General features: G+C 45.4%; 8 protein-coding genes, 1 long non-coding RNA gene, 1 other non-coding gene and 1 pseudogene across 16 annotated transcripts; 6 read left to right on the top strand and 5 right to left on the bottom strand.

The window, feature by feature from the left end:
• Positions 1-11243: 11243 nt before the first annotated feature.
• On the top strand, positions 11244-20734 carry LOC139016716 (uncharacterized). Its single transcript, XR_011472702.1, has 3 exons — positions 11244-11382; positions 12837-12913; positions 20289-20734. It is a non-coding gene; the product is annotated as an uncharacterized lncRNA (long non-coding RNA).
• Positions 20735-34921: 14187 nt separating this feature from the next.
• On the bottom strand, positions 34922-44129 carry OIP5 (Opa interacting protein 5). Of its 2 annotated transcripts, none has more exons than XM_070424959.1 (5): positions 43791-44129; positions 43474-43540; positions 40736-40858; positions 38615-38696; positions 34922-35505 (listed from the first exon to the last, which is right to left on the bottom strand). In XM_070424959.1, exons 1-5 carry the CDS (start codon positions 44107-44109, stop codon positions 35410-35412), a joined length of 687 nt encoding a protein of 228 aa, XP_070281060.1. In that variant the 5' UTR covers positions 44110-44129; the 3' UTR covers positions 34922-35409. The 2 variants fall into 2 exon arrangements, with proteins under 2 accessions (XP_070281060.1, XP_070281062.1); XM_070424961.1 differs by having other exon boundaries at positions 40736-40834.
• A 280-nt stretch (positions 44130-44409) lies between these two features.
• On the top strand, positions 44410-74225 carry NUSAP1 (nucleolar and spindle associated protein 1). Its single transcript, XM_070404956.1, has 11 exons — positions 44410-44564; positions 47256-47324; positions 53910-54053; positions 55306-55465; positions 61518-61619; positions 62735-62844; positions 67187-67374; positions 67618-67775; positions 68570-68686; positions 71977-72085; positions 73335-74225. The coding sequence occupies exons 1-11, from the start codon at positions 44472-44474 to the stop codon at positions 73423-73425; spliced, it is 1341 nt and encodes a 446-aa protein (XP_070261057.1). The 5' UTR covers positions 44410-44471; the 3' UTR covers positions 73426-74225.
• Positions 74226-76773: 2548 nt separating this feature from the next.
• On the bottom strand, positions 76774-91060 carry NDUFAF1 (NADH:ubiquinone oxidoreductase complex assembly factor 1). 2 transcript variants are annotated; one of them, XM_070404935.1, is made up of 5 exons: positions 90958-91060; positions 87785-88432; positions 82028-82213; positions 77531-77605; positions 76774-76993 (listed from the first exon to the last, which is right to left on the bottom strand). In XM_070404935.1, exons 2-5 carry the CDS (start codon positions 88355-88357, stop codon positions 76844-76846), a joined length of 984 nt encoding a protein of 327 aa, XP_070261036.1. In that variant the 5' UTR covers positions 88358-88432; positions 90958-91060; the 3' UTR covers positions 76774-76843. The 2 variants fall into 2 exon arrangements, with proteins under 2 accessions (XP_070261036.1, XP_070261044.1); XM_070404943.1 differs by lacking the exon at positions 82028-82213.
• Positions 91061-100749: 9689 nt separating this feature from the next.
• Positions 100750-162316, top strand: RTF1 (RTF1 homolog, Paf1/RNA polymerase II complex component). Of its 2 annotated transcripts, XM_070424947.1 has the most exons (18): positions 100750-100956; positions 116781-116891; positions 138217-138364; positions 141024-141228; positions 141994-142108; positions 143384-143495; positions 152129-152264; positions 152738-152915; positions 153393-153475; positions 155233-155320; positions 155419-155526; positions 156366-156443; positions 156931-157052; positions 157241-157298; positions 157713-157790; positions 158382-158477; positions 159208-159319; positions 159549-162316. In XM_070424947.1, the coding sequence occupies exons 1-18, from the start codon at positions 100750-100752 to the stop codon at positions 159653-159655; spliced, it is 2142 nt and encodes a 713-aa protein (XP_070281048.1). In that variant the 3' UTR covers positions 159656-162316. The 2 variants fall into 2 exon arrangements, with proteins under 2 accessions (XP_070281048.1, XP_070281053.1); XM_070424952.1 differs by lacking the exons at positions 100750-100956; positions 116781-116891 and adding an exon at positions 125939-126019.
• Positions 162317-169539: 7223 nt separating this feature from the next.
• On the top strand, positions 169540-179297 carry ITPKA (inositol-trisphosphate 3-kinase A). The gene is made up of 7 exons (XM_070424937.1): positions 169540-170474; positions 177156-177252; positions 177339-177555; positions 177691-177895; positions 178147-178248; positions 178535-178606; positions 178692-179297. The coding sequence occupies exons 1-7, from the start codon at positions 169986-169988 to the stop codon at positions 178893-178895; spliced, it is 1386 nt and encodes a 461-aa protein (XP_070281038.1). The 5' UTR covers positions 169540-169985; the 3' UTR covers positions 178896-179297.
• Positions 179298-180000: 703 nt separating this feature from the next.
• LTK (leukocyte receptor tyrosine kinase) lies at positions 180001-186802 on the bottom strand. Its single transcript, XM_070407133.1, is given in 22 exon segments — positions 180001-180226; positions 180228-180283; positions 180395-180441; positions 180444-180475; positions 180521-180685; positions 180789-180837; positions 180840-180889; positions 180990-181082; positions 181222-181335; positions 181434-181460; positions 181462-181518; positions 181931-181986; positions 182149-182192; positions 182195-182238; positions 182765-182799; positions 182801-182976; positions 183248-183321; positions 183927-184083; positions 184496-184525; positions 185399-185549; positions 185935-186457; positions 186699-186802. Coding segments are annotated over 22 exon segments (2310 nt in total).
• A 3494-nt stretch (positions 186803-190296) lies between these two features.
• On the bottom strand, positions 190297-208966 carry RPAP1 (RNA polymerase II associated protein 1). Of its 3 annotated transcripts, none has more exons than XM_070424923.1 (25): positions 208919-208966; positions 207883-208139; positions 207432-207580; positions 207063-207152; positions 206513-206633; positions 205750-205971; positions 203477-203656; positions 202428-202543; positions 202093-202191; positions 201184-201285; positions 200375-200542; positions 199660-199842; positions 199399-199533; positions 199136-199306; positions 198488-198645; positions 197407-197565; positions 197053-197254; positions 196478-196587; positions 196079-196274; positions 195717-195869; positions 195352-195494; positions 193913-194669; positions 191127-191303; positions 190919-190978; positions 190297-190811 (listed from the first exon to the last, which is right to left on the bottom strand). In XM_070424923.1, the coding sequence occupies exons 2-25, from the start codon at positions 208061-208063 to the stop codon at positions 190659-190661; spliced, it is 4185 nt and encodes a 1394-aa protein (XP_070281024.1). In that variant the 5' UTR covers positions 208064-208139; positions 208919-208966; the 3' UTR covers positions 190297-190658. The 3 variants fall into 3 exon arrangements, with proteins under 3 accessions (XP_070281024.1, XP_070281032.1, XP_070281027.1); XM_070424931.1 differs by having other exon boundaries at positions 190297-190808; XM_070424926.1 differs by lacking the exon at positions 208919-208966 and adding an exon at positions 208582-208891.
• A 7763-nt stretch (positions 208967-216729) lies between these two features.
• Positions 216730-234242, top strand: TYRO3 (TYRO3 protein tyrosine kinase). 2 transcript variants are annotated; one of them, XM_070424921.1, is made up of 19 exons: positions 216730-216751; positions 219113-219296; positions 219503-219603; positions 220310-220480; positions 221934-222020; positions 222736-222851; positions 224818-224995; positions 225622-225767; positions 226253-226397; positions 226739-226868; positions 226949-227049; positions 227332-227427; positions 227769-227849; positions 228305-228397; positions 228763-228884; positions 229488-229597; positions 229763-229922; positions 230158-230294; positions 232813-234242. In XM_070424921.1, the coding sequence occupies exons 2-19, from the start codon at positions 219124-219126 to the stop codon at positions 233201-233203; spliced, it is 2538 nt and encodes an 845-aa protein (XP_070281022.1). In that variant the 5' UTR covers positions 216730-216751; positions 219113-219123; the 3' UTR covers positions 233204-234242. The 2 variants fall into 2 exon arrangements, with proteins under 2 accessions (XP_070281022.1, XP_070281023.1); XM_070424922.1 differs by lacking the exon at positions 216730-216751 and adding an exon at positions 217085-217413.
• A 9623-nt stretch (positions 234243-243865) lies between these two features.
• On the bottom strand, positions 243866-243993 carry LOC139000674 (U8 small nucleolar RNA). The gene has a single exon (XR_011469672.1). It is a non-coding gene; the product is annotated as a U8 small nucleolar RNA (small nucleolar RNA).
• A 367-nt stretch (positions 243994-244360) lies between these two features.
• On the top strand, positions 244361-246168 carry LOC139004174 (SWI/SNF complex subunit SMARCC1 pseudogene; annotated as a pseudogene).
• Positions 246169-257543: the final 11375 nt, after the last annotated feature.

Below are 257543 nucleotides of genomic sequence, written 5' to 3'. Positions count from 1 at the left end.
TCTGTCTATTTATGTATTTGAACATAAATGTAACATACCACAAGATTATACTGGCTTAGACATATGTAACACTCTTTGTAATACTTTAAGAAATAAAAATTATTATAAAAAAAAAAAAAAAAAAAAAGAAAAAAAAAAGATTATACTGGCTTTAAAAATTGACATTGTATAGAGATGAAGAGGCCCAGCCGGTGTGGCTCAGTGGTTGAGCGTCGACCTATGAAAAGGAGGTCACGGTTTAATTCCTGGTCAGGGCATATGCCCAGGTTGTGAGCTAGATCCCCAGTGTGGGGTGTGGAGGCAGCCAATCAATGATTCTCTCTCATCATTGATGTTTTTTCACTCTCTCCCTTCCTCTCTGAAATCAGTAAAAATATATAAAAAATAAAATATTGTTTAACGATGTAGGGATTAAGTAGGGGGACACAACCTCATAGACAACAGTATGGTTATTACCAAAGGGAAAGGCTGTGGGGGCAGGTAAAAGAGGGCAAAGGGATAAAAGGTGATGAAAGGAAACCTGACTTGGGGTGGTGAACACACAATTTACAGATGGTATATTATAGAATTGTACCCCTGAAACCTATATAATTTTATTAACCAGTAAATTTAATTTAAAAAAAATTAAAACATTATATTTCCCCATGTTATCTGTTCTTTCTAGTTTATATTAATGGTTACATTATATTTTACCAACTAATGTAATATTTATTTAACCATTAATTTTCAAAATAATTTTTAAAATAATTTTAATTGTATAAATGATACAATGAATGCCTTTCTGCATATAACTTTTTCTTTTTTTAATATTTTTATTGGTTTCAGAGAGAAAGGGAGAGGGAGAGAGACAGAAACATCAATGATGAAAAGAATCATTGATTGGCTGCCCTCTGGCACAACCCCACTGGGGATCGAGCCTGCAACCCAGGCATGTGCCCTTGACTGAAATTGAACCTGGGCCCTTCAGTCCGCAGGCCAACAGTCTATCCACTGAGCCAAACCAGCTAGGGCTCTTTTTCTTTTTAAATATGTTTTTTATTGATTTCAGAGAAGAAGACAAAGAGAAACATCAGTGATGAGAGAGAATCGTGAATCGGCTGGCTCCTGCATGCCCCCTACTGGGGATCAAACCTGTCACTGGGACATGTGCCCTGACCAGGAATTGTACCATGACTTTCTGGTTCATGGATCGATGCTCAACTACTGAGCCATATCTTACAGCTTTTATAGGTTCTAAAATAAATGAATGCCACAAGCTATCAAATTACTCTGTATTACCTTTAGAATGTCCTTTTTAGATTATCCTTTATAGTCACCTGTCTTCAAATTGACTTTACAATCATATCAAGTTTTATTTTTTTAATGTATTGATTTTTTTACAGAGAAAAAGGGAGAGGGATAGAGAGTTAGAAACATCGATGAGAGAGAAACATTGATCAGCTGCCTCCTGCACACCTCCTACTGGGGATGTGTCTGCAACCAAGGTACATGCCCTTGACCGGAATCGGACCTGGGACCTTTCAGTCCCTAGGCCGATGCTCTATCCACTGAGCCTAACCGGTTAGGGCAGTGATGGCGAACCTTTTGAGCTTGGCGTGTCAGCATTTTGAAAAACCCTAACTTAACTCTGGTGCTGTGTCACATATAGAAATTTTTTGATATATGCAACCATAGTAAAACAAAGATTTATATTTTTGATATTTATTTTATATATTTAAATGCCATTTACCAAAGAAAAATCAACCAAAAAAAATGAGTTCGCGTGTCACCTCTGACGCGTGTCATGGGTTTGCCATCACTGGGTTAGGGCAATATCAAGTTTTATATTTAAAACACTATTAGAATAGTTTGTGCTGATTGGGATTTAGAGAAAGTATTTACTGCAGAGATGCCTCAGAGAGAACTATCTTCACTAACTGGATTTCTTATGCTAAAAACTAGACATTTATCCTGTTCCTCAAACACTGAGAGCATAATTGCTTGGAAAGAAATCATTACTAATGGTCTGATACCCTCTAAAGTCAGAGTACTTTAGCTGAGCTTTGAATCAACCAGCGATTCATACTACAGATGGCTGGTATGTGCCCTATATGTGTTTAACATCTAGTAGAAACAACAATTTAGAGATTTTACTCTTCCCTCTACATCAAGCAGTGATGGGAGATTTACTTGTTAAGTTTGTGAGGTACTGCAGACTGTTTCTACACAGCTCTGGAGGGAACATAGAACAATGAAGAATTTCATGTCTTTTAAGATGAAGTGAGTAGCCTGACTTCTTTACATAAGGCAAGAGCTAATCAAAGACTTGGTCTTGAGATGCCAAGACAGTGTTCTAAGCACTAGATTCTGATCGTGCAGCAAAACTAGCAAGACGATTTATTTAGAGACATGATCTTGACACTTTCCACCTCCCTTTGCAGTCTGTTCAAGAACCTAACCAGGTATGGTCCTGGCCAGGTACTCAGTTGGTTAGAGCATTATCCTAATACGCCAAGGTTGTGGGTTCAATCCTGCTCAGGACACATATTAGGAGTTAATCAATAAATGCATAAATAAGTGGAATAACAAACTAAAACAGGTAGGTGAATTATTAAAGAATGTCTCTGGGCCACTACAACAGAAGGCAAACACTGTTAAGCAGTTTCAGTGTTTTATTCATAAGAAAACTTTTCTTGCCCCTAAACACACACACAATTTCTTTAGAAATAATTCTAATAAATTTGGTAATTTGGTCAACCAGCCCATAACAAATTGGAAATACTTATATTAATAGGTATGTTGACAAGAAGGGCAGCTGAGCCCTGGCCAGGTAGCTCAGTTTGGTTAGAGTGTCCTGATCCGCCACCGTTGCAGATTAGATCCTCAGGGCACATACAAGAATCAACCAACAATGGATAAATAACAATATTTCATCAATAATTTTTTTTTTTAAAAAGGATAGCTCACAAAGGAGAAGACTAGACGAAAACCAAGTAACTCAGCCATTCCACTAGAGACCAAATAAGTGAAACATTCCTGATAATTTTAAGATAATGTTATTTTAATGTAATTCATAAAATTCATATGAATTGCATGTAATTCAAGTTGTACCTGGATCTATGTAACTTAATACTACATGTGCTGATTGAGTCCAGTGATTCCTTGCCTGGTTTTCTGTAGATGTCACATCTTTTTCCTTATCACTTTGGAAAAAGAAATTGTTGATGACATCAAATGTGACATGGATTAGAAGCTTATATTTGCAAATACCCTTTTGAACAATGGGACAAAAAGCGTTATATTATCCACAATGCAAAATTTCTTGAGGGTAGGAATTCGTCTTCTTTGCCAGTAGAATAACAAATTATCTCCTGCACAAAAGAAAAAGAGAAAAATACTTCTACAGGATGTCAGTTGGAAGAAGGCTGCCATGGGACATTCATATTTTATGAAACATTTTCTCAGAACTCAACTTCTGAGTAAAAACACTCAATTTTAGCAGAACGCATTTGCTAAATTTTAAATGTATTTTTTGCTGCCTGTTGCCTCTTCTGGCATTGTAGAGCCAGAATAAAAAATCTGAAATAGCCGAAACCGGTTTGGCTCAGTGGATAGAGCGTCGGCCTGCGGACTGAAAGGTCAAGGGCATGTACGTGGGTTGCGGGCACATCCCCAGTAGAAGATGTGCAGGAGGCAGCTGATCGATGTTTCTCTCTCATCGATGTTTCTAACTCTCTATCTCTCTCCCTTCCTCTCTGTAAAAAATCAATAAAATATTTTAAAAAAAAATCTGAAATAGTAACATTCTGTGTTTCTAACAGATGGCCGCGTTCTATAAACTCCTCACCTTGTGCCCATGAGATCAGGGGCAATTTTGGTAGCTTCATAGTCATGGAGACATAGATTTGGGAGATGGTTAGAGAAAGAGGCATATACTAGCAAAGTTTGCAGAAGGGGAAAAGGGCAGATTTCAGAAATGATCCACTCACCTATTTGATGTTATTCCCCAGCAGAATATTAGAATGGGTCATTACATGGTTTGTGAAGCCATGGAAAAGAATGTGATGATCACCAGGATACTGATGTGTTTGGCAAATAATTATGCTGGATTTCTCTCCCTTCACTTATTTCAAGGCTTGATTAAATTTATATGTCAGATCAATGAGATAGACACAGTGTTCTGCAAAGCATATGCCTGTGTCTCATATATTTATATAGTTAAGGTGGAAAAAATTGGGTTGATTATAGGTGACATATTTGAAGATGGCAGTTGAATAACCATATAACAAGAATCTAAAAAATCAATGTCAATAGTCTTGAAAAAGAGGAACAACATTGGAGGATTCACATGTCCCAATTTGAAAATAAAGACACTGCAATACTGGCACAAAGATAGACTATAAAGCAATGGACTAGAATTGTGAGTCCAGAAATAAATCCTCACATTTATAATCAACTGATCTTTGACAAGGCTGCCAAAGCAATCCAATGGGGGAAACAGTAGTCTTTTGGTATAACTGGGGCCATTGGATATCCTCATGCAAAGGATTGAAGTTGGACCCCTGCCTCACACCAGCCCTAGCTGGTCTGGCTCACTGGATAGAGCATCAGCCTGAGGACTGAAGGGTCCTGGGTTCAATTCCGGTCAAGGGCACATGCCTGGGTTTTGAGCTCGATCCCCCTTAGGGGCCGTGCAGGAGGCAGTAGATCACTGATTCTTTCTCATCATTGATGTTTTTATCTCTCCCTCTCCTTCTCTGAAATCAATAAAAATATATTTTAGAAAAACCTGAAAATGTATGAAAGGCCTAAATGTAAGAACTAAAACCATAAAGCTTATAAAAGAAAACATAGATATAAATATTCATGACCTTGGATTAGGTGATGGTTTCTTGGATATAAGAACAAACAACAAAATAAAAATAAACTGGTTCAAAGGACATCATCAAAAAAGTGAAAAGAATCCTGGCCGGTTTTTCTCAGTGGTTAGAGCATCAGTCGGACTGAAGGGTCATGGGTTCCATTTCCGGTCAAGGGCACATACCTCGGTTGCAGGCTTGATCCCCAGCCCTGGTCAGAGCGCTTACAGGAGACAACCAATTGATGAGTCTCTCTCACATTGATGTTTCTCTCTCTCTGTCTCTTCCACTCTCTAAAAATCAATGGAAAAAATATCCTCAGGTGAGGATTAACAAAACGAAGAAAGTGAAAAGACAGCCTACAGAAAGGGAGAAAATATTTGCAAATATGTCTGATAAGAGACTTACCTACAATAAATAAATTATAATTCAATAATAAAAAGAGAGCCCTGCTGGTGTGGTTCAGTTTATTGGGTGTCATCCCATGCACCAAGATATTGCCAGTTTGAATCCAGGTTGTGGGCTTTATCCCCAGTAGGGAGGTGTGCCCTCTCATCAATGTTTCTCTCTTGCTCTCTCTCTCTGAAAAACATTTTTTTAATAAAATAAGAATTCAACTCAATTATGGAACCCTTCTGCACTGTTAGTGGGAATGTGAGATGGGGCAGATGCTGTGGAAAACAGTATGACAGTTCTTCAAAAAAATTCAAAATAGAATTGCCATATAATCCAGTAATTCCACTTCTGGGTATATATCCAGAAGAATGTATTTATTTTTAATATATTTTTTATTGATTTCAGAGAGGAAGGGAGAGAGAGAGAGACAGAAACATCAATGATGAGAGACAATCACTGATTGGCTGCCTCCTGCTCGCCCCCTAATGGGGATCAAGCCCACAACCCAGGCATGTCCCCCTGACCAGAAAGAATCGAAGCAGGAACCCTTCAGTCTGTAGGCCAACACTCTGTCCACTGAGCCAAACCAAATAAGGCTACGCAGAAGAATTTAAAGCAGGGTCTTGAAGAGATATTTACACCCATGTTCATAGAAACACTATTCACAGTAGCCAAAGGTAGAAACAACTTAAATGTCCATGAACACATGAATGGAAAACGCAACAATATGAATGAACCTTGAGGACATTATGCTAAGTGTAATAAACCAGGCACAAAAGGACAAATACTGTACTATTTGGTCATCAAATACTATATGATTCCAGAGCCTAGAGGGCTGGGAGAATGGTGAGTGACAGCTAAGGGGTATGGAGTTTGGTTTTGTAGTAATGAAAAAGTTCTAAAATTACTTGTGTTGATGGATGCACAATTTTTTGAATATACTAAAAGTCACTGAATTGTACATTTCAGATGTGTGAATTGTATGGCATGTAAATTATATCTCAATATAACTTTAAAATAAAAGATCAGTGGTGAATACACAATATAATGACTTTTATAGAACTAGCCGGGGGGTGGGGGGGGTGTCCCTCAACCCAGCCTGTGCCCTCTCACAGTCCAGGAGCCCTCGGGAATGTCTGACTGCTGCAAAGGCAGGCTTCCGCCACCTGCCACTGTGCTTGCCAGCCGTGAGCCGTGAGGGCAGCTCATGCATTGAGCGTCTGTCCCCTGGTGGTCAGTGCACATCATAGCGACTGGTCATTCCGCAGTTTGGTCGATTTACATATTAGCTTTTTATTATATAGGATGAGTGGCCCAGTGCACGAAATTTGTGCACGGGGGAGGGGGTGTCCCTCAGCCCAGCCTGCACCCTCTCCAATCTGGGACGCCTCAGGGGATGTCTGACTGTCTGCAGTCGGACATTCCCCTCTCACAATCTGGGACCACTGGCTCCTAACTGCTCACCTGCCTACCTGCCTGATCATCCCTAACCACTTTGCCTGCCAGCCTGCTCACCCCCAACTGCCCTCCCCTCCCACTGGACTTCTCACCCCCAACTGCCCCCTCTTGTTGGCCTGATGGCCCCCAACTGCCTTCCCCCTGCCAGCCTGCTTGCCCCCAACTGCCCCTGCCCCCGCCAGCCTGTTCATCCCCAACTGCCCTCCCCTCCTGGCCTGATCCCTTCTCACCACCTCTGCCTCGGCCCCACCACCATGGCTTTGTCCAGAAGGTCTCCCGGAAGGTCTCCCAGTCTAATTAGCAAATTACCCTTTTATTAGTAGATTGTATACCTAAAACCTATGTAATGTTATTAACCAATGTCACCCCAATATATCCAATAAACAAATTTCTTTTTATAAAGGCCCTGGCTCTGTAGTTCAGTTGGTTATAGTGTCATCCTAATACACCAATGTTTTGAGTTCAATCTCTGGTCAGGGCACATATAAGAAGCAAATAATGAATGCACAACTAAGTGGAACAACAAATCGACATTTCTTTCCATGCCTCCCTCCTTCCCTACCTCCCTCTAAAATCAACTTTTTTAATAGTAAATTTTAAAATATTTTTTATTGGTTTTAGAAAGGAAGGGAGAGGGAGAGATAGAAACATCAATGATGAGAATCATTGATTGGTTGCCTCCTGCATGCCCTCTTTTGGGGATTGAGCCAGCAACCCAGGCATGTACCCTGACTGGGCATGGAACCGTGACCTCCTAGCTCACAGGTTGACACTCAACCAGTAAGCCACACTGGCTGGGCTAAAATCAATTTTAAAAATTTTAAATAAAAGATCAGTGTCAGGTTTGAGGAAAACCTTCCATGCCATGCCATGCATGGGCTTTTGTCAGTGGTCCAGTCCTTTTCAACATGAAAAGACAAAGGCACAAAAGTGATATTTATTAATTTTTTAAAGTAACATGAAGGCCTAAAAGTTGTTAATATAGTCCCTTTATGAACTACAGAGACTAACTTATTTTAATAGTTCGAGTTCAATCAGTAATGCCTAACATATGGGGCATTTACTAATTGCAAAGCACTGTTTTGTGTACTTGACAGATGTTAACTCTAATACAACAACCTGCCAGAATCGGTTTGGCTCAGTGGATAGAGCGTCGGCCTGCGGACTCAAGGGTCCCGGGTTCGATTCCAGTCAAGGGCATGTACCTTGGTTGCAGGCACATCCCCAGTGGGGGGTGTGCAGGAGGCAGCTGATCGATGTTTCTCTCTCATCGATGTTTCTAACTCTCTATCCCTCTCCCTTCCTCTCTGTAAAAAATCAATAAAATATATTTTTTAAAAAATACAACAGCCTTAGGAGGCAGGTATATTATTGTCAACATTTTACAGGTAAGGGGATTAAGGCTAAATGATTTTTTTCCAAGATTAAAGTCATATAGCTAGTTAGTGGCAGAGCATGGATTCAAACCTAGGTATTCTGATAGCCCATACTCTCCAACAATCTAGATTTTTAGTGAAGATAAATATAAACTCCCTTTTTTAAAAAAAATATATTTTTATTGATTTCAGAGAGGAAGGGAGGAGAGAGAGATAGAAACATCAATGATGAGAAAGAATCATTGATTGGCTGCCTTCTGCACAATCAGGATTGAGCCCGAAACCCAGGCCTGTGCCCTTGACCGGAATTGAACCCAGGACCCTTCAGTCTGCAGGCCAATGCTCTATCCACTGAGCCAAACCAGCTAGGACTAAACTCCCTTATTTAGGGTAAGAAGAGAGATGGCAAGCAAGAGATACCTGCCTATTTTAAGATATCACAAGTTAGGCCTGGTGGATGTGGCTCAGGGGTTGAGCATAGACCCATGAACCAAGAGGTCATGGTTTGATTCCTGGTCAGGGCACATGCCTGGGTTGCAGGCTCGATTACCTGTAGGGGGCGTGCAGGAGGCAGCCAATCATGGTGTTTCTCTTTGATGTTTTCATCTCCCTTCCTCTCTCTTTAAATATCAATAAAAACATTTTTTTTAAAAGATGTCACAAGCCCTAGCTAGTTTGGCTCAGTGAATAGAGCATTGGCCTGAGGACTGAAGGGTCCCGGGTTCGATTCCAGTCAAGGGCACATGCCTGGGTTGCAGGCTCGATCCCCAGGGTGGAGCGTGCAGGAGGCAGCCGATCAATGATTCTCTGTCATCATTGATGTTTCTATCTCTCTCCTCTCCCTTCCTCTCTGAAATAAGTAAAAAATTTAAAAAAATAAAAAAAGATATCACAAGTTTAAAGACCATCACCTTTTAAGAAGGACACTGATAAAATTATTTGCTACTAAGATGCAAAATGGTGAGAGGTTCAGGGTAACTTATTTTCATGAGCAATTGTAGGAATTGAGGCTTTAACCTAGAGAAAAGAAAGTAACTCTCTTGAAATATTTAGTATATATCATCAGATTGCTAAAGATCTATTCTTGAAAGTCTCACTGTTACCAGTATTCTTCTAGAGGAAATAATTAGATAGTTTAATGTGGAACTTAAGAGCACATACTTTGGAAACAGATCGGGTGGGTTCAGAGAGGTTCTGCTACTTAACCAAGCACATGAACTGGGCAATTCACATAACTCTTCTGTGTCCTTTTCCTTAATTGTAAAATAAGGGTCATGATGCTGATGATAACAGTATCTAAGTCATAGGTTGGTGTGAGGATTAAATGAGTCTGACACATGCTACACATACAAGATTTTTTTTATTTTGCCTTTCTCCGTTTCTCAAACTTAACACCATAGAATTATATTGCCCTTCTTTTTATATTTTTAATTTATTTATTTATTATTATTATTATTGATGTTAGAGAGAAAGAGAAAGCAACATCGATTTGTTGTTCCACTTGTTTATGCATTCATTGGTTGCTGCTTCTTTTTTTTTATTTGAATTTTTGTGAGTTTATTTGAGCCAAACTGTAGACATATGCAAGGAAACAGAACCTCAACGAATTGAGATAATGCTCCCCATTGGTTGCTTCTTGTATGTGCCCTGACCTGGGATTGAACCCCCAACCAGGGCACATTATACTATAAGATTAATGATGAGTGGAAGTGATAGGTTGACTGAATCCAAATTATTTTAATTAGGAAGAATATTCTAATAATTATAATTATTCAAATGAAGAACAGGATATCCCCAAAGCTAATGCATTCCCTAGCTATTGGTTGCTAGGCAAAATCTTGAATGACCGTTTTTTCACTTGGTTAGTCACATGCCACACCTTACTAGTGAGGAAGCCTGGGAAATATGATCGCTTTTCATAAGGAAGAAGGTAGAAGAACACTGGGGGTACCCAGCAGTCGCTGCACAGGCTTAAGCAAAGTCTTTGATCATTTTTTTTGTCAGAAATCTTTCAGAATTTCTAAATTACAACAGAGGTTTACCTAGGTGATCTAGAATTCCTGCTTGTTGATTCATAATATAATTACTAGTTTCTGCAAGCAAATATAATAGCATTTTACAAAAATTTTTGTTTGTCGTTGGTTTGGGGAATACCATTGGATCTGCAGAATTTTTATTATTCTTATTTTTAAGCCTCATCTGAGGATATTTTTCCATTGACTTTTAGAGAGAGTGGAAGAAAGAGGGAAAGACAGAGAAATATTCATGTGAGAGAAACACATGCTTGGTGATTGGTTGCCTCCTGCAGGAGCCCCAACCAGAGCCCGGGCTGGGGAGGAGCCGGCAACAAAAGTATGTGCCCTTGAATGGAATCGAACCCAGGACCCTTGGGTCCTCGGGCTGACACTCCATCCACTGAACCAAACTGGCTAGGGCTCTGCAGAGAATTTTTAAACATGAAGGGAGATGGTTGTTAAGAAAGAGGAAATAAATGAGAACAATCTCTATCTCCGTTGACACTATTTTATGGTTTTGTTTTTGGTTCTTCTCTAGTTGCCTGGGTCCCAAGAAGAATAATACTGGTGTTGGGGGGCAGAGGTGATAAGTCTTCAAAACATTCCATTAATGTTGCATTGACCAACGATATGTTATCATAGATGCAAAAAGACAACAGACAGGCTCAAAACAAAGATGGACTTTTGTCAGAGAAGAGACCAGCCTAGGACATTACTACCCACCATAAACTGCTTTTTAGTTTAAAAAGTTTTAATTTCAGACTATCCTTTGAGGTTACTTCAGGTCTCTGAGTTTGCAAGGCTGCCACGCAGGCCTTCCCTGAGCTCCTCAGGTCAGCATGTGTCCCCTTTTCGTCCACAGAAGGAAATTATTAGTGCTACTGTTTAGCCTAATGGTGGTTTAAAATAGTCATGCGGCCTACTCAAACTACTTTACCAGAAAGTGACACTGCTTCTATGCGGAAATAATGTTACATTCCTAACGAATGAATTACAAAAGCATTTTTCCTTATTACCTCAACCCTGGGAACCAATCCAACAAAAAGGGGTGGAAAGAGTGCGCTGGACTCTTGATTGACGTGCGTTACAACCAACCTCCAACGGAAGGAGAGCGCGCCTGCGCACGTCGTTCTCCAATCAGTGCCGAGGGGCCGAGGCTGGCGGAAACGGACCCCGCAGGGTTGGCGGACTTCTGAAGGAGCAAAGATGGCGGCCTGAGGCGTGCCTCGGCGCGCCGGCCTTGGCGCCGCGGGGGGGCCGGCTTCTGGCCGGTCCAGTGCTTCTGCTGGCTCCTGCGAGGTAAGCCGAGAAGGCCAGCGATGGGGGACAAGCAGGAAGTGGCGCGGCCCAACTCCGCGCGGGTACAGGAGCGCCCGGAGCCTGCCCGCAGCCGGCACGGGCGTCGGCCGGGCGTGGGTTTCCTCCCGAGCTGCCCAGGGCGACCGCACCCGCCTTCCAGGTGTGTCGCATCACCACTCGGCCCTCGACCCGCCGCCGTCCCCCTCAGCACCACGCCTTTGCTGCCCGCATGGTTGCGCCCACGCAGATGTATGTCTGGCAGCCGCTGCGTTGGCCGGCGATTTGTCTTTCGAGGAATATGCCTTTTTTAATTTATTTAGAGTTCCCCCTCACGGCTTCGTAGTCACTGCTGTGCCCGAGGCCCCGGCGTGCACCCGGGCCTGTGGCGGCTCTGAGTGTTTTGTGTGTGTGGTCCGTTGACCTTGAGTTTGGGTCGAACGAGTCGCCCCCGGATTGTAATCGGAGTCCGTGTGGCGCACGTCTCCGGCCGCCCGCCCTGCGTCCGTCCGTCCCCCTCAACCTCCGACTGGGAAGGACCGGCAGCAGCTTTGTCCTTGTGTGACCTGACGGCTCCCTGGTGGCGCATTCATCGCGGCCGGCTCTGCGTCTCGGTGGAATTCTCCTTATTGTTTTCCAGAACTAGAGTCAGCGTACAGTTTTTACTTTTTTTTTTTTTTTTTGTGGAGAGAATGGGTTTTGGGAATTATTAGTGTAATTTGTGTAACGTGGTGGGGTTGCAAAGTATGATACTGTCAGGCATCTGTATTCGATTCTTGTTTAACATTATGGGGCAGCTCTTCGTTGTAATTTGGATTGTTGTGACCCTGCGGTCAGTCTTTGAGTTAAACTCTTGGGAGAGTTCCTGTTACCAGGGTTATGAGTTGGTGGAGCTCGTGGAAAAGTGGCCTGTGAGTCGGGCCCAGTTCAAATGACAGCTCATAATAAAGCGAATGTTTCTGGTGTGCTCTTTGCCGGCCCTGGCTTTAGCAGAGCTGAAAATACCGGGTAAAGGACTTTTAAATAAGATCTTTCTTTTGGTTTTGTCGGGAGTAGGTTTTGTTTTATTTTGGGGTTTTTTCATTCCATCAAGAAGATAGGGGCAGAAGAAGGAGGTACATACTTCTTTCAGAGGGGAGTGGCCATCTGCACTAAGGCAAAGGTCCTTTGTGGGGGAAGAGGGTCCGCAGCAGCGTCTTTAAAGGGGACATTGTTCCGTAGTAACCCGAGAACCACTGCTCCAAGAGCTTTGCATATTTATCGCATTAATGCCCGCGCAGGTGGACAGCAGTAACTTCTTTCTGATGATTCCTTCTGAATAGTGTTTGATAGTGATGATGTTTTTATGTTTTTTAGAAAAGCTTGATTCACTTGAGTAATTTTGCACAAGAATGCTTATAGCACAAGTGAGGGCTGTATCCTTACTGTAATGCTCTTTTTCTTTTTTCTTATCACAGGAAGAACATTTTCCTTGACTTTCAGGTGCTTTTTATTCATCTCGAAAAGAAAAAATTCTGAACTCAGGATTTGGCAAGTGAGTAATAGTGGCTAATGCTTCCAAATACTGTTTAATCACCTTGAAAATAGCTGGATAGAAGTGGGACAAGAATCATTGGCTCCAACAGAAGATGAACATCAAAAGTGACCATAAATAATTGATATTCAAGCTTAACCTTTTATTTTCAGTAATAGTGCTGTATTAAGTAAAAAAGAAAGAAAGAAAGAAAGAAAGAAAGAAAGAAAGAAAGAGAGAAAGAAAGAAAGGAGATACTTAATAATTAGCCCAAACCATTTTACTGGGTAAAAAAGAATGATTTAATTAGATTGAAAGAGTTTGACTGATAAAATATGTTATTAGGCAAATTTTAGAATATATTCACTTAAGTTTTAATTTTAGGTAAGTATTGATACTGTAATATTTAATTTCTAAAGCTTTTCAGTACTTCTTTTTTTCCCCAGTGTGAGTCTATTCTCTGCCAAGTGTTGATATCTTCTGAATTTACTGCAGAAGTAGGTGTGTGTTTTTTTGTGGAAAGAATGGGTTTTGGGAATTATTAGTGTAATTTGTGTAATGTGGTGGGGTTGCAAAGTATAATACTATCAGGCATCTGTATTATATGAGAGTACTTACTGCCTCAAAGAGCAATGTATTCAGTTGACAATATCTTATCTGTAAAATAGGGTTCTTACCTATTAGTTTCCTAGTGCTGCCATAACAAAGTACCACAAACAGTGACTTAGGACAACAGAAATTCATTATCTCACGGTTTTGGGAATCAGACACTAGGAAAGAATCTGTTCCAGGCCTCCTAGCTTTTGGTAGTTCCTTGGCTTATGGCATTATAACTCCACGTGTGTGTTTGTTTTTTAATCCTCACCCAGGGATATTTTTTCCATTATTTTTATTTTATTTTGTGTTTGTGTGTGTTTTTGTTTTTGTTTTTGTTTTAGAGAGAGTTGAAGGGAGGGAGGAGAGAGAAACATTGATGTGAGAGACACACATACACACCCTGACCGGGGCCAGGGATGAGGCCAGGGATGGAGCCTGCAACTGAGATACATGCCCTTGACCAGGCATCGAACTTGCGGACCCTTTGGTCCCAGGCTCAATGCTCTAACCATTGAGCAACCGACCAGGGCTATAATTCTAGTCTTCACATAGTATTCTTGCTGTGTGTGTCAGTGTTCTAAATTTTCCTTTTTATAAGGACCTCATCTTAACTAATTACATGTGCAATGGTTATTTCCAAATAAGGTCACATTTTGAGGTACTGGGGCCTAAGATTTCAACATGAATTTGCGGAGGTCACAGTTTAGCTCATAGCATCTACTTAGTCATATGCCTTGATTGTGTTGTATGAAATCATTCAATGTACAACTGCTTTAAGGATTAAAATCCTGTAAACCCCTTTCATAAGGTACTTAGAGTAGTCAAAAACATAGAGATAGAAAGTAGAATGATAATTGCCAGGGGATGCAGGGAGGGAAATAAGGAGTTATTTAATAGGTAACGGAGTTTCAGTTTTGTGAGATGAAAAGAGTTCTGAAGATGGATGGTGGTGATAGCTTCACAACAACATGAATTTACTTAATAACACTAACTCTTAAAAAAGGTTAAGATGATAAATTTTATGTTACATGTATTGTACCATAATGTTAAAATATTGAAAAAAAAAGTAAGTAAAAAACTCCCAACTGTATGTGTCAATATTAAGAAAAGGAATAAAAATTGATGGGCCAAAATTCCCTTTAGGTGATATCTTTATCATATGCCTTTAGAGGGAAGGCTTTATTGCTTGGATTTAGAACCTTAAGTCCAGGTCGACAGAAATAGCAACTTGATATTGGTATAGCACAATATTGATTTACATACCCAGCTAAGGAAACTGATGTAGGTGCTTCTGTACTCACAGGAAGCTTGAATTCTGGATACGGAATGATCTCATATACATTAAAGGGAAAAACAAAGGTGCAGAATCAGGTGTATAGTGTGCTTTCATTTGTGGGGAAGGAATAAAGTTACTTATACAGATGTTATGTAACCATAGAATATCTCTAAAAGGATATGCAGGAAATACTGTATACCACCCCCTGGCAATGGGTAAAGAGACACCTGGTTGGTAGTGTTGCTTTTTTTTAAAAAATATATTTTATTGATTTTTTACAGAGAGGAAGGGAGAGAGATAGAGAGTTAGAAACATCAATGAGAGAGAAACATCAACCAGCTGCCTCCTGCACATCTCCTACTGGGGATGTGCCCGCAACCCAGGTACATGTCCTTGACTGGAATCGAACCCGGAACCTTTCACTCCGCAGGCCGACACTCTATCCCAGGGGTGGGCAAACTTTTTGACTCGAGGGCCACAATGGGTTCTTAAACTGGACCGGAGGGCCGGAACAAAAGCATGGATGGAGTGTTTGTGTGAACTAATATAAATTCAAAGTAAACATCATTACATAAAAGGGTACGGTCTTTTTTTTTTTTTTTTTTTAGTTTTATTCATTTCAAACGGGCTGTAGTTTGCCCACGGCTGCTTTATCCACTGAGCCAAGCCGGTTTCAGCATGGTAGTGTTGCTCTTACATAAGTCAAGGGAAAAGTAGATATATATAGTCTTTAGTTCATCCTAACTTGATGCCTATGTTGGTGGTCAATAGAAACAACAGAAATTTATTGTCTCACAGTTTTAGAAATCAGACATCCACCTTTTTCATGCTTGGGGCACATAAAACAAACAACTGTATACTCTATTTCAACTTTTCCTATCATGTGCATTTGTCATCTTTCAAGGAAATAATTAAAAATACCCAAAGAAAGAAGCACGCAATAAATAATTGATAAATGACTGAGAAGTTAAGTTTTTGCCTTAGGCAGTAATTTTACATCAGTAGAGTCTATCCATATCTGGGAACAGAAACTGTCCAGCAAGCCTAGTACTTTTTTTTTTTAATAAGACACTTAAAAATGGAATTTGAATGACAGTGATATCCATTGTGTTTTGTGAGGTGTTCTAAATTTACTATTTACATAGAAAAGTAAGAAAGGAGTACTTGAGTCCCATGTCATTAGAGGAAGCAAAGTGTATTAGTTATTTATTGATGCATAACAAATTGTCCAAAATTTAGTGGATTAAAACAACATTATACATTTATTATCTCACAAATTTATGTGGGTCAAACATTAGGGAGCAGCTTAGTTGGGGGTTTCTGTCTTAGGGTGTCTTACAAGGTTGCAGTCTAGATACTGGCTGGGGTGGCAGTCTTCAGATCTAATTCCATGGTGGCTCATTCACATGGCTGGCAAATTCATGTTGGTGATGGAAAACCTCAGTTCTTTCCAGTGTCAGTCTCTTCCGGGTTGCTTGAGTGCCATCGTAATGCAATATATGGCTTCTCCATCTATGACCTTGCCTCAGAAGTTACTCACTATTACTTCCTCCTCCTCCTCTTCCTCCTCCTTGGTCTATTGGTTACTATTTTGACACCAACTAGTATACTTTGATACAATTCTGATACCATTTGGAGTTAATGCAGACCCCACAGGTCTAAAGGGCATGGTCCCAAACAGACTGCCCTTGCTTTATTTATTTTATTTATTTATTCCTCACCAGAGAGTATGTTTTTCATTGATTTTAGAGGGGTTGGGAAGAGGGAGAGAGAAACATTGATAGATTGCCTCCTGAACTCACCTGGACCGGAACTGCAGCCTAGGTATGTGCCTGACCAGGTATCAAACCTGAGACTGAGCCACGCTAGACAGGGCTGCCCTAAAATTTTATTTATTTATTTATTTTAAAAACGAGGCCTGGTGCACAAAATTTGTGCATGGGTGGTGGTGGTGGGGTCATCCCTCAGCCTGGCCTGAATCCTCTCTCAATCCGGGAACCCTCTGTGGATGTCCGACTGCCGATTTAGGCCAGATCCCACAGGGATCCCTGCAGGATCAGGCCTAAACCAGCAGTCGGACATCTCTCTCACAATCCGGGACCACTGGCTCCTAACTGCTCACCTGCCTGCCTGATTGCCCCTAACCACTCTGCCTGCCTGCCTGATCGCCCCCTAACTGCTCGCCTGCCTGCCTGATCGCCCCTAACCACCTCTGCCTTAGCCCCTGCTGCGGCGGCTTCATCTGGAAAGACGTCAGAAAGGTTGTTCAGCTGTCCGATCTAATTAGCATATTACTCTTTTATTATAGATAGGTTTTATTGATTTTTTTTTTTTTTAGAGAGAGAGGAAGGGAGAAGGATCGAAAGATAGACACATCAATGAGAGAGAAACAGCATCGATTGGCTGCCTTCTGCATGTCCCCTACTGGAGATGGAGCCTGCAACCCCAGGCACATGCCCTCACTAGGAATCGAACTGGTGACCTCTTGGTTCCTGGGTCAACACTCAACCACTGAGCCACACTGGCTGGGCTGCCCTCCCTTTATTTTTTATTTTTAAATACATTTTTATTGATTTCAGAGGGGGAGGAGAGATAGAAACATCAATGATAGAGAATCATTGATTGGCTGCCTCCTCAACACCCCACATTGGGGATTGAGCCCACAACCCGGGCATGTGCCTTGACCAGGAATTGAACCATTACCTCCTAGTTCATATGTTGACATTCAACCACTGAGTCATGTCGCCAGGGCACTGTTCTTTTAAGTGCCAGTTACACATTGGAGGATTCCCAGGCCACCTGAATTTCTGTTCAACTCTGCACATTTTGGGGTTCCCATGACCCTGTCAAAACCAACTTTTGGTTTTGTTGAATCTCTGTATTTTTTTTCCATTTTATTTAACTCTGCTCTAATTTTCCCCCTTCCTCCTTGCTAGCTTTCCATTTAGTTTATTCTTTTTATTTTTTTAAATATATTTTGTTGATTTTTTACAGCGGGGAAGGGAGAGGGATAAAGAGTTAGAAACATCGATGAGAGAGAAACATCCATCAGCTGCCTCCTGCACACTCCCCACTGGAGATGTGCCCACAACCAAGGTACATGCCCTTGACCAGAATCGAACCTGGGACCCTTGAGTCTGCAGGCCTATGCTCCATCCACTGAGCCAAACCGGTTAGGGCTAGTTTATTCTTTTTCTAGTTACTTAAGATATAAAGTTAGGTTGTTGTTTTGAGATCTCTTTTTTTTTTTTTCTCCATTGATTTTTAGAGAGAGTGGAAGGGGGGGGTGAGAGAGAAACATCAGTGTAAGAGACACATCGATTGGTTGCCTCCTTCACACGCCCCAACCAGGGCCAGGGATCGAGGTACATGCCCTTGACTGGAATTCTTTTACCATGTCAAGAAATTATTAAAAATACAGGTACTTTGAAAAAAAAAAAAATACAGGTACTTCTCTGAACACCGGCCCGGGGGCGGGGGGGGGGGGCCAGCTGCTGCCTCTTCCCTGCCCTGCCCGGCTTTTCCGATCACCGGCCGTGGGGGGGGAGGGGGGGGTAAAGGCGGCCCCGGTTCTCTTATCACGGGCTGGGTTTCTGATCACCGTCAGGGGCAGGTGGCTTCTTCCATCTTTCCCCTTTCGCCTCCCAGCATTGTGCCTACGTATGCAAATTAACTGCCATCTTTGTTGGCAGTTGATTTGCATATTGCCCCATTAGCCAATGGGAAGTATAGCAAAGGTACGGTCAATTACCATGTTTGTCTATTATTACATAGGATAGCCCTGTTGCCCATAAGGTTCTAAAGGCCTGCCTGTGTATCGGCTATATTTTTTCCTTCTGCTGCTTTAGCAACAAATGCAAATTCAATTGCCTGTCATATGTTTTGAATCAGAACTGTCTTGTCTTCAACCAAAAGAGGTTATTCAAATTCAGTTTAGAGCTGAGGTGTTATATATACAGGGTATCCCCCCCAAAAGTGTATACACAATGTCTGTAGATTCTATTACATTTTGAAAATGAAATGTATTTTTAATAAACACTGCCTTTATAATCATTCAAAGTGTGCATACATTTTTTAGGGACACTCTGTATATGACATACTACAAATGGAGGGTGAACCCTATCAAGGTAGCTAATTTTTTAAAATAGAAGGTTAGGAAGACTAATTGCTATTGGCCATTTTTGTAAGCCAAAGTACTTTAAGCTCTTGATCTGTGTTTGACTTGTTTATGTATTTATTTTAATCCTCTCGATGATATACTTATTGGTTAGAAAGAGGGAAAGTATGGGGAGTAGAGAAATAAACATCGATGTGAAACAGAACATGATTGGTTGCCTTCTGTCTGTGCCCTGACTGGGAATTGAGCCTGCAACTTTTTGATATATGAACCACACTCTAGTCGTCCAAGCCACACTGGCCTGGGCTGACTTTTTTATTATAAAGTATACATAAAATACAATTTGTCATTTTAATCATTTTTAAATGTACAATTCAGTGGCATTTAAGTGCATTCACATTGTTGTGTAGCCATTTCCACTATTTCTAGAACTTACTCATTATCCCAAACATCAGTACCTGTTAATCAGTAATTTCCCATTCCACTTCTTCCAGCCCCTAGTAACCTCTATTCCACTCTCTGTTTATATGTATTTGCATATTCTAGGTACCTCATGTAAGTGGAATTATACAATATTTGTTCTTTTTTGTCTGACATTTGCCGAGATTTGCAATTTAATGAGTGTTATGTTTAGCAGCAATGAACTGCTAATGTTTTGTTTTGTTTTTAATATTTTACTGATTTTTTACAGAGAGGAAGAGAGAGGGATAGAGAGCTAGAACCATCGATGAAAGAGAAACATCGATCAGCTGCCTCCTGCCCACCCCCCACTGGGGATGTGCCTGCAACCAAGGTACATGCCCTTGAACGGAATCGAACCTGGGACCTTTCAGTCCGCAGGCCGACACTCTATTCACTGAGCCAAATCGGTTAGGGCAACTGCTAATGTTTTTCCATGCTTGCATTTGGTGATCATGATACATACAGTACATATTTTTTATGTATAGTTATATTTTATAAAATTTTTATTGTTCAAGTTGTTCTTATATAGTTCAAGATGATTCAAAATAAGATGATTCATACGATTTTGAGAATTGAGTATTTAGACATCAAATTTGGAGTACAATACTACTTTTAAACACAAATATTTACAGCCATAAAATCATTTTGACTGTAAAAACTTGGAGTATATTACTTTATTTGCATTAGAGGAAATTAATGTGTATATCTCAGTTTATATAAGTTTTTGTATAAATCTTTTTTGTATCATACTTACATTTTTTTTTCTGGCTACTACTTCTGCTTTTCTGGTGATGATACTGAATTGGGTGTTATGGTTGCACATTTTCTTTTAGACAGTGTATAATTCAAAATATTTTCTCTCTCTGTGTTAAATACTATTTTTAAAAGTAAGCTTATACAGAAGTACCTGTTTTAATCTTTCTGTTTTTATTTTGTATTTCTAGGTATTTCTGTGTTGTCTTCTGGAGTGGGGAGTCCTGCTTCTTCTGTCTACCCACTTCCGTATCTTGAAATGCGGATATCCCTCCTCTACATTTTACCTCCATGTTTTGGATTGCAAGAGATTGCTTTTCTTTTTCTTCCCACCTCTCAAATTTAACACAGAGAAGCTCCTAGGATGCAGTCATCGTGCCAACTTCTCCAAGAAGAAAGAAGCAACTGACATCTTTCTTCTTCCAATTGCTTACTTGTAAAGAAATTATTTTGCAAGCTGAAGGGTGATGTTTAATTTGAAACTGGTGCTTAGATGGTGGTATTTGTGAATTTTTTACCTTTTATTCCCAGCAAGAAGACTATATAAATAGCTAGTGTGGGTGTGACATCAGGGTTTGTTTGGTTTTTTTAATGTCTTCCCATTTTAGCCACTATCATAAACACAGTCAAGACTGCAGCAGTAAATTTCAGATGTGTTGTAATTTGAAATGAAAGAGATGCTAATATATATATATAAATCCTGGCTCAACCTGTGACATAGATGAACTGGATAAGAACAAAGGTCCAGCTTTGCAGTGAAACCTTTGATGTGATAAAGAAGCACAAAAACAGAATATCACCAAGTTAATTTCATATATAAATAAGCCATCACAGTCTCTGTATAAATATATATTTTAACATGTAAATCCACTTTTTTTTTAATGAGAAGGGGGATTTTTCTCCCACAGAAGGAACCTATTCTTTCTCAGAAGTCTTTGGGCATTTGGTATTGTAAAAATTTTTCTTTTTTTCTTCTAAGGAAGGACCATATTGTGCTAACCCAATGAATGCATGCTTGGGTTTAGTGAAGGTTGGTAAAGGAAACAAAAGCTTTGAGTCCAGTGTTGGAACCCTTTTCACCTCCTTGGGATGAGAGGCTGCTGTATTACAAATTACTTCATTCTCTTTTGTGGAGTTTTATATAGCACTTGGGACTTTTTCCCTATTGCTAAGGCTGGAAGAAAGGTGACATAAGTAGATTTTCTGTTCAGAAGATGTGATGGACCCTCCAGTATGACCTGCCTTCAACTTTGGACATGGAGGAATGGGGGGGGGGGGGGGGGGTGAGAAAATCTTCATATAACTCCCTTCTAAGAAAATGAAGCAAAAAAAGCCTTATACATCCACCTGGCTTTATGACGTTTTACATTCATAGCTCTATTTTTTTGTAAAAGTATAAATAACTTTCCTTTGACCCAAGATCAATACTTGGATGTTTGATTGCTTTTTCTAGATGATAGCTGTAATGTTAGGCAGAAAAGGCTGGGACTCAGGTAACTCCCCATTTTCATCAGAGAATGGGCCTCAGAAGCAATGTTCCCAAACATGTGTTTGGATCAGTATAAATTTAGAAGAAATTCAGGTCTAAAGAAAACCTCAAAAAAAATAGTTCCAATAAGAAATATGGATCTTCCTTTCCCTTAAAACTTACACTATATGGTGAATAGACTATAGTATAAAGCTGTTCTTGCTTCAAGATCAGCAGAGGACCAGTGTATGAATTGTCAGGTCTTTACATGAGAAGAATGAGACCATTATGGGTCTTTGTTATTTGAGAAAGAATTTAAAGCCTCTTAGGAACAAATCATCTTAGGTCATGTCTGTTATTTAGGGACTGCTTGCCCAGGGCCATACATGCTGTTACGCTGAAAACGGGCAGATTTACCAAATTTGAGAGTGATAGGACTGGCCCAGAATAGAAATGTTGAGCACCCTTGATGATTAGTTTAATTGGTCAACCAATCTGAATTGGCATAAGAAAACTTTTGAGTAAAAATTATATAGATAAAATGTGATTTTCCTTAATTGAGGGCAATTACTGAGTGGTAAAGCATAGAAGTAACTGGATAAAGGTAGTTTAAATTCTTCTCTACGTAACTTCCCAGCCACTTCCTGATTCCTAATATTTTGGAATTATTAATGGCAGAATGGAATTTACATATTCTATTTGGGTCCTGTTGGTATATTGAGAATATCAAATGGAGAATTTGTATCTTCAGTTGTCTATTACCCATCTTCCTGGTGTCCTTTTGGCAACTTTTTAGGTAGAACTACTTGGCTAGAAATAAGGAACCCTGTACAATCAGAACCAGTGAAAACATCTCTGGCTCACTTGTCTGAAATATGTATCAGACTCAACTTCCTTAGTTGCTTTATGTTTTTTTCATTTCATAGCTAAGGAAACTACTGTTTAATGTTCTTTCAAGTTGTTGCGCATCTTGTCAGCAGATGGCATTTAACAAAACACGTATATTCCAGTTGTATTTGCCCAGTGTTTATTTAATACATCTACATTGGTTTTTTCCTGGTTTGGTCCCCTTCTTGATGGCAAAAGTTATCATTTTCGGCAGGACTATGCCTCAATCGATAGCTGTGCCTGCTTCCTTTCCTTTGTGCATCCATGTTAGCTGGCAATTGTTTTTTGTGTTTTTGTTTTGTTTTTTTAAGTTTAAAACGGGATATGTGCAATAGAAATATATATATATGTATATTTTAATACTTGTGGACAAATGTTACAAGTTGTTTCAGAACAACAAAATCACCAATGTCTTCCATTTTGAGATGTGTATAGTTTTGTAAGCATTAGTGCTTGGTAGCATATTGTAGTGCCATGTTAGGGGTTAGTGCATGAGCCTAGTAACAATTTAAACTTCAGGATGAATTATTATAATAACCAATAGTGTAAAAAGTGGAAAATTTAGAACTTTTCTTTCTTAAGTTTCTGTATCCATGATATTCTCCCTGGGGAGAGGAGATTAGGCCAAAAAGACTCATTTATGAATAGTAATGTGGGGTCACAATGTGAAATACTGTATTTGAGGATATTTAAGCTTTTCATGAGGTAGCTGGAAACCAGCTGTCTGTGTGTCTTATGAAACCTCAAATCAAAATGTGGCCCCATTTCATGATTCTGCTTTGCTCAGTTTTAGGTGAGATTGTTCTTATGCTTTTTTCACATTTTATGTCTTTTAGGTTTATAATTTTCCCACTCCTTTTGCATCAGGAAATTATTTTGCACGTCTTACTGAGATGCTATGTTCATTGCTTGAGTGCTTTTCTAATCTGCAGTCTACTTACACTTCCTGTCTGCAGCATGCCATGTGTCAGTAGTTTAGAGTGTTGTAGATTAATTTGTCAGGGGCTTTTCCTATTTCGAAATTTGCTGAATTGTGTATTGTTGGGATTCTAGACCTTTTCATGGAATTGGAAATGTAGCCAATAGAGCCTACCTAAGTTGCCATGTAATAACTAACTTTGCTTGGTTATAGTAAGCCTCCTCAGACAGCTTTCACTCATCTACTTTCCTTGTAGATATAAAGGTTATTTTTATTCTGAAAGCATAAGATAGCATCATGTAGAAAAGAAATTCCTACCTCTAAAAGCTGCCTTGAGAACTTGTAAATGGCAGTTTTCTGAGGTGATTTTTAAATCTCTTAGGGGAGTCCAGGATTTATTCACAGGTTCTATAGTTAGCATGATAGGAAATGCAAAACTAGTTTAATATGTGTCTGATGTAGAAGCAAGCTTAGACAGATAGACTCTTCTGCAGCAGATCTCCAGGGACCCAGATTTAGATGCTCATAGTGTACTTTAAGTAGTTGTACTCTTGGCTCAAGTAGTTTAGTGCCTGCGAGAATCCATTTCTGAAAAGTATTTAAATACTTTTTTAATACCTCTGAAAAGGTAATGAATACAAAATAGCACAGTATATAGGAAAGGATATTTCCTATTGAAAAAAAAAAGCCATAAAACGAACTAATAATTTCAAGAGGTAGAATTTTAGCAATAACAATTTTAGCATGTATAGTAAGTTGGATTAGCAAGGTTGTGCAGTAGAATAAGTATTACTAGAGTTTGTGAGGCTCTATGGTCAAGAGTTGGACAAAAGGAAATTTGTACAAAAGGAAAAAGATGCTAGGTAAAGAGCATATAAAAGGTACTTTTAAAAACTATGAGTGTATATGAATATATCAGTGAGAAATAGCAACTTTTATGTAAATTAAAGGTTAAAGATCCTATTTGCTTTCTAGAACAGAGGGTTAGAGCCATTGAATGATATTTCTACTGCTTAACCTGGAAACAAATGTTTCTTCTCTTACTGATGAAGAAACCCCACTGAAGCCATCATGTGGGGATCTTGCTTATGATGTTTTTTTTAGCATCACACTAATAGCATACTTTTTGCTTTGTCACCTTATCTTTCTTCATTAGTTTCCTGGGTGCATTTTTAAAAAGGAAAAGTTTGTTGTGTATATGTATTTAGGGTTAACAAGAACTTGGATAGCTGGTAACCTCATGCCTATGGTTAGTATAGGGCAGTGATGGCGAACCTATGACACGCGTGTCAGAGGTGACATGCGAACTCATTTTTTTGGTTGATTTTTCTTTGTTAAACGGCATTTAAATATATAAAATAAATATCAAAAATATGTCTTTGTTTACTATGGTTGCAAATATCAAAAAATTTCTATATGTGACACGGCACCAGAGTTAAGTTAGGGTTTTTCAAAATGCTGACACGCCAAGCTCAAAAGGTTCGCCATCACTGGTTTAGGGAGTTAAGATTTAAAGGTATAAAACAAAAGGATTAAAGGAAATAGCCAGAGACAGTATGTTGGTGGTTTTTTTTTTAAACCTTGTCTAAAGTAGATGTGCTAGGCCAATAGCCTGTGACTACTTACTTTAACAAGAACCCAGCAAACTAGTTTCTTGATGAGGAATCATGCAGCTCACATCAGGATATAAGAGTAGAATGAAGGTGACTTTTTACTCCCTTTTACCGCATGTCATCTTGGCCATTTAGCACTTTGAAGATCCCTGAAAAGATGTGGTCTATGTTCCCTTGTTTTCCAAGGGGAAAAACAACTAAAAGATAAATGGAGAAGATCAACAAATACAGTGCCTCTTGAATATTTAATTCTTACATGGCAACTCCAAAGGATAGGGAGGCTATATTAAATTGATTATAGCTTCTTTTTAAATGTCCTAAACCATCAGTTGGTATTAAAGACATTGGAATAACCAAGCAATATTCAGACATCTGCATGATCATGAGACACCAGGTGTATTACTGTGATGTCAACAATTTAGTTACTTAGAACAATTAAAGATTACCCTTAACAGCCAAGTTAATAGTTCCAAATGCTAAAATACCCTACAAATTTTTGTAGTTTCAAAGTATGCGGTTAATTAGTTTTCAGTGTTGTGGCCTCATGTTTACTTTCAGTGTATCTGTGATATGCAAAATATGAAGAGACCCTTGGCCTCCAGGAGTTTACATTATCATGGTGCTGCTGGTGCGAGCAAATTATTTCTAGTTTATTCGAACATTGCTTGGCTATTTAGTTATACCATATTTGGAAGGATCCCTTGATCAACAGTTTTCAGAAGCAGAGGGCTATGCTAAATTTCAGGGCATTGATTTTGAGTTTACATTATATTAGCTCTGCTATTTTTAAACTCCTTTTCCCCTGGGAGCTGTGCAGGTTATGCTCTTAATGTGAATCAGAAAGAAAGAAAAAAAACTATTCTAAGAGCATCTTCACCATCCCTAAACCACCATGCTCCTCTATTCTATAGCAGTCAATAAATGGCCAAGAAAACTCCAGAAGACTGTACATCTCTCAATTCTCTTTCTTTTCCCAGAAGCTTTGCATCATTTTCTACCCAGTAGGACCAGGATTTGCAATTAAGCCTTTATAACTGAATAGTAGTCCTAATTTTAACTTTTGTATGTGAGTGACTCTTGTACCTGGATTCTGAAGTAGCATTGTGATAGATGTGGAGCATCTGCCTGCATTTCTAAGCAATCACTTTATTAATATCCATTTTTGGTTGAAATTTTGCATGTATCTTTGTTATCCTAATTCTTATAAATCAAGGGGTTTACTCTGCATGTTTATTAAAACTGAGTCTGGATGAAAGTGCAAGCAATAGTGGCAGACCCATAACTCTGATTTTAGAGTACTAATATTTTAATGCATGAATGAAAATGTCTAGTATTAAGTGGTTAATAGTAATTATATATGCATTTATTAATGAAGCAATAGAGACTTAAACCAATAGCTTGAATTTATTGTTTGGATTACTAGTTTACATTTTCTAACTAAAGATGATCTTACTTCCATTAAAAATGGAAGCTACAAGATAAACAGGGGCAACCATAAGACATTCAAACTGTCAGGAATAGAGCATAACAGTGCTCATCACCCTCTAACCTCTTGCCTGATTCCATTAGTCCCCAAGCATGTTTAAAAACAATACAAAAGGCACAAACTAAGCATGTGGAATAAATAAATAAGCTGCTATAGTTATAATCAGAAAAGGTGCAGAGTTTCATAAAGGATAGGGGATAGTGTGGAGTTAAAAACAAGTAGATACAGAGTTTGTCTGGTAAAGTTATGTGGCTTAAATTTGCATCTCATTACTAGTATCTTGGCAGTAAATAAAGGCAGTTGCACACATTTTATATGTTTCAGGATTTTCAGATAAGTAGGCGACTCTTCTGGGTTGTACCGATATTGACTGGCCATAAAGGATCCCAGCAAAAAAGAAACTTTCATTTTGTGGAAATAGTCCTGAAAATATTAACATATCTGTGGTTTGGTTTCTCTTGTTACTGTATTACATTAACATTTTTTGTTATTATTTTTTTTAATAGCCAGAGTTTTATTCTTGATGTTTTGATCAGGCTGCATAATCTGCCTGAAGTTTTTGATGCCAAGTAAACAGGAGCAAGTTTTTACTTTTATGTTTATTATAGTAGCTTAAAATTTTTAGACAATTCCTAACTTTGGAATAATCCTTATAAGTCCAAGTGATTATGATGAATAATGTAAATGGGAGTAATTACATCTAAAAGAGGCCTAAACAGGATTAGACTAGATACTTTGCTATGGGATTTCACTCCAGATACCTTTGGAAATGTGTAAATGTAATGGTAACTTTTCAGTAGGTTACAACGGAATTAGAGTATGGTTATCACAATGTCTGGTTTCCAAATATAGGAAGTGAGATGTCATATCCCATATGTAAAGTTTCTCTTTGCCTCTTATTAATAACATGCCTATCAACCAATGAAGATTTAAGGACAGTTTCTCTAAACTCTGTTCCCATTATTCCACTAAGGCATATTAAAGGTTATTAGAAAAACAAAAATCATAGATTTCTCCAGGAATCCATACTCCTAAGCCTCCCTTTTAAGTCAGATATTTTAGGGTTACTAACAATTTCCAAAAGATTTTATCTCTTGTGGTGATGGTCAGCCATGCCATCAATTCAAATATATTTTTCTCCCAGGGACAAAAGATATTCTGGCAATACATTATCATCAGTCCTTAAACAATAGCAGTCATCTTGGCATTTACCTTAAAATCACCCATCACTAAGAATCACATTAGCGTATCCTTTACATAGGGTTTTATGTGCTACCTGTCCTTTTAAGTACAGTTGTTGCTCATTGTTTTTACTTGCTATTCTGCATCTTCTCCATTGCACCAGTGATATAGGCGATAATGTTAAAAGAATTTCATTGAATGTTTATTACAAAAGCAGCTTGCTTTTTAATCTATGCATCTTTGGGATTTTAGAAAAGATTTTATTGTTTTCTAAAGATTTTATGTAAAAAGGAACTGCTTTAAGAATTGGAAACTCTGCACCTGTGTATATATATATATTTTTTGGCAATAAAGCAGCATGGGCTGAGAATGCACTGAAATTTCACTGTGTTGTTCCTTGGAATGGGTAATTTCTAATAAATAATGCAGTAAATTAGGAGGATGGGAAAAGGAACCTATGCACAGACCTGTCCTAAGGCAGACTCCAGGTACCTCAGTTGTGGTTTTTGTTGTCCAAGTGAACAGGCAGCCATTTGAAGAAAGAGACATTTATTTATCTGTTTTCGAATTGAAAGAACATTTATTTAGAAAGTTACAGAGGTAGTACAAGTGAGCCAGCTGAGCTGCGTAGGCTCAGGAAACATTCCAACGTCAGTAGAAGGGCCCTTGGAGTTTAGCAGAAAGACAAAGGTAACGTGCCTGGGGGGAAGAAGAGGGGTAGGGAAAAGGCATGGGCATGCTCCAGAGAATGAGAGCATGCCAAGAGGCATCCCATTTAAATTTATGCCAATCCCCTTTTACTTTAGGGGACAGCCTTACTCTCTGTGAGCCAGTTTCTGGTAAGGAAATAGTGACCTATGTATAACAACTATAACAACGAAACAACTATTGCAGGGAATCCTTCCTATCTGAAATAGATAAAACATTTAAGATACTTTTATATTTAATTAAATGTTGGCTAAGTTAAATAAAGATATTTTAATACTCTAATAAGAACAGATGCTTCCCCTTGATTAAGATGAAAGGAGTTTTTTCAAGTAAAGAATTAGGCCTTACAAACTTCCTTGGGATTGAATATTGTAAATGCAGAGGAACAAAAGCTGTGTGGTTTTGTGGTGTGACTAATGCAATAAATCAAGAGAGTATTTAACATACACTTCCTGAAACACTCCACTCCCAGGTACTATGCTAGATCTTGGGCTTAAAATAATTAAGATGGCCCGGCTGGCATGGCTCAGTGGTTGAGGATCAACCTATGAATCATGATTTGATTTAGATCAGAGCACATGCCCAGCTTGTAGGCTCGATCTCCAATGTGGTTTGAGCAGGAGGCAGCTGATCAGTGATTCTCTCTCATCATTGATGTTTCTATCTCTCTCCCTCCCTCTCTGAAATCAATTTTTTAAAAAAAGATGGTTTTTAATTAAGGAACTCAAGAGTTTACAACTCAGCCGAACCAGTGTTGCTCAGTGTTTGACCATAGACCCATTAACCAATAGGTCACTGGTCTGATTCCCAGTCAGGGTACATGAGCAGGTTCTGAGCTCAATCCCCAGTAGGGGGAGGGTAGGAGGCAGCTGATTGATGTTTCTATCCTCTATTCTCTCTCTAAAATCAATAAAAACCATTTTTTAAAAAGTTTACAACTCGGGACCTTCAATATGCAATTTTATCCTTTTTTAAAAAAAATCTATTGATTTTTTACAGAGAGGAAGGGAGAGGGATAGTTAGGAACATTGATGAGAGAGAAACATCGATCAACTGCCTCCTGCACACTCCCTACTGTGTATGTGCTCGCAACCAAGGTACATGCCTTTGACCAGAATTGAACCTGGGACCTTTGAGTCTGCAGGCCGACGCTCTATCCACTGAGCCAAACTGGTTAGGGCTGCAATTTTATTCTTATAATTACCTGAAATTTTGAAAATACTTTTTTTTTTTTTTTTAAATATATTTTATTGATTTTTTACAGAGAGGAAGGGATAGAGATAGAGAGTCAGAAACATCAATCAGCTGCCTCCTGCACATCTCCTACTGGGGATGTGCCCACAACCCAGGTACATGCCCTTGACTGGAATCGAACCTGGGACCTTTCTGTCCGCAGGCTGACGCTCTATCCACTGAGCCAAACCGGTTTCGGCTTGAAACTACTTTTATTCAACATATAGACAATGCTAACTGGTATCAAACTTTAGTACAGTAGCCTTAGAATCTCAATATCAGCCACGCTATCAACTCTTATACCACCTAAAGCATGTTTAAAAAGTCAACTACTGCCCTAGGTGGTTTGGCTCAGTGGATAGAGCGTTGGCCTGTGAACTGAAAGGTCCCAGGTTCGATTCCAGGCAAGGGCACATGTCTGGGGTTGTGAGCTCGATCCCCAGTAGGGGGTGTGCAGGAGGCAGCCAATCAATGATTCTCTCTCATTATTGATCTTTCCGTCTCCCTTCCTCTCTGAAATCAATAATTATATATATATAAAACCCATAAAATATATATATATTTTTTGGGACTCTAGAGCATGCCCACTTACCAGCATGCTATATTATGCCTCTGAAAAATGAAAAGGGAAGTGTACACCCTTTATTTTGTCACACATCTATACCTGCATATTTTTCTAGAGTTGAGCCTATAATTTAGAAAAAAGGAAATCCTTTTAAAACCAGCCAAGTTAATTTGATGTCAAGTTCAAGCATTTTTTTTTTTATTAAAAGGCTACCTAAATGGTAAATCCAAAGGTTAAAGAAAATAGCTCCATAAGAATAGTCTTTTGATTTAAAGGAAATATATTGAGGCAGATCTTCACACATTTAACAAAAACCCCAGGATGATTCAATATAGCATTAATTTTATGGTAGTTTGTTGCCAGAGGCTTCACCCTTGCTTACAGAATCAAATTTTGCAACTCAAAAGCATAAAGCATATCAGTTTTCAACATTTTAAAACGTATTTTTAAAGAGAAACATTCTTTATGTAGTATAAAATGGAAAGAACCTGCTATTCTATATAATAAAAGCCTAATATAAGTGTCCAGTCAGCAGTTCAACCAATCAAAACGTAATATGCTAATGATATGCTAAGGTCACTCAACCACTCACTATGACATGCACTGACCACCAGGTGGCAGACGCTCCGACCAGTAGGTTAGCTTGCTACTGGGATTGGCTGACTGAAACTGAGCAAGATGGGCTGGACACGCCCTGGAGCACTCCCGCAGTCCCTCCCTGGCTGGCCAACCTCCTGCGTCCCTCCCTGGCTGCAATTGTGCACCAGTGGGGATCCTTGGCCAGGCCTGTGCCCTCTTTGCAGCCCAGGACCCCTCAGGGGATGTCAGAAAGCCAGTTTTGGCCCAATCCTGCAGGCCAGGCCGAGGGACCCCATTGGTACACGAATTTGTGCACAGGTAGGGTCCCTCGCAGCCCCACCTGGCACCCTGCCTTGGCCTGGTGCTGTCCCCTCACCTGCTTGCAGGGTTATCTATCAGGATCGAGCCCCCTGCCCCGCCACCGAGCTCCCTCAGCACCTGGGAGCCGGCAATCAGATCCCTGCTCACACCTGCCTTGGCCTGGTGCAGCCCGCTTACCTGCTCCACCATCCCGCCATGGTCCCACTCTCATCGGGGCCCGTCAGCACCTCCACTGCCGCCGTGTCACCGACACCTGCCATGTTCCGCGCCACCCCCCTGGTGTTCAGCGCCCGTCATAACGAGCAGTCGCGGGAACAATTTGCATATTAGGCTTTCATTATATAGGACTAGAGTCCCGGTGCACAAATTTCTCCATGGGTGGGGTCCCTCGACCTGGCCGGATCGGGGCCAAGGGAGGTTGACTAGCCATGAGAGGTTGGCTGTGGGAGTGCACTGACCACCAGGGGGCAGTTACTGTGTTGAGTGTCTGGCTCCTTTGGTCAGTGCATGACATAGCAACCAGTCAACCAGCCGTTCGGTCACTTAGGCTTTTATATATGTAGATTGCCCTAAGCCAGTCTGGGTCAGTGGATAGAGCGTCAGCCCTCAGACTGAAGGGTCCTGAGTTCTATTCTGGTCAAGCGCACATACCTTGGTTGCAAACTTGATCCCTAGTCCCAGTCGGGGGCACATGTGGGAGGTAATTGATGTGTCTCTCTCACATGGATGTTTCTCCGTTTCCTCCAAAAATCAATGGAAAAATATCCTTGGGTGAGGATTAACAAAATAACAACAACAAAAGAAACCATACATCTAGGCCCTGGCAGGTGTGGCTGGGTTGGAGCATCGCCTTGAGTGCCACAAGGTTGCTGGTTTGATTCCAGTGAGGGCACATATCTAGGTTTCAGGTCAGGGCACTTATAGAAGGCAACCAATGTTCTCTCTCACATCGATGTGTTTCCCTCTCCCTCCCCCTTTCTCTAGAGTCAATAAGCATATCCTCAGGTAGGGAATAAAAAAAAAAATCTAGCTTCACCTGAACCAAGTTAACTTCTCTATGCACCACCACTTGGCTATATCATCTCTTGATTGTGCTAGTGTTAGCTCCTCTTTAGTGGTAGATTGCCACCCCTCCTGCTGGGGTCCAACCCCAGCAGGTCCAGGGGTCCCCAAAGGTGTGGACGGAATCAGCGAAGAAGGAATGACATGGAGGCAGCATTCAGGTGATCATCATAGTTGGGTTCCTCGGCCAGGTTCTGTCGCCAGATTCTGCTGCCAGGTTCAATCCAGGTCCTCCCGCCATGTTCTGTCTAGGTTCTCCAGCCAAGATCTGTAGCCATGTTCTGTCCAGGATCTTTTGCCATGTTCTCTTGCTAGGTTCTCTCTCTAGATTCTGTTTAGGATCTCCAGCCAAGTCCTGTCTCTAGGTTCTGTCTCTAGGTTCTTCTGCCAGGTTCTCTCGCTAGGTTCTGTGTCTTGTTACATTTGTATTTATATCAGTTGATTCCAATCCTATCAATCTCTATTCCAAAGGTTAGGGCGTTTCTTATCTCCATTCCAGGGAGCAAAGATTATGTAGCTTAAGCGTGATTGTTTGTAGTTAAAGTGATTAACTACCTGCCTGGCACTTAGTTAAGGGGTTGTATCCCCTCCCTAACCTCAGGGGAAAATCCCCACCTGGGAAACAACCCTTCTCAGAGAGGTGACCTTGGTTAAAACACATGGCGCTAAGGAGAGCAAACATTAAGAAAAATATGCTATATATGCCAGGTCCCTTGAAACATATGCTGTGCAGATGTTTCTTTCCTGCAGCGACTGTGTCAAGCAGCAAGGATGGACCGGCTTCCGGCACCCTCCCACCAGTTCTCCACAGGACAACCATAATGAGGTTTTGAAAAAGAAAATTTGGCCCTACCCAGTTTGGCTCAATGGATAGAGTGTCAGCCTGTGCACTGAAGGGTCCCAGGTTCAATTTGGTCAAGAGCACATGCCCAGGTTGTGGGCTCAATCCCCAGTAGGGGGCGTGCAGGAGGAAGCCAATCAATGATTCTCTTATCATTGATGTTTCTCTCTCCTTCTGCCTTTGAAATCAATAAAAATATTTACAAAAAAAGATAATTTGATCCTGTCATAGGCCTCCTCCTTTAAAGTTCAAGGGTTTCCCACTGTTCTTGGGATAAGCAAATATCCTTCTGCAGTCCAGTATGGCCTTGCACCTTCTTGTCTCTGGCCACCAGAACTCCTGAAGGCCTTTTAAGGGCCTCACAGGACCTTTGCACTGGCTATTCCCTCCACCACATTATTAATTCCTGTTTTTCTTTCAGATCACTGCTGAAACTTCACTTCCTCAACCCCCCAGACCAGTTCAGTTACTGTGCTTATAACTCTATGTCTCTTTTCTTTAAACCCTTATTACAAGTGCAATGGGCCAAAGTGCTATGTAAAGCAATATATGAAAACAAACAAAAAAACCCCCACTGCATTTCAGTGAATGTTTTCTTATTCCTTTCTTTTTTAAATACTAGAAGCCCAGTGGTGGTGGTGGTGGTGGGGGGGGGGGGTCCCTCAACCCAACCTGTGCCCTCTCACAGTCTGGGGCCCCTCGGGAGATAACCACCTGCTGGCTTAGGCCCGCTCCCCTGGTGGCAGATGGCACACCCAATCCCGTGGTGCCTGCCCCATCTCCCTCGGTCGCAGATGGCAGGCCCGGATCCCGCGCTGGGGCAGGGACAGCTTGGGATCTTGCTGCTGCCCGCCTGGATGGGGTGGTGCAGCGGGATCTGCCTGCAGTATGCAAATTTAACGGCCATCTTTGTTGGGCTAATTTGCATACTCTTCTGATTGGCTGATGAGCGTAGCAAAGGTATGGTCAATTAGCATCTGTCTTTTATTGACTTTTTACAGAGAGGAAGGGAGAGGGATAGAGAGTTAGAAACATCGATGAGAGAGAAACATTGATCAGCTGCCTCCTGCACACCCCCCACTGGGGATGTGCCCGCAACCCAGGTACATGCCCTTGACTGGAATTGAACCTGGGACCCTTGAGTCCGCAGGCCAACGCTCTATCCACTGAGCCAAATCGGTCAGGGCGAAAAAAATGATTCTTAGTATCCAAGAAAATGACCCTCACTCAGGTCCCGCTGCCTGCTGCTTTAAAAATCAAACTCATTGAGATAGGTGGTTATGAGAAGGCAAGTGGTTTATTCAAGTTCAGTAACTCAAGAAGATAGGGGGACTTCTGTCTTCAAAAACCCATCTTAAGCCCTAGCTGGTTTTGCTCAGTGGATAGAGCGTCAAACTGCGGACTCAAGGGTCCCGGGTTTGATTCCAGTCGAGGTCACATGCCCGGGTTTCGGGCTCGATCCCCAAGTGAGGGGCGTGTAGGAGGTGGCTGATCAGTGATTCTCTCTCATCATTGATGTTTCTCTCTCTCCTTTTCCCTTCCTCTCTGAAATCAATAAAAATATATTAAAAAACAAACACCCATGTTAAAATCTCAGTGCAGGTAGAGGTTTTTATAAGGAGAGAGAAAGCACAACTAAGAGATCAGGGGGAGGGGCTGTGGGTGCACTGTCTCTCCCAGGAGTAAAGGGAGGGGGAACTGAAGGGGAGTAGGAACATGCCGCTTCTCTTGAGAAAGGGAAGAGGGAGCAAGGGAAAGGGGGGAAGGGGGCCCAAGGATGGTTGCAGAGCTCCTTCTCAAGCTTCCTCCCTTTGTTCAGAAGCTCTCTCTCTCCAAACAGTAAGCTGTGGATTTACAGCTCATGGCTGGCACCAGCAGCCCCTCCCCTGAAACAGGCTGCTCTAAGCTGTAATGAAAGCTCAGTAAGAAGTGAAAACACGGAATTTATTTACAGATTTTAATAAAACACAGGGCTGACTATAACCTTGAGAAAATGCAGAATATAAAACCTTTATTGCTTAACTGAAATGTTAATTCTTGGTTACAACCATTCATATAACTGCTCCATGTAGGAATCACAATAGTCAACATTAAGTACAACTTTATTACCATATATTTCTTAAGATAAGATCATTCATGGCACATTGCCCCTTAATCCCTAAATATGGAGTTAACGGTGTTTTCAGAAATGACTAGGAAACTGATAAGAGAGCTAAAATAATTTCTGAAGTCAAATAGATATGAATCTTGGCCAGAGAGATCCTTAATTTCTCATCTTCTATAAACAGCTTCACAAAGAATTTGGAAAATCAGCCTAGATATAAACGTAATAAACCACATTTCCTGACCATTCTTGAAGCTGATCTTTCTCAAGAAATGATCGAACAGCACCCGTCTTTGAAGATGGCAGTAAGGCCTGACCCTGATACTCAAGCTCTGGTTCTAGATCAGTTTTCTGTGTTGGACTGGTCAGGAGTCACTTCCTTCAGCATCTTCATCAGTGAACTTAAGTGATTATGTGTTAATATTATCTTCTCTTTTATCTGGGAAGAGAAATACACACACACACACACACACACACACACACACACACACACACACACACACATATATATCAGGGCATCTACCTCTTAATTTACTGATTCTAGAAGTCACTTCCAATTCAAGCTAGTGATTGGGAGCTGGCAATTTCTCAACACATTTCATTAATACATTTGTTCTCTTTCTAAAAGAAGTTTATGCAACAAAGAGTACAATAAGATCCTCAGATATAATATTTCACATGAAAAGAGACTAGCCATTGCTACTTTTATCTTTCTCCTTCCTACCTCTATCACCAGGTTTAAACTCCAAAAATTGGGAAGGAAGACAAGAATAAAGTGGGTAAGAGAGCCTGTGGAGACAGAAGCATCAGTTAGTCCTCTCCTTTTCTAGTGGCAAGATTTTATCTTTTTTCTAACTCTTTGTTCATAGTAAAAAAAAATGCCTTTCTTTAATATTCTAATGGTCTTCAGAAGAAGCTCTAGTTGTCAGGTTTAGAAGAGATATTTGTTACAATTCGATAATTTTCAATAGTTCTTTCACCGTAGAATAGTTGTATTTAGAACCAAATTTAGTGTTCTTCAGCATACAACATCTACTCAGACTCATAAATAAAAATAAACTTATCATGGAATACAGAAAAATGGATAAGTTTTCTGTTGAAGTCATGGGTAACAAAAAAATCTTATTTCCATAATTTGCACAGTACACTAAATCTATTTTTTATGATTCAAGATATAAAAATATACAAAATTTATCAGAAAAATTTTCTTAAACAGGTAATTCTTACTGGGGTGCTCCTGGACATGATCAAACATTTTTCTTTTGCTTTTAAGAGATTTTTCTCTTTGTCTAACTATATTCCAGCATTTTTTCTATGATGTGCTGAGGTATACTGATCTCTCTGCATTTATCCTTCCTGACCTTGTTGAGGTTTCAAATATGTAGATTAATACTTTCCATCAAGCTTGAAAAAATTTTAACCATATCTCCCTGAACATTTTTTCTACTTCTTCCTTTCTCTTTTTTGTGCTCGCATCAATAAAGCATATTTAGGTGTGCTTGATGTGTCATATAGGTCTATTAGACTCAGTTCATTTTTCCTTTTTCTCTCTTCTTCAGATTGCATAAGGTTATCAATGCATATCTCTAAGTTTGCTGATTCTTTCTTTGGCCACTTCAAATATGTTGCGCCCCTCTGGTGAATCTTTCATGTCAGTGTTTGTACTTTTCAACTCACAGGATTATTTCTTTAATTATAATTTCTCTCTCTTTAGTGATAACCTCTATTTGAAGAGACTGTCATCATGCCTTTCCTTTACTTCTTTAAGCATGCTTTTCTTTAGTTTTGGACATATTTATATTAGCGGCTTTGTAGGCATTTTCTTCTAAGTCTAATATTTGGGTCCTTTAAAAGGCAGTGTCTGATGTCTATGTTTTTGTTGTTAATTATCACCCAAGGATATTTTTCCATTGATTTTTAGAGAGTGGAAGGGAGAGACAGAGAAAGAAACATCGATGTGAGAGAGACATATTAATTGGTTGCCTCCCACACAACCCTGACCAGAGCCGGGGATAGAGCCTGCAACCAAGGCACATGCCTTTGACCAGAACTGAACCTGGGCCCCTTCAGTCCACAGGGTGACACTCTATCCACTGAGCCAAACCAGCTAGGGCTCTGATATCTACTTTTTATCCTGTGTATGGGGCATACTTTTCTTTGCGTGTCTAATTTTTTTATTGAAAATGGACAATTTATTTATTTATCTATTTTTTAATGGACAGTTTAGATAATACATTGTAACAAGTCTGGATACTAAACAGGACACACATCCCTTCCTATAGTCGTGGTTTGCTCATCAGTTTAGAAAGTTGGCTATTTTATTGATGCCTGTTTCCCTCCCAGTGTGCAGCCTGTCACTCCTCAGAGAACATAGCCTTGGGATGACTGGTTTTAGCAAGGCTCTCTCTGTCTCTTCCCATGATCTCTTTGTAGGCTGTCTACCTGTATTAGCATCACACCCAGCTATTAACCTCCACTAACTGCTGGCTGATTGCTCTATTGTTTTCGACAATGCCCTGGGACATAAATTGCTCCACAGTCTAATCCAATTAAATCCAGACACTTAGTTAGGGATAACCTTTATTAAAGCCAGTCCTTTTCTGTTCCAGCTCCAGGAGGCCTGCTCTTGGCTATTTCCCTGATTCTCTCATAAACTAGTCTAAGGTTTAGCTTCTTGCTCTCATAGAACTACCAGCTTCCTTTTAATTGCTTACTAGCAAAAATCTCCATTGTTTTGGGCAGTACCCTTAGAGTTGAACATCCCCACATAGTATCAAATAGCCAGCTCTTCCCAGACAAGAAAAAGCTGAAGGAATTCATCATCACCAAACCAGTATTACAAGAAATATTAAAGGGACTTCTTTGAGGGGGAATCAATAATAAAATGGCAATAACTACATACACATATCAATAATTACTTTAAATGTAAATGGTTAACTGCTCCAATCAAAAAACAGGATGGCTAAATAGATAAGAAAACAAAGCCTGCCCTGGCCGAATGGCTCAGTTGGTTGGAGTGTTGTCCAATGCACCAAAAGGTGGCAGGTCTGATTCCCAGTTAGGGCACATACCCAGGTTGCAGGTTCAATCCCAGGTGGGGGTGTGTACAGGGGGACTGATTGATGTGTTTCTTGCACATCAATGTTTCTCTCTCTCTCTCTTTTCCTCTCTCTCTAAAATCAATAAAAATATATCCTTGGGTGAGTATTAAAAAGAAGAAAGAATTTTTAATTAGCCTGGTGCCGTGTGACTTGGTTTGTTGGAGTGTCATCCTGTGCACCAAAAAGTCCCAGGTTCGATTCCCGGTCAGGGCATGTAGTACCTGGGTTGGGAGTTAGATCCCCACTCAGGGCGTGTGAGAGGCAGCCAACTGATGTATCTCTTGCACATCCGTGTCTCTCTTCCCCTTCCTCCCTCTTTAGAAAAAAAAAAAAATCCATTAAAAAAATTGTTGGAGTATCATATCATTTCATCATTCCCAAGTTCATTGTTACAAATTATCAGGAGTTGTCTAAATTAAAGAATACACAACAATCATGAAATGTTACCTCTGCAATCTTTTCTGGTAGAGGCATGTTGTGAATATCCATCTCAGATGCATTTACTATGGCTTTTGTTTTTAAGAGATAGCTAGAGAGAAAATAGAAAATTATTATTAGACTACAGTTAAAATGATCAATGAAGCAAACTTGCCCTCTAAAGCAATATCTGTCAAGCAAAGACAGCCTGTATTTTGTAGAAAAAAACAAATTATCAAGTAACAAATCATCAGAGAGACACTGTCCTCATCCCACCCCTTGCCAATCAGGAATACATGAGATAAAATTAACCCAGGAGAAACTAGAAAAAAAATCAGGGTGATAGGAATAATCCTGGTGAGTATAAGCTTCACACTCCATTAGATCATGTAGCACAGCTAGAAGAAAAAGAGTCACATTATGAAAAACAACTACCTGTTGGCTACCCAGAGCTATTCCTCAGTTCTTCGGTGTTAACAGAATTTTGTTTAGGACAGCGGTGTGCCCAGTCCTAGGAGATGAACCATAACTGTTCTAAGCCAACTGTGGCAATCTTATTCCCTACTGTCACATACTTGCTGTCCTAGCTTAGGTGATCATGTGACAGTGCTAATAAAAGATCATTCCTTTTATTCCCATACTTCCCATATCCTTTTCCGTCCAGGTGGGGATGCTACTGTCTGTGAATGTAATGCTTATAATTGCAGCAGCCATCTTGCATCCAAGAAGAAAGGGCCAAGAGAACCAGAGATGTTGAGCCCTTCATGGCTGAGCCACTGGAACACCCCTGGAGTGGCCAACTGCCCCACCCTTACTTGTTAAAGCCATATGGTCAGGTTTTCTGTGACTGACAACCAAATTCATCCTGACACAAACAGATACAGATTTAGTATCTTCCCAGACTCATGCTACCTATACTTCCCTAATCTCTAGTTAATCAAAAGAATATACTGACCTTTGAGTCCAACTCATTTTACAGATTAAGAAATTACATAGAATCCCATAGTAATTTTAAAATTTATATTAAAATTTTTTGTTACTAAAAGTTTACTCCCCCTAACCAAAACTCAATTACAGCTCTGCTGAAACAATTACTTATAACCATTTCTAAAAATATTTGAGGTTACTAATAGCACACATTTAGTTATCTCCCTCTTTAAACTTAATTCCAAATAGAAATTATGTACAAAGAAACTAGAAAATGAAGTACATCTCAAGTATATATTTCCTTTTGAAAATCGGCACTGAAGAACAAATGGTATATCTAGTGCACAATGAACAACCTCGTGGTAAAGGATGGGCTTTATTTAAGAGTTTTATTGCTTAGTCGTCCATAACTCAGCTAGCAATACTTATCTAAGCATATGAAAAGAGAGAAGGGAAACTCTGTTTCCTTTATGAAAGGAAAATGAGCTTTAGAGTTAAGACATGGACTCAAATCTCAGCTCCTCTATCTCTCTGGGTCTCGGTTTTCTGAGCATAACGCCTGGCACAAACTAGGTCATCAATGGCAATTTTTGTTCTTTTGTTTTTAATGATCAAGAAAAGACATTTTTTAACCTATTGATTTTGAGAGAGAAACATTGATTTGTTGCTCCACCTATTTATACATTCACTGATTCTTTTTTTTTTATAGACTTTTATTGATTTTAGAGAGGGGGGGGGGGGGGGGGGAGGGAAGAAACCCGAAACCTGGTATGTGCCCTGACCAGGAATCGAAGCCTACACCTTTTGGTGTACAGGATGATGCTCCAACTGACTGAGACACATAGGCCAGGCCTTTTTTTTTTTTTTAAATTGATCACAGAGAGAGGAAGGAAGGGAACGAGAGAAAGCTAAAATCTTTTTTATAAGAGACAGTGCCTGACTTGAACATCTTCTGTGGTGTGAACATTTTGCCTTTTCTGGAAGATCTTATAAAATTTATTTGATAAAGAACATCTATGTCGCTCTGGCTGGTGTGGCTCAGTTTGTTAGGAGTCCTCCTGTGCACAGAAGGGTTGCCAGTTCGATTTCTGATCAAGACACATGCCTGGGTTACAGGTTCCATCCCTGGTAGGGGGCATGCAGGAAGCAGCCAATTGATGTTTTCCTCTCACATCAATATTTCTTTCTAAAAATCAATTTTAAAAAAAGAATAAGTCTACTCACCATTCCATTTTGTCACTGGAAAGGCAGAAGTGACCTTTCAATGCAGCCAGGGCAGCATGGGTAGAATACAGATGGAAACCAATGGGAATCCCACAAGAACTACAGAATAAAAGGTTGTAAGTGCTGGAGGGGGAAAAACACAGAATATGGGTAAGAAAGAAAATCTGTAAATACAAAATAACCAGCATCTGAATGCATTCCTAAGAACTATGCTATAATAGGAATGTCACATTGAAGAAAGGTTAACTCAGCCCTAGCAGGTTTGGCTCAGTGGATAGAGCGTTGGCCTGCAGACTGAAGGGTCCCAGGTTCGATTCCGGTCAGGGGCACATGCCTGGGTTGTGGGCTCATGGAGGAGGCAGCTGATCAATGAGTCTCTCCCATCATTGATGTTTCTATCTTTCCCTTCTCTCTGAAATCAATAAAAATATATTAAAAAGCCCTAACCAGTTTGGCTCAGTGGATAGAGCGTCAGCCTGCGGACCGAAACGTCCCAGGTTCAATTCCGGTGAAGGGCATGTACCTTGGTTGCGGGCACATCCCCAGCAGGAGGTGTGCAGGAGGCAGCTGATCGATGTTTCTCTCTCATTGATGTTTCTAACTCTCTATCCCTCTCCCTTCCTCTCTGTAAACAATCAATAAAATATATATATATATATATATACACATATATGTGTATATATGTATATATATATATTTTTTTTAAAAGTAGAAAGGTTACCTCAGACTTTAATATAATTACACCCTAGATTAGATAACCTTGTGTATTCTGGCCACAACAGAAATCATGGATGCAGAACTAAGAAAAGTAATTTACATTTGAAAACCAGAAAGAGAGCCAACTAATCAGATTAACATTTAAACTATTTAAATAGCTACCATGACAAAATCAAGTTGACCTGGGCTTACTAAACAATTTATTATTAGAATTCAAATCAGGATTTTTATTGTGCAGATAAAACAAAAAACTTTAAGGAAAGGAATCCACCTGGCCAATATGGCTCAGTGGTTGAGTGCACCATGCGCCAAGAGGTCCCCGGTTCTATCCCCAGACAGGACATATGCCCGGGTTTTGGGCTCGATCCCCAGTAGGGCTTACAGGAGGCAGCCAATAGATGTTTCTCTCTCATCAATGTTTCTATCTCTCTATCCCTCACCCTCTAAAAAAATTAAAGAAATCCTATTACCCTCACAAGCCATCAATTTTCTTTTCCTTCATCCTCTGAAACACTACAGGGTGAAGAATCAGGAAATATTGATTTTAGTTCTAGTTATACCACTTGGGTAAGTCACTTACCATATTTGCTGGTATATAACAACATCCAGCTCTAACCGGTTTGGCTCAGTGGACAGAGCGTCAGCCTGCGGACTGAAGGGTCCCAGGTTAAATTTCAGCCAAGGGCACATGCCTGGGATGGAGGCTCGATCCCCAGTAGGGGGCATGCAGGAGGCAACCAATCAATGATTCTCTCTCATCATTGATATTTCTATCTCTCTCTCCTTACCCCTTGTGACAGTTGATCTGATGGTCAAGCCAGCTAGTAAATAACTAGCCACAAGTTAGTATATACAGCATAGATACGCGGGACAAAGGGTAGGAGATTGTGAGATTTCACCACACTCTTTAGAATGATGCACAACTTAAAACCTATAAATTGTTTATTTCTAGAATTTGTCATTTAATATGTTCAGACTGTAGTTGACCTTGGGTAACTGAAATCGTGAAAAACGAAACCATGGATAAGGGGGACAGACTACTGTATTCAAGGGGGTAACATTCAAACCTGTTTTCCTCCTCGTTTCCTGGGTTACAGCAGAATTAGTCCTGCCACTGCTTATTACAAATGCCAGGTTACATGCAAACTTAAAAGTCCTAGTTATCTCAAAGGACTGTGGTTTCTAGTAAGTTATCATCAGTATACACCAAAATATAATTTTCTTGCCCTGGCTGGTTTGGCTCAGTGAATAAAGCGTCTGCCCAAGGACGGAAGGGTCCCGGGTTCGATTCCGGTCAAGGACAGGTACTTTGATTGCAGGTTCCCTGGCCCTGGTCGGGGTACGAGCCGGAAGGCAACCAATTGATGTGTCTCTCTCACATGGATGTTTCTCTCTGTTTTTCCCTCTCCCTTCCACTCTCTCTAAAAATCAATGGAAGCCCTAACCGGTTTGGCTCAGTGGATGGAGCGTTGGCCTGCAGACTGAAGGGTCCCGGGCTGGATTTGGTCAAGGGCATGTATCTTGGTTGCAGGCTTATCCCCAGTAGGGGGTGTGCAGGAGGCAGCTGATCGATGTTTCTCTTTCACTGATGTTTTTAACTCTCTATGCCTTTCCCTTCCTCTCTGTAAAAAAATCAATAAAATATATTTTAATAAATAAAATACTTTTTAAAAAAATAAATAAAAACCAATGGAAAAATATCCTCGGGTGGGCATTAACAAAAACAAACAAAGCAACAACAACATAATTTTCTCCCTTTTCCTCTACTAGACGTACCTTCTTAGCCTCACTCTACTTGCACAAGCCACTAGGGATATGTGGCCCTCAAGAGATCTTAAAATCTATCCACAAATACAACTTTTCCATCGATTATTGCATCAAGTTCGCAGAAGACAAACAGGTAAAAGGAACATCCTTCCAATACACTGTATGGGCGGAATAAACTTTTCTTCCAGCGCAAGATCGCTCCTCGGTATCATTAAGTCAGGGACTGGAGACCGATCAGGAGTCTCGGCACGTACCTGCCTTTGAGTAAACCTTCAATGCCAACCAGGAAGGGCGCTTCCAAAACAACGTTATTTGTAACCCCTACGAAGAATTAAAAAAAAAAAAAAAGGCGGTCAGACCAGTACCTTTGCGGCCTTGAAGGGAAAACCTACTCCTCCAGACAGGCTCATCACGGCCACTATAATCAAGAACAGTTTCCCCCAATTTCCAGATATTCATTCCGTTTTCTTCCCCGACCGGCTCTCGGCCACCCGGGAGAGAGCGGGGACACCCTCTTGGGCCTCCCCCGCTGGGGCCCCCTCCGCCTTCCCCAGACGCCGCCCGCACTCACGGGAGAAGACCACGGCCCCGAGGGCCCGCGAGAGGTCCCAGGCGAGGTGCACCGAGTCGGCGAGCACGGCGTGGCATCGCGCGCACTGGAACACCGCGCACCTCTCGGGCCGCAGCCAGGCCGGCAGCCGCGGGCCGGATGGCGGCTCCTCTGTCCCCAGCCCTGCGGAGCCGAGCGGCGAGGACCCCTTCACCACCTGCGTGTCCCACTCCATGGAAGTCGTAAAAGAGGATCCGTCAGTTGTCTTAGTGCCATCACAAAAGTTAGCCTCCCGCAGCTTTGCATACCGAGAGCGATGCCGCCGCGGCCGAGCAGCCATCTTCCCGCGGCCGCCGCCGCCGCCGGGATTTCGAACGCGCACCAGGCCCCGCCCCAAACACGGGTCCTGCGTCTTCATTGGACGCCGCGAGCCCGGGGCCCTGCAGCGCAGGCGCGGCCTGGACACGAAGCATCGGTGCCGGGTGGGATAGAATGTGCGTTTGATGAGGGGATCAGCCTTTCTATTGGTCAACTCCAGGAAACCCCGCCTTCGGTACATTTTTAACCAATGGAAGTGCAGCATTCTTAATTTAAACTGTGTATAAAGCTTGGCTGGGTCAACGACTGCAGTGCGCCTGAGTTTTGAACCGCGCGCCGGAGTTTGGAGGGTACTTCGCCTGGTTACCTGGATTGCAGGTCGGGATGACCGTCCCCTCCCTCGAGGAGCTGGACTCCTTCAAATACAGTGACTTGCAGAACTTGGCCAAGAGTCTGGGCCTCCGGGCTAACCTGAGGGTAAGGAGCAGGCGGTACCGAACGGTAGCCGGTGGGGTAGGCTGAGCGGCCTTGCGGAGAAGCGGTGGGGAGGGACCGAGCGGGCCCCTGGGGGTGAGGGAGTAGGTATGGTTCTCGAGTATCCCTTCAACTGCAAAAGTGGGGCGGAAGGGGAACCATATTCTTCACCTGATCTTGAGGCTGACTTTTCTGGGGGCTCCCATAGGCCTCGGCTTCAAAAGGATTGGTTTGGTTTGGTTTGGTTTTATTGGAAATACTCTGATACTTCCCAGGGCATCAATTACGAAATGCAGGCCCAGAAAGCTCAAGGAACGCTAATGCCCATTAATTGGTAGGCAGTCGCGGAAATAACTGCCTTGGCTTTTGGAAAATTCAACATAGGAGCACTTATATAATTTGTAATAGCACCCAGAATCTCTTAATACTTTATTGGGGGACCTGGAAGAAAGGATTGTTTTTAAGGGACCATCCCTATGGACACATTTTTATAACTCAGCCTTGATCTGGAATGACCGTTCATTTATCGATCACTATTGTGGTGTTTCCAAACCAGTAAGGTCTTTGACTCCGAGGCTGCAAAATGTTGGAGGGAAATGTGGCGATTCAGTTTGGGATTGGGTTTCTGTATTAGATTCTGGTGGCATTTTCTCATATCATGCTAATGTATACTCCGGAGATTTGTTCTTATGGCCTTTAAATGGTTTAAACAAAATAATCAGTGCTCAGGTATCTGTTGTGGCAGAATAATCTAGGAGTGTCTTTGGAGATATTTCTGAGCTGTGATGTTTAATGGTTCCCTAATACTTCGTAAACAAAGCCGAATACCTTAGCTTAAATTCCTTAGGCTTTTTGCAATCTGGCTAGAATCTTTTATCCAAGACTGACTGCATCGAAACTTGGTACCTTTGCCCATCTTATTGCCTTTGCTAATTTTGACCCTTCGGCCTCAGATCACCTCCTTTCTCTTGTCTTCTTTATCTGCATGAATCATTTCCATTTATTCTTTTTTTCCCTTTTTTATTTAATTTATTGGGGTGACATTGGTTAATAAAATTAAATAGTCTTCAGGTGTACAATTCTGTGATACATCATCTGTATATTGTGTGTTCACCACCCCAAATTAAGTCTCCTTTCATCAGCATTTACCTCCCCATACCCTCTTCTATCTCCCCCATTCCTCCTTTTCCCTCTGGTAATCACCACACTGTTGTCTGTCATGAGTTTTGTATTCTTTTGGTTTTTGCTTAATCCCTTCATCTTTTCCACCCAGCCCTGCAACTCCCCTCCTCTCTGTCACAGTCCCACTGAACTGTCATCACTGACTTGATGCCCCATCCCCTCCTCATTTCCTTAGCCACAGGTCCACCATCCAGTAACCCCAGGAGCCAGCCCTCTGTGCTTTTAAACAGTTTAATTTTAAGTACTGTCTCTGAGCGCTTGCAGGCTTCCACCTTGTACTCTGGCTATTTGTGTGTGTGTGTTATCTTCTCTACTAAAAGTTAAGTTCCTTGGACTGGGATCTTTTCATCCTTCCACCTTGGAAGCCTTCACAGTACTACTAAGTCAGTACGTTTTATATAGGAGATGCTGAGTATTTATTCAGACTGTTATTGACACCTACTTTTTGGCAGTGCACCACACGGTAGCAAGAGATTTACAGAAGAGGTTTCTACCTGAGTTCAGTGCTCTGACAGTAAGGTCCCACAACCACTTGGATCTCTAACGAGCTATTGCAAGTTTAGATCTTTTTCTGAAAGTCCCACCCATCATTGTCTCTTGAGGCACCTGATCTGAGGTAGTTAATTAATCATCTGTTTTCATAGAGGTGGAGTAGTACAGTATTTGTTACTATAGACCCCATTGCCTGCCTTGCACACAATATCTGGCACATAGTAGGTGTCAAATATTTGTTGAGAGCTACAATTCTCAGGCAAATTTGATTGTACAAGACTTTATTATAGCCAATGATAAAAAGACACCTTTGACATGGAGAAAATTAAATTTGGACTAGGTATTAAATTCTAGATATTGTTCATTGTATTCAGTATGATAATGGTATTGTGGCTATGTTTCTCTGTTATTTTTTTACTAGTAAGTCCTTATCTCTTGGTAATACCAAGTATTTACAGGTGAAATGTTAGATGCCTTGGATTTGCTATGAAATACTTGGAGGTTGTAACATGGGGGTCCATTACACTAGTCTCTACTTTTGTATGTATTTGAAATTTTCCATGATTAAAATATTTTAAATTATTTATAGTTGGTGCAGCCCAGGAGCTCCTTAAATCAATTGCCTTTTTAAATTCCAAGTACATAGCAAACATGAATAAATTGCTCCAAGAAATTATCAAGATTTAGTTATTTTAACAAATAACAGTTAACACCAGTCTGATGACATGCTGAAGTCTCTACCCTAATGGCAAGCCCAGCTGTGTTCTCTCACAGCACCCTGAGCTTCCTCATGCTGGCACTGACCCCACTGCGTTGTCCTTGCCTTTCCTTGTCTTGTCTGACTTCACTGCTGCGAAGTCTGAGGGCCGGGACCAGTTCTGTTTCAGTCTTTATTTTATTCCCAGAGCCCACTGCTCAAAGGACATTTGATGAATACAAGAACAGAAAGAAATGTTCAATGTATCTGTCTTACTTATTTGATTTTTGGCTTTACTGTTAAGAACTTTAACTTTCCTGCAGGCAGACAAGCTGCTAAAAGCCTTGAAAGCCCACCTGAAAGGGGAAGGAAGAAAAGAAAATGTAAATCAGGTAAGTAAGGTTTTTCATCACCTGTTCAGCAAAACAATCATGTTTAGATAATGAATGATACACACAATTAGTGATGTCTTTTAAGACATACTGTTTATCACCAAAAAGATCGTGATTGGTTATGATGAGTCCTTTCATAAAAACGATTGGTTGTAATCGGTGAAAGTGTCTTGCAGCAAGTAATCTGTTGAATAAGATGTTCTTGTACAATTGCAAAAGTTAACAATTCAGTTGCCAAAAGTTGTAAGAGATAACTTGATATGAGTAGGGAAGGAACTAGATTCAAAGTCAGAAAAACCCAGGTTAAGTAGCAGCTTTGTCATTTTCTAGTGTATCACCTGAGAAAACTCAAACTCCTTGATTCTTAGTTTCCCTGTTCTGAGTGAAAGATGCTTGTAGCAAATTGTAAAGCACTGCTGATGGCAGAGGTTGTCATGGCTGCTTTAAATCTACACCACAGATTTCTGAGAGGGCATGCCGCCTGAAAGGATCAGTGAAGGCTTCATTAGGGCCAGGTTTCTTAACTTGAAATAGGGAAAGTGTTGAAAGGCCTTATGGAACTGGGCCTTGGAGAGCATCTGTTATGTATCTGGAAATGAATATAAACATGAACTGAAAATCTAACTTCCTCTTCTCTGACTGTATATAGTCTCTGTAACTGTATTCCAAGTTATAAACATTTAAAATTCCTTTGATTCCAGGTTTTAATTAACTAAAAATAGACAACAAAAAAGAATTAATAGTTTTTACATCAACTAAATAATTTCATTTGTGTGTGTGTGTTTAAATGATTAAGGATACATGATTATAGTGCTATCTGAAATCCTGATTTACTTTGGATAGTAATTGATAAACTAAACTTAAAATGATCTATCATATTTCAAATTCAGCATCTCAGGAGCCATTCTTTTTTAAAAAGTTACACAAGAGCAGGATGCTAGTCAACATTCAGTCAGATAGAGAATTCCTGAGTGGTGAATCTATCAATCGTGAGCTTAGATTGGTGGAAAAATCTGACGGACAAAAAGTTTATTTAAGACTACAGGAGTCAGCACAATCCAAATACATGGCAAAGAGATCATTAATGTCCCCAAGGATAGATAAACAAGTAAGCTTCCAGACCCCCAAATCATTACCTGGGGAATGCCCAGGTGTGGATCATACCTGAATGAGTGTCACATCAGACCTTATGGAAGCCTAATTCTCCCACTAGAGGTCAGCCTTAACTATGAATTGGAGCAGCTCTAGATGTAGGTTAGTCTGGCTGTGTGCCTCTTCGGTCTTTTTTTTTTTTTTTTTTAATTTCAGAGAGGAATGGAGAGGAAGAGAAAGATAGAAACATCAATGATGAGAGAGAATCATTGATCGGCTGCCTCCAGCATGCCCCCTGTTGGGAATCAAGCCCACAATCCAGGCATGTGCCCTGACCGGGAATTGAACCATGACCTCCTGGTTCATAGGACACTCAACCACTGAGCCATGCCTGCCGGGCCTTGGATTTAGACAAGTCTGTTAGAGTTAAGCATGGCTCATTCAGGAATGAACACATCTTCGCTATCACTGTTGGCCTCCCGTCTAACATATCATGGTTAAGGTGTGTGGGGTTAAAGCAAGACATCTCTGAGAGTTGTGCTAACAGGCTTCTAAACCAGCTATAGCACCTATACTGCGAAGTGCTACTATGGGGGCTGGATTAGAGGGTGGGGTGAATAACCACTTTAAAAGTCTCTGTATATTCCAATAATACACAGTGTAACCCGAAGGTACCACTTTTATAGTGGAAAATTTCTTCTTTTTCTTTTCACTGTCTTCCCCACAACTATTCGGGGAGTTGGGAAGTCAGATCCAGATAGTATCTTTCTACTCTCATATAAATATCCCTGCTCCTTTGAAGTTATGCTCACCTATTCTCATTTCTTATCTGTTGGCCTTCCTGTTGCTTTCTGATGTTCACTGTCTTCTTGTCTTCTTCATCACCTCATGTCCTGACCTTATTTGGGGTGAATTCAAAGGTTCATCTGGATGTCTCTTATACCCTTGTCTCCTGGTTCCTTAACTCCTATGACTTTCGTTTCTGCTATTCATCAGCCATCCATTTCATTGAGCATATTCTGGACTTTATATCCCTTGGAACTATACTAGTTGGTAATATTTCACCTCTGACTAAAACCTTCCACTCTCTAAGCATCCTTATTCTTTCACTCCCAACACATTTACTTTATTTATTTATATATTTTTTTTATCGATTTCAGAGAGGAAAGGAGAGGGAAAGAGAGATAGAACATCAATGATGAGCAGGAAACATTGATCAGCTGCCTCCTGCACACCCCTCACTGGGGATTGAGCCTGCAACCCGGGCATGTGCCTTTGACCAGAATCGAACCTGGGATGCTTCAGTCGGCAGCCCGACGCTCTATCTACTGAGCCAAACCAGCTAGAGTCCAACACATTTACTTTATACTGTGGTTCTCAATCCAGGTTGTGTGGGAAAATCATTTGGGGAGAATTATTTTAAAAAATACTGGTATATAGGCCTCACCAAAACCCAGGCCAACTAAATCACTCTCAGAGGGTGGGGTCCAGGTATTATAGTGAAATGGACTGAAAAGTCAGGATACAAAGCAGCCTACCCCCCACTTCCATGTGCGGCTAAAATATTAGAAGGTTTCTCTGTAAGGAAAGTAAATGGTTATCAAGCAAAGGGCTTCTGGCAATCAAGGATCCCCAGCACCATAGCCTCCTCCTAAGGAACCTACTAGATCAGATTCCACCAGATAACGAGCACTCACATTCAAACTCCTAATGAGGTTTTTGCTCTGAAATGTGAATAAAAGACCAATAGTCATAGGCTTTTGAGGAAAACCTGTAGTCAGAGTTTAAGGAAAAAAAAAAAATGACCCTAGGCTCTGGCTGGGTAGCTCCGTTGGTTAGCTCATCATCCCCAAACACCAAGGTTGTAGGTTTCATCCCTCAGTCAGGGCACATACAAGAATCAACCAATAGCCCGGCTGGGGTGCTCAGTGGTTGCACATCCACCGATGAACCAGAAGATCACAGGTTGGTTCCCAGTCAGGGCACATGCCTGTGTTTCCAGCTCGATCCCTACTCAGTGGGGGACATGTAGGAGGCAGCTAATCAGTGATTCTCTCTCATCATTGATGTTTCTATCTCTCTCCCCCTCTCCCTTCCTCTCTGAAATCAATAAAAAAAATATTTTAAAAAAATGAACCAATGAATCAATAAGTGGAACAACAAACTGATGTTTCTTTCTCTCTAAAATCAATTTTTAAAAAAAAATTACCCTAAACAAAACAAAGATGATACAGAAAACAAAATTTTTTTGTTTTAAAAAGTCTTACAATATCTTAGAATCAAGCTACACAGAAAAGGCACCGATGATTCAGTTAAGATTACATAAAAGGCTGTAAATGTTATCAACTTGGATGCTTAAAGAGAATAGATGACAGAAATTGAGAGGGGAAGGGAACTGTAGGGATGCTAATAACTGAAGTTTACGAGTAGATGTATATAGTTGTGGAACAAGATTTAAGGTCTTTAGTATATTTAAAGCTGCAAAGGTATCTAATTGAGTGATTAAAGTGGTATGATTCTGTTAGGAAGAACATGGGGAGGTAAGGGATACAAATGAGATAAATTGTAGCACATGATAGGCACTAAATATCGCTATTGGAAATGTAAGTGGAAAAAAATGAAAATATAAGTGAATAGCTCATCAGCAAATCACTGGTGATATATAAGTAGCCACCTAAAATTAAGCTTGAGAAATAGGAAAGGTAGGCAGAGAACCAACTGCTTTTCATTATAATCTCTTTAGTATTTTTTTTTAGCCATATGTACATGTTTTTAATTATTTTATTTTTTAAAATTAGAACTTTTAGTTTATTTAAAAAAATTAGAACTTATGAATAAAAAAATTAGAAAAGCACCAAAAACAAACCAAACCTTTCCTTTATAGTCTACAGGTAAAAAAGCCTCCCCTCACATGAGTATTTTCTAGTGCTTTTATCTTTTGATCTTTTACATTTAAATTTCTAATACATTCAGATTTCATTTTGGTGTGAATGATCGAGGTTCATTGTCCCCCCCCCCCCCCCCCCCAAAAAAAAAATATTAAAAACAATTTTCTCAGCATCACATGTTGAATAATGAATCCAACCTTCCCCTACAAACATGAAGTGTAACCATTATCACACAGTGATTTAGTATATAAGCATGTCTGTTTGAGATGTTCTGGTAACCTGTACTGCACTGTTTTGACAATGTAGCTCTTTACTTTTAGTTTATGGTAGAGAAGTGCTGTCCTTACTTTACTCCTTATTTTCACCTTTCACAAGTTACTTTGGACTCTCTAAGCCCCTGTTTCCCCATCTGTGCACTGTGGATAATATTACCTATCTCATATGCTTTGAGAAATAAATGAGATAATCAAGGTAAACAGTTCAATAAAGTTGTGATATTAGCTATAATTATTATTAGTTATAGGGTACTGCCTAGTACATAGCATATATTCAATAAATTCATGCACTTTTTTTAACAGAATGCCAGGCATCCATTACATACATACATACATATATATATATATATATATATATATATATATATATACTAGAGGCCCGGTGCACAAAAATTTGTGCACTTGGGGTGGGGGGTGGGGTGTCCCTCAACCCAGCCTGTGCCCTCTTGCAGTCTGGGACCCCTTGGGAGATAACGACCTTCTGGCTTAGGCCTGCTCCCGGGTGGCAGAGGGCAGGCCCAATCCCTAGGTGCAGCCCCTGGTCGGGCTCAGAGCAGGGCCGATTGGGGAGTTGGGGTGTCGCCCCCTGTCATGCACAGAGCAGGGCAGATCGGGAGGTTGCGATGCCACCCTCAGTCACACTCAGGGTAGGCCCGATTGGGGGATTGGGGCACCGCCCCCTGTCACACTCAAGGCAGGGTTGATGGGGAGGTTGCGGCGCCACCCCCTGTCACGCACAGAGCAGGGCCAATCAGGGGGTTGGGGCGCTGCCCCCTGTCACTCACAGAGCAGGGCCCATCAGGGGGTTGGGGAGCTTACCCCTGTCACTCACAGAGCAGGGCCCATCGGGGGTTGGGGCTCCATACCCTGTCACACACAGAGCAGAGTGGATCAGGGGGTTGGGGCACCGCACCCTGTCACACTCAGGGCAGGGCCAATGGGGAGATTATGGCTCTACCCCGTCACACACAGAGCAGGGCCCCTGGGGGGGGGGGGGGGGTTGGGGCGCCACACCCTGTCACACACAGAGCCGCAGGGCGATCAGGGTGTTGGGGAGCTCCCCCCTATCAGGCACAGAGCAGGGCTGATCAGGGGGTTGGGGCGCCTTCCCCTGTCACGAACAGAGCAGGGTGGATAGGGAGGTTGTGGCCCCGCCCCCTGTCACACACAGAGCCGCAGGGCAGTCAGGGGGTTTGGGTGCTGCCCCCTGTCACACTGATCCCGGTGCCGGGAGGCCTTGGGGTGCCTGGCCAGCCTGGATGAGGGGCTGATGGCTGTTTGCAGCTGGTCACACACCCTTCAGGGTGGGGGTCCCCACTGGGGTGCCTGGCCAGTCTGGGTGAGGGGCTGAGGGCTGTTTTCAGGCTGGCAGGTGACTGAAGCTCCCAACCGCTCCTTTTTTTCTTTTTTTTCTTTATTCTGGGCCAGCTTTAGCTCTGAGGCTTGGCTCCAGCTCTTAGGCCTTGGCTGCTGAAAGCAGGTATCTGGTTTGTTTGGGTTCTATAATCGAAATACTGTTTAACTCCAGCTCTGAAATCCTGGCTGGCTGAAAGGAGGTTTCTGGGGTTTTGTTTAGCTTCTATATTTGTAACAATGTTTCAAACTGCAAGCTCAGAGGCCCGCAAGGCAGGTGGGGAACGTTGGCTTTCTCCGTCACTAAAGCAAGCAAGCCTCATGTTCACAAGCCCTGGCTGTCGGCCGCCATCTTGGCTGGCAGTTAATTTGCATATCGCCCTGATTAGCCAATGGGAAGGGTAGCGGAGTGACACCAATTTGCATGTTTCTCTTTTATTAGTGTAGATATATATATATATATATTTTTTAAATATATTTTATTGAATTTTTACAGAGAGGAAGGGAGAGGGATAGGGAGTTAGAAACATCCATGAGAGAGAAACGTCGATCAGCTGCCTCCTGCACACCCCCCACTGGGGATGTGCCCGCAACCAAGGCACATGCCCCCAACTGGAATTGAACCTGGGACTCCTCAGTCCACTGGCCGACTCTCTAGCCACTGAGCCAAACTGGTCAGGGCATATATATATATTTTTTTATAATATATTTTTATTGATTTCCGAGAAGAAGGGAGAGGGAGAAAGAGATAGAAACATCAATGATGAGAGAGAATCATTGATCGGCTGCCTCCTGCATGCCCCCTACTGCAACCCGGGGTTGTGCACTGTGGCCTCCTGGTTCCCAGGTCGACGCTCAACCACTGAGCCACACTGGTTGGACGTAATATATGTTTTTTATTCAGTTTAAATGCTCATTCTTTCTGAGTATTATGCCTCTATACAGAGGACATGGTAGATTAATATATCTCTTTTCAGGATGAAAGCCAAACTTCTGCATCCTCTTGTGATGAGACTGAGCTGCAGATCAGCAGTCAGAAACAAGCTGAGTGGGAACCAGCTGGCCATGTCACCAAGAAAAGGAGAAGGCGCAGGACTGTCCACAGCAATCCTGACTCCCAGGTAAATGGAGGTGTGCAAATTGAAAATAAGCCACCACCTGTGCCAAAATTGGCATATTCTTAGGGAATTTTTTGTCAATTCTCTTATGCTGTCGGTAGTGGTGAACACTGTGTGTTGTAAGCTCCATGAATGCACAGCCCCAAGTCTAGGCTGCTCATCACCTTGCCCCGGGCGCTTGCACTCAGGAAGCACTTGTTAAGTCTAAACAGAGAGAAAATATTTGTTGAAGAAATACAAACCTTCATTAAGAGTTTCTTAAGTGAGGTGTAGTAAATATGAAGGAAAGAAACCGACATTAAATATGATTTTTCCCCCTCTTTCCTAGCCTGTCTTAGACCTGGTGGTCACATTATTCTTAGCAGCAAAGTCAGGTGATTGCAGGGGCTTCCCTCACTTGCTTTGAGAGGACTCTGATTATATGATCGTTTCATTCAAACAATTTTTACAATGCTTAGTCCTAGTATTTATTTGCTAACTTTGTACAGTCCCTTAGTTGGTAGCCTATCGGGGTCTCTTAGTGTTAGTTTCTCGTCCCTAAGAGTTAATCTTGCCATTTATGCCTTTCAATGGTCCCTAGTATCTCCTAGTCCCTGATTCACACTCTTGTGACACTTGATGGGGCAGAGAACAAACCTGCCAATCGAAATCTTATTCTACTTTTCTTTAACACCTTTCCCCCTCAGCTAGGTATTCATCTTTTTTTTTTAAAGTATTCATTTATTTTTTTATTGATTTTTAGAGATAGTGGAAGAGAGGGGGAAAGACAGAGAGAAAAACATCGATTGGTTACCTCCAGCATGTGCCCTGACCAGGGCCCAGGCCAAGGAGGAATCTGCAACCATGGTACATGCCCTTAACCATAATTGAACCTGGGACTCTTCAGTCCACAGGCCAAAACTCTATCTACTAAGCCAAACTGGCTAGGGCTTGGTATTCATCTTTTGAAGGTAGTGATTACTTCTTTTTTTAAATATCTGACTATAAGCAATGTTTTCAATTTTTTAATGGCATATTTTTAAATTGAGATATCATTGGCTTATAAGATTAATTTAGTTTCAGGTGTACAATTGAATGATTCGATCGATTTTTGTATATATTGGGAAATGAGCATCATAATTCTAGTTCATATCCATCACCATATATAGTTACAAAATATTTTTCTTTTAAGATGTAGGTACCCTCTTAGCAACTTTCAAATTTGATGACTTCTTATTTATTACTTAAATCATTTATTTCCTTTTTCCATTTATAGCAGGATCATTCAGAGATAAAATCAAGTGATCCCATTGAGTTCCAGAATCAAGAAAAGCAGGAAAACCAGGCTCTCACACCTGTTGCAGAAGTTCCATCTCCACCAGATGAGAGACAAGGAAACGAGAATGCAGTGTCCTCAGGAAATAGTGGAATAAATGGTATGCAAAGTAACTAAAAAAATCCAGAACTGCTAGGGCAGCATGTGCCTTAGATTCCTATGAATGCTGTAATGAAGTGCTACAAATTGGGTGGCTTAAAGTAACACATTTATTCTCTTACAGTTCTGGAGGCTGGACGTCTGAAATCAAGGTGTCAGTAGGACCATTCTCCTTCTAGACCCTGGATAGAATCTGGCCTGGCCTATTCTAACATTTAGTGGTGGCAATTGATCCTGTGTTTCTTGGCTTGCAGCTAAATTAGTCTGTTTTATGGCATTCTCTCTGTCTTAAAGGACACTAGTCTTGCCCTAGCCAGTTTAGCTCAGTGAATAGAGCATCAGCCCACAGACTGGGAGGGTCCCGTGTTCGATTCTGGTCAAGGGCATGTACCTGTGTTGTAGGCTAAATCCTTAATCCTGGTTGCATGAGTGGGAGGCAACCAATCAATGTGTCTCCCTGATATCAGTGTTTCTCTCTCTCTCTCCATCCCTCCCTTCCACTCTCTCTCAAAATCAATGGGGGAAATATCCTCAGTTGAGGATTTAAAAAAGGACACCAGTCCTGTTGGATTAGGGTTTTCACCCTAATGACTTCATCATAATTTGATGACATCTACCAAGAATCTATAATAATAAAAGCGTAATATACTAATTAGACTGGACGTCCTTCTGGATGGCCTTCTAGACGAAGCTAGGGCTGTGAGAGAAGCCCAGGTCCTGGGTGTCAGAGGGAAGCCAGTGCTGGTAGTCAGGGGAAGGAAGGCCCACTCTTGCAGAAATTTCATGCATCGGGCCTCTAGTTTACAAATAAGGTTATATCACAGTTACTGGAGGTTAATATCCTAGCATATCTTTTGGGGGGGATATAGTTCAACCCATAACACCATTTTATAGGACTTATAAGGGTTTGACAAAGTAAAAGTTTGAACCAAATAGAGTAGGCCATCAGATCATCTTTATTAATTTTAAAAACCGGAATAAAAGTGGTAGCTGGGAAGTTTAGAGAATTGATCTCTACTCAGTGATGAGGAGAGCCGGTATTTTGTTCATTAGTTCCTTCTGGCTTACTCCCAAGACAGGTGCAAAGACCTGTTTGCCTGATCAGCATAGTTGAAAGGGAGCTGCAAAGTCTACCTTCCCAGTGGTGTGGCCTTTTTAAAATAATGATATATATATATATATATATATATATATATATATATATATATCTCCATCCCTTATATGCAAATAGACCAAATAGCAGAACAGCTGAACAACTCGTTGCTATGACGTATGCTGACAACGAGGGGGCGCGCACAGAACATGGTGGGCGTCGGCCGTGGTGGGATGGCGGAGCAGGTGAGTGGGGGCGCCAGACCAAGGCGGGTGTCAGCCGCTGTCATTGGGGCGAGCCTCTATTGGTTACTGAAAATTCTTTGCTCCCATGTGCCGTGGTCCTTCCTGGTGCTTGCACCTGCTGCTGGTGCCAGCCCCGCTCACACCTGAAGCCAGCATCGGAGCTGCCGCTAGCACCTGCTGCTGGACCCCAGTGCCAGCCCTGATCACTCGGTGCCGTCAGCAGGTGCGAGCTGTGGCTGCCAGCCCCGATTGCCCCTGAGGGCTTCTCTACCTCTCCCTGCTCCTGAGGGGCCATCGGGGCAGCACCTGCCGCTTGCACCCACTGACAGTGCTGGTCCTGCTCACATCCCCTGCTGGCACCAGCCCCAATGGCTCTGCGCCTTCAGCGGGTGTGAGTGTGGCCAGGGCCATTAGTGCGTGGGAGCGGCATCTGGCAGGAGCGGGGCTGCCTGCAGACAGGAGACCAGGAGCTATGGCTGGAGGGGCCGGGTGGGGGCACAGAGGATGGGCTGAGAACCGCCCCTGTGCCCACCGCAGCCTCACAGCCCACAGTTCCTTTCAAGGTGCACAAATTCGTGCACTGGGCCCCTAGTGTTTGTATATCCTTCTTAGATTCTAACCTTCTAAAAACCTCTTCCCTAAACTTCTCAATTAAAAGTTTGTTTCAATAAGATCAGAAAACTTCAATTCTTGTATACCTAACAGGACTTCTGCTTTCTGATTTCCTTCCTGAGGAAGCCTGCCAATTTCAACAGTCAATTGCCTGGTCCAGTGTCCAACAAGCATTTAAATGCAGAATTTCTAATGCTGAGCCTTCCCATTTCCCCCATAATTTTGCATTTCTTACTAAATACAGTTCCAGGAGGTCGAGGTTCTGATTCAGTAGGTCTAAGATAAGTCTGGGTGTCTGTACTTTTCAATAAGCACCCCAGGTTTTACACTTCCCGTGTTTTTTTTTAATAATACTGACCCGAGGATATTTTTTCATTTTCTTCTTCTTTCTTCTTCCTTCTTCCTTCTTCCTTCTTCCTCCTTCCTCCTTCCTCCTTCCTTCTTCTTCTTCCTTCTTTCTTCTTCTCCTTCTCCTCCTCCTCCTTCTTCTCCTCCTTCTCCTCCTCCTCCTCCTCCTCCTCCTCCTCCTCCTCCCGCTCCCCCACCCCTCTCCTTCCTCCCCTCTCCCCCCTCCTCCTTCTTTTAGAGAAAGAGAAGGAGAAGGAGACACATCAATTGGTTGCCTCCCACACGCACACCAACCAGGGGCCAGGGATCAAACCTGTAATCAAGGTATGTGCCCTTGACCGGAATCGAACCCTTGACCCTGCAAACTGTGAGCTGAGGCTCTGACCACTGAGCAAAATCAACTAGAGCTCCTTTGTCTTTTCATGCATATGCCTCACATACCCATTTTAAAACCATGATTTAGAGAAAGTTGTTAGGGAGTATGACAAAGAGCCAAAAGTGGGGGTAGAATTACAAATGTCTGCTATTCCACCAATTATTTCATCCAGAAGATGTAGCTTTAGGACTAAGTTTCGATGCCATAGAAAAACTGAATGTGGAACCATTAAGTCAGGTTTGACTAATGAAACATAAGCTGTTTGAAGGAGAAAAATTTGATCATATAGTTAGTTTCTGGTGAGAGAATTTTTTTAAAAATTTTTATTTTGACATAATTTCAGACTTAAAGTTGCAGAATAATACCAAGAATTCCTATGTCTTTTTCACCTAGATTTCCCAAATGTTAACACTTACTACATTATTTCCTGTTTATATTTATGTATATACATACATATATGTATATACATAAATATATGTGTATATATATATAAATGTATATATGTATATACATAAATATATGTGTATATATACATATATGTGTGGTATACATTTTTTTCCTGAACTGTTTGAGAGTAAGCTGCAGATATGTGCTCTTTTACCCTAAATTGGTGGTTCCCAACCTGAGGCACATGCCCCAAAGGGGGGCAGTTTGATTTTTAAGATTTTTAAGCGGGGACAATTTGAGAATGAGTTATTAATGAATTTTTTGCATTATGGTTTTAGGGGCCTCATATACAGTATCCTATATAATAAAGAGCTAATATGCAAATAGTAGTCACACTGTGACACCTTAACAAACGATCAGCAGGGACCTGAGGCTGCGTGGCTCTAGGGCCAGGGTACCTGAAGCCGCGCCCTCGGGCACCAGGATGTGAGGCTGTTTCCCCCATCCGGTGGGCTTGACAGTGGTGGGCCCGGCCGGGTCTTGATGTTGTCCAATGTGGGTGGGGCCGGCTGGACACTTCTATTATAGAGAAAGGGTAAATAGCAATTTTAAAATGTTTCCTCTAATTAATTCTCTTTTAATGTGTACGAATTTTGTGCACTGGGCCACTAGTATTAATCTATATTGTGACACATTTATGCATTTCAGTTCTCTATTATATGTTTTGAAACTTTATTTGCTATTTTTTATATGATTTCATATTTTTTTAAACAATTTCTTAGTGATTTCTTCCTCAGTACTTCAACTGTCCTTTCGTTCTTTTATTTTTTTCTTTCATGGATGCCATGTTCTTTGGAAGCTTGTTTAGAACAAGTTAATGGCCTTTTAGGCTTCCTCCATGTGAGTAGGAGTTCACTTTTTTAATAATAAGAATTATATGTCATGGAGTTGGGGGGCGCGGCATCAGGATTTTAGAGATGCTTAGGTGGGACATAGCCAAAAAAAGCTTGGGAACCACTGCCCTAAATACTTCAGTGTGTGTTTCTCAAAACACAGGGACTTCCTCTCACAAATGTACAGAGTACAAAAGGTTCATTCACTTGGCTTCATATTCCATGTTGCAACTAACATTTAGGACACCACTACTTGTCAAGTTATGGTATAGTATCAAAAAAGAATATCACAATTATCTGAAAAGGTTATTAAAATACTCTTCCCTTTCAATCACACATCTGTGTGTGGCAAGATTTCTTTTCATTATATATATCAACCAAAATATGTAACATATTATCTACAGAAGTAGGTAAGAGAATCCAGCTGCCTTGTATAAGTCAAATATTAAATAAATTTTCTTAAAAAGCCACTCATTTTTGAGTTAGAAACTTATTATCCCGATAATTCTATCCACATATTCCAATAATTCCATCAATTATCTCAAAACAGGAAATCTCAGCTCATCCTTTGCATTTCATTGTCATGTTTCTTTAGCCTACTTTAATCTGGAATAGTTTCTCAGTCTTCCTTTGTCTTTCCGGATGTAGACATTTTTTAGTATAGGCAGGTTTTTTGGGGGGATCCTCTGACTTGGTTTGTCTAATGTGCTGATGATTAGATTCATATCATGCACTTTTGGCCGAGGGATGTGTCTTTCACCCCAGAAGGCACAGGTGTTGGATTGTCCTGTGACTAGTCATGTTAAGTTACATCACCTGGTGATGGTGGTGTCTGCTACGCTGCTTCCCTGTAAAGGTACTATTTTTCCATTTGTAATTAATAAATACCTTGTGAGGAGTGACCCTGACTCTAAATATCCTGTTTTTCACAGAACTTTTCTCTCTGTTTTTTGTTTTGTTTTGTTTTTAATCCTCACCCAAGGACATGCTTAAAGGAAGGCAGGGAGAGAGAGAAAAACATCAATTGGTTGCCTTCCGTACGTTCCCCAACCAGGGATTGAACCTGCAACCCAGGTATGTTTCCTGACCACAACTTTTTGGTGTATGAGACGACGGTCTCACCAACTGAGCCACTCCAGCCGGCTCTCTCTGGCTTTAGAGCCAGGGTCCAAGCAGAAGCCCCTGGAGCCCCAACTGCTCTATGGAATATTCTTTGCCTTGTTTAATGGATACATTAGGGAACCTGAAAGATGATGACTTTATAAGTAGTATTACTTGAAATTTCATTTACATATTTTTAGATTACCTCGAGCTGAAAAATGATTATTAGTGGGGAAAATAGTAGACCTTGTATACTTCATGATTTCAACTGAATTTAAAGAACAAAAACGAAACAAGTATAGGCATACCTATCTTTATTGTGCTTTGCTTTATTGCCTCTACAGATGTTGCAATTTTTTTACAAATTCAAGGCAAAAAATTACTGCTTGCTTTATTGCAGTGGTCTGGAACAGAACCCTCAGTATCTCAGAGATGTTCCTGTACAGAAGCAAAGGACCCAAGGAAACATGCCAGAATGCTAATGATGTGTCTTAGGCTGGTGGGGTTGTGTGTTTTTGTTTTTTAAATATATTTTATTGATTTTTTACAGAAAGGAATGAAGAGGGATAGAGAGTTAGAAACATCGATGAGAGAGAAACATTGATCAGCTACCTCCTGCACACACCCTACTGGGGATGTGCCCGCAACCAAGATACATGCCCTTGACTGGACCTGGGACCCTTCAGTCCGCAGGCCGATGCTCTATCCAGTGAGCCAAACCAGTTAGGGCGCTTGTGTGCTTTTTATCATTCTAGTTATAATAACATGTATATAGCAAAGTTATGGAAAAGTGCTTTTAAATTTTTGATATAACTTCTATATAGGAAGCAAAATTTCTGCCTAGTTCAGGCATATGAGCTAAATGTTAGTGATGCTGTAAGTCAGTCTTTGTGTTCCTCGTGTGCCATTTCTCCCACCACCTTGGCAGAGTGTATCACATGAATATTCTCATGACATTTGTTGAAGTCTTTTCATTGGTTCTGTATCTTTGTATTCAGGTAATGAAGATTCAAAGGTACCTTCAGAAAGAAAGAAGTCTGTCTACACAGATGGGTTTTCTAAATCTGGAAAAAATAAAAGAATTGCAACCACTACTCCAAGTAAGTTTTGCAGGCTGGTGTTGGAGAGTCAGTGTACTGTCACAGCTAAAAGCTGGGATGCCGGAATGGGGTGGCATCTGCGTTCTCCCATTTTCTGGCTGGGAGACTGGGCAGCTTATTTATCCTCAGTGAATCACTTCTTCAGTTGAACGTTACAATAGTTATACTGCCTATTTCATCAGGTTGATATATAGATTAATTGAGCCTATTTTCCACTTCTGATTACCTAGCATAGTAACTAACATGTAGCAGGTATTCACTAAATATCAGAGAATGGATGTCTGTAAGTACTTGGCATAGTGTCCACTTCGTAATAAATTACTTAAAAAAAAAGTCCAAGGCGGCGATCGCCAACCTTTTCAACCTCAGGGACTACCAGTGGTCCGCGGACCACCAGTTGGCGATCGCTGCTCCAGAGGTTTCCTTAAACCAGTGGTAACCAACCTTTTGGACCTCTTGGACCACCGGTTGGCAACCGCTAGTCTAAGGGACTCCATTTTGGGACATGTAATTCTTCTTCCCTATTTCTTACTCAGAATATATATTTAGAATATATACTTAGAATAGTACAGAAGAGGGGTCAGGAGACTACTGCTCACCTTGGCCTGTCTTCTAGCCCTTGAGCTAAGAATGACTTTTACGCTTAAAAAGGGTTCTATGAATAAAAGAAGAAAATCAGATAGACCATACCATTTGTGGTCACAAAGCCTATTTCCTGTCTGCACTTTACAGAAAAAGTGTGCCAATGCTTGGCATAGCGTTTTCTAAGCATTGTAAAACATCAAATTTATGATTAAAATAAGGCCATTTGATTAATTGGTGAGGGGAGAGGACAAATATGTTATTCTTTTCTTATCCCCTAGACAAAATCAAGATGTCAATTAGCAGTGGCACAATGGAGAGATGGTGAATATTGAATTGTTTTTAAGATAGATGTGCTTTGCCACTGAGTTTCCAAAAACTAAATGTTTCAAATTAAAGTTTTGGCAAAGATGATACTGAAACTGAATGTTAGGAATGCAGAGGAGAGAATAAGTGTTTATAGGAAAACTAAGGGAAGGTAAATAAATGGATTTTGTTTGTTATTAATTTTCATATTTTGTGGAATGTTCTAGACTTTAAGAAGCTTCATGAGGCCCATTTTAAGGAAATGGAGTCCATTGATCAATATATTAAGAGAAAAAAGAAAAATTTTGAACAACACAATTCACTTAATGAACTGAAGGTAATTATGTTCTTAATGGGACTAAAATACTTGGTTTTAATCTTGGTACCGTATATACAGCATGGTTAATATAGCCAGCTTTCGATGGATTCATGGAATGGATTTGAGTTTAATGCATCTTTATCATCTTAAATTGCTTTCCCCTACCATGAGAATTTTCAGAACCCTTCAGATAAACAGTGAGTCCTCACTATACAGAATGAATTCCAAAGTGGAAATAAGTTATTCTGTTTCCCACATTCAGACATTGTGCCTATCCCCTTTGTTGAGGATGGACTGCTATAATTATAGCCGAAGCCATCTTCCTTCCCTGTCTCTTACCTAAAGGAGAAAGGGTGACTAGCAGTGGCTAACTTAAAGGCTCTCAGTGATTACTGAGCCCCCCACTGGACCTTCAGTCCAGGTCCTACTGGACTCAGGGCCCCTTCAAGTACGAAAAGGTGATCAAGTCAAGCTCCACAGTTGAGTTACTGGAGTGGGGAGCTGATAACGTCCTCGGAAGTTGATGCTATTATTTTACATGGTATCTGGTGTCCAAAGGAGGCTAGGGAAACATTTATTTTAGAATTTTTAATAATACTTAACCAACTGCGTTATTTCTTCAAAAGTATTTGAGGCAGTTTGTGCTATTACAACACAAAACAGTGTAAAGTTGATTTAAAAAGAGCAGAAGCCCTAGCTAGTTTGGCTCAGTGGATAGAGCATCGGCCTATGGACTGAAGAGTCCTGGGTTCCATTCTGATCAAGGGCAGATGCCCAGGTTTTGGGCTTGGGTTGCAGGCTCGATCCCCAGTAGGAGGTGTGTAGAAGGCACCAATGATTCTCTCTCATCATTGATGTTTCTATCTCTCCCACTCCCTTTCTGAAATCAATAAAAATATATATTAAATAAATAAATAAATAAATAAATAGGGCAGGAAATGAACACTGTTAGCAGGTACATTGTCTATTATATCAGTCACTTGGTTGAGTTTTTAGTTTTCTGCCAACAGGGAAATGCACTGGGTGATAAATTCTAAATAGTAACACACACACACATACACATACAGACACACAAACACACAAATCCCATAAGCTTCTTTTTTAAAAGAAATATATTTTATTGATTTTTTACAGAGAGGAAGGAAGAGGAATAGAGAGTTAAAAACATCTATGAGAGAGAACTACTGATCAGCTGCCTCCTGCACACCTCCTACTGGAGATGTGCTTACAACCAAGGTACATGCCCTTGACTGGAATCAAACCTGGGACCCTCCAGTCCGCAGGCCGACGCTCTATCCACTGAGCCAAACCGGTCAGGGCTCCCATAAGCTTCTTCATGAGAAGTTTAATCTAGGGTAATAAACATTCATTTGAAAAAGATTCATAAAACCACTGTCATACAGTCGAAGACACTGTTTATCAGCCTTCAAGGAAACAGTGACAAAGCCAAGTCATGGCATTAAACATCTCCATTCCTTTATACCACTCAACAATGTGGGTGGAGAATCCAGAGAGGAGATATTTAGAGTGTCCGCAATACTTTCATAAATATTAGCAAGGGCCATCACTACATTCACAGTTGAATATAAATGAGTATCTTATTTTTTAGTGATAGCCCCATCTGAGTGAGTTTACTTCTAAAATCCTTCCTTACCCCCATGATTTAAGGAATTGGCCTATCAGATAGGTTATTTAGTATGACCTATTTGGAGACCAAGAATAAAAATAATTACATGACTTTGATATAGCTGATATGAAGTTTGGGGATCAGTCATCTAGGTAGTGACAGTAATAAATGAGCAAAGATCCTAGAAAGAATCATCCTAGCTGTGACCAATCTTTCCTTGACTTTCATGATTAGACAAGGGACACCTATTTGATTTGGTTGCCAAATGGCCCTCTGCAAAGATCAGAAAACTTGTGCCCTGAGATACCTGTTTACTCTGCTAACTATAGTAATGAAAAATTTTTAAAACCTTTGATAATATGAAAAATATCCCAATTGAATTTCTCTGATCATTCTGTTACATGTTTGTTATATACCTTCTATACTAATAAAAGGGTAATATGCTAATTAGACCAGATATCTTCTGAACATCCATTTGGATGTCCTTCCAGACAAAGCCATGGTGGTGGGAGCCAAGGCAGAGGCTGTTAGGGGTGATCAGCTGGCAGGGGAGGGCAGTTAAGGGTGATCAGGCTGACAGGGGAGGGCAGTTAGGGGCGATCAGGCAGGCAGGGGAGCAGTTACGGGCATCAGGCAGACAAGCAGAGTAGTTAGGAGCGATCAGGCAGACAGGCAGGTGAGCGGTTAGGAGCCAGCAGTCCCGGATTGCAAGAGGGATGTCCAACTGCCCCCTAGGGTTCCCTGATTGGAGAGGGTGCATGCCAGGCAGAGGGACTAACCCCACCCCCTGTGCATGAATTTCATGCACCAGGCCTCTAGTTACAATAAAAACGTAATATGCAAATCGACTGAACAGCAGAATGACCGTTCAGACGGCCTTCCGGATGACCATGCTATGACACACACTGGCGCCAGGCCAGCCAAGGCAGGTGTGATGTGATTGATCGGATGGCCCCGCCATTGCACTACAGAGGGAGGCCCAGGCAACTTTCTGCGCGGTGATTGATTGTGGAGCCCCAGCCTCGGAGCCTAGGCTGGGTGGGCGGGGCCTCCCTCTGTGGGCGATCTGGGGGTCCTGTGATCTATCGCCTCACTGAGAGAGGCCCAGGCCACCGGCCCGCAAAGCTGTGGCAGGTGTGCAGGGCCGGCCAGCAATCGCCCTGCAGAGGCCCAGGCCAGCCAAGCGATCATACCCACACCTGTGGCCTGCACGGAGGCAACCTGTGGTAGGGGGTGTGAGGGGGGGTGCAGCACCACACTGATGGCAAACAGGTGCAGTGGCAGCAGTGGGGGCAGGGCCAGCTGCTGGCAGCCAGGAGAAGGAAAGCCCTAATAGGCCAGGCCTAGGGACCGTACCCTTGGGGTCCTGGATTGCGAAAGAGCGCAGGCCGGGCTGAGGGACACCCTCCCCCTCCCATGCAGGAATTTCGTGCACCAGGCCTCTAGTATGTTATAATTGGCTGTTTTTCTTTGAATTTGCTTATTTAAATTTTTTGCATATTTATGAGCCATTAATCTATTTAATGATATATATTATATGTTATAAATATTTACCCACAGTTTATCTTTTCACTATATTAATAGTGTCTTTTACCGTGTGGAAGGTGTTTTTGTTTTATTTTTAGTTAAATCTATCCAACTTTTCATTTTAAGGCTCTGAGTTGTTTTCATGCACTACCTGTCCCAGGATCATAAAAATGTGCTCTTACATTTATATTTACTGTTTTGTTATTTTTTCCCTATGTTTAATCCCATGTTTTTATTTTTGTGTATGACATGATTGAGTTATTTGCTTTGTTAAAACAAGATTTTTATTGCTGCATGGCTGGTGCGACTCAGTGGTTGAGCATCAACCCATGAACCAGGAGGTAATAGTTTGATTCCTGGTCAGGGCACATGCCCAGGTTATAGGCTCAATCTCCAGTAGGAGGCATGCAGGAAGCACCCAATCAGTGATTCTTATCATTGATGTTTTTATCTCTCTCTCCCTTCTCTCTGAAATCAATAAAAACCTATAAAAAACATTATGGAGGGTGGGAGAAGTAGGGGTGAAATTACTTATAGATTCTACATACTAATTATGTAATAAATTCTTTGAGTTAGTATTTAATAAACTCCATATCATGCTCTCAAAGTTACCATATGCCCAAGAGAACCTATTTATTCTTTCTTTCTGGCCACAGAGTCTGTTTAAGCCACATTCTTTCTCTAGTTAGAAAATACCTGGGGACTTGGGAAGGGCTTTCTGTAACACATTACTCAGCACAACCAGAAGTTACTATTAAATCCGTCACCATAGCAACACAGGTATAGGAAACTGTCCAGCCTGCCAGGCAGGTAGGATAGGATTAAGTAGTGCAGAAGGAAGGGATGATAGGTGGGTTTAAAAGTGGGGATGACGGGGGCAGGAGATGAAAGGGGTTGGGGGGGGGAATAAATGGGAGCGCTCTTCTGCACTTTGCCAAGGTCAAAATACTGTCTAAGAGGTCAAGCTTTTTTTTTTTAATATATATTTTATTGATTTTTTGCAGAGAGGAAGGAAGAGCGATAGAGAGTTAGAAACATCGATGAGAGAGAAACACCAATCAGCTGCGTCCTGCACACCCCTACTGGGGACGTGCCCTTGACCGGAATTGAACCTGGGACCCTTCAGTCCGCAGGCTGATGCTCTGTCCACTGAGCCACACCAGTCAGGGCGAGGTCAAGCTTTAATAATGTATTTTCCTTTCTCAGAAGCGTTCCATAACTAAGGAAGTGGTGGCAACTCCAGTGGGTCTCCAAAGAAGATTTTCTATGGCTTGTACTCCCTCAAGCCAGCAGCGCTCACAAGGTCGGGCCCAGGGTGCTGCAGATCTGAGCACCTTGTATATGAAGGGGTCGGTCAAGCGTTCCACTCTCTCAGCAACTAAAATGAATGTCAGGTAAAGAACTTCAAAATGTGACGGAGGACAAGGTCTCAAAACTTTATAGCTTCTAATACATTTCAGGTGGACTACATCAAATGTTTCCATGTTGATAAAAAAAGAACAAACCCTGGCCAGTTGGTTCAGTTCATTGGAGTGTTGTCCCCTACACTGCTTGGTGATGGACAAGTGGCTTTGTTTATAAGCTTGACACAGTTACTCTTAACATTACTCATGTCTTTTATCCACTGTCCTATTTAGGTTTTCAGCTGCTACTAAAGATAATGAATACAAACGTTCACTGACCAAGACTCCAGCCAGAAAGTCTCCACATGTGTCCATATCTGGGAATACCCCAAAAGGCCAGGCTGTGCTTGGGACAAACAAGTTAAAGGCCACAAAGAGGGATTCTGCTACAGGTAAAAAATGAATTGGTTCATCTTTAAGCCATGTAACTTTCTGAAATTAAGTTTATCTGTTTCCTTAAGCCTCTCCATATCTGTAAAATCAAAAGTAAACATTTCCCCATATTTTTCATTGTATATGAGTGAGGGACATGCTAGAATCACTAACAAAAAACTAGTGTCTGCCTGAGGACTCCATCCCGTCCAAGAGGAGTCCTAAGATGGTGACCCTCCCTGAAGGGCATTCAGCCCCTTCTCAGACCCAGGGATGGGGAGGACCATGACAGCCTCCAGTGGCCTGCAGGACTCTGAAACGAACAGGATCCCAGAGTTCATTGAGTCAGTGCCACACTATTGACTAGTGGACTGGGTGAGGCAGAATAAGCCATATGGATACCCTTGTTATTAATAACAAACAAAGCCATGAATCTCTTCCATTTATGTCATTTAGGTTCCTTGCAGGCTTTATGTCTGTATTAATGAAATATTACTATTAGTAATATATCATTTTTAAGAAGGGTAAATAATATCAGGGAAATTCTTTAAACAGGATTCTAAACTCCCAGCTGATCCTAGGAAATCTCGTAATGTTTAGACTATTTGGGGAGAAGCTAACAGGGGAAACAGATCTCAGTGGTTAACTTTCTTCAGTTATTCTTTTCTCCTCCTTTTAACCTTACATTTGTCTTGGACTTTTCATATAGATTATATTTTTAAGATTGAGAAGTGATACTTTAATAAAAAACTATAACGTGTCTTTTTTTTTTTTTCTCTAATCAAGCCCTTGGGTTTTGTGTTGGCTTTTTTAGTTATTACCCCATTCAAGTTTTCAGCTGAAGCAGCACAGACTCCAGTCTCCAACAAGAAACCAGTGTTTGATCTCAAAGCAAGTTTGTCTCGTCCCCTCAACTATGAGCCACACAAAGGTATGTGGGATGTTTTGCGGTGCAAGACACGCAAAGACCTAAGATCAACTCATTTCCCACTGAGGCTGTGACTCAGATGGAAACCTTACTTGACCGCCTAGAATTCCTGCCCCCGTTCCTCATGATTAAAAAGAATGTCAATTAAGCAAATATTAAATAACTGATTCACTTACATTTTTGATATACAAAGACATAATTTCTAATCAATGTTACTACAAAGAATTAAAATTTCAGCCAAAATCAAGAAACTTAGAAGTGAGCCTGTGGGTTAATGAATGTTTTCTTTACAGCTATCAAAGGATCCCAGGCTGCTGGGAACCACCGGTCCAACAACTGGGATGTTCATTGGCCAGATGCCATTGAGCATATATTAAAGTATTCTTACATCTATAAAATATATCAATACTTAATGTGATCTATCTTTTGTGCTTTTGGAATTATTTTTTTAAAAAGCTTCCTACAATAATCATGTTTATGTAATGTTTATCTTTAAATTACGAATGTCAATGAAACATATAATGAAAACATAAATCTTATTTAGTTGTGGTAAAAATACATCTACTTCTCTCACTCGCCCATTTTTTCCCCCAAGTTTTCCCATCTGTGGCAGTGACACCTTTTTCTGCTGAGTTATCTACTGAGTCTTCAGGGCAGAAACCTAGGAGTCTTGGCTCCTCACTTTCTCTTAGACTTCATCTCCAGCCCATCAGCTAGTCCTTTCACCTTTACCTTTGAAAAAGATCTTTAATCAGACCACTTTCACCCCTCCATTGTGGCTCCCTTTGGTCCAGGTCATCATCATCATTTACCTGGGCTTCTAGAATAGCCTCTTTGCCCCACAACCTAAAAAACAAACAGAGCACATCACTGCCCTGCTCAGAATCTCCTGAGGTTTCCCATCTCTTTCCCAACTTCAGTCACCGCCTCCTTCCTTCCCTGACTTTGGGACAAACACATTGATGTTTCAGTTCCTCAGACACACCCAGCTCATTCCCACCTCCCGGTTTTTGCATTGTATCCCTCTGCTCCACCTCGAATATTGTTGCCACAGACCTTTGCACAGCTTGCTCCCTCATTTTACTGGGACATCCACTCGGCTATCACCAATTCCAGCCTTTCCTCCACACCCTGCCTCCCAGTCTTTACTCCTTAGCCTGGTCCACATTTCTTCATAACATGAGTCACCACCTGATGTTATTTATGTTCCTTTACTGTCATCTACTTCTACCACTGGCATGTAAGCCCAAGAAAGCAAGGATTTTGACTACTTGGTTCACTGTTTATGTCCCCAGCTCCTACAACAGTCCCTGGCACATACAAGTTGCATTCTAAAGTGTTTGCTGTGGGAATGACTATGACACCAGCTTTAGCTGACGGTAGAAAACCTGGATTAAAGCTTCATCTGTGCTTATTATTTTTATATCCTAGACAAGTCAGTTAGTTCCTTTATGGAAGGGGAAATAAGTACTACTTCAATAGTTATTGATTAAATGATGATGGGTGTGAACATCATTTTTATGAAATGGGAAACATGCAAATGATAATCACTGGTACTCAGACATAGGTCATAAACTATAAAAATAAAGCAATACCTAAACATCTGGAATTTGTTCTAAAGCCAACAAAATATTCCCACTTGTTCTATTCCAAATACAATTTATGAAGAAACGATAATAAACTGTACAGGTAAAGTACCACTTTTTTAAAATACCACTTTAATATCTATAATAATAAAAGCATTATATGCTAATTAGACCGGATTTCCTTATGGACCATGAAGCCAGGGCTGCAAGGGAAATCTGGGTCCCGGGTGCCAGATGGAAGCTGGTGCCAGCAGCCGGGGGAAGGAAGGCCTACTCTTGCATGAATTTCGTGCTTTGGGCCTCTAGTTTATATATATAAAAGGCTAATATGCTAAGTGTCCGACCATCCAGGTAATGATGTCACGTAGCAACGCCTGGCTTCCTCTGCCTAGCAACAACTAGCCTCCTTGGATTTTCATCAGCCCAGGAACCTGACTTGCTTTATAGCCAGGTGCAAATATTTCACACTTTAACCAAATGTCCATGAAGCATTTTCTTGTGCCTCGTCTCATTTGATCCTCACAGAAATCCTGGAGTAGGTAGATAGGAGACTCAGTGGAATCCTATTTTCTACCGAAAAAGGAGATTTAGAAAGCTTAGAAACTTGACTGAAAAGAAGAAATGGTGGACCCTGAAAATGACTTCAGGTTTTCTCACTATGCAGAATATAGTCACACACTGCTGCAGTTAAATATTTTACGCTTTGTTCTCCCTGTGTGATCTATAATAATAATCTGCTTCGTGTTGATATTTACTGCTGTGTTGCTGACAATTACCTGAAAGAGAAGTTGGGGTGCTTCTCTGGGCTGGAAAAAGTTTAGCTAAATCAGAAAGCTGGTCTAATTAAGCAAAGTTATTCTATATATATAAAAGGCTAAGTTGACTGCTGCATGGGAGATACATATAAAGCTCTTGCTGGTGCCAGTCGCACGCGTGTGTTTCGATCTGTCATTGTCGATCGTGAATTTGGTTGACACTTCTATTAAAGGGAAAGGGCAAGTAGTGATATTAAAATATTTCTTCTAATTAATTTCCTTTCAATGTGCATGATCGTGCACCGGCCCACTAGGTAAACATAGTATCTATGCAACCTTGAAAGAAACTGTTTGGTTTTAATGGTTCCTTTTAATGTGCTATGTAATGGAAGTTGTTTTTTGTTTTTAGTGTTAAGGTTTTCTTTTTTTATTATTATTAATATATTTTTATTGATTTCAGGGAAGAAGGGAGAAAAAGTGAAAAATATCACTGATGAGAGAGAAACATTAAGGTTTTCTCTTTGGCTTTCCAAGGATTAAAAAATAGAACACATGCCCAGCCAGTGTGGCACAGTAATTGAGCGTCTACCTATGAACCAGGAAATCACAGTTTGAGTCCAGGTCAGGGCACATGCCCGGGTTGCGAGCTCTATCCCCAGTAGGGGGCATGCAGGAAGCAGCTGATCAGTGATTCTCATCATTTATGTTTCTCTCTCTCCCTTCCTCTCTGAAATAAATAAAAACATTTTTTAAAAATAGAACACGTTATTTAGAGAAAAATTGAAATTTATATCTGTGGAATATGAAATTGAAATTAATAAAAGACACTGGCAAATGTCTATTAAAACAAAGTATAAATGTTGATAGCAAGCAAATAGGCACAGATGAATAAACTTAAGACTATAAATACAAAAGTCTTCATTAATTAATCTTTGTCTCTGTCCTAAACTAGGAAAACTGAAACCATGGGGACAGTCTAAAGAAAATAAGTCTCTGAATGAGCATGTAAGCAGAGTTAGCTTCCACAAGAAAACTTACAAACAACCTCGTCTTCAGACCAGGTGAGCACATAATTATCCAGTTCTGTAAGTCTTTTTATTTTGAAAGACTGTATATAAAAGCAGAACCTCTGAGGGATAGAGAGTCTCAGTAAGTGGTGTCTAAGAGGCTAGAAGTGGAATCACATATAGAGCTTTCTAAAAGTTCTAATTGTGGATTCTAATTCAGTAGGTTTGAGGTGGGGCCCAAGCATTTGCATTATTTCCAAAGCTCTACAGTAGTGATGGCGAACCTATGACACGTGTGTCAGAGGTGACACGCGAACTCATTTTTTGGTTGATTTTTCTTTGTTAAATGGCATTTAAATATATAAAATAAATATCAAAAATATGTCTTGTTTTACTATGGTTGCAAATATTAAAAAATTTCTCTATGTGACACGGCACCAGAGTTAAGTTAGGGTTTTTCAAAATGCTGACACGCTGAGCTCAAAAGGTTCGCCATCACTGCTCTACAGGACATTCACAAGAGGACTCCGATTCAGAGCACTGCTTTTACATGATCTGTCTGCCCAAACTGTGCACCTGATGTCCCTCCAGATACCAGTGCCCAGGGCACCTAGTTATGCAGATAGATGTAAATTTTTTACTTTCAGGGAAACCAGGCAAACTAGGCTTCAAGGCCCTACACGGGGAAAACCCAGGATGGTCCTTAGATGCTTTCATCTGTATGAAAACCAGGTTAAAGGCAGAGCTTGCCCTGGGCTGCAGCTGGTCCTGGTTGAGTCGACTGCCTGCATGAAACCCTCCTGATACAGAGTTACCTGTCATTTGACTTGCCTACATCCATCTGCCACCAAAACCTTTAATGACTATATTTGCTATTAAGATCATTAACATGATCCTGGGGCTTCTCTCCCCTACCCCGCACCCCCACCCCCCCATCCCTTTCCTATAAACCTAGTGGTTTAAGTCAGTGGTTCCTAGTTCCATGTTTTCACTAGACTATGTAATTTTGAGCTTGACCTTTGACTTCCAGAAGTAGACATTTATCAATTAAAACTACAGGGGTTGGGTTCAGGTACCAGGGTACCTTCTGGTTGCAGTTCTGTGCTTGACTTTAGGATTTATAGCCCTTTAACACAGCAGTGATTTTCATCACAGACCACCAGATCAGACTGCAGCATGCCTAGAACTGTGTTTTACACAAGTGTGCTAGGCATCTTTTACGTTTGGACATTGTCTAACAAGTGCTTCCAAGTGGTCTGTTGTGGAGCTTCACTAGAGCCTAACGTGTATCTTTCCCTCTTAGGGAGGAGCAACGAAAGAAACATGAGCAACAACGAAAAGAGAAGAAAGCAGAGGTGTTGGGAACTCGAAGGGGCCTTATGGCTGCAGATTAATAGTTTAACATTCTGTAAATATTCCTTTATTCTGAACCTTTTTTGTAAATATTCTTATACTGTCCTTCCTACTTTAGTCAAAAGATCATTTTCTGCTCTTAACTTTGTTCCTAAGTCCCTGTACAACTCAGTATTTTAATGAGATCTATCCTATACTTTTTTTCCCATCCTATAGATTCTTGACCTAGATTTTTAATGTCAATTCCCCCCTCCTGGCTCTAATATTAACAGAATTGCAATCCTCTTCTAGGCAAGAGCATTTACCTAAAGGTAGCTTATTATAACACAAGCTTTAGTAGAAATTGAACAGTAATAACTTATGGATAGGGTAAGCTGGGAGAAGTCCCCTTTTTATCCTCCAAAGAATCTAGTCATCTTAATAAAACAAGGGGCCATATGGATTGGTTATGGCATCAAAATTTTACCCACGTGGTTTTTTCCAAGCTTACACACCTTTTGTTCAATTCACTTCTTGTAATTGTCATCTCACTCAATATATTCTTTTTTTTATCTTTAATTTCTTTATTGGTTAAGGTATTACAAATGTATATATTCTTAAAAACAAAAACTCTATAGCTCATTCTAACCTTGCTTATTTAACAATATACAAGGCCATGTTGAAATTTCAGGATTGTTGCTTTAAGGATTACTGTGCTGTCAAACTTAAATTTTATTCAACTTATGGAAAAACTAGAGTTTCTTAGCATATATCCATGTTTGTTGCACCTAAGTGGAACTTCTGAGTTTTGTACTGCTTCAGATTTTCATAAATAAAGTGTTTTCTCTCAGGGTTAGATTCATTCTTTGTAAATGTAATTGGCTTCCAAGATTTAGTTGACCAACTAAGATGTACTCCTCATGCATCCTCTCCTGACCACCCACTCCCTCCCCAAGAAGAAATGCCCATGTCCTTCTTTTGTATTTTCACGTGTACGAACCCATCACACAGGACATATTCCTGGGAACTTAATAAACTTAGATTTTGCTATCAAGAGGCAGATATCAGATCAATCAAGAAACCCTGTGGTAACTGTCAAATTCACTGCTGCTGAGAAAGTAAAATTATACCACCACCTTGAAAAACAGTTTAGTAATTTCTTTAAAAATTTAAATGTATGTCTACCATATAACCCAGCAATTCTACACCCAGGTATTTCACCAAGAAAAATGAAAACACATGTCCACACAAATTTATAGCAATATTATTCAAAGTAACCAAAAAGTACAGCTGTCCATCAATGGATGAATGGGTTTTAAAAGATTCTCATGCACTAAAAAGGAATGAAGTACTTTTTAAAATATATATATTTTTATTGATTTCAGAGAGGAAAGGAGAGGGAAACATCAATGAGAAAGAATCATTGATCGGCTGCCTCCTGCATGCCCCCTACTGAGGATCGAGCCCACAACCCGGGCATGTGCCCTTGACTGGAATCGAACCCGGGACCCTTCAGTCTGCAGGCCGATGCTCTATCCGCTGAGCCAAACCAGCTAGGGTGGAATGAAGTACTTTTAACATGCTACAACATGGACGAACCTCAAAGACATTATGCTAAGTGAAAAGAAGCCAGACACAAAAGATCATACATGATGTGATTCTATTTAAGTGAAATATCCAAAGAAGATAAACCTATTGAGAAAATAGATTAGATTAGTAGTGACCAAGGGCTGGAGAGTGACAACAAAGGTGCACTGAGGTTTCTTTTTCGGCTGATGGAAATTTTCTAAAGTTAGCTTGTTGTAAAGACTGCACAATTCTCTAAAATACTAATAACCATTGATTTGTACATTTAAAACAGGCGAACTTTGTGGCCCCGGCCAGATAGCTCAGTTGGTTACAGCGTCTTCCTCATATGCCAAGGTTGTAGGGTCTATCTCCGGTCAGAGCACATACAAGAGTTAACCAATGAATGCATAAATAAGTAGAACAACAGATTGATGTTTTTTTCCTCTCTCTCAAAATCAATAAGAAAAAAATTTGAGTATTTAAGTATAAATAAAAGAATTAAAAAGTATATATAAGAATATATATATATAAAATAAACAGACTGCTCTAGCTGGTTTGGCTCAGTGATTAGAACCTTGGCCTGTAGACTGAAGGGTCCCAGGTTCAATTCCAGTGAAGGGCACATGTCTGGGTTGCAGGTCGGTGCTCAGTAAGGGGCGTGCAGGAGGCAGCCAATCAATGATTCTTATTGATGTTTCCATCTCCCTCTCTCCTCTCTGAAATCAATAAAAATATATTTTAAAAAAATAAAACAAACTTTGTTATATAAACTATACCTCAATAAAAGCTATTAAAAACAAAAGATAATTACATGAAAATACACAAAATTGATTGTAGGCCAAGATGATGGAACAGCTATTTGTGGGGAGCCGGCACAGCCATGACATACTCAGCCCCAGGGTGCCTTATGTGCCGCGCCAGCTCAGCCAGGTTTGGTGAGCCTGAGTGGGGGCGGTGAAGGATTAAGAAAAGACAGAGAAGAGAAGAAAGCTGGGTCTCGGTGGGGCACTGTCGCTAGCTCTCCATCAGAGAGGACAGCGTCCCACAGACCCAGCTTTCTTCTCTTGTCTATCTTTTCTCAATCCTTCACCTCCCCCACTCAGGCTCACCGAATCTGGCTGAGCTGGCGTGGCACATAAGGCACCCTGGGGCTGAGTATGCCATGGCCGTGCCTGCTAGCCACAGCTATTAGCCTTTTCATATGTTGAAACCCCAATTCCCAACATGATGGTACTTGGAGGTGGAACCTTTTGGAGGCAACTAGGTCTTGAGGATTGAGGCCTTGTGTTGGGATTAGTGTCTTTGTAAAGAAGGGAAAGAGACCATGTGAGGATACAGCCAACAAGGCAGCTGTGTGGACACTCACCTGATACCAGCTATGCAAGTACTTTGATCTTGGACTTCTCAGCCCTCAGAACTGTGAGAAGTAAATGTATGTTGTTTAAGCCACCTGGTCTATAGTAATTTGTTATAGCAGCCCGATCAGACTAAGCAGGTCTAGGTATGTCTTTTCTCAGGGACTTCAATAGCACCTTTATCTTAATATTCTTCAGCAGTCTTCCTCAAAGATGGATTAGAAAACAGAAGAAACCTATAAGGAACAGAGTGGTAGTAGGCTATCAACAGTCATCTCAAAGACTCCTTGCTTTGGAAACCATGCAGGAATCGTCTCTATCAGAAATCGTTCTAACCAAAAACAGTTATTTATATAGTATCTCTGCATCAGTATAGTAACTGCATTCTCTGAGTTAAGGTACAGTTTAGAACTTGGTTTCCCTCTATATGGTACCTCTTAGGAGCAGCATTTAGCTTTCTCTTAGGGAATATATACCAGCCACTGATTGGAAGCCATTAAAAAAAGACTTTATTTTGTCTCTGTATCAGCATGGATACTACACTACTACATGATCTTTATTTAAAAAGTCTTGGGTTAAGCACTGGAGAATTTTCATAGGCAAATTCTTCTGTGTGGGCTGGGTCAGCAAACACTCCAATAAAATCTATTTCCAGGAAAAATGGACCATCCACTTTATCAGCCAGGGTGAATCCAATAGAGGAGATCTAAATTTAAAATAGAAAAATTGATCAAAGTCGTATACTGATGTTCCTGGAGTTTTAAAATTCCATGAGGTGATTACTATAGCTGAGTCCTTACATTACACTATCAGCCCTTAGCAAGTATACCATAGTTTCCATATGCTGTAGCAAATAAGAGGAAATACAGGGCTACTTTTCTTTCCACACTCTACTTCCTTTCCTCTTCCTTTAATGTAGTGCCACTTAAGCTAGTGAGGACAACATGGGTGTCTAATGGAGGCTCTTGAAGCTCTCCTGAACTCAATACTGTTCTCTTATTTTAAAGCTAAAATAAAATGTAGGCATGCTCAAGAGAAGACCATGATGAAATTCTCCAGGATAGGGATTTGTCTCAAAGGATAGGCAGAGCTGTATAAACATCTGTCTGGGTATTACAGGGGGAGCCTTGAGTAGGAATTTCCATCTTTCATTTGCCAGCCTTCCAAAATGGACTGAATTCATCCTCACCGGAGTTCTGATTCACTAAAGAGAATATAGTTCTGAATGAAAGGAAAATGTTACCTTGTCAAGTAGAAGCTGGAACTGGGCATCCCGGATTCTTCCTTGATTAGAGAAGAAAAATTTGGAGAAAGGAATCTGAAAAAAGAAAACCATTTACTTCATAGCTGAAATGTAAGTAACTGAAGCATTTGTATGTAATTGTAATGATAAAAGAATAATAGTTTAAACTTAATTATAAAATTACTTCATAGATGCAGTTATGACAAGTGGCTAGTCATCTGGATCACAGATATATAACTAAGAAAATGATTAAATAACACAATAGAAATATGGAGGTGAAGAGAAACAGGCACACTTGTAAACTGTTAGGAGTGAAAAGTATTAAAACTCTTAAGAGGGCAGCTGGCAATTGTGGTAGGCAGGATTCTAAGATGGCCCCCAAGACTTCCAACTTCTAGTGTACACGCACCTTCTTTGAGGTATTCGAACACTAATCTCAATATTGATATGAAGGAACTTTACAGAAATAAGGTCCTAAATCAGTTGCCTTTTTTTATAGCTTCTTCTCTGTAGGCCTGACTAAATCACTTGAACTCGTAAAAGGGACTGACTGGTAAAAGATTAGAAGCATGAAGGGATTCAATGGGGTGGGGGGATTCTCCACTGCTGGCTTTGAAGATGGAGGCAGCTCCATGGCAAGGAGTGCGGGCAGCTTCTAGGAGCAGAGAGTGGCCCCTCACTGACAGCCAGTAAAGGAAGGACAGCAGCCCTGCAGTCACAGGGACTGAATTAGCTAACAACCAGAAGGAGCTCGGAAGATTCTCGCCCAGAGCCTCTAGAAAGGAATACAGCCCCGCTAACACCTTGAGTACAGCCTTATACGGCCCTGACCATTGAACCCAGATCTACTGTCTCAACTTATGACCTACAGAACTCTGAGCTAATAAATGTGTTTTTGAAGCTGCTAAGTTTTTTGTTTGTTTTTTTTAAATATATATTTTATTGATTTTTTTACAGAGAGGAAGGGAGAGAGATAGAGAGTTAGAAACATTGATCAGCTGCCTCCTGCACATCTCCTACTGGGGATGTGCCCGCAACCCAGGTACATGCCCTTGACCAGAATCGAACCTGGGACCCTTCAGTCCGCAGGCCGACGCTCTATCCACTGAGCCAAACCGGTTTCGGCAGAAGCTGCTAAGTTTATGGAAGCTTTTTTTTTTTTTATGTAGCAATAGAAAACCAACAGCACTAAAAAAATTTTAAATGTCATAACTGACCTACCAATTTCACATTTAGGACTTTATATTTCAGATAAACTCTGATATACATAAAGATATAGTTTTTCCTAATAGCAAAAAAAAAAAAGAAAAAAGAGAGAAGAACTTCACAATATATTAGTCAAAAAGTAAGATACAGACAAATCTACAGGTTTTTTAAAATTAATTTTTAAAACGTCTCAAAAACTGTGATAAAATATTCATTATAGCAATTGGAAACAACCCAAATAACTATCAATACAGGGCTCATTCAGTCAACTATGGGATATCCACATAACAAAATACAAAAAAAACACACACAAAAAGAATGAAAAATATTCCATGTAGTGATATGGAAGTTCTTCAGGATCTAAATATTAAAAATATAAACAGAAGATGCACAAATTATGCAATTTTTATTTTTTCAGTTTAAGAAAGGAGAAAATTGGCCCCTGTGAGGCTGCGTGAGGCTGCACCGAACCCTGCGAGGCTGCGACGGCCCCTGGGAAGCCTGCGGAACCATGCGAGCCACCCAGAAGGCTTCATCGATGGCCCGCGAACCAGCTCGCAGCCCCACGCACAACTATCACCCGAAGGGCGAGAGGGGCGAGAGCAGCTGTAGTGTTGCTTTCTCCTCAGTTTTGGTAGCGAAATCCTCATTTTAAACATAAGAGGATACATTATTTTAAAAAACCGTTACGTGTCTCCGTACCCTTTCTGAGTAGAGCGTGAACAAGTCGTGAGAGACCTTTCCGAGCACAGGGACACGTTGCGGATGGAAATAGCTACATTTTCCATGTGTATGACCTTTGACCCAACAACAAAAAGCGTACACCTATGGATGAGGACAGTGGGGGGGGTAAGGGCAGAGGGTGGGGTGGGAACTGGGTGGAGGGGAGCTATGGGGGGAAAAAGGGGAACAACTATAATAATCTGAACATTAAATATTTATTTTTTTTAAAAAAAAGGAGAAAATTATATTCCTATTTGCTTATATTTGCATAAACTACAAAGCGCCTGGCTGGTGTGGCTCAGTGATTGAGCATGGACTTATGAACCAGGAGGTCACGGTTCAATTCCGGTCAGGGCACATGCTGGAGTTGTGGGCTCGATCTCTCCCTTCCTTTCTAAAATCAATAAAAATATATTTTTTTATAAAAAGTTACTGCCTTGATCAGTTTGGCTCAGTGGACAGAGCGTCAGCCTGCGGACTCAAGGGTCCCAGGTTCGATTCCGGTCAAGGGCATGTACCTTGGTTGCGGGCACATCCCCAATAGGGAGTGTGCAGGAGGCAGCTGATCAATGTTTCTCTCTCATAGATGTTTCTAACTCTCTATCCCTCTCCCTTCCTCTCTGTAAAAAAATCAATAAAATATATATTTTTTAAAAAGTTACTGGACTAGCCGGAACCGGTTTGGCTCAGTGGATAGAGCGTAGGCCTGTGGATTGAAGGGTCCCAGGTTCGATTCTGGTCAAGGGCATGTACCTTGGTTGCAGGCACATCCCCAGTGGGGGGTGTGCAGGAGGCAGCTGATCGATGTTTCTCTCTCATCGATGTTTCTAACTCTCTATCTCTCTCCCTTCTTCTCTGTAAAAAATCAATAAAATATATTTAAAAAAAAAAAAAGTTACTGGACGAGCCCTGACTGGTTGCTCAGTGGTTAGAGCATTGGCTCTCAGATGGAAGGATCTCGGATTCAATTCCCAGTCAAGGGCACCTATCTCAGTTGCAGATTCAATCCCGAGCCCATCAGGGCATGTGTGGGAGGCAACCAATCAATGTATCTCATGTCAATGTTTCTCTCTCTCCCTCCCTCACCCCCATGGCCTCCCTCCCTTCCACTCTCTTTAAAAATCAATGGAAAAAATATCATCAGGTGAGGATTAAAAAAAAAAAAAGAAAGTGACTGGGTTAGAGGGTGCAACACTAGCTAGAGGGACAGGAAGGCCTCTGTGAGGCAATTTTCAAGCTGAGAGGTGAATGATAGGAAAGAAGCCGGGGAAGATACGAGGGGAAGAGTGTATCAGGAGATACACCACAAAGTACAAAGGGTCCCAGATAGAAATGAGCTTGTTGAGTTTGACACAGAAAAGGGACCGGTGTGGAGGAGTGGAGGTAGGAGGGGAGACTGAAAATGAAGACAGGGGTCTGATATCAGAGGCCCAGGGGGCTGTGTTAAGGAGTCTGGGCTTTATTCTCATTGTAAGGGAAAAACTTTTGGAGGGTTTTAAGCATGTGAAAGATGTGATCTGAGCTATGCTTTAGAAAGCTCATTACTCTGGCTGCTGTGTGGAGAGAGGATTGTAAGGGGGCAAGAGGACAAAGGGAGACCAATAAAGAAGCTGCTGCAAAGCGATCCCAAAGCCTGGACGACGACAGTGGAAGCGATGGCTAGAAATGGCGGGCTCTGGGTGTATTCTGGAAGGAGATATGACAGGATTTACTAACAGACTGGATGGGGGTGAGGGAAAAAGGAATCCAGGATAAGCATTAGTTTTAAGTATGAACAAAATGGATACTTTCTTTTGAGTTTATGGATTTAAAACCTTCATGATTTAGAAGACAGGAATGGACACTTGATTTAGTCCTCCCTGAATTTCCACTTATTTTCCTCCCGGTTAACATTGTTTACCTTCTCAAAGCTTCTCATTTACAAAATAAGACTGCCTTATACTACCAAGAAATAAAAATTTTGATGATTGTAAAGGATGAAGTATTTATTCCTCTTAAGGGAGCCTTTCTACTAAGCTAGGGACACTATATTAGTAGAGCTGCCCTGAAGAGGTGATAGAGCAGAAACTTAAAAAGAAACATCTGTTAAAAAAAAAAGAAAGAAAGAAACATCTGCCCCTCCTGTGTGGCTCAGTGGCTGAGTGTTGATCCATGAACCAGGAGGTCACTATTCCATTCCCAGTCAGGGCCCATCGATCCCCAGTAGAGGGCATGCAGGAGGCAGCTGGTCGAGTCTCTCTCATCATTGATGTTTCTATCTCTCCCTCTCTCTTCAAGCAATAAAAACATATAAAAATATTTTTTTAAAAGAAATGTCTACTTAGGCATAAACCAGAGATGTACCCATGACTTAGCATGTACCTGGCCATATCCTTATCAAAAATATTTCCTGGTTAGTAGGCTAACATATATATTTAATCAAAGAAAAAGTCAATTGCGTAAATCTTGCTCCTTGGTCCTCTCCCTTCTTTCCCTTCCCACACCTTCCAAGAGGGACTAATAAGAAAAAGAAAAACTACAATGTTACCATGATCTCAAAGGATGTACAGTAAAGACCTGGGCTGTTACCTTGACCTCCTGCCAGTAGGGCCCACCACGGGTGAACATGAAGTAACTGTACATCTGATTATTCTTCTGAATTAAATCTGTGTCCTCCCTGATATTCACCATCCAAGGCCGACCATCTCCACGGACACGGAGATACAGGGTATTGAACTGAGACCAATCATAAGACTTCTTTCTCTCAAAAGCACCCTAAGGTACAGAAAGGAAAGTTAATTTCACCTCATTTTCCATTATTAGCAAAATGTGAGTTAGCACTTTTCGTTAACAACAAAGGGATCCACTAATCATGTTTCTTTTTCGGATCCAATTCCCTCACAAGGGAATAGATGAATCTAGTGATTCCTACTTTAGTACAAAATACCGACACAGTATGTTTCTAAGGTAATGTTCACGACAGGAACGGCCCAGGACAGTTTACATGGGGCGGGCACTCACCTGTATCACTGAATGGAAAAGAATTACTATTATGAACTTTCTTTCCCTGGTCCTATGGAGCAATGACTCCCGAGTGGGCCATTTAATGACAATTGCCTTCCAATAAATTAGAAAATTATGAAAGAGCTCAAGTTTTAAAATTGATATTTTATAACAATAGCTACCATCTATTGAAAAACTAAAACACTGCTTGTATAAGTTAATCCTAACACCCCTATGAGATAGGTACTATCTTTATACTCCACTTTACGAATGAATAAACTGAGCACTCTAATAAATGATAAATCCAGTACTGTTAAGAAATAACTCCAAAATCTGTTGTTGTTTTTTAAAAATGTTTTTATTGATTTCAGAGAGAAGGGAGAAATAGAAACATCAATGATGAGAGGGAATTATTGATCAGCTGCCTCCTGCATGCCCCCTACTGGGGATCGAGCCCGCAACCTGGGCATGTGCCCTGACAGGGAATCAAACCAGTGACCTCTTGGTTCATGGGTTGACGCTTAACCACTAAGCCACACTGGCTGGGCCAAAATCTGTGTTCTTAACCATCTATATCAGCAGTCACCAAGCTTTTGGACCTCACAGACTACCAGTGGTGCACGGACCACCGATGGCAACCGCTGATCTATATTGTCTCTCTCTTTCAAAGTGGAACTTAGTGTTAATTTCCAAAGGTGCTTATTTACAACAATCTCAGAGGCAATCTGATTTTAAGAATACCGGTGTGCAGATATGAGCTATTAATTAGTAGCTATATAACTCTAGACAAGTTACTAGATCTCCCCAAGCCTCAGTTTCCTCATGTGTAAAACTGGAATGATCAGCCCTAGCCAGTTTGGCTTAGTGGAACGAGCATCGGCCTACGGACCAGAGGCTCCAAAGTTCGATTCTGGTCAAGGGCAGATACTTGGTTGCAGGCTCCTCCCCGGCCTGGGCCCTGGTCAGGGCTTGTACAGGAAACAACCAGTGTTTCTCTCACATTGATGTTTCTGTCTTTCCTCTCTTTCTTCCACTTTCCCTAAAAATCAATGGAAAAATATCCATTAGAAAAACAACAGCCCTGACCAGTTTGGCTCAGTGGATAGTGTTGGCCTGCGGACTAAAGGGTCCCAGGTTCGATACCAGTCAAGGGCATGTACCTTTGTTGTGGGCACATCCCCAGTACAGGGTGTGCAGGAGGCAGCTGATCGATGTTTCTCTCTCATCGATGTTTCTAACTATCATTCTCCCTTCCCCTCTGTAAAAAATCAATAAAATATATTTTTTAAAAAACAAAAAACAAAAAAACAAACAAAACTGGAATGATCATGTTACAATATTATTGTGAGCAATAAAAGGGACAATGTATGTAAACTAATCAGCACAAGGAATGTCAGGTACACTTAATAAATGTTATCATGCCCAGCAGTTGAGTGTCTACCCAGGACCAAGAGGTTGCCAGTTTGATTCCCGGTCAGGGCACATGCCCAGGCTGTGGGCTCGATCCCCGGGGGTGAGGGGGGGGGCATGCAGGAGGCAGCCAATCAATGTTCTTCTTCTCTCATGGATGTTTCTTTCTCTCTATCCCTCTTCCTCTCTAAAAAAATCAATAAAAACATATTTTTAAATGTTATGAACATTTTCTATTACTCCACAATACATATTTAGCCACAGAATTATTTTCTACTGTGGACTGATCAATTCCATTTTGTGGATTTTCAGGGCCTGAAAAAAAAATCTTGGTGTGCACAAGTTGGTGTGCATAATTTGTTGCCTCTGGAAGAATACCTACCTTTCTTTTTCATCATTATCTGGAGATATGGAACCTAATACTCCTAACATTTGTCTTTCTCCTTAAAGCACAATATCCAAGCAAACATGCAGGGGCTGTGGCCAAGGTCAGACATGGGAATCTGTCCAGAGCAGCCCTGAAACAATACTTGGTCAACAAATTTGCAAAAAGCCATAGGCCAATGGAGAGATAAAAGAACTAACCTAAGGAGCTTTGGAAAAGTGTTCTGACTAGATACTATAAGGCTAAAGACAAAATAAACTATACATAAACACTGTATTCTACTTGGCCGAGTTGTCTTACAGAGTTCTGGGTTAAAAATCCTAAAACTGCCCAGCTGGTGTGGCTCAATGGTTGAGCATCGAACAATGAACCAAGAGGTCGTAGGTTTGATTCCAGTCAGGGCACATGCCCAGTTGCGGGCTCCATCCCCACTAGGGGGTGTGCAGGAGGCAGCCGATCAGTGATTCTATCTCATCATTGATGTTTCTATCTCTCTCTCCCTCTCCCTTCCTCTGTGAAATCAACAAAAATATAATTTTTAAAAATCCTAAAACTGCTTTACATGTATATTGGGGTTAAACTAATAAGTAAATGGATGGTAAATGGTGGGAGATAGATTTCTCACTGTTTCAGAGTGAAGTTACAGAAGCAAGAGGGGAAAGGCCAGACTGAACCACTTGGTACTGAATTAGAGAGCATTAGTATGAAATCATATTTAGATTAATATGGCCCTACTGGTTTGGCTCAATGGATAGAGCATCAGCCTGCACACTGAAGGGCCCAGAGTTCGATTCCTGTCAAGGGCACGTACTTCGGTTGCAGGCTCCTAGCCCTGGTCTGGGGCATACCGGAGGCAACCAATCAATGTGTCTCTCTCATAAAAGTGTTTCTCTCCGTCTCTCCCTCTCCCTTCCACTCTCTAAAATCAATGGGAAAAATATCCTTGGGTGAGGATTAAAAAAAAAATTAACATGAATATAGAAATTATAAAATTATAGACATGTATTTGCACAAGTTGGTATGTATATACTTCCTAGCTATGTCTACTTGGATGTCCTAGATATAGTGTCATCCCGTAACAACAAGCATACTCATTGCCCAGATCTTGGTTTCTAATAACATCCTTCATAAAAAAAAAAGAAACCAGAGCTCTTTTGAGAAATGGCTTATTCTAGGGTTGGGACAAGGGAAATATAAGTTGAGCTAGAACATCTTGTAGAGCCAAAATGTGCTAAAAAACAAAAAAACAAACAAACAAAAAACCCAAAGGATGGGCCCCTGGCCAGTGTGGCTCAGTTGGCTGGGTGTCATCCTGTGCACCAGAGTTGCCGGTTCGATTCCCAGTCAGGGCACATGCCCAGGTTTCGGGATCCATCCAGGAAGCCAACTGATGTTTTGTTCTCACATGGATCTTTCTCTCCCTCCCCCTTCCTCTCTGAAAATCAATAAAAATATTTTTTTCAAAAGGATGGGGGCAGATCAAGGGACAGGAGCCAACCTGAAAGAACTCCCAGTGGCCAAAGCTAGAACAATTTCAGCAACAAAATAAATAACATATTATTGGACTATAACCCAAAGTGTGAGTCCATACTAACAAATAAATAAATGTGGTAGAAGAAACAAATCTTTCTTTCTGAAGAATCCCAAGTAATTTATGTGTATAGTACACCTTATAGGAGATACAATTTAATCCTTCAACCTTCCCATCTTGAAAGTAGGGCACATTTAGTGACTTGCTTCCAAAGAACATGGTATAGAAAGAAGAAAAAAGCTCAAGAAGCATAGCTCAGTGGTAGAGCATCGACCTATGAACCAGGTCACAGTTTGTTTCCTGGTCAGGACATATGCCTGGGTTGGGTGGAGGAGGCAGCAGATCAATGTCGCGCTCTCACATTGATGTTTTTCTCCTTCCTCTCACTCTAAAAATCAATAAACTATTCTTCAAAAAAAAGAAAGAAAAAAAAGCAACTGAACAATGGAGTAACCCCGCAAACACTCCTTTGACCAAGTGATCAAAGTTGACATATCAGTGATGTCATGTTGCTAGCACATACCTTTCTTTTCTTTTAAAAGAAATTATATCTTTTTTTTTATTGACTTAGAGAAAGCCAAACATTGATTTTTATTGCTCCACTTATCTATGCATTCATTGGTTGACTCCTGTTATATGACCAGGGACCAAACCCAAAACTCTGGAGTATTGGGACAATGCTCTAACCAATTGAGCTCTCTGACCAGGGCACTGCATGTATCTTTCAGACAATGTAATGAGAAGGGTACTTTAACTTTGTGGCATTCTTCCTAAAAACCCAGAACCCCAGTCTAACCAGGAGAAAAAAACCCGGAACCCCAGTCGAATCAGAAAATCCCAAACTGAGGGTCATTATATAAAACTAGAGGCCTGATGCACGAAATTCGTGCAAGGGGCTCAGCCCTCACAGCCCCGGCTGTCTCAGCTGGCCCTCACAGCCCCTCACAGCCTGGCTTCATCTGGAAGGTTGTCCGGACAGTCATTCTGCTGTTCAGTCTAATTAGCATATTAGCTCTTTATTATATAGGATATCTAACCAGTATTTCTCAAATCCTCATGAAATATAAGGAAAGACTAAGAAACTGTCACAGACCAAAGGAGACTAAAGAGACATGACAATTAGATGTAATGTAAAATCCTGAATGGGATCCTGGAACAGAAACAGAATATTAGTGGAAAAGCTAGTGTAATTCAAACAGAGTCTGGAATTAGTTAATAGTAATGTACCAATGTTGGTTTCTTAGTTATGACAATGTATTATAGTAATGTAAGATGGTAACAATTGGAGAAGCTAGGTGAGGGCATTATGGGAACTCTCTACTACTTTGCAATTTTTCTGTAAAACTAAAACTACTCTAAAATTAAGTTTACTTTAATTAAAATAAATAAAAAGCCACATACTGATCCTACATCCACTCTAAGGAACCCCTGGCCATCTCAGGGTCTGATACTGATCCTATATCCACTCTAAGGAACCCCTGGCCATCTCAGGGTCTGATACTGATCCTACATCCACTCTAAGGAACCCCTGGCCATCTCAGGGTCTGATACTGATCCTACATCCACTCTAAGGAACCCCTGGCCATCTCAGGGTCTGGTACTGATCCTACATCCACTCTAAGGAACCCCTGGCCATCTCAGGGTCTGTAGTCTATGTTAGAGGAGATGCAAACCTCCCCAGATCATTGTTCAGTTGTCTAACCTCTCAGGCTCCTTAACACATTAAGTGCCAGGTCAGTCACCGGTGACTGAAGCAGAAAGGAAGACAGAACAGGCTTGGCGCTTAACGTGTTAAACGTAAGAATGCACCACTCTGGACCAAAGTGATGCCCAGAAACAAGTCGTCCCTCCTCAGGAGCCGCTTCCCCCTTGTGCTTCAGCGTGTGCCCAGGAGTTGTACAACCCCAGACAAGATGAGGTGCCAGGTGTTCTCATTTACAGAAACTCTCAGCTACAGTTCGTGCTACAATGTTCACCGCTGTTCACCAGAAAACTCAAGCTCCTGGGCCTGACCTACCCTTGGAATCCTGGATATCATTGCACAGTATCCGCTCTGACTATTCTCCCCATCCTGAGGCGCTGCAGAGCTCAGAGTTCCATACAGCAGTGCACTCTGGTTATTCTTGCCCATTTTCAGGAACACTTCACTTTTGCCTCCAATTGTCTTATCCGAAGTCACTATCCACTTGTCCAAATCTTCTTTTCCACGGAACTGCCAGACAACTCTGGCTTGTTCCAGAATGATCTCCTGCAGAGGGCGGCCTTCAGGTCCTATCCAATGATTCACAATCTCATCCTTCAAACGCCTAAAATGTTCCTTGATTTCATCTTTAATTGCTTTATCAAAACTAACTTCAGGCTTCTCCTCAGGAGAAGGTATATCCAAAGCAACTTCTCTCTGATCTCCTTGCAAACCCCCTGCAGAGGTCCTCTGAGTGGAAGCTTTGCCAGGAGTAGCCACTGGTTTCTGAAGACTACTGGAACAATAGTCTGCAGAGCGGGTACTCAAAAATGGACATGCGGCAACACTTGGCTTTAGGCCTTTACTGAGAATATAAGTGCCATTCAGCAATCTGTGAACCAGAGCCATGGTAAGAACAAGTCAAAACTTAAATTTCTCCCTGGGCTACCAGAGAAAGAAGCTTCACCAATAGCCCAATTCCACCTATAACAGAAGAGACATCAAAGAGTTACAAGTGTAGCAAAAAACATATCACAATTTCAAATTCAACATAGATCATGTATTGTGAAATTCATGAATTTATTTTCTAACTCTACAAACATTTATCCAGGACGTATGACGAGAATACTGTTTGCACTATACATAATGCATCCAGCTACCTTGTGAAAAAAATACCAAAATAAATATAAACACAGAGCCCTTCATGGAGTTTATGATTAATTGACCCCAAAATAATTCAAGTATGTGTTTCAAAAGATTGTGTTCATTTTAAAACAAATTTTTATGCTGATTTTGTGCTTTTATTGTTTTTCTGGTTTTGTTTTGTTTTTTGGCAACTCCACCAGGACTAGATTTTTAAAGAAATAATTGGTTTCTAGAATAAAATATTCAACTCATTCACTCCAGGACCTAAGCTAATTGACATGTTAGTCTCTTTAACTCTTTCAGTTAGCACTTCATAAAAAGAGGGACTTACAGCCCTGGCCACAGAGCTCAGTTGGTTGGAGCATCATCCTGTATACCAAAAGGTTGCAGGTTCAATTCCCGGGTGGGGCACCTAGGGGAGGTAACCAATCAATGTTCCCTTCTCACATCAATGTCTTCTCTCTCTCTCAAAAATCAGTGATGCCCTAGCCGGTTTGGCTCAATGGATTGAGCACTGGCCTGTGGACTGAAGGGTCCTGGGTTCAATTCCAGATTGCGGGCTCATCCCCAGTAAGAGGCCTGCAGGAGGCAGCTAATCGATGATTCCCTCTCATCATTGATGTTTCTATTTCCTCTCTCCCTCGCCCTTCCTTTCTTTCAAATCAATAAAAACATCTTTAAAAAAGCAAACTCCAGGTAAGATATTTAAAAAAAAAAAAAAAGAAAGAAAACTTTGACTTGACGCCTGGCCCTACCCTCTTATTAGGTTGTAAGTATTGTAAATATTGGCAATTTAGTATGGCAAAACCTACTAGCTGTCTACCCTCAGGTAAACCAGTTGATCTTCCGAGGTCTCCATTTCCTTGGGGGTAACAGTTCCCTTACCTACCTTAAGGGATTTTTCTAAAGACCAGATGGAATGATGGCTATAAGAAGGGTCTCTGATCCAGTAAGTCTAACAGGATCTCCAAGGTTCTTCATATCTAACAAGCTCCTAGTCCAAGACTCACACTTGGAGTAACAAGGCTTTGACTATCAGTCACTATCTGAGGTTCTCAAAGATAGAAATAAACAGCAACACTAATACTATCACATTTAAACACCATTCTCAATGTGTTCAAGCCACTTTGACGTATCTCATTTAATGCACATGTGACTTCTGTAAGACAAGGCAGGTAGATATTTCCTTTCTCAGGGAAACAAGACACCAACCGATAAGCGGCTTGCCGAAGCTCACAATGTCAATCGGTATGGAATCTCCAACTCGTGTGCTGGCCTGAGGTCCTTCCACTTGCTGCTGCCGCCTCCCTGTATGTATAGCATTACCATTATAACTCCTATCGCTCTAGCAAAACAACAACCTTGCTCTTCGCAACATTTCTTACGTGCTGGCAGGAAGTGCTGCCAGAACCAGGAAGACCGCCCGGTCCCCTCTCCTACCTGTTCCAGCTACAAGACCATATGTGCGAACATTACAAGTATAAAAACGTACAGAGGTCCTCTCTTTCCCAGGAGGACACCGGTGCGGTTCCCCTTCCCTCAGGCACGCATCTCCTAACTCTAAGGGATACCCCCCCGCCCCCGCCCCCGAGACTTGCAACCAGGGGAGCAATGGGCAGCAGCACCTCACGGCGGCTGACGCCCTGAACCTGTCCCCAAGGCCCCCTTTTCGCCGACTCTGCAGTGAGCGCAGCAGCCCTGCCCGGGCTCACTTCTTGCCCACAGGTCTCTAGAGAGCAAACGCAGGCCCCTCCAGTCCCTCTATTGTTTCTTCTGTCCTAAGTCTTCCTGTCTCACTGTCCCCAGCTTTAATAAACCTACTCTCACAATAAAAAGTACTGGGCTTTGGAGACAACCCCACTGTCGGTTGTCTCCAAAATATTCTTTAAAATTATAATATATTTGGGTGGGGGAGAGGAGGGAATAAAAGTCTTAAAGTCTAGTATAGAATGATGGGGTGATGAGTAATAGTCACCCTGTTTCCCAAACCCTCGGTAGTGTTGCTACGTCTCTAATATAACTGTAATTATAAACGTTCGTTTCATATTTTTACCAATAAAGTCAAACCCGTTAACGGGTGATCCCAGACTGAAGGTCGTGGCTTTTGCAGCAGCTAAATGGAGCAGTCTTTAGAAAGATTGTGTATCTAGGGTTTACCATGTGCCAGAAACTGTTCTAAGTATTTCCATTGGCTCCTCACAGCAACTCCGGGAGAGCTACTATTATTATTACCGAGGTGAGAACCCGGAGGTTCCAATATTCACCTACCCGAGGTCATTACGGCTACTAGGTAGCAACACTAACTCTAGAGCCCTGGCAATATGCTCCCAATCCGGTCGGGGTGTGGTCCCCTCAGCCCTCACCTGCTAGGCTGTGCCGCCCTCGCACGTCCCGGACACGCGAACGCCCAGCAGAGGCCCACTCGCCCTCCCCACCGGGGTTCACGAGTGGCCTCTGCCCGGGTCCCCAGCTTTTCCCGACCGGGCACTCCACTTTCCGGTGTCGGTCCAGCTGCTTTTACAACCCGGCGCCAAACCAGGCGTTTTGACACTAGAGTTCCGGTCCGATGCGGAGGCCTAGGGCTAGTAACCAAGATCCCTAAGCCGGTCGACCCGAGGCTTTTGGTCTCTACTCGCTTTCCAAAAAGCCCGGTTTCCACCACTCCTGATCTTTTCTGTCCCATGTGAGACAAAGGAGAGGACTTAGACAAACTATTCGTCTTTTCCTGCATCCCATCTTCAGGCTGCAAACTCCAGCCCGCATCTTTCAAATCGGACCCTTGTGTTGCTAACGTCCCTTCGCCCGGAGGCGCCAGGGTCCCCTCGCGCCCCACGGTGTCCCCGCGCCCCAGCCGTCGGAGAGCTGTGACCTCAGAGAACTGGTTCTACTGGAATTGCCCCCGCGGATTGGGAGACCCAGCACGCACCTGGGCAGCAAACCGTTGTGCCCGCCTTTTCCCTACCCCGCCCCGTGGGGTCGCCCACTCCACAAGGCTTCCAGATCTTGTGCACACTTTTATTTAAGCACTTTGAACATTGTATCTTAACTGTTCTTTTACTTCTCAGGTCCTCCACAACACGCGATGAATTTCTTGGGTCCAGACCTGTCTCCAGCACCTAGTATAATGCTAGAAGGAATTAAGGGCTCAGCTTGAATTGGAAAGAAGTGTAACCCCTGGAAGTCAACACCATTCCCCTCCAGGCTTCAGAAAATAAAATTGCTTTTACCAAGTTTCCTCCATTACTCGTTTCCACGCCACCAACTCTTCCTTCTTGAAATTCTGCTTTGACTTCTCTAGTCTCTACACTTGCCTAATTCTCCTATCTCCTCCATCCTTCCCCAGCTGCCTCCTTCACTGACTCTTCTCTTCCCACAACCTTAACTGGGGTTGTCTCCAAAGCCCAGACTGCACCCTCCCCTTTTCTAGCTTCAGATATGAATTATCTAAAGACAATGTGAGCATCTCTTTCCCTACACCCTAGTAAACATTTTCAACCTCTCCATAGCAGTTCCGGATACTAGTACACCACTAGCATCTCAAATCCAGTATGTCTAAAATGGAATTAGCCCAGCTGGCATGGCTCAGTGGTTGTGCATCCACCTATGAACCAGGAGGTCACGGTTCAATTCCCAGTCAGGGCACATGCCTGGGTTGTGGGCTCCATCCCCAGTAAGGGGTACGCAGGAGGCAGTCGATCAATGATTCTCTCTGTCATCATTGATGTTTCTATCTCTCCCTCTCCCTTCCTCTCTGAAATCAATAAAAATATTTTTAAAAAATAAAATTAATTGAATTACCCATATTAACAGCCTTCTAAACTGGAAATCTTTGGCTATTCTTGGCTTCTCTCCTTAAGACCTCCTCTTGGGGAGCTGAGGCCTGGGCCCAGTATCCTCCTAGAAGGTTGGGTCCCTTCCCCAGACTTGCGGGGGGGGGGGGGGGGGAGGACCTGCCAGCACCAACACCACCCTTGCCCCAAGTCTTTTAACCTGGATGTTAACATTTTAGAGACCCCTCAGGAGTTCTGGCCACCAACTAACTGCTCCCTCCCCAGCCAGGATCTCTTGGCAAGACTGTAACTACAGTAGTGATGTTTGTACAACCCAAGACTCTGTTTTGTGGTTTAAGGAAAATAAAATTGACTACATTAAAAAAAAAAAAAAATAGGCCTCCTCTCACTAACCCTAAATGCTATTGAACTCTCTTTGCTGTCTTTTATCTTTGGCTCCTTTCCAAACCCAGTGAGAAACCTGGATTAGTTACTGCTCTTATACAACTTACATTCAGTCTATTGACTGCTCTACTCTGGACGCAACAGTTTGTCTATTTCCATTTTTAAACGTGGCACCCAGAGCTGGACACCATATTCCTTTGGCCTCCAGATGTGCCACTGCATACATTCTAAACCCTCCATAATACCTACTCCATCTATAAGACTCATATTTATCCTCAATTTCTTATCCAAGCTAGAATATGCCTAAACCATACTCATTCCTCCTCATAATAGAATTAATATTTTCTCTGCTCAGCATTTTTTTAAAATGTATATTTTATTGAATTTTTACAGAGAGGAAGGGAGAGGGCTAGAGAGTTAGAAACATCCATCAGCTGCCTCCTACACCCCCCTACTGGGGATGTGCCCGCAGTGCACAGGCCGACACTATCCACTGAGCCAAACTGGTTAGGGCTCTGCTCAGCATTCTTCCCATAAGTTTGGTCTCAGGTGTTTACATGACTCCCCTCACTTCAGCTGATTGGTCCAGTGATGAGCACCTGGTCTGCATTGGGCCAATCAGTTTATTCCCAGGAATTTTCTGAACGAAAACTGGTGGCTCTTTTATATCCGGTGGCTCTTGTGGAGCTCCTGTGCTACCTGCTAATATTGTGAAGAAAATTGGTTTGCAACAAAATAAAATGAAGGTGCTGAGAGAGATGGGAATAGGAGGATAAAAGAAGGCTCAGTCAGCATATATTTTCCCAGTCTAATTGTTCCCGAGGTCCAGTTGCAGCATCTTGCCATGGCTTGGTTATTGAGTCTTTCCTTGACTTTCAAGCACCAATGAATTCTTTTTGCCTAAATTAATCTGAATTTGGTTTCTATCACTTGCAACCAATAGGTCCTCATTGATACATTGACTGCAACTATTCAGAACACAACTTAAATTCCATGTTCTCCTTAAAAACTTTCCCTAATGTGTCCATGTCATAATGATTGCTCTCCTGGCATCCTATAATATTTCTTTTTTATGTTATATACACTAACACTTAATTACGTTCAAATGAAAACTAGATTATAAGCTTGACTGCACTGCTCATTCATTGTTTTATATACAAGCCTTTTCAACAGGAGGGTAAAAACCTTGAAGGTAGTATTTTTGTCATATACATTAAAATATGTCTTCTACAGTAACCTGCACAAATTCACACACAGAGTGGTTACTGCCTCAAGAGGTCAAAGGACAAATTTCATGAAAACCTTTAAGAAGGGCTGCAGTAACACAGGCCAGTAAAAAAATATTGCAATAGTTTAAGCAGGAGGCAAATTATTCAGTAATTTCATATCTTGATGGAGTCTCTTCAGAGTTTAAAGACAATCAGGGCATGATCCAGGCAAAGGAAATACATTATTTTAGAAAAGGAAATGACCTTGTGGGAATTTTGGGTCATGATGGTATCACTATAGATCCAGGGTTAGTTCTCTGCCCTGCTGATCCAGGAACTTGTTTACTCAAGAGGATTACTTCTTGCCAAGCAACTTCACAGGAAGACAAATGACAAACCAGAATGACCATTTATTCATCTACAACAAAAAAATGGGCCTGATGTGAGAATTGAGGCCATCTATCCGGGACAGTCCCTCCTGATGGGGAAGCCCACCTTGCAGTCCAGACAGACTAGCAGGTGAGGAGGGTCACCTAATTAGAAAGAGCTGGCAGTGTTCAAAGGGACTTTCCATTAAACAAAATGAATTGTCTAGCCTTCCTTTGGGGATATTTCTATCTGCAGCTCTGATGCCAAGCTTTTTGTGATGTCACTTTATTTTTTTTCTTTTTTTTTTTTTAAATCTTTATTTTTCAGATTATTACATTTGTTCCTCTTTTTTCCCCCCATAACTCCCCTCCTTCCAGCTCCCACCCCACCCTCCACCCTCACTCCCCACCCACTGAGTTCATCCATAGGTGCATGATTTTTGTCCAGTCACTTCCCACATCTCCCACACCCCTTTTCCCCCCAAGAATAGTTAGTCCATTCCCTTTCTATGTCCCTGATTCATTATAATCACCAGTTCATTCTGTGCATCAGGTTATTTATTCACTTGATTCTTAGATTCATTTGTTGATAGATGCATATTTGTTGTTCATAATTTGTATCTTTACCTTTTTCTTCTTCTTCCTCTTCTTAAAGGATACCTTTCAGCATTTCATATAATACTGGTTTGGCGGTGATGAACTCCTTTAGCTTTTCCTTATCTGTGAAGCTCTTTATCTGACCTTCAATTCTGAATGATAGCTTTGCTGGATAAAGTAATCTTGGTTGTATGTTCTTGCTATTCATCACTTTGAATATTTCTTGCCACTCCCTTCTGGCCTGCAAAGTTTCTGTTGAGAAATCAGCTGACAGTCGTATGGGTATTCCCTTGTAGGTAATTGAGCCTCTTTCTCTTGCTGCTTTTAAGATTTTCTCTTTGTCTTTTGCTCTTGGCATTTTAATGATGATGTGTCTTGGTGTGGTCCTCTTTGGATTCCTTTTGTTTGGGGTTCTCTGCGCTTCTTGAACCTGTAAGTCCATTTCTTTCTCCAGGTGGGGGAAGTTTTCTGCCATTATTTCTTGAAATAGGTTTTCAATATCTTGCTGTCTCTCATCTTCTGGCACTCCAATAATTCTGATATTAGACCGCTTAAAGCTGTCCCAGAGGCTCCTTACACTATCTTCACACTTTCGGATTCTTTTTTCATTTTGCTTTTCCAATTGGGTGTTTTTTGTCGAATCTTTGGTTTGATTCTTGAGCTCCTCTGGTCTGCTATTGGGTATAATATTCTTTATTTCAGTCCGTGTATGCTTACTTTCTAATTTCTTTATCGTAGCATCGAGGGTCTCATTAGTTTTCGTGAGGCTCTGCACAAATTTATGGCAAGCCCTCAAAATTGCGATTCTTAGCTCCATATCCTCCATTTCTGTCATGTTTTTTTGTCTCCGCATCTTTTATGCTTTCTTGGTGCTCCCCCTTGTGGTCTCTGTGCGCAGTCTTGTTCTAGCCAAGCCTTAATTGTTGTAGTTAACACTAGAGGGATTTGACCACCAGGCCGACTGGCTGTAGGAATCAGCTATGCGGAAAACGTCTGTCTTCTGGGGAGGCGCTAATCCAGCCTTTGCCTGAGGCGATCGGCAAATGGCTGTGCGCAGGGCTTGGGCGGGCGGGATCAACAGGGCCGGGGGAGGGAGCCGCTATGGCCGCTCTCAGTCCGTCCCCAGGGGTTCTGCCTCTCTGTCCCAGCAACCGCTGCAAACCTCGGAGGGGCCATAGCCAGACAGTCCCGCTTCTCCCATTTGAGTCTGGGTCCCTAGAGACTCGCCCGGATCTGTAGCCCAGAGTCTGAGACTCACTCCTGATTGAAAACGACAACCGCGCCCTCAGCCGCCAGCCTGCTTTGCGCGCGCACCACCTCACCACCGCACCACCGTACCTTTAAATTTTCCACACTACGCCTCCTCTGAGCGTCGGAATGCTGTTGTTTTTGCTTCTAGTTGAAGAGTCTCTCCTCAGCCAGCCTTCCTGTGGTTCTGGTTGATGTCCGTTCCGACTTTTAGTTGTATTTTTGAAGTGGTTGTTTACGGCGGCAATCTCCGGTGTTTACCTATGCCGCCATCTTCCTGTGATGTCACTTTAATAAATATCTAGACACACACACATAAAGCAAGCCTTGGCCTATGTGGCTCAGGTGATTGGGTGTCCTCCATCCCATGCACCGAAAGACTGCCGGTTTGATTCCCAGGCATTTGATAGGTATGCAGTTCTTCCACTTTCATTCCCTTCCACAGTTGTGAATCTCAGGGACGCTCCCTGATAAGCATCCTGCACACTAAACTCTATCTCAGAGTCTACTTTTTGGAGAACCCAACTTGCAACAGTTGGTGCTAGAAGTGGTCCAAGAAACAAGCAATAAAATAATGTTTAGAAGTTGGGTTACCTACCACACAGCTGGCAACAAAGATCTGTTGGTCCAATTGTTAAATATTTCATTATCGGTAAATAGGGATAGTATGCTGGTGGAAGGGAATGTACCAGCTGGTGGGGTGTATCAGGCATTTAAAAAATATGGGAGGACATCCTATATAATAAAAGCCTAATATGCAAATTGTCCCCTCCCAGGAGTTCAACCACTTGCTAGGGCCTAGGCGCTGACCACCAGGGGGCAGTGCAGAACATGACAGGTGTTGGTGGTGCTGACAGCCATGGGCAGTGGAGGCACTGCTGATCCTAATGGGCCCTACAAGAGCGGGACTGCTGTGGGATGGTGGAGCAGGTGAGCAGGCAGCACCAGGCCAAGGCAGGTGTGAGAGGGGGCCCGAATGCCCTGCTGATAGCCCTGCAGACAGTGACCAGCGGTGGCGAGGGGGGGGGGGGGGGCGGCAGGGCTGCTGCCTGGCTCCCAGGCACTGGGGGGGGGGGGGGGGGGGGCTGGCCCTGATCTATCACCCCTCAGGCCAGATGGTGGAGCAGGTGAGGGAGCAATGCCAGGCTAAGGCGGGGTACCAGGCGGGGCTGTGGGGCTGTGAGGCTGGGGCACGAGCTGGGGCCCAATCTCCACAGGCCACCCCAAAGGACCTCACCTGTGCATGAATTCATGCACCGGGCCTCTAGTAGTAACTATAATATGGAATTCAGCCACTGTTACTGAAAGTCAAGTATGATAGCCAGAGGGCCCCCTTAATAGTATATGAAGAGGGGTTCAACACCCACAGTGGGAGGCAGGAAAAGCTGAGGCCCAGGATAATCAACAGAGTAGTCTGAACTCTAGTAAGATTATACTCCCAAGCCAGGCAGGTCAGCTAAGCTAAGACCAAGGCCCTAGTAATGTGACCATGACATTTGGGATGGGGCTATCTGATTGATGCCACTGAAGATCTTGAATTCTCACTTTCCTGAATCCTCGAAACCTGAAGAAAAGCCTCAATATCTAGAAATTTCCTCTTGCTATCAGACAGTGAAGAGGCCTGTACCCTGTAAGGCTGCATGTGCCCTCCTCAACATCTGCCCTTACGGTCCTCCTGGACACAGGCCAATTACTAGGATTAAAACACTACTTAACCCAGTGGGGAACATACTGGACCAGATGAGGGAGAAAAGGGACTATACCACTAAGGAGTTGCAAGAACTACCTAAGCATGTAATGGCAACAGTTGGGAGAATAGCAAGACACTGGATTCTGAGGGTGCTTGATCAAGGGGACCAGAAGGTAAAATTGGATTAGGGAGAGTTTACTGATTTAGAAGCATTCTCCTGAGATACAGGACTTATCACTTTGGCAAGGACCCCAGGAAATGGTGTAAATTTACTACTAGAGCGGCTCTGAGAAGCATGGAAAACTGTATAGTCCACATGAGCTTTAAAAAAAGGATCATGTCTTGCTGGTGTGCTCAGTGGTTGAGCATCAACCTATGAACCAGGAGGTCCTGGTTTGATTCCTAGTCAGGGCATATGCCCGGGTTGCAGGCTCCATCCCCAGTAGGGGGCATGCAGGAGGCAGCCGATTACTGTTTCTCTTTCATCATTGATGTGTCTCTTTCTACCTCTCCCTTCCTCACTGAAATCAATAAAAATATATCTTTAAAAAAACCCCAAAAGCTGAAAAGTAAGCACAACAAACTGGATGTACTATCTAAGGTCAGAGGTCTCACCAAATGATTATGTTCCATGGGAAGACAAAAAGGATACTCCGTTTACCAAGGGCATAAGGAATGTGATAATAACAGGTGCACCAGTATCACTATAAGTCAGTGGTTCTCAACCTTGGCTGCACATTAGAATCACCTGGGAATCTTTTTAAAATCCTGATTTCTGGGCCTCATCCTCCGGAAATTCTATTTCATTGTTATGGGGTGGGGCCACAACATTAGTCACAAAGAAACAGAATTTCCGGAGGATGAGGCCCAGAAATCAGGATTTTAAAAAGATTCCTAGGTGATTCTAATGTGCAGCCAAGGTTGAGAACCACTGCTATAAGTTTAATGGTACTTCACCTATACAGCAGTAGGTGAGGCTGTTATAAAACTCAGCCAGTAACAATGGAGTGATAGGATTTTGAAACAAGAGGCCAGATGGCAGCACTTAACTGCTGGCAGCCAGGTAGATGCAATTATGAGCAGAAAGGTCAGAGTTATAGCCAAGAAGGCCTGACCCTCAGAGAATTATGGAAATGGCTAACAGAACACAATAAACATCCCCATTGGCAAAATAGATGGGAAGCCAACAAGGGTACTCCTAAACTTTCAATCCGAAGGGTGGTAAGAGGGCTGCGGGCAGTTGCCCCAATAAAAAGTGACCATCTTTGGCCAAATTTCGGATCTGAGCAAGTTTTTAGACCCTGAACACATCAAGAGATGGTTGGGCCCTAGCCGGTTTGGCTCAGTGGATAGACTGAAGGGTCCTGCAGACTGAAGGATCCCAGGTTCGATTGCCTCAAGGGCACATACCTGGGTTGCAGGCTCCTCCCTGGTCCCAGCTGGGCCCTGGTCAGGGCACATGCTGGAGGCAACCAATTGATGTGTTACTCTCACATCGACATTTCTGTCTTTCCCTCTTTCCTCCACTCTCTCTAAAAATCAATGGAAAAATATCCTCGGGTGATTAAAAAAATAAAAGATATGGTTGGGCCACTAAAAGGGGAATTCCACCTCACAGAAGGGCACCAGGCTTCAGGCTGGCTAGAAATGGAGAAGCTGTGTCAAGCAACAAGGATGGACCGGCCTCTGGCACCTAGGGAAGTCTGTGGTCTGATTCCCAAGTTCACTATCAGAATAATGAATTAATGGACTCCAAAAAGTTTTCAGAAGATGTCAAGTTGTTATTGTTTATGCTCCCTACTCTATATGCCAAATCCCACAAAGAAAGGACTTCTGGAGCTGCCCTTTTAATCAGCTGACCTCAAACTCAACAGGCATGAAACTGAACTTATTTCCCATTAACACGTTTCTGAAACCTCCTCCCACATGTGTTGCTTATCTTGATGAAGGGCCCACGGACCACCAGCTTCCTATGCCAGAGCCTGCGTGTCATTTATGTCTGCGACCTCACTTTACTCCTTTCCCAGCTAATCTCCAAGACCTGGTAATTCTAACTTCCAAATTATCCGTCCATTTCTACTGCTTTTTCCTTCGTTTAGGACACCATCATCCCTTGCTAAAATGACACCAACAGCCTATATGTTCTCCCTGCCTTCTAGCGTACTCACCACACTAGGGAAGCAGAGTAATCTTTTTAAAACACAAATCTAATAACGTCGTTTTTCTGCTTAAATCTTCCAATACTTACTAATACAGCTTATTAGACTCTGCACGTGGCCGCTGGGTCCTTCCTCCGCCTTATTCCCACACTCCCTGCCACCTGCTCGGCCATAATACACTTTCAGTTCCCTGAACCCAGCTTTTTCTATTATCACGGCTTTTGCCCACGCGGTTCTCTGCTAAGCACACCCTTCCCTCTACGGTTGTTGTGGGTAACTCAGATGCATCCTCCAGGTCCCAGCTCAGCTGTCACTTGCACAGCCTAGGCAGGAAAGCTTCATTCCCCAACGGGTGCCCTCGGCAGAGTCCGGGAGACGCGTGTCTCCCCGGAGGGCAGCCCCTGACGTCGCCCTCGCCACTGCATCAGTGTCGGACAGTTGAAAGGCTCCTCAGAGAGGGCCCAGATGCTTGGCGGCTCCAGTCCCCGACAGGCAGGCAGCCCATCAAGCTTGGGCCCGCAGCGGAAACACACCCAGGACTTCCAAGAGCCCGCGCAGGGTGGAGGAAAGTGATCCACTGCCGGGAACCACGCCGGGTGCTGGGCCCCGCCTCTCACGCTACGTCGGGGGCGGGGCAGGGAGGGGCGCCGAGAGCCGGCGAACGGCGTGCGCCGAGCGGGGGGCGGGGCCAGGGGCGGAGCGGAGCGCGCATGCGCGGTCGCCTTTGTGTGGGTCGAGCAGCGGCAGCGGCGGCGGTGGCAGTGGCAGTGGCTGTCCCACTGGCAGACGGGCTAGAGGGGAGTCCGGGCGGCGTCCGGCGTGGGAGCCGGGGGGCCACCATGGTAAAGAAGCGGAAAGGCCGCGTGGTGATCGACTCGGACACGGAGGACAGCGGCAGCGACGAGAACCTGGATCAGGTGAGGGCAGGCCGCGAAGGCGCGGGCCGGCGGAGCGGGCGGGCTGAGTCCGTGCCACGGGAGCTGGGAGCCGTCCGGGCCCGGGGTCACCGGTCCCTAGCGCCCGGCCCGCCCCGTGCCCTGACCGCTGCTGCCGCCTCCTTCCTATTCTCCCCGCAGCTCCTGGGGCCCTCGGAGTCCGGCCGGGGCCTGGAGAAGGAGCCCCGAGTACTTGGCGCCTTGGGCGGGGAGGCGGGGCAGGGATTGGGCTGGTGGGCCTCGGGTTCGGGGGACCGGAGGGGTCCGTGATATGCTGGGTCCAGATCGGGGCGGCAGGCTGCAGGCCAGGCGATCTGGGCCAGGAGAGATAGGAAGTATCGCCCGCCAACCCAGGAGGCTGGAGGTTTTGGAGGAGGTGCAAGGGGTGAGCGTGGGGCTTTGGGGGTGGGGTGGCAAAGAAGGTGCGGGTGAAGTTTTTCAGACAGGGGTGTGGACGGAGAAAAGGGGCGACACCCTAAATGTTCCAGAGAACCGCCGCGGTGCTTGGCGAGGAAGACTTAGCTGCGCGCAGGAATCTAGTATTTGGCAACTAGGGTCGTTCGGGTCGAGAGGGCCCCTGATGAGATGTCAGATTGAAGAAAACTCTTAGGAGGAGGAAAGAGGGCAGAGGTGGAGAAATATAGGGCGGTATGGAGGGACTGTGGCCGGGGCCTCTTGGCCGTTTTCATGAAGCATCCTAGAGTTCTTTCTTACTTGAAGATTGTGCAGGAACTATGGAAAGCAACTTTTGGTTTTAATGGTTGGGATTGTTTGAAAATACTGCAGGGAGGAAGCTGTCCTTTGTAGCAGTACTGTAGTGATACCAGGAGATACAAAGAGTGCCCCCCCCCCCCCCCCGCCGTGTTTTGTGAATAAATGATATGAAGAAAACATGCAAGGAGTAGTAGCTTTATAAGTTGAGTCCGCAAAAGTGCTGAACTTGGAATCTGAAAATTGGAGTTATAGGCTTGGCTATGCTGTTTTCTAGCGATGTATCTTTGGTCGTAACTGTAAAATCTAGATATAACTTAGACCTTGTATATCTACTTGGGCTATTGTAAGGATCAAGTATTTGTAAGAATGTTGGTACAAGCACTTGCAAATAAAGCTTTTGTGTAAATGATTTGGTGCGGGTCCTTTGTATTAGGCCAGAGATCTCAGGACTAAAATATTAGAGCATGAAATAGGAAGACTTAAGAGGAGGGGCAGGAGATATGTTGAAGAAAAGAGGGCTGTTTTGAAAAGGCCTCTGGAGAACTATCAGAATTGTTTTGGGATAAGAATTGAAAAGTAAGTTGAAAATATTCTCACTGAAAGGCTCCTGAAATTTATAAAGATATAAACAATATATATTCTTTTTTAAAAAAATATGTTTTATTGACTCTCTCCTGCACACCCCACACTGGGGATCGAGCCAGCAACCCAGGCATGTGCCCTGACCGGGAATAGAACCGTTACCTCCTGGTTCATAGACGGATGCTCAACCATTGAAGCCATGCCAGCCAGGGGGAAAAATATTCATGACTGTAAAATTTGGTTATAATTTTGTTTTGTTTTTTAAACTATGTAGTTTATTGATTTCAGAAAGGAAAGGAGAGGAAGAGAGAGATAGAAACTTCAATGATGAGAGAGAATCTTGGATTGGTTGCCTCCTGCACACCCCACACTGGGGATGGAGCCTGCAACCCAGGCATGTACCCTGACCAGGAATCTAATCGTGACCTCCTGGTTCATAAATCGAAGCTCAACCACTGAGTCATGCTGGCCAGGCCAGTTGATAATTTTAGACTAACGCTTAGAAGAATTAGAACCCTTTTTTCTTTTTTTGCTATTTTCCAATGTAGAAATGTAGATATTTTAAATAATAGCATCAGCTACCATTTGCATAGTGCTTAGGGTGAACTGACCATCTTAATTAGGTGTTTTATTTACATTGTCAAATTTTCAAATTATGTTGAGGTTGGTATCATTTTCCCCATTTTACATATGAAGAAAGGGAAGATTGAAGAAGTAACTTAGCGAGATTTATGCAACTTGTATGTGGTAGAGTTGGAACTTGGACCCAGACCTGCATGACAACAAGGCATATACTCTTTCCACTATACCAACTTAATCTGTTAGTTTTTAAAGTTTTCATATTGCAAAATGAGAATGTTTTATGGCCATTTTTCATGTTGCTACAATTTAAGTTTGACTAGTTTAGAGAAAATTGGTACACCAATTATAAAGAATATTCAGGGCTTCCTTGGGAAAGCACTCTTAAGGTATCTGTTCTGATGATGAATAAACTAAGCAAATTATTCTAATTATTCTGTCCTTAGTGATTTCCCACAGAATCTGACAAATGAAATGTGTGGAGACCTTCCTTTTGTGGTAGGCAGATCCACACAGAACTTTTCTGAAGTAGGAATTGGAGTTGGAAGGGATTGCAATTTTAAACCCAACTATCTATTTGTAAAAAGAAATTAGCATGAAATGTGCAAGTAATACCTAATACATTTTAAAAATATATTTTATTGATTTCAGAGAGGACAGGAGAGGGAGAGAGAGATAGAAACATCAATGATGAGAGAGAATCATCGATGGATAGGCTACCTCCTGCACGCCCCACACTGGAGATCAAGCTGGCAGTCTGGGCCCCTACCTGACAGGAATTGATCTGTGACCTCCCGGTTCATAGGTCAATGCTTAAACAGGGAGCCAAACCATCTGGGCCATTATTTTTATTTTTATTTATTTTTTTTAAAATATATTTTATTGATTTTTTTTTTTTTTTTTTTTTTTTTAAATATATTTTATTGATTTTTTACAGAGAGGAAGGGAGAGAGAGAGAGAGAGAGTTAGAAACATCGATGAGAGAGAAACATCGACCAGCTGCCTCCTGCACATCTCCCACTGGGGATGTGCCCGCAACCAACGTACGTGCCCTTGACCGGAATCGAACCCGGGACCCTTCAGTCCGCAGGCCGACGCTCCATCCACTGAGCCAAACCGGTTTCGGCTTATTTTTATTTTTTATTATCACCTGAGGACATGCAGAAGGGGGAGAGACAGAGAGAGAGAGATGAGAGAGAAGCATCAATCAGTTGCTTTCAGTCGGTGCCCCTCCTGGGGATTGAATCTGAAACCCAGGCATATGCCCTGACCGGGAATCTAACAGTCACCTCCTGGTTCATAGGTCTATGCTCAACCACTGAGTCATGCCAGACAGGCAATACCTAAAGCTTCCTCCTCTTCAACCACTCATTGACATTCTCTTATCAGATGGGAACCAGATCAGAATTCCCTTTCCCTGCACATCCTAAGAGAGGTACCAATGCCTTCAGTCTGTCTGTTCAGCACTGTCCCAGGCTGTCAGAGAATCAGAGAAAGATCTCTGCCCTCCAGAAGTTTTCACCAGAAACTATTAGTAGAAGTTCAAAGTCAGCCTGGTTTGGAGTTCTTTAAGAATCCTCAGAGCGCCGTTTTTTGATTGTTCAGTTGGTTAGCGCCTTGTTCCTATATGCTAAGGTTTCGGGTTCAATCCCCAGACACATTCAGGCATCAACTAATGAACACATGGCTATAAATGGAGCAACAATAGATGTTTTTCTCTCTCTCAATTTCTCTCCCTCCACCTCCCTCTCTCCCTTCCTCTCTAAAATCAATTAAAAAAAAAAAAGAATCCTCAGAACAAAACTAATATACTCTGGGCTCTCCTAACAGATGCCTTGGGCTGCTCCATCTAGTTTTGGGTCTTCATTGGGGATATAGCATCGTTTTTGCTGTCTTGTGTATTGTCCTTGTGAAAAAGAATAAACTGTGACAAATCTCTGAGTGTCTGGTGAGATAGTGGAGCACAGTTAGTAAAGAGGTCCTTTGTCTCTGGGTTTTCTAGATGGGAATCTAAGCTGTTATGTCAGAAATATTATCTCCAGCTTGGTCCTAATGGAAGGTGAGGCAGGTGAGCCTTCTGCACTGTTTTTTCTGGTGGTGAGAAGAGGATCACCTATGTCAGAAGCTGCCTGGTATGCTTATTCAGAATGTACTTTGCAGGGACTGGCATCCCAGACCTACTGAATCAGACCTTCAAGGGGATAGAACCTGGACATTGCATTTTTACCACATACAGCTCAGGTGCTTATTTATGTTAATGACTGAGACCACTATCTGGATGCAAGTTAATCTTTTTAGTGAGACACTCTAAGTAGTTTGGGAGAGAAATAACTTCCTGTCTCAGTCAGAATGTGTTCAGGTATAATTGAAAAAATTTAACAGAGATATTTAAGGTGGCAGAGATGCTAGTTCTTGTAGATCTGTGAAGCTATTTGAATTGTTGGGATGCTTTTTATTGAGGCCTATTTCTTTTTTGCCTTTTTTCTTGAGGGCAAGAGGTTTGTAGTAACTGAATAGGAGTTGTTTATATTTTTTTAACTTTCATTGCTTTTTAAGACTCAAAATTTAGAGAATTTGAAGGATTTCTTTTTTAACATGTGACCTGATAGCAACCTTACTTTTTATGTTGGTCACATCCTTTCTTCAACATAAAAAATTACAAATCATGAAGATATTTGCCCTTGGTGCCTCTTGGAAAAAAACAACAACAAAACAGAATTCATGACAAACCTAGGCTTTTTACTCCATCATGTGCCTCCGTGGAGATAATGTGTGTCACTTTTTATGGCATTATTTTATGCAGTGGATCCTAGAAAATGAAAAGTGTCAAAGGTAATAAAGAAATCAGTTCTCTATTCAGATCAATACAGCATTTATAAAAACTTTACTCTGCCTTCCTCAAGAAAAAAAAATTGAGCTACATGCATATTGGTATCCTTTATTTAATAATTTCCTTTCTTATTTAAAATAGTGATCAAGTTTTCATGTCCTGTTTCTCTCTGCTCACCCTACTTTAAGTAGCAATAGTTAAAATTGTCTTTGAGAAAAATAGAGCCCGTAAGTATTTTCTAGGAATTATTTTTAGACATTATATGTAAAGAATGTCAATGTTATAAAGTACCTTCCATAAACCTTCTCCATTAAAGTTGGGAAATTTAAAAGCTGTGCTTCTCATTAATATAGTCATTTTTTCTTCTTCTTTTAGAGCAGAGTTTAAAGTCTAGGCTGAACTTGTGAGAAGTGTCAGTGTTTACTTGTGAAGTTTTTCATTTGTGTCATAATGTTGCATCTAATGTTGCATGTAACTCATTTCATAATTTCACAGGGAGGTTCTTAGGAAAAATTCAAAACCCATCTTTTGACACCAGTCTGGTAGTGTTCTTATTGCTCCCTTCCTAGACTATAAGTTCCCCAATGGCAGAGATTATTTATTTATTTTTAAATATATTTTTTTATTGATTTTAGAGAGGAAGGGGGAGGGAGAGAGAGAGAAACATCAATGAGAGAGAATTATCAATGGGCTGCCTCCTGCACGCCCCCTAGTGGGGATGGAGCCCTCAACCTAGGCATGTGCCCTGACTGGGAATCAAACCATGACCTCCTGGTTCATAGGTTGATGCTCAGCCACTGAGCCACACTGGCTGGGCAAGATTATTTATTTTTCAACAAATGTGTTGGACAGTGCAAGGCACTAGGATTACTGGGTGAACAAAATAGAAGTTTCTCTTTTCCAGGAGCTTAGACAGAAAGATAAAATGAGGGCAGTGAGAGCGAGTGGGAGGGAGGGGCAGGGGCAGGCATTGCTCAGAGGCATTTCACTGTAGACTGTATGAAGGAAGAGCAAGGATACTGTGAGAGTATGACCAGGGATCCTATATTAGCCTGGTGGGAGTGACATTTAAACTGAGACCTGGAATATATGGTAGAGAAAGGAGATTAGGAGACTGACAAGTACGAGGAAGTGTTGAGTGTTCATGGTTGAGGGACCAACATGTACAAAAGCATTGAGGCAGGAAGAACCTAGTACCCTCATGAAACTGAAAGGAGCACAGTTACTGAAATTGTAGAGAGAGTGGTGCAAATGAAGCTGTAGAAGTAGTTTGCTGTATGACTCTCTGAGGATGGAAAACCCAGTTTAGTGGATCACAGCCAGCATTACAAATAGAAAGGAAGTCCTAACCGGTTTTGCTCAGTGGGTAGAGCCTCAGCCTGCGGACTGAAGGGTCCCAGGTTCGATTCTGGTCAAAGGCATGTATCTTGGTTGCCAGTTAGGTCCCCAGTAGGAGGCGTGTAGGAGGCAGCTGATCGATGTTTCTCTCATCCATGTTTCTAATTCTTTACCCCTTTCCCTCTTTGTAAAATCAATCAAATATTTATATATTAAAAAAAATAGAAATGAAGTTGAACCTAATAGAAAACATCAAGTGTGTCAGACCTAGTAGTAATAAGTATTGTTTTGTGAAACATGTTTCATGTACATGCATGTACATGTATACAGGATAATGAGGTATAATTTATGTACAGTGTGCTGGGGTTAAAAAGTTTAAAGGGGAAAAAAGCAAAAAAGAAAGTTTAAAGTTTCTGGCAGTGTAGGCAATGTTAAGGACTTTGGACTTTATTCTGAGGGTAATGAGAAACCATTGAAAGATTTTAAGATGGAAGAGGTGTTAAGATTTGCCTTTTATGAAATTTGCCCAGGCTGCTATGCAGATAGTAACCTGGAGAGGGGGCACCAGTTAGGTGGCAAGAGTCCAGATGAGCCAAAACCGGTTTGGCTCAGTGGATAGAGCGTCAGCCTGCGGACTGAAAGGTCCCAGGTTCGATTCCGGTCAAGGGCATGTACCTGGGTTGCGGGCACATCCCCAGTAGGAGATGTGCAGGAGGCAACTGATCGATGTTTCTAACTCTCTATCTCTCTCCCTTCCTCTCTGTAAAAAATCAATAAAATATATTTAAAAAAAAAAAAAAAAAAGAGTCCAGATGAGAGAAGCTTCACTACAATGGAAGCTTCAGGAGGGCAAGACTATTTATTTGTTTGTTTGTTTTGAAAAATTTTTATTAATTAATTTTAGAGAGGAAGGTAGAGAGAGAGAGAGAGAAAGAGAGAGAGAGAGAGAGAGAGAGAAGAAGAAGAAGAAGAAGAAGAAGAAGAAGAAGAAGACGACCACATAGATATGTTGTTCTACTTATTTATGCAATCATTGGTTGATTCTTGTATATGCCCTGAACAGCGATGAAATCTGCAACCTTGGTGGATGGGAACAAGGCTCTAACCAACTGAGTTACCCGGCCAGGGCAACTATTTGTTCATTGTAGTATCCCTGTACCTAGAACAATGTCTGGCATGAAGCAGACAACCTGTCAATATTTGTTGAATGAATGCCTGATTTGGATTAGTATGTTAGTTATAGAGACAACAGAAAGTAGATTTGATTGGACATAATATTCAGGATATAAACTGAGCGGACTTGACTGGATGAATGTTGGGGTGAGAACGAGGAGGCTATGATATAAGATACGGAACCCTGGAGGAAGATCAGGTTTAAAGGTGAAGAAAAAATAAATAAATAAAAATAAAGGTGAGGATCATGCTCTGACAGGTGTGGTTCAGTGGTTAGAGGGTCGATCCACACACCAAAGGGTAATGGGTTCGATTCCTGGGTTATGGGTTTGCTTCCCACTCCTGGTTGGGGTGCGTGAGAGAGGCAACCAGTCGATGTGTCTCTCTCACATCGATGTTTCTCCCTCCCTCCCTCCCTTTCACTTTCTCTGTAAAGCAATGGAAACAATCTTCAGGTGAGGATCAAATAAAGAGTAAAGGTGAAGATCATGACTTCACTCTTACTTTTGTAGAGTTTAAAGTTGTCTGTGAGATGTCCGTAATGCCTGCCTGGCACAAAGTAGGCACATAATAAATCTTTTGCTACTTACCAAGTTTTCTAACCTGGTTACAACAGGATCACTTACAGAGATAAGGGATATTGTCAGTTTGGGGATTCTTGCTCTAGCCCCTCTGTTGTAATAAAATCCCTTCTTTAAGGAGTAAAAATGTGTATTAGTTAGAAAGTGTACTAGAAGAGGGAGCTAATTAAAAACCAGTAATAGTAGTAGAATTTAAAAAACTTTTATATACCTTTTATTTTGAATGGGCTGAAAACTGATTTTATTTTATCAATTCTGTGCATTTTTACTTTATTTTTAAAAAATATATTTTTAATGATTTTAGAGAGGAAGGGAGAGAGAGAGAGAGTGAGAGAGAAATATCAGTGATGAGAGAGAATCATTGATCAAGCCCGCAACCGGGTCATATGCCCTGACTGGGAATCGAACCATGACTTCCTGGATCATAGATAGATGCTCAACCACTGAGCCATGGTGGCTGGGCAATTCTGTATTATATAAATATATAACTCAGTATTTTGTCTACAATTATAAATACTTTGCTGGAAATTTGAAGGGCAAGTTCCCACTTTTAGTGCCAATCGTGTGAAATATAAAGGATTATTATATTGCCGCTTTGGAATAATTACTTTAGGAGGGGTTTTTTATTATATATTCATTGTTTTAATTTTTTTATTGTAAAAATAGTACATTCTTGTTGAAAAAGTTCCAACAAAACAGAAATACCCCTATGTCCCAAAAACATACTTATAGAATGGTTCCATTCCTTACTCCTGAAAAGTAACCAATGTCTTCCTCTGTTGGAAGCATGTTCCTCTTCCAACAATTTTTTAAATTTTATTTTTGTTAATCCTCACCTGAAGATATTTTTTCCATTGATTTTTAGAGAGAGTGGAAGGGAGGGGGAGAGACACACAGAAGGGAGAAATATCGATGTGAGAGAGACACATCGATTGGTTGCCTCCTATACACACCCTGCCTGGAGCCTGCAGCTGAGGTACCTGCCCTTGACTGAAATCAAGCTCTGTGGCCCTTCAGTCCGAGAGTTGATACTCTAACCACTGGGAAAAATGTGCTAAGGCTCAATAATTTTGATATGAAAGAATAGATATTAAATCTCAAATTTAAACCCCTGTGAATTACTACTCTTTCCTCTGTATCTCTAAGTCTTCCCACTTCTCTCTGTTCCTGTGGTTACTTACCTTGGCCAGATCACCATCCACTCTGATGATACCGCTGTGGATTCCTTCTGACTCTCCTCTCTGCATTTGCACCCTGGCCCCTCTAGTCCGATCCTCTGTCAGTCAGACTGCTCTTTTAAAAACCTTCCGGGGATGGTTAAGTGAGAAATGCTCACCTGTCTAAATTCAAATAACAGACCCGGAGACAGAAGTATGGCGAAAACAAGACTTATAATGTGTTCTCGAGAGCAGTTGTCCATCTGGTTGTATAGGCACTTCTGAGGCAGCAAACAGCCTATTTATTCAGTCCCTCCTCCGGTACCTCATTGGCTGAGTACTCTGGGATCACCTGTTTCCTCATAGTCACCTAGGTCTTATTCTATCCCATTGGGCCATTTAAAAAAACTGGGCTGAGGCCTTTTTTAGTTGCCTCCACCTCCCCCAGTCACCTCCCTGCAGCTCAGGGAGGGCCCTGTTAGGGCCCCTCTTGGCCCTAGTCTCAGACCTTCCCAGGGGACATGGGGTAGAGTGACAAGGTGCACTCAGCTCGTAGCCCCACCAGTGAGCTTCCCTCTGCCCTACATTCTGTTTGGCCTGGGGAAATTCAATAACTATTTCCATTAAAAGTTGGCTGTGTTGGAGATGGATCACTGAGGCCTATTTTCTACAGTTACTCCCCTGCTTGAAACTATTTGATGGCTCCCATTGCCTTCAAATAATAGCCAGGTTCCTAGTCCTGTTTTATAAACTTCAGAATGATCTGGTTTCTTCTTATCTCTAACCTACCTCATTCCTTCTCCTTGCCTGCTAAGCTCCATTCACACTGGTTTTCTTTCAGGTATTTGACTAAACCAAGCTATTGTCAGCTTCAGGGCCTTAGCTATTCCATTTGGAGACTTCTGTCCAAAACACTGCATCCCTCCTTCCTCTCCCAAAGCCTCAGCCTAAATGCCATTGCCTCAGAGAAACCTCCCCAGTCATCCTATCACAGATAAGTTTCCCATTCACTCAATTCACTTCCTTCTTAATACTATCACTAGTTATAATTGTTTCTTTACTTGTTTATTGTATGTCCCCACTACTTAAATTCCATGAGATAAAGAAGAAGGGAGAGAGAAACATCAATGATGAGAGAGTCATTGATCAGCTAGCTGCCTTCTGCACCCCCCGCCCCCCACTTGGGATCGAGCCCATAACCCAGGCATGTGCCCTGACCAGGAATCAAACCATGACCTCCTGATTCATAGGTCGAGGCTCAATCACTGAGCCACTCCATCTGGGCCTTTGTATCTTTTCTTCATGACTGTCTATCCAGTGCTTGGTAGATAGTAGGTACTGGGAGATACTGGTTTGCTTGGAACTGAGGAGTTTCCCAGAATGCACGACTTCTAGTGTTAAAACCAGGACAGTCCTGCTCACACAAGGATGTTTGGTCACTCTAGTAATTACTTACATTAGTTAGATTTGTGGAATGAATAAGTAAAAAAAGAGCTCGAATGTTAATTGGCTATGAAAACCTCAGCTTTGTCCATATGAATTTCTATTCTCTTTTTCTAGGGTATAAAATATGTGTCCCACTTATATGTGGCCATGGGAGGTTTGATTAAAGAGATGAGATTTAATTTTCTTTTAGTAAGAGGGAGCTAGGTTGCTCTACTATAGTTTGATCCTGATATGACATCACAGAAAGCACACTATTTGTGAATACATGAAGAGACCATGTGGGGGAATTAAATCTTAAGGTTTAAGTCTTCACATATTGATGGATTAGAATTCTAAACTTAACCAGAATAGCATTGTTTTAATAAACATTACCTTAGTTCAGTCAGACTAGCTTAATTATAGGGTCTCAGTTTTGGCAGTCTAGTTTAATGTAAAATATGGCTTTTAAGCAATGAAACTGCCCTAGAAGCCAGGTATGGCATCCTACACAGCCATACCGATAGTATGTTGAGCATTGTCATTACTTTAAGCAGAACTTTAAGTTCAGCTTAAATTTGATATACCATGCTGCCATTGTATACTGCCATTCCCCTAGAGCAGTGGTTCTCAACCTGTGGGTCGCGACCCCTTTGGCTGTCGAATGATCCTTTCACAGGGGTTGCCTAAGACCATCCTGCATATCAGATATTTACATTACGATTCATAACAGTAGCAACATTACAGTTATGAAGTAGCAACGAAAATAATTTTATGGTTGGGTCACAACATGAGGAACTGTATTTAAAGGGCCAGAAGGTTGAGAACCACTGCCCTAGAGGAATGCCGAGATAAATAAATAAGGACACTTTTTACTGGGTGAGATGAAATACAGGGATGATGGTGAGAGAGAACCACTGGACACACAGAAACATTGTCTCAATCAGTGTGGCACAGTGAAGCAGGCAGGCAAGAGAGCTTCAGATGGACCTACCCCCTGTGCAAGAATCAGTTTTACATTGGTTTGGGTTTTTTGAGCAGACATTGGATAAGTCAATCCTGCGGTAGCAAATCTGATGGTCTGTTCATGTATGCATTATTGGAAAGACCTTTGCATTGCACACTTGTCTGTTCAACTGTACTATGAGCCCTCAGTAGAACATAAAGGACTTAACTAAAAAGAGTAGCCTCGCCCAACCGGTGTGGCTCAGTGGTTGGGTATCGATCTATGAACCAAAATGTCATGGTTCTATTCCTGCTCAGGGCATAACCCTGGGTTGCGGGCTCAATCACCAGTGTGGGGTGTGCGGGAAGCAGCCGATCAATGATTATCTCTCATCACTGATGTTTATATCTCTCTCTCTCTCCCTCTCCCTTCCTCTCTGAAATCAATAAAAATATATTAAATAAATAAATAAGTAGCCTTGCCATGAGTTCCCCCAGTAGCTTTCTGTACAATTCTTAGCTTGTGGAAAGGGTATCTTCCACACTGTTAAGAAGGACTTTGCTGTCTCCATATTATTGTTAATACTAGAGGCCTGGTGCACAAAAATTTGTGCACTGGGGGCGGGGGGTCCCTCAGCCCGGCCTGTGCCCTCTTGCAGTCTGGGATCCCTCAGGAGATAACGACCTGCTGGCTTAGGCCTGCTCCTGGGTGGTAGAGGGCACGCCCAATCCCTAGGTGCAGCCCCTGGTCGGGCTCAGAGCAGGGCTGATTGGGGAGTTGGGGCGCCACCCCCTGTCATGCACAGAGCACGGCGGATCGGGAGGTTGCGATGCCACCCTCAGTCACGCTCAGGGTGGGGCCGATTGGGGGGTTGGGGCACCGCCCCCTGTCACACTCAAGGCAGGGTCGATGGGGAGGTTGCGGCACCACCCCCTGTCACGCACAGAGCAGGGCCAATCAGGGGGTTGGGGTGCTGCCCCCTGTCACTCACAGAGCAGGGCCCATCAGGGGGTTGGGGCGCTCCCCCCTGTCACGTACAGAGTAGGGCCGATAGGGGAGTTAGGGCACCGCCCCCTGTCACACTCAAGGCAGGGTCGATGGGGAGGTTGCGGCACCACCCCCTGTCACACACAGAGCAGGGCGGATCAGGGGGTTGGGGCGCCGCCCTCTATCACCCACAGAACAGGGCCGATCAGGGGGTTGGGGTGCCGCCACTGTCACACTCAGGGCAGGGCCGATGGGGAGGTTATGGCTCTACCCTGTCACACACAGAGCAGGGCCTGTGGGGGCGGGGGGGTTGGGGCGCCGCACCCTGTCACACACAGAGCAGGGCGGATAGGTAGGTTGTGGCCCCGCCCCCTGTCACACACAGAGCTGCAGGGCAATCAGGGGGTTTGGGCGCTGCCCCCTGTCACGCTGATCCGGTGCCAGGAGGCCTCGAGGCTCCGCTGATCCCGGACATATTACCCTTTTACTATATAGGATAGAGGCCTGGGGGCCGGCTGATTTGCCCTGAAGAGTGTCCTGGATCAGGGTGGGGGTCCCCACTGGGGTGCCTGGCCAGCCTGGATGAGGGGATGATGGCTGTTTGCAGCAGGTCACACACCCTTCAGGGTGGGGGGTCCCCACAGGGGTGCCTGGCCAGTCTGGGTGAGGGGCTGAGGGCTGCTTTCAGGCTGGCGGTTGTTGACTGAAGCTCCCAACCGCTCCTTTTTTTCTCTTTTTTTTATTTTATTCTGGACCAGCTTTAGCTCTGGCTCTAGCTCTGAGGCTTCGTATCTGGTTTGTTTGCCGTTCTATAATCGAAACAATGTATAACTTCAGCTCTGAGATCCCGGCAGGCTGAAAGCTGGTTTCTGGGTTTTTTTTTAGCTTCTACATTTGCAACATAGTACATAGTTGCTTAGAGTTGCAACTCAGAGGCCGGCAAGTCAGTTGGGCAACGTTGGAGTCCGCAGTCACTGGAGCAAGCAAGCCTCATGTTCGCTTCCAGCTGCCTGGCTGCCGGCCGCCATCTTGGTTGACAGTTAATTTGCATATCTCCCTGATTAGCCAGTGGGAAGGGTAGCGGTCGTACGCCAATTACCATGTTTCTCTTTTATTAGTGTAGATAGTATTTAATGTTGTATACTAGGAGAGACTATACCTATCAGATGCAGTTGTTTGTTGATGAAGGAGAGCCATTTGTTAGGTTTTTAGTATGGAGTGGAACGTCTTTAACAGAAAGACAGTACTAACATCTTAACACTTTAAGTTATGGTAACTTTTAATGGCTGTCTACTGCATGTAATAGTTAATGTTTCAGAGAAGAATTTGATTGATAGTGTATCCAAATCCCTGTTATAATGAGTTGGTATCAACCTGTTATAAAGAATTCTGGTACATTCGTGAACCTCAAAGGTCAGGAAAGAGATTACTTATCAGAAATCTCTGTAAAAGTTAAACCTGTACATGAACATATAATTGCTCTACAATGGAAACAACCCAAATGTTTTTCAACTGGTAAATGGATAAACAAAGTGTGCTACATCCATTTAATAGAATACTACTTAACAATAAAAAGGAGTAAACTACTGATATATGCTGCAACATGAATGAATCTCAAGTGCATTATGCTAAGAAGCCCAATGGCTTCTTTTCAATGGTTAATCCAGGGTCTGACAACAAGCCACCAAAGTGCTGGCCACTACATCAGAACCCTAATTGATAACCCCAATTCAAAGGCTACATATTGTATGATTTCATTTATATGATATTCTGTGATAGGCAGACTTAGGGACAGACAATAGTTTTGTGGTTGCTAGGGTTTGGTGGGGGGGGAAGTATATGAAGAATACCAATATTTGGGATGATGATGGTACTATCATATGCCTTAATTGTGGGAGTGTTTAAACTATTTGTCAAACTGAGAACTGTACTTAAGAAAGGATAAAATGTACTGTAAGTCAGTTACACCTCAATTTTTTAAAATACCATAAACACAAATATTGCTGTGATTTGCATTTGGTCAATAGGAGTTAATCGTTTTGGTATGAAAAAGTAGAGTGTTCTTATGAGCTTCAGCGTTTTCAGGAAGTTGGTGTGCTAGCTCCCTCTAATGAAATGAGAAGAGTAACATTTCATGACTGCGTATGAAAGAGAGCATGTCAGCTGTTAATCTGAGAAGGTCATTTTCTCATTCTGGCCAAGGAGGGTACACTCCTAAAATAGAAAGAAACTGGAAGAAGAAAACATACTTTGTAGCAGTCTATTATTTTTAAATCTATCTTGGCACTTGACCTGTAATTGTATCACACCATTATCATCAAGGAATGATACTACTAGTATTTATTAGTTGTAGTTTTCTCTTTTTAACAAAAGGGAGAAAGGGGTTTTAGACTAGTAAACCATGTCTGAATTAGGAGCTAGGATTCTATCTACACTGGTTTGAATTCTGACTCTGTCATGTACTAGCTGTGTTACCTTGGGTAAATTACTTAACCTCTCCTGCTCTTTAGTCTTTTTATCTTTAAATGGGGATGATTACATTATAAATAAATAAACAAATAGATAAATAGTTGGTAAGAAAAAATGGGAATGATAATGATAGTTACCTTAAGGTTGTTGTGAAGATTAAATGTTAGATGGTTAGAAAAGTACCAGGCATCTAGTAAGTACAGTGTAATTGTGGGCTGGTATTGTTATTAGCAGAGAACAAAAACTAAAGCAAGTATTCTTTTGTTGCATTTTTAAGTGACTGGGCTGAGTTGGGGAGAAGTAGCAGCAGAGGGGAACCCTGTGAGAGAGCAAAACCTGGTTGTAGCCTTACTAAATGGCACATCCTTCCCCCACTAGTCTCTCTTAAGTCACGAGGAGAAGGCAGAGGTAATGAATAAGAATATTGGGGTTATCAAATTAGAGTTCTGATGTAGTGGCCAGGCAATTGGTGGCTTGTTGTCAGACCCTGGATTTATCACTGGAAAAAAATCTTCTTCTTTTTTTTTTTTGCTTATGCATTCAAAATTTTAAAAAACGACCTCAGAAACTTATTGTTTGTCAGCTTATTCAAATCAGCCCACAAATGCCAATTTTACTATGAATTACAGTAAGAAGATGCTCAGAGTATCCGTTAGCTATACCATTAAGAACAGTGAGCAAATTACCTTTGTAATCATGGTTCTTAAATAAGTACCTGAGAATCTGTACTTTTGTAGCTTATAAAGAAAATGGTAACAGTTTGGAAGTAGCCTTCAGGTCAGTTTTATATTCACTTTTGTCTTTCAGACATATATTTTGCCATTAAAAGGTAGGGGACAATTTTGAAAACATTTATTTTAGCACTTAGGAATACTAGCAGTGTGTTCATGTGATAAAAGTTCCCATGATGATGTCCTTCAGTTGAAAGCACAGAGGTAGAAGAGGTATAGGGAGGGTGGGCATTTTGTTATTCTTGGATATTTCTTTTCTGTTGAATAAGACTCATGTGATTACTTCTGCCCTATTAGGAGCTCTTGTCCCTGGCAAAGCGGAAGCGCAGTGACTCTGAGGAGAAGGAGCCACCTGTGAGTCAGCCTGCAGCCTCCTCAGACTCTGAGACGTCGGACAGTGATGATGAGGTGGGTGTGGAGGGAATAGGCCACTGTAACTGACAGGTATATAAGGGTCCATGTGTTGGTGACTCTGATGGCCTCTTTTTCTTTTAAACTATAGATTTAATTTCATGTTTATTTATTTTATTTTATTTTATTTTTGTTAATCTTCACCCAAGGATATTTTTTCCATTGATTTTTAGAGAGAGTGGAAGGGAGGGGGAGAGACAAGAGAGAGAAACATGGATGTGAGAGACAAATCAATTGGTCTCCCACACATGCCCCATCCGGGGCTGGGATCAAGCCTGCAACCGAGATACCTGCCCTTGACTGGAATCGAACCCGGGGCCCTTCAGTTCACTGAGCCAAACCGGCCAGGGCATGTCCTCTTTTTCTTAAACTGAGACCTCCAATTTAAGATATACAAGAACTTCTTAGGAAGGAAAACTCTCGAATTGTCATGTTCCTTATAGTGCGAGTCTCTGCAGGGCATTTGTGGATATTTTTCAGTCTTGTTTTCAGTCCTTCCGCAGAAGAAAGGGCACAACGTTAGTCATCATCTCTTTTATTTCGTGTGGGTATTTTCCTCATCTTTTAATTCCACTTTCATGTTAGAAAAGAAATTTCTATAGAGAATGCTATATTTTAGTGGAAAATACTTTCGCAAGACAAGAAGCTTTCTTTTTTTTTTAATTTCTTTTTTTAAATATATATTTTATTGGTTTCAGAGAGGAAGGGAGAGTGAGAGATAGAAACATCAATGATGAGAGATAATCATTGATCGGCTGCCTCCTGCACTCTCCTACTGGGGATCGAGCCTGCAACCTGGACACGTTCCCTGACCAGGAATCGAACCATGACCTCCTGGTCCATGGGTCATTGCTCAACCACTGAGCCACTCTGGCCGGGCTCTTGTCTTTTTTATGTGTTAATCCTCACCTGAGGATATTTTTCCCATTACTTTTCAGAGAGTGATGGGAAGGAGGGAGGGAGAGAGAAAAAGAGAAACATCAATGTGGGAGAGACACATCAATTGGTTGCCTCCTGTATGCACCCCTGCCTACTTTGGGTATGCCACCCCCCTATTCCTCCATGTGTTCACCTTGAAGCTACAATTTGTAGTTTAAAAACAACAACAGTAAAAAAATATATACATACACACACACACACACACACACACACACACACTCTGAGTGGCCAGATTATTATGACCACCTGACGTTTGTAGGCAAATTAGCTTTAATTTCACGCTGAAGTTGCTAGAGGGCCAGACCATTATAAATAGGGAAGCAGGTTGTTTACCATGAAGTGATTTTTTTTTTCTGAAAATATGGGTAAACAATGCGATTTAACAGCCTTTGAACATGGGATATATTTGAACGTGAGTGGCCAGATTATGACAACCACATCAGTACTTCGTTGGGCCACCTTTTGCCTTCAATACTGCGGTGATTCTTCTTGGCATTGACTCCACGAGATGTTGAAAGGTGATGTGAGGAATCTGACACCATGCCTGATGAATAGCACTGTCCAGTTCTGTGAGATTTGATGGTTGTGGAACCAGCTGCCTGATGGCTCTTTTAACTTCATTCCATAAATGCCCAATTGGATAGAGATCTGGTGATTGTGGGGGCCACCTAAGCAAGGTAAAGTCTCCCTCATGTTCTTGAAATCACTCCTGCACAATACAAGCACCGTGGCATGGCGCATTGTCTTGTTGGAAGAAGCCATCTCCATTGGGATACACCATCAACATGATAGGATGAACCTGATCAGCAATGATACTTAGGTATGTTGTGCTATTCAGACGTTGTTCCACACGAATTAAAGGGCCCAAATCATGCCAGGAAAACATGCCCCAAACCATAACACTGCCCCCACCAGCTTGAAGGGTTGTACTCATGCATGTGGGGTGCATGCTTTCATGCTGTTTCCGCCAAAGTCTCACTCTGCCATCTGCATGATGCAACTGGAAATGTGATTCATCAGACCACATGACTTTTTTCCAATGCTCAGCTGTCCAATCCTTGTGTTCCTGTGCTAATTGGAGATGTTTTATCTTGGTAACTGCAGACAGCAAAGGTGTTCGAACAGGCCTTCGGCTTCCATATTCTATACGATGCAGTGTATAGCTAATTTGCCTACAAACGTCAGGTGATCATAATAATCTGGCCACTCAGGGTATATGTATATATCCCATGTTCAAAGGCTGTTAAATCGAGTTGTTTACCCATATCTTCAGAAAAAAATCACTTCTACAGTCGTGGTAAACAACCTGCTTCCTTATTTATTTATTAATTTATTTATTTTTTAAATCTTTATTGTTCAGATTATTACAGTTGTTCCTCTTTTTACCCCCATAGCTCCCTTCCACCCACTCCACCCTCTGCCCTTAACCGCCCCCCCACCCCTGTCCTCATCCATAGGTGGACAATTTTTGTCCAGTCTCTTCCTGCACCCCCCACACCTCGTTCCCCCTGAGAATTGTCAGTCCACTCTCTTTCTATGCCCCTGATTTTATTATATTCACCAGTTTATTCTGTTCATCAGATTTTTTATTCACTTGGTTTTTAGATTCACTTGTTGATAGATATGTATTTGTTGTTCATAATTTTTATCTTTACCTTTTTCTTCTTCTTTCTCTTCTTAAAGAATATCTTTCAGCATTTCATACAATACTGGTTTGGTGGTGATGAACTCCTTTAGCTTTTTCTTATCTGTGAAGCTTTTTTTTTTTTTTTATTAAATCTTCATTGTTCAGGTTATTACATTTGTTCCTCTTTTTTCCCCCCATAACTCCCTTCCACGCAGTTCCCACCCCACCCTCCTCCCTCACTCCCCACCCACTGTCCTCATCCATAGGTGCACGATTTTTGTCCAGTCTCTTCCCTCATCCCCCACACCCCTTCTCCCCCCAAGAATAGTCAGTCCCTTCCCTTTCTATGCCCCTGATTCTATTATAATCACCAGTTCATTCTGTTCATCAGATTATTCACTTGATTTTCAGATTCACTTGTTGATAGATGTGTATTTGTTGTTCAAAATTTGTATCTTTACCTTTTTCTTCTTCTTCCTCTTCTTAAAGGATACCTTTCAGCATTTCATATAATACTGGTTTGGTGGTGATGAACTCCTTTAGCTTTTCCTTATCTGTGAAGCTCTTTATCTGACCTTCAATTCTGAATGATAGCTTTGCTGGATAAAGTAATCTTGGTTGTATGTTCTTGCTATTCATCACTTTGAATATTTCTTGCCACTCCCTTCTGGCCTGCAAAGTTTCTGTTGAGAAATCAGCTGACAGTCGTATGGGTATTCCCTTGTAGGTAACTGAGTTTCTTTCTCTTGCTGCTTTTAAGATCCTCTCTTTGTCTTTTGCTCTTGGCATTTTAATGATGATGTGTCTTGGTGTGGTCCTCTTTGGATTCCTTTTGTTTGGGGTTCTCTGCACTTCCTGGACTTGTAAGTCTATTTCTTTCATTAGGTAGGGGAAGTTTTCTGTCATTATTTCTTCAAATAGGTTTTCAATATCTTGCTCTCTCTCTTCTTCTGGCACCCCCATAATTTGGATGTTGGTACACTTGAACTTGTCCCAGAGGCTCCTTACACTATCTCCATATTTTTGGATTCTTTTTGCTTTTCCAGTGGGGTGTTTTTTATTTCTTTTCTTTTTTTTTTTTTTTAATATATTTTATTGATTTTCTACAGAGAAGAAGGGAGAGGGATAGAGAGCCAGAAACATCGATGAGATAGATCAGCTGCCTCCTGCTCGCCCCCCAGTGGGGACGTGCCCGCAACCAAGGTACATGCCCTTGACCGGAATCGAACCCGGGACCCCTGAGTCCGCAGGCCGACGCTCTATCCACTGAGCCAAACCGGTTCGGCGTTTTTTACTTCTTCGTACTTCAAATCTTTGACTTGATTCTTGCAATCCTCTAGTCTGCTGTTGAATCTCTGTATAATATTCTTTATTTCAGTCAGTGTATGCTTAATTTCTAGATGGTCCTTTTTCATATCCCCAGGGGTCTCACTAGACTTATTGAGGGTCTTACTAAATTTATCGGCGGTTTCTAGAAAATTCTTGAAAAACCTTATAACCGTGGTTTTGAACTCTATATCCAGTAGTTTGCTTTCCTCCATTTCTGTCATTTGTGATCTGTTTCTTTGTCTCTGCATTTTGGCTGCTTCCCTGTGTTGATAGAGTGGCTTTGTGTGCTAGGTGTCCTATAGGGCCCAGTGGCTCAGCCTCCCCAATTACCTGAGGTAGCCACTCTTGGTGCACCCCTTTGTTGGCTGTGTGCACAGTCTTGTTGTAGTTAAGCCTTGATTGTTGTTGGTATCACTGGGAGGAATTGACCTCCAGGTCAGTTGTCTGTGAGAATCAGCTGTGTCTATGGTGGGAGAACTTCTGTGCTGGAGACACCCTTCTGGGGCAAGACTTGCTTCAGTGGGGCTTTGGTGCTCACTGAGTCTGCCCCCTGAGTGTGTCTCTTATGGATCTGAGGAGTTGTAATCTGGATGGTCCCACTCTGACCACTGGGTACACTGGCTCTTGGATCTCTAAGGAGGTGCTAATTTAGCCTCTGCCTGAGGCTACCCAGCAGGAGCTACGGAGAGATCTGCAGATTCCTCTTCTTTGTTTGGGATTTGGAGGTGCCCAGATAAGGCCCCGCTATGAAGCAATGCAAGCTGCTGTGGGGCCTTGGGCCTTCTTTTGGATGTTCTGGGTCTCTCTGACTCAGCCGCAGTTTGTTAGGTAATTTTAGATCTCAAAGGGCCAGCCCATTCATATGCAAAAGCCTCTGCTGGCAGCTTGGGTGGCGCGGGCCGGGAGGGTGGGGGGGGGGGGGGGGGGGGGGGGCGGGCGGCGGGGGGGGGGGGGGGGGGAGGTCTCAGGGAATCAACAGGGTGGAGCAAACAGCTATGGCTGATCTTCAGTCCTGCCCTAAGAGGTCCGGGGTCTCAGTGTCCCGAGGTAATCGCTGCAAGCACCTCTGAGAGAAAGCCGCCCTCGAGTTCTGCAGCCCCCTTATGAATCTGGGTCCCCAGAGACTCGCCCGGAACTGGAGTCGGGGCTGTCGGGAGCTTGTGTCTCCCTCCCTATTGAAAAAGACAACCACGTCCTCAGTTGCCAGCCCTTTCTGCACGCGCCTCCGTACCTCTGCACTTTACTTCCGCACCTCCTCTGAGTCTCAGTGTGCTTTTCTCCTTCCTTCTAGTTGTAGGATTTCCACTCAGCCAGCATTCCTGTGGTTCTGGATGATGTCTGTTTTGTCTTTTAGTTGTATTTTTGAAGTGGTTGTGTGAGGCAGCAATTTCAGGTGTTTACCTATGCCGCCATCTTGGTTTCTCCTGCTTCCCTATTTATAATGATCTGGCCCTCTAGCAACTTCAGCACGAAATTATAGCTAATTTGCCTACAAACGTCAGGTGGTCATAATAATCTGGCCGTGTGTGTGTGTGTGTGTGTGTGTGTGTGTGTGTGTGTTAGAGAGAGGAAGGGAAAGGGATAGATAGAAACATAGATCATCTGCTTCCTGCACGGCCCTCCTGGAGATTGAGCCTATAACCCGGGCATGTTCCCAGACTGGAATCCTCCTGTTTCATGGGGCTACACTCAACCACTGAGCAACACCAGCTGGCCCATTTTATTTTTTTTTAATGCATAGACAATACGGGAAAATCTTGAATAATTTCCTTTTCCCACTGTTCCTATATCAACTACTTTTATTTTCCATGTTTCAGAAGTCAGCTGTTATGAGTTTCCTTCCCTCACCTATCAATATTTTATGAAGTTTGAATATGTGGTATATCTAGAATATCCTATTACATGTTTATGGTCTTTGCAGTTCTTTAAGATATAAGCATAAATATGCTGTGAAGTATTTCATTCTTCATATTTGAGTCCTAAATATGCAGTTACTTGTAGGGATTCCCTTCATATTTCTTAGCTGTTGTGTCAGGACGGCAGAGTGTGTGCAACCTCCACAGCTTAAGGTTCCTTACAGCTACTTAACCATATCTAAAAGTTCTCACCTTAGAATCCTACCCAACTGTTTATGCATTTATTGGAGAAAAAGCTGACAGGCAAGTTGCACTCTGCCCAGTGGGCAATGAGACTTTGAGTAACGTTCCCCCTACAAGGTTCTTAGCTCCTGCTGCTGCCTTCAGGTCCCAGTTCCCCAGGGCCACAAGCTTCTTGCAGCTCTGCTCCAATCTCCTTTCCCCAGCCCCACTGGGAATAGCGGCTTCAGTATCATGGCCATTCTGAAAGGCGCCTTCAGTATGTATTATCACTCTTTCACCCAGACTGCCAGCTGAGCACCTCAAAGTTAGGGTGCATATTTTATTACTTTGGACAATTCAGCAAACTGTCCAAAAAGATTGAGAAAGCAAATTTTTTGAGTCCTGCCAACCACCAGAGAACTCAGTGGTATTACTGTGAGGATATTTTATAGAGTGGAAGGGAGGATGAAGGAAGGAGATGGCTACCCAATTTCAGGTTGGGTAGGGAACTTCTGAGAAATCCTTAGAATATAAAGTTTGAGGCAGCAGCTCTTGCCATTTTTTCTCTCTCAATGATATTCATGTCTTTTTGTAGGTAAAAACTGTATAGTGAGGTAATTTGCTATGTTGTCTCATTTCTGCTATGGCTTTTATATTCTTACTAGAGGCCCAGTACACGAAATTCATGCACTTGGAGGTGTCCGACCTCTTGCAATCCAGGAGCCCTCGAGGGATATCCGCTGATGGCTGTTTCCAACATTTATCAGTAGATGAGAGAGAGATTGATAGCCATCAGTCGGACACCTTTAGCGCTGACACAGAGGCGGGAGAGGCTCCCGCCACCACAGCTGCGCTTGCCAGCCTCGAGCCGGGCTTCTGGCTGAGCGGCGCTTCCCCTGTGGGAGCGCACTGACCACCAGGGGGCAGCTCCTGCATTGAGCACCTGCCCCCTGGTGGTCAGTGTGCGTCATAGCGACCAGTCGGTCCACTGTTTGGTCTATTTGCATATTAGCCTTTTATTATATAGGATTATTTACAGAAATTTGGTTGTTAAAGCAAGTACCAGTCAGATGGAGCCTACTTGTACCATACGTTACTCTAATTTTTTCAGATACAGCTCCCAACCCTTATTGTTTATTATCGTTAGTGAACTGTGAATACAGGTAGAAAAAGTATATTGGTCCCTTCAGATTTGATAGTGCAGAAAACTGGTCAAGAACAACTGAGATGGTTAGTGGGTGGTTTGTTATAGGGAGAGACATGCACTGATTATAGGGAAAGAAGATATCTAGCTGAAAGTTATGAAAGTTTCCTATCCAAAAAAAAATGGGTGTATTGGACATTAAGTATAAGGTTCAATTAGGGAGGTAATAGTGGGTGTTATATTATCTTCACCCAGGGGCAGGGGGACCTAAGTTTAATGAAACTGAATATACTTATGTATTATTTTTGGTGAATGCATTATTCTCAATGAGAATTTGGGGCACATGGGAATCTTTCTGTAAGGTTTACTTTGACTAAGCCTGGAAAATTGGAACGCACACCTCAGTAGTAAGCCATAATGCTGTACTGTGGTACTTTGGTGCTGTCACTTCTTTTTTTTTTTAATATTGCATAGAATTTTTTAAAGATATCTTTATTGATTTCAGAGAGGAAGGGAGAGGGAGAGAGAGAGAGAGAGAGAGAAACATCGATGCTGAGAGAGAATCATTGATTGGCTGCCTCCTGCACGCCCCCTACTGGGGACCGAGCCTGCAACCCAGGCATGTGCTCTTGACTGGAATCGAACCTGGGACCCTTTAGTCCACAGGCCAATGCTCTAGCCACTGAGCCAAACCTGCCAGGGCGGTGCTGTCGCTTCTTGCCCCTGAAAGCATTAGATGGGAGAAGCACCACCAAGGATGCAAACAGAAGTGTCAGGGAAGAAAAATAACGAGGTTAAGAGGAAGAGAGCAACAGCTCACTCATAAGGTGGGATTTAAAAACAACAAAAAAGTACATTTGTTTGGAGGAATTGAGTCCTAAATTAAGTTGTTTAGAGTCCTTTTTAGAAATGGTGGATGATACATAAATAGACACCTGCAGCCAGATAAGAAGAAAGCCTAGATTTTCACTAGTTACTGGTAAAAATCATGTTGGATACCAAGAAAACCTTTTTTGTTGTTCAAAATTGAGTATAACTACATTAGATGTAGTGAGGAAACAGCTGCATTATGTTCTAATATCTTCTACCTAACTGGGAATTTTTTATTTAAAGCTTCATGTACAGTCTTGTTTTCAACATTTTTGAGCAATAAAAGCATCTGGTCCAGCCCTGTAGTTCAGCACATGTCATACCTCTTTTTTCTTCCCCAAGACTTCTGTCAGCCTTCCTGGTTGCAAAACTCACCCACTTGCCTCTCCAAAGACTCTGGTCTCTTCTTACTTTCCCCCCATTCCATTATTTTCTATTTCTTTCTGAAGCTTCTTCTCTTTTTCTCCTATTTCATCTGATCTTTTGGGTTCTCCCACTTTAATCTAGTTATAGTCCTAATTCCCACTCTGTTATCACTTGCTGGCTCTAATATTTTTATTAATAGAATATTTTGAAAAAGATAACTTTTACTTATATATTCATTTAGTAACAATTTTTCCTGGAAGTTGGCCTAGATATGCACGAGTATTTTGTTACGCTTTACCGAAGAGATACATAATACATAATTAGCACATGCTTCTGATAAAGGCCTTCACTGCTAAGCTAGTATTTATTTTCATGTCTATGTATTGATTTAGTAAAGTTTGCATACACATAGTTCTCCAGAACAAGATGTTCCACACAGATGAATTATCCTAATACTGAAACTAAACTCTTGAAAGTTTAGAATATAAAGCCCACTACATTTGAAAAGTTTTTTTTTGATAGGTATTATTATATATAGTTGTTTTTCTTGTTGATTTAGTCATGATTATGAATGGCAGTTCTTGTACCATGAAATAATGACTTCCAAAATGTTGAGCTGTGTGGTACTGCTTTTTATACCTTTTCTTTCTTTCCATTACTGTAGGTAAGAAGTGGCCACTTGTTCTCATCTTTTGGTAATCTGCTCTACTTCCAACTTCCTGCATCTGATCTGCTCTGTGGTCAGGAAACCAGGGGACCCCATAGAGTTTAGGTTGGAATACTCTTCTTTAGTACTTGAATTTAGCAACAGTTATTTGGATTGCTTACAAGCCTTATTTTTACATACTTCTTAGTTCTTGGCTATTTAGATTATCATACAGTACCACCTTATTTATCTTGATACCATTAAAAGCTCATCATAGCCCTGGCCAGTGTAGCTCAGCGGTTAAAGCATCAGCCCATGCACCAAAAGGTAGTGGGTTTGGTTCCCGATCAAGGACATGTACCTCGGTTGCATGTTCTATACCTGGCGCTGCTCAGGGTATATGTGTGAAATAACCAATCAACGTGTTTCTCTCACATTGACCTCTCTCCCTCTCTCCTTCCTCCATCCTCCCTTCCACTCTATAAAATATCCTCAGGTGAGGATTAAAAAATCTCATCACAGGAATTTGGAAAAATAAAGTGACTTTTATAGACCACTTGCTCAGACTTGTGTACAACAAATTCTGACACTTCCTACCAAACAGTAGAATGGAGTACTGATTATATTTTACTTTTTTGTTGTTGTTAATCCTCACGAGAGGATATTTTTCCCATTGATTTTTAGAGAGAGTGGAAGGGAGGGGGTGGTGGAGAGAGACAGAGATTGATGTGAGGGAGACACATTGATTGATTGTCTTCCACACGCACCCCAATTGGGGCCTGGGATCTAACCTGCAACCCAGGTATGTGTCCTTGACTGGGAATTGAGCCCACGACTCTGGTGCGTGGGCCAACAATCTAACTACTGTTTTGTTTTTTTAAAACATATTTTTATTGATTTCAGAGAGGAAGGGAGAGAGAGAGAAAGATAGAAACATCAGTGATGAGATAGAACCAGTGATGGGCTGCCTTCTGCCCGCCCACACTGGGGATCAAGCCTGCAACCTGGGCATGTGCCCTGACTGAGGAATCGAACCGTGATCTCCTGGTTCATAGCTTGATGCTCAACCACTGAGCCACACCAATTGGACTAACCACTGTTACACACCAGCCAGTGCTACATAAATGTTTTTTGGTGTGGGGGGCGCTCCATATTTTTGTATTACATCTGTTTCACTTTTGTTTTTGTCTCCATACCAGACTTTAAGTTTTTGTGATTGAGTGTAGTGATTCTCTATGTTTTCCAGTTAAATATATGTGATTGCCTGGTTATAAAATACAGTAGTGTCTTTTGTATTTTGTCTGATTAATTACACAGAAAAGAAAGCTAAGCTATTCTTCATGTTCTGTGGGCTGACATTAAATTGTATTTATTCTTCAACTCCACTGGCCCTATTCTATTTTCTGGGGAGCAAAAAACACCTAAGTCAGAAACCATGCCCTTCTCACACACTTCATTGCTGGCCACTGTCAATATCTAGATAATGACTACAGAACCCTTTTAAAGATTGCTTTGACTTAGTATAACACTCAGTTAATATAGAATCTTACAACTCTAAAACTCTAATAGTTCATAGAGATCATCTGGATTCTTGTATTCCAGATCATAAAATAGTACCCTGCACATATATAAACTTAATCGTGTGTTCTAAACTTCTTTTATCCTATCTTCTTTGAGTCTCACACTACCCCCATAGATGGTCAAGGTGGTATTGTCATTCCTACTTTATCCATAAGGAAACAATTTCAGTTAAGGGCTTGGGCTGTATTCCAGTTCTTCTTTTTTATTTTCACTTCTTTATCTTTGAAAGTATTACATATGTCTCCTTTATTTTAATTCTTTTAAACCCTAATCCCGGTAGTTTATCACTAACGCAGCTGTTCTTGAATCCTACTTACCTCAAAGTATTTTTGTTTTACTTGTAAATTCATTTCAGAGTAACTGAGTTGCAATGGTTTATAGTCTGACCCTTGAGACCTTCCTTGCCCACTAGAGATATCCTCCCTGAAGACTTGAAGTTTCTTTGTGTGTGTGTATGTGTGTTTTGCCTCCAGGATGCTCAAACTACTCAGTGTCTCAATGTTACCTAAATCCAAAGCAACTACTTCCAACCCCATGTTCCTTCCTGTCTTTTGGCTGAGTGCCAGGAAGGTCAGTTTGTCACAGGTTGTGTGGTACTAACCCTCCTTATATCATTATATTATTGCTGCCCAGTGAAAGTCAAACTACAAATCTCATTTTTTAATCTCTTTTTATTTATTAAGAAAACATCTTGCCCTGGCTGGTATTGCTCAGCGGTTACAGTCAGTTTGTGCACCCCAAAGGGTTGTGGGTTCAATTCCTGGTCAAGGGCATGTACCTGTGTTGCAGGTTCTTTCTCTGGTCTCAGTTGGGGCATGTGCTGGAGGTAACCAATCAATGTGTCTCACACCCATATCTCTCTCTCTCTCTCTCTCTCTCTCTCTCTCTCTCCCCCTCTCTCCCTCCCTCCCTCCCTCCCTCCCTTCCACTCTCTCTAAAAATCAATGGAAAAAATATCCTCTGGTTAGGATTAACCCACAAAAGAAAAAGAAAACATCTTCCTAACAGTCTCTGTTTTAGGTTTTCTTCACTACATACAGGGTGAGGCAAAAGTAGGTTTACAATTGTGAGTATGTGAAACAGTTTATTCTTGTAATATTTATTAACTAGAGGCCCTGGTGCATGAAATTCATGCACTGGGGGTTGGGGGAGGGCGTACCTCAGCCTGGCCTGTGCCCTCTCGCAGTCCGGGATTTCTTGCTCCTTACTGCCTGCCTGCTTGCTTGCTCCCTACCACTCGGCTCGCTGCTCCTTAGTGCTGCCACGGAGGCTCCCGCCACCGGCACTGCACTCACCAGCCATGAGCCCGGCTTCTGGCTGAGTGATGCTCCCCGTGGTGGTCAGTTCATAGCGACCAGTAGTTCCACCGTTTGGTTGATTTGCATATTAGGGTTTTATTAAATAGGATTATTATATTACTTTTCATATAAACAACTGTAAACCTCCTTTGCCCCACCCTGTATGTGCATGCTTCCTTTGTTATGTGTAGTTCTGAATACATGTAGACTGCTTGGGAAAGCAGGACATCCATGTATATGAGAGTTCTGAGTGACAGTGGACCCTTTTGCTTTCCCAGATTATTATTGAGCAGCTCTCACTGGGGCTGGCTCAGGCCTTTGCACTCAGGTGCAGATCAGCAGGCACTCGTTTTCTCATTCTTCCCTTCTGTATGGTGCACTTTTAAGGTCACAACAGTTTGCCTTTTTTTTTTTTTAAATATATTTTATTGATTTTTTACAGAGAGGAAGGGAGAGAGAGATAGAGAGCTAGAAACATCGATGAGAGAGAAACATCGACCACCTGCCTCCTGCACATCTCCCACTGGGGATGTGCCCGCAACCCAGGTACATGCCCTTGACCGGAATCGAACCTGGGACCTTTCAGTCCGCAAGCCGACGCTCTATCCACTGAGCCAAACCGGTTTCGGCAACAGTTTGCCTTTTAGTAGAGCAATAGCTCCCAAAACAAATTAAGAAATGCCAGGTCACTTCTCTCCTTTGTACTGGATGGCAAAGGCCTAAGAGCATCCCTTGAATCCTATCCTTTACTTTTGAGCCTCCATTTACTACCACACCCTGGCAATGAAAGAAGAATTCATTTTCCCCTCAATTTCAGAGTCAACAGAATAAGGCTTTTGCAGGAATAGGTGAGCATCGCTAGGCTAATGCTGAATTAAGATATTTCTATGTCGATTTTTCCTGCCACAAGCCTTTCTCATCTCCTTTATGGTTTATTAATTTCTGTGATCCGGAGAAGAGGTACTGGGAAAATCTTTAACATATGTACTTAGAACATTGTGAACCTCTGTTTTACAAGAGTAAGTGTAAACTATAATAAATGTGATGTATTCTCCAGTAAAAGAAATCTTTGGGATATTATTGGTAGCTTTTTGAGTATCTTTCTCTATATTTAAATAGGAATAAATAGGAATGAGATGGGCCCCGAAAAAAATTTTAAAGGTATTTTTATTGATTTCTGAGAGGAAGAGAAAGGGAGAGAGTGATAGAAACATCAATGATGAGAGAGAATCATTGATCGGCTGCCTCCTGCATGCCCCATACTGGGGATCAAGCCTACAACCCGGGTATGTGCCCTTGACTGGAATCGAACCCGGACCCTTCAGTCCACAGGTCTAGTCTATCCACTGAGCAAAACCAGCTAGGACTGGCCCAGAAATTTTAAGTCATTATTTATCTTTGGGTGATGGAAATTTGGGTGATTTTCTTTTAGCTTTATTTTATTTTAAATATATTTTTATTGATTTCAGAGAGGAATGGAGAGGGAGAGAGAGAGATAGAAACATCAATGATGAGAAATAATCATTGATCGGCTGCCTCCTGCATGCCCCACACTGGGGATAGAGCCCACAACCCGGGCATGTGCCCTGACTAGGAATCGAACTATGACCTCCTGGTTCATAGGTCAGCGCTTAACCACTGAGCCAAGCCAGGCGGGTTCTTTTAGCTTTAAAAAATATTCTTTGCCCTAGCCAGGTAGCTCAATTGATTAGAGCAGCATCCTAATACACCAAAGTTTCGGGTTCAATCCCAGATCAGGGTACATATAAGAATCAACCAATGAATGCATAAATAAGTGGAACAGCAAATTGATGTTTCTCTTTTGCTTTCTCTCTAAAATCAATCAGTCAATAAAAAATATTTTCTATTTTTTAAAGTATATAATACATTTTTCTTAAAATTATATTTTTAAGGTTTATAAAAAAAGAAGATATGTTTTTAGAAAGTATATGCAAATAGCTTAATCCAGCTTCTCAATATTGAAAGATGTATTTATAAGAAATTTTCTGTCCAATATAGTGAGCTTGGTTGTTTGCCGTTGGCATGACATACCCTATTGAGCTAGCCTCATGGGAGGTAAGGCATCTTTGTCTTCTCATCTCTTGAAAATTGTTGGAAGGAAAAACGAGCTTTTCTTCTCACACTCAGGTTTAGCCAGGAAAGCCCTTTTTAATGGGCAGCATTTTATTTTCTATTTATCTTTTCTCCCTCTTCCCTAAGGCCATGGTCAGCAAACTGCAGCTCGTGAGCCACATGCAGCTCTTCGGCCCCTTGAGTGTGGGTTTTCCCTAAAATACCACGTGCGGGCGCGCATGTACAGTGTGATTGAAACTTCGTGGCCCATGCGCAGAAGTTGGTATTTTGTAGAAGAGCCACGCTCAAGGGGCCAAAGAGCCACATGTGGCTCACGAGCCGTGGTTTGCCAACCACTGCCCTAAGGGATAAATATCACAGACGACGAATGAGTGACAGTTGCTAAGCTTAGCCAGTGTCAAATTGCAGCAGATTGAGAATGGAAGGATGAGGAAGCCAACTAGCTTCCTAGTACCTCCTGAATTGGATTCACCTGTGCAACTTCACATTTAGATCTTTATTGCTCTCATAAACACCTTTTCTCCCTCGGGAGTCCAGAATTTGGCTCTATTGTACATGAGAAACCCAGATCTGTAGGCAAAAATAGACCTAGTGACTCTGACACACATGTGACCCTGGCAGTTCAGCCTTTACCCTCTTGGCCTCATCTTTCTATTGGGTAGAAATACAGAGGACCAAGGAACCTTGTTTGGAGGAAGAGGGTGATGCCCATTTTCGTAACCAACCATTAAAAACGGACTAATATGTTCATAGTTGTACTATTTGTTGTAACCAAAGCCAATGCAAGAGATGTTTTATATACTTTGTTACCTCTGGTACTGTATCTGTGATGTCATCATAGGAAGTTGATATATTTTAGCTCCATTAACTGAGAAATTAAACACTTTTGCTTCTTTTGGATTCTTTCAAACAAACCTAAAATTATCTTCCTTGAATGATTAAAATTTGAAATGATTAAGCAATATTATTGAGTCTCCATCAACCTGGCTGAAATGGTTTGCTCTGCTCTGGTGATTCCTTGAGACCCTGTCCTACCCAATTTGTGGGTCCACTCAAACTGCTTCCAGTGACCTCTTCATACAGATTGCCTGTCTTCTGTCATGCTGGAAGACGTGCGATCAAATGTTAAAACATCAAATGTCCACAAACCCTAAACAAGTAGCATCCGGCTTCAGTGTGTCCCGTACCACTTGCTAAGTGGCCTCAGGCCCAGCACTAGCGGCAGCCAGCCTCAGTTCGCAGCTTGGCCTCTCACAGGCACCCCTAAGTCCAGCACAAGTAGCAGCCATCCGTGGATTGCTCTGTAGCTCATGCTGGGCATAGGCGGCAGCTGATCTTTTTTTTAAAAAAATATATTTTATTGATTTTTTACAGAGAGGAAGGGAGAGGGATAGAGAGTTAGAAACATCGATGAGAGAGAAACATCAATCAGCTGCCTCCTGCACAGCCCCTACTGGGGATGTGCCCTTGGCCGGAATCAAACCTGGGACCCTTCAGTCCACAGGCCGACACTCTATCCACTGGGCCAAACCAGCTAGGACTGGCAGCAGCTGATCTTGACCAGCACTTACTGGGAGGCCCCAGAACCAGCACAACCAGTGAACAGATTCAGACCACGCCAGAGCATACCCAGCCACCTCCATGAATGATATTCAAGGGGCAAATTTGTTGGGCGCTAGAGCCCTGCTGAAGTGACTGCTACTCTGCCTTGCTCTGTGGGGTTGGCCCTTGCATAGCAGCTCCAAGGCTGTGGTCACAGCCAGTTCTCATAGCTGATTGGCCTAGGGCCGTGGTTGGCAAACCGAGGCTCTCGAGCCACATGCGGCTCTTTGGCCCCTTCAGTGTGGCCACGAAGTTTCAATCGCACCGTATGTACACGCCTGCACGTGGTATTTTGTGGAAGATCCACACTCAAGGGGCCGCAGTTTGCCGACCACTGGCCTAGGGGTATAGCACTTGCATTGACGTGGCAACAGCATTTAAGGCTTAACTACAACAGGAGGGTGCACCTGGAGTACCCAGCTTGGGTGACTGGGTAGACTGTGCCACTGGGCCCTACAGGACATGTACTACATAAGGCCACTCTACCAACACTGGGAGATGTAGCAGCTCTGCCTAATACATAGAAGCAAACACAGGGAGGCTGCCAAAATGAGAAGACAAAGAAACATGTTCCAAATGAAAGAACAGAACAAATAACCCAGAAAAAGAACTAATATAAAATGAAGACAAGCAATCTACCGGACGTAGAGTAACAACACTGGTTATAAGTTTGCTTAATGAACTTAGAGGAAGAGTGGATGAAGTTAGTGAGTACTTCAACAAAGGGATGTAAAAGAACATAAAAGTGGAGACAGAAAACATAAAATTGGACCAGTCAGAAATGAAGCATACAATAACAAATGAAGAATACATTACAAAGAATCAACGGTAAATAAAGCAAAGGGTCAAATCAGCGATTTGAAAGATGAAGTAGCAGAAAACACCCATTTAGAACAGTAAAAAGAAACTTAAAAAATGAGGATAGTTTAAGGAGTCTCTGGGACAATTTCAAACATACCAACATTTGCATCATGGGGTTGCTGGAAGGAGAAAAGAGAACAAGGAATTTAAAATCTATTTGAAAAAAAAAATAATGGAAAACTTATCTAACTTGATGAAGGAAATAGACATACAGCCCAGGAAGTGCTGAGAATCCCAAACAAGATGAACCCAAAGAGACCCACATCAAGACATAATTAAAATGTCAAGGGTTAAAGGCAAAGAGAATCTTAAAAGCAGCAAGAGAAAATCAATTAGTTACCTACAAGGGAGCTCCCAGAAAGCTGTCAGCTGATGTATCAATAGAAACTTTGCAGGCCAGAAGGGATTGGCACAAAATATTCAAAGTGATGAAAAGCAAGGAGTTACAACCAATATTACTCTACCCAGCAAAATTGTCATTTAGAATCAAAGGAGAGATAAAGAGTTTCCCAGGCAAGAAAAAGCTAAAGAAGTTCACCACCACCAAACCAGTATTACAAGAAATGTTAAAGGCTCTTCTTGCCCTAGTTGGGTGGTTCAGTTGGTTCAATCATCACCACATACACTGAAGGGTCACAGGTTTGATTCTCAGTCAAGGGCATGTACCTGCATTTCAGGTTCAGTGCCCAACCCAGTTGGGGCGCATGCAGAAAGCAGCCAATCAGTGTGTCTCTCTTACATCGATATTTCTCTTTCTCTCTGCATCTCTCTCTCTCTCTCTCTCTCTCTTTCTCACCCTTCTCCCTCCCCCTCCTTTCCCTCTCTCAACAAATCAATGAAAAAAATGTCCTCAGGTGAGGATTAACAACAACAACAAAAATCGTCCTAGACACCAAAATCTTGCATGGGTTCGATCCCCGGTTAGGACACATGCGAGAGGCAAGCAATCGATGTTTCTCACATTGATGTTTCTTGCTCTCTTAAAAAGAAATCAATGAGAAACATTCCCGGGCTCTGACCAGCGTAGCTGAATTGTTTAGAGCAAGCATGTCAAACTCAAAGGCTAACATGGGCCAAATAAATAAGGTTTAAGTTTCTGTGGACTGCAAAAAAACAACAGTTTCAATTTTCATAGAAATATAGGTTTATTTCGATAGAGACATGCTGAATACAAAGGGCTGAAATAAATGAGTAATCGTTAACATAAAATAATAAAAATTAATATTTTTTAAAAATATATTTTATTGATTTTTCACAGAGAGGAAAGGAGAGGGATAGAGAGTTAGAAATATCAATGAGAGAGAAACATCGATCAGCTGCCTCCTGCACACCTCCTACTGGGGATGTGCCCGCAACCAAGGTACATGCCCTTGGCCAGAATTGAACCTGGGACCTTTCAGTCCGTAGGCCGACGCTCTATCCACTGAGCCAAACCGGTTAGGGCAATATTTTTTTCTTGAACATTAACTTACCAGACATTGAATAACTGCACAAATATTTGTTGTGGCTGTGAGTTTGACATGCTTGGTTTAGAGCATCATCTCAATACGCTAAGATTGAGGATTAGATCCCCAGTCAGGGCACATACAAGAATCAGCCAATGAATGCATAAATAAGTGGAATAACAGATTGATCTCTCCCTCTCTCGATCTACCCCCTTCCTCTCTCTAAAATGAATAAATAAAAATTAAGATAAAAAGACATATCTGCAGGTGAGGATTTAATAAAGAATTGTTCTTTTTTAAAAAATATATTTTTATTGATTTTAGAAGGGAAAGGAGAGGGAGAGGGAGGGAGCAACAATGAGGAGAGAGAATCATTGGTCAGATGCCTTCTGCATGCCCCTCACTGGGGATCGAGCCTGAACACCAAATTGAAAAGACATGCACCTATATATTCATTGCAACATTATTTAGAATAGCCAAAATATGGAAGCAACCTAATTGTCCATCAGTAGATGAATGGATAAAAAGTGGTACATATATACAATGAAATATAACTCAACCATAAAAGAAAAAGAATGAAATCTTGCCATCTGCAACAACATGAATAGACTTAGAATGTATTGGTGCTGAGTGAGATAAGTCAGGCAGAGAAAGACAAATGCCATATGATTTCACTTATATGTGGAACCTAAAAAAACAAAATAAATGAACAAGCAGACCAGAAACAGACTCAATGATACAGAAAACATTTGAGGGTTGCCAGATTACAGGGGGGATGGGTGAAAAAGGTGAAGGGATTAAGAACAAATAGGAAATTGCAGAATAGTCCCGGGGAAGATAAGTACAGCATAGGGAAATATAATCAATAATATTGTAATATGTATGATGTCAGATGGGTACTTTATTTATCAGGGTGATCACTTGGAAGGTTATATAAATGTCTTATCACTGGGTTATATACCTAAAACTAATATAATGCTGTATGTTAACTGTAATTGAAAAATAAAAATTATTTAAAAAAAGAAAAGCTATGAAAAAAAGGTAAAAAAATTGAAATGGTTGAGAACTAGGTTTTAGAAGAGAGAAGCATTAGGATATTTATCTAGATAATGATCTAAGTTAAAACATTTAAGTTTGAGAAGTAGAAGAACTTGTAAAGGGAAATCATTCATTTTATAGCACTCTATAACATGTGCTTGTTTTTTTACTTGCCCCTTTGCCTAGTTCTTGAGTACAAAAATAACGTGGCAATGAAAATAACTAAGATTAAATTTAAATCAGAAGATTAAAATAACACTCTTTCACAGTATTTAATCAAAGTAAACTAGAAGAGCTCATATGGAATATTTCTAAAATGGAAACCTCATCAGAACTACCTCTTTCACCCCCCACAAAAACAAAACCCACACAAAAAATTTACTTCTGAAATTAGCCATTTTGAGGTAGGAGGTTAATTTATCATCACATTATAGAAGGAGCAAAGACTGTTCTTTTAAATATATATATATTAGAGGCCCAGTGCATGAATTCGTACAGCAGTGGGGTCCCTTGGCCTGGCCTGTAGGATTGGGCCGAAACTGGCTCTCTGACATCCCCCGAGGGGTCCCGGATTGTGAGAGGGCACAGGCCAAGCCAAGGGACCCACTGGTTCATGATCAAGGCCAGGGAGGCATGTGGGAGGTTGGCAAGTGGGAGGGACCACAGGAGGGCTCCAGGGCGTGTCCAGCCCATCTCGCTCAGTCCTGATCTGCTGGACCCCAGCAGCAAACTATCCTGGTCGACTGGTCAACTGTCCCCTCGTGGTCAGTGCACGTCATAGCGACTGGTCACCTAGTCAATTGTCTGCCCCCTGGTGGTCAGTGCACGTCATAGCAAGCAGTTGAGCGGCCTTAGCATATCATGCTTTGATTGGTTGAATGGACGACCGGACACTTAGCATACTAGTTTTTATTATATAGGATTTTTATTGATTTCAGAGAGGGAAGGAGAAATAGAAACATCAATGATGAGAGAGAATCATTGATTGGTTGCCTCCTGCATCCCCCCCCCCCCCCTTTGCCACTGGGAATCAAGCCCGCAACCCCAGCATGTGCCTTGATCAGGAATCAAACTATGACCTTCTAGTTCATAGATTGATGCTCAGCCACATCAGCAATTGAAGTTTCCGTATGTTTATATGTATGAGATCTCCTATTTATGATTCAATTTAAACATATGTCCCAAAAAATGTATACATACACTTTGAATAATTATAAAGGAATTGTTTATTAAAATACATTTCATTTTAAAAATTGTGCTATCTGCCCTAGCCGGTTTGGCTCAGTGGATAGGCCTGCGGACTGAAGGGTCCCGGGTTCGATTCCAGCCAAGGGCACATACATACCTGGGTTGTGGGCTCGATCCCCAATGCGGGGCATGCAGGAGGCAGCCAATTAATGATTCTCTCTCATCATTGATGTTTCTATCTCTCTCTCCCTCTTCCTCTCTGAAATCAATAAAGAAATATTTTTAATAAATAAATAAATAAAAATTGTGCTATCAGCTGTTAAAGTGTGCATAAGTTTTTTTGGATACCTTGTATATGCAGATTTTTTTTACCCCCACCCAAGGATATATTTATTGATTTGAGAGAGAGAAGGAGAGAGAGAGAGAGAGAGAGAGAGAGAAAGAAAGGTCCATGTGAGAGAGAAACATCAGTCAGTTGCCTCCCATACATGCCTCTACCGGGGATTAAACTCTCAACCTAGGTGCCCTGACTAGGAATCAATTCTGCAACCTTTTGGTGCAGGGGACAATGCTCCAACCAACTGAGCCACTTGGCCATGGCTATGTACATTTCTTTAATAGATGCACACAAATACACACACACACACACACACACTCACACTTATCTACTTTACTTTCTGCTTCCTTGGAGTTGGTACCAGTGCTACCATGTTAAAGCATGGGCTTCATCCTCTCTTGCTGTGCTTTCTATAATTCTCTTTTGCTGACAAGCTTTATTTCCTGCCTTCTTGGAACCCACTCCAGAACTAAACCATTCTCTGTGTACTGAACAGAGAATATAGACATACAACCCCCCAGCAATTACTGCCTTCTCTACTACAGGAAACAGAGAGGGTGGTAATTCTAGGGGTTGATTCTGTACAACTGAGTTTTCGTTAACTCAGTTGACTTGCCATAAAGTTGATATCTTTGTTTTTCTGTTATAAAAAGTGCATTAATTAAATTTTATTATATCAATTGTGTACTATCACTAAGAAATTACAAACCATAAGTTATTAAGTTTTAACCAAGATTTCAAAAATTCATATCTTCACATAAAGTAGATTTACTTTGTGTCCAAAGCAATTTTGGTGAATGTCACTTTTAACTTTTGAATCTTCCAGGTTTTCCCAAGAAAGTCTCTTTTTCAGTTTTCCTTTTTCTTCTCTCTTTGTAGTGGACGTTCGGGAGCAATAAAAATAAGAAGAAAGGAAAGGCCAGAAAAATAGAGAAGAAAGGAACCATGAAGAAACAGGCCAATAAAACTGCTTCATCAGGCAGTTCGGACAAAGACAGTTCAGCTGAGAGCTCAGCCCCTGAGGAAGGTGAGCCAAGTAGCCCAGACCCTGGGAATGAACTCCCACTCTTATCAGGTCAGAAATGGAGGTAAATGTGTATGTATTACAGCAGCTCATAACATTCCAGTGGTCATGGATCCTTTGAGAATCTAAATGAAGAAAGAAAAATACATGCAGTTCCGAAGATTAATGAGGTCTGTGAACCCCTTCCAGGAAACCCATGAGGAGTACCTGCATTAGAGTTTCACCTTACTTCCCTGACCTTCCCTTCCCTCTTTCTTATGCATGGTCTGGCTGAGGAGGAAAATCCTTGAACCGATACAAAACTGAGTAAAAAAAATTTATTAGGAATTCACTAATCAATTTAATAACTCACTAAAACATTGATTTTTTTTAACGTCAACTAATAAATGTAGAAGTGATAGAAGAATCACCATTTTGCAGCCATCAGTAATAATTGATTTACTTAAGAGTTATTAATGACTGTTAAACCACTGGGTGAGAGTTTGTTGGGAGTAAGATGTTTACAGTCTCAAAGCATCCCCCATTATACTTAATAACTACAAAGAAGAAAAAAGTGCCTTTACAATGGAGAGATCTATGGGATACTACCTTAACCAAAAATCCAAATTAATATCACTAGTAATTGGACAAAATGATATCAGGTGCTTCCTGATGTGATACTTTGAAAAGGACACAATCACTTAGGGCAGTGGTTCTCAACCTTCCTAATGCCGCGACCCTTTAATACAGTTCCTAATGTTGTGGTGACCCCCAACCATAAAATTATTTTCGTTGCTACTTCATAACTGTAATTTTGCTACTGTTATGAATTGTAATGTAAATATCTGATATGCAGGATGTATTTTCATTGTTACAAATTAAACATAATTAAAGCATAGTGATTAATCACAAAAACAATATGTAATTATATATGTGTTTTCTGATGGTCTTAGGCGACCCCTGTGAAAGGGTCATTCGACCCCCAAAGGGGTCGCAACCCACAGGTTGGCGACCCACAGGTTGAGAACCACTGACTTAGGGAGTATTGTTGCCAAAAATTCATAACCTGGATAGTGCTTGATGAAACCAACCAACCGAAATTGGGGATATTTGGTAACTGGCTATTTAAGTTTGAATTAATTAAAACTTAAAAATTGAGTGTCTCAGTTGCATTAGCCACATTTCAGTTGCTCAGTAGCCACATGTGGCTACGGCTCAGATAAAGAATATTTATTACCTCATAAAATTCTGTTAGATAATATTTGGACTTATACTTCTCAAAAATTCAATGGCATGATAGACCAAAAAAAAAAAGGTTGTTGTAGATTAAAGGCTACTAGAGAGACATGGCAACCAAATGCAATGTGTGATCCTAGATTGGGTCCCTCTTTGGCTGAAAAGCGGCTATAAAGGACTATGTTAGAACAACTGGTGAAACTTGAATAGGGAGTGTGTTAGATGAAGGTATTCCATCAATGTTAAATTTCCTGAATTTGATAATTGTATAATTGGTTATCTAAAAGACTATCTTTTAGGAGAAGTGTTTAGGTATAAAGGGTTACAATCTCTGCAACTTTCAGTTCAGCAAAATGAATAATAAAAATGTATATTCATTATTTTATATAAGTAGAAAGTAAATTGGCAATGTTGACAATGTGTAAACCTAAGTTAAAAGATATATGGCCAGCTGACATGGCTCAGTGGTTGAACATCAATCTGTGAACCAGGAGATCATGGTTTGATTCCCGGTCAGGGCAGTGCCCGGGTTGCAGTTTGATCTCTAGTGTGGTGCATACAGGAAACAGTTAATCAATGATTCGCTCTCATCATTGATGTTTCTCTCTCTCCCTCTCCCTTCTTCTCTGAAATCAATAAAATATATTTTATAAAAAGATGTATGGGCCCAGCCAGTGTGGCTCAGTTGATTGAGCATTGACCTATGAACCAGGAGGTTATGGTTCAATTCCTGGTCAGGGCACATGTCCAGATTGCAACTTGATCCCCAGTGTGGGCTCTGCAGGAGGCAGCCAATCAATGATTCTAATCATTGATGTTTCTATCTCTCTCCCTCCCTTCCTCTCTCTGAAATCAATAAAAATATTGAAGGGGATAAAAAGGATGTGCAGGAACTCTGGCCAGTGTTGCTAACTGCTTAGAGTGTCAGCCAGCTCACCGAGGTCTTGGGTTTGATTCCTGGTCAAGGGCACATACCTGGGTTGGGGTTCACTCCCTGCCCCAGTCCAGGCATGTGTGGGAAGCAGCCAGTAACTATGGATGAGATACATCCATTGATGTGGATATATCTCACATCAGTGTTTTTCTTCTCTCCCTCCCTCCCTTCTACTCTCTCTGAAAAGCAGTGGAAAAAATATCCTCAGATGAGATTAAAGAAAAAAAAGTATGGGAATCATTTATTCTTGCAACTTTTTTCTTTAGGTCTGCAATTTTTTCAAAAGTAAAAAGTTTGAATTAAAAAGAACATGCTGGTTTATATTCCAGCCTAAATTTCCCTAACCTGCGCTTGCATTTGCCAAAGGCAGACCAAAGACTGTTCCCAAGGGAGCAGAGATGGCCACCTGCCGTTTTACCCAGGAGAGCCAAGGAGTAATGATGATTAACGCTGAGTCACCTGTGGCCTGTCTTCTCTAGTAGAGCCTAATCTTCTGTTCGCCCTTTGTGGCAGGTGAAGTGTCGGACTCTGACAGCAACAGCTCCTCCTCCAGTTCAGACTCTGACTCCTCTTCTGAAGATGAAGAGTTCCATGATGGCTACGGGGAAGACCTCATGGGGGATGAGGAGGACAGGGCTCGTCTGGAACAGATGACAGAGAAGGAAAGAGAGCAAGAACTCTTCAACCGCATTGAGAAGAGGGAGGTGTTGAAAAGAAGGTAAGGTTATAGTTCCTTAATGAGTAAATAAAATAATAAAGTAATTTTCCAAAATTCACATGTGAAGCCCTATCTCTTTAGGATTTAATTAATTAAGACTTGAGATTTATCATTATTATTATTGTTGTTAATCCTCTCCGAGGATATTTTTACATTGATTTTTAGAGAGTGGAAAGGAGGGGAAGAGATAGAGAGAAACATTGATGTAAGAAATAACACATCGATTGGTTGCCTCCTGCATTGGGCCCGACCAGGGCCACCAAGGCCGGGGATTAAGCCTGCAACCGAGGTATGTGTCCTTGACCAGAAATCAAATCCGGGACTCTTCTGTCTGCAGGCTGATGCTCCATCCACTGAGCCAAACCAGCCAGGGCTACATTCAGTATTTTTAAATATATATTTTATTCAGAGAAGAAGAAAGAGGGAGAAAGAAATGGAAACATCAATGATAAGAGAGAATCATTGATCTGCCGCCTCCTGCATGCACCCTACTGGGGATTGAGCCCACAACCTGGGCTTGTACCCTGACCAGAAATCGAACCATGACCTCCTGGTTCATAGGTCAATGCTCAACCTCTGAGCCACACCAGCCGGGCTATATTCAATGTTTTTTATGGTACTTGTACATTGGAGTTTCTTAAAGGAAGCAGAAAACGTTTATTAACTCCTCACCCCTACTTACTTCCTTTCTCCTATCTAATAGAAATCAGTCATTACAAATATTTAATTGCAACTTAAAAAAACAAATAAATATCTTTTAATCAGATTTGAAATTAAGAAAAAACTAAAAACAGCCAAAAAGAAAGAAAAGAAAGAAAAAAAGAAAAAGCAAGAAGAGGAGCAAGAAAAGAAAAAGCTGACACAGATTCAAGAATCTCAGGTAGGAGATTCAATGGACCTCATTATCTGAAGAATAAAATCTGTTTTGAGTTCATGTATTTATATAAAAGATGCGTTTGTATTAATCAGCCTAAGTCAGTTAGTGCATGACTATTACATACTGTCTTCATTCTCTAGATATATCATTTCACCCTTAGCTGCACTGTTTAATTCCATAGGAATCCTTCACTCAAGTCTGCATTTAAAAAGCAGCTTAACTGATGTGTGAACAGCCTCTAAGGAAAAGTTGGTAAATATCCTGTCCAAGGTAGCCCAGTTGGTTAGTTATGTTTACTCAATCAGGTGTACGTCATTCTGTACTTGGTTGTAAAAGTAACTGGGAAAATTAGTCATCTCTGCATTCGTCACAAAAAGCTTTGTTGATAATATCAGCAAATATTGGCTATGATCTAGGATGTCCTTCTTGAAAGTGCTTATTTCTGATCTAATGAACAAAATAACCTGAGGAACAAAATAGGTCCAGAGGCATGGATGCGTAGAACAGACTGACAGATCTCAGAGAGGAGGCTGGGAAGAGATTAATCAAAGAATTTATATGCATGCATAGCATAGCCCATGGACACAGACAATAGTGTGGTGAAGGCCTGGGGTAGGGCAGGGGCTGGGAAGAGATGGGAAAAGGGAGGGCAGGATAGGGGACATCTGTAATATTGTCAACAATAAAAATATATATGTACAGTAGGTCCTTGGGTTATGTCGGATATCCGTTCCTATGGCGCGATGTAATGTGATTTTGCCGTAAGTCGGAACCCACCTGCATAAGCACCTACGACACTCACATGGAGTACATACACAGTAGTAATGAAGTGAAACAGTGAAGAAAAAAAAAAGATAACAATTCCTGATCTTTACTTGTGGTAAATAAATAATAAAAAACATAAAGCACATATGTAGAAATGAGGGAACTTTTTTTATATATATATAAATAAATGGGAGATGGCGACGTAACCATGAAACGACATACATTGAGTCCGACCTAACCCAAGGACTGCCTGTATATATATTTTACATATATTTTAAAAAGTGCTCATTCCTATCATTCTTAGGCTTTCTGTTTATTAGGCAGGGAAAATGGGGGTTGACTCTACTGCTCTATCCTCTTTGTCCACAAGAGGATGCTCTTCCCCTTTAAACAAGTTTCAGTTTCTATAGTCAATATAGATTCACAGTGAAGAACTAAATAGTTAATTGTTGGGTATAGACAGTCATAGCCAGTTGGTAAAAAGAGCCATCCTACATATCTTTCCCTTCCCAGGTAACATCCCACAACAAGGAACGGCGTTCCAAACGGGATGAGAAACTAGATAAAAAATCTCAAGCCATGGAGGAGCTAAAAGCAGAGAGAGAAAAACGGAAGAACCGAACAGGTAAGTAGGGAAAATATAATGCTACTTGGTGTCTTTGATCATATGATTTGACTTCCTAGTGCTCATTTTTATTTTTCCCCCTTTTTAGCTCTTTATTATGGGAAATTCCAAAAACATACAGAGTATAGTGTAATGAACCTCCATGAACCCATCATCATCCAGCCTCAACAGTCAACTCACGGCCAATCATTTTGTTTGTTTGTTTTGTTTTGTTTTGGAGGAGTTATAATAAAAATGTTTACTTAGGTTTGATCAGTACAGGTAAGATATACTGGAGTCACAGAGCAATATGCATTTACAGGGCACAACAGTTCATAAAAAGAGTAACTTTGCACACAAATGTCTTAAACATTCATTCAGTCACCCAAAGAGAAAATGCACAGGTGTAGAGTGGAAAAAACTGTGTCTAACACTGAAACTACTACGGGACTCCATCAACAAGTCCAACGTTTAGTGATAAAACCACTGTGCTGGGCAAACTCGGCAATCATAACCCACATCTACTCTAACAAGCCTGAATGGTGCATAAGAATAGTAACAGCAACTCATGGCCAATCTTGTTAAAACTATACTTCCTCTTCCATCGGGTTATTTTATTTTTTTATTATGTTTTTTTATCATCAGGTTATTTTAAAGTAAATCCCAGCATCATTATATTTCAACCATAACTATTTCAATACATTGAAATATATTGAAAAGATAAGGGCTCTTACTTTAAATATAACTATAATGCTGATACATTACCTAAAAAATGATAACAACGAATCCCTTACCATTTTATTCCTTTATACAAATATCTAGTCAGTCTTTAAATTTCTCTAGTTCTATAAAATATACTAATCTGATCATTTGAATCAGTATATAAATAAAATCCACACATTGTTATTTGTTAGTAATCCTTGAAGTCACTCAATCTGTAGGTTTTCCTGTCAATCTCTTTTTTAACTAGCCCCTTTCAGTTTATTTGTTGAAGAAACTGGGTCATTTATCTTGTAGTTTTTCATAGATGCTGACTATATCACATTAGTGGTGTTGAATGTGTTTTTCTAGTCCCTTGAATTTCCTGTAATTTGTAGTTAGAGAATTGGACAGATTTGGATTTGTTCTGTTTCTATTTTGGGTTTTTTTGGAAGACTAAGTTTTAGGTAGTGATATATTATACCAGGGGACCCAGAGTATCTGCTTGTCTTTCATTTTGTGATACTACCAGCTGTCACTTAACTATTACCACAATAATGTGAAATAACAAATTGCCCCAAACTCAGATAAACAATCATTTGTTCTTAGTCAAGCATCTGCAGTTCAGGTAGGGGTTGCTTGATATACAGGTTTAGATGGGATTGTTCCCAAGTTTCAGGATAGAAGCAGGTCTGTTTCACCTCTCTCTCTCCCGCCTCAGACCAGTATAACTAGGGCACATTCTTCTCATGGTGATGGCAGAAGTATAATAGGGGCAAGCAGAAACACGAGATGCCTCTTATGGCCTAGACTTGGAATGGGCCGTGTCAGATGTGTGCACATTCCATGGGCTAGAGCAAGTCACATTACCAAGTCCAACATTAATGGCTGAGAAGAACTTCACACTGAGTCACATGGCAAAGAGCATGGGTATAAGAACGGTGAAGCATTGGTAATAGTAAAATGTTCTATCCCAACAGCCACTGTAATCATTACCTAGATCATTTAATTTATTATGAGTTGCAAAAGGGTGATGTTATAATCTATTATTCTTTCTTCATTTATTATCTTGGGTTTACTTCTATAAAGAGAAACTACTCATCAGCTATGTAGTTACCACTAGGTACTATTTTTTATAGGAAAGGCAGAATAAATGCTGGATATTTTTTTTGCTTTACTAGGTTTTAAAAGAAAGATAGTTCCTTGACAACTTCCAAAGGTGACCAGTGAGGTTCGTTTCTTTATTTTGAATATCGTTATGAACTCATGGATTTTAAGATACTTCATACATTTCAATCCATTGCAGTAATTAATATGGACATTCGTATCGTTCCATCTTCAACCAGTTGTAGCCTAAGTCCTTTTGATATGAGACTCCAGTAGTTTTTAACAGTTTTCTTGCTTTCTGAATTTGGAATCAGCCATTTCTCTGAGGAACTCTGCTTCCTTTTTCATGAGAAATTGTATGTGGACACCACAGTCTAGATCCAACAAGTGTTCATATTACTGGGTTGACTATTATGTCTAAGTCTTTTCAGTGTACAGAGCTTGGTTTGTTTTTTTAATTACAGTTGGTGTACAGTATTATATTAGTTTTAGGTGTACAACCCAGTGATAAGACATTTATATAATATAACTTATAAAGTGATTACCTCAATAAATCTAGTACACATCTGACATCATACATAGTTATTGCTATATCATTAACTATATTTCCTGTGCTATACTTTTTGTCCCCATTATTATTCTGTAACTACTAATTTGAACTCCCAATTTGTGCTCTTTATCCCTTCACCTTTTTCACTCATTCCCCCAACCATCTGGCAATCGTCAAAATGTTCTCTGTATTATTGAGTCTGTTTCTGGTCTGCCTGTTCATTTATTTTATTTTTTAGATTCCACATATAAGTGAAACATATGACATTTGTCTTTCTTTGTCTGGCTTATTACATTGAGTACAGTACCTTCTAGGTCCATCCATGTTGTTGCAGATAGCAAGATTTCATTCTTTTTTTAATAGTTGAGTCATTTCATTTTATATATATACCACTTTTTTATTCATTCATCTATTTTTTTATTTATTTCAGAGAGAGGAAGGGAGAGGCATAAAAAGATAGAAACATTGATGAGAGTGAATCATCAATTGGCCATGTCCCACCCACCCCCCTGCCCCACCAGGGACTAAGTCTGTAACCTGGGCATACGCCCCAACTGGGGATCGAACTCTGACTTCTTGGTTCATGGGTCGAAGCTCAACCACTGAACCATACCAGCCGGGCTATCCATTCATCTGTTGATAGATGCTTAGGTTGCTTCCATATCTTGGCTATTGTAAATAATGCTGCAATGATTATATATGGATGCATATGTCTTTTCATTTTAGTGTTTTGAGTTTCTTCAGATAAATACCCAAAAGTGAAATTGCTGGGTCCTTCATTACAGCCTCTTATAGCCTATGTCTGTTTGTTTTTTGTTTTTTTAATTTCTCTACCATTTTCATATATATATATATATTTTTTTTAAGAAATTATTTTTTATTTTTTTATTTTTATTGATTTCAGAGAGGGAATTGAACCAGCAACCTTTCAGTGAACCGGCAACCTTTTAGACGACACCCAACCAACTGAACCGCACTGGCTAGGGCAGCCTTTTTATTGTTGTTGTTGTTTTTATTGATTTTAGAAAGAGAGGAAAGGAGAGGGAGAGAGAGAAGCATTGATGGGTTGCTTCCCATTCGAAACCCGACCAGGGATTGAACCCACAACCCAGTATGTTCCCTGACTGGGATTTGAACTGGTGACCTTTCAGTGCAAGGGATGATGCTCAACCAGCTGAGCCATAGTATCCAGGGCATTATAGGTTTTATTTTAAAGTCTATTTTCTGTGGTATAAGCATTGCTACACCAGCTTGTTTCCATTTTTTAAGAAATAACTTTTCCATCCCTTTTCTTTCAGTCTGTGGCTTCTTTATATACTTAGCTATAGGACTTCACTTTAGCTAAATTTCAGGTGGTTGTGGTAGGATGCAAGTACCACATTTACTTAGTCACCATTTGTCTCTGAATTTCTTTTTTGTTTTTTAAAGATAAAACTTACCAGGAGCCTCATACTGAATAAGTTCATTTCAAAATTTGGATGCCAAGATTTTTTGTTTTGTTTTTCATAACAACTTTATGAGCTATAATTAATGTACTATACTATTTATTTAAAGTATACAAGGCAGTTGCTTTTAGTATATTCACAAAGCTGTGCAGTAAAACTTAATGGCTTTTAGAATATTTTATTACCCTAAAAAGAAACCCCCTTGCTAGTAGCCATCACCTTCCAGGTCTGTCATCCTCCAGCATTAATTTACTTTCTAGCTCTATAGATTTGCCTGTTCTAGACATGTCATAGAAATCGAATCACACAATATATGGTCTTTTGTGTCTGACTTTTTTCACTTAGCATAATATTTTCTAGGTTCATCCATGAGATAGCATATGTCAATACTTCTTCCTCTTTATGTCTGAATAATATTCCATTGTATGGATAAATACATTTTATTTATCCATTGACCTCTTGATGGACATTTGGGTTGTTTCTGCTTTTTTTACTATAAATAGTTCTTCTATGAACATTTGTGTATAGGTTGTTGATTAGACCCATGTTTTTAATTACTCTTAGGTATGTAGTACTTAGGAATGGAATTGTGTGGTGTGTGTTTTTTCCTTTTATTGATTTGAGAGAAACATCAATTTGTTGTTTCACTTATTTATTTTTAAAATATATTTTTATTGACTTCAGAAAGGAAGTGAGAGGGAAAGAGAGATAGAAATGTCAATAATGAGAAAGAATCATTGATCAGCTACCTCCTATACACCCCACACTGGAGCCTGCAACCCGGGCATGTGCCCTGACCGGAATGGAACTGTGACCTCCTGGTTCATAGGCTGATGCTCAACCACTGGGCTGCACTGGCCAGGTTCCACTTATTTATACATTCATTGGTTGATTGTTGTATGTGCCTTGATCGGGGATCAAACCCACAATCTTGGCGTATTGAGACAACGCTCTAATCAACTGAGCTACCCAGCTAGAGCAAGAGTGGAATTGTTGAAACATATGGTAAATTTGTGTTTGACCTTTTGAGAAACTGCCAGAATGTTTTCCAAAGTGGCTTTACCATTTTGTATTCCCACCAGCAGTGTATGAGGGTTTCACTTTTCCATATCCTCACCAACACTTGTTATTGTCTTTTTGATAGTAGCCATTTTAGTGGATATGAAATGTGATTGTTATTTGCATTTCTCTAATGATTAGTGATGTTAAGCATCTTTTCATGTGCTTATTGACCATTTGGATAACTTCTTTGATGAAGTTATAACTATTATAGCTTTTGCTCATTTTTTAATCAACTTCTTTGTTGTTGTTGAGTTATAGGTGTTTTTTATATTTTTTTATTATTAATCCCTTATTAAATACAGCCAAACCTTTTTTCTCGAACAATTCGGTTGTCAACCCATTTGTTTTCAAACTGACAACCCTTTCAAGCTGATACCTGAGAATGACAAAAAGTGTTTCTCAGGCATCAGAGATAATGCTTTTGTTGCTGGTGAAATCAATATCAAGAATTAACACAATTTTAAAACATAAAAAGGCCATCAAGAGTGCTAATGTTGCCCAGCTGGTGTGGCTCAGTGGTTGAGCATTGACCTATGAACCCGGAGGTCAGGGTTATATTCCCAGTCAGGGCATATGCCCAAGTTGTGACTCAATCCCCATGCAGGAGGTAGCTGATCAATGATTCATTCTCATCATTGATGTTTCTATCTCTCCCTCTCCCTTCCTCTCTGAAATCAATAAAAATATATTTTTTTAAAAATCAACAGAATCATTCTGTTAAAAAAAATTTTAAAGAAAAAAGAGTGCTAATGTTGCTAAGTGTGTGAAAGAAACAATGATCACAGACAATGAAAGGGGTAGAAAAACTTGCTGATTTGGAGAAATGAAAAGCAATTAGGCAGTAACAGCTATTTCAGAGGCAGCGATATATGAACAAGCAAAGGTACTGCATGCTGACCTGAAAGACATCCCTGGATTGAACACTAAAAGTGATTCATTTAAGACTAGTAGGGAGTGGTTTAGTAAATTTAATTTTAAAAGTGTTTATAGATTAAACAATACATTAGACATGTACTGTATATAAGAAAGGTTAAAATAGGGAATCATTTGGGGGTCTGGAATGGATTAATTCAATTTATATTATTTATAATTGGAAGAAATGATTCTGTTTTCCACAAATCGCTTCTTGAACAGCCTTCCAGAATTAAGTTCGAGAACTGAGGTTCCACTGTGTATGATTTTCACATATGTCTTTCCCATTTGGTCTTCTTTTTGTTGCTGTTAATCCTCACCAAAAAATATATATATATATATTTTCCATTAATTTTTAGAGAGGAGGGAGAGAGAAAGAGAGAGAAATATGAGAGGGACACATCAATTGGCTGCCTCCTGCACTTGGCCCTACAGGGGCCAGGGAATCTGTAACTGAGATATGTGCCCTTCACCAGGAATCGAACCCACAACCCTTCCCTCCACAGGCCAACACACTAACCACTGAGCAACCGGCCAGGATGGTCTTTTTGCTTTTGATAGTGTTGTTTGATTCATGGAAGCTTTTAATTTTGATGGAAGTATCATTTTTTTTAATATATTTTATTGATTTTTTACAGAGAGGAAGGGAGAGAGATAGAGAGCTAGAAACATCGATGAGAGAGAAACATCAATCAGCTGCCTCCTGCACATCTCCCACTGGGGATGTGCCCACAACCCAGGTACATGCCCTTGACCGGAATCGAACCCGGGAACCTTCAGTCCGCAGGCCGATGCTCTATCCACTGAGCCAAACCGGTTTTGGCAGAAAGGAAGTATAATTTTTAACTTAATATTTTTCTTTTGTTGCCTCTGCTTTTGTTGTCATATCCAAGAAATTGTTATCCAGTGTCATGAAACTTTTCCCCTAAAGGTTTCTTTTAAGAATTTTATAGTTTTCGTTCTTATATTTAGGTCTATGATCCATTTTGAGTTAATTTTTGTATACAGTTGTAAGGTAAGGGTCCAACTTCTTTGTGGGGTGTTTTTACATGTGGGATATCTAATTTTTCCAGCACCATTTTTTTTAAGACTGTTGTTTTCCCATTGAATGGTCTTGACACCCTTCTCAAAAATTATTTGACCATATATATAAGGGTTTACTTCTGGGCTTTCTTTTCTGTTGGTCTATGTCTATCTTTTTAATGGCTATATTTTAAAGTCGCTTGTTATAGTTCCTTTTTGTGTGGTTGTGTCATCAAATGAATACTTCACTCATTTTGCTTGTGATGTATAGAAATTACTTTTTATTATTTTGTTTTATAAAATACAAGGTTCCAAAGTAAAATCTACTAAATAAGGCATATTCAGAAAAGTTTAGCACTACACCTTTCTATTTCACCCCTTTCCTTCTTCCCAAAAAGGTAACCACTTAGAAAAATTTTTTTATCTTTCCTTTTCCCCCTAAACAAAAGGACACAGATTCACCTACTGTCTTAGATTAATGGTAGCACTCCATACACACTTTTCTCTACCTTGCTTTTCCACTTTACTATATATCCTAGAAATCACTCCTTATGTTTTATGTCGAGCAGCAGTTGATAAACTACCTTTTTATAAGTAATATTTATTGGAATACAGTGATGCCCATTTGTGTCATAATTATCTGTAGCTGCTTTCTATCTAAAGTTTTACTCAAAGATTCTCTGAAGTCATCATAAAATTTCCCCCCATCTTTCCTGACCATCGTCAAGTATCTTAAGTGCAATGAAAAACAATTGTCGGTACAATTGGTGACCCTTTCTGCCCACTTAGAAATAGTATTCCAGCCGAAACCGGTTTGGCTCAGTGGATAGAGCGTCGGCCTGCGGACTGAAAGGTCCCAGGTTCGATTCTGGTCAAGGGCATGTACCTGGGTTGCGGGCACATCCCCAGTAGGGAGTGTGCAGGAGGCAGCTGATCAGTGTTTCTCTCTCATCGATGTTTCTAACTCTCTATCTCTCTCCCTTCCTCTCTGTAAAAAATCAATAAAATATATTTTAAAAAAAAAAGAAACAGTATTCCAGCCCTTTTTGTGTCTACTGAGGCTTGACATTTAGTGCTTAAATGGTTTAACTCTCGGGTTTAACTCACTTCATTTTTTGTTGTTGTTTGCTTTCCTGTTTGTTTGTTTTGTTAATCTTAACCCAAGGATATTTTCCCATTGATTTTTTTAAAGAAAATGGAAGGGCCCTAGCCGGTTTGGCTCAGTGGATAGAGCATCGGCCTGCGGACTGAAGGGTCCCAGGTTCAATTCCGGCCAAGGGCACATGTCGGGGTTGTGGGCTCGATTCCCAGTGGGGGGCATGCAGGAGGCAGCCAATCCATGATTCTCTCTCATCATTGATGTTTCTATCTCTCTATCCTTCTCCCTTCCTCTCTGAAATCAATAAAAATATATTTTTTTTAAAAAAAGAAAATGGGGGGGGGAAGAGGAACAAATGTAATCTGAACAATAAAGATTTAGTAAAAAAAAAAAAAAAGAAAAGAAAATGGAAGGGATGGGGAGAGACACAGAGAGAAAAACACTGATGTGAGAGAGACACATCAACTGGTTGCCTCCTACACCTGCTCCGACTAGGGCTGGGGATCGAGCCTGCAATCAAGGTACATGCCCTTGACTGTATTCGAACCTGCGACCCTCAGTCTGCAGGCCGATGCTCCACCCATTGAGCCAAACTGGCCAGGGTCTCACTTCTTCATGTATCCAAATCATCACAATCCAGTTCAGAGCAGATGGAGCTATCAAGTCATTTTCAATGTGTTAGTTCTTTTTCAAAGATGAAGAATGTTCCAGTTTCTTACTGAGAGAAGCTAAGTAAACATTTTCCCTTTCTTTTTAGCTGAGCTCCTCGCCAAAAAACAGCCATTAAAAACCAGTGAGGTATACTCTGACGATGAGGAGGAGGAAGAAGATGACAAATCCAGTGAAAAGACAGACCGCTCATCCCGAACATCATCCTCTGATGAAGAAGAAGAGTAAGCTTGTGTACATTTTAGTCTGGTAGTTGGGACAGGTGGGTTCTTTGAGGAGAAGCTTAGCGTAGTTTCCAAAATCTCCCTGTTTGGTCTCTGGATGTTGTTTGGTCCAGGACCCTGAATTGCGGAGTTGAGTTCCCTGTACATTAGCCCAGACATATGTTCCTGCCTTTGGCTCTTGCCTGAAGCCCTGGACATTTCATTTGGGCCCAGTAGGTAGAACTGACATCACGTCACCCCCATGGCCAGATGCTTCCATTTGTCTTCTTACTCTAATAGGTGATCTGGGAAGGTGGGAGCCTTATCAGCACAGTTCACACTACTGGTTAATAACAGGATTCTATGACCACTCCTTCCTGTCGGATCATTTATTTCTCCTACTGCCTTCATCACGTGTACTTTGACTTTGTTAAGTTTTATCTGGATCAGTTTTTATGATGAACACTTTTCCCAGTGCCCTTCGTTCCTCACAGGAAAGAAGAGATCCCTCCGAAATCACAACCCGTGTCCTCACCCGAGGAACTGAATCGGGTTCGATTATCACGGCATAAGCTGGAACGTTGGTGTCATATGCCCTTCTTCGCTAAAACTGTCACAGGATGTTTTGTGCGGATTGGCATTGGAAACCACAACAGCAAACCAGTTTACCGGGTTAGTGTTTCTTTCCTTGGACAGTTATCCATGTTTTAAATATAAATACTCTCTAAGAGATACTGCATAAATCTGTCACTCTTCTAGTCCCATTTGTTCTGGGTTGTATGGTCTTATCATATCTTACCCTGGAAAGCTTGGCAGTGGGAACTGACCTCCATGATCTTTATATTTGATAAAACTGACCTCTGGAATTCCAAGTACCTCCCCCAATAGGTAGGATTAAATTGGAGGGGAAGCTTCTCATGAGCCCCACAGGCTAACTGCCTCCTCCCCTGGTGCTTGCTTACTCTGCACACGGGGCTCCTGGTGTTTGGCCATCAGTTCTAAACCTGAGAAAGGTGCCCAGGACACCTTTCAGCTGTGGACTCCTCTCAGTGCAGGGTCACTCGTCTGCAGTCGGAGATAGAGCCAAAGAGAGAGTGGTGTGGAGAGCTCTGACTCTGTTTTGAATATCGTCTCTGTCCTTTCTCTTAGGTTGCTGAGATCACGGGTGTTGTGGAAACCGCCAAGGTTTACCAGCTTGGTGGCACCAGAACAAACAAAGGGCTACAGCTACGGTAGGAGGGGTGTTTCTGTGTGGCCACTTCTGCTCCCATTGCAAACAGGCACTGCCTGTGTGGGCTGTTATTCTCTCCCAATGAGATGGTTTTCTGGGACTTTTATTATGCTGTTGTCTGGAGAGAAAGTAGGATATATGTTTCTCTCCTAGGGGAAATCAGAGATACGAAGTGGTAGGACATATAGAAGTAAAAAGTCAGGTTGTAAGACCACCTCTTCGCAGAGCCCTACAAGCATTTCCTAAGCATGGTCAGGAGGCGTGCTTTCTGGACGTGGCACTGGCACTGGCTTCCCTGATCTTTGACAAGTCAGGTCACCTTTCTGGACTTAGTTTCCTCTTCGGTAACGTGATACTTACTGGATGTCTGCTATGTGCCATTGTTCTGAGTATCAGGATAGCAGTGACAACAAAATACACACAAATCCCTGCCCTTTTGGCTCCTGAAGATTCTAAAGCCCCACATTGGTATAGAAGCAGTTTGCTAGGACCACTACAAATAGCAGGCAACAGACATTGCTCTACCATGGCCTAACTTGCTCTCTATGAGTCCTCCCCATTCCTTCTCCCATCCCCATTATCTCCATTGCTCTGTTTGAAAAGAACCAATTGGGGAGGGCAGTGGCCATGATGTGCAGCGAGTGACTGTCTCTAGGACAGCGGTTCTCAACCTGTGGGTTGCAACCCCTTTGGTGGTCAAACGACCCTTCCACAGGGGTCGCCTAAGACCATCCTGCATCTCAGATATTTACATTACGATTCATAACAGTAGCAACATTACAGTTATGAAGTAGCAACGAAAATAATTTTATGGTTGGGTCACAAAATGAGGAACTGTATTTAAAGGGCCAGAAGGTTGAGGACCACTGCTCTAGGAGAATGGCACTGATTCACTTAACTTTGTCAGCACAGGGGTTGGTAGAAAGACAGTGTTCTTCCTCTCCAGGGAATATATCCATGGTATCTCATATTCTGGAGGCCAATTGACTGTGACAAATTTTATTATAAATGGACTTTTTAAAAAAATATATATTTTATTGATTTTTTTACAGAGAGGAAGGGAGAGGGATAGAGAGTTAGAAACATCGATGAGAGAGAAACATCCATCAGCTGCCTCCTGCACACCCCCTACTGGGGATGTGCCGGCAACCAAGGTACATGCCCTTGACCGGAATCGAACCTGGGACCCTTCAGTCCGCAGGCCGACGCTCTATCCACTGAGCCAAACCGGTTACGGCTTATAAATGGACTTTTGAAGTACCAGGCCAAGTCCATAGCTTTATTTTTTTTTTAATTTATTTTTAATTTTTATTGATTTCAGAGAGGGAGAGAGAGGGATAGAAACATCAGTGATGAGAGAGAATCCTTGACTAATTGCCTCCTGCATGCCCCCTACTAGTGATCAAGCCTGCAACCCAGGCATGGGCCCTGACTTGGAATCAAACCAAAAACCTCCTGGTTCATAGGTCAACACTCAACCAGAGGCACACCAGCTGGGCTGATTCTTAATCTTGGCTGCACGTTAGAACAACCTGGGAGGCTTTGTTTGTTAATTTCAGTGCCTGGTTCCTACTCCCAGAGATTCTTATTCAGTTTATCTACAAAGGTGCTTTGACACTGGAATTTTTATAAATCTTGATGATGCTAAAGTGTAGCCAGGATTGAGAACCATAGATATAGATGGTACACAGTCCGGTAGGGTTGCTTTGCTGGTACTTGTCAACATATTCTTGGAGATGCTGTCTCTTTCTTATGTAGGCATGGCAATGACCAACGGGTATTCCGCCTAGAGTTTGTCTCAAACCAAGAATTCACTGAAAGCGAATTCATGAAGTGGAAAGAAGCGGTAAGTGGGCAGACAACACCTAGCTGTTCCTGAAAACGGTTACAGCGTTTCTTTCCAAAATCACTTATTATATAACCTTTTATCATGTTTTGGTCCAGATGTTTTCTGCTGGCATGCAGTTGCCCACTCTAGATGAAATCAATAAGAAGGAATTATCTATTAAAGAAGCTCTTAATTATAAATTTAATGATCAAGACATTGAAGAGGTAAGAAAACTGATACTTCAGAGCCTAGCGGTTCATCAAGAACCAGTGTTAGGGAAGAGCATGACTTTTCCCTCCTTACATCATTTTTTTTTTTAATCCTCACCCAAGGATATTTTTCCATTGATTTTTAGAGAGCATGGAAGAGAGAGGGAAAGACAGAAATATTGATGTAAGAGAAACATATCAATTGGGTGCCTCCTGCATGTGCCCCGATGAGGGCCCGGGCTGGGGAGGAGTCTGCAACTGAGGTACATGCCTTTGACTGGAATCCAACCTGGGACCCTTCAGTCCGCAGGCCGACGCTCTATCCACTGAGCCAAACTGGCTAGGGCTCCCTTCCTTACATCTTGGTGTTTTTAGCTGTGCTGTTATTGCATGAGGATGAGGGAATGCTGATATTGCTCTCTTACTGTTTATAGTTTATCAGAGTACTTTCTATACATTCTCATTTGAAGTTCTAGACTATAGAAGTGTATTCAGGATTCAGGGATCTGTATTCTGCTAGGGTTGGTCCTTCAAGAGTTTTTTTTCCTCCAAAATATTTTGGTAAAATTCTTTGATCTCTGTTCTCTTGGACAGTGGCTAGCCTTACAGTACCAGGCCTCTGGGCTGCTGCTGTTTATTGGTGCATGCTCCTTCAGACTGTCCCAGAAGAATCTCCGTGACCCCGGAAGCAGCATAGTATCCCTTGGAATGAACTCGCTCTCTCTGGGGCATGACACTGCTGTAGGAAGAGCAGCCCCCTTTTAACTAGCTGCTTGCTTCCAGAATGGGCTCACTTAGCCTCTCCAAAAGTAGTTTAGGAATACCTCACTGCTGGTATCTCCTCTCTGGTACAGATTGTAAAAGAGAAGGAAAGGTTCAGGAAAGCTCCGCCTAACTATGCCATGAAGAAGACTCAGCTGCTAAAGGAAAAGGTAAGGACTTGCTCTCAGACCTCTTTCCTTGTCCTCTAAGGCTCTGTGAGAATCAAACTTGTTCACCCTGGCGAGTAAGCAGAGGCAGGATTTTCCTTTCTATAAACTGAAACTGATCTTGCTTGTTCTTTTCGTCTTCTTTCTAATCACTTCAGTTTCATGTGTGATCAGATAGACCCTAGGGTCGTATCAGTCTAGGTCTGAACGGATGAATTGTATTGCCACGCCCAGCTGGTTCCCATTCTTCACCTCAGGATAGGGGAGCCTTGTAGTGAGTGAGGCATATAGGGCCTGCGTTCTGGCGTTAATGCTAGCAGAGGCCCAGAGCCAGGTAGCTGTATGGGAGCGTGTTACTACTATACGTTCTAAGTGTTATTTCACACCTCCTGTCATTTGTTCATATCGTGAGGTAGCTTGCCTGTGCGGGAAGTCAGGGGACACGTGATACAAATTGAGGCCAAAATTACACACTTTCCTCCCTGTGCAGGCCATGGCAGAGGACCTGGGGGATCAGGACAAGGCCAAACAAATCCAAGACCAGCTGAATGAGCTGGAGGAGCGGGCAGAGGCCCTGGACCGCCAGCGGACCAAGAACATATCTGCTATTAGGTGTGTTACAGGGCCTGTTTTGATGGGGTTCCTATCCTTGGTCCACAAACCTTGCCACAGTGATCAGGTGAGCCTGTGGCCTTATGTACACGCTGTGCTGCACTGGCTCCTCATCTCTCTGAGGTCAACTCAGTGGTTCCCTTCCTCGCTTCACAGCCCACTGACTCATTCCTCTTCTTCACCCTTAGTTACATCAACCAGCGGAACCGGGAATGGAATATTGTGGAGTCTGAGAAGGCCCTTGTGGTGAGTAAGACAACTTTATCTGGATCAGTTAGTAAAATGATATGAAATCCTCTCTACATCTTGCTTGGGTTTATTTTTTTAATTATTGCAATAATGTGTTCACTTAACACATATGTGCTCTGTACGTATGTATACATACACCCATTCAGTTTATTAATTTATTATGAAAAGCAGCAGTCTTCTGCTCTGTCTTACCCCTCCTCATCCTTAGATTCTTCCACAGGTATTTATCTGTTTCCAGTTTTGTTCCTTAGGTGGTTGTCCCCATGTCCACTTTGGTATTCTTGAGGGGAAAAGAGGGATAGACAGCTTTGACTTTTTCAGGCCCTTGCAAAGACTTTTATTTATATGTGAGCTCATGATGAGAGGAGCGGAAAGGAGATACTGTTCTGTAATGCGTGCTTTCTGTTTCAGGCTGAAAGTCACAACATGAAAAACCAACAGATGGATCCCTTTACCAGACGGCAATGCAAACCTACCATCGTTTCTAATGTGAGTGCCTGAAGGGGACGTTTTTACTCAGGACCTACATTCTGGGACGTAAAATGAGTTCCATTAGGACAGTGGTTGGCAGACTGGCCCCTTGAGTGTGGCTCTTCCACAAAATACCATGTACGGGCACGTATGTACAGTGCGATTGAAACTTCGCGGCCCATGCCACGGGGCCAAAGAGCTGCATGTGGCTCATGAGCCACGGTTTGCCGACCACTGCATTAGGAGATTAATAAAGAAGTTAAAAATAATATCTTAGTGGGATTTGCTTGCCTCAAACTCTTGGGTCTGGATACCTCTTTTTCTTATCTTGCTATAGGATGTCCAGGTGGTAAAAGCCTGGCATAGATTTATAGAAACCTGTGGACTAAACCACCCTGTGCCACAGACATTGGAAATGTGTAGGCTGGGTCACCCATCTAGAGCTGGCTAGGCTGGGCGTGGCTTCAGAGCTTTTGCTGCCTTGAGGAAAACCCCACGAAGCTGCTGGCGGGCCGCTGTGGTGCTTGTGATGTTAATGGCGGCAGGTGGGAAGGAGTCTCCGTAGGACCGTCCTACTGAGTGTTGAGCAATCTTATCTTCCTCTCTCAGTCCAGAGACCCAGCTGTTCAAGCTGCCATCTTGGCCCAGCTGAATGCAAAGTATGGTTCTGGAGTGTTACCAGATGCTCCAAAGGAAATGAGCAAGGTGAGTGCGGCACTGCCTCCCCGTGCCTGCGGAGCGAGGCTGCGGGCCTGGACACCAGGCAGAACCTGGCCTAGTCTGGACTTGATTTTCCCATCTGGAGGAACCTGAAGTCCCATTGACCGTCCTTTCTCCATCCCAGTTATGTACACATGTGGAAAACAGCTGCTGAACTTTGGTCAGATAACTTAAATTCTAACGCAACACCACTTCTGAACTAAGGCTTTCACTGTGGCTTTAGGCAACTGACATCTAGTCCTCTGATCCACTTTTCTCTTATGTACAATGGGTACAGTACTTACACCCTGCCTACCTCACAGGAAAATTAGGAGGAGCATAGGACATATAAGGATCAGAAAGTGAAAGCTCTTTGAAAACTGAAAATCTAAACTGAGGACTGCCCGAAAGAGAACTACTTTTCTGCCTAAGTTAGCTCTTTTCCTGTAGAGCCCAAACTGCCAGGAATTCCTGAAATCTTGGTCAGAAGGTTGGTTTGCCTTAAGCCTATCTTTCTACCCTCACACCATAGGCACGAGCCTGCCCTCTCCTCTTTGCTTTTAAGCTTCAGAAAAAAACCCTCTTTGTCTGTGGCCTCCTGTCCTGAGAAAAGGAATCAGAAAAGAGTCTTAGTAGGAAGATCTAATAAACTTGAGCAAGAGCTTTTACCATTAGTGCTGCTTGAAGTCCACTTACATTTATGCTTTTCTAATTAGTTTTTCTCTTCACATTGCAGGGTCAGGGAAAGGATAAAGATTTGAATTCTAAGTCAGCCAGTGACCTCTCAGAAGACTTGTTCAAAGTACATGATTTTGATGTGAAGATTGATTTACAAGTTCCCAGCTCAGGTAGGTGAGGGTGGGGAGTGGTAATGGCCAAGGACCAGATAGCTCCATGGCCCTCTCGGCCTGCAAGGCAGCCTGATTTAGGGAAGAAATGGGGGTTCTGCTCCTCAGTATTTATAGAGGCTGCAGGTATGTTTTGAGAGGGAATAGGGACATGCAGGAAGGCTACCCGAAGGAGTAAAGCACTACTTTGTCGGTGCCTCAGCTGCCAATTTGCTCTTCTTTTTCATAGAGTCAAAGGCTTTGGCCATCACCTCCAAGGCTCCACCAGCCAAGGATGGGGCTCCAAGGAGATCTCTGAACTTGGAAGACTACAAAAAGCGACGGGGGCTTATTTGAGCTCACCCAGCCTGCTGCTTCTGACCCTGCATGCCCATCAGTGTCCCACCTTTCTTCTTCCTTTATGTGCCCTCTTTGGGCTGGAGCAGCAGTAGAAACTGGGAAGAGACTCTAAACTGCCAGTCATCTGTAATATAAACCATTTGCTGTATAGACTTCCCTTGTCTGCACCATCTTCCATCAACCCTCCCCACCTCCAGGCCTCACCCAGTGTGGACCTGGGCTATCTTGGGCTTTATCCATGTCTTTAGATTTGTGTTTGCCTTTTTTTTTTTTTTTTTTTTTTTTAAACCAGCACAGTTCATTGGCCACTCTGCACGCATTCAGTATTACCGTGAAGCTGGGATTCTTGCTGGAGCCCCTGGTGGTGATAGCAGCAGCACTGGGCAGTCTCCTCTCTGGATTGCCTTGAATCCAAACATTGAACATTTGGAACCTGGCCCTGGTGGAGGGAGTGGGTTCTGGGCACCTACAGTCCTCCGTCCTCTCTCCTCATCTTACTCTTCTTCCCATCTCTGTGGAAGAGGGGTTTTCAAAATCAATTTAGTTTCCAAAAAGTGTACATTTGTGGGGAGGGAGGGGTGTCTATTTGAGAGAAAGTGTGTGTGTGTGTGTGTGTGTGTGTGTGTGTGTCTGCAAGTGTGTGGATTTTTTTATCATTTTTTAAAAATGCAGTACTCTTTGTATCAGTCTGTCATGGGTCTATAGCTGTTTCAGATTTTTTTTTCAGCTGTACTTGAGCATCTGAAACTGCAAGAAAGAAACTCATTAAATGTGATTCTTCTTAATAAACAGGCCTGACTGCTGTAGCTGTGTAACTTCCCCTTCCCCACCTCCTCTTCCTCATCACCTCCCCACCTTGAAGAAAACTCCCCAGTTTGGCCCCTTCCCTATAGTCTGTGTCCTGGCAGGTGGGAGGGAAGCCCACGGCCAAGTCCCAGGGAGGGCAGTGCAGGTGTCTTGCTCATCCCATGGGTATAGAACACAGCTTCTTGCCTGAGCGTAGAGTGAATCTTTTCCCACCCCATGTACTTGTATCTTTCTAGTGATTCTGTTTTGCTCTTTCAGTAAGAATAATATTTTGTTTTTAAGAGAAAGTATTTAACATGATGTGGAGGGAAAGAACACAAAAAGATTTAGATTGCAAATGTTACAAGCATGTGCAGTTTTGTGTGTGTGTATACATATATATATGTGTGTGTGTATACATATATATATTGTGCAGCTAGGGTGAAGCCAGCAAAGAAGTGTGTATGTCTTTATGAAATGTTTGAAAAGAGATAAGCTGACTGCTTGATAATCATTCTCAGGTGTAAAGCTCCAAGTGTAAATAAAAGTGGCATTTAACAAATCTTTTCAGAACAAAGTACAGCTGACTATATATACCAAGAACTAAGCTAAAGAAACAGCTGAGAGCTGCTGATTCCCATGAGAGCGAGAGGAAATCTAGCTAGAAGCTCTGCTTTGTATTTCTTCTCTACTGTTCTTTAAGGACGTGGGGTGATGGGAAATCATGGAGTTAAGTTGTATTTAAACATAAAAATGAACTTGCTAATAACTCTTCTGGGTTTAGTAGAGCCTCAGCATTGCTTTAACTTAGTTTACACTTTTTTATTTTAAAAAATGCAGTAATGAATGGTTTTTAAAAAGTATTGTGACTGTAAAATTGATAAATATAACTGTAACACAGCTATGTGGTAGCTGTGACAGTTCAGTTGGGCAAAGGAGTGGTGATGGACTCATTAAAATCATATATACTTGAATAGTCCATTGACCGGAACCCTTTATAGACTGTTGTATAAATGTGGAATCACAGACTGTTAAATGTTGCCTGAACTCCAGCAGAGTCCCGGAGGCTGCTGGGACCTCTCCTATCATGACTGACTTGGACTTTTTTCTCTTTCCTGGTTTTAAAAGACATGAAATTATAGAATCCATAGGATTTGCTGGAGTCATTCTGATTCACCATGTAGATCTGTATTTAATATCATTTGGATTTGGGAGAAGTGTCAATTACATTATGGCTGTATAATAAAATTTTTATTAAAACTGCATCACACTGTAGCCACTTCACCACTACCTCCCCACATGCAGCTGCTGAAACTTTCGTTCTGAGACGCCAAAATAGCAGGGAGAAAAGCCAACCAAAGAAGACCGAAAGTTAACTCATCACTGAGTAGCCTACTTGGTGATTGCAATCAAGACTGAGGACTTGGCTCCAGTCTCAACTGAGGCAGGGCCTCGGAACTGAAATCCTACCCAGGCATAAGACATGAAATTATAGAATCAGCTGGGCTTCTTGGTGGTTCACAGTATTTCTTGTTTTCTTGTGCTGGGAAATTGCTGCAGGGCCCCCCTGCTCCACACCCACCCCTACCCCCCACAGTGTGGTTTCAGTGTTGGTGGGTGCAGTACCTAAGGCTGTTTTATACATTTTTCACTTCCTTCCAAGAAGCAAAAAGGCCAGTGTCCATATGTCTAACTCATGATGTATAGGTCTGTTTGTCTGTCTTGCTTCTGACAGGTGCAGGGAAAGTCTACGCCTGCAACTTCCCTTGAAAAAGAATGCTTTTGTTTTCTTTGTTTCTGTTGTGAAATCCTGACCTGTCACACAAACTGTACAGATATTTGTAAATAAATTTTATGCCGTTTTAACAAGAGGATCAGATTTAGTCCACAGATTGCATCCCGAGTGGCAACTCTCAAAGTCGTGTTTTGAAAATCCATGAGAGCCTCTCTTTTGCTTTCTCTCCTTTCTCTTAGTCCTACTTGCCCCCAAAATGAAAGTGGCTGTTTTCAGCTCTTCAGCAGCCTGATTGCCCAGAAGCCTCTTTGGTATGGCAGTTGTCTAGAGCCAGAGTGACCTTCAGTTGGCCTGATTTACTTCCTACCTTGGAAGATACACGGCGCTTGGACAGAACTGGGTAGGCTCCTGATGCACTAACCTCAGTGAGCGTGTGGTCTGTCCAGCTTTCAGTTGGCCTTTGAGCAGTTTCTTTGCTATCCTGTTTTCTTGTGAAGGGGGAGCCCAGGGCACCCGTGTGACCCTGGAGGAAATGCCCCAAGCCAGGAAGATGTGCAAGGGCTTCTGACACCCACTGCCTGAGGCTAGGCTGTGTCTCAGATCTTCCTGACCTTGTTCTCCCTCGGAAGCACATTCCTCCCCTTTAGCGATGGGAAAGTGGGAGGTGCCCAGTCCTAGCCTGCCTCTAGTGTTGGAAGAGGCGGGTCACTGCCGTTCACCCTGCAACTTAGTCCAAAGAGGTGTCCTCCAACTCCCTATCACTGCCCTACCTGACTATTGGGAGCAGTGGGCTCCCTGGGCCCTACAGAGCAGGGATTTGAGCAGAGGACAGCCTAGGCCAGTGGTTCTCAACCTTCTAATGCCGGGACCCTTTAATACAGTTCCTCATGTTGTGGTGACCCCCAACCATAAAATTATTTTCGTTGCTACTTCATAACTGTAATTTTGCTACTGTTATGAATCGTCATGTAAATATCTGATATGCAGGATGTATTTTCATTGTTACAAATGGAACATAATTAAAGCATAGTGATTAATCACAAAGACAGTATGTAATTATATATTTGTTTTCCGATGGTCTTAGGCGACCCCTGTGAAAGGGTCGTTCGACCCCCAAAGGGGTCGCGTCCCACAGGTTGAGAACCGCTGGCCTAGACCCTTCATCTCCCATCTGGTGCTGTGGAACAGCCAGGTACTGACCACCGTGGAGGGTGGGATGCAGTGGGGAGAGGGGTGCAAGGTTGGCTGGGGATTGCCTTTCCTTGGGTGATCCTGAGTGGCAGTGTCCAGCAGTTCTCCAGGGCTGGGAAGCCACTGACTGACCCCCAGCTCAGATTCTTTGCATAAATGACTTCCCGAGCTGCAACCTGCCTTCTCTATAAAGTTCCCTAGGCCAGGCCAGCCCCGGTGTGGGCTGAGCAGAACCTGGAGATGGAGTTTCTTGGCCATGCAGAGGGGCTTAGCCACTGCAAAGGCACTTTTAGGGCTTTTCAGCCAGTGCTCTGGACCTAAGGGAGAGCCAAGAGCTGCTAGGCACGTGGGTGCAGGGTTCACATCCAGGTCTGCCACTTACTACCTGGGGCTGAGCTAGTTAACTCCTCTAGGACACTGAGTTCCTATATTTAATAATAATTATGCCAGAATCATGTTAAACATGAAATGTTCCTTTCCCCACTAGGGGTTCACTAAATACTGTTGTTAGTGATAGCAAAGGCTGCTGGGCTATGGAAGACAGCCTGTGGGGCCTCAGGACGAAGGGAGGGAGCTGCCAGGCGAGGGAGGGGACTGAAGCCGCAGAACAGCCCCTGCTTGGGGGGGTGGTGGTGCAGAGGAATGATCAGAAGCTGGAGCGCTAGGCCCAGAGACTCCTGACAGCCTCCACCTGGGGCGGGGGTAAGAAGGGCAAGAAACTCTTCCTCCTGGTTAAGGTACCGACACGTGGGCGCTCAGACTGGCCTGGGAAACAGTCCTGAGAAGCAGAACTGCTCTCCAGCCCTCAACACGCACCCCCTTTACAGATGGCAGGTCTTACAACGTCCCTCCCTCAGCCTTCAGTGGCTTGGAAGGCTGCCACTGTGCCACAGCCCCAGCAGGCTCAGAAAACAGGCCCCCCTCCCCCCCCCCCCCCATCACACACACGTAATTAAAACACAATAGCAGGCCCTAGCTGGTTTGGCTCAGTGGGTAGAGCGGTCCCCGGTTCGATTCCAGTCAAAGGGCACATTCCCGAATTGCAGGCTTGATCCCCAGTGAGGGGCGTGCGGGAGGCGACCCATGGGTGGTTCTCTCTCATCATTGATGTTTCTGTCTCTCCCCCTCCGGTCCTCTCTGAAATCAATAAAAAAATATATTTTACAAAAACAGTACAAAACCGGAAAATAAGTGTAAAGAAGTCCAACAAAGTTCCGATTCTTCCCATAATGACTACGTCAATACCTTCTTCCAAAATACCAGAATTATTTTTTTAAAAAATTTATAAGAGCTTATTTGAGCCAAAACTGATGACAATTGCTGGGAAGCAAGATCTCAAATACTCCAATACCAGATTCTTTTTTTTTTTAAATATATTTTACTGATTTTTTACAGAGAGGAAGGGTGAGAGATAGAGAGCTAGAAACATCGATGAGAGAGAAACATCGATCAGCTGCCTCCTGCACATCTCCTACTGGGGATGTGCCCGCAACCCAGGTACATGCCCTTGACCGGAATCGAACCTGGGACCTTTCAGTCCGCAGGCTGACGCTCTATCCACTGAGCCAAACCGGTTTTGGCCAATACCAGATTCTTAAAAAAATAAAACAATGATTCTTTTAGCTGTCGATGGCCCTGCTTTGCTAACTGCATACGGAGGGAGACCGAGTCTTTCGGCCACACACACATTCACCTCTCCTGGAATGCACTGGTCTTTCTCCATCGATTTTCCCTGGAGGACTCCTCCTCGCCCTTCCGAGCGCAGCGGAAAGGTCTCCTCCTCCAGGAAGCCCTCCCTCCCGCTCGGGTTTGGAAGCCCCTCCCGCGGCTTTCCCCGGCGCTGCAGACCCTATTGAGTCTCCGCCCCTCGTCCCCACCCCCAGCCGGGAAGCTACTCGTATCGCCGAATTAATAGCCCCAGCACCCAGCGCTGCCTGGCACCCGGTTAACGCCCAATAAACGCGGTGGAAGGAACGGGAGTGGGGGAAGCGCCAGCGGACACCCAGCCGCAGCCGCGCCATTGGAGGCAGAGGACCCCCCTCCCCTCCTAGGTGGCCCCCAGACCACAGCGCACCGGGGACTGCGACCCAGCGGCACCGACACCGTCCGCAGTAGAAGCCCAGGCTGTCCGTCCTTTGGGTTCAACCCAAAGCCGCGGTACACGGAACCGCCTGCTACCCCGACGGACCCCGACCAGCCAACCTCCGCCGCCCCGTTGGCCTCGAGGGCCCAACTCCCAGCTGCCGCCGGCACGAGCGCGCTCTCGTCTCTGGGCGGGGAGCCGGCTGGGCGCGCGTGCCCGCGGCGTCCCAGGGTTGGGAAGAGGCCTCGGCGTTCGGGAGCGCTATGGAGCGCGGCACCCCCCACCCGTGGCCCACCCGGTGCTCCGTGGACTGTTCGCTGCGCACGAGGCGGGGCGGGTAGAGGTCACGCTGGCAGGCAGAGACATCACACATTTAATGGGGGGCTGCGCCCAGCCCACCCCGCAGTTACAAGACGGGGAGCATGGGGGACAGAGGCCTAATACACCCCGGGCCTTAGAGCAGCTGCCTCCATCCAGACCAGCAGCCACGTCCCTGACCTCACATGCTCCCTTCACTTGGCCACTGGGAGAGTTTCTGCGAGTTCTGAGGAGAGAGGAGAGAGAACCACAGGAACACGGGCTCCTGGGAGAGATGGGAAACCTTGTTTCTGAAATATGTCAGGAGAGAAAATGTTCTTGTTGCGCATACACAGGCGTGGTGACACATTTTGTTCGTTTTAGAGGAGAGTGATTCAGACGGTGGAGGGTCAGCGAAGGCTGCTAGATCTCTAGCCCTAAGAAACTCTAACCTGTCCTAGCACCTAATTCCCGAATATTCTCACGAAGTCTCTCAATTATGGGACCAGAGATGGATGGCATGGGGAGGAAAAATCCAGAAGCAAAGATAAGGGTTTGGGGGCTGTCGGGTGAAGAGAGCCATTAGCTCCCTCTCCCCAGGAGGAAGACCTCCAATCCTTCCCCACCCCCAAGTGTCCACGGGGCCCCTCGTTAGTATTCTCCCGCAGAGAAGGGCATCTCATTGACCAAGGGTGGGGGATTGTTTGCATGAAGCCTCTGAAAGACCAGGGTCTCACTGACAGTCCCTTGGAAACAGTAAACGCAGCCATTTGGCATATTGGGGCTTGTTTTCAGGTTGGTTGGGTCCTTTCTGGTTTCCTTCCTCCACAAGACAATGTAAGATTATACACCACCCCTCCCAGGAAGGAGGGAGTCCTCACAGGAGTTACTCACTCCTGTATTCCTTTCACCCAGTACAGGGCCTGGTTCATAGCAGCTGTTCAATGGAAGTTTGTTTGCTCTGTGAGTGGCTGAATGAATCACAGGTCTCGTCACAGAATATGGGAATCTTGGACTTAGAAAGTCCCTTGGAGGATACCAAGCCCCACGAGCATGTCTGGGAGTTGCTGACTAGAATGAGACTCTGTATCACCTGGCCTAGAGAAACATTTCCTGCCACCCCCTCTGTCCACTCCCAGCACACACACACACACACACACACACACACACACACACGCACCATAAAGGCTTCGCTCTCTCTAAAGAGGCCTCCAGATCTCCTCAAAGCAACAGACCACAGACCGCCCATTCAGGAACACTGGCCAGGTCAAAGGCTGTGCTCCATCCTTTCTCCTGCCTATTGGTCTTAGGAAGCAAAAACTGGCACTGTGCCTGGCAAAGGATGGTGAGCAGTGACCTTGCTTCTGCCACCTGAGTAGGGGAGGGGAGGGGCAGTGCTAAGTCAGGTAGGCTGGGGAATAACACCAAGGTCCCAGGAACCCCTCACCTCCCAGACCCCATTTCCAGGCTTTCCCACCTTTTGTGCCCTGGCTGTTACCCCCTGGGAGAGTGTAGCCCTCAGACCTGATAAATTCTGAAGGCCATGGAGAGGCAGGAAAGCTCAGGCACACCAAGTGCAGGCTTCCTGGGACAGAAGGATCCTGAATGAGATGCCACAAGAAGGAAGGTCAGTTTCTTCCTCAGACAAGCTTACCTTCTTGGTAAGGCAGAGGGACTCTCAGGACCTGTCTCAGATCAGCCACCTGATGACCATTAAAATCTTGAAACGTTCTTCTATGCCTCCATTTCCCCATTTTTTTTTTATTTTCACAGCACAGAGGCCATTCCTCCATCTACAATGTAGTCTGATTTTCTCTACATCCCTCTACTCACATTCATTTACTCATGACCTCAATGACTGGGGAAACTGAGGCACGAAGGACAAGATTCCAGGATTTGAAAGGTCATTCTTGGCTCAACTAAGAAGACATGAGAGCCCCTTGACCTTGTCTACAACTATATTGGGCCCCACAAGCCCTGCCCTGATATATGCCCTTACGCTTTCTGCCTGCGGTGAGGTAGAAGCAGACTCTTCTTTCATTGGATAAAATGAACAAAACTACCAGAAGTTAATGAAAGATACTGAACACAGCACAGGAATAGAAGTCAGGGGACCTAGTTGAAATTTCACCAACTAGCTGTGTGACCTTGTATAAGTACCTTAACCCTTTTGTGACTTCTACTGCAAGGCTAGGATACATCTAAAGGTCCTTTCCACTCTAAAAGTCTATGAAATTAGCTCTCATTTCAAACCCATTCCCCAGTTTGCCCTTGCCCTTCCAGGGAGGGGCACTTGGGCAGGTATGGGCAAAGAGCTCTTCTTTGGTTACGGACCCTTGGGCCAGTGCCTGATACCAGAGGAAAAGAAATCGCCCCTGAGTTTTCTCTCAGCAGCCAGGACAGAGACCCAGTTCCCACCCTGCTTGTTCCTCTACCTGCTCCTCTGGCTGGTACCCCCCTGGCGAGTGTAGCCTTCAGATCTGACTGCCCAGACACTGGCAAGCACCATGCCTATCTTTCCGATTCTGACAGGTCCTTGCTGACTCTCCCCATTGCTGGGCTTGCCCCTAGTCCCCCTCTGAGGGCAGTACCTTTCCAGCTCCCACCACAGACCAGGGCAGCTCCAAAGGAGGGAGAGAAGTGAGTGCAGGACACATGGGTGTTTCTGGGACTTGAAGCTCTATAGTGTACCCCTCACTCAGACACCCAGGCTCCTCCGGACTTCTGTGCCTCAGAGGAGGCAGCCATGTGATTTTCCAGGTTCTCCACAGAGGACTCAGTGTTCAAACTCCTGCATTTTCTTCTTTCTCTCACTTATTTCCTCAGTTTCTCCTCCCTCCTTCCCCTCCCACTCCTTCATCAAATTCCCCAAGATCTTTCTTCTTTGCTGAAGGTCCCCGTTCTTCCTCTGAGCCCTCCTTTTCTCTCCTCCAGGGCCATCCTGGAATCCTGGCTGACTGATAAGGACAGGAACGCTCCTCCTTTGGGCCATCAGCATGAGAGGCAGTCCTCCTGGGACACTCTCCCCTCGCAGCCCCCAACAAACCCTCAGCACCAGGCACCTGACAAGGGATCCTCACTTGAGGCCGTTGGGGGAAGACGGCAAATGCTGTGAAATACTGAATTCTACTCAAAGCAGCCTTGCAGTTCCATTGACCACTAACATGTGAAGTGGCCAAAGACCCACCACAAAGATGCCACCGATGAGCACATTGCAGTGCATGAGACACTTCTCCACTATCAGCGGTCTTCCCAGTTTCACAGCCCCTGCTCTGTGAGTCGGTGAGGTTTTCCTAATCACATTCAGAGCGAGGTGAACCTGTGATTGGCTATTTCTGCCACCCACACTAAAACTATTCCAACGTCATAGAGATCTCACATCGTCCACTTTATTTTATTCTTACAGCAATCCTGCGAGGTGGACAACCATCCTGAGGAGGAGAAGCAGCAGTTCAAGGAGAGGAAATGACTTGCTTACAGCCACACAGCAGACTCCAAGCCTCAGACTCCAAAAGGAAAGGGGAAGGGGGGCCCCATCAGCCAGCCACCAGGTGTGCAGCCCCGGACTCGGCCGGGCACGTGGAGAGCCAGGCCCCGCCCCCTGGCCCTGTTCCCCGCCTGCCAGGAGTTTGAGGGAAGAAGTCTGGGCTGTTCCTGGGACCACGTCCCCACGTGCGCGCACGCCCTGGGGTGAGGCTTCTTTGCAAAGCCAATGGCCTTGAACTCTGTGCTGGAGGGGCACTGGGCGGAGGGAAACCCGGAGACCGGGGTGGATGGAACGCGGAAAGGAGGCCGCGGGACTGGGTGGGAGGGTGAGAGAAGGACTAGCTCCTCCCTGCGGGGCCAGCGACCTGGGAGCCGCCGGGAGGAATCCTCCCCAGCGCGAAGCCAGGGAAGGCAGGAGGACCTGGAGGTGCAGCGGCCCCTCCCGTCTCCTCCCGGACGCGCAGAGAGACGCCGCGAGGGCCAGACCCTGATTTTTTGTCCATGACGTCTGGGCTTCCCAGACACCAGGAGCCGCGACAGGGAGACTTCTCCGCGGGGCAAGGGCCCTTGGAGGCCCGCGCTTTCTCTGAAAGTGAAAGAAGTGGGCGGGGGGCGCGGCCGAGGCGGGGCCCGGGCGGGCGGCGGCGCAGGCTCCGCCTCGGGGCAGTCTCCCGCCCGGGGCGCCGAGCGTCTCCAGTCCCCGCCGCGTCGCGGGCTGGTGGGCTCCGCTGCGGATCTTGTGCAGGGAAATGACCCTGCCCGGGGGCCCGACGGGCATGGCAAGGCCGGGAGGCGGGGGGCACTGCAGCCCCGGGCTGGAGCGGGCCCCGCGCCGGAGTGTCGGGGAGCTGCGCCTGCTCTTCGAGGCGCGCTGCGCCGCGGTCGCCGCCGCCGCCGCCGCCGGGGAGCCCCGGGCCCGCGGGGCCAAGCGGCGTGGGGGACAAGTCCCCAACGGGCTTCCGCGAGCTCCCCCGGCCCCAGTGATCCCGCAGCTGACCGTGACCGCCGAGGAGCCAGACGTCCCCCCGGCCAGCCCCGGGCCGCCCGAGCCGGAGGGCGGCTGGCTCCCGGCCGTGGGCTCCTCGCACCTGCAGCAGCCGCGCCGCCTCTCCACCTCGTCGCTTTCCTCCACTGGCTCCTCGTCCATGCCGGAGGACTCGGAGGACGATCTGCTGAGCGACAGCGAGAGCCGGAGCCGCGGTAACGTGCAGCTGGAAGCGGGCGAGGACGTGGGTCAGGTACGGGCCGCGGGGGCGGGGCCGGGGGCAGTGCGCGGGGGACCCAGCTCCGAGCGCTCCGGGGTCCGACTCCCGCCCCAAGGTCCCTCCGCCCAGGGCCTGGTTCTCACTGCTCCGGGGGCTTAGGGGCCGGAGGGAGGCCTCCGCGGACCTCTCGCCGTGGCAATTTTCACCCCGTTTCCGCGGGAGGTTCGCGGGCCGGGCCCTGGGGCGTCTAAGAAGGCGAGTGAGGAGGAGCCTGCGACCGGCCACGGGGACCGGGTGGGGTGGGGAGCGGGGGATCGTGACCGGCTGGCCGCGAGGTGGGACCTGGGAGATCGGAGGGGTAGGCTTGCCCCGCGAACTGTCGGGGAGAGAGGGGCGCACGAGTCACTCCATCTCGCCGCCCCCTCGCCCGCGCCGCGGCCCCACCCCCGCCGTTGCCACGGTTTCCCTCTCCTGAGTGGGAGTGGAGCGGCGCTACAGGCTCAGCTCGGGAGCCGCCGCCGTCTGCTCCCGGCGCCCGCACAAGGCGTGGACGCGGGGAAGGAGGAGCGCAGGGCCGGGAGCTCTGGCCGGCAGCGGAGCGCCGCCCTCCCAGTTCGCTGCTACTAATTATGGCCGCGGGAGGGTAAACTGAGGCCGAAAGGGCGTGATCAGCCTGCTAGTCGCCGCCTCTAGTGTCAGAGGCCTGGTCTGCCCCTCGAATAATCCGAATAATCCAGGCCGGGGTGCGGCGCAGTCACTCCCGGTGCCTGCCCCTGAGGGGTGTGCCGCGCCCAGGAGAGCCGTCCTGTGCCCCTTGTTTAAACGAAGGCCAAATACTTTAAATAACTCCTGGCCAGGGCTAAGGAGTTGCTCTAGATCCACGTTATGCAAGTGTCCCTGGAGCCGAGGGAGAGGCGAAGGGCGCCCCGCGGGCCCCCGTGGCTCCTGGCCTTCCCCGAAGGGCGGTGTGAGCCGCGGGCGCCCCGGGGTGGCCTCCGCGCGGCGGGGAGAGCGCTGGGGCGCGGCCGGCCTGCGGAACCCAAGCCCCGCCGCGCGCTCGGATGGGAAGAGGCGGGGAGACACTTGAACGACCTGCAGCGGATCCGTGACTCAGTTACCCCCTGAGACCGGCTTTACCCAGAGGGCGGCATGGTTTGTGACACAAAAGAAAAAAGAGAAAAAGTCTCATAGAACAGGAACACCCGCTGCCGGGTAGGTGCGGGGAGTAAGGGTGCCCTAGCCCAGGATAATTCCTAGTGCAGCCCTGGCCCAAGCAGGGAGGGGTGCCTCCTGGGGTTTCCCAGGAGGTGGATGTGGGTGGGGCAGTGAGAGATCTGCTGCCTCCCTGCCTCCTCGCCCGCTGCGCCCCCGCTCCATCTCTGACAGCTGAGAGGCGGGCCCAGAAGGAAGGGCCCACGAGGGCAGCCCCCGGTTCTCTCTAACGTCCGTGGGCGGAGGAGGTCCCGCGGCCCAAGCCCGGGAGCGCCGTCGGCAGGAGCCAGCACTCCGGGAGCAGTCGCAGCTGTGCCCTGGTGTCTCTGGCGGCCTACCCCCCCACGCTGAGCTGGAGCAGATGGCCTCTCGAAGGCCCTTCCAGCTCCAAGGCTGCGTCTCTCGGGCCTTCCCAACCCCCAGCCCGCCGGGGCCTCCCCGAAGGCAAACAGCCACGGCGGCGGCAGATAAGCCAGGAACTGTTGACAGAGGCCTCCTGCGTCCGCGTGGAAGGGCCCGGCGCGGACTTTGCCTCGCGGCCGGTCGGGAGCGGCACCGCGCGCCCGCCAGGACGCCTCGAGGGCTTCCCCGGGCAGGAAGCAGAGCCCAGGAACTGGCTGGCCTACAGGATGCACCTGGGAGAAGGGCGCTGTGGCAGCGCCGAGGAGCTCCCGGGCACCAGCCCCGGGCACCCAGGCCTGGGCAGATAACCGGAGTGGCCAGAGCAGGAGGCCTGCGAAGACTCCGCCTTGCCTCTGCCTGGCACACGCGTCCTTCTCCTTCTCCTCCTAGGAGCCCCCAACAGCCTTCCAAGAGCCTGGAGCCTTGCTCCCCGCAGGGTAGTTGGGGCTGGACAGCCCTGCCTCCCTCCCCAGGCCTTTCCTCTTGTATAGGGAAAAGTCATGGGCAGGGAAACCTACACAGGCGAGGGAAGGGGGGGGGGGTGTGTTAGGGGCCTGTCCCCAAGGACAGCTGGCATGAGTGTCTGTATTCTTAGGCCTTCCCTGCCTCTTAAGACAATCGTGGGGTGTTGCTCTAGCAGAAGAGAGGATGTTTGGCTCCTGTTCACTTCTTTCTCTTCTCTCAGTGCTCCAGGATGGGTAAGGAGACCTGGATGCCATCCTGTCCTGGACTCAGAACTCCCACACTTCACTTTTCACTAATTATAGAGCAGAATTTAGGTTAACTGACTTCCTTTTTATAAAGTAAATGCCCTGGGGAAGGTGAAGTCGTGGGTCACTTATACCTTCGTGCAAATGATTTTATAAATTTAAACTGATTGCTTTCACCACCACCACCATTACCACCACCACAGGGAGTGCTAGTTTGATAGGGCAGTGGCAACATGGGGAGGGGGTTGGGCTGGTAGAGAGCTGCAGCCAATGACTGAAGGGCTGGAGGCAGGGAGTGTGGGGATGAGCACCAAAGGCAAAGGGTCCGTTCTGGCAGCAGGCACACCGAGTACCTGATGTGATACAGAAGCAGGAGTCCTCCCGGCTTCCAAATAGAGCTTAGATAAAGGCCCGTTAGAGGCTTGTGTCTAGCAAAGCCCTGCCCAGAGAGAGATGCTCCTAGTTCAGCCCCAGGAGTGAGGAATTGTCAGAGGGTCCTCCTGTGACTTCGTTAAAGACACACAGGTCAGCTCTCATGGGCCTTTTGCCCCAAGATGAGCTGGTTTCCCAGTCTTCTGTGGGGAGTAGGCTGGGCCAGAGGATGGTGCTTTGGCCCTCTTTTCAAGTAGATTTCACTTTGTAACATAATAAATCTGCTTTCTGAGACACATACAATAAAAGCCTACCCTGCTAAAAAATATCTCCCCTGCTGCTGTTCATGTGCCCAAATCATCACCCACCCACCAAAGGATGTTTCACATGCATCTTTTAAAAAATATATTTTTATTGATTTCAGAGAGGAAGGGAAAGGGAGAGATAGAAACATCAATGATGAGAGAGAACCATTGATTGGCTGCCTCCTGCATGCCCCCTACTGGGGCTCAAGCCCATAAACTGGGAGTCAAACCTGTGACCTCCTGGTTCATATGTTGAAGTTCAACCACTGAGCCATGCCAGCAGGGCAGGATATGTTTTTATTGAGTTTTTTAGAGAGACAGAGAGAGAGAGAAAGAGAGAGAGAGAGAGAGACATGGATGTGAGAAAGAAACACTGACAGGCTGCCTCCTATATGTACCCTGACTGGGGATCAAACTCCCAACCTTTTGGTGTATGTGATGATGCTACAACCAACTGAACCACCTGGCCAGGGTGGACATGTGCATCTTTATATGCATTTATGTCCTGGGGGAGGTACCAGGTAGCTCCTTAAGATGGAAAACGGCAGTGAGTTCCATGACACTTGTATCAACTCCTTCCATGTTTGAACATATCCATTAGTGGCAGGGGAGCTAAATCCTGTCATACCGCCTCAGGAGGTGGCTGGGAGGGCTCAGATGACATAATAGGTATTAAAGCCCTTTGTAACCTGCATGACTAGAACCAGCCTTTGTCTTCGCTGCTCTCAGTTGACATGATCCTCTCAAAATTGTGGTGGTAAGGGTAGATGATGCCCCAATTTTACATCATCTTGGGAGCAAGTTGATGCTGTGTCATCACATATCAATCAAGTGGCAGTAGTCCTGGACTGCAGGTGTTAAATCCTCTTCTACCAGGTCTACCTCTATCTATCTTCAGCCCCACTCACTGCTCCCACATGATCCCAGAAGAAAGAATAATGCAGTTCTCCCATCTCATTTGACCCAAGGCTGATTCCCTCTTCTACTGGGGCAGCTACAGAAATAGTTGTACCCTCTGATTGACTCCATTCTGGTCCCACTGTCCCCCACAGTCTGCCAGTAGGCCCCTAAAGCTGCCTCAATCCCACAATTAACCTCATTCCTTTGGATGAAGGCAAAGGTATCCTGCCAACAGAGAGGGGTCTCCAGGCAGATCTCAGTGTTTCCCCAAAACACACCACTTTGTGGTTGCAAATTGCTTCACCTAGTACACAGCTCTTTCTAGTGTGGAGGTCCCATTTTCCCCAAAAGAAATCGAGGTGGTAGCATGGACTTTGGAACCAGTTGGGTCAATTGGAACATAGGGAGGGGGTTGGGCTGGTAGATAGCTTGAACCAGGGGCTGGGCGGCTAGAGGCAGGAGGTGAGGGCATGTTAACTCTTTGAGCCTCGATTTCTCCCTATAAAATAGCAATAATGCCACCACCTCATGCACTTGCTGTCCCTGTGGATCATTATCATGATTCTCAAACTGAGAGTGGGAGAAGAGGGTATAGGGTGGTGCCGCTTAATACACATGGCACATACATCTTCCCAGAATTTTATTTGAAGATTTGGAGGTGGGAGAGTTTATAATAAAACTTGGATTGTTATGCAGCATAATGCAAGCCTTGTAGGTATTTAAAGAGTGAATAAGGAGTTTTGAAAGAGCTGTCATGCTTCTAGTGGGTTGCTCCTGGCTACACCCCTAGATCCCCGGGGATTGGACACGTGATCACACCCCGGTGTGCTATGTAGGGACTGCAGTAGGAAAGCAGTAGCAATGCTGTCTTGTGGAGGCTGAGAAGTGCCTGGCATACAGTAGGCGGTCAGTACATGGTGGCTTGTGTTATGGCAGCAGCTATGTCTTCCCAGAGGAAACGGGCTCACACAGATGAAGTTCTCGCTTGGACTCACTCAGCTAGAACATGACAGAGCCAGGACTGGAACCAACTCCTGACTCCCCATCCAGTGCTCTGTCACTAACCCCATCTCCTCCACATGGGAAAGGGCCTAATGGTGAGCAGCCTTCCCCTACTTAGACCACTACCCCAGTTTGCCCCCTCCCTCTGAGAACTCCCTCTAGTCAAGGAGGCTGGATTCCTGGGTTCCAGCCCTGTGGGAGCACACATGTGTAACTCCTCTAAAAGCAGGCACCCCTGGGGGGAGGCAGCAGACATGCAGTTTGGATGAGCAAACCTGTGCGCTACGAACCCGTTGACATAGGAATGATGGGTTTTGGTGGGAAGAGGAAAGGTCCAGAGTATGAGACGGTCTCAGGATTGGGTGGAGGCCAGAAGCAGTGGTCATGAGGCAGGAGGTTCATCAAAACCCACATTTCCCTCTCAGTTTCATCGAAGATAACAGACCCTCAGCTCTGTATTGCGTTTTCAAAGCCCTGAGTCTTGCTAACTGGTGAGGAGCGATATGGCATCCAGGGATAGCAGATGATTTGGGGAAACCTCAAGCCATTATTTCTTCAGACCCAGCCAGGCTAGCCTCCTGCCCCAGGCCTTTGTCAAGATTTGTTTCTGTGATTGTCTCCCTAAATGGGAGGAACCTGTGGTCCCAAAGTGAATGAATCAACAATCCATATTTGGGGCATGCTCTCTCCTTCCCCCTCCGCTTCCCCCACAGGCAGCATGTGTCTCCTAAACTCTAAGGACCCATGAGACTCGCAACCAGGGGAACAATGGGCAGTGGCATCTCACCAGGGGCTAATGCCCTGAACCTGTCCCCACGGTGCCCTTCTCTCTGACTCTCAAGTGAGCTGATAGCAGCCCCATCTCTTTCGCCATAACATTTCTAGTGAACCAAGGCAGCCTCTTGCCTGTTGCTCCTTCTAGCTATCCTAGGCCCTTCCTTGTTTCACTGTCCCCAGCTTTCATAAACATATTCTCAAAATAAGTTTAAAAAGCAATCCAGTCCAGTTCAGCGTTTGAGCATCAACCTATGAACCAGGTCACGGTTTGATTCCAGGGCACATGCCTGGATTGCGGGCTTCATCCCCAGTAGGGGGAGCGCAGGAGGCAGCGGATCAATGATTTTCCTCATTAATGTTTCCATCTCTCCCTCTCCCTTCTTCTCTGAAATCAATAAAAATATATTTTAAAAAACAATCCATATTTGTCCAGCTTCTACTTCATGCCAAGAAATGAGGTCAGGGGAGAAAGAGCCTGTCACTTTCAAGCCTCATTTACTACTCACAACACAGTGAGAGCAGCCATTTCCCCATTTTACAGATGAAGAAGCTGATGCTCGAAGGCTTGTTTCTCTGGCCCCCAAATATCCTGAGGCATTGGTAGAAATGCAAGTTTTTGGTCCTACCCCAAACTTAGAATTTCCCTGTGGTAAACCCAAGAACCTGCATTTTTAAACAAGGGTGGTCATCAGTTGATTCTCACGCTCACAAAAACCTACGCCAGAGAAGTTTAATAACCTGCCCCAAAGTTCAGCTTTTGAGCGGCAGAACTGTAGTTCAGACCCGAGCCTTCTGACGCGAAGTCCAGGGCTCTTTTCAGCACCTTTGAGAAGCTGGATACCTGTCATCACCCTGTGTGTCTCAATGTCCACCACGCAGGCGCACAGTAAAGTTTCCTGAGTGAACAAATGAATGAATCAGGGGACCCTAGCTGCTTGCGGTGGGGCGGGCTGGCCGAGCCCCAGTCCTGAGGAGGGAGGGCTGATGCATGGATGAGATGCTGGACCTGCGGGCTCCGACCGTGTTGCTTTCAGAAAAGCCACTGGCAGAAGATCCGGACCATGGTGAACATGCCCGTCATCAGCCCTTTCAAGAAGCGCTACGCCTGGGTGCAGCTGGCCGGGCACACGGGTGAGCACGGGCGGGCGGGCGCGGGTGGGGAGGGCGCGTACCGGGGAGGGAGGAACGAGGCGGCGTTAACTGGGGTCCATCTGCAGGGAGCTTCAAGGCGGCGGGCACCAGCGGGCTGATCCTGAAGCGCAGCTCCGAGCCGGAGCGGTACTGCCTGGCGCGGCTGATGGCCGACGCGCTGCGCGGCTGCGTGCCCGCCTTCCACGGCGTGGTGGAGCGCGATGGCGAGAGCTACCTGCAGTTGCAGGACCTGCTCGACGGCTTCGATGGGCCCTGCGTACTTGACTGCAAGATGGGCATCAGGTACGTGAGCTCTGCCGGGCCGTGCGGGAACCGTCGGGCGGGGTCGCGGGAACCGTCGGGCGGGGGCGCGGGGCGGTGCTTGACGGGCCCTGGGGTGAGTCCGCTCCAGCCCCGCCGCTGCCTCCGCCTCCGTAGGACCTACCTGGAAGAGGAGCTGACCAAAGCCCGCGAACGACCCAAGCTGCGGAAGGACATGTACAAGAAGATGCTGGCTGTGGACCCCGAGGCGCCCACGGAGGAGGAGCACGCGCAGCGCGCGGTCACCAAGCCGCGCTACATGCAGTGGCGGGAAGGCATCAGCTCCAGCACCACGCTCGGCTTCCGCATCGAGGGCATCAAGGTGGGCCAGGCTCGCTTTGCTTTGCACAGCCCCGCCGTTCCTGCACCCCAGCCCACACCCACACCGCGGTGTCAAACCTCCCAGGCCCCCCCCCCCCCACCTCCCCACCCGCCGGCTGAATAAGCACCCTCCGGCGGCCGTCTCGCTGACTCGGGCTTCCAGCGTCCAGGGAGATACCGCTGCTCTAATGACCCTCCCCCCTCTGGCGGGTACGGGCCCCTGACGCTTCCTGTCCCACCTCCTTAATTAAGAAAGCCGACGGATCCTGCAGCACAGACTTCAAGACCACGCGGAGCCGGGAGCAGGTGATCCGAGTCTTCCAGGAGTTCGTGCAAGGGGATGCGGAAGTGCTGGTGAGTGCCGCGTCCTGGCACCTGCGCTGTCGGGGCGCCTGAAACCGAGGGACGCCCCCAGGCCACCCTGTCTAGTGCCCTCGCCTATGTGACCCCTGTCGTAGCATTTTCTCACACTGTGTTGTAATTTTTACGTTTCTTCCCTTCTGTCCTGCGCGCCACGGGAGGGCCTGTTTTTCCTCCACGGTATTTAACAAGCAGAGCATGAGTCGTGACCCCTAATGTTAGCAGCAGCTCGGTCAGTGTTTCGTTAATGTGCCCTCCTCTCCCGCCCTACCCTGTCCAGCGGAGGTATTTGAACCGCCTGCTGCAGATCCGGGACACCTTGGAGGTCTCTGAGTTCTTTAGGAGGCATGAGGTAAGGGGGAGGGCCAGGTTCCTGGTCTGTGGTCTGTGAGGGCTTCCCCAGAAGGGCCGTGGTCTGACCTTGTGGGTTTTGGCAGGTGATCGGCAGCTCCCTGCTTTTCGTACACGATCACAGCCATCGCGCGGGTGTGTGGCTCATCGACTTCGGCAAGACCACGCCCCTCCCTGACGGCCAGACCCTGGACCATCGGAGGCCCTGGGAGGAGGGCAACCGCGAGGACGGCTATTTGCTGGGGCTGGACAATCTCATTAGCATCCTGGCCAGCCTGGCCGAGAGATGAGGCTAGGGACTAGGCCCCTGTCCCCGCACAGACCCGCTGGTCTCACAAATGGACCTGCAGCTTTGTCCCCGCTGTGCATGCTGGGAAGAGACAAACCCAGAGGTTGGGGTGGTTCATAGGGTCCTGTAGGGCCAAGTGCCAACCACTGTGGGACGCACTGCACGCACCAAGGCTGTTCCCCATACAAACCCAAGCGGTCCCAGAGCTGATGACACTAAGTTAGGGGGTGGGGGGTACACTGTGACAATGGACTTCTTCCTGAGTCCAGCTATTCTGAGGGGGCTCTGTACTTCTCCAGAGAGGTGAGATAACGAATTTTATTTCACAGGCACTAGATCTATTGATCTATCCTTCCCACACTACAATGGACTCCCCTCCCCAATAAAACTCAAAGACACCAGCTTTGGTGACTCAGACTTCATCTCCTCCCTCCTCTGGTCCCCTCTTTCTCAGTTCCCAGGCATCTCTAAGGTCCACTCAGATCACTGGAGGATATGAGAAGAGTTATTTTTTAAAAAGAAAATTTATTGATTGATTTGAGAGAGGTTGAGGAGGAAGAGGAGGAGGAGGAGGAAGAAGAAGAAGAAGAAGGGAGGGAAGGAGAGAGAGAGAGAGAGAGAGAGAGAGATTTGTTGTTCCACCCATCCATTCATTGGTTGCTTCCTGTATGTGCCCTGACCAGGATCCAACCAGCAACCTTGGTGCATCAGGATGACACTCCAACCAGCTGAACCACACTGGCAGGGTGAGAAGAGCTCTTTATTAGTTGTCTGTAGGGTTGTGTGGACTGCCCAGGTGAAGGGTACTCATAGGAGAAGGGCAGTCCAGCAAAGGTTTCCTGCAGGAGGCAATTTCAACTGGCCACCCACATCAGAGGAAAGGGGGTTGGCCTCTGCTCTGGTCCCAAAGTTTAAAGTTTGGGAGTGGCCAGGCTCCTCCCCAGGAGGCCTGGGTCTGGTTTCCAGGATGGAAAGTCCTGTGGTGCAGGCCAACCTTGAGACAGGCCCAAGCATGCAGTACAAACTGGGGTGGAGGTGTGGGGGAGAGGCTACTGGAATAACAAGCCACCTAGAAGCCTGGGGAGGAGTGCAGGGAGGAACCACTGCTAGCACCAATGCCTATGTCCTCCCTCAGGGCCTCTTGGGGCCCAGCAGCTATAAATGGGATTCCAAGGGTCCCAAGGTGGGAGTCCTCTGGCATTAGGGGGCTTGAGGCCAGAGGACAGCCAGCTCCCTTTCCAGCTCTCAAAGTTCTTCAGACTCAGTTCCTGGGCCTGTGGGGACCTTAGCCCCTCCAAAGACCTGCTCCCCAGCCCAGCAGCCCTTTCTCTTCCTGGGCCCTGGCTCCGTTGGCAGAGATGAATTCAGCACATCAGGGTCCTGGGAGCACATCAGGGTAAGGGAGCAGTGGGCAAGTGTTGTTTTATGGCCTCCCTCCTGACCCCCAAGACAGGATGGTCAGGGCAGGTCATGGACACACCTGCCCTGTATTGAAGTCCAGTATGGAAGATGCTCCAAGATGCTGGCAAAACTAGGGCGGAGTTCAAGCTGTGCTGCCAACACTGGGTCAGGATGGGATACCTGGGGAGAAGTAGCAGTTTTTGCTCAACCATGGCTGTGAAGGACCCCCTCCCTGGGCAACACTCTAAACTCTCAGAGGCCCTAGACAGCCCCTGGGAGGGGCTGGCCATCAGTCCCACTCTGGCTATGAAGTCCTGCACCTCCTGGTTGGTGCCAGGGCAGAGCATATAGCCCAGTGAGAAGATCTCCAAGAGCAGTGCCCCAAAAGACCTGCATCATGAGTGGGGGGAACCTGTTGAAGCCCATCAGGCACAGCCTCCCTTTCCCTCACATGAGGTGGCCCACGGCAGGGGAGGGGAGGGTGTGGTATCACGAGGAGTCTATCTTGGATGTGAAGATGTCCTCCAGGAAGGCCTCTGGGGCATCTACTTGACTGGCAGCAGAGCCTGGCAACCCTTTAGGTAATAACTGCCTCTATAGGAGGGAGGAGGGGAGGGAGGAGCTATTCAAATCACAGGGGCTGCTGGGAAACTCCCTTGAAGCTGCAGCCTTCCCACCTCCCCAGTCCCCACACTTGTAGGTAACTCTAGCCCTCCAGAAGTCCCTCATCTTGGTCACTCAGCTGGGTCCACTGCAGCTCAGCAGACAGTTCCTGGCAGCAATGTCCCTGCAGAGTTGGGAGGACTGCCAGAACTCAGAATCTCTTGCTCTGATCTACTTTCATTAAAGTTATGTGGAAGGTCTCTTTCTTGGGGGGAGGGGGACAGTTGGGCTAAAGGATCCCATGAACCAGAATGACTCCTGACCTGCCAGTCAAGTGGATGCCTCAGAGGAAGATTTTCCTCAGGTAGTGGCAGCCCTGGGCTATGTCCTGGGCCAGCTGGAGCAGGTCCTGCATGGCCAGAGGTGATGGCTGGGCCTGGGTAGGGCAGAGGGTGCATTTGCCCATGAAGGTTTTGGCACACATGGACAGGGTCTTTAGAGGCACCTGGCGGGCTGGGAGAAGGATCTTATTAGCAGATGTGGCGGGCTGCGCCTCAGGAAATTTCATGTCCCCTCCAGACATCAACTCCAGCAGAATTAGGTGAGGGCCAGCCTGGAGGCTGAGCTCCACACCAGGGGTCCTCAAACTACGGCCCGTGGGCCACATGCAAATACAAATATTGTATTTGTTCCCGTTTTGTTTTTTTACTTCCAAATAAGATATGTGCAGTGTGCATAGGAATTTGCTCATAGTTTTTTTTTTTAATTATAGTCCGGCCCTCCAACGGTCTGAGGGACAGTGAACTGGCCCCCTGTTTAAAAAGTTTGAGGACCCCTGCTCCACACAGTGCACAATGTTCTGATGGCTGAACTTGCTGGGCTGGTGGTACACACATCCCATCACCAGCAGGGAGAGAAACCACGCTCTAGGCTCCACAAAACTGCAGGGGATCTCGGTGTCCCTAGACTTGCTACCTCTTAGCCCCATGGTGAAGAGAGGCAGCTCCTGCAGGTGCTGGGTGCCTTCCCCACAACTTCCACATGGCCTGTGGCCCCAGGTGCACCGCCATGAGGAAATCCCGCTCGTCCTGAGGAGAACAGAGTTCGGGCAGTCTAGGGAGGATAAGGGCACTGAGCTCCTGAGGTCCCCAGACACCAGGAGAGTGGGTTGACCCTAGCATCAGCAATTGTTTCTCTCTTTTTGGAACCCTGCTCTCCTGGCTCCAGCCAGAAGCTCCACCCCCTCTCACCTTGATAGCCACCTGCAGGGGGCTGGGGTCCCCAAGAAGGCCATAACCAGTCCCTCATAGATCTCTCCAAAGGCACAATGGCCCAGGGCTCTGCATGAAGACAGGTTAGAAGGGAGTGGGTAGCTGAGCCTGAGGAAGGGTTCTAGAGAGTCTTGTGTCGCTTTACCTCCCTCTCCCCCCTCCTTTGCCCAGCTGGCCTGGAAGGTCTGGGCTTTCTCTACAGCATGGCATGTTCCCAGGTGTAAGCCCTGCAGAGGCAATGTTGACTGGCACAGAGCCAGGGCAAAAGAGAAGGCAGGTGTGGGGTTGGGGCGGGGCGGGGGGGCGGGGGGGGGGAGTCTATATGAGGTCTACCCTTAGGTCCTTGCTGACACCCTGAGGTGGAGGCAACCCTTGCTCCAAAGGAATCACATCCTAGGGTTCCTACCATCCCAGAAATTAGGGATGACATCTGACCCTGGACAAGTTATTTTCTATTTTGGAGCTTCTCTGGCTTCTATCTCCTCTACAGAAGGTCTTTGGGCCAACAGCTGCTCTCTGGGATCTATAATTCACCAGGGAGTGGGGGAGGGGGGATTCGGAGTGCATAGGTCTCAGAAGGAGGGGGAGGACTCACCTGAGCAGATTGACATTATTTGGAGAAATCTCTCCCTAAGCCCTGGGGCAGAGGCCAGGACTGGGTTGGGCCAAGCCCCATCTGGCAGCAGTAGGGGTTAGGGGCTGTCCTGATGGTGGAGGGTTAAAGCTTGCTCAGCTGGAGCTCAGGGCCTGGCAATCCTGTCCCCCACAGACCCTGCCACTTCTTATGGTTCACGGAGGGTGGGCACACTCTACCTGCCCAGCAGCCCCACCCTGCTTTGCCTCCTCCTGCCCAGGGCACCTCCACAGATGCCCATTAAGCAAATGTTTTCCCCTGGGCCTCCCCAGCTGCTTCTATCCTTAGAACCCCACAGGAGTTCACCATTGCTCTGCTGGGAGTAGGGGGTCTTGAAATCAGCCATGTCTGCCCCTGAGACCCCACACAGCTCAGTGGAGAGGTGGGCAACCTTGAATCAGCCATGCTTGCTGAATGATCCGTACCCAGAATCAGGACCCACACACATAAGGAGGCTCAGTGTAGAAGCTGCCACCACAGCCACTAATAGAATCAGAGGGCCTGATATGGGGGCAGGTCTAGGAAGAAAGAGAGACACCTCCAGTGGGAAGCTCCTCTTTATCCCTTTACCCCAGGTTTTAGCCTTGCCTCAAGACGCAGCTCAACTATTAACTTTTCCAGGATGCTTTCCCACTTATCCTAGACAAACACAACCTCTCCCTCCTGAGAACCCCTAAAACACTTTACATCCCCCACAGTAATTGTCACTTAGATATATAGATATAGATGTAGATGTAGATGTAGATGTAGGTGTAGGTGTAGGTGTAGGTGTAGGTGTAGGTGTAGGTGTAGGTGTAGGTGTAGGTGTAGGTATAGGTATAGGTATAGGTATAGATGTAGATGTAGGTATAGGTATAGGTATAGGTATAGGGGTATAGGTATAGATGTAGGTATATAGATATAGGTATAGGTATAGATATAGATATAGATACAGATATATAGAGATAGATTCATATATCTAGATAGATGGATAGTGCCCCTCCCACACTAGATCACTAGACTACATGCTCCCTGAAGGCAGATCATGCACTGATGCATCTCTAATCTTCTGCCCACACCCAGTATCCTACTCCTCCTCCCAGCCTGTGGCCCCAGGAAGCCAGACCTTGGACAATGGCAGAACATACCCGTGCAGGTGCTGTTATTCACAGCTAGCTCCATGCCCTCTGAGCACATGCATTTGACCAACCAGAACTCTGCCTGCCATTGACAGTCTTTCAAAAGGCGATGACTGCAATTGAGGTGCAGTTGGCTCTCCACTTCTCCGTGGTTCCCTGTGACTATGAGTAAAATAACTGATATTGTGGGGTGAGGGAGGATGAGGTGGAGTGGGGTGGGGGGACACATGCTTTTGCCAGCCACATGTTTAATTCTAACCCTGGACCGTGGAACAAGGAGTCGTGCCAGGTATTTAAGGCTGGGTGGGAGGTCTTGGGGGGCTTCTGTCAGGCCTGCATACTCTCTGGAATCCTTGACCTTGCAGGAATTTGAGGAGAATTCATAGCAAGGAGATACTTGACAAGCACCCCAGCATGCCCCATACTAGCATCAAAACTGACAGCCCAGTTCCCCAATATTTCTGTGCTGTGCGAGAAGTAGGTAGTTCACAGTTCAGAGTTGCTGGCTCAGAGAGGAGTGGGATTGAGGAAAAGGGCTAGGCCAGGCTGAGAGGCGGGTGGCAGAGGCTACTACCTGCCAGAGGCTGCAGGGAGAGCTCAGCCCCTGGAAAGTGAAAGTGATAAGGGGAGGAAGGGGCACACAGCTGCCTCACTGCTGGGGAGGTGGGGAAGCTGGAGTCTCCCAGTGGAAATCCCAGTATGGCCTCCTCTATACTAGCATTACAATACAGGTGCTGCCAGTTCAGCAGTGGGAGCCAGGAGCCAGGAGCCAGGAGCCAGGAGCCAGAGAGGTGGGGATGGAGTAATCATCGGTAGGACCATCTCTGGCTGGTTGACTCCTTGTCCGTCTGATCCCTCTGGTCCCATGTCCTCAGCTATAAAATGGGGAGGCTGTATATAACGGGAGAAGATGTATATAAAGTATTTACAAACAGTGCAGCCTGGACAGACACGAGGGCTCTGTTCCTTACGCCAGTGGTTTCCAAACTGGACTGTACAGGATGGATTAGAACACAGATGGCTGGGACCCTCCCCTGGAGTGTCGGATTCAGTAGGTTGCTGAGGGGCTGAGAGTTGCATTTCTAACAACTTGTTGGTGCTGATGCTACTGGTTCGGGCACCTCACTTTGATTTAAACCGTCCCTGGCGTTCTGCCTCTGCTCAGTTTGCCCGTTAGGCCTGCTCTAAGTTCCCGCGACAGCTGCAGAACAAGAAGCGGGTCTGTGATGATGGAAAGGTCCTGGATTTAAATGAAAATCTGGGGGGTGCTGTCTGGAAGTGTAATTTGCAACTTATCAAACCTCTTTTTTGCTTTTTCTGACCTCTTTTTCTAAGAGCTATTGCTCTACCTGCTCCGGCCTGGAGCGGTCTCAACCCCTTTCCCACCCATTCTTCTGAGGAACTCGGCCGGTTCTAAGGCGCTAACCTCCTTCATTCTGGGGGGCGGCCCAGCTGCCCGCCCCAAGGGTGTACCCACCCGGTAGCCGCCGCCCCCACTCCCAGCGGCCGGCTGCGGCCCAGACAAGCGTGGCCCAGGCCTCGGCGCAGCCCTGGCCGCCCTCTGCCCCCGGCCGCGGTGAGCTCCGGGCCCGGGAGAGGAGACCCGCCAGGTCCAGCCGCCCCTTCGCCTGCGGGGAGACACAGGTGGGCTGGTAGCGGGGACCGGGAGCCCTCGCCCGCCGCCCTCCTCTCCCACTGCCCCGCCTCCGTGGAGCGGCTCTGCAGTTTCTCGGGGGCGGCCTGAATCCGGCCTCGGTCCTGCCGCCTCCGCGGGCCGCCGGCAGCCGCGGCTCCTACTCGCTTGCGCGCAGCTACCGGCCAGCGGCGCGTTCAGGGCCCGGCCGGGCGCTGGGCGAGGGTCTAGCCACCCCCCCTCCAGGGGCTGAGTAAGGAAAGGGGCTCCCGGCCACACCCAGGGACTTCGGAAGCCCAAGGCCCTACTTAGAGCTCCGGTGCGCGCCCTCGGGAAAGGGCTTGGGGGCCCCACGCTGCGCGCCGGAAGCGAGCACGGACCCGAAAGGCGTAGTGGTGTCCCCGCCTCCGCCGCCGCCACCGGCCCAGCGCCGAGCCCCCGGGACCCCTTCGGGCCCCTCTGTCGCCGCGGGCTCCGCAGCGGCCGAGACTCTCCGGGGCAGACGGGCGGCTCTCCGGGCTCCCGGGCGGGCATCGGCGCCGAAGCTGACCCCGGAGCAGCGCTCCCTCCCTTCGAAGACCCAGCCCTCGCCCTGCGCTCCGGCCCCGCCCGGTCCCACCGGCCCCGCCAGCTCCCGGGCAGGCGTCCTCTCCCCGCGGCCCCGCGAGGACGTGGAGCTGCTCCCCGCCCCCACGGGAGACACGGCCGAGAGGAGGGTGGTTCTCGGCGCCTCGGCCGCGCGCGGCTTGGAAGCGCAGGTCCTGCGGGCAGAGGGCGCGGCGTCCCCAGCCCTCGCCGTGGCCCCGGGGCCGCCGCCTGGAGCAGAGGTTGGTGACACCGACGGCGCTGGAGTTTCTTATCCGAGGGACTCGAGGCCCTGGTCGGTTTCGAAGAGATGGGACTCTGGGTTTACGCACCGGAACGTTAGACTTACGCGGGGCTCCGCCGCTGGTTGCGGGCCCTGTGCTGGGCGGGAACAGGCTCCTGGGGATGGGGCACGGGGTGGCGACGACTGCCCCCCGCCCCCGAGCTCCGCCAAAAGAGGGGCGGTCAGGTCGCGGGCCCCCGGTCGCAGCAGAACACCCTGCGCGCACGTGGCCTTCCTCCCGGAGGGTAAAACCTCGGGCTCACGGTGACCACCCACCTCCACTCCTTCTCTGCAGGTCCGGGTCCTGCCCCCCTGGCCCCGCAGGTGGAGAACTGCCAGGGCCCCTCGGTGTCCGGGAGAGGGAGGGAGGAAAGGGTCATGGAGCACCTGCCCGGTCCAGGTGTGCTGGGTAGAGGAGGAAGGGGCCCGCAGCTCACCGGAGGGAATGGCCGAGGGGCTGGCTCCAAGCCGCTAGGCTAGTTGGCGTCGCTGATGTTCGCGTTCTGGGGGCTTGGAGTTGGGGGGCGAAGAGAGGATGGCAAAAATGGAGCCTGGGACTAGGAGCTGGAGGAGAGAGTGGCTCCTGAAAGGTGGTAGGGAGACTGCGAGGTTGGGAGAAAGGCCAGGATGTTAATGGAGGACAGGAGATGGAGAGAAAAACTTCTCGCCCTGGCCGGTGGTTCAGTGGTTAGAGCGTCCGCCCGTTGACCGAAGGGTCGGGGTTCGATTCCCTGTCAAGGCATTGCAGGTTCAGTCCCCGCCCCCGTTGGGGTTCGAGTGGTAGGCGACGATGTTTATCGCGTGTTCTCTCTCTCTCTCTCTTTCTCTCTCTCTCTCCCTCTCCATCCCCCACCCACTTCCACTCTGTCTAAAAATCAATGGAAGAAATACCCTCGGGTGAGGATTAAAACAAAAGCTCTTCTCAATAGCCAGCCTTGGCCCTCGAGGCCACGCCCCTAACCCCACCGGCCAGTGCACACCAGCGCCTGGAAGCCAGCCAACCCAACTTTGGTCGCCACCGCCCAGCGCCCTGCGGGTGCCCACTGATACCTCTGCCAGTTTCTCTCCTAGAGAGCCCCTCCCAGTGAGCGACTTGGGACCCCAGGACCTGTACCTCCTTCCCCAGCTGAGTGATCAGGACCCTAGGATTCATGCATGCACCTCGCTTCTCCGCCCACAAGGGGTTTTTTTTTTTTTTTAAAAGGAATGAATGTCCCCTTTTACCTTTTTAAATATATTTTTATTGATTTCAGAGAGGAAGGGAGGAGAGAGAAACATCAATGATGAGAGAGATGCTGCTTGCACACTCCCTACTGGGGATTGAGCCCGCAACCCGGACATGTGCCCCTGACAGGAATCGAACCCGGGACTCTTCAGTCCACAGGCCAACGCTCTACCCGCTGAGCCTAACCGGCTAGGGCCCACAAGGGTTTGAAGCCTCTGAGGGAACCATTGGGAACAAGTCTGTAGAGACCACCAACCCCAACCTAGGAAAATGCCTCTGGCCAGACACTTCCCTGGCTGCCAGAAAGCCAGCCATAGCAGCAGGGGGCAGGAGCAGCCATCACCTATTCCCTGGTGCATTTAGGGTTGCTGGCTCAGACCCAACCAGAGTGTATAGGGCTAGATAGATGTAGATACAACAGTGATTTAGTAACAGCTCCCACCGTGCTTATAGGAGTAGCCAGTCTCTGGGTAGTCACCACCGGGTCCTAACGCTGGCCTGGCCACCCCCACCTCACACCACGGGTAGTCAGAGAGGGCCCCAAGGTGGAAGAACCTTGCAAAGCCCCACACACAAAGGCTCCAAGTCTCCAGCCACGGGCTGTCCCAGGGAATGGGGTGGCTATCACGTAGGGTGAAAGTGTCCCCACCCTTTTGAAGCAGGATCTTGAAAACGTGGAGAGCCACACCCAGCCACCCCATATGGGGCTTCTAGGTCTCTCAAGTCAGGAGCAGTGGGTGTATGTGCACACTTCATTGGTCGTGGCCACTGTGGTAACATACGGGAAGTGCTTTTTTTTTTTAATCTTTATTGATTTCAGAGAGGGAGAGGGAAAGAGAGAAACATCAATGATGAGAGAATCATTGATCAGCTGCCTCCTGCACATCCCCACTGGGGATCAAGCCTGCAACACAGGCATGTGCCCTTGACCGCAATCGAACCCAGGACCCTTCAGTCCACAGGCTGCCGCTCTATTCACTGAGCCAAACCAGTTAGGGCAGAGGTGCTCTTTAAACTGCCCTAAGTAAGGCATCAACACTTGCCATTACTTGTGACTGGAAGACTACCTCGCAACACCCTCAGAATCAAGGATCTCCAGCGTGATGGTGTGAAAGCCTGAATCCTGCTATCAGACATGAGTGCTAGTACTGTACTAGCATCTCTGGTCAGTGGGTGATGGTGTAGTCACAACTGTTCTGAGGCAGTTTCCCCACCATCTATAAAGATCATCGGAAGGAAAACTGCTCAGTTAATCACAAGGCATCCTACAACTGCGAGGGCCATTCAGCCTTCAGATAGTTTTGTATCTTCCTCTCTTTTGCACAAAGTACTAATTTTATAGGCTGAGGCATATATTTAATATAAAATACTGGAAAATGAAGCTATAGTAGTTAGGTACTCGGTACAATTCTCTGTGTGTATACTGCTAGATGTAGATACAACAGTGATTTTGTAAAAGCTCTGGTGCCTATGCCCTATTTAACTCTGTAAATATTCCACTATGAGGTCATAGGATTGCCTTTGTAAGGTCTCTGTAAGCCAATGGTTCTTAAGGGGGATGGAGCCTGGACAGCAGCATCAGCCATCACCTGGGAACTTGTTAGAAATGCAAATTCTTGGGTTTCACCCTAGACCTACTGAATCAGAAACACTGTGAATCAGAAACACTGGTGTAGGGCCCAACAATGTGTTTTAACACATTCTACAGGTGATTTGTCACATGGTAAGCTTAGGAATTACTGCTGTTTGCAGATAAAGTGGTTGCTTAGTAAAACATATTGTAAAATACTGTGTTCAGCAACTCCATTTATGGGGAGTGGGTTCTACCTACTGACAGGCACGCCATACCCATACTGATGACCTATAAATACAATCACACGTTATTCCACATAACAAATGACAGCTTGTGTTAGAAACTCTCTCAAAAGAGAGTTTGTTTTGACCCACTCCTTCTCAGCTTTGCCTACCACCAATAAAGTCCATAATGGAACAGTGTAAAGACTGAATGGTGTGACCCCACCAAATTCCTATGTTGAAATCTAAACTTAAATATGAGGGTGTCTGGAGGTGGGGCCATTGGAAAGTGATTAGGATTCCACCCTTGTTGGGTAGAATGGGATTAGTGCCCTTATAAGAGACCTCCTTTGTCCCTTCTCCCAAGTGAGAGCTGTCCATGGGCAGGATGCAGGCCCTCGCCAGACACCAAATCTGCCAGCACTTTGATGTTGGATTTTCCAGCCTCCAGAACTGGGAGAAATAAATTTCTGTTTATAAGCCACCCAGTCTATGGTATCATTATAACAGGCCAAACAGAAAACTACTGCAATAGACTGACTTTTGGCCTCTTCATATCTCAGGATATGGAAATAGGGGACCATAGACAAGATGCTGACCTACCTCATTAAGGACACCTGTACTTCAAGGACACTGCTGAGAGCCCTTCCAGAAGTGCCCACAACCCCGAGAACATTGCCCTGGCCTGGCTGCACTCCACAACTAGGTCCTGCATTTTTGTTGTCTCCACATGTGGACTCAGTTGTCACCTTCCACTCATGTTTCCTCCCGTCTCTCACACTTCTCCCCTAGGATAACCCAACCCTTGATACCAATTCTGAACTAACATATCTGAAATCAGTCCAAATCAGAATCCCAGGAGAAAAAATTTTGTTTATTTCAGTGCATAGTTATAACGTTCATATACTCTAGGCTGGGTCAGTGGGAGGAGAGGGAGAGTTTTATTTGTCTTGTCCCCAAGAAGGGGTGAGTAGCTAATCACCCTTCACTCCCAGCACTGATCCTTAGAAGCCCCAGATCCTGAGCTCCAGATATCAGGATACAATGGGAGGGCTCACCCTGCTCCAAAAAACTCAAACAGCCTAATCCCAGGAAGGAAAGCCTTCTGCTCCTTTGTCTCCTGCCCTTCCTTAGGACACAAAGCCCTCTTGTCTGGCCAGGCATCTGTTGGTGAACTCCAGGAGAATGTATGCATCTCTTCATCGGTAGCAGCTATGCTAGGTCTCTGATACGCCATTTTGGGTCATCCCTAAGGTCAGTCTCTGGAGGTACTGCTGACGTAGAGTGGGCAACTGGGCATATAGCTCAAAGCCCTCTGGGAGGATAGAATTAGGAAGCTTATAGTGGAGGAGGTGCTTCCGGAGACCCTGCTAAGAGGGAAGAAACGTTATGAAGTGGGTAGTGAGATCCTGTTGAGATCTCTGTCCCCAAAGACCCTTTATTCTCCCTCCCTCCCTCCAGGATATGCCCACCCTACCTCATCTGCCAGCAGCCAAGTTTTCTGCAGCATGCTCCTGCGGGCAGCCTTCACCTCATCCTAGAGGTAGAACAGGGAGAAGTGGCACTGGGCCAAGGACTGGTCCCCATCGCTGGCCCTGCCTGGCCCTCACCTCCTCTCTAGCTGGCCCAAAGGCAATGCAATTGCAGGCTCCCTTCCTCCCTCTGGAGATGGGGATGTAACTTACTGAGCTCTTTGGGTCCTGGGAGAAGATGAAGCTGTTGACATGAGCCACAGTCACGGCATAGAGCACTGGGCACCAGTGTGGACGGAGTGCACCAGTAACCAGGGCCCGGAAATAGAGCTGAAGTAGGGCCAGGTTGTCTTCAGGAGGCCCCGTGTAGCATTCCAGGGACACAGGCAACTGTGACAGGGGAGATGAAATATGCTAAGGGTGAGGGTGGAAATATGTTATCACCGGACAACAGGGTGGATGGTGGATGGTCACCTGAGTCAAATCATGAGAGCAGATGTTAGGTCCTAGACCTAGACAGACATACTTCCCTCTATATCACGAGGATAAGGTTAAAGACTAAAAGGCTGGAAAGCCAGGAAAACTGGGAAACAGAAGCAGTTGTGTATTGCTACTACCTGTTTAATTTACTTAAAATTAAAACTTTCAGCCCGGCCAGCGTGGCTTAGTGGTTGAGCATTGACCTATGAACCAGGAGGTCAGGGTACATGCCGGGATTGTGGGCTCGGTCCCCAGTGTGGGGCATGTGGGAGGCAGCTGATCGGTGGTTCTCTCTCATCACTGATGTTTCTATCTCTTTCCCTCTCCCTTCCTCTCTGAGATCAACAAAAGTATATTTAAAAAAAACAGACAACTTTCAGCCTGCTGGTGTGGCTCAGTGGTTGAGTGTCAACCTAAGAATCAAGTCCCATTTCAATTCCCAGTCATGGCACATGCCCAGGTTGTGGGCTCAATCGCCAGTAGGGGGTATGCAAGAGACAGCCAATCAATGATTCTCTCATCATTGATGTTTCTATCTCTCCCGTTCTCTCTGAAATAAATAAAAATATATTTTAAAACAAAAACAAACCAAAAAATTTTCAAAATGTCATGTTCAACCACTCAATTATATTACCAAACCTTTCAGTCCTGGCTGGTGTGACTCAGTTGGAGCGACATCTTGTATACTGGTTCGATTTGGGAGGCAACCAATCGCTGTTTTTCTCTCTCCCTTTCTCACTCTCAAATCAATAAAAACATATCCATCGGTGAGGATTGAAAAAAAATCTCATTAAAACTTTAAAAAATTCATTATTTTTATTGATTTTTAGAGGGAGAGGGAGAGAAACATCAATGTGAGAGCATATCACTGATCAGCTGCCTCTTGCACACCCCGTACTGGGGATCCAGTCTGCCACCTGGGCATGTGTCCTGACCAGGAATCAAAAAGGCAACCATTCTGTGCACAGGACCATGCCCAACCAACTGAGTCACACTGGCCAGAGCTCTCATTAAACCTTCCAAGAATTCATGCTCTTTGGACTAGTAATTCTCTTTCTAAAAAAGTATTCTTGCCCTGGCCGGTGTGGATGGGTTGGAGCGACATCCCATACACTAAAAGGTGGTGGGTTTGATTTCCAGTCAGAGCACATATCCAGGTTGCAGATGCGATTCCCAGTTGAGGTGCGTGTGGGAGGCAACCAACAGATGTTTCTCTCTCTCTCCCTTCCTCTCTTAAAAAAATAAAATAAAATGATTCTTAATTCTGTGCAGAAATTATGAGAGATAAAGCTGTCATAGTGTTTATCATAAAGTTACTTAAAATAGCAAAAATTAGAAACAACTTTAATGGGTTCCGATAAAATAAAGTGGGGTACACAATGAATTATTATATAACAAATGTTGATTTCTTAGAATATTTAATGATGTGGAAATGCTTATTATGTAATCATAAGAAAACATGCAGTGATCCCAATTTTATAAAAACATATATATGCATATAAAGAAGACTAGAAAAGGATAAATAAAAATCAAAAGTTACCACTGAACAGTGGGATTATGAACATTAAGAACATTTAGGTGCCCAGCTGGTGTGGCTCAGTGGTTGAGCGTCGAACTATGAACCAGGAGATCACGGTTCGATTCCCAGTCAGGGCACCTGCCCAGGTTGTGGGCTCAATCCCCAGTGTGAGGTGTGCAGGAGGCAGCCAATCAATGATTCTCTCATCACTGACATTTCTATTGCTCTCTCCCTCTCCTTTCCTCTCTGAAATCAATAAAAATATATATTAAAGAATTATTTTTTTAAAAAGGTAATGTTCTTTTTAATTAAAAAACTAGTTTTTATGTAAAATATACATTCATATTTTATATACATATGTGAAATATATTTATATACTAAAATATTTCTATTTTAAGTTTATCAGAATGTTATAATGAAAATTTAAAAACCAAATTAAAAAAAAAAGTAGCTCTTTACAGTTTATAAATTTAACTCCTTACGCTGATATATTTGAGGCCCTTTTAAGACTTTATTAGCTTTGTTTCCAACAAGTTTCCAAACTTAAATCTGTTCTAGACTCCTTCCTCCTCCCAGGCCCTGTCATATTACTCTCTGCCTCTGAGCTTTTGCTCATGCTGTTCCACTAGGTATATTCCTGGTCAATGCTAGGTCAATTGCCAATTCTTTCACAAAGCCTTCTCCTTATGGGAAGCCAACTTTCCATTCTCTGAATCCCGACTTAGCACCTAAAATCTGAATAATTTAGAACTACCTTGGGATTTAGGCCACCTCTTATCTAGATCATAGCACCTCATGAGTAAGAAGCTGTGTATTGAACAAACATCTACTATACGCCAGATACCATATTAAACCCTTTTCGTGGATTCTCTTAATCTCCTCAAAGCCCCCAAGAGGTAAGGAAAGGAACCGGAGGCTCACCAAAGCTCCCCACTGTCACAATTGTTCCCAAAGCCCAGTGTAGATGCCCATGATAGGCTTTGCTGGGCTGAGAAAGTACCTGGGTCAGAGGCAGGCCCAGAGCTCGCAAGGCTCCCACGTGCTCCCCAAAGAGGGCAAGGCGAAAAGTGACGCTAAACCGACGCTGCAGGGGAAGGAGCACCAGAGCCCCGAAGAGGTGGTCCCCAAAAGACACAGCCTCAAAATGCTCCAGGAAGTTGGCATAGAGGTCAGGGAACGATGTCAGGCCAGGAAGTGGGCAATCCAGGTTGAGGTTTGGCAGGACCTCAGGCTGGCAGAGCCGGGCCAGAAGGGCTGCCACCAGACGTTGTATTGGGGTCTCCCGGAACAGTTCACTGTCTACCAGGAACACACACATGAGCCGTGCCAGGCGGGCACCAGGAGGCACAGCCCAGAGGGCCTGGGGGCGCCAGCTCTCCAGGACTAGCACCCACTGCAGGGCCCGCATGGCTGTGCCCACAGTGTCAGCAGGAGGGAGCCCCGCGGGGGTGTCGGAGGCCCGGTGGTAGAGGTGGATCAAGGGCAGGAAAGGCCAGTCAGTGGGCAGCAGAGGCTCCTTAGGCAAGGGGAGCAGCAGAGCTGGTACTCGCTGTAGCTCCCCTCGGTACAAGGCCTGAGAAGCTAGCAGGCTGGCTCGGGTCAGGGAGCAGTGGGTCAGGTAGCAGCTGCGAATGCTGGGGAGGTCCTGGCAGGCCTGAGCCAGCAGAGCCCCTCGCCCACAGCCAGGGTCCCTGCTGCTCCCTAAGGATAGCTGGTCCGAGAAGTCGGCTGCCTCTGGACCCCCTGATGCTCTTTCCCTGTAACAGAACCCAAAAGTTAAAAATAAGGGCTGGAACCACAGCACCCTGAAGGCCATGCCAGCTTTCCAGGGCTTCCCAGAGGTTCCTAGGTCTTCCCAGTTCCCCTGACACCCTTTCACGTGTGTGTGGCAGTTTGGAGGATGGACACTAGGGCCGGCTGCCTAGGTGCAAGTTTACAGAACTTCTCTGTACCTCCGTTTCCTCATAGTAAATCGGTGATAATAGTAATGCTAATCTACTTATCGGAGGGATCACTTTGTAAGGTGTGTAAATTTCTAATCACTATGTTGCACACATGAATCAAATATAATATTGTATGTCAACTGTAATTGAAAAATAATTTAAAAAAACAGTAATACCTAGCTCATGGTATGGGTAAAATGCTTAAAATATAGTCAAATACTTAAAGGAATACCAGACACAAAGTAAGCACTCATAACTGTTGGCTATTACATGTGTATACTAGTTTATATACAGTCACACTGAAGTCTCATAATTCTCTAATGTGGTTATCCCCAACCTCTTTTTACTAATGAGAAAATGGAAGCTCAGACAGGTTAAGGGTAATCCATGGAAGAAAGAGAATTAAGCCCAGGTCTCCTGTTTCCAATTTAAGGCTACTCTGTCAATAACCACAGTACTCATCTCAAAGGGCTGATGCCACCAACTCTGGACTTACGGGAGGAACTCCAGCCGGAATATAAAGCTCAGCAGTAGCTCATGGGCAAGGTGCTCGCTTCCGGGCAGCAGCCGGCTCAGCAGAGCCAAGGCCACGCCATGATGGAGGGCAGCATTGGTGGCTGGCACTGGCTGGAATGTTGCCTGTGGATAGATGGTGGGGGGCTCAAGGGTTGAGAAGGGGGCAAAGCAAATAGAAGTGAGGACGAGGACATAAGCAAAGAGGATATATGCTGAAGGGCGTGTCTGGAGGAAAGTAGAAACTGCATTGCCTGCCAGGAGCAGCACAGGTTCCATAGAAGAAGAATGCAGATAATGTGGGGCAGAGGGAGTAGATAGCAAGGTAGGGGGTTGGGGGGTACCTACTGCTCTCTGAGCCAGGGTGAGTGCCAGGTACTGCAGGTGGTACTCGTGTCGCAGGGCCCACACAGAGAAGGGTGTGAGGAGCGGGGCAGCCATAGGAGCCACACACTGGAGGAAGTAGCTCTGGAGTCCGGGGGCAGCCAACACAGCAGCCAGCTGAGGAAAAGCAAGCTTGTTCAGATCTAGAAGGTGACTTTGATCTCTTCTGGGGGTCCCCAGGTGGCGCTTTCTCCCCAGCCAAACTCAGAAAAATGGGTGCTGGCAGAAGAGGCCTCCTTTTCCCAAGGGGCGCCCTCCCCACTTTCTTTCTGACTCCTGGCATCTTGGCCCCCTGCCTGGAATCTAACCAGGTGTCCCGGGCTCACCTGGCCACATAGCCCCTTGTGGATCCGGGCCAGGGTGTTGAAAAGAGTGAGGAGGGAAGTGAGGACCGGGAAGGGTGAGGCTGAGCCAGCCAGGCTGAAAGGGGGGCAACTTCCCGTGCAGCCCAGTGACACGAGGCTGGGCAGAGCTTCAGGGGCCGGAGCACAGGACTGTGGGTTGCAGAGAGGAGAGCAGCGCCTGAGGCAGAATGGAGAAATTGAGAGGGGCTGGCCAGTGCAGACCAGTGCCCGCCCACCTTCCTGTGTCCCCACTGAGGCCTGGTAGGGAGCCAGGTTTCCCTCAGGCTGAGGGCTTCCACCTGAGATGGACCAGGGAGGTAGACCCCGGAATCCCACAAGGAGAACAAATGCCTCCCCCACGACTACACACATAGTACATACCCAAGGGAATCCCACAAGCTGCCCAACGTGGGCTGGCTCAGCAGGGGCAGTAGCAGCTCCTCCGACAGGCGCTCCATGTCCTGAAGCCAATCCCCTGGGCACAAGTCTGGCTGGAGGACCAAGGGGCTCACTGAGCTGACAGCCCAGGACACCCATTCTCCTAGACCCTGGGTACCCAGGCCAAGTCCATAATTCCAAGAGCACAAGAGTCAGTGTTTGGAGGTGTCTGCCTTCTGACTCTTGTGGAGGGAGAGAAGACCCTGGGGTTGCTCTGGCACCTGCTGAGAGGGGTCCTGAGAGAGCATAAAGGCTCCAGGAGGCTGAGCTGCTGCTAGCGGTTCTCTGGCCCCCACCAACATGGCTTTTGGAAGTCCACTGAGTATGGAGGTGGAAAGAGAATGAAAGGCAGGAAGGAAAAGGTAGAGTAGGAAGATGTGGGAATGGGGAGCAGGAGTGGAAAGGTGGGGAGAGAGAGAGAGAGAGAGAGAGAGAGAGAGAGAGAGAGAGAGAGAGAGAAGTGTTAAGACTGAGGCAGGCACCCAGGGCGTGGTGGGAGGCAGGCGGGCAACACTTACCTGCTGGCTCCAGGTCCGGTAGTAGGCATCTAGGAAGAGCAAGCAGGCAGTGGGCACTGGGCCCAGAGCACGCCACATCTCAGGTCTGGGCAGCAACTTCAAAGTCTGTCTTAGACATGGCTCCACAAGAGGCCTGAGCCCAGACACCTGTGTCCAAGTGATCAAGGAAGGGGTGGCCGACAGACTAGCCTCAGCCGAGTCACTACAGGAATGCCAAAAGGGGCCACAGTGAGGATCTGGCTGCCTGAACACCCCTCTAAGCTCTAGCCACCCTTTCCCTGGAGAGGAACTCTCCTGCCTGTCTCAGAGTTCCCAGCAGGAGGTCTCTTCTGGCAGTTGAGGGCTGTAACCTACCTGCTGGGTTGCAGGGCAGTGCTGCTGGCTGCCAAGGTCAGCTGGGTGAGGACAGTGAGCAAAGAGGCTATCCGCTGCATGGACAGGGGCTGCGGGAGGTGAGTGCTGAGCTCCTTAGGCATGACCTGCAGGGCCCGAATCAGCACTGGGTATAGCTCCCTGGGGAGAACAATGACTGCCTCTCAGTGTAGAAGAGAGAGAGAGAGATGTAAGATACAAGGCAGGCCGGCCCAGAGCTCTGCGGTATAGTTAAGGAGGACCAGAAGGGAGAGGCCCAGGCTGGGTAATCCTGGGAGATTTCAAGAGGGAAGGAGCCGAAACCGGTTTGGCTCAGTGGATAGAGCGTCGGCCTGCGGACTGAAAGGTCCCAGGTTCGATTCCGGTCAGGGGCACCTGGCATGGCTCAGTGGTTGAGTGTCAACCTATGAACCAGGAGGTCACGGTTCGATTCCCAGTCAGGGCACATGCCCCGGTTGCAGGCTCAATCCCCTGGGTGGGGCGTGTAGGAGGCAGCCAATCAATGATTCTCTCTCATCATTGATGTTTCTCTCTCTCTCTCCCTCTCCCTTCCTCTCTGAAATCAATAAAAATATATTAATTAAAAAAAAAAAGAGGGAGCCCTAACCAGTTTGGCTCAGTGGATAGAGCGTCGGCCTGAGGACTAAAGGGTCCCAGGTTCGATTCCGGTCAAGGGCATGTACCTTGGTTGCGGGCACATCCCCAGTTGGCGGTGTGCAGGAGGCAGCTGATCGATGTTTCTAACTCTCTATCCCTATCCCTTCCACTCTGTAAAAAAAATCAATAAAATATATTTAAAAAAAAAAAAGAGGGAAGGGAAGTTGGGGGCTGAAGGGAAGGAGGCAGCCCTTCAAGGCTTTCCCCCAACAGGGAGAAATCTGATCTACGTAACAGCACAGAATTTGCTCCCCTCTCCCCTGGTTGGTCATTACTCCAGAATCCCTCTTCCTCATTTTCAGCCTCCCTCCAAGCTTGAAACCTTGGACAAGGTTGAGTCAGCAGGTTAGGCAAGAGTGCAGAACGGGAGAGGGCTCCCAGGGAGCCTACCTCTTGTCCTCCTCACCTGTAAAGGTCACAGCCCTGGCCATAGGAGGCTGCTACAGCCCACAGGCGGAAGGACTCCGTGATCAGCATCTCAGCTTCCTCTCGGGGCAAGGCCAGTTCCTGAGGAGCCTCAGCTATAAAGCGGCACAGGCAGCTCCGGAGATCAAAACTACTCAGCTGAGGGTGGACAGAAAGTCTGGGGATCAGGGTCAGCTGGGAGTCTCAAGTAACCGCAGGTCCTCTCACTATGGAGATGGACTCAACGTAGCCCTGTTCCAGGCCCCTCTGGTTCCATAGCTCCGGGCCAGGGTGACACTGCCGCATCTGCCCCCTCCCACCTTCCCCCTTTCTCTCCTTCTTTTTAGCAAGCACATGCTGGGCACCTTCTCTAGGGCTGCGTGGCTATGGGTGTTGTGTGCGTATCTGTATGTGGCTCCTCTGGCCTGGGAGCCCTCACTTCACACGAGAACAGAGTAGGCCTACAGGATATACTAGGCTCCAGCTGATTAGGTTCCTGACTGGTGATTTTTGTTGCCTTTCTAAGCAATTGGATCAAGACAAAGAAATATGGCATGAGCAGGCCTCCCAGAGTCCAGTGGCCATGCTTAGCCTTAACCCGGCACTGTCCTGAGGACCCCACCCCCACCCCATCCTGCGTCCTGCTTACCAGCCGGGCAGCAATATTTCTACCAGCTGAGGCTAAGACACGAAGTAGTTTCATAGCAGCTGCACAGGGTACGTTGTGTAAACTGGGGGTAGGCCCCACCCCAACAGGGGACCAGCTGGTGGGCAGGAACTCTCGAACTATGGTCTCTATCAGCCGAGGACACTCCAGGACCTGTGGGGAACAGGAGGAAAGGGAGGTAGGGAAGCTGAGGGTCAAGACTAGGCCCAGCTGGACTCTTTTCCCATTCTGTCTCCGTTTCTCACCCTTGTGGCTGACTCCAGGGAGTGCCGGGCCAGGCGGATGAGTACTGCCAGGATGTCAAGGACCACGGAAGGTCCTGGGCGGATCACCTCTAGCACATAGCGCAGCCGAGGCAGCAGATTGGTGGCCAGAAGCCCCTGGGGATGAGAGAGAGAAATCTATTGCCAAATGCAGCTGGGCCCCAGGCCTTGATGACCCCTCTTGCCTGACATGTGCATGCCCTCGAGGTCACAGGACAGATGCAGCTGTCCCAGCATCTTTACCTTGATGACATCATGTCGGGCCAGGTCAGATGGAGGCTGGTTTCTTTCCTCAGGGCTCTTCCTTTTCGCTTTTTCTCCTGAGGGCTCTTCATCTTCATCCTCATCGTCCTTGTCCTCCTGCGTGGGCATCAGCGGGAACACCATAGCTCCATGGTACCAGGAGAAGGTGCTGTCGAGGAGTTCCTGCCAGAGGAAAGAGAATGGGGTAGGAAGAAGAGGGGTCAAGCAGGAAATGGGCCCAGGAATAGAGAGTGGAACCATCCACAAATAAGAGAAGGGCATCCTGGCCGGTGTGACTCAGTGGATAGAGCATCTGCCCATGCACTGAAGGGTGGCGGATTAGATTCCTGATCAAGAGCATTTACCAGGGTTGCAGGTTTGATCCTGGCCTGGTAGCGGCATGAGCAGGAGGCAACCAATCGATGTGTCTCTCTCACATTGATGTTTCTCTCTCTCTCTCTTTCTCTCTCTCTCATCACTCCCTTCCACTCTCTCTAGAACTCAATGAGAAAAATATCCTTGGGTGAGACTAATAAAACAAAACAAAGCAAAAAAAAAAAAAAAGAAGAAGAGCAAGGCTCCAGGCTTTGTGGCCTTTAAAAGATGGTGATGCTGCTATCCCATCCTCTGCTCTGCCTGGAGCACAAGGAGGGCACGCCCACAGGAACAGTAGGGACTCTGGTATCTCAAAGCCCCATTCTTATCCCTGTTGTACCTCATCTCCAGGAGCCACCAGCAGAGCTCGAAGAGCATGGACAGCAGTTGCGATGACCCCATCCACTCTATCGTCCAGGGAGAAGCGTAGCAGGAAAAGGAAACCAGCATCCAAAAGAAGGCGCAGGACACTGCCCACTAGCTGGTCCCCAAACTCACCAGCCTGGGCCTGGGAGAAGGAGGAGAAAAGCTTGAAGGGGGAAGTTATAGAGTCTTTGTCCTAAACTAGGGTGGGAAACCTTTTTCTGCCATGGGCCATTTGGGTATTTATAACATTATTCGCAGGCCACACAAAATTACCAACTGAAAATTACCCTTGCCCTAGCTGGTTTGGCTCTGTGGTTAGAGCATTGGCCTGCAGACTGAAGGGTTGCAGGTTCGATTCTGGTCAAGGGCATGTACCTTGTACCTCAGTTGAAGGCTTGACCTCTGCCTGTGTCAGGGCACGTGTGGGAGGCAACCAATCGATGTGTCTCTCTCACATCGATGTTTCTCTCTGTGTGACTCTCCCCCTCTCTTCCACTCTCTCTGAAAATCAATGGGAAAATATCCTCGGGTGAGGATTAACAACAACAAAATTAGCCTGCTATTTTTGGTCAAACATTTAATTAAATCACTCCTAACGCCTTGGCAGGGCCAGACATTCCCCATCCCTGTCCTAAACCCTTCACTTGCCCATTGTTCCCAGTCTGACCCAGACAGCTGGTGTATGGACTAGTGAGCCAGAGTGAAAAGGACAGGAAGTGGAAAGTCTTAAGGTTGAGAGGTGAGGTGTGGGGGTGGGAAGGACCAAGCCCGCAGTCCACTCACCCTGCTGATGATCTGGGCCAGCACATGCAGTGCTAGTGCTCTCTGCTGGGACACCTGGCTGCGTGTCAGGTGAAACAGCTCCTGCAGGGAGTACCCCGCTCTCTGGGGCAGGGACAAGAAGTCATAGAGTCAAGATACAGGGCAGCACCCCCCAACAAATACACAGCAACCCTTCTATGCCAAGCACTGAGTCAGAAGTCACGGGGAAGACAAAGATACACGATATCTCTCTCAATGGATCCTCAAACTGGTAAAGGAGGTAAGATATGCGTACCAATAACCATGACATAAAGCAGATTAGAAGGAAGATAATTAGTATTTACTTTGCAACCAGAGAACAAGAGAGAAAGAAGAGAAAACTGGAAAGTGCTGTGTTCTTAGTGGGTGCGCAGAGCTCCCATGGCCTGGCCGGGAACACAGGGTAAAGGCATTCGTTCCCTGGAGCAGGCTCAGGAGCTGAGCCCTGGGGGTCCTTAAGCATAGGGTGTATGTGGGGAGAGGGCAAGAGAATGGTGCGGCGGCAGTGAGGGGGCAGGGACAGACTATGGAAGGACTGCCTTATGGGGCTAAGGAGCAGGAAACTTTCTAAGGCCTGAGCTGGGCCAGAGGAATCAGTGTGGCAGCCTCAAGAGGGATGGAATGGAATGCATGGCAGAGAGAGTGGAAGACATGGTGACTGAGCAGACAAGAGGGAGCAAGGCTCTTATCTAAGAAGCATCAAGGGGAAGTGAGAGAACTGGCAAGTTCTGGCAACTGACTGGAAAGTGAGGGAACGAGGAGAAAGACTGAGCTGAGAACCTGAATGGATGCAACGGGCCATGGCCTGCAATAGCAGGTCCAAGGCATCTGACCAGGGGTCCTTTTCCATGGTTATCAAAAGCTGCCATCCTCCCTGGGCCCCATGATCACCTCTGCCTCCTCTCCGTGGTGGTGCAGTCCCAGGTGGGTGGGTAGGTCCACATCCGGAGCCAGTAGTTCTCCTTGAAGACTGAATCGGGCCTGCATCCTCTAATGGGAAGAGAAAAGAGGTCCTTGGGCTGGAGCAGCAGCAACTTCCCCACACCCACTCCTCTACTTCTGATTAGAAATGGGCTCCTCTGGCTTATGGTGCCAGGAAGGTGAGCAAGAAGAGGTGTTTCTCAAGCTCAAGGGAACCAAAGGGCCTGAGCTTGGGTTCTGGGTACAAGTGCCCCAGCTGCCCACTCACCCCAATCCACCCCTTGTAGCCAGCTTGCGCTCCTCACCTCCTGCGTCTTCTGCCGCCGGAGTGGGGGCAGGTCCTGGGTCCAGTGGAGCTTGTCCAGCTCAACAATGTCCATGTGCAGCCATTCCTTGTGGGGGGCCACGGGCAGTGCCAGAGCTGGGAGATGGGAGCAGAGTAGTATTCCCTAAGGGGCTCAGCTCACTAAGGCGCTGGGGTCCCAGTCCTCATCCTGGGAACTGGGCAAGTGTCCTGTCCCCAGTATGGCAGAACACACCTAGTCCCTGGGCTCTAGCCCCTAACTGACCCCAAGGATTCCTAGGGAGGGGAAAGGGAAGAGGAGGAGGCAAGAAGAGAAGACAGAGGGAGCAGAGAAGGAAGGGAGGACCACATAAATCAGGGAAAACATAGTTCTTCACTGCCGAGTACCAACCTGCCACAGGAGCAGAGAAGTGGGGACAAGGAGTAGGGGGAGCTATCCTGCTTCAGGGAGGCAAGATACAAAAACACACACCAGCAACCCCTTCCTTCCTCACCCCAACCCGCACCCAACCTGCTCATCTGGCCTGGAGCTCATCCAGGGGCAGGAGGTCCTGGCTCTCATAATCCAATTTCTTCTTTTGTTAATCACTAATAAAATAATCAAGTTCCTGGGAAATGAGTGCTCCCACTGGCCTCTCTGCTTCAGGTCTGGCATATTCCTAAGACCTGCATCACTCTTCTCGCTTCACCCTGGCCCTGCCATCTTCCCCCCAACGCTGAGAGCGGAGGCAGAAACCTGGGATGGATGGAACCACAGCTGGGGCAGCTATAGCAAAGGCAGGGAGAAGATGGTCTGCTGGGGGAGGGGGCCAGTCAGCCATCACACGCTGCTGCCTTTTACCAGAAGGGGGAAAAGGAGAAGTAATAGGACAGGAAAACAGGAAGCATGTGCAGAAAGAATATACATGTCAATAAATGAAGACAGATTTCAAGGCAATAATGAGGATTCACGTTAGATGTTCAAGGACAGAGATGATTCTTTTCTCATCTGCCAGAAGGAATTCTTTCCTCTACTTTTATTCCCCAAAAGATGTACCCCCTCCTCCAAACCTGGGGTTCCTGGCTCCGGCTCATCTTCCTGCCTAGGCTCACTGGCAGAAGTTGGCATAATGGGCTCCTCTCTAGAGACCTCAACAGAGAGTCCTCTTGCCTTCTGCTCCTTGATGGCCTTTTCTTCTCCTTGCTCATGGGTATGGCTGCGAGATCTCAAGAAAGCAACCAAGCTGGGATCTAGAGGAGAGGGGGAGGGAAGAGAGGATGAAGGCAGATCTTCCCTAACCTTCTCTAGACCTGAAACCTGAATACTGCCTATAGGTGCCAAGACCAAGCCACTTCCCAGCCCTGCACTGAGGCCCCTGGACTCTGGTGGGGCCTCAATGACCCATAACTATCACTGGAACCTGCCTGCCCACTTCTGCCTCCACCCTTCACAGTCCACTGGCCCATGTTTATGCCCATCCCTGTGCTTGGCTCCAGGTCATAGGCCCAAAGTGGCTGTGGAATAAATGAATGAATGTTGCCTAGGGTGAAAATGAAGGCATTTAGGGAAAAAATTACTCTCACTTGTAGCTAATTTATTTATGCACAAATATTCACTAAAAACCTAATATACGCTATGCTCTATATAGGTGCTAGATATAGTTTTATTGATTGATTGATTTCAGAGAAAGAGAGAGATAAAACATCAATGATGAACCCAGCCAGTGTGGCTCAGTGGTTGAGTGTTGACCTATGAACCAGGAGGTCATGGTTCGATTCCAGTCAGGGCACATGCCCAGGTTGTGGGCTCAATCCCCAGTGGGGGTTTGGGGGGGGGGAGGGCGGGTGCAGGAAGCAGTCAATCAATAGTTCTCATCATTGATGTTTCTCTCTCTCTTCCGTCCTCTCTGAAATCAATAAGAATATATTTTTAAAAAAGAAACATCAGTGATGAGAGAATCATCAATCAACTGTCTCCTACACGCCCCACATCAGGGATCAAGTCCACAACCTGGGCATATGCCCTGACTAGGAATTGAACTGTGACCTCCTGGTTCATGGGTCAATGCTCAACCACTGAGCAGCACTGGCCAGGCTAGATATATAGTTTGGAATAAGACTGACTTGGTGCACAAAAACTAGGAGGGAGGAATAGTATAGTAGAGCATCATATAGTAGAGTGTACTGCAGCCATATTAGAGAACAGCTATAATACAGTGCCTGTTACACTAGGGTAGTACAATACACACAGCAGAGTGGTTAAGATCAGGGCCTGTGAGACCATATGGACCTGGGTTTACATCTCATCCATGTTCCTTACCAGCTATGTGATCTGAGGGAGAGTTTCTTAAAAATTGTTTTGGCCCTAGCCAGTTTGACTCAGTGGATAGAGCACTGGCCTACGGACTGAAGGGTCCTGGGTTCAATTCCAGTCAAGGCCACATGCTTGGGTTGTGGGCTTGATCCCCAGTAGGGGGCGTGCAGGAGGCAGCTGATCAATGATTCTCACCATTGATGTTTCTTTTCTTTTCTTTTTTTAAAATATATTTTTTATTGATTTCAGAGAGGGAGAGATAGAAACATCAATGATAATGTCCACAGGCCAACGCTCTGTCCACTGAGCCAAACCGGCTAGGGCTCATCTGTGATGTTTCTACCTCTCTCTCCCTCTCCCTTCCTCTCTGAAATCAATAAAAAAAATTTTTTTTAATATTTGTTTTTACTGGTTTATAAAATTTTTTGATTAATTTGAGAGAGAGAGAAACATCCATTTGTTGTTCCACTCATTTATGCATTCAATGGTTGCTTCTTTTTTTTTTTTTTTTCCTATATTTTTATTGATTTTTTACAGAGAGGAAGGGAGAGGGATAGAGAGTTAGAAACATCGATGAGAGAGAAACATCGATCAGCTGCCTCCTGCACATCTCCTACTGGGGATGTGCCCGCAACCCAGGTACATGCCCTTGACCAGAATCGAACCTGAGACCTTTCAGTCCGCAGGTCGACGCTCTATCCACTGAGCCAAACCGGTTTCGGCAATGGTTGCTTCTTGTATGCGCTTTGACCAGGGATTAAAACCATGACCTTGTGCATAAGGACGTAACTTTAACCAACTGAACAACCCGGCCAGGGCAATTTCTTAAAATTTTGAGCCTCATGTTTTTTTCTTTTTGTTTTTTTTTCTGTAAGTAAATGAGATTGGTACCACCCACCTCACAGGAACAGTTTGAGGACAGAATGATGAAAAGTACTCAGCATAATGCCCGGCAATCACAGTAAGCTTTCCTCAGTAAGTAGCAGTCCCTCCCTAGCCCAGTCTTGGCAAGAAAGCCAGGTACCCATACCAAGCTGAGCCAGCAACCTCTGCTGTTCCTGCAGGATCTCCTCAGGAGTCATAGCTTGCAGTCTTGCTATGTTCTCTTCATGGATGGTCTGGGCTTCCTGCTCAGCCTCCTGGTCCCTGAGCCCCTTTCCTGTGACCAGATGGGGTCCCTGGAAGTTCTGGCTGCCACATGGACGCTGGTGATCTTGCTCCCTGGGTGTGAGTGACTCACAGGTCACAGCACCTGGAAGAAGTGTATGATCAGTTTCATTGCCTTGTACCAATTGGGCTGTTTGGCCCTCTTCTCCAATCCCATTAGGCCTGGAGAGAGGTGGAGGCCCCAGAGCTTTCCTAGGCACAGAGCAGAGATCCCTATCTCCACCCCCTACTCATTCTTTCCCTTGGATTTATATAAGAGGATTTCCCTTAAAAACATCGTACTTTCTGACCATGCTCTTAGATGTTCAGGCTGCATGTCAAGGGCATGCCCCCAGCTCTTCCACTAGTAATTTGCATTATGAAAGGAATCTTCGCTTCTACCTTTATTTTATAGTCTTTGCCATTTCTATCCTCTTCCTTGGCCTGCTCTCTCCCTGCACCTAAGTCCTAGATGTGGACCAAAGCCACCCATATTCAATACTCTAAATGAGAATATAGGACAGCTTCCTCTTTAAATGGCTCAAATGCAATTCATATTTGAAGCAGGGAACATGTATATCCAAAGATCACTCTATTATCCTGAGTCACAAAAAAGCCAAGCTCATGCCTCTTCAACCCCAGCTCACCCTGTGGACGGTCCTGGGTAGACACAACTCCTCTAACTGGTGGGATGCTGGCTTCAGATCCTCTCCTTGCTGCAATTTCCTGGGCAAAGATGCTTCTCTTACCAGATGTTGCTGGCTTCCTCTATGGGGCAAAAAGAAAACTCAGGTGACTGATATTCCTTACTCCATTCTCTTCTCAACCTCTTTATACTAGTCACTGGAACAAAGAGATAAAAGAAAATTGCTTAATTTCCAACCGTCACAACCCTAGTCCTCAGAAAAAGCAGGGCACTATAAGAGTACAGGTCTTGAAGTCTGACAGACTTGGGTTGGATTTCCGACTCTTCTATCTATTAGATATATGGTGTTGAACAATTCATTTATCTTTTGAAAAAATGGGGATAATGTTACTTACATTACATCGTTATTATGAGGATTAAATAAAGTACTTAATATGGTGCCACTTTAACAACAGAATTGCTTATCATTATTAAGTTTCCCAATCTGCAGAAGATGCACTAGGAAGTTCACTTGACTGTACCATAAGTACCATCTAAGGTTACCCGTCTACCTGTCTGTCCTGTGAGCGATGGAATACAGGGGGGAATGCGACACCACTGGGCACAGGCAGATTCACAGCCATTGAACTTGTATCTCGTTCCTGCGCAACAGAGGACAAAGGAGTGATGATATGGAGACTTCCTATGCTGGAGCCTATGCTAGTAGCCCCAGTTCTGTATAACTAGAATCTCACTCTATGAAGTGATAAACCCACCTTGCTTTTTAGGGCACAGTGATCCTAAACCAGACCCCCACGTCACTGCAGGGGAATAAAGTCCCATCTTTTTAAATCACCCTTTACTCATAAGCCTCACCACCCCCACCCAATGTCCTCTGTGCCCCAGGATGCCTTGTCCCACTCAGTCAGGGTGAGACGCACAATAATCTTAGTCAAGACAGCAGTGATGTGCTGATCATGCCAGTTCAGCCTCTCTTCAGGGTCCACATGGTCAGCCAGGGGATGGCCAGGGCTGGGCTTGGCTCTTTTAGGAGGAGCAGGAACCAAAGCTGGGGGCAAATCTGGGAGATCTGAGAAAAAAAAACAAGCCAGATATGAGGATACTCATACCTTCCCAGGTAGAGTCTGAAGGCTAGGGGAAAGCCAAAGAAAGAAAGTCCGCTACTGGGGAGCCCTGGCTCAAGCTGTGTCACCTTGGGCAAGATCTTGAACCTCTTTGAGCTTCAGTTTCTTCCTCTGTAAAATGGGGTGGCAGCCACAGAGGCTATGCAGTGCATGGAATAATAATGGGTAGAATCCAGCCACATCAGGAAGGGGAAGGAGACCCTGATGCTGTACCCTCTCCTCCTCAGCCTCACACACAGCCACTCACTGTCCAGCATCACCACATCCCGCTGATCCTGCAGCCGAGGCTGGTCCAGGTTAGCACTGGCACCTCTCCTACGTTCGTTCTTCACCAATTGCACTGCTGGGGCTGCACCAGCTGCAAGAAACTGACTCTGGAATCGCAGCAGGTCCGCCTCCGACTCCCCTGGCTTTGGTCTCGACAGCATCTTGACACTCCAGCTGCCTCCCCAGTGCAACTCTTTCCAGCACTGCTTCCGTGTGGGGGCTCCCTCTCATTCACCCCTAAAAGCAATAAAGATGGGCCCTCTTTAACGAAACCCTGGTTCTCTTCATTGTGCATCCAAGAAGATTTTTTCCTTGGATTCATGTCAACTCATTCCTCCTCATTCGTGCCTTATTGCCATTCCTTTCCCATTTATCCTTCGTTGACATCATCAGCCTAGCAACAATATTTACTGGTAACTTAGGCCTTTTACAACCCCTGGGTGATAAAAGTCTCAGTTACAACCCGAGGGGAACTAAGGAAAATGCACCAGGAGCCAGGCAGACAAATGTCACACCAGGGAGTGGGGACTCCATCAAACTGGAGCGAACATGCCTGGACTAAGAGTACTGCATTAGTAAGACACTTTGGGCTGTAAAAGACATATATATATATATAATTTGTATTTTTAGATACCAGCAAAGAACGATCAGAAAATGACATTAAGAAAATTCCACTTACAATAGCATCAAAAATAATAAAATAGTTAAGAATAAACATCACCAAAGACACTTGTACACTGCGGGGCCCCACAGCGCCCCGTAGGTCTGTGCTGTCGCGCGTGCTCTTGGACCACCCGCGTCAGCAAAGAGATCACCGAGTGTCGGCCGTGCTGCCGGGATGCAGGGCCGCTGCCGGGATGCAGGGCCGCGCCCGGACCGCCACCCCCCAGTGGCCGCGGCCGCTGCTGTGCAGCCCAGACACACGCGGGCGGGCTCTGACAAAGGAACTAAATACTCTGCACCAGAGCCGTCCGCCAAGATGACCTGAAGCCCGTCTCTCCGGCCCAGCCACCTACTCGTTCCGGGGCTGCCTGGGCGCCGCCATCTTGACCCGCAGGCTTCCGCCGCCGCCAGCTCGGAGCTTCCGCCCCCAGCGAGGCCCCGCCCCTCGGGCCTGGCTCCGCCTGCTCGGGGTTCGGCGGCTCGGAGTTGGGAACCGGTGAGCGCCCGGCGCTCCGCTGGCCTTGTCTCCACGGCCTGAGTTCTGTGCTGGCAGAACGCATCCTGCGGGGGTCCGTCCCGCACAGGCCCTTGTCCACATACCACACCTGCGACGGAGGCAGAGGGTGTCCCAGCAGCGCGGATCACCGCGCCCGAAGGCCAGCGCGCAGCTGCGGTGGGAAGACCCCAGAAAGCAGCCCCGCTGCCCGCGAGGCGACTTCCGCAGTGAGCGGTCTGCCTCTGTGCATGCCAGTGCCGCTCACTGGAACTCTTGTTTTCCCTTCCACCCCATCCCAAAGTCTTCCTTCTTCTTTTCTTTAAGTTGATTTTTAGAGAAAGGAAGGGAGTAAGAGAGGGAGAGAAACATTGATGTGAGAGTGAGTCATCCATCGGCTACCTCCTGCACACCCCCACTGGGGATCAAGCCTGCAACCCTGGCATGTGCCCTTACCCAGAATTGAATGGGTAACTTTTAGGTGCACAGGATGATGCTCAACCAACTGAGCCACAATGGCCAGGGCCTTGCTCTTCTTCTTTTTTTAAAATTAAATCTTTATTGTTGAAAGTATTACATATGTCCCTTCCTCCCCGCCCCCCATGACCCCTTCTAGTCTGTCCTCACCCCCAGCCCCAGGCCTTTACCACCCTATTGTCTGTTTTCATGGGTTATGCATATATGCATACAAGTTTTTTGGTTGATCTCTTCCCACCCACCCTCCCTCCCCTGCCTTCCCTCTGAGATTCTGCAATCTGTTCTGTGCTTCTATGTCGCTGGATCTATTTCCTTTCTCTTCTTTTAAGGCCTAGCTGGAGTCAACTCTAAAACGTTGGCCAACTTGGTTAATCACTGAACTTTTCTTGGAACATTCCATCTGTACCACTTGTGTGACATGTTGGGAAGCATTACTAAATATCAACTATAACTAGCATGTGTCTTGTTCCCTTGAATAGACTGTAAGTTCCTTGCGGGCATCAGGCCTTCTTTTCCATAACACTCACCCAGCATATTGCCATGCAAGGACCTTAGTAAGTCATTGCTTGATTGAAGGCCATCTTAGGGCAGCCAATAATTAGTCCAGTGGTTTTCAAACTTCAGCAGGCACCAATCACCTGGAGGGCTTGTTAAAACAGGTTGCTGGGCCTCATCCTTAAAAGTTTCTGATTTAGTAGGTCTGGAATAGGACCCAAGAATTTGCATTTCCAACAAGTTTCCAGGTATTCTATAGAACTAGGTGTACCGGTTAATAATGCAGATTTTTTTCAATGGATAGAGTTACACTTATGTTGATATATATGTGATTTGATATGTATGCTATTTTGTTGTATTGACAACAAGCTTCAAAACTTCATATATCAAATTTTCTGAAGGTGTTAACATCATAGATATTTTTACGCTTAAAAATGTCAAATTTCGTGCCCCAAAAAAAGAGCATTTGTGGGAAGTTTTAATTTATTATTTTGAAGAAAAGTGCTGCTGAATACTTTGGGAAGCTTATGGTGAACATGCTCCATCTCAAGATACTTGTGAATGCTGGTTTAAATGCTTTAAAAGTGATGGTTTCGATGCGAAAGACAAAGAACGTCCAGATCAACCGAAAAAGTTTGAAGACCGACAATTACAAGCATTATTGGATGAAGCTGCATGTCAAACTCAAAAACAACTTGCAGAAAGATTAAACGTTGCTCAGTAAACAATTTTCAATTGTTTATAAGCAATGGGAAAGATTTTAAAGGAAGGAAAATGGGTGCTACATCAACTGAACGAAAGACAAATGGAAAACCGAAAAGTCATCAGTAAAATGTTGCTTCAATGGCACGAAAGAAAGTCTTTTTTGCATTGAATTGTGGCTGGCGATGAAAAGTGGATTTATTTTGAGAATCCCAAATGCACAGAATCATGGGTTGATCCAGGTCAACCATCAACATTGACTGCAAGGCCAAATCGCTTTGGAAAGAAGACAATGAATGCTCTGTGTTTGGTGGGATCAGGAAGGTGTGGTGTATTATGAGCTTCTAAAACCAGGTGGAAACGTTAATACTGATCAATATGGATAACAATCAGTTTGAACCATGCTTTGATCGTGAAATGACCAGAATGTTCCAGAAGACATGGCAAAATAATTTTGCTTCATGATGACGCACCATCACACACTTCAAAACCAGTTAAGGAAGTATTAACCCACTCGCCATATTCACCAGACCTTGCTCCTTCAGGTTACCACTTGTTCCCATCAATGGCACATGCACTTTCTGAGCAGCACTTCAAAACATATGAGGAAGTGGAAAATTGGGTCTCTGAATGGTTAGCCTCAAAACAAGAAAAGTTTTATTGGGACGGTATCCATAAATTACTTGAAAGATGGGGGAAATGTGTAGTTAGTGATGGACATTACTTTGAATAAAGCACTTTTGATGCTTCTCTTGAAATTATCATGTTTTCTTTGATTACAAAATCTGCACTATTAACCGGTTAATAATGTGGAGTAATTATTAACCAGTTAAAAATGCTGATTAACTATTAACCGGTTAATAATGTGGATTTTGTAATCAAAGATCCACTCCAGCCCTAACTGGTTTGGCTCAGTGGATAGAGCGTCGGCCTGCGGACTGAAAGGTCCCAGGTTCGATTCCGGTCAAGGGCATGTACCTTGGTTTCGGGCACATCCCCTGTAGGAGGTGTGCAGGAGGTAGCTGATCGATGTTTCTCTCTCATCGATGTTTCTAACTCTCTATCCCTCTCCCTTCCTCTCTGTAAAAATAAATAAAATTAAAAAAAAAAAGGTCCACTCCAGGCAATGATCATCAATGACTGATAAAACTGTTAAATGAAAGCTTGATTGGGACTTTATATGGATGGATCAGGTTGCCAACTCATGAATCTACGTAACATCACTAAAAGTGGGACTACTGGATATAATATGCCTGTGATGTGATGCAATTGGAAGTACAGTACAAAATATTTCCTCAGAAAGCTTCATGCCAAAAAATTAAACCTGGCCCTAGCCAGTTTGGCTCAGTGGATAGAGTGTTGACCCTCAGACTAAAGGGTCCTGGGTTTGATTCTGGTCAATGGCATGTATCTTGATTGCAGGCTAGATCCCTGGGCCCTGGTTGGGGCACATATGGAGGCCACCAATCAATGTGTCTCACATCCATGTTTCTCTCTGTCTCTCCCCCTCCCTTCCACTCTGTCTAAAAATCAGTGGAAAAAATATCCTTGGGTGAGGATTAACAACAACAACAACAAAAGGAACCAAGAGTCCTTGGAAAAATGGCTGATTCTAGGATTGGGACAGGAAATAGACAAATTGAGTCTGGAGCATTTTATAGTAAGGAAGTGCCTCAACCAGGGCCAGGAATTGAGCCTGCAACTGAGGTATGTGCTCTTGGCTGCAATCGAACCCAGGATCCTTCAGTCCTCAGGCCAATGCTTTATCGACTGACCAAACTGGGTAGGGCAACTTTTGATTCCTTTTATTAGAAAAAATAGAAGCCCAGTGCGCAAAATTGCGCAGCCTTGCTGAGCCCGCCTCTCTGTGCCCACCCCCCTGCCGCCTCACCCGCCTGCCACCTGCTAGCATTGCTGCTATCAGAGCCTGTGGGCTGCGCTGCCTGAGCTGCGAGCCCTACCCTGCTGCTGTGAGCACCTCACAGGCCCGGGGGAGGGACCGAGAGGTGCTCCATGCACCTCCTGGTGACCTGGGCTACTTCGCTCCTGCCACTGCAGTCACCCACCTGGTTCCTGTGGTTCCCCTTACAGTCGTTGGTCGTTACAGCATTACGGCCACAGGCCTTTTATAATATAGATGGTATTAGAAACAAAGATTTGGATGATATGCTTATTGCCATAGGGGTGTCTTCCTTTTTGACCCTTCTCAGCTAACAATGGAAATATATGTATATACTGTTATATATACTCATATTTGTAAATATTTCTATATATAACCATCTGAATCTATATGTGGAGAGTTTTTTAAAAGTCTGTTACAGATATGTAGTGTAATATTTACAGCTGAAATTATATAGCTAAGATTTGCTTTTAAAAACTCCAGCAAGTCCTGGCCATGTTGTTCAGTTGGTTGGTGGGTCCTCCTGATATGCTAAGCTTTCAGGTTCGATCTTTGTTCAGGACATGTGTGGGAGTCAACCTGTGAGTGCATGAATGGGTGGAACAACACATCCATGTTTCTCTCAAATAAATAAATAAAAACTTTAAAAAATATTCTATAACATTTTTAATAAAAATAGAGTCAGAAATACCTCAGTTGCCAGGCTGCAGTTAAAGAGGGTCAAGTCAAAAAGAGAAATACAGCCAGTCAGATATAATTTTTTTAAAACTCTCACCGAAGGATATTTTTATTGATTTGAGAGAGAGGAAAGAAGAGAGAGAGAGAGAGAAAGAGGGAGAGAGAGAGGGAGAGAGAGAGACATCCGTTGCCTCCTGTAGGTGCCTGGACCAGGATCAAACCCAAAACCTGGATATGTGCTCTGACCAGGAATTGAACTTGCCACTTTTTGGTGTACTGGCAACAGGCCAACCAACTGAGCCACACCAGCCAGGGCCAGATATGGGGCATTTAGACACACAGACACACTTACACTCACACATGAAACACTTCCTCTTTAGGTGAAACTCTGCCATCCCTAAGTGAAATTTTGAAGAGGACAAATTTTTTTCTTTCACACATTTGGACTCTTCTGCTGGTTCAGAAACCCCAAACTTATTGCTCTCTTCCTACTTCCTAAATCTGGTTTTGGGGGGAAATCTCATTATTTGAAAGTCCCCTGTGATTATAAATCAAAGTCTAGTTTCTTTTAGGGAGTTACCTTTCTGCTTCATCTTTGGCAAGGAGTGGCATTGTTTTTGGCTTAGGGATTTCAGGCAAGGTGTATTTAGCAGGCACAGCAACCGTCCTCACCACCCCTGGAATCACACCTGCAGGTCGTTTTCCTCCAAGCCCCACAGGCACAGATTCGCTGCTTCTCTAAGACAGCGGTTCTCAACCTGTGAGTCACGACCCCTTTGGCGGTTGAACGACCCTTCCACAGGGGTCGCCTAAGACCATCCTGCATATCAGATATTTACATTATGATTCATAACAGTAGCTACATTACAGTTATGAAGTAGCAACGAAAATAATTTTATGGTTGGGTCACAACATGAGGAACTGTATTTAAAGGGCCAGAAGGTTGAGGACCACTGCTCTAAGATGATAAAGAACATAATCTGTGGCCTGCCCCATTCCTTAAGTGAAACTTCCCAACTCTCACCTCTTTAACCAGTAGTTGGGAAAGAATAGGTCCTTCGGCATAGGGCTGGGGAAACTACCAGGACTCCATGGCTCACCTTGGTATCCTCTTGGTCTACTGTCCCCAGTCCCGCCCCCCCCCCCCCCCCGCCCCCCGCCCCAACTCTGAAAACAAAGCAGCTGCTTCCTGAGAAGGCAGAGAGTGGGCAGACACTTAATTCACCTGAGTAAGGAAATGCCAGCGTTCAACCTAGCTCCATCCATAAGGGACTGTTGGGCCCTTCCTCTCCCTTGCAGGCCCTTCTTACTCCCCAGGGATAGATCATAGCTGGCCCTGTTCTGTTCTGAGGACAGGAATTGCTGGGACAGCTGCTCCTGCATTAGGTCAAATACATTTCCTGTTGATTTGATTAGTTTCCTTCCAAGCAATTTGTTTATGAAAGGAAGGGAGATTTTTGCAGGCATAGGCAGCCAACCTCCTCCAGTCACACACACACACACACACACACACACACACACACACACTTTCTCCCCATCCACCCACAAAGCGTCAGTCACATTTAGAGTTTGCATAAATGCACACCCTCCCTCATATATCACAATGCACACCCTCTCACCCACCTACACACCTCTCCCACAAAATCACACCTGCTTGCATACCCTTAAAGTAAGTTCTATACCATGGGGGTGGGGGGGGGGGGAGAGAGAGAGAGAGAGAGAGAGGAGATAGGTAAGAAGAATGGGTGTGAGGGCTTAGGGCAAGCACCCTATGTAGGATCTGGGAACTCTGAAGATCAGGACCCTATAGTCCGCCCTACCCTGCAAGTAGAAATACTAAGAATGGAGAGGGATTCAGAGGAGGGGCAGAGGAAGCAGGAACTCCGGGCTCCTGGCCCCACAGGGGAAGTGTGCTGCCGGAGGGGGACAGTGCTGTGCCTCGGGTCTGCAGCTGAGGTAGGGAGTTGGACAAGGCTCTGAGTAAAGAATGCACTGGCATCCATGACATGTCGGAGAAGCCCATTTTGACGGGTGGGAAATGATGGCCCTTCGGCTGGGACTCTGTCAGAGTTCAGGAAGTGGCGGGGAGGATGCGGGGAGGGAAGGAAGTGGAAGGCTGGGCTTGGGCTCTGGGTGTACCATTCTCTAGGAAGGGTCTTTCCAACATCAGTCAGAGTCAATAAAAGGAGGCTTCCTTTCGCTGCGCATGTGTAGTCCCGAGGAGCGGAGAGGTGGGGGAGAGAGCCTGGAGGAGTGACAAGGGCTCAATCAAGTGCAGGACGGTAGCAGCCACATCACCCTAGTAGCGGCCTTTGCGAATCTGGTTTCAGTCCCAGACTATTGTCTGCCTGCCCTGATCCGATTCGGCCCAAGCTCAGAATCTGTGGATTCTAGAACAGAACAACAACAAAAAAATTTTTTCCCCTTTAAGAAAGGATCCTGGAGCCATCCCACAGAGTCCAAGAAAATTGGTAGAGTGCTCAGCTAAACCGAAGACTCGGCCCCTGCGATCCAACAGACAGCGCTTCCGGAGTCTCTCCCGGTGCTGCCGCCTGGGGGCGCCCCCACCTGGGTCTGAGGCTGCCTCCAGCACTGCTGTTGTTATCCTAGTAATTAACAAACAAGCACTGATGGGGCCAAGCGAGGAAGAGCGGGCTCCGGCTGCTCGGAAGGCAGGCGAATCCCTGGAAAGATCCAAGGAGGCTGTGGAAAAACAGAGGACTCAGTGGCTTGTCCCTCTTCCCCACCCCGGAGTTCTGGGAAGGGCCCTCCGGAGTGAGCTCCAGGGCCCAAGTCGAGGCCAGGGCAAGGGGAGGGCAACACCTGGTAGCCTAGATTTGGAACCAGCTCTGCATCTGCGCGACAGGATGTCCGTGGGCACAGCCACCCCAGTGATTACTGGTTGTGAGACAGGCCAAGCTCTGAGGAAATTATTTCACAGGCATCTGCCTATTTACAGAGCGCCTATTGTGTGCAAGGTGTTCTATTAATAATAACTAATGTTTTATTGGCTATTGTAATAATACAGCCAACTTTCATAACATGCCCTGGGGCGGGGGGGCGGTTAGGGGGTAGATAGAAGTTGAAGAAGCAACTAGGAAGAAGGACAACCCCCAAAGATGTGGGCTACTGGGCTTTGGCATAGCAGGTAAAACCCGAGGATTACCAAGAAGAGCTTGGAAAACTCAAGACTCAAGGCCCAAGGTCTTGCAGATAAAGGGGTGGGAAGTGGAGCATGAATTGGGGAAATCGGGTGAAAGGCTCACGAAAGAAGCACGAAGGGGTTCCAGGGGATCCTGCGGCGGGAGCCCCGAAGTCACCCGAGTCACGACACTGTGGGGGGAGAGGGCTGGTGGCTGGAAGTGTCTAAGGCATTGAGATGCTCTATATCCCGGGAGGCAGGTGCTGGGCTTCGGAATCCGAGTCTGGACAGAAGTTGAGGTGCGGTAGAGGCTTCCAGCAAGGCTTTCAGGGAAAGGATCTGGAGTTTGGGGTTTGAAAAGATGCTGGAGTGTGTTTTGGGAAAGGAGGGGTGTGGCTGGGGTGCCCATCCCGGGGGCCCATCCAGATCCTCTGGCTCGGCCCCGGGGTAGCTGGGGCAGGGGGTGCTGGCCAGGGCCGGGGAGACCGGGGTGGCCACCGGCAGGTTGGCGCTCCCGGCGAGCCGCCCGGGGCCCCGCGGGGGGCGGTCCCAGCTCCGGCTGCGGGCGGGAGGACTGGGAGGAGGCGGCGGCTCCAAGAACATGAATCAGCGGCGGCGGCGACAGCGGCGACGGCCGTGGAAGGAGCGCGGTGGCCCAGGAGCAGCCCCGGCGACCCCGCGCTGCTGACGGAGGCCGCCGCGGCTCTGGGCGGGCGCGGGTCTCGGAGGCTCGGGCTCCAGCCCCGCCTCCCCGGCCGGCCCCCGCCCCCGGGACCCTCCTCTCCCCATCCTCCTCCTGCCTCCCTCCTCCCTCCTCCCCGGCCGCTCGCGGGCCCGGCCCGGCATGGTGCGGCGTCGCCGCCGATGGCGCTGAGGCGGAGCATGGGGCTGTCGGGGCTCCCGCCGCTGCCGCTGCTGGCGGGTCTGGCCGCTCTGCTGCTCCCCGAGCCCGTGGCCGAAGGTAGGGGCTGGCCCGGGAGGCGGCGGGGAGCCGGGGCTGCGGGGGGCGCGGCCAGGGTCGGAGCCCGGGCCTGGGCGGGCCAGGAATTTGGGTGGGGGGACCCAGCTGGAAGGCCTAGGCTGGGGGGCTGGCGGGTGGGGCGGAGCGGCGTGTTCGCTGTTGGATCTCGGGGCTCCCACCCCCAACTTTCCTTCGTCCGGGGCTCCTCTGGCGGGGTGGGAAGGAAAGGAGTGGGGCTGTGCGGTTAGCGGGGGCGTTTGCAACCGGATTCTCCCACCTCCATGTTCCCAGTTGTTTGCTCTCCCCTCCCGGTTCTGGGGACCCCATTCTGCCCACCCCGCACCCCAGGGTCTCTCTCTGGAACTACGGGGGCTGGGGCTGAGCACCCAGGAGGTACCACTTATGTACAGTGGCTGTGAGGGTGCCGGGTGGCCTGAAACGTCAGGGCGTACTCTAGTGCCTGTGCCCACTGAGCTTCCCGAAGCCTGGAGTGTTGGGGGTGACAGCTGCGACCAGGTTGCTAGTCTTTTGGGGGTTAGCCTTGTGTTCCCAAATAGCCACGGAGGCATTTGACAGCCACCGGATTGCTCCTTGCAGCACTCCGGATCCTCAAGTTTACACCACACACCCCTGGGACTGCTGCGCGTGTGTGGGTGTATGAGGCTGGCCCTTCTTGTCCTGTGACCGGTCGGGACAGATTAAGGTTTAAGGAAGAAACACAGGCCAGAGTGGCAGGCACCCAGCTGGCACCTTCTCTTGAAACCGCACTCCTTGCCACATCAGCCTCTCAGGGAAGGGAAGAGAAAGAGTGACAAGTGTTTGAAAGGTGTGCGTCCCAGAGAGTTTAGGATTTGTCTAGAGTCACACAGTAAAGGGCAGGAAGAGGCAGGACTGGATTTCAGATAGTTCACCTGCCTTTCTCTGCTTAAAAACACCAGGAGGTGTGTGTGTCTGTGTGAGTCTGTGTGTGTGGGCACGCACGCAGAGGGTCGTGTTCAGAAGGTGGCTTCTGTTGGTTTGACAGTAGTTCAGGGGTCTTGGGCTCCCCATTCAGGCCTCCCCCCCACACTCCCTTCTACCTCCTACCTTCCTAGCACTCGCCCCTGCACACATTCAGGTATTAATAGAGCAGGCGGCTGCCAGGAAGGCTGCCATGTGTTTGATCTGACGTGGTTTTGCAGCCATATGTTCTCCACTTCAGGGGAGCACCCCCTTCTTCCCGTCTTCAGCCTCCTTTCATTTGCCTGGGTGGGATACGGGGTGGGGGGGGGGGGGGCGGGGGCGCGGGTGCCAGCTGCAGCGCAGGTCTGGGCTCTGGCATGTTGGGTGGAGCACTGGTTGCCTGTTGTACTGGCTGGGTACAGCAGTCAATCACAAGGTGGTACCTGCTCCAGGTATGTGGGAACACCCCACTGGTTCAGCCTGGCTTGACTTCTTTTTGGTTTTGGGGAGGTATGGGGAAGAGATCACTTCCTTAGCGATGGGGGGAACTTGGCAGTGGCAGAAATGCAGAGTCTGTCATGTCCCTTCCCACAGCCCAGGTCTAAGTCCCTTCCACGCTGTCCTGCCTCTGCTGCCTTAGCCATTGGCTGAGAATGAGCCCTCTGACACAAGCTGGGTTCTAGAAGAGGATGGGGGATATTTCCAGTGACAGGGGACCTCTGAAGTGGGCTGACACCTTCTCCTTCCCACCTCACAGGCCTGAAGCTCATGGGAGCCCCGGTGAAGCTGACAGTGTCTCAGGGGCAGCCGGTGAGTCTCAACTGCAGTGTGGAGGGGATGGAGGATCCTGACATACTGTGGATGAAGGACGGGGCTATGGTCCAGGGCTTGAATCAGATGTACGTCTCAGTCAGCGAGCAGCACTGGATCGGCTTCCTCAGGTGCAGGACTGTGGGGGAAGGTGTGGGATGCCAGGCTGGGGACACTGGGAGCTGGGGGCAATGCTGATGCCCAGAGGTCTGTGGTTTCTTTATTTGGCCACCTGTGGAAACTTCCAGAAGTAAGGGCAGGCTGAGCCCATTGAGTCTGCCCAGCAGAGCTGCCCCCCTTGACCTTGGGAGGTGAGCCTGGTGTCCTGTTTCCACAGCCTGAAGTCAGTGGAGCGTTCTGATGCAGGCCGGTACTGGTGCGAGGTGGAAGATGGGGGCAAAACCGAGATCTCCCCCCCAGTGTGGCTCACGGTAGAAGGTGAGGGGGCACGTGGCTGTCTGCTGGTGACCACAACTCTGGAGAAGAAAGCTCAGTGGGAGAAAGATGCCTGATTGTACCAGGCTCCAGGCCCACCCCCGACATACATCGCAAGATCATATCCACTGGAATCTGGGTATTTGAGAACCAAAGGGGCAACTAGGACTCACAACTTATGGGATGCAAGTCAGTTTCAGTTGCCTGAACAACAGCCCCAAGCACCCATCTGGGGCTGGACCCTATTCTGCCAAGTGGCCAGGCCAGAAGGGGGAAAGCAGGGGGGAGGGGAGGAAGGATCCGCAGCTGTGGGAGCTCAGAGCTTTTCAGCCCAGGAAAACAAAGTGACTAAGAAAGTAACAAAGGGCTCTGAACTGGATCTGGGTCCTGCCAGCAGAACTCTGCTCAAGCTCCCTTTTTGCCCTTCTCCCAGCTCCTCACACTCTGCCCCCTTTCTTGCTCAGTGAGGGACTGTCAGAGAAGGTCTGGGAAGGGAGAATCTGCCATGCCCAAGGGGACAGCATAAGCAGCACCCTAAGGGGGTCAAAGAAGAGCTCTCCTGTCAAGCTAGTTCCTGCTGTGCAGTAGACCCAACCATAAGGGCCTGTGGGACCTTCTGCAGCCAGGGCTTCAAAGAGCAAACTTGTGGTTTGGGCAGTTGGAAGCTGAGAGGTGGCAAGGCTCAGTCCCATGCTCCTTTCCTCCCCAGGTGTGCCATTTTTCACCGTGGAGCCGAAAGATCTGGCAGTACCACCCAATGCCTCTTTCCAACTGTTTTGTGAGGCCGTGGGTCCCCCTGAACCTGTTACCATTATCTGGTGGAGAGGAGGCACAAAGGTCGGGGGACCTTTTCCCTCGCCTTCTGTTTTAAACGTAACAGGTGAGCAGCCTCAGGAGGGCTTTTGGGGGTGGGGGTGGGGGGCGGCGGAGTTCAAATCTGCTTCAGTCACTGTTTGCTATTGTGAGTGTCCAGAGCAAACCCCGGTGCTGGGTATGTGAGCTGTACCATTGCTAAGCTCATTAATCAGGTGTGCTAGGCCAGCTGGGTGGGCAGATTAGTGGTGACCCTGCTGTGTGTGCTGAAGGAGGATGCTGGAGCCTCTCTCCCTGGCTCAGGATAGTGCAGGCTGTGTACAGCTGGCCCTGGGAGATGAATTGGGAGGGAACAGGGGCACCCATTCTTCCTCCACCCCTCACTCCTCCCAAGAAAAGGAGCCAGGAACCAGCCCACGCAGAGCTAGGAGGAGTGTCTGGCAGACGTGCCTAGAAGACTAGTCTCAGGCTGCAGAGCAGGGAATGGCAGGGGGAAGGAAAATGGGGAGGGGAGGCCGGCACAAAAATACAGGGCCTCCTCTCCTAATGGCCCTTGTATTGTTTTCCTAAACAACAGTATCTGTGCATATCTCCACACAGTTAACCTACGGCAGCCACACCTGCACGTCCACCTGGACCCCTAGATCCTTGGGCACATACCTCACATGCCTGTGAGGCTCACTTACCTGTGAAAATGTTTCTGGTGGAGGCTTGAACTGGCCAAAAGAGATTGTTGTCTGAGCTTGGTGTCATATACTAGCAGGAAATGGCCCTGCCTCACCTACGCTCTCTCCTCTGCTGGGGCAGGCTCTGATATGCTAAGTCCCTTAGCAGTAAGAATCTTGAGACAAGGTGGACTGCAGGACCTGTTGGAAACAAGGGCAGGTCCTGTTTAGGAGATGCTGGGTTGGAGCAGATTGGAAGGGAGGTTGGGTTTCAGTTCTCTCTAGATGTGCGTGGTTGGGACCCTCAGGCAGCCAGCCTGATAATAAGCACTCCCTGAACTCCTACTCCACATACCACACTGCTAGGCACCACAGGGGTTGGAGGGAAAACAAGAGAAATAAAAACCATCTCTCCAGCCCCCGAGGAGACAAGACACCTGCATAAGGAGCTGAGAACTATTGCAAGGCAAAGAATCTGCAAATGCAGCAATGACAGGCAGAGCAAACAGAGAGGGGCTCTGGAATGTGCAATAAAGGAGTGACCAGAAAAGGGAGGCAGTTCTGTGCTGTCTTCGGGAGCTGGGCTTGAGGTGGGAGGGGTGGTATAGCATTTCTCAAGTGCTTACTGTGTGCTATGCACTTTACGTCATTTGGTTCTCACAGTTCTCCCATTAGGGAGATGAGAAGACAGAGCCGCAGCCTTTGGATTTATACCCAGGCTCATTAAACTCCAAAGCCCCTGTTCCTCCTGCCGTATCCCACTATCTAGCCCTTTCCTTTAGCTGGAGGGACTTCTAGTATGGGAGTGACTGCTTGGCGGGTGGGAGGGAGCTGACTGAGGTTTTCTGGCCCCAGGGGTGACCCAGAGCACTGTGTTCTCCTGTGAAGCTCACAACCGGAAAGGCCTGGCCTCTTCCCGCCCAGCCACGGTTCGTCTTCAAGGTAGGAGGACCGGTGGGAGGAGAGGGGTAGGTGAGGCAGGGGCATTTTCTGCGAGCAGTGGGGGAAGGCAGAATCTCAGTCCTGCTGGGAGCTGAGGATGAGGGGTTAATTGGCAGAGCTCCATTCCTAGTGGGAGCACCTGAGACCCTGCTGAGGCTGAGATGAGAATAGAAACCTGACGTCACAGCAGATTTCCCATCTTGAAGCAGAGCGCTTGGGAGGAGGGAGAGAGGGAGCCAGCAGGAGATGGTCAAGGCTCATGCCCAACCTTGTTTCTGCCAGCCCCATGTGGCGGGAGCGGGGGAGGGGAAAACAGCCTGGCAGGATGATAGAGGAGACCCAAAGGGCTGGTTTGCACAGAGGGAGGGAATGGGCTGTGGCTGCAGTGACTTGCTCTCCCAACGACTCCCTCCCCCACCCCACCCCTCACCCCCCACTCTCCACTCCCACTACCTTATCCTTTTCCTTGATCAGACAGAGCCTCTAATTCAGGGAGAGGTGGCCTCTCTCCACAGCCTAGGCACTCTCCTGGTATGAGCATCTGTCGCCTACTGGTTGCTTAGCTTGTATATTACTGTGGTCCTGGGAGTGCCGAGTGGTCATCTTTAGTTTAAGAGGGGCAGACCGTAGGGAGGGTCTCAGGCTTGATTCCCATACCTTTTGTCCCCTTCTCGCATATCCTTCCCGGGCACTGACTCTGAGTTCCCATCCACAGCACTGCCCGCAGCCCCCTTCAACATCACGGTGACAAAGCTCTCCAGCAGCAATGCTAGTGTGGCCTGGACGCCAGGTGCTGATGGCAGAGCTGTGCTTCAATCCTGTACAGTCCAGGTAAACTGAGAGGGTGGGATGGGCTCTCCTGGCCATGCCACGTTCATTCTGGCTGCCTTGGTGGCACTTTGTGGACAGTGGTATCACCTTAGATACGCTAGACTTGCCCATGGGGCCTGGCCTCCAGCTCTATTCAAGCGTTGTTCCCTTACCTGTTATCATAGGGTGCTCTGGCAACCAGGTGACTGCAGGTTGGCTGAAATTCATGCATTCTTCAGGCTGGAAAGCAAATCACTAGAGTAGATTTGGGATGTCTGGAAGGGTTTTTCATGTTGACGAAAACCCAAACCTTTGATTTATCTGATACCTGCACTCTCATGCCTCACCCCCTAAATCATGCCAAAAAGAGAACAAGGGGACTAGGAGGGGTGCTAAGCCCCAGAGAGTGAAAAACTTGGGTAAGGTGATATTGAAAACAAGAGGTGATGCAGGTTTATTTTCAGATGTTTACTCAAAAGGTAATGAGCCCTAGCCAGTTTGGTTCAGTGGATAGAGCGCCAGCCTGCGGACCAAAGGGTCCTGGGTTCGATTACAGTGCTTCTCCCCGGCCCAGATCCTGGTCGGGGCTCATGCTGGAGGCAACCAGTCAATGTATTTCTCTCACATCGATGCTTCTCTCTGTCTTTCTCTCTCCTACTATCCCTAAAAATCAATGGAAAAATATCCTCAGGTGAGGATTAACAAAATAAATAAAAGTATTATTCTTTTAAAGGCAATGAGCACCTTTGAAACTGTTTGAGGCAGTTCCCCCAGGAGAGGCCCTTGCTCTGGGCTCCACCATTTAGAGGACCCCACTCTGGCCCTCCTTGAGCTGCACCCCTTCACCCCTTCCTCCTGGGCAAGTGGGACATGCCTATCCAGATCATGAGGACAGCACCCCGCCTCTCCACATATCATACCGTCCTCTAGACACTCAGGATTTCTTGTCTTATGGCAAGCCTGCTCCCGGACCTGTGTGGGCCTCTTCCTTGCTGCATCCTGGGGAGGGTATGGTATGTGGACCTCCATGTCCAACAGGCAGTCACTTGTGGGGGGATGGCTGTGCAGGCAGTATTTCCACACCCGTGCACATGACACCCCTCACGGTACAGATCCTTGTGCCACCACATTCTGGTTTGGGAGTCTAAGGATTTGGAGGATTATAAATGCAAACCTGACTTTCCAGGTTGATTTGAAGCTTTGTTTGTCAATATATTAAGAAATATTTTATTTAATAATTTGTTAGCTGATTTATAACATTTAAATATTTAGCCATTTGGATCTCCATTTGTACTGCTGCCATAGGCTCCCAAAATGGGAGGTGAAGGCCTGGTTCATGGTGTCCCCAGGCTCCCAGCTCTCTGCCCTTGAGAAGCTCTGATTTTGAGCTGGTTGGCAAGCAAACAGTGCCAATAAGTGTTAACTACTCTAACCAAGTTATGCACCGAACACAAAGGGGCATGAATTTTCTGGAGTAGTTGAGAAAGGCTTTCACAGAGAAAGTAGTATCTGTGTTGTCTTAAAGCAGCGGTTCTCAACCTGTGGGTCGCGATCCTTTGGCAGTCGAACAACCCTTTCACAGGGGTCGCCTAAGACCATCCTGCATATCAGATGTTTACATTACGATTCATAACAGTAGCAACATTACAGTTATGAAGTAGCAACGGAAATAATTTTATGGTTGGGTCACAACATGAGGAACTGTATTTAAAGGGCCAGAAGGTTGAGAACCACTGTCTTAAAGGATGAGTTGGACTTTGCTAGGAAGAGCAGGTCATTCTAAACAAAGGGAAAAGCATTTGCAAAGGCATGGCGGGCAGCGTGGAACCTGGTGTGTTATTAGAGGGGGCTGGTGGGAAGGGGTGGGTTGCACAAGTGTTCGCTGATAGACTTAGAGGAGGCATTAGCTCAAGTCTCCCCACCACATACTCATACCTATCCCGTCTTTTGTCTCCCTCTACATTATTAGTTTTCTGCTTTTCTATAGGTGACACAGGCCCCAGGAGGCTGGGAGGTCCTGGCTGTCGTGGTCCCTGTGCCACCTTTTACCTGCCTTCTCCGTGACCTGACACCTGCTACCAACTACAGCCTCAGGGTGCGCTGTGCCAATGCCTTGGGGCCTTCCCCATATGCTGACTGGGTGCCCTTTCGGACAAAGGGTCTAGGTAAGGGACTTCCGGAGCAGAGTGGCTGGTCAGGGCTGGAGCGGGGGAAGGACCTTGTCAGCTCCAGTTCTGGATGGAGTTGCCTGGGAGAGGAGCTACTTGAGAGCGGGCTTTATGCATCTGTTGGCAAACTCTGAGTGCCAGCAGCAAACTTAGGAACTAGACAAATCTTACCCCCATCCCATGCAGCTCTAGTTCTAGTGAGTGGAACAGATGAGCAAAGTAGATCAGATCAGATACAGAGAGTGCCCCAGGATGGTTTAGGAATTGATAAGGAAGGAGCCATGCTGGGGGAAATATCACTGCAGGAAGAGGGCGCAATGAATGCAAAGACCCCATGGGGGGAGCTTGTTTGGAGCTCTTTAGCAATTGCAAGGTAGTGAAGAATCTGGCTGAGGCCGTCACCAAGGCAGTTAAGAGGAACACTCTGCCTAGCAGGGGTGCTACCCTTGCTAAACCCCCCTCCCCAGGACATGGGGGAAGCAGCCAGAACTGGGAGACAAACTCTCCCCCCACCTGTTGATCTCTTAACTGTTTAGTTCGTGGGAGTTGGCTCCATCGGCCTGCATGGGATAGTGATGGTGGGAAGGGCAGGGCTCTTAGCAACTTTCTCTTTTTGGGTACAGCCCCAGCCAGCGCTCCCCGGAACCTCCGTGCCACCCGCACAGACTCAGGTCTCATCCTGGAGTGGGAAGAAGTGATCTCTGAGGGCCCTTTGGAAAGCCCTCTGGGACCCTATACACTGTCCTGGGTTCAAGACAACGGAACCCAGGTAAGAGAAGCCGGAAGCCTCCACTCTCTAGGTGTACAGAGTCCTAAGGCCTTTGGCTTCAGAATGGCTGTCCTTGGTAGCCTTAGTGGGCTGGGCCACCCCCTACCCCAGGAAGCCTGCTCCTCCCATCTTCCCCTACAGGCTGCACTTCTGATTGGATTATGTTTCCTGTTGGGGTTGCATCCATTGGCTACTTTGTATGTAAAGCAGGAAGCACATTTCTTCACAAACTAGGGGGAGGGCACAGATAAGGCCTTTTTATCCACAGCCCAGTTCCCTCCCATCCCCCACCTCTGCATTCCAGGGACTGAGCCTTGTTTGTGTTCCGGAGAGGCCTCTGCCGCCCGAAGGAGCAGGAATGTGATAGCGCGCTGCAGTGGCCCTGGGCTCCCATGTTCCCAGCTAGACCTTTTTCTGCCCACCGGCCCCAGTTGGAGGCCTTTTCCTCTGACTCAGTGTGGGATGGGGGCTTTTCTTGGCTGCAGGGTGAACTGATAGTGGAAAGGACCTGGGCCAACCTGACAGTCTGGGATCCTCAGAAGGACCTGATTGTGCGTGTGTGCGTCTCCAATGCAGTTGGCTGTGGGCCTTGGAGTCAGCCACTGGTGGTCTCTTCTCACGACCATGCAGGTGAGGCCTACAGAGAGAGGGGACAGGACGAGGGCTTTCAAGGGCACCCTAGGAGGCTGGCAGCACCTTACCTTCCAATAGCCCCAAAGACTCAGAGTCAAGCAGTTGAGGCTAAGGTTGATATTTAAACTAGATCTCATTCTCTGGTTGTGCTGTAGGTCCCGATAGCCAGGGCCTGTCACTCACAGGGTAGAAACTCTCAGGTCTTCCTTTGGAGCCTTTTTCTACTCAGGTCCTTAATTGACTTAAGGGAATCTCTTGACCAGTCCAGATGGCCATCATCAGAAAGTTTTAAAGGGACTCCTTGGTGTCAGCCTACCTCATGCCTCTGTCTCCCACAGGCCAGCAAGGCCCTCCGCACAGCCGTACATCCTGGGTGCCTGTGGTCCTGGGTGTGCTGACAGCCCTGGTGACGGCTGCTGCCCTGGCTCTCATCCTGCTTCGAAAGAGGCGGAAGGAGACACGTTTTGGGTAAGAGGTAGGGACACAGGGAGAGGAAGGTGATGACTGCAGACCTTGGAGCTGACCCCAAGTCCTGGGTTTCCCTTTAGGCAAGCCTTTGACAGTGTCATGGCCGGAGGGGAGCCAGCAGTTCACTTCCGGGCAGCCCGGTCCTTCAATCGGGAAAGGCCTGAGCGCATTGAGGCCACATGTGAGTGGTGGGAATCATTCGAGGGAAGAATGGGCTGTCTTGTGTCCCTATCTATATTCCTGTTACTAATCCATTAATTTGACCAATATGTCTGAACCTTGATGAGTGCCACGGACACAGTATGAAAAGACATGCAGACCTTACCCTTGTGGAGACTGTCATTCTAGCTGTGGGAGAGCTTATTTCTGCTCTGTGGGTGGAGTTGGGTGTAGGAGGCACGCTGGGTTTGGGATCAGGAACCAGAGAGGTCCCTCTCCTTTCTCACCACCCCCTCCCCAACAGTGGACAGCTTGGGCATCAGTGATGAACTGAAGGACAAACTGGAGGATGTGCTCATCACGGAGCAGCAGTTCACCCTGGGCCGGATGTTGGGCAAAGGTATTTGGGGCTGTGCAGGGGTTGGCATGAGTGGAGGTTACCGTGTGTGGGTGTGCTTGGTTGCTCCTGTCCCTTTGAGGGTGTGAATTGGGGTTGGCTCCTATAAACAGGATATGCTTATAAATTCCTGAGTGTGGGATTCTTGAGGGAATGGTAGCGGGGGACGAGGAGTGCTGATGAGGATCACTCCGAGCATACTTTGCTGTGGCTGTGGAAGAGGGAGCCTCCGCCAGTGGCCCCAGAGTCTCAGGGTTTGTATCCCTATAGAGGTTCACCTGGGAGGGATGGGGATGGAGGACAGGAGGGTGAGGGGACTCACCATCGTTTGGATTGGTTTGTAGGAGAGTTTGGTTCAGTGCGGGAGGCCCAGTTGAAGCAGGAGGATGGCTCCTTTGTGAAAGTGGCTGTGAAGATGCTGAAAGGTGAGTGGAGGATAGTACATGGGGAGTGAAGGCATCACGTGGGAGGGTGAAAGGGGTGACTGATCCCGAAGCAGGCTCTGCTGGGCCCTTAGACTTTCCAAGAGGAGTTAGCACTAACTGGGACGCCACGTGAATAATTCGCAGACATGAACCCACACACGTTCATGCCTCAGCCTTTGCTCTCTGCTGTCAGCAGTGACTGTACTCTGGGCTCACGCAGAGTGATGAAAGCTGTGGTTGGTTGAGCTGCTGGGCTGTCCAAATGAAAGGCATTAGCCAGTGGAGAAACGGTTAGATAGCACCACTCCTGTAGCAGGGTTTCTCCTGCTCATGGCCAGACTGTTTCATAGGCCCCCTGGGAAGCCCAGGACATCTGAAGGACAAGGCCTAGGAGTCTTGGGTCAGAACTGGGGGCATATCTTCCTCAATCCCTCCCTCCCATCCTTCTCTCCCAGCTGACATCATTGCCTCGAGCGACATTGAAGAGTTCCTCAGGGAAGCGGCTTGCATGAAGGAGTTTGACCACCCACATGTGGCCAAGCTTGTTGGTGAGCTTCTCAGGGGAGGCAGATACACAATTAGGCGGGAGGGCAGCCTGTGGGAGAGAAGTTCAGACTCACCTGGTTAGTGAGCCGATGGCAAAATAGCCAGGAGGTCCTGGCTGAAATTTGATCAGACTCCAGGTCCTACACCAAAGGTCTGCACATGAAGGAGGAAGACAGAGAAGATGCTCCAGAGATCTGGGGCAGCCACAGTTCATCCTGGGTGGTCACCAGTCCAGTATGGAACTTGTGGGGAAAGAGGTAGCAGAGTCAGGGCTAGAGATAGAACCAAGCAGGTAGGGGCTCATGCAGACACCTGAGCCATCCTTTGACGATTATGTGCCCCACACCCGACTCTCCCTTCTTCCCAGGGGTCAGCCTCCGGAGCAGGGCCAAAGGCCGTCTCCCCATCCCCATGGTCATCCTGCCCTTCATGAAGCACGGGGACCTGCACGCCTTCCTGCTTGCCTCCCGGATTGGGGAGAACCCCTTTGTGAGTGCCTGGGGTGGAAGTCGCCAGGAGTTAGAAAGGGACAAAGACCCTGGGAAAGAGGTGTCTGGGTGGGGAGGGCCAGTTGGACTGGTTGGGAGAAGGTGGGCTGTGAGTTTGACTCTTTATGCTTGCTGGGAATTTTAGGCTGGGCAAGGACTTTTCTAGGAGAAGAGACCTGTGAAGCCCCAGATCGGGGGAGTCTTGACTCCTGGGCGCTCTGGAAGGTTTGCCAAAGCTTCCTTGCTTTGGGAAGCCCCTCTATCCCCTTCCTTTAAGTCAGTGGTTCTCAACCTTCTGGCCCTTTAAATACAGTTCCTCATGTTGTGGTGACCCCCAACCGTAAAATTATTTCCGTTGCTACTTCATAACTGTAATGTTGCTACTGTTATGAATCGTAATGTAAATATCTGATCTGCAGGATGGTCTTAGGCGACCCCTGTGAAAGGGATGTTTGACCGCCAAAGGGGTTGCGACCCACAGGTTGAGAACCTCTGCTTTAAGTGATTCCAAGGAGAGTCTAGGCTTTCTGGCCACGGAACCCCATTTATCCTGCCCTGGCTGGCTGGCTGGATCCAACCTGAACTTGCTCTGTCTGCCCACCAGAGCCTGCCCCTGCAGACCCTGATTCGGTTCATGGTGGACATTGCCTGTGGCATGGAGTACCTGAGCTCCCGGAACTTTATTCACCGAGACCTGGCTGCTCGGAATTGCATGTATGTAAATTCCAGGGCTCGAGTGGGAGGGAGTGGCTAGTGCTGGCTAATGGTCAGCTCTTGCCTGGGGCAGTATCTGCTATGCAAGGAGACAGCTTGGGAACAAAGATGCCCTGGCTTTAGTAAGGCTGCTAGCGTGACTCCACCCTTCAATCCTCCTCACAGGCTGGCAGAAGACATGACCGTGTGTGTGGCCGACTTTGGACTCTCCCGGAAGATCTATAGCGGGGACTATTATCGTCAGGGCTGTGCCTCCAAATTGCCTGTCAAGTGGCTGGCCCTGGAGAGCCTGGCCGACAACCTGTATACGGTGCACAGTGACGTGGTGGGTCTGGTGGCACAGTGCGGCTCGCTGGTAACGCCAGTGGTATGGGCTAGTGGATGGGTGGGCCTTCAGGATCCTCAAGGGCCCCGCCAGGTCAGCGCCCTGGGCCTTGGTTGGCTTGTCTGAGGCTCCTGAGCCCCGAGGTGTGCTGGCCTCAGGGCTCTGCCAGCCTCAGTGCTCTGCCTGCCTCAGGAAGCCGAGTGACACCTTTCCTCCCATCTTCACTCTGTCGCAGTGGGCCTTTGGGGTGACCATGTGGGAGATCATGACTCGTGGACAGACGCCATATGCTGGCATCGAGAACGCTGAGATTTACAACTACCTCATCGGCGGGAACCGCCTGAAACAGCCTCCAGACTGTATGGAGGATGTGTAAGTGCCCCAGGAAGGGGAAACGGGAATTTGGGGTTTCAGCTGATGGCTACCATCACAGCTGCTGGGCCAGTGGCAGCTCAGAACCTCAATTAGGTCTTTTCTTTCTTCTTTTCATTCTCCTTCTCCTTCTCCTCCTCCTCCTCCTCTTCCTCCCCCTCCTCCTCCTCCTCCTCCTCCTCCTCCTCCTCCTCCTCCTTTAAACTTCTTTTTTACCTACCACCCCCTGTTTTCCTTCTCTCCTCCTTTCCCATCTCACTTTTCTGGCTCCAGCCTTTTTCTGTTGCTCTGCTTTCTCCAGTTTCCAGGAAGAACCAGGAGCCCTGAAGGCAGAAGTTACAGGACTGAGCAGCAGTCAGTGCAGGTTTCCCTGTCGCCTTTTCCCCAAACCCCTCCTGCTCAGCCCCAGCCAGTCCAAGGAGAGCTCCTGGCTGAGCGAGCGCCCCCTCCCCCAAGAGAGGGCTGCACAGGGACAAGGAAAAACTCCTTAGTCTACCACATTCCCTGCTGGGAGGAAGGTTGGGTTCCTTTCTTGTCTTGGCCTCTTGAGGGAGTGAAGGGACTCCCTCCCACTGGTACTAGTGAAAGGTCCCCTGGCTTACACGGGGTGAGGGAGTAACTCTAGAACAGACGAGCCACAGCGTCATGGTTAAGAAGCACACATTCTAAAATGACAGAGGTCTAGGTTCAAACCTCAACTCATCCACTTAATAGCTGTGCGACATTGATCATATTACTGAACCTCTTCAATCCCCCTCCCTCATCTACAAAATGGGGTTAAAAATAGTCTTTTCCTCTTAGGAGTAGAGTATTACCCCTATTTCTTGCTGTGGAGTTGGACCTCTAGCAATCCAAGAATGTGGGCAGGTAGAGGAAGGCTCAGCCTGAATGGTGAGGTCCTCTTTCTCTAGGGCAGTGGGTTCTAAGTGCCCTGAGCCTGGACTGTGTGTAAGAGAGAAATCTGAGTCATGAACCAGGCTCTGCCCCCCTATTCATTCAGCAGAGCTCAGGGCATGGCCGGGGCAGGAAGGTCGGGTCGCCCTTTGGCTGCAGCCTGCCTAGGCCTCTGGAGCTGCAGAGAGTCTGCTGGGCAGTGGGGACCAGTCTCTGGCTTAGTCTCTGGGACTGGAGCTCATGTTGTCAATAGAGGGTGGGCGGATGCTGGCCTCCCACCAGCAGCCTGGTGGACTGGTGCCAGTTGGCTCCTAGCACAGCTCTGACAATGTGTCCCAGGCTGGCCACGGACCCATGGCCCTGGACCATTCCCACGGCCTACTCGGTGTCTGGCATGACTCCCCCCATCATTGGGGGCCCCGTCAGGAAGGCTGGTGTTTGGAACTTTTATTGTGGACGCAGCCAGAGAGTCAGGCATTTGTTGTCTCTGACTAATCTGGTCTCAGCCCCTTCCCATTAGTTGTTTTTTGTTTTTTCTCCTCAGCCTGAGGCATGCCCTAGGAACAGGGTAAGATCTCGGGAATCTGTAAGGTTTTTGAAATTGTGTGTCAAAAGCAGGGGTTCTCAACCTGTGGGTCGCGACCCCTTTAGGGGTTGAACGACCCTTTCACAGGGGTCGCCTAAGACCATGGGAAACACATATATAATTACATATTGTTTTTGTGATTAATCACTATGCTTTAATTATGTTCAATTTGGAACAATGAAATTGGGGGTCACCACAACATGCGGAACTGTATTAAAGGGTCGCGGCATTAGGAAGGTTGAGAACCACTGGTCAAAAGTGTTCCTGCCAGGGGAAGAGGGCTGGAAGCTTTTCTCAGATTCTCAAAGGTATCCATAAACAAAGAGATTTAAGACTGCCTGAATGGGTGAGGATTTAGGACAAAAGGTGGCTGTTCAGTCTACATTCCTGGCTGTGTTCTACAAGACAAAAACACTCCTAGTACTTCCTCCCAAGACTGAATAGGAGGGACTGGGGCCAACCCACCTGGCTCCCAATTGCAGCTTCATCACTTTCTACCTGTGTGACCTTAGTCAAGGTTCTTAACCTCTCTGTGCCCCAATTTCCACGTTGATAAAGTAGGATCACTTATTTCATAGGGTTGTTGTGAGAAATAATAAATATAAACTTAGAAGAGTTACTGACACATGGTAAGCCCTATACGTGAAGGTGTTTTTATTTGTTTGCTTGTTTTTAATCCTCACCCACGGATTTTTTCCATTGATTTTTAGTGAGAGTGGGAAAGACAGAAATATCATTGTGAGAGAAACACATCTATTGGTTGTCTCTTGCATGAGCCCTGACCAGGGCCCAGGTCGGGGAGGAGCCTGCAACCAAGTTACATGCCCCTGACCGGAATCGAACCTGGGACCCTTCAGTCTGTAGGCCGACATTCTATCGACTGAGCCAAACCAGCTAGGGCTATATGAAGATATTAAATAAAATGTTTTAAGATCCTGGTTTTGTATGATTAAGGGGCCTCTGCTTTTGAGGGAAGGACCAACCTTTCCCTTTCTTCTGGCTCCTCACCACCTCCCCTCACCCTTCTGTCTGCCCCAGGTATGAGCTCATGTATCAGTGCTGGAGTGCCGACCCCAAGCAGCGCCCAAGCTTCACCTGCCTGCGAATGGAGCTGGAAAACATTCTGGGCCACCTGTCTGTGCTATCCACCAGCCGCGACCCCTTGTACATCAACCTTGAGGGAGCCGAGCAGCCTGCTGAGGAAGGGAGCCTGGAGCTGCCTGGTGGAGACCAGGCCGGTAGCGGGGCTGAGAATGGCAGTGGCATGGGGGCAGTGGGGGGCACCCCCAGTGACTATCGGTACATCCTCAGCCCTGGAGGGCTAGCTGAGCAGCCCAGGCAGGAGGAGCAGCAGCCAGAAAGCCCCCTCAACGAGTCCCAGAGGCTACTGCTGCTGCAGCAAGGGCTACTGCCCCACAGTAGCTGTTAGCCCCCAGGCCGAGGGCATCCGGGGCCACGCGCTGGCTCTGCTGGCTAACCTAGCCCCATCTGACCCCAGCCCAGGCAGCAAGGCGTGGAGGCTCCTGTGGTAGTCTTCCCAAGCTGTGCTGGAAGTCTGGACTGACCAAATCGCCCAATCCCAGTTCTTCCTGCGGCCACTCTGTGGCCAGTCTGGTCTCCTCAGTTCAGGCCTTGGCTGGGTGGAGGTGGGCCAGGCCTGGTTGTCTAAACCCAGGCAGCTGGCAGGAGGGGATGGTTATGTTTCCATGGTTACCATGGGTGTGGAAAGGAGTTGGAGGAGAGTATATCTCGCCCTGTGGGCCCCTACTCTCCTGACTGAGCTGCCCCTCCTGCTTAAGTGCATGCATTGAGGTGTTTCTGGCCTGGAGGCCCAGGTTTGCCCCTCCTCACAAAGAGATACCATTGTATTGTTCCCCTCTAGGTGAGAGTACGGGGTTGGTACAGTCAGGACCTAAGCCCTATGGTAGGAGGCAGTGGGACACTCTCAGGTCTGAATCGTCACCTTCCTGCTTACCAACCCTGCTTAGGCCAGAAGTAAAGTACAGCTGACCAGGTTATAGCAAGGCATGCTGGATAACCACAGGCTACAATTTGCCCAATTTCTAAAAGCAGTGCCCTGAGCCTAGCAAGAAGGGGTGCTGTAGGGCTTGCCCAGGAATGAGTGAGGCCAGAGAGGAGACCAGGAGCCCCTCTCCATGCCCTCTTATGGTGTGTCTGAGCATGCTACCAAATCCCCAGATGTCCTAAGGCTAACAAAGGCAGCTGTGTCTGAGCCCAATCCTCACAGCAGCCCTAAGTCACAATGTTTCCTCTCATTGGAGACCCTCTTCTGTCCCAGGTCTCCAGAGATAGAGAGAAAACACCTAATAGCTGATGTGGGTGAGGGGGAGTTACTGGAGCCTGGACCCCAGTCCTGGCTGGGGGAGTGCATGGGTGGTCCCTGCTGTTAGGAACATTTCCACACTGTTAGATGCTCTTTAAAAACAGAAATAAAATTGAAGACTAAAGACCCAAGGCTTTGTCTCTTACATGTTTACTTTTTCCCCAGATCACAAAAATGAAGCATCTCTACATAGGAAAAAGTCTGGAAAGACATATGCCAAAATGTTAACAGCTGTTATCTTCACATGATGTGATTAAGGAGGCTTCCCAAGTGTTTTGCATTTAGCACAAACTGCTTTTGAAATTAGAGAAGACCCCAAAGAATCGTATGTGAAAGATAATAGTCATTGTAGACAATTGGGAAAATGCAGAAAATCATTTAAAAAATGCTAAAATACCTAGATCCCACTACATGGAAATAAACACCTTTTGAACATGCAAATGTTTTGCCCTGGCTGGGTAGCTCAGTTGGTTAGAGCGTCATCCTGCTATGCCAAGGTTATAGGTTCGATCCCTCGTCAGGGCACACACAAGAATCAACCAATGGCCCTAACCGGTTTGGCTCAGTGGATAGAGTGTCGGCCTGCGGACTGAAGGGTCCCAGGTTCCATTCTGGCCAAGGGCATGTACCTTGGTTGCGGGCACGTCCCCAGTGGGAGGTATGCAGGAGGCAGCTGATCGATGTTCCTCTCTCATCGATGTTTCTATCTCTCTATCCCTGTCCCTTCCTCTCTGTGAAGAATCAATAAAATATATTAAAAAAAAAAAGAAGAATCAACCAATGAAGGCATAAATAAGTGGAACAACAAATCAATGTTTCTCTCTCAAAAAAAGTGCTACAGTGCTGCTGGTCCTGGGGCCAGGCCTAGAAAAAAGAAAATGCAAATGCCTTGAAAAAGTTCTTCACCTTGAAACAAGGATAAAAAGACTGCACTGGCTGTCTCCTACCCCTCTATCAGACTTCGCCTTCTATCCTTGGGGTGGAGACTTTGTTCTCACCTTTACATCACCTTTTTTTTTTTTTTTTTTTTTTTTACAGAGAGGAAGGGAGAGGGATAGAGAGTTAGAAATATTGATGAGAGAGACACATCGATCAGCTGCCTCCTGCACACCTCCTACTGGGGATGTGCCTGCAACCAAGGTACATGCCCTTGACCGGAATCGAACCCGGGACCCTTCAGTCCACAGGCCAATGCTCTATCCACTGAGCCAAACCGGTTAGGGCACCTTTACATCACCTTTACACTGTTGCCTGGAGCCACGGGTATCTGGGAAGAAGTGGACAAAGAGAATGTTGAGCCTCTTGAGGATTAGAAATAAGAGCATGGAGTTTGCTTGCAAGTATTTCCACCTGAAAATTTTAGTTTAGAAGCTCTAGAGCCAGCTCCTGGGAAAGTGCAGCAGGAGGCGTGAGAAACAGGCGCAGCTCTGTACTGAGAGCTGTGGGGGAAGTGGGCGGACACAGGCATTACTGCTGGCTAAAGGTAATGGAATGAGACAGCTGCTTCTGAAAAACCTGTTGCCGACACTCCAGATTCTGGTTCTCACGTCAATCACGACACCTGAATTGAGTTCAGGAAAGTGGCTTTCGGAAAGTTTTCTGTGATTTTCTTGAACTGCAGGTAATGATTACCTGTGAAGTAGTGTTTGGGAGTTATTGATTGAGAAGACCTGTACTCAAATAATTGTTCATTAATGGTCTATTACATGCCGGGCACTGTGCCTGGCACTTCATATATATGATCCCACTTAATACATAGAGCATTCCTATAAAGTGGGACTATAATTGTCATCCTCCCACAGGACGGACATGCCAAGTAACTTGCCTAAGATTGTACAGGAGCTAGCAAAAGTAGGATTACAGTTGTAGTACAATAAACAATAGTACACAAATAAACTTGTATGTACTCACAATGGTAAATCTACTTTTGCCCACCCCTGTATAGCAACTGAGTGGTAGATCCAGGCTCCAAACCCACTAAGTCAGAGAGCAGAGCCTGTGCTCTCCTCCCACCGCTCCAGGGAGTACCTGAAGCTCTATTGTACTCATGTCATCTTTTGGGTGAAAGCAGTCAGTAGTAGGCACCTTTTAAAATGTACAGGAGTTCTGAAATGAGTGTGTGGGAGTTATCCACCAGTAATTAAATCAGCGCAGATAATTTTATCAGCTTAGTATCTTTTCATCAAGCACCTTGTCCCTGACCCCACCCCCAGCCCCAAACCAGGTATGGTCAAGGGTTTTGAGATAGGTGATAATAGTGGAATTAAAATTTTTTTTTTATTGAAATATAAGACACAAAAAGCACACCAATCAGAGGTGTATGGTCCTTAAGAATATTATAAACAGCCCTAGCCGGTTTGGCTCAGTGGATTGAGCATCGGCCTGTGGACTCAAGGGTCCCAGGTTTGATTCTGGTCAAGGGCATGTACCTTGGTTGCGGGCACATCCCCAGTAGGGGTGTGCAGGAGGCAGCTAATCCATGTTTCTCTCTCATCAATATTTCTGACTATCCCTCTCCCTTCCTCTCTGTAAAAAAATCAATAAAATATATATTTTTTAAAAAGAATATTATAAACATAAATGACCAATAACATTACTAGCCCTCCAAAAGCAACCCTTGGACCCTGCTGCAATCTCTATCTCCTCCCTCTTCCCCAAAGGTAACTTCTGTCCTGACTTCTAACACCATGATTAGTGTAGCTGTTTTGGAAGATCATATAAATGGAGTTGTGCAGGTTGTATTATTTTGCATGCCTTCTTTTACTCAGTAATTTGTTTTCCAGAATCATCTAACTGAAAGATTAAAGTCGGCGGTGCATGGGGAGGCTAAATAGCCATCTCAGAGGGTGAATAAAGAAAAATAGAATTTATTTAAGGAAAAGGGATTGGGGAATAGGGATACCCAAAGGGAAGGACTACATAGCACTGAGCCAAAGGGTATTGGGTCCAAAGGGTATTGGCAGCAAAAATACACCTAGGACAGTAAAACAAGGAACGGCGTCGAAGAAGCAGCAGGAGAGCCTAGACTGGGCTGCTTTGGCTCACTAGGAAGTCAGAGGAAAGGGGGCCTTGGAGACAGGTTCAGGGGGTTAGTCCAAGATGAGCTGCCACTGCCCATTGCTCCCCTGGTTGCAAGTCTCATGGGGTCCCTTAGAGCAGCAGTTCTCAACCTGTGGGTCGTGACCCCTTTCGGGGTCGAACGACCCTTTTACAGGGGTCGCCTAAGACCATCGGAAAACATATATAATTACATATTGTTTTTGTGATTAATCACTATGATTTAATTATGTTCAATTTGTAACAATGAAAATACATCCTGCATATCAGATATTTACATTACAGTTCATAACAGTAGCAAAATTACAGTTATGAAGTAGCAACGAAAATAATTTTATGGTTGAGGGTCACCACAACATGAGGAACTGTATTAAAGGGTCTCGGCATTAGGAAGGTTGAGAACCACTGCCTTAGAGGTTAGGGGATATGTGCCTGTGTGGAAAGGAGAGGGGGAAGGGAATGGTACAGATATGCTCCTTAGAGGGAGAGCATGCACTGGGTTATTTGTCCTGAGTGTATTTATCTCTCTCTCTCTCTTTTTTTTTTTTTTTTAATATTTTTATTGATTTCAGAGAGGAAGGGAGAGAGAGAAACATCAATGATGAGAAAGAATCGTTGATCTGCTGCCTCCTGCACGCCTCCTACAGGTATGTGCCCTTGACCAGAATCAAATCCGGGACCCTTCAGTCCACAGGCTGACACTCTATCCACTGAGCCAAACTGGCTAGGGCTATTTATCTCTCTCTGGCAGGTGGAAATCTTAGGGGAGGTCTCAGGAGAGGGTCTTAATAGAATATTCATCAGCTTTCCAGGTGTGCTCTTTCAGGGTCGTGGCCCCTGTTAGTATGAACTATCCTAAATCTCTCCTGCTTGGACATATTTTCTGAAATATATATTGATATAAGCCTTTTCCCATAGCTTGGAGTAGATGGCTTGTACTTGCAGAAGCAAGATAGGATGAATCTCCCTTTACTTGACAGCCCTCTGCACTCGCCTCCCTTGACTCCCTTGACCAACTCATGCCCTCCCCTCTGCTTGTGCACCCACACCCTCACCCTATGTTGCATACTTCTACCCTATATTAGAGAACCTAACCACCCCCTCAGGGCTGACAGGACATACCAGTCTCAGCCCGCTGTGAACAAATGTAATAAAATTTCTCAAACTCTCACAAGATCTCCTAGCCTGGCTCCTTTCAGTGAGGACCTCACAGTCTCCATTGATTGGCCAGTGCCAGGACAGGGGGTCATTAGTCAATGCAGCTGGTCCTGAGGTAGCCAGGGCCTCACTTGTCGTCTGGTTTTACTGCTTTTTCTGGGCCTGGAGCTGAAATACAACTGAGTCCTAGATGTTATCTTCAGGGAGGAAAAGGTCAGAGGGTCTAAATTGCCTGATGAGCAATATGAAAGATCAGGGGTCCAAATCACATGGCCAGTGATATACTAGGGGAGGATAGGTTACCCTGGGGGCCAGGATCTTGTTTTCCCAGTTTTGCCCCTTGCATCTGGGGCTTCTACCCTGGTGACTCTGTACCTGGCTCATCGTCCTTGCTCTGCTCATGTCTGTCTAACACTAAATAGCAATTTTGAGAGGCAAGGGGTCAAAGATTAGAGATGAGTAAAACATTTGGTCTTTTAATTATTATTATATCTTTTAGCTCAGCATTTCTCATACCTCAAACAAGATCCTTCAGACAAACCCCCTGAGATTCTTATTAAAATGTAGACTCTGATTCAGTAGTTCTGGGGTGGGGCCTGAGATTCTGCATTTCTAACAGGTTCCTAGGTAGTACTGAGGCTGCTGGTCTGAGGACCACACTTTGAGGTACAAGCACTGTGCTCCATCAATAATTTGAAACTGTGCAGCAAGTGTTTAAAAAAATCATTCAGTGACTGCAATATGTAATCATTTTAACAAAATAACACTAATGGAAAAGATTGTAATATGACTTCTACATCTCATAAAATTTAATTACTTTTTCTTAATGTGTTTCTATTAGATATTTTTCTATTTAAAGAATTAATCAAAATTAGCTTATCTTTTCACATAGATGTCAAATACGCATGGTAAAAAATTAAAAAGGTATAGAAAGGTATACAGTGAAAATAAGTTGCCTTGCTCTGGCCCCTCTGTTACTCTCTCCAGAAGCAACAACTGTTATTGATTTACTAGATGACCAGTGCAGGAAATTCGTACACTGGCGGGAGCTGGGGAGTGGGGGTGGGAGCGGGGGGGGGGGGGGTCCCTCAGCCTGGCCTGTGCCCTCTCACAGTCTGGGAGCCCTCGGGGGATGTTGGACATCCTTAGCGCTGCTGCAGAGCCCAGCTTCTGGCTGAGCAGCGCTCCCCCTGTGGGAGCGCACTGACCACCAGGGGGCATCTCCTGCATTGAGCGTCTGCCCCCTGGTGGTCAGTGCACATCATAGCAACCGGTCTACCATTTGGTCGATTTGCATATTAGCTTTTTATTATGTAGGATGGTGAAGTTTTTAAGGGATATTTTACCCATATACTTATTTTTCTTTTATAAAAATTATTGTAGCCCAGCTGGCATGGCTCAGTGGTTGAGCATCAACCTATGAATCAGGAGGTCAGGGTTCGATTTCCAGTCAGGGCACATGCCCAGATTGCGGGCTCCATCCCCAGTAGGGGGTGTGCAGGAGCAGCCGATAAATGATTCTCTCTCATAGTTGATGTTTCTATCTCTCTCTCCCTTCCTCTCTCTGAAATCAATAAAAATATTTAAAAATGTATTGTACATGCTCTTTTGCCCCTTTTTCTTTTCATTAACAATACGTATAAGTAAATGGCTAATGATCTATATTCTGGATATTGTTCTAAGTACTTTCACTCATTTAATCTTCACAACAACCCTGTGCATTAGGTACCATTACTGTTTTCATTTTATATATGCAATTCAGATCTAGTATACCCTACAGAGCCTCTACAATATGAAGATTTCCCCTAGCTGTACATATGCAGCTTTTAAATATTAGACAGTTTCTTTAACAAGTTCCCTATGAGTAGACATTAAATGAATGGTGTGAGTAAAGCGAAAGGAAGAGTCTAGTAAAGTTTGTAACTGGAGGATTTGGTGAACAAAGAAGTTATTAACCAGAGCCTAGGGCACAGAGGGGAAAACTTCTAACCTCAGTTTTCTAAGAATGGAAAGACAGAATGGGAAAATAATACTTATTTCACAGTCCTGGCGTGTAGGCAAGTTATGTAAATGTTAGGCCCGCCTCTTCTTCCCCAAAGAGAAGACAGGATTATGTGCACTCTTACTCTTGAGGTGGTTTGCTTGAGGGCGCCTGATAAAGAGGCTTCTCAGAAGTGTGTTAACCTAAACAAAAACAAAAACGACCTGGGAGAAGCTGTGTGGGCCCTCCCTAAACCGGGAGCGGTGGGGGGAGCCCCTGGATCATGAACTGGGTGAAAGGAATGTCACATTCCCACCCAGATGGCTGTGCCTGAACTTTGCTCAAATCCGCTAAGAAATCCTGGGAGGGACACGCGGTTGCCGCTGGGGACGCTCTACCCACGCGATCGCCCGGGGGAGACTCCCACAGGGGGGAGGCTGGGGTCGCGGGAGGCGGGGGAGACTGCAGCCCGCTAGCGAGCCGGCCGCAGGCGGAGGCCGCTCGCAGGGTCATATGTGGGCGCGCTCCGCCCCAGCCCGGTAGAGGCCTCTTGGCGGCCGGCAGGACACAAGCCCCTTTGTCCCCGCGGCGTGGAGGGGCCCAGCTGCGAGGTCCGAGAGGGGAGCGGCTGGCCGCCGGCCCAGGGCACCCGCTGCGGCGGCGGCGGCGGCGGCGGCGGGAGCGGACGCTTCCCCGCCAGGGTGGGGTGAGTGACCTCCAGAGGCCTGCGGGCTCCCATGGCCCAGAAAACATAACACTGTCACCTAACACGGGCGCTGCTTTTGTTAAAGCCAAGTTTGTGTCTTTTGGAAGTAAAATGTAATTCACCAAGGAAGGACTGATTGGGCCAAAAGCAAGAGAAAAAGACCGGTGAGCTCCAGTTTTTACGCCCCGGGAGCTCCCGCTTACGGAAACACAGCACCCCCAGTTTGTCCAGAAGAGCGAAGGAGCAGTATAGGCAGTAGTTGCCAGGGAGGACAGGGAGGGAGAGAGCGAGGTGGGCGGCAGCCATCTATGCAGATTGGAGGCCTCAAGATGTCCCACCCAGATGGCTGGAGCTGTGGGAGTGCCACGTGGAAAAGAAGTCTGCAAATGCTTACTGGGCAAAAACGTGAATGGAGAGGAGGAGGAAATTGCTCAAGCCAAAGACCACATCCAGTTCAACAAACAATTTTTCAATGTATTTTTACAGGCTGGGTTAGCAGTAGTCTTTCATTAAAATGAAACATTATATTATGTATAATGTCAATATGCAAAATGGATGGACATCATAAATGAGGCCCTCGAAACATTTAAATCATCATTGTTAGGATATACTTTTGTCTACGCAAGAAAGGTCCAAACTTACAGAGCATTTTTATGGGTTTGAGCCAAACTGATGACAATGCCAGGAAGCCAGATCTCCAATGCTCGTTTCTTTTACACATTTCTATTGTTTTTAATCTTCACCCGAGGATATTTTTTCCATTGATTTTTAGAGAGAGTGGAAGGTAGGGAGTGGGAGAGAAAGAGAGAGAGAGAGAGAGAAAGAGAGAGAGAAGCCATCAATGTGAGAGACACATGGAGTGGTTGCTTCCTGCACTTACCCCACCTGATGGGGGAGCAACCTGCAACCCAGGTATATGCCCTTCACCAGGAATTGAACCTGAGATGCTTCCATGTGAGGGCTGGTGCTCCAACCACTGAACAAATTTTAATTTTTATTTATTTAAAAATATTTATATTGATTTCAGAGAGGAAGGGAGAGGGAGAGAGAGGTAGAAACATCAATGATGAGATATAATCATTGATCAGCTGCCTCCTGCATGCCTCCCACCCGGGATTGAGCCCACAACCTGGGCATGTGCTCTGGCAGGGAATCAAACCCACAACCTTTTGGTGCACAGAATGACGCCCAACCAACTGACCTCCTTGGCCAGGGCTTTTTTATACCTTTTATACATTTGGAATTAAGATTATTATATGAAGGTGGGAGAAAGCGAGGCAGAGATTGGATCATTAACAAGATTGCGTGCACTCTGGAGAGTGGTTTGCTTGAGGGGGTCTGATAAAGAGGCATTTCAAAAGCCTAAACAGCCAAAACCGGTTTGGCTCAGTGGATAGAGCGTCGGCCTGCGGACTGAAGGGTCCCGGGTTCGATTCCGGTCAAGGGCATGTACCTGGGTTGCGGGCACATCCCCAGTGGGAGATGTGCAGGAGGCAGCTGGTCGATGTTTCTCTCTCATCGATGTTTCTGACTCTCTATCTCTCTCCCTTCCTCTCTGCAAAAAATCAATAAAATATATTAAAAAAAAAAAAAAAAAAAAAAAAAAAAAAAGCCTAAACAAAACAAAAAACAATGGACGTGAATTGCTTAATGCAAAGATAACCTTTCATTTAGGCAAGTTATAGGCCTGAGGTATGACTATCCACCATGACTGCCCAGTTGGAAATATATGATGAAATCACTCTTTGTGGTTACTTTTACAGCCCACACTTTATTTGTGACCTGAGGTATACTTAGTTCAATTACTGAAATTTATAGCTAAGAAAAAAAAAAGGAGAGAGAGAGCAGAATCACTTGTTACTTGCTCAGATGCCCATTGTAAATGCAGCAAGTATTTCTAGCACTATCTTACATTATCCCGAGTTGCAAACTTGGGGTGAAGAAAGGGTTTAATCTAATGGAAAGTGAGCTCTGCAACACTAGAAATACACTGAATATTATTGGAACTGTGCAGCTTTCTTCCAATTCTATTATTTCATTTAATTAGATTATGGGTCCTTTTTTGATAACTGGAAACAATTTGACATTATAATCATTGTTCCTAACACTCTGTTCAAGCATATACTACCAGGACTCTTCTTATACCTTTGTAAACTTTATTATTTTTCATCCAGAAACTTTAAAATATTTAACTTACTTAACAAACAATCTTTTGCTTTGTGTTTTTAAAAGAGCTTTACAACCTGGCTGGTGTAGCTCAGTTGGTTGGGTGTCATCCTGTGCACCAAAAGGTTGCTGGTTTGATTCCTGGACAGGTCACATGACCTGGTTGCAGGCTTGATCCCAGTAGAGGACATGCAGGAGGCAGCCGATCAATGTTCTACTCTCACATGGATCTTTCTCCCTCCCTCTCCCTTCCTCTCTCTAAAAGTAAATAAAAATATTGGGAAAAGAGCTTTAAATAGTAACATATTTAATGTACTTGACAATGGTACAGGGTGGAGACTATTCTCCCATTTTTTCCGAGGAGGTACAGAAAAGTTAGGTAACTTTCCCTATGTTACCCACTCATAAGTGACAAAGCCTTCTGGTCTTAATCAATGCTGTAATTAGAAAATATTTCTAATGCTCAGAAAAGTTTTGAGACAAATGGAAAGCTGGGTGTGTCCGCCACCAAGCTTACCAGTAAAAATCTCACTTTATTTCCATACTTGATTATTTGACTTTGATATTTTTCTTTGGTTGATTTCTCAGAAAGAACAGTAGTCTGAGTTTTTACAATATTCCTAGTTTCTCTATAGCATTTATTTATTTGTTTGTTTGTTTATTATAATCTTTTCTTTTCTTAAGACTCAGGAGCAATCAGGGTATTGTAAATCCTGATTACGCAGACACTAATCATGAATAATGCAAACTCCAATCATCATGTTCTAATCTGCCCTCCAAAAGGAGGAACAGGTGCCTGGCTGGCGTTGCTCAGCTGGTTGAGTGTTGTCCCATGCACCATGCAATGAAAGGTTGCTGATTCGATTCCCCTGTCAGGGCCCATCCCAGTAGGGGGTGTGCAGGAGGCAGTCCATTGTTGTTCCACTCTCACATTGGTGTTCTCTAAAATCAATAAAAAGCCCTGGCTGGTTTGGCTCAGTGGGTACAGCGTTAGCCTGTGGACTGAAAGGTCCTGGGTTCGATTCCAGTCAAGGGCACATGCCAGGGTTGTGGGCTCGATCCCCAGTGGAGGGCGTAGAGGAGGCAGACTATCCATGATTCTCTCATCATTGATGTTTCTATCTCTCTCTCTCCCTCCCTCTCTGAAATCAATAAAAATATATTTAAAAAAAAAAATCGCCTGAACCCCCAAGAATATCTGACCAGCACCGCTTGTTGGAGGAACTTGACTGGAGATGTGTGTGCTGTGTTGAGGGTTCATGCCTTCCTAGAGCAGTGGGGCCTTGTTAATTACCAAGTGGACCCGGAAAGCCCGCCCAGGGGATGGTACCCCGCCTACGCTTCACTTCACTGTGCTCGCTGATACCCTCTCTGGGCTGGTGCCTTTACACCTTCCATCACCTCAGGTCCCTGCTGCTCAGCAGATGTTAAATTTTCCTGAGGAGAACAAGGAAAAACCAATTGATTTGCAGAACTTTGGTCTCCGTACTGACATTTACTTCAAAAAAACCTTGGCAAAGAGTAAAGGTGCCAGTGCTGGAAGGGAGTGGACGGAGCAGGAGACCTTGCTGCTGCTGAGGCCTGGAGATGTACACGGATGATTGGGACAAAGTGTCGGAGCATGTGGGCAGCCGGACTCAGGATGAGTGCACCCTCCACTTCCTGCGGCTCCCCATTGAGGAGCCGCACCTGGGCCACCTCCCTGGGGCCCAGGCCTACCAGCTGGTCCCCTTCAGCCAGTCAGGAAACCTGGCATGAGCAGGTAGCTTTTCTGGCATCTGAGGTGGAGCCTCCAGTGGCATCTGCTGCAGCTAAAGCGGCTTTGGAGGAGTTCTCTCGGTCCGGGAGGAGGTGCCCCTGGAACTGGTTGAAGCTCATGTCAAGAAAGTACAAGAAGCAGCCCGAGCCTCTGGGAAAGTGGATCCCACCTGCGGCCTGGAGAGCCTGTGTCGCAGGCACGGGCCGAGGAGCCAGGAAAGCTTGAAGGAGCTGAAGAGGAAAAAATGGAAATAGATGCTGATGGTCAGCAGCCTGAAAAGGCAGAAAACAAAGGGGAAAAGGAAACGGATGAAGGTGATGCAGCCCAAGATGGAGACAATGAGAAGAACAGCGAGAAGGAACAGGATAGTGAAGTCAGTGAGGACCTCAAGTCAGAGGAAAAGGAGTCTGAAGAGAACAGGGAACTCACTGATACTTGTAAAGAAAGAGAAAGCGAAATTGGGAAGAAAGTAGAACATGAGGTGTCCGAAGGACACGGAGCCACGGCCGCAGCAGCTGCTCTCCCCTCAGCTGCAACCAACGCCGAGCACCTGGCTGCCGTGGAAGAAAGATCAAGTCCCCAGTCGCGCTCCTGGTTGAGACACAGGTGAAGAAACTGGAGATCAAACTCCGGCGTTTCGAGGAGCTGGAGACGATCCTGGGCCGAGAGAAAGGCTTTAGAGCAGCAGAGGCAGCAGCTGCTCCCTGGACGCCAGAACTACCACGCGGAGCAGCTGAAATGCGGGCATTGCGAGCCCGCCAGCAAATGCAGCAGCAGCAGGGGCGGAAGCCTGCACAGGGCCACCGGCACACGGCGGGGCCGGGCCTGGCGCCGCTGGGAGCAGCAGGGCACCCCGCATGCTGCCTCACCAGCAGCCCCCGCCCTACCCTCCGATGCAGCAGCAGATGCCGCCGCCCCGCCCGCCCCAGCCAGGTCAGAATCCAGGCCCAGGTTCCAGGATGCGGGGCAGCCCCCGCCAGACCGCGTGATTCCCACCGTCGCAGCCAGCATCCCCCGCCCCGGTATTCCTGCTGGGATGCCGCCATATGCCAGGAAGCATCCTAGGACCCCGGGTCACCCTCACGGCCCCCAACGGCATGTATCGCCGCCCCCCCCCCCCCGCCTGCAGACCGAGTCTGCTCCGGCTCCAGCCCCCCCCACCCCCCGCGCCCTGGCCTGGGGGCTGCTGGGAGCGCACGACCACCGCCCGCCGCAGGGGATGACCAGACACATTCCTCAGCTTCCTGGTTCTCTTTCAGGATTTTCCTTCTCACAGGCCAAGCACGCGTCCCATCTCCCGCTCCCCATTCCGCTGGCCTCCCCTCTCCAACCCCCTGGTGTGAGTCCTCCCTGGTGACGGCGTGCCCGGGCACTCTAGTTGTGTCTGTGCTGGTGTGGGCATTCCGGGCTCTATCATGTCGGTTGTCCCGCGGTCTTGCTTTGTCTTACGCCTCTGTGGATAACGTTTTATAATCATTTCTTTTTATTTCCTTCATTGCTGTAAGGGAGAGCATTCCAAGTTAACAGGAACCAAAAACTGGTGGTGGGCAGAGGGACAGCCAGCAGGGACAGCCCTGAGGCACTGCAAGTGGCCTTATTCCTGCTTATCTGAGCTGAGAACGCTCTGATGGTGACGCCTCCGAGGCTTTGGCCACCCAAAGAGGTGCCGGAATCAAAGGACGGGGAAGGGACCCCCCTGGGCTTTCTCCCTAGTGAGGACTCGGGCCTGCTCGCAGATCGCAGATCGCTGTTAGGCCGGGAGGGGAGCACAGGCCGCGCCCTCCCCTCCGGGGCCACTGGGCCTGCTCCCTGCAGGGTTGCGGTGGGTGTTTCTGTTTGCCGAGGCAGCGTGAGCTTGGAGGGCTGGCCTGGGGGAGCTGGCCAGGAAGGTTCTGGGCCGAGGGCAACGCCACCCTGTGAACTAGCCCACTTGTTCACTGCTTGTGTGCATTCTTTTTCTCTTAGAAAAAAAGAAAACCTACGAAAAAGGAAGTAGATGGTGCTGACATTTAGCTCATGGTTAGGCTGGCGGGGGCAGGTTCCCACGCTGCCTCTTGCAGCACCAGGGCGAGTGGACTTTAGTGAAGTGGTGCTTTCGGGTTGGGGTGGAGCCAGCAGGTGGGGCCTGTCGGGGGCCGTGCCTTCCCCTTGTTGTGGAGCACTGTTCACTGTTCGCGAGAACGAGACCACCGATTCCAATCAGGTCTTAGCAGCAAGCGAGGATTTATTGAAAGCTGGCCAGCGACTGCAGCAGGTCCTCCACACAGGGAGCCCCAACCTGCTGCAGCCCCGAGCCTTTCTCTAATAGCCTTTTAAAGGGTGTCCCAAGCTCGACAGTGGCCAGTGCGGTGTCACACCTGGCTGGAGCTTTTAACCACAACCCAGTCTTTGAACAATCCAGTGGAAACTACCTACTCTTTGAAAGTTTACAGATTGACATCAAGATACATAGAGTACAAAGAAGTTACAAAATTTTCTTTACGTCAGTTAAAGGTTACATATCTATACCCATTCACTATACGAAGCTAAGCATGCACGCTCATCACACCCTCCCGCTCTGAGATCCCACATTCCGGCGAGGAGACGCCGGGTCACGGAGCTCATGGCAACAGCATGTGCTGGAGGGTCAGGTGCTTGGCCAGCCGGGAGTGGGATGCCATTCCAGAGGAAGAGCCTCGGAAATGCCTTAACTGGAGCCCACTCCTACCCTGTTGAGGAGATGACTTGAGACTCTTGGTTTCTCCACTGGCCTCCCTGCCCTCCCCCGTCCGGCGTGGGTGTGGGAACGCTGTGCCCCATTCCATGCCCAGAGCCCCTGCCCCTTCCCCTCACAGTCTCTAATGGCAGTTTCAGCTAGAATGCCAGTGGAACATCTTTTGGGGATCTTTTCTACACATTGTATAAGCTTTACATATGAGAGGGTATAGGTTGGTGTTTGTAAACACCTTAGAACTTTCCCCTTAATATCAGAGAGCAAATAACATAAGAGAAAACCACAGTGAAGATTTGCCTTTCAAGCCCTCAGTGTTGCCTCTGACCAGGTGGCCCTGGTCCCCTGGGCACTGGAGCCAGGAGCTTGCTCCTCGAGTTTGTTGGTGGCTTGGATGGGAGTGAGCTTGCTGCTTCTGGCGTTGAGTTCCCATGCGTTTGCCTCCAGAACAACCCCAGTGCCTTCTGACAGTGGCCAGTTTTTCCCAAAGGAAACTCATTCCAAATACTTACCTTTTCCACTGGGGTCTTAGAAGGAAAATGAAATTCTGGTTCATACTGTGGTCCCTTGTAACCTCAGATTTTTAATGTGATCACTTTCAAGTTTAAAAGATCCGGGTGGGGGAGGGATGAGGACACATTTGTAATACCTTAACCAATAAAGAAATTAAAGATTAAAAAATAAATAAAAGATCCGGGTGGGAATATTTTTACTGCGCTGGTGACAATTCTACACAGAACCCAAATTCTTAGCACTGTTACCTTTCAGTATAAGTAATGACTTTTTCTTTTCATGTCTTTGATCTGGTTTCGTTCCTGTAATACAGCCACTCGATTTTGTGAGGGGGGAATAATACGTGGTTTTGTACAAAACAATAATAAAATAAAGACATTTAAAAAAAAGGAGATACAGGTAAGGATTATTCTACCTGACCATCTCTCTCTAGACTTTATACTTGAAGATCAGTTTGGCTGGATGTTAAACCTGTAGTTCACATTTTCATTGCTTTTTGGATTAAGTGTTAACTTACAAAAATACAGTAGGGGGCTTGCAGGAGGCAGCAGATAGATGATTCTCTCTCATCATTGAAGTTTCTAACTCTCTCTTTCCCTTCCTCTCTCTGAAATCAATAAAAACATTAAAGAAAATAGATGGCCTCAAAAAAAAACAAAAAAAACAACCAACAAAAAAGATGGCCTCATATGTTCTGAGATTTGCCTCTTCTGCTTCCCTCCCTTACTTTTTTCTAAAATTGATTTTTAGAAAGAGAGGGAGGGAGACATTGATTAGTTGTTCCACTTATTTGTGCATTCATTGGTTCATTCTTGTATGTGCTCTGACTGGGGAGTGAACCCACAACCTTGGTGTATTTGGATGATTCTCTAACCAACTACGCTGCCCAGCCAGGTCCCTCCCTTTCTTTTATTTGGACCTTCTTCCTATTTGAGCCTGTCTCTAGGATTTCATTCCCAACAGTGTCTCCTAATTGCAGGGCTTTGTCTTGGAAGGAGCTTTGTTTGTAGTTCTGAGAGTTTATAGGCACCAGTCTGCCCCATCACATGAGGCTTTATTGCATCTTTGGTGCTGTTGCATTAGCTGGTGAGCTGGATCCTGGCTTTGTTACCGGGAAACCCCTGGGTGGGCTCGGGCTGCTTGTCGTTGTGTCCAATAATGAAGGCAGGATTGAATCATATAAGGCGTTTATTGAGAAGGTCAGCCAACCAAGAAGACAGGGTATTTACAAGCATTCAAATCCTGTCTTACAGCAAGGTGTAGGGGACAGGATTATAAAGGGGAATGGGCTAGGGCAGTGGTCGGCAAACTCATTAGTCAACAGAGCCAAATGTCAACAGTACAATGATTGAAATTTCTTTTGAGAGCCAAATTTTTTAAACTTAATCTATATAGGTAGGTACATTGTTATGAACTTAATTAGGGTACTCCTAAGCTGGCCTTTGCTAAAAACGTCCTCAATCTGAGGGGTTGACCTCAGCAAACGTACCCCCACTTCTTCTAATGCCACTTCTTCAAAATAGACTCTCCCAGGCCGAAAACCGACTTCTGTGCATGGGCCACGAAGTTTCAATTGCACTGTACTTGCGTGCCCGCACGTGTATTTTGTGGAAGAGCCACACTCAAGGGGCCAAAGAGCTGCATGTGGCTCACAAGCTGGGCTAGGGTGAGGCTGGGAATGGAATGCAGCTACGTGCAGCCCTGGAAGTCTGCAGATGTCAGCTATTGTCCTTAGTCATCAGGCGATAAGATGATATTGATGAGATGATATTTTGACTCCTGGTGGGTTGGTCTGACCATGCTTATGAGTTCTGCTTGCTGGATTTACAGCTGAGTCACCTCCTCAAACGCTTCACACAGGCCTTGAAAAGGAAACTTAAGGAACTTAAGCCCCTATTCACATAAGTATATATGTTCTAAGATTTAAAATAAGCCCTAACTGGTTTGGCTCAGTGGACAGAGCATTGGCCTGCGGACTGAGGGGTCCCAGGTTCGAGTCCAGTCAAGGGCACATGCCAGGTTGTGGGCTCGAGGCGTATGGGAGGCAGCCTATTCATGATTCTCTCTCATCATTGATGTTTCTCTCTCTCCCTCTCCCTTCCTCTCTAAAATCAATAAAAATATATTTTAAAAAATATGACTATTGGCCTCACCAATGTGGCTCAGTGGTTGAGTGTCAACCTATGAACCAGGAGGTCACGGTTCAGTTCCCAGTCAGGGCACCTGCCTGGGTTGTGGGCTCGATCCCAAGTAAGGGGTGTGCAGGAAGCAGCCAATAAATTATTCTCTCTCATCACTGATGTTTCTATCTCTTGTTGTAATGTACCCCGCGAATCACACAAGGACGCCTCAAGAAGTCGAATTAAAGAGTCACATTTATTGCAAATCCAGGACTATGAGGGGGTATTTCGCTTTCCCAAACCTCATAGTGACCTCCCCAGCCCCAACACCAGGCAAAGATCACAAAAGTATTGATTACATCCCAGAGTTTGGAATGAGGAACCTGGTTTGCAAAAAGCAATTTACAGAAGCAGACTTAAGCATGTTATCTAAATTTTAGTTTTGGGTCTCACAGAAACACATTATCTAGAGCCCTCGGGTCTTGGAACCACTGAGTCAACAGGGACACGTTATCTGGAGCCCTCTGACCTTGGGATAATTGTGCTGTCCTTCCCAAGTACAGAAGAATGTGCTTTCTAAGACCAGTATCACCACAACCAATGGGATATTCACATTACAATCAATAGGGTATTTAATCGAATGGGATGATTTATATAATTCAGAAAATCAAAATAACTTTTCTGTTATTTTAGCGAGCAAATAAGTACAGAAACCAAACAGCAGGGTTAAAGTTAAACTATAGTTTCTACCTGAGATAATTGCTACCATACTTCATTCTCTCCCTCTCCCTTCCTTTCTGAAATCAATTAAAATACATATTTAAGATAAAATAATATGATTATTTTTCAGATTAATTCAGGTGCTCTATCTTATCTATCAGATCATAAATTACCCTATCAGCTACCAATGAGTTGGTGATTAGGGCTCTCTTGCTTGCAGTGTTGTCAAAAGCCAAGTTCTTCCCTTCACCTCCCTCTGCACAAAATCTGATCCCATACAAGTTTTGTAGCTGACAGGGTTTATTATCTCCTGCTTGAATTGGTGGCAGAGGAATGCCTGGCCACCCAGGTACGTGGAGATGTCATCAGTGGGTCTTTGGTTTGCTATCCCAGTTGCACTTTGTTGCCATTGTAGTCTTTACCCTCTCCACTAATTTGGCCATATATTGCTTTATCATCCAACCCTAAATCTTTTATTATTTATACAAAACTTTTCTTTTTAAAGTTTTTTTAATATATTTTATTGATTTTTTTTTTTTTTTTTTTTTTTTTTTTTTACAGAGAGGAAGGGAGAGGGACAGAGAGTTAGAAACATCGATCAGCTGCCTCCTGCACACCCCCTACAGGGGATGTGTCCGCAAGCAAGGTACATGCCCTTGACTAGAATCGAACCTGGAACCCTTCAGTCCGCAGGCCAACGCTCTATCCACTGAGCCAAATCGGTTAGGGCAAAATATGTTTTTATTGATGTTAGAAAGAGAGGAAGGGAGAGAGAAACATGGATTGGTTGCCTACTACAGGCCCCCTACTGGAGAGCAAGCCTGCAACCTGGGCATGTGTCCTGACCAAAAATCTAACTGGTGACCTCTTGGTGCATGGGACAATGGATGTTCAACCAACTGAGCCACACTGGCCAGAGCTACAAAACTTTTCTTTATAATCCAAGTAAGTGACATCTCTGGCAGCTGGCGGCAGCTACGTTTGTTGGTCTCTTTTCCTTAGTGGAGAAACTGCCCCAAGCTTTTGTCCCCTACGTGCTTGGCTGCCTCCCCTGCATCTCTCCTAGGATCCTTGAAGCCTTGAGACTTCAGTCCTGCTCATGACTTTGTGTTTCTATTTAGTTCAGGGTCACAGAGATGATAATATTGTTTTTCTGAGCTCAATACTATCATTTTGGTGTTTTCTTTTTAGGTTTTATCTATTCCTGCTATGTATTTAGAGCAGAGGGAGTGCCTAAAGAGTAAACTCACATAACCATCTTGCCTCAAAGTATCTCAAAAACCAGTTTTGAATGCATAATGCACAATGAACTGACAAGGAGAATACAAAAATGAATAAGAAAGGGCTCCCACTCTCAGAGAGATTAGAATCTAATGAAAGCAGATAACCTTTAACACACCACCATAAGACAGACGGAAAACTACTCTATTGGAAGTGATTAGTAGAGTTCTGTGAGCCCACAAGAAGAAGCCAGGATTTCTGAGGGAGGGAACCAGGAAGGCTTCTCAGTAGTAGTGGCTTTGAAAAGGATCCTTTGGAGATGTTATGGTGGGAGTGCGCATGGTGGGTTGGGAACACGGTCTTTGGAATTGGCGCACAGGCTGCTTTGGTGGAGTGTGAAGGATGTACTGAGGGAAGAGGCTGGAGGTTAGCACATAGGCTGTGGAGTTCACAGCGATTTAGCTCCAATGCCGCTTCTGCCGCTGACTGGAGGTGTGAGCCTGGACAATTCACTTCATCTCTCTGAGACTTAGTTTCATTTAGGCATGCCCACGCTGGCCCTTCCCTCTCAGGCATGCATCTTAACTTTATTCTCCTGAACTCTAAGGGTCCCCATGAAACCTGCAGCCAGGGGGGCAATGGGCTTACCCTTGAACCTGTCTCTAAGGCTTCCTTTTCTCTGACTTTTCAGTAAGCTAACATCAATGCTGTGGTGGCTCACTTGTTTAATTCTGACTTAAAATATATATATCTTTATTGATTTCAGAGAGGAAGGGAGAGGGAGAAAAAGATAGAAACATCAATGATGAAAGGGAATCATTGATTGGCTGTCTCCTGCACACTTCCTACTCAGGATCGAGCCCGAAACCCAGGCCTTGACTGGAATCGAACCTGGGACCCTTCAGTCCACAGGTCAACACTCTATTCACTGAGCCAAACCAGCTAGGGCAGTGACTTTTTTTAAAATTCTCACCTGAAGATATTTTTTCCATTGATCTTTAGAGAGAGAGTGGAAGGGAGGGAAAAGAGGGGAGAGAGAGAGAGAGAGAGAGAGAGAGAGAGAGAGAGACATTAAGGTGAGAGAGACACATTGACTGGTTGCCTCCAATGTGTCCAAAAGGGGCTCCGACAGGGGCCAGGATCGAACCTGCAACTTGACCGGAAATTGAACCCGTGACCCTTCAGTCCACAGTCTAACCGGCCAGGGATCACTGTGACTTTTACTTCCCAGTGAGTCCACAGCCCAGTGTGTACCACTTCTTGTCTACAATGTTTCTAGAGAGCCAAAGCAGAGCACCATCTAGGCTCTCTCCTCTTGCTTCTTGTACCCTAAACCTTTCCTTTGTTTCACTGTCCCCAGCTTTAATAAATGTACTTTTAAAATCACCTGAACTCATATTGTGAAATTTTTCCTGCATGAAATCAGGAACCCGCCGAACCGGTTTGGCTCAGTGGATAGAGCGTCAGCCTGGGGACTGAAAGGTCCCGGGTTCGATTCTGGTCAGGGGCGTGTGCCTTGGTTGCGGGCACATCCCCAGTGGGGGGCGTGCAGGAGGCAGCTGATCGATCTCTCTCGTCGATGTTTCTAACTCTCTGTCCCTCTCCCTTCTTCTCTGTAAAAAAATCAATAAAATATATTAAAAAAAAGAAAAAAAAAAGAAATCAGGAACCCACACAATAAAATCTGTTTTTTTTAAAAATAAAATATCCTCGGGTGAGGATTAACAACAACAACACACACACACCCACACACCCACACACACACATATATATACATATATTTTATATATATTTTATATTTAAAACAAATGTGAAGCCAGAATAGAATCAGCTCCCAACACCAGAAGGGGCATCTTTCTTCACAAGGAGATGTGTGCGTGCTCACCTCTGTGATGCTGAGCTGGGGACAGCACTTTGGCACCATGCAGAAGTAGAAATGTGTGGACGATGTGCTCAACCCAGCACTGTTCCCTCCTCAAGTCCTGGGGAGTGGAAGAGCCCCCCCTGAACCATATTCCTTTGGGGTGGATGTTTCTAAGCTGTCCTCTTCCCAGCTCCAAGGAGTGGCCTATGTCTTTCCCAGTCTTCAGTCTCAGCACTGCTGTCCCTCCCACCAGCACTATCCCAGGGAGTACCTGACTATGTTCAAGGTTTAATGGCCCTTGGATGAGGCCACATGGTACTCCCTATAGGTTTAGGTCACATTCCAGCTATCAGGGTTCCTAGATTCAACCCGATTCCAAAGTCCATAAGCAGTAATTTAATATTTCTAGGGTTTTAAAATCAACTCTGCCTTTAGATCCTTGGGCCAGGGATTTTTTCAAGGACCATCTGGACTCCCTAGAGTTGCTGCCAATAGAACAGAAGGGAAACTCCAGCCAGGCCCAGGTTGACTAGCCCTAGGATATCAGTGTGGTTTCCTGTGCTGTCTTCCACACACCAGGTCAGTCAACAACAGCCGGTTCCTGTGTTTCACAGACTCCTTACAGAGGAGCTGTTCCGTTCCTCCAGGAGCTTAGAGGAAAACAGTGAGGAGGAGGAGGACTGGAGAGAGAAAGACTCATGCAAAAAATAGAGAGGAAGTGAGTGATGCTGAGGGAGGAGAAATTGGTGAACAGCAGCAGGAGCAGAAAACATTAGGAATGTGGCCCTGGCCGGTTTTTTTCAGTGGTTAGAGCATTGGCCTGTACACTGAAGGGTCTCGAGTTCGATTCCTAGTCAAGGGCACATATCTGGGTTGCAGGTTTGATCCCCAGCCCCAGTTCAGGGCATGTGGGAGGCAAACAATCAATGTGTCTCTCTCACATTGATGTTTCTTTCTCTCTCTCCCCCTCCTGCCTCCTTTCCACTCTCTCTAAAAAATTAATGGAAAAAATATCCCAGAGTGAGGGTTAAAAAACAAAATCAGGAGTGTGAGGGACAGGCAGAAAGGCAGGGTTCTACTCATGACAGTATTAACTCCAGTTCCGTTTTTTATAGTCACCTGGCAAGTATGCATAAGAAAGGAAGGAAGCTGGTAGTTTGAACTGATGATAAAGCCCAGTGTTTGCACAGTCCCCTTTGGGTAGAGCTGTGGGCCAACCCCCCAGGTTTCCTCTGCAACTGGGTCTCAGAGTTCAGAGTTGGCGAGACTAGTAGAGCTGAGTGGCTTTGTTGCACTTCCCTGTCCCTGAATTGACAGAGGGTCCCCTACATTGTAGTATTAAGATGCCAACAGTTCTCTGAAGATAATTCACTTTATCTTTTTCTTTCTTGGATTTTCTCTCCTTTCATTCTGCTTTGTGTCCACTTTTGGCCTGCTTGATTCTGGATAAGTCACTAAACCTTTCTGAATGTTCTGCATCTATAAAATGGAAATAAGAACACTTTTGGGGAGCTTTTTTACTAGAATGCTGAAAAGACAAATCAGCTTTCATTTATAAAAGTGCTCTGCATATTGCACATTATAACACAAGTATTAATTGTGATGGCTATAACTTACAATGAAACAAGTTGCTTTCCCCAACACCCAAGCTTCCCGTTTCTCAGTGTGATTGTTAGAGTATGGCAGCAGGAAACGTTTATGAGAACGTAGAAAACAACTGTTGGATCATTGGGATTAACACGGAGTCTGTATTCTCAGTGTTTTCTGTTCTATGGTGAGTGGTCCACCTTGCATATTCATAACTCACAGCTTTGCTCTCCCTTCATTCAGTTTAGCAGGCACTTTAGGGTCAACCTACCCAAGAGCTATGGATTCAGGCTCTGCATCCCTATTTAGAAGGAGTCTACTTGGGCCCAGGGCATCTGGACCCCATGTAAATACTGAGTGTGTATGTGTGTATGTGTGTGTGTAGGGGGATGACCTTCAAAATGTTATAGAAATAAATAATGGAGTAGCAAGGACAGCCTTCTGGATCATTGTGGTGAGACAACTCTAAACCAATAGGAGAGAAGAACAGAAGTAACAGGAGAAAAGAAGAGCTGATCTCTAGTAGAAATACAAGGACCAAAATCTACATAGCTAAGCAGTGACAAAAAGGGAATGAAATACGATGTAAAGATTCAAGAAGAGGGCTTGAGCCTGTTCAAGAAGCAAAAGATATAATGAACAACATAAACTGATGAACAAAAACAAATTCAGAGACAGAGAAGCATCGATCAGACCATCAAACCTCAGAGGGAAGGTAGGGGAGGGTGGGGGTAAGGGGGAGAGATCAACCTGAGGACTTACATGTAAGCATATAGGCCTAACCAATGGACACAGACAACTGGGGGGTGCGGGCATGAGTGGGGGGGGATGGAGATAATGTGGGGATAAGGACACATACGTAATAGCTTAATCAATAAATTTTTTTTTAAAAGAAGCAAAAGTAATGGGGGAAACAGATTTTTAGAATCCGTAGGTATCTTTTTGTTCTGTTCAGAGAGACAGAGGCTTGGTGGGACTTTGGGACTATATAGAACTTTCTTGAAAAGACATGCAGATAGCATAAGGTCAAATGGCATGAGATGACCCTCAATCTGTGATTGACTTACACATGCAGATGCATAACATTTAGCTCTGATTAGAGAAGGTAATTAGAGCCGTGGCCAGTGGCTCAGTTGGATGGATTGGCCTCCCATACACCAAAAGGCTGAGGATTTGATTCCTGGTCATGGCACATGTCTAGGTTGCGGAGGTGCATGTGGGAAGCAGTGATTGATGTTTCTCTCTCACACCAATGTTTCTCTCTCTCTCTCTCTCTCTCTCTCAAATAAACAATAATAATAAAAAGAGAAATAGTAATTAGAAGATGGCCTGCCTCTGTTATAAGAGACTACTTGCTCATATGTGGAGCCCCCAGGACTGTGGCTGAATATCCTATATAATAAAAGGCTAATATGAAAATTTGCCGGGAGCGGGTCCATCCTTGCTGTTTCAAGGGACCTGGCATATATGGCATACTGTTCTTAATATGTTTGCTCACCTTCTTGGCGCTATGTGTTTTAACCAAGGTCACCTCTCCGAGAAAGGTTGTTTCCCCAGGTAGGAATTTTTCCCTGAGGTTAGGGAGGGGATACAACCCCTTAATTAAGTGCCAGGCGGGTAGTTAAGCTACATAATCTTTACTCCCTGGAATGGAGATAAGAAACGCCCTAACCTTTGTAATAGAAATTGACAGGATTAAAATCGGCTGGTATAAATACGGATGTAACAAGACAATAAACGTCAGATCCTAACCAGAACCTAGCCAGAGAACATGGCAAAAGATCCTGGACAGAACCTGGCTACAGAACTTCACTGGAGAACCTAGACAGAACATGGCAGGAGAACCTGGATAGAACCTGGCCA

The sequence above is a fragment of the Myotis yumanensis genome, unplaced genomic scaffold (genome assembly GCF_028538775.1).
Source record: "Myotis yumanensis isolate MYYU_CA2020_CCGP unplaced genomic scaffold, mMyoYum1.0.hap1 SCAF_1, whole genome shotgun sequence".
Taxonomy (NCBI): Eukaryota; Metazoa; Chordata; class Mammalia; order Chiroptera; family Vespertilionidae; genus Myotis; species Myotis yumanensis.
This window is presented reverse-complemented; position numbering and strand designations above follow the sequence as displayed.

Bases quoted from the DNA above. Each gene is read 5' to 3' on its own strand.
- RTF1 (XM_070424947.1), top strand. From the start codon at position 100,750: ATGCGCGGTCGCCTTTGTGTGGGTCGAGCAGCGGCAGCGGCGGCGGTG. The intron at 100,957-116,780 runs GTGAGGGCAGGC...CTGCCCTATTAG, and splicing joins GCGACGAGAACCTGGATCAG to GAGCTCTTGTCCCTGGCAAA. The intron at 116,892-138,216 runs GTGGGTGTGGAG...CTCTCTTTGTAG, and splicing joins CGTCGGACAGTGATGATGAG to TGGACGTTCGGGAGCAATAA.
- NDUFAF1 (XM_070404935.1), bottom strand. From the start codon at position 88,357: ATGGCTCTGGTTCACAGATTGCTGAATGGCACTTATATTCTCAGTAAA. The intron at 82,214-87,784 runs GTAGGTCAGGCC...TCTGTACCTTAG, and splicing joins TGATATCCAGGATTCCAAGG to GGTGCTTTTGAGAGAAAGAA. The intron at 77,606-82,027 runs GTAACAGCCCAG...TTCTTTTTTCAG, and splicing joins CCTACTGGCAGGAGGTCAAG to ATTCCTTTCTCCAAATTTTT.
- TYRO3 (XM_070424922.1), top strand. From the start codon at position 217,317: ATGGCGCTGAGGCGGAGCATGGGGCTGTCGGGGCTCCCGCCGCTGCCG. The intron at 219,604-220,309 runs GTGAGGGGGCAC...TTTCCTCCCCAG, and splicing joins AGTGTGGCTCACGGTAGAAG to GTGTGCCATTTTTCACCGTG. The intron at 227,850-228,304 runs GTGAGTGGAGGA...CTTCTCTCCCAG, and splicing joins GGCTGTGAAGATGCTGAAAG to CTGACATCATTGCCTCGAGC.
- RPAP1 (XM_070424923.1), bottom strand. From the start codon at position 208,063: ATGCTGTCGAGACCAAAGCCAGGGGAGTCGGAGGCGGACCTGCTGCGA. The intron at 201,286-202,092 runs GTGATCATGGGG...TCCCTGCCCCAG, and splicing joins ACCACGGAGAGGAGGCAGAG to AGAGCGGGGTACTCCCTGCA. The intron at 191,304-193,912 runs GTACTTTCTCAG...CCCCTGTCACAG, and splicing joins TGGGCCTGCCTCTGACCCAG to TTGCCTGTGTCCCTGGAATG.
- OIP5 (XM_070424959.1), bottom strand. From the start codon at position 44,109: ATGGCTGCTCGGCCGCGGCGGCATCGCTCTCGGTATGCAAAGCTGCGG. The intron at 40,859-43,473 runs GTACGTGCCGAG...TTCCCCCTCCAG, and splicing joins GAAGGTTTACTCAAAGGCAG to CACTTACAACCTTTTATTCT. The intron at 38,697-40,735 runs GTGAGTAGACTT...TTTTCTCTCTAG, and splicing joins TCCAGTGACAAAATGGAATG to CTATCTCTTAAAAACAAAAG.
- ITPKA (XM_070424937.1), top strand. From the start codon at position 169,986: ATGACCCTGCCCGGGGGCCCGACGGGCATGGCAAGGCCGGGAGGCGGG. The intron at 170,475-177,155 runs GTACGGGCCGCG...TGTTGCTTTCAG, and splicing joins CGGGCGAGGACGTGGGTCAG to AAAAGCCACTGGCAGAAGAT. The intron at 178,249-178,534 runs GTGAGTGCCGCG...TACCCTGTCCAG, and splicing joins AAGGGGATGCGGAAGTGCTG to CGGAGGTATTTGAACCGCCT.
- NUSAP1 (XM_070404956.1), top strand. From the start codon at position 44,472: ATGACCGTCCCCTCCCTCGAGGAGCTGGACTCCTTCAAATACAGTGAC. The intron at 47,325-53,909 runs GTAAGTAAGGTT...ATCTCTTTTCAG, and splicing joins GAAAAGAAAATGTAAATCAG to GATGAAAGCCAAACTTCTGC. The intron at 67,375-67,617 runs GTAAAGAACTTC...TGTCCTATTTAG, and splicing joins GCAACTAAAATGAATGTCAG to GTTTTCAGCTGCTACTAAAG.